The sequence below is a fragment of the Abrus precatorius genome, unplaced genomic scaffold (assembly GCF_003935025.1).
Source record: "Abrus precatorius isolate BTA unplaced genomic scaffold, Abrus_2018 Scaffold6, whole genome shotgun sequence".
Taxonomy (NCBI): Eukaryota; Viridiplantae; Streptophyta; class Magnoliopsida; order Fabales; family Fabaceae; genus Abrus; species Abrus precatorius.
Window position 1 is genome coordinate 7,918,961 of NW_020874406.1, and position 286,320 is coordinate 8,205,280.

At 31.3% G+C, this 286,320-nt stretch overlaps 30 protein-coding genes and 1 non-coding gene across 60 annotated transcripts; 13 read left to right on the top strand and 18 right to left on the bottom strand.

The window, feature by feature from the left end:
* Nucleotides 1-17,250: 17,250 nt before the first annotated feature.
* On the bottom strand, nt 17,251-18,847 carry LOC113869746. Its single transcript, XM_027506204.1, has one exon. The coding sequence runs from the start codon at nt 18,772-18,774 to the stop codon at nt 17,845-17,847; it is 930 nt and encodes a 309-aa protein (XP_027362005.1). The 5' UTR covers nt 18,775-18,847; the 3' UTR covers nt 17,251-17,844.
* Nucleotides 18,848-24,132: 5,285 nt separating this feature from the next.
* Nucleotides 24,133-25,380, top strand: LOC113870096 (putative F-box protein At2g33200). Its single transcript, XM_027506696.1, has one exon. It carries the CDS (start codon nt 24,133-24,135, stop codon nt 25,378-25,380), a length of 1,248 nt encoding a protein of 415 aa, XP_027362497.1.
* A 30,965-nt stretch (nt 25,381-56,345) lies between these two features.
* Nucleotides 56,346-57,176, top strand: LOC113870097. Its single transcript, XM_027506697.1, has 2 exons — nt 56,346-56,862; nt 56,977-57,176. Exons 1-2 carry the CDS (start codon nt 56,346-56,348, stop codon nt 57,174-57,176), a joined length of 717 nt encoding a protein of 238 aa, XP_027362498.1.
* Nucleotides 57,177-79,618: 22,442 nt separating this feature from the next.
* Nucleotides 79,619-88,492, top strand: LOC113869742 (phosphoinositide phosphatase SAC7-like). The gene is made up of 21 exons (XM_027506199.1): nt 79,619-79,724; nt 79,998-80,163; nt 80,305-80,388; nt 80,610-80,737; nt 80,827-80,918; nt 81,837-81,894; nt 82,132-82,188; nt 82,279-82,312; nt 82,400-82,480; nt 82,707-82,813; nt 83,030-83,116; nt 83,200-83,277; nt 83,522-83,592; nt 83,687-83,785; nt 84,153-84,252; nt 84,339-84,447; nt 84,578-84,650; nt 85,854-85,947; nt 86,306-86,398; nt 86,963-87,029; nt 87,973-88,492. Exons 2-21 carry the CDS (start codon nt 80,016-80,018, stop codon nt 88,098-88,100), a joined length of 1,788 nt encoding a protein of 595 aa, XP_027362000.1. The 5' UTR covers nt 79,619-79,724; nt 79,998-80,015; the 3' UTR covers nt 88,101-88,492.
* Nucleotides 88,493-90,328: 1,836 nt separating this feature from the next.
* On the bottom strand, nt 90,329-90,907 carry LOC113869743 (dirigent protein 19-like). Its single transcript, XM_027506201.1, has one exon. The coding sequence runs from the start codon at nt 90,905-90,907 to the stop codon at nt 90,329-90,331; it is 579 nt and encodes a 192-aa protein (XP_027362002.1).
* A 2,868-nt stretch (nt 90,908-93,775) lies between these two features.
* LOC113870098 (probable serine/threonine-protein kinase PIX13) lies at nt 93,776-96,595 on the bottom strand. Its single transcript, XM_027506698.1, has 5 exons — nt 96,392-96,595; nt 95,253-95,385; nt 95,018-95,160; nt 94,281-94,404; nt 93,776-94,167 (listed from the first exon to the last, which is right to left on the bottom strand). The coding sequence occupies exons 1-5, from the start codon at nt 96,593-96,595 to the stop codon at nt 93,776-93,778; spliced, it is 996 nt and encodes a 331-aa protein (XP_027362499.1).
* Nucleotides 96,596-103,680: 7,085 nt separating this feature from the next.
* On the bottom strand, nt 103,681-108,621 carry LOC113869762 (protein RKD5). 2 transcript variants are annotated; one of them, XM_027506226.1, is made up of 5 exons: nt 108,432-108,621; nt 108,024-108,273; nt 105,689-105,936; nt 104,793-105,007; nt 103,681-103,950 (listed from the first exon to the last, which is right to left on the bottom strand). In XM_027506226.1, the coding sequence occupies exons 1-5, from the start codon at nt 108,484-108,486 to the stop codon at nt 103,738-103,740; spliced, it is 981 nt and encodes a 326-aa protein (XP_027362027.1). In that variant the 5' UTR covers nt 108,487-108,621; the 3' UTR covers nt 103,681-103,737. The 2 variants fall into 2 exon arrangements, with proteins under 2 accessions (XP_027362027.1, XP_027362028.1); XM_027506227.1 differs by having other exon boundaries at nt 108,393-108,542.
* Nucleotides 108,622-111,470: 2,849 nt separating this feature from the next.
* On the top strand, nt 111,471-113,912 carry LOC113868684 (pentatricopeptide repeat-containing protein At2g13600-like). Its single transcript, XM_027504498.1, has one exon. It carries the CDS (start codon nt 111,552-111,554, stop codon nt 113,850-113,852), a length of 2,301 nt encoding a protein of 766 aa, XP_027360299.1. The 5' UTR covers nt 111,471-111,551; the 3' UTR covers nt 113,853-113,912.
* Nucleotides 113,913-114,148: 236 nt separating this feature from the next.
* Nucleotides 114,149-119,544, bottom strand: LOC113868685 (rab escort protein 1). The gene is made up of 9 exons (XM_027504499.1): nt 118,732-119,544; nt 117,784-117,906; nt 117,585-117,684; nt 116,972-117,010; nt 116,610-116,856; nt 116,453-116,528; nt 115,452-115,644; nt 115,061-115,141; nt 114,149-114,777 (listed from the first exon to the last, which is right to left on the bottom strand). Exons 1-9 carry the CDS (start codon nt 119,433-119,435, stop codon nt 114,676-114,678), a joined length of 1,665 nt encoding a protein of 554 aa, XP_027360300.1. The 5' UTR covers nt 119,436-119,544; the 3' UTR covers nt 114,149-114,675.
* A 1,111-nt stretch (nt 119,545-120,655) lies between these two features.
* On the bottom strand, nt 120,656-122,752 carry LOC113870099. The gene is made up of 7 exons (XM_027506699.1): nt 122,642-122,752; nt 122,313-122,392; nt 121,919-121,989; nt 121,709-121,767; nt 121,538-121,619; nt 121,270-121,319; nt 120,656-120,727 (listed from the first exon to the last, which is right to left on the bottom strand). Exons 1-7 carry the CDS (start codon nt 122,750-122,752, stop codon nt 120,656-120,658), a joined length of 525 nt encoding a protein of 174 aa, XP_027362500.1.
* Nucleotides 122,753-123,605: 853 nt separating this feature from the next.
* Nucleotides 123,606-125,616, top strand: LOC113869569 (cancer-related nucleoside-triphosphatase). Its single transcript, XM_027505955.1, has 6 exons — nt 123,606-123,698; nt 123,778-123,865; nt 123,931-124,021; nt 124,540-124,624; nt 124,894-125,050; nt 125,282-125,616. Exons 1-6 carry the CDS (start codon nt 123,630-123,632, stop codon nt 125,395-125,397), a joined length of 606 nt encoding a protein of 201 aa, XP_027361756.1. The 5' UTR covers nt 123,606-123,629; the 3' UTR covers nt 125,398-125,616.
* Nucleotides 125,617-126,304: 688 nt separating this feature from the next.
* On the bottom strand, nt 126,305-137,225 carry LOC113870100. Its single transcript, XM_027506700.1, is given in 24 exon segments — nt 126,305-126,406; nt 126,543-126,602; nt 127,454-127,572; nt 128,434-128,535; nt 128,730-128,945; nt 129,000-129,103; nt 129,308-129,366; nt 129,447-129,570; nt 129,904-130,028; nt 130,137-130,291; nt 130,462-130,708; nt 130,848-130,964; nt 131,073-131,138; nt 131,247-131,342; nt 131,643-131,846; nt 131,957-132,277; nt 132,557-132,947; nt 133,075-133,147; nt 133,325-133,428; nt 133,519-133,610; nt 133,786-133,839; nt 133,978-134,062; nt 134,207-134,376; nt 136,938-137,225. Coding segments are annotated over 24 exon segments (3,474 nt in total).
* A 6,751-nt stretch (nt 137,226-143,976) lies between these two features.
* LOC113868778 lies at nt 143,977-149,754 on the top strand. Of its 2 annotated transcripts, XM_027504664.1 has the most exons (6): nt 143,977-144,302; nt 145,162-145,368; nt 145,689-145,765; nt 146,148-147,836; nt 147,939-148,107; nt 148,715-149,754. In XM_027504664.1, exons 2-6 carry the CDS (start codon nt 145,287-145,289, stop codon nt 149,347-149,349), a joined length of 2,652 nt encoding a protein of 883 aa, XP_027360465.1. In that variant the 5' UTR covers nt 143,977-144,302; nt 145,162-145,286; the 3' UTR covers nt 149,350-149,754. The 2 variants fall into 2 exon arrangements, with proteins under 2 accessions (XP_027360465.1, XP_027360464.1); XM_027504663.1 differs by lacking the exon at nt 143,977-144,302 and having other exon boundaries at nt 145,075-145,368; nt 148,715-149,705.
* Nucleotides 149,755-153,843: 4,089 nt separating this feature from the next.
* Nucleotides 153,844-156,796, top strand: LOC113869043. Of its 9 annotated transcripts, none has more exons than XR_003505461.1 (9): nt 153,847-153,953; nt 154,390-154,483; nt 154,748-154,813; nt 155,178-155,355; nt 155,465-155,549; nt 155,710-155,764; nt 156,054-156,192; nt 156,407-156,637; nt 156,735-156,783. XR_003505461.1 is itself a non-coding variant. In XM_027505152.1 (8 exons), exons 2-8 carry the CDS (start codon nt 154,416-154,418, stop codon nt 156,500-156,502), a joined length of 687 nt encoding a protein of 228 aa, XP_027360953.1. In that variant the 5' UTR covers nt 153,847-153,953; nt 154,390-154,415; the 3' UTR covers nt 156,503-156,787. The 9 variants fall into 9 exon arrangements, 7 of the variants coding, with proteins under 7 accessions (XP_027360959.1, XP_027360953.1, XP_027360955.1 ...); XR_003505460.1 differs by having other exon boundaries at nt 156,715-156,765; XM_027505152.1 differs by having other exon boundaries at nt 156,407-156,787.
* Nucleotides 156,797-156,952: 156 nt separating this feature from the next.
* LOC113868425 (DNA mismatch repair protein MLH3) lies at nt 156,953-166,116 on the bottom strand. Of its 6 annotated transcripts, none has more exons than XM_027503992.1 (25): nt 165,991-166,116; nt 165,818-165,869; nt 165,648-165,695; nt 164,823-164,977; nt 164,654-164,711; nt 163,406-163,463; nt 163,181-163,273; nt 162,945-163,110; nt 162,819-162,834; nt 162,481-162,701; nt 162,106-162,169; nt 161,935-162,018; nt 160,351-161,697; nt 160,168-160,249; nt 159,975-160,084; nt 159,447-159,520; nt 159,162-159,359; nt 158,865-158,909; nt 158,739-158,792; nt 158,535-158,641; nt 158,212-158,260; nt 157,998-158,057; nt 157,820-157,892; nt 157,384-157,469; nt 156,953-157,302 (listed from the first exon to the last, which is right to left on the bottom strand). In XM_027503992.1, exons 1-25 carry the CDS (start codon nt 166,114-166,116, stop codon nt 157,126-157,128), a joined length of 3,603 nt encoding a protein of 1,200 aa, XP_027359793.1. In that variant the 3' UTR covers nt 156,953-157,125. The 6 variants fall into 6 exon arrangements, 5 of the variants coding, with proteins under 5 accessions (XP_027359793.1, XP_027359794.1, XP_027359796.1 ...); XM_027503993.1 differs by having other exon boundaries at nt 156,980-157,302; nt 159,162-159,356; XM_027503995.1 differs by lacking the exon at nt 159,162-159,359 and having other exon boundaries at nt 157,108-157,302.
* Nucleotides 166,117-169,205: 3,089 nt separating this feature from the next.
* Nucleotides 169,206-171,759, top strand: LOC113868897. Of its 2 annotated transcripts, none has more exons than XM_027504882.1 (2): nt 169,206-169,490; nt 169,937-171,759. In XM_027504882.1, the coding sequence occupies exon 2, from the start codon at nt 170,258-170,260 to the stop codon at nt 171,404-171,406; it is 1,149 nt and encodes a 382-aa protein (XP_027360683.1). In that variant the 5' UTR covers nt 169,206-169,490; nt 169,937-170,257; the 3' UTR covers nt 171,407-171,759. The 2 variants fall into 2 exon arrangements, with proteins under 2 accessions (XP_027360683.1, XP_027360684.1); XM_027504883.1 differs by having other exon boundaries at nt 169,206-169,747; nt 169,937-171,739.
* A 3,088-nt stretch (nt 171,760-174,847) lies between these two features.
* LOC113868686 (SRSF protein kinase 2) lies at nt 174,848-178,702 on the bottom strand. 2 transcript variants are annotated; one of them, XM_027504500.1, is made up of 4 exons: nt 178,251-178,702; nt 176,357-177,142; nt 175,472-175,519; nt 174,848-175,394 (listed from the first exon to the last, which is right to left on the bottom strand). In XM_027504500.1, exons 1-4 carry the CDS (start codon nt 178,431-178,433, stop codon nt 175,074-175,076), a joined length of 1,338 nt encoding a protein of 445 aa, XP_027360301.1. In that variant the 5' UTR covers nt 178,434-178,702; the 3' UTR covers nt 174,848-175,073. The 2 variants fall into 2 exon arrangements, with proteins under 2 accessions (XP_027360301.1, XP_027360302.1); XM_027504501.1 differs by having other exon boundaries at nt 174,893-175,394; nt 176,357-177,113; nt 178,219-178,702.
* Nucleotides 178,703-180,548: 1,846 nt separating this feature from the next.
* On the bottom strand, nt 180,549-182,512 carry LOC113868992 (amino acid transporter AVT3A). Of its 2 annotated transcripts, none has more exons than XM_027505053.1 (2): nt 182,402-182,512; nt 180,549-182,352 (listed from the first exon to the last, which is right to left on the bottom strand). In XM_027505053.1, exon 2 carries the CDS (start codon nt 182,295-182,297, stop codon nt 181,020-181,022), a length of 1,278 nt encoding a protein of 425 aa, XP_027360854.1. In that variant the 5' UTR covers nt 182,298-182,352; nt 182,402-182,512; the 3' UTR covers nt 180,549-181,019. The 2 variants fall into 2 exon arrangements, with proteins under 2 accessions (XP_027360854.1, XP_027360855.1); XM_027505054.1 differs by having other exon boundaries at nt 180,549-182,348; nt 182,398-182,494.
* A 1,417-nt stretch (nt 182,513-183,929) lies between these two features.
* LOC113869868 (pentatricopeptide repeat-containing protein At2g17525, mitochondrial) lies at nt 183,930-186,038 on the bottom strand. Its single transcript, XM_027506370.1, has one exon. It carries the CDS (start codon nt 185,957-185,959, stop codon nt 184,079-184,081), a length of 1,881 nt encoding a protein of 626 aa, XP_027362171.1. The 5' UTR covers nt 185,960-186,038; the 3' UTR covers nt 183,930-184,078.
* A 9,603-nt stretch (nt 186,039-195,641) lies between these two features.
* On the bottom strand, nt 195,642-198,995 carry LOC113869316 (probable protein phosphatase 2C 47). The gene is made up of 4 exons (XM_027505583.1): nt 198,344-198,995; nt 197,303-197,497; nt 196,838-197,043; nt 195,642-196,713 (listed from the first exon to the last, which is right to left on the bottom strand). The coding sequence occupies exons 1-4, from the start codon at nt 198,539-198,541 to the stop codon at nt 196,158-196,160; spliced, it is 1,155 nt and encodes a 384-aa protein (XP_027361384.1). The 5' UTR covers nt 198,542-198,995; the 3' UTR covers nt 195,642-196,157.
* Nucleotides 198,996-202,699: 3,704 nt separating this feature from the next.
* On the top strand, nt 202,700-207,874 carry LOC113869016 (glutamate receptor 3.6-like). 4 transcript variants are annotated; one of them, XM_027505100.1, is made up of 7 exons: nt 202,700-202,862; nt 203,548-203,832; nt 203,950-205,301; nt 205,385-205,662; nt 205,802-205,833; nt 205,923-206,329; nt 207,000-207,874. In XM_027505100.1, the coding sequence occupies exons 1-7, from the start codon at nt 202,784-202,786 to the stop codon at nt 207,471-207,473; spliced, it is 2,907 nt and encodes a 968-aa protein (XP_027360901.1). In that variant the 5' UTR covers nt 202,700-202,783; the 3' UTR covers nt 207,474-207,874. The 4 variants fall into 4 exon arrangements, with proteins under 4 accessions (XP_027360901.1, XP_027360904.1, XP_027360902.1 ...); XM_027505103.1 differs by having other exon boundaries at nt 202,824-202,865; nt 203,550-203,832; XM_027505101.1 differs by lacking the exon at nt 202,700-202,862 and adding an exon at nt 202,898-203,171 and having other exon boundaries at nt 203,550-203,832.
* A 302-nt stretch (nt 207,875-208,176) lies between these two features.
* Nucleotides 208,177-209,210, top strand: LOC113870101. Its single transcript, XM_027506701.1, has 3 exons — nt 208,177-208,206; nt 208,282-208,844; nt 208,979-209,210. Exons 1-3 carry the CDS (start codon nt 208,177-208,179, stop codon nt 209,208-209,210), a joined length of 825 nt encoding a protein of 274 aa, XP_027362502.1.
* Nucleotides 209,211-213,016: 3,806 nt separating this feature from the next.
* On the bottom strand, nt 213,017-220,353 carry LOC113868810 (serine/threonine-protein kinase/endoribonuclease IRE1a-like). 2 transcript variants are annotated; one of them, XM_027504717.1, is made up of 7 exons: nt 220,072-220,353; nt 219,757-219,988; nt 218,064-219,529; nt 217,165-217,337; nt 216,538-216,784; nt 215,089-215,392; nt 213,017-213,595 (listed from the first exon to the last, which is right to left on the bottom strand). In XM_027504717.1, the coding sequence occupies exons 1-7, from the start codon at nt 220,200-220,202 to the stop codon at nt 213,455-213,457; spliced, it is 2,694 nt and encodes an 897-aa protein (XP_027360518.1). In that variant the 5' UTR covers nt 220,203-220,353; the 3' UTR covers nt 213,017-213,454. The 2 variants fall into 2 exon arrangements, with proteins under 2 accessions (XP_027360518.1, XP_027360519.1); XM_027504718.1 differs by having other exon boundaries at nt 213,147-213,595; nt 215,089-215,308.
* A 1,230-nt stretch (nt 220,354-221,583) lies between these two features.
* On the bottom strand, nt 221,584-229,327 carry LOC113869537 (protein PIN-LIKES 7-like). The gene is made up of 11 exons (XM_027505910.1): nt 229,022-229,327; nt 225,054-225,258; nt 224,881-224,960; nt 224,211-224,335; nt 223,838-223,959; nt 223,428-223,631; nt 222,917-223,033; nt 222,693-222,793; nt 222,442-222,494; nt 222,160-222,345; nt 221,584-222,044 (listed from the first exon to the last, which is right to left on the bottom strand). Exons 2-11 carry the CDS (start codon nt 225,189-225,191, stop codon nt 221,920-221,922), a joined length of 1,251 nt encoding a protein of 416 aa, XP_027361711.1. The 5' UTR covers nt 225,192-225,258; nt 229,022-229,327; the 3' UTR covers nt 221,584-221,919.
* Nucleotides 229,328-236,523: 7,196 nt separating this feature from the next.
* Nucleotides 236,524-236,630, bottom strand: LOC113870539. Its single transcript, XR_003505562.1, has one exon. It is a non-coding gene; the product is annotated as a small nucleolar RNA R71 (small nucleolar RNA).
* Nucleotides 236,631-238,270: 1,640 nt separating this feature from the next.
* On the bottom strand, nt 238,271-242,056 carry LOC113869801. The gene is made up of 5 exons (XM_027506281.1): nt 241,851-242,056; nt 240,668-240,785; nt 240,278-240,377; nt 239,551-239,637; nt 238,271-238,708 (listed from the first exon to the last, which is right to left on the bottom strand). Exons 1-5 carry the CDS (start codon nt 241,909-241,911, stop codon nt 238,574-238,576), a joined length of 501 nt encoding a protein of 166 aa, XP_027362082.1. The 5' UTR covers nt 241,912-242,056; the 3' UTR covers nt 238,271-238,573.
* Nucleotides 242,057-244,635: 2,579 nt separating this feature from the next.
* On the top strand, nt 244,636-251,373 carry LOC113868435 (MLO-like protein 10). 5 transcript variants are annotated; one of them, XM_027504014.1, is made up of 16 exons: nt 244,689-244,731; nt 244,850-245,168; nt 245,892-245,949; nt 246,105-246,284; nt 246,897-247,013; nt 247,567-247,627; nt 247,775-247,866; nt 248,045-248,119; nt 248,205-248,293; nt 248,402-248,451; nt 248,808-248,848; nt 248,925-249,098; nt 249,436-249,471; nt 249,572-249,639; nt 249,844-249,904; nt 250,724-251,338. In XM_027504014.1, the coding sequence occupies exons 4-16, from the start codon at nt 246,150-246,152 to the stop codon at nt 251,153-251,155; spliced, it is 1,431 nt and encodes a 476-aa protein (XP_027359815.1). In that variant the 5' UTR covers nt 244,689-244,731; nt 244,850-245,168; nt 245,892-245,949; nt 246,105-246,149; the 3' UTR covers nt 251,156-251,338. The 5 variants fall into 5 exon arrangements, with proteins under 5 accessions (XP_027359811.1, XP_027359815.1, XP_027359812.1 ...); XM_027504011.1 differs by having other exon boundaries at nt 244,701-244,731; nt 246,058-246,284; nt 250,724-251,373; XM_027504010.1 differs by having other exon boundaries at nt 244,636-245,168; nt 246,058-246,284; nt 250,724-251,373.
* Nucleotides 251,374-257,805: 6,432 nt separating this feature from the next.
* On the top strand, nt 257,806-258,854 carry LOC113869606 (RING-H2 finger protein ATL8-like). The gene has a single exon (XM_027506025.1). It carries the CDS (start codon nt 257,946-257,948, stop codon nt 258,597-258,599), a length of 654 nt encoding a protein of 217 aa, XP_027361826.1. The 5' UTR covers nt 257,806-257,945; the 3' UTR covers nt 258,600-258,854.
* A 6,327-nt stretch (nt 258,855-265,181) lies between these two features.
* LOC113868475 (monosaccharide-sensing protein 2-like) lies at nt 265,182-269,386 on the bottom strand. Its single transcript, XM_027504087.1, has 6 exons — nt 269,343-269,386; nt 269,077-269,178; nt 268,232-268,798; nt 267,265-268,142; nt 266,287-266,474; nt 265,182-265,980 (listed from the first exon to the last, which is right to left on the bottom strand). The coding sequence occupies exons 2-6, from the start codon at nt 269,153-269,155 to the stop codon at nt 265,533-265,535; spliced, it is 2,160 nt and encodes a 719-aa protein (XP_027359888.1). The 5' UTR covers nt 269,156-269,178; nt 269,343-269,386; the 3' UTR covers nt 265,182-265,532.
* Nucleotides 269,387-274,053: 4,667 nt separating this feature from the next.
* LOC113869434 (mitochondrial phosphate carrier protein 1, mitochondrial) lies at nt 274,054-278,055 on the top strand. Its single transcript, XM_027505754.1, has 6 exons — nt 274,054-274,404; nt 274,719-275,068; nt 275,171-275,214; nt 275,848-276,062; nt 276,159-276,283; nt 277,623-278,055. Exons 1-6 carry the CDS (start codon nt 274,270-274,272, stop codon nt 277,669-277,671), a joined length of 918 nt encoding a protein of 305 aa, XP_027361555.1. The 5' UTR covers nt 274,054-274,269; the 3' UTR covers nt 277,672-278,055.
* Nucleotides 278,056-282,558: 4,503 nt separating this feature from the next.
* Nucleotides 282,559-286,064, bottom strand: LOC113868637 (plant intracellular Ras-group-related LRR protein 4-like). 4 transcript variants are annotated; one of them, XR_003505406.1, is made up of 5 exons: nt 284,640-285,808; nt 283,612-284,525; nt 283,331-283,530; nt 282,895-283,018; nt 282,559-282,790 (listed from the first exon to the last, which is right to left on the bottom strand). XR_003505406.1 is itself a non-coding variant. In XM_027504404.1 (4 exons), the coding sequence occupies exons 1-3, from the start codon at nt 285,298-285,300 to the stop codon at nt 283,375-283,377; spliced, it is 1,731 nt and encodes a 576-aa protein (XP_027360205.1). In that variant the 5' UTR covers nt 285,301-286,064; the 3' UTR covers nt 282,559-283,018; nt 283,331-283,374. The 4 variants fall into 4 exon arrangements, 2 of the variants coding, with proteins under 2 accessions (XP_027360205.1, XP_027360207.1); XR_003505407.1 differs by having other exon boundaries at nt 282,665-282,793; nt 282,886-283,018; nt 284,640-285,796; XM_027504404.1 differs by having other exon boundaries at nt 282,559-283,018; nt 284,640-286,064.
* Nucleotides 286,065-286,320: the final 256 nt, after the last annotated feature.

Genomic DNA, 286,320 nt, shown 5'->3' on the forward strand with positions numbered 1-286,320 from the left:
AAATTACTATGAATTGCATTGAATAAAAATTTATTGAAATTGATTATAATATTTTACCTTTAAATTATATTCAAGCAAAATTTATTAGAATTATTATATATAAAAATTTCCCTTGGTGGCTATCTAATTTAAAAAATGAATACAACAAATTGAAAATAAATCTTATTTAATAAAATTTATTATATATAAATTGATTGAAGGTTTAAATAATATTTTGGTCCCTATACTTGATTTGAATTTGTAAGTTAGTTCTTACATGTAAAAAAATTGTAAATCAGTCCTTATACGTACATTTATTTTCAATGTAGTTCTTGCCGTTAAGTTTAGTGTAAACAACATTAAATAAGTAAAAGGCTAAATTGAAAATAAATGTAGTATGAGGACTAATTTACATGTTTTTTACATGTAGGGACTAACTTATAAAATTTTACATACAGGGACTAACTTACAAATCTGAGTCAAAAGTATTTTTATAAATTTGCGATACACTTTGGTTTGTATCTTAATTTTGATGATGTTGAGGGAGTGGATAAAGGCGTAGATGAATGCGTTAGTAATTATGTTAACAACACTGATTAGCGTGCATTCTAGGACGAAAAATGTTTTGATGAGGGATGAGGTTTGTGGTAAGTGCGTGTAAGTGAGAGTGAAGGTGAAGATGGTGAAGTGGTTGAGAAGTAAAGAGAATTCAATGAAGATTGTTAAGAGATGATTTAGTTTTTTGGATGAGAAGCTAAGAAAAAAATTGACTCTAGCCTCCATTAAAATTTACTTAAAGGAAGAAGAAGAATGAAGATAGTGAAATTAGAGGTGGAGGTGAAGGGAGGGTGTGAGTGAATCGTAAAATCAAGATACAAACTAAAGGTGTATCAAAAATTTATAAAAATAATTTTAACTCGGATTTGTAAGTTAGTCCTTATATGTAAAATTTTATAAGTTAGTCCCTACATGTAAAAAACTTGTAAATCAGTCCTCATACTACATTTATTTTCAATTTAGCCTTTTACTTATTTAATGTTGTTTACACTAAACTTAACGGCAAGGACTACATTGAAAATAAATGTACATATAAGGACTGATTTACAAATTTTTTACATGTAAGGATTAACTTACAAATTTGAGTCAACTATAAAGACCAAAACAATATTTAAACCTTGATTTAATTGACTGCACCTACTTAATAATGTAAAACTGACTACATTACTTAATATTATGTGCATTTATAATGAAATTTATAATTATTATGATTTATAATGCTTAAAGTTACATATATTTAAACTATAATTAATTTGTAATTACATCTTCAAAATTTTATTTTAAAAAATTATTAGAATTAATTGTATACAAAATTTTATTGCTATACAATGATCAAAATAGAAAGAATAAATTAACTATAAATAATTTAATAAAAAATTATTAAAATTGATTATATATAAATTTGAAAAAACTAATCTTAAAATGCTAGGAATGAGAAAATAATAATAATTAAAATATTATTAAGACTGAGAGAGTATGATTTTTTATAATGTATTTTTAAACTATACAATTGGTCTGAAACTGAAGGTGTTCTACCTTTGACGCATTATATTCATTGGTATGACAGTGTGTTTCTTGTTTCATAAAAATAGTCTTAAATAAGAATTTTGATTATTTGTATGAAATTGATGTAGATTGTTTGACTATTCTTAAATGAAGAAATGTATCTTATTATGTGTATGAGAATTGGACTAAGTTTGGATATTTGTGTGACTTTAAGTATGTTTTATTTAACTGAACGATGAGAAAGAGATGAAGTAAAATGTATTATGTGAAAAGTAATTAAAGAAATTGATGTGAATATTTGAGAATTGATGAGAAAATGTAAGTAAAAGAGAAAGGGTAATTAATACATGTGTCGTAAATATATTTTAATTAGTATAATTATAATATATGTATTGTAATATATCGAATGGTGCAATTATAATACATATATTGTGACATATTACTTGGTGTAATTATAATACATGTATTATGAGAATATTGATTGATATGAAACAATATGATCTTAGTGTATGTCACCGTTAAGTTTTTGTATGGATAATTCAGAGATACATTAGGGTATAAAGTTCAAAGTTAATTTCAAAAATTTAAAGAAAATGAGGGTGATGAATGTTATTTGTTGATGTGTACACAATTGAAAGTGAAAGCATTTATAAGTCTCATATTTATTTTCTGACTAAACTTCTAATTATATTTTTGCTATGAACGTTGTATAATGCATACATATCTGTGTGTGACACTAACTAGTAACTATCCATGCTGGTGTAAGTCATTTATAACTAAAAAAAGTATATTAATAGCTATTTAGGCGCTTATGATTATCGAGAGTACGAAAACTAATGAATACATAAGAATTGAAATGAATGAAATCACATGAATTCAAGAATTGAATGATTGTGTTTGATTAAGTATGGAATATTATGCATTGATGATTTTTTGTTTAGTTCAATTTCTATAAATGAATTGTTCTTACCTTGGTACATACCATAGTAGATAATATTTTCTATATTATTTTGATTATTTTATAAAATAAGGATTTAGTGAGACTGAAAATGCTCATTTTTACAAATATTTTTAGGTAATAAAAATGAATAAATAAAAGAACATTGATCCATTATAGGATTATATTCGCAGTGAATTATAAAGAAAAAAATTTCTTTGTTATGATGTAACTTATTTTAAGAACTGTGATAATATTGATTAAATTTTTATTTAAAGTTAATAATAATATATAAATATTTTTATTTTTTGATATTAGATATGTAAATATTTTTAAATGTTAATCTTAGAATTTATAATATTTTAATAAATATTTTTGTAAATAATGATTTGAAACGCATTTATAATATTTGATAAATAATTATCTTAATTGTAACTTACATTCAACCTAGCTTAAAAAAAATTAATATGCTAAAAAGCAGTGTTATTTATGTTTTAAATTTATTTATAAGTAATACGAGTTAAGAAAATTGTTAAAATTAAAAATTTTAATTTTATTTTAATTATAAATATAGATTGTGAAATTATTTTATATTATTATAAATGAGATTTGTATACGAAGTTTTAAAGTTTTGACTAATTTTTATCGGTTTAGATTTATATACGTGTAAATTTTTTTAAATTATTCAAAAGTTATTTACAATAAAAAAAATATTGACACTGATAATATACTTTTACTTTCTAACAAGTTATGTAAAATTATTTTAATTTTAGAAATATTTATTTTACTCTAAAAATAAAAAAAAATTTAATTTTTGCTATTTGTAAATTATTATTATTTTTTAAAATTTTTATAAGAAATTTTAGTTTTTATATTTTTAAAAATAGAGAAAAATAATTTTAAAAAGAAAACAGTTTTTTATTTGAATTCAAAGATAAATGATATGTAAAAATATTATTTTTGTTGTTTTTGGATAAAGAAATAAATTTAAAAATTTATTTTGTTCGTTTGTTTAGAAATTAAGAAAAAAATAAAAGTTTTTTTTAGAAAAAATTAAAATTATTTTTCAATCTTTTTAAATTTAAATTAAATAAATAAAATAAGAAAAAATAAATTTTAATCTTTTAATAAAAAATCTATGATAAGTAATATGTTAAGCTTAGACTTCAAAATTGTTAAATAGACTAGATCTAATTATGAAAAATTTACCTTATTTTTATTTCTATTTGTAATTGTAACTGTATAATAAACTCATCTTTTTAACTTAAAGAGTATCAAAAAGAAACCTAACTCCTTAATTAACATAAAATTTTTAAAAAATATATTCTAAAATGTATTGTTTTTATAGAAAATAAAAATATAATTTCAAATTTATTTTTAATACAACATATTTCATAGTACTTACACTAATATTTTATTTTCATATTTTTCCAGTCTTATTGGATTTAGATCTTTTACATTGTTATCAATATTTCTAATTAATCTATAATAGAAACCTTTTCTCTTTGAACTAAAATGCATAAATATTTAAAAAGTGCTAACAATATAGTTTTTTAAGATATTTTTTAACTATTAATTAAAGTTATTAAAAATTATAAAGATACAATAGTCTCACTATTAATTTAATAATTATTAATTATATTTTTATAATTTTTAATAAATTTAGTCCATAATTAAGAAAATATTAAAAAAGTGTTACTAACTTCTTTAAATACATTATCATAATTAATATAGAAACTGTCACGTAAGAGGAATAAACAATATATTAAAATTTGGGTAACAAGTTTATAAGTGTAATATTAAGAAAATCAAAATTAAAATTTTACAATTTAATATTGAAGGTCAAAATCAAGCATAAAAAAAATTAAAATTGGATAATTACAAATTAAGAGATTAAAATTCAGCAAGCACGTAACTACAACTGTAATTAAACTTAAAAAAAGAAAAGAAAAAGAAAACTGGGTCGTTGAATTTGAATGTGAAAAGCACGTGCATTGACTCTTTCCCAGATTTATATTTTAAAGGGCAACTTGGGAATGATGTCAGCTGACGCTTAAGCCTGTCACGTGTATCCACCCAAACCAACTTTCTGGTTACGTCACGTGACATTATAAGACTTTTTTCTATTCAGTCAACTTTAAAAAAAATGTTAACATCTATTTTAAAATCAACATCAATATTTAAAATAGTATATTTTTATTAAAATATAGTTATTATATTAAAACTAAAAAAAAATTATTTTAATAAAATTAAAGATGATGTTATAATACAAATAAACACTGCAATTTAGTGATAGAATTAATAATATAAAATTTAATATCGTGTGATTCATATTTATTTCATTTAGTAAAATAAAATTTAGTTATTATTAATAAAATTAAATATTTTTTATTTTAATATTATAAAACTTAAATTTAATTTTCACTCATTCATAATTCAAATTACATTTACAATTTTATATTAAGCATCTCAATTGAAAAAAATAGTACTTCTACCTTGATATTTTAACTTTTATGGTACAATAATTTTTATAAATAAAAATATTTTAAGAAATTGACCATTTTACTATTTTAAATTCGAGTGTATGTACTTTTGAACCCAATAACAACCGTTTTAATTATATTGGTTAAAAAATTTAATAGAACAATTCTTTTATTAAAATTTATAATAAGGTTGTATTAAAAAAATTAATGAAAATGTGTTGCTTATTATTCTTATATAAAATTTATTAACTACGATTTAAAAAACATTGTTATTTTGTCTCTCTTAATTTTTCGTACGTATTATATTTATAAAGCAATTATACTAGTATAACTAAATATTAAGGGCTTTATTTTATAGTTGAAATTTTAATTTTTAAAATTTTCATATAAAATATATAATCCAGATTAATTTGTATATGTATATTTAAAAATATTTAATAATTTAAATTGCACATATTAAAATTAATTTACTCAAAGGATAATTCAAAACTTTGATAGTCAACCGTAGTTCTATTAGATCCAACCCTCGTGGGTTGATATACTCCTTTAATAGCTGTTGAAGCATATACACACCTTTAATCTATACATCTAGAACTATATATAAAGCGCCTAAATTTAGGAATTATATACATTCAAATAAGATAATTGATTCAAATATATATTTTATAATATTTATTTATTTATTTAATATTTAGAATTTAGTTATTTTTAAGTAAAAAAAGTGTACAGTGAATAAATAAAAACTAATTTATTTTAAATGTAAATTTAAATAGTTTTTAAACCTAAATATAAATCATGAGTAGTTAAGTCGTGTCAATTTAAAATTTTAGTAGATATGTTCTAAGAAAGTATTTTCTTTTTCTTTGCTCGCGACGGATACGAGCGTCTTGCTCACAACTAGAGTTCACTATCTCTTGGTGGCAGAGGCTTCAATAGTACTGTAACGACCTTGATTTCATCTCTCTATCACCCCTGGAGGGGTTTCCCTCGAAACCCTACATGGAACGACCTGAAGTGGAGAAGCGCTCCACTGAGAAACTAGATTTGATGTCTCGGAGTAAGAAAAAAGTTCGAATGGATCCATTCCTTCAACCCTCAAATGCTGGAAAAGAGATGCTAGAAGACAAAGTATCTGAAGATTCGTCTAATCAAGTGCTATCTAACCCTAATCCTAACCCTAATCTTCATTTATCTTATAAAGATAAGGTTTTGGCATGTAAAGATCTAGATTTGTTTCTTGATGATTCCGAGATAGTAAAATCAGTTTTGGATGATTTTGATATGCCTCTAGATAATGATAAGGACGATAATCTTGACCTAATAGATAACTCGTTGAATCTTTGTCCGGATATCCGAGTTCCTTTAGAGGATTATGAGACATGGTGTTCTCCCTGGAAACGGACATTAATAGTAAAACTTCTAGGAAAATCTGTTAGGTTTAGTTTTTTAAGTCAGAAGTTGAATACCATCTGGGGGAGAAATGGATCTCTAACAATTTTATATCTTAACAATGATTTTTTCTTAGTAAAATTTGATAGTTTAGAGGATTATAAATTTGCTTTATTCGAAGGACCCTGACTCATTCTTGACCACTATCTCCTTGTCCAACGATGGAGTCCCCTGTTTAGACCAAAGGAGCAATCCCTTAGGAAAATTGCTGTCTGGGTTCGTATACCAGACTTACCTCTAGAACTGTATAACGAAAAATTCCTTTGGCAAGTAGGTAGCTGTCTGGGGTCAATGCTTAAAGTGGACCCCCATACATCTCTTGTGTCAAGAGGAAGGTTCACTAGAATTTGCGTGGAATTAGATCTTAGAAGGAAACTCATACCTTCCTTTAAAGCTCTTGGTCAGGAGTTTCGGGTAGAATACGAGGGATTACACCAGATTTGTTTTAACTGTGGGCGCTATGGGCATCGTGTAGAACTGTGTCCTGAAACCCCTGGAGGAAACCTTGGTCTTAATAATTCTAAAGATTCCCTGAATACTCCAATGGATGTGGCTGGTAATGAACAAATTTCTTTCCCTTCTTCGAAACAGGATAATACCCCAATTCCCATAAACGAGATGCCCCAGGATAATCAGGGACCTTTTGGACCTTGGATGCTAGTGAAAAAACCTTTAAGGAAAAAGCCTCCTCAAAATAGATCTTTAGGAACACCTAAAGCTGTTGATAAGAGCCATGTTCATCAATCAAGATCAAGATATGATATATTGGGTGCCTCTAACTATGAGCAGGAACTAAATCAGAACTTGGAAAATAGGAATGAGTTGAAGCAACATGAGCAGGATGGAATTGGGAAAGGAGATTTGCATGTCTATGATAAATCTCAATCTCTTAAGGATCCTGGTGGGGATCTTAGGCTGAGTACAACCACTAGGAAAACCCAGAAACCTAAACCTAGAGTCAGACCTGATAAACCTGTGAAGGATAGGGTTGTCCTCTCCCCAATTGGAGAACCTAATTCTCCTATTAAATCAACCAAGGTTTCTTATCAGGATGATACCTTCAGTTGATGAGATACTTCCAAAATGACATTATCCATAGTAATCTCAAGGAGAGGTCTATCGAAGACCTTTTAGGGGTAAACTACAAGGCTAACCAGCTTCACTATAATACTAAAGAAGATGATCCTGGGGACACACCCCTGACTATAGATCCCCAGATGGAGGTTAAGTATAACTACATTACAGAATCTCAAGATCCTGCTGTTTATGATGTTTTTTCTACATTAGAGCCCATCCATCTTAGCAACCCACATCCTCAGGATGTACCCCATAAGATTTGTCTTAGGTTTATGAACTGTAGAGGAGCTGCATGTAAAACCTTTCCTAGGTTAATTAATGACCTAGTAACCCTTTATAACCTAGACTTTGTGGCTTTATTTGAACCCAGAGTTAGTTCTATCAAGGCTGATAGGATTATTGGTAGAATTAATTTGGATGGCTCTATGAAAGTAGATGCAATGGGATATTCTGGGGGAATTTGGTGTTTTTGGAATACTTATAGGGTTAAAATTTCAGTATTATCCACATCAAAATATGTGATTCATCTTTTAGTTCAGAACATTGGAAAGAAGGATTGGATCCTTTCTTCCATTTATGCCAGTCCCAATATTAGCCAAAGATCTGAGTGTTGGAAAGACCTTATTGATTTTAGTTCTTCTGTTCATAGCCCCTGGTTGGTAGCTGGGGACTTTAACTCTATTCTTTTTTATTCTGAAAAGGTAGGGGGTAAATCTATTAATCTCTTATACTTAAGAAATTTTGCTGATTGCCTTAATAAGTGAGTTAGTTGACCTTGGTTATAAGGGTAATCCTTATACTTGGAGAAGAGGTTCTCTAAAGGAAAGGATTGATAGAGTTGTGGCTAATGAGGCCTGGAACCTAGCTTTCCCATATAGCTCTGTGGTTCATATTCCTATTCCTAAATCAAACCATGTGGGCCTCTGGCTTAAGATTAGGAGTAGGGACCCCTTACCAGTTAATAAAAAACCTTTTAAATTTTTGGCCCTGTGGCTAACCCACCTTGACTTTAATACCCAGGTTAGAAACTCTTGGAGACACTCTAGCTCTTGGAATGAAAACATTAATAGATTTAAGGATAATATCTCTAGCTGGAATAGGATAATTTTTGGCAATATTTTTCATAGGAAAAAGCGTATTTTTAGTAGAATTGAAGGTATTCACAATAAGTTAGCTTATGGCCATAATCCATTTCTCTCTAATCTTCTAAATACTCTCTGGAAAGAATATCAGGCTATCCTATATCAAGAGGAAGTACATTGGCTACACCATTGTAGAAGCAACTGGGTCTGTTTAGGTGATAGAAACACAAAGTTTTTTCACAGGACAGCTGTGCAACGTAGGCGTAAAAATTTAATTGAAGCCCTGAAAGATGACCAGGGGAATTGGATATATGATTCTGATAAGCTTAAGTTCATGACCCTTAGTTATTTTAGGGATATCTACCATAATCCTAATCCTGAAGATAGTACCTTGTCCTGTCAGGTTTCCTTTCCCCCTCTAAGAGAGGAGGATAGGATTCTCCTCCTCTCTAGCATCTCTCTTGAGAAGGTTAAATCTGCACTTTTTAGTATTGCTAATCTCAAGTCTCTTGGTCCAGATGTCATCCATGCCATCTTTTTCAAAAACCAGTGGCAACACCTAGCCTATTTTATTTTTAATTTTGTTCAGGATATTTTTAATAATCCATCTCAGATTGCTTCTGTCAATCATACTGGGATCACCCTTATTCCTAATAGACAACCCTGAGCATATTTGTAATTTTAGACCTATTTCTCTTTGTAATGTTAGCTATAAGATTGTGACTAAGCTTATTGCAAATAGAATTAAGGGGTTTCTGAACTATATTATCTCTCCTAATCAGTCCAGTTTTATCCCTAGCAGGTAGGGGGTTGATAATTCCCTTATCCTGCAAGAATTAGTTCACTCTTTTCACAGGTTGAAAGAGAAAAAAAGGTTATATGATTATTAAGTTAGACCTTGAGAAAGCTTATGATAAACTAAGATGAAAATTCATCACTAATACCTTCATTGAAATTGGTCTTCAACCTGATTTAGTGTCCTTGATTTATCACTGTATTTCATCCCTTACTTTCTTTCTTAATTGGAATAATGGTATTACTGAATCTTTTTCTCCCTCATGGGGTATTCGACAAGGAGACCCTTTGTCTCCCTCTCTTTTTGTTCTCTGCATTGAGAAACTGGCTCACTTAATTACTGAACATGTTTCTAAGAATTCCTGGAACCCTTTCTGTTTTAGTAATCAGGGGCCTGCTATCTCTCATCTTTTTTTTGCCGATGATATTATTTTGGTAACTGAAGCCAATATTCCTCAAGCTCATATTATCAATAACATTCTTGCAGATTTCTGTGCAACCTCTGGATTAAAAATTAACCCTAACAAATCATCCCTAATTTTTTCTAAAAACACTTCCCCTGATATCATCCAGGGTATCAGTGAGACTTTAGGTATCACTCCTTCTTCCCATATTGGTAGGTATTTGGGCTTCCCTATTACTCCTAGCAAATCAAACAGAGGCCACTATTCCTTCCTTATTAATAAGATTAGGAAAAAACTTAATCTTTGGAACATGAAATCCCTTTCTTTTGCTGGGAGGGTCACTTTGGCCCAGGCAAGTCTTATGAGTGTTCCCCCCTATGTGATGCAAATTTCTAGCATACCCAATTTTGTTTGTAAGGAGTTAAACTCTATTTGTAAGCATTTTATTTGGGGCTCCCTTGGGACTAACAAATATCATTTAATCAGCTGGGAAAAAATCTGTAGGCCCAAAATAGATGGGGGTCTTGGATTTAGGGACCTTAGAACTCTAAATAATGCTTACCTAATGAAACTTTGGTGGAGGTTAATTACTTCTCCAAATTCCCTTTGGAGTCAGGTTTTTTTTCAATAAATACAAATTCCAGATTGGGAAAGATCCTATGCTTTGTAATATTTCTCAAGCTTCCCACCTTTGGAAGGCCCTCTTATCTGTTTGGCCCTATTTTAATAATGGACTTAGTTGGAATTTGGGGGATGGTCTTTCTGCCAAGTTTTGGATGGATAATTGGGTCCCTACTTTCCCTAGTTTAGATAAAGTGTCTAGACTCCCTGTGCCTGTCCTTGATATTGACCTGCCCGTTGTTTTCTTTTCCTCTAACAACAGCTGAGACTGGGAAAAATTTTTTGCTTTTCTCCCTGCCCATATCTGTCAGGCCATATCCCTTATTGATCCTCCTTCTAGTTTGAGTGGTGCAGATTCTGTGTTCTGGAATAAAACTATTAATGAGATTTTTACTCCTAAGTCAGCTTATAATCTTCTCTCAAATTCGATCCCAATACCTGAGTATAAAAAAGAGGTTTTTAGGCTTGTCTGGGATTGGAATGGCCCTCCCAAACTTAATCTTTTTCTTTGGAAAGTGGCCCATGAGAAACTCCTAACCAATGAGGAGCGTTGTAGATGCAATATGACAGATTCTTTTACCTGTCCTAGATGTGGTGAGGCTCCTGAAACCCTTATGCATGTGCTTAGGGACTGTTTTTATGCCCAATCCATTTGGAACCACTTTGTTTTCCCTCATCAATGGGTGGCTTCTTTCAGTAAAGGAGTGTTAGATTTGCTGGTTTTTAACTTATTCAACCTCAACCATAGCCTCTTTTCTGACGGAGCAAACTCTTTGGGATTATTAGTTGGAATCTCTAGAAGGATAGAAATGCTTTAGTCTTTCAGAACAGATCCTTGAATCCTGATAATCTGTACCTTAGAATTATTTCTGATTTTAAATCTATGTTTTCTCATAACAGGAATACTATTAGCTGTTTGCAAAGGCAGGTCTCTTATCAGCCCATGGTTAATTGGACGCCTCCTCCTCCTAATCATGTGAAGCTCAATGTGGACGCTGCAGTCTCTAGGAGTCCTGGTGCTGCTGCTTGTGGCGGGCTTGTGCGAGATAGTAGAGGGAATCTGCTGTTAGGATTTAGCAAGGGAATTAGTCCTTGTTCACCTTTAGAAGCTAAACTTCGGGCTCTTTATTTCAGTATTCAACTAATTTTGAAGAAAAATTTTCATTAGGTTTGGATTGAGAGTGACTGTAAACAAGTTATTCACCTCATTCAAGAGATTCACCTTCCTTCCCATCTCCTTTTCAAGTTGATACAGGACATTAGGAGTAGTCTTCACTCCATCAAATGTATCAACTTTAGATATATTTGTAGAGAGGCTAATACATGTGCTGATAGCCTGGCCAAGGCTAGCTTAGAGGAGTATGTGTATCCCTCAGAGTTTGAATCTACCTCTTATAGTCTTCTTCCTTTTCTTTGTATGGATTCCCTTGATATAAGGCTCCCTAGAAATTCTTTGTAGTTTGGTGTTGTTTAGCCTTTAGCCCCTCTTTTTAGCAAAAAAAAATAAAATTCATGAATAGTTAAATACTTAATTTTTTACTTTATCTTAAATGTGAATTCTATGTATAGTAAATAAAACATTTATCTTAATTGATTAGTCCAAAGATAAAAATGTTATAGTGAAAGATAAATTCAAAATTTTTAAAAATAGTTTAACTTTTTATTTTCTGAATTTTTAATTTAAACAAATTAATAAAAATGAAAGTAATAATATAATAATCAGACATCAGAAAAGTTTTGGTAATTGTACGTTTTTGCCAAAATTAATAATTCTATTATTTACTATGCACGAAGATGTGAGAGTAATTTTATTTTAAATTAGAGAGCATTTAAAATTGTTCTAAAATCTTATACTATCCAATATATTGCATTTGAGAAAGTGATTCAACGCTAACCGTCATTTAAATATATTGTTACAAAGTAATTTTTATTAATTATTATCTAAATGCTTCAAAAATTTATTTTTGGCATAGTGGTTCTTAATTTCAAATGAGTGTATATAAATTTAAGGCTGCATTAAAGAGAAATATTTACAAGTACCTTTTAATATATTTTCTTAAATATATTTTTAATAATTAACTAAAAATTATCAAAACTAGTTTAACAAGTGTACGTATGTAATACATTGATCTTATTTTGCAATAAATATACATATAATTAAATAATAAAATTTAATTATATTAGGGGCAAGCTTTTATTCATAATGTAATTTTAAATACTAATTTAATGCAACATCTAAAAAAATTTGATGTATTAGGGTGGGTTGGTTTTTTCTTTTTCTTTTTTACTTCTTCAATCTTTATTACATTCCACGCTTGACATAATTACCCTCACAGATTGAAGTTAATTAGTGATGATATTTTCTAAAGAAACTAGTCAAAGACGTGCAGTTGAAGCTAATAAAGTAGTCCTAATTCAACATCATAACTGAAAAGTAAAATATCTTAATGAAAAGGCTGATTTTTGCACAACTTAACCAACCACAGAGGTAAGAACTTAGTAATAAAAGGGTAAGAAGTGAGTGCATTGGTCTCTATCTTGGGGCTGAATGGGTCAAATCAGTTATGATCATGGATTAGGTGATGCCTTCTTTCTATCCATTCTAATAAATAATAATCAATCATTTTTCATCACTTATTGCTAAGTATTATCTATTAAAATTAGTATGTCCAACTACCACGATGAGACTCAATTTATGTGCATTAATAATTTTTAGTCAAATATCTTCATAAAATGTCCAAATTTGTTTTAGATGTATGAACTTTTAACGTGTGTTGAAATATGTATAATAAAAATAACATTTTTATTAAAAATTATAATATTTAATAATTTTAATATTAATATCAATATAATTCATGAAAATGATCGTCATTGAAATACACGACATATTTTCTCATGGTCATGATGTATAAATGCACGGTTACGTGGCGACGTGTCCATAAAGTATATATGTTATTCCTATGTATGCTAGTTATTTATTTCTTTGTTTCTTCATATAACTAAAACTTGCTTTTTATTCTTATCTTATCAGTGATGCATGCTAGTTATTTTATAGCATGAATGGAAGCCATTATAATAATTTTTATTTTTATTTTTGTAATTTTAACCTATTTTTCAACTTGAATTCTACCTCTTCCTTAACCAATTGATCTAAAATTATTATCCTTTCCAAATATGTCTGGTGTTCATATGCTTCGAAAAAATTGATGATGTCATAACTTAAAAAATGACTAAATGTTTATAATTTAATGATTTGATGCAATTACTTGAAAAATAACTAACAAAATTATGACTAATAAAATTGTGAAGTGTTAAAAAATATATAATTATTATTTTTTATTTCTCATTCAGTTTGATCTGGAATTTAGTAAATAAAAACATATAATATTTAAAGCAAGTAACATCTTAAATGATATTATTTGAAAGTCAAATATGGTAACCTTTCACAAAGTATGCTACATTTTTGGAACCTTTTATTTTGCCAAAAATTGACTAATGAATTAGTAATTGTCCCAATTAATCTTTCTTCTAAGTGGTCACATCTCCTTCTTAAAGACTGAATTCAATAAAGTTTGAAACACAATCATATATATTGTAATTGTTCTCACTTTGTAATAAAATTGACGCCAAGATAAAATTTATACTTAAAGCATTATATAGAAGTAAAGGGAAAGCATTGAATGCAATGTAAAACTACGTGTTCTTCAATTCTAAGTTGCAGCCAATTCAATGGATGGCAGACTTGGCAGTGCATCTTCGCAAGCTTTGAGTGGGGGCCTGAGCGCTTTATATTATTTTAAAAATAAAATTTAAGTCTCATTTATTTTAACAAAAAATAGCATTATGTTTATATTATTTTATATTTTCATTGTTATTTGTTTAACTTATTTTCCATTTTTATATAAATAAATTAATAATACACTTAAAAGTTAAAAGAAACATTGTTTTATTTTAAAATTTTAGTATTCAGGCTTTAATATATTTTGTTTTCCTATACATATTGTTAGCTTTTATATTTTAGGTTCTGTAAAAGAAATTGTTACTATTTAGTTTTTAACATTTTAAAAGAGTAAAAAAAATCAGTTCTTGCTATAAATTACATGTTAATTTTTTTTTATCGACTAATTGTTTACTCTTTTAAATTTTAGAAATTAAATATTAGCAATTATTTCATAGAAATTAATGATAAAAAAACAATATTTTTAGAAATAAAACCCTGTTTAAACCTAGTACATGAAGAAATTAACATTTTTTCTTAAAATTTTTGTCAAGCAACTTACAAAGAGTGAAATGTTGATTAATTTTAATGGCAGATATTTTATATAATAAAAAAAAGTATTTACTGTATTGAATACGCTATGTAAATTATACTAAAATATTAAAAAATATTTATATTTTCTTTAAATATATCACTAACTCTATTACTTTCAAGATTAATTTTAAAGGCAGATATTTTATATAATAAAAAAATTATCCATAAAATTGCAAACCTAATTAATCGGTGATGATAGAAACTGTTAATTGATTTATCCCAAAATTTTAGTTAATTAAACGATAAATTATGTAATTTAGTAACTTCTTTTATTAAACCTTATCAGAAACCTTATCTGAGATCAAGTCACAAGCTATATGTTTATAGCCTTTTTATATCGTTGCATGATCTGCATATTCAAGTGGATCAAGTGAGGATGAAACTAAATAGAGGATTAAACTTATTGAATTCTTAGAATTTAAAGTAGACATTGAATTCTTATTCGGTATGACAATAATATTAAAAAAAAATTATGATTTTTCTTGTTAAATTTTTTTGAAAAGTTTTTGTAAAAAAAAAAAAATAATATAAAAATAAATATTTTTTTTTATGAGTTAGAAACAACTAATACTTTTTTATTTTGGTAGAAATTTTGAAAATTTCTCTCATTTAACTTTTTTAAAATATAAGTTATTTTTTAACTTTAAAACAATTATTATTTTTTATACTAATTTTTTTTGGACTTCTCTATAAGTTCATATAAACATAACTTATATCAATTACGATGTCAAATAAAAACTTATTATTTGCAAAGTAAAATATACTGTCACTCTCTTTAATAATTTGTTATGTGTATTTTTAATATTAAACTTGATTGAGTATAATGTATAAATTATATTCTTTTTTATTGTAATAATTTTATTTTTAATTTATATATTTATAAATTTCATTTTAATTTGTAGATATTAAACTTATTACTTAATTTTACTTTATTATCTAATATAATTTTTTTTTTATTTTTCACAAATATCTATTTTTATATTTATAAAAAATATCTTTTAAAAGTCTTATATCTTAAATTTATGGTTATATATATATTGATTATTAATATTTAATTATTTTTTACATTATACAATAAAACATTATTTTAAAATAAATTAATTTAATTATCATTTTGATATCATACTTATAGAATTAAAATAAAATAATTTCTAAGGAAATTTATTATTTAAAATAATTTTATTATATATATATATAATTATTTACAAAAATATAAATTATCTATATTCTAAAATAAAATATCTATAGATCGTACAAATTACTAAATTAGTTATATATTTTTTGCTATTTAAATTAGTTATATTTTCAAATAAAAAGAGAGAGAACATATACATATATATAAAAGAAAATATTCAATAAACATTTATTTGGATGTATACACTTCAAAGAAACAAAAAAAAAATTGTTATATGTAATATCTCTATTTACAAGGATTTCAACCCAAAACTACAATTTATAACTTTTTAGGTTTTAATCATCTCATGTTATTGAATAATATATATAGTTATGCTTGTAAATATATAATTTTTATTATATACATAATTAAAGATACCTATATACAACTTATCACGATGGATTTTATTTAACAATATTAATATGCTTTTTGTTTCTCTTCAAGAAGATCATGTCATGTATTCAATAATATGAGATTTGTTTTTCCATTTTGATTTGTAAGATAAAACTTATCTATTAATATAAGGGGCTGTCTAGTTTTAAAAATATTTTATTTAGTTTTTTAATTATAAAATGATTGTCTTGTTTTTATTTTGTTTATTTGTTTTGCTTATTTTTAATGATTTATACTTTAATATTTTTCTGTACAAATATTTAAAAATAGATAACAAAATAATTTTTTAAATCAAGAGTGAAAAAATTATAAAAATACAAAACTATTGAAATCAAATAATTTATAAATAGGTGAAGGTTATAGAGATTTTTAACCGTTTTGTTTTGTTCCTTGAAAGTTTAGATTCGACTCGTCTTAACGTACGTAAAAAAAAAAAACACACACAGACTAATATCAGATAATTTTGCAAATGTTACAATCATTATTCAACGTCCTAATGATATAGAATGAAAGCGTCTTTCTTTTCTAAGCTCATGCTTTTATTTGTCCACATCAATTTACGTTCTTTAATTATTTTCTTGATTCTTTTGGCCAAGCATGCCATGTTGTCGCCATTCATCACCTACAATTTTTTATATTATATATTAATCTTTTAATTTAATGGAAAATATTTAAAATAATATCATATTACATTTACATTATTTATTTATAAATATATAATTGAAAATATATCGTAATTTTCATTTTCTATTTCTTTAAGTTTATGTTTTTTTTTTATATAACTTTTAGAATGATATATCATATTGATAAATTGAATTTACTTGATCTTGATCCACATAAACAGCGAACTCGTTTCGTGAACACCTATAATAAATATAACTCACGGAACAGTACACAATATTTAGGGTATCATAATTAAAAAATAATATTTATTGATTAAAAATATATTAAAATTATGAAAGTAAATATAAATAGAGAAAAAAAGTTTATAATTTTTTAATCGACGTAGAATAACATTTTCGTGACTTTAAATTGAAAATTCCGCAAGACTTTAATAAATTGGGTACAGAGTTTGACAAGTACCCGTCTTTCCCACCAAAGCAAGGTCATAAATACACGCGCAGAGTAATAAATAAAAGCAAATTATTCTGCAACGTGCAAAGCCATTACAACTTGTTGTAGTTTGACAAACACAGGATTCAGCCCCGAATGTATCATGAAATAACAAACCACCAAACACAATGGACCAAATCTATCGAATGTCTTATCATTCATTTTTCACTCTCTTTGTGGATGATATGGAGAGTGCAGACATCATCAATGAAATCCCTTTCTAATTCAATAGCAACAAAAAGAGAACATATACAAAGTTGAAGATCAGATCAAGGTTTAATATTGCAGTCGCAACAGCAATTGCAGCTTCGATATCCAGATTTTGTATGTTCAAACTTCATTTATAACACAATAAAATTCACCAAAAATCCCCTAGTCTAAATTTTGGACTAAAAAGAATCACAAGTGGTGTTTTCTTCTCACCGTAACCAGTGTGCGAAACATTCAGACGAGTTATCTGGATTATGAACGCTCCATAGACCCAATTCTTCTACTGATATGATGCATGCCAGCATTGAACCCCAAGCACCCCAACAAGCCCTGTTTATAAGGCAAAAAGGTCTTCTTCTTTAACTCCTCAGAAGCAGCCCGGTTCACGGTGTAATGCAATTCGTGAGCCGAAACCGGTCCTCTCCTTCTTGAAATTGAACCGGCACTCTCGGTGGACCGGAAACTCACGTTCCTGACATCCTCGTGCGCTGTCGTTTTGGACAGAACCGCATACTTCCTTAGAGGATCTCTGTCCGTGGCTCTTCCCTCTGAGGCACTTCGAAACAGTAGAAAATCCTTTATCCTCCATTTTCTATACCCTTTTGTAAACGAAATGGACGACAAAAGGGAAGAATGAGTAGTTGAAGCAGTTTCAGAGGGTCTGGTGTTGGTGTTGCTCCTTTGAGAAAAAAAATCATCGGACTCACACACACTACTGTTACTGTTTCTACCTCCTTTGCGACCAGAGGGAATCGAAAAGGAAGAAGCTCTTCCTCTTTGTGGGTTGTGTTGTTGTTGGGGTGGTGGTGATGGTGGTGGTGGAGCTTTGTTTGGAGTTGAAACAAGTGAAGGGGGCTTCAAAGGTCGAATTTTTCCACCATGGAAGAGTTCATCAGCGGAAAGAGAGGGTCTTTGGAGGTGGCCACTGAAGTCGAATTCGAAATCATCTTCATGAGAATCGTTGCTGGGTTGAGGAACGGTGGAAGTAGAAGCAGAGGAGTGGCGAGGATTGAAGTTGAAGAGAGAGGAATTATTAGAGGTGCGAATGGGGCTTGTTGGAGCGCTGAAAAAGAAGTTGCCAAAGCGTTGAGGACTTGAAGGAGCGGTGATGTATGGAGAGGAACAGTTACTGTCGAAGTTGAAATCCATGGTAGAAGGAGGCACTGCCACCACCACTTCCATGTCTTGTTCTGTTCCCAAAAATCGCTGTTTGGGGAAATATGTGGCCTTGGCAGTTTGGGTTATAAATATATATACGAATAAAGGGAAACAGAGATAGAGATTGAGACTGCAGGGTAAGTCTAAAAGGAAGGAGAGGGGAAAGCCCAGAATTGAAGATTTTTGTAGTTTTAAAATATAAACTGTCCTTAATTGTTTGCTAAAAAGATAATGACGTGGACATAAAAAAATATTAAAGATGTATTAAAACGTTTTTGGATGATAATATGCAAAATATAAGACTGATTAAAATTAAACAATTTCAATCTGGGAAAAGAGGTAAAGGCACGAAGGGAATTCTAAACCATTTTCTTTTCTTGTTCCGGCTACGAATAAATTTGGATGTGGCTTGATATATCGCCAATACATCAGTAATTGGGTATATTTCAATTGTTTTGGTCAACACAAAACAGTATTCCAGAAGAAAGCTGTTGGAGCAATTATTATTTTATTATTAAGGATTCAATCAATTGATGTTGGCTTATTTAAATTGATATATGACTCTGTTTGGTTTCAATCCGGAAAAACGGTGACAGGGGATCTAGAAGATGAGAAAATTTGAGGAGAAGAAAATCAAGAGAGAAGGCAGCTTTTCATTTCATTTTTTAAAATTATAAGTATATTTTATAAATAGAATAACTCTACTCAATGAAAAAATATTTATATCATAGTTAGGTTAATTTTTTTATACACAAAGTTTGAGCCTGGCACTTTATTTAAGGAGAATTAAGTATGCATTAGTTAAATTCGTTGATTTATATTACCTTATTTGAGTAGGAAAAGAAAAGAACTAAGATAAAGGATTGATAAAACTATTTATGAATCTTTTATTAAAAATTAAAATATAAAGTAAATTAATGAAGATAACGACAAACTAATTGATTTTTATGTAAATGTGTGTTCATTTTACAACACCATATAGTTTCAGATATTCTATTCTATTCAAATTTTAATGAAATTACCGTTGAAATAAAAGAGATTCATGCTGCAAAAAGGGGGGGAAATGAAGATGTAAGTGAAAGAGAAGGAAATGCTTTTTGCTTGTCTCGTTGTTGATAAAGGAAGAAAATAAAGATGCAAGAGAAAAGAGAAAGGAAATGCTTTTGCTTGGTTCTTAGATATATTATGGCAGTTAGGTTACCGTTTTGTCTATCCAGTTTTCTTTCTGCTTTTGTTGGTTAAATTTTCTTTATGTTCAGATTATACACAACGTTTGATCTTAAGAGGAATTTTGTTGACAATGGTTGCTTGAAAGCAATGAACATGTTTAACTGATGGTTTTGTTAAAATTGTGCATGTTTCTTTTAATTTTGACTAATTAAATAAAATTTAATATTTGTTATTCTAATTTTTTTAACAGTCATCCATGCATATATATGTGTGTTTTTTTTTTATAGATAATATATGTTAAAATTTGAAAAGTACAAAGATTATAATAATAAAATTGCCATTATTTTATTTAAACTATAAATTATTATTGACAATGATTTAAATTGAGAGAAAAAAATTTGAAAATTTAAAAGAGATCACTACATATTAAACAAACTTTGGTCTAAATTCAAATTTTCTGTCACCTTTGTTTATAAAGCACTGTATTTTCGTAATAACTTATTACAGAAATACAAGTTAATGGAATGGAGAATAAATTAAAAATGTAAAAAACATATATTTAATAGAATTTGTAGTTGTAAAATTAGTTATTAAATATATATATATATATATATAATATACATAAACAATTTTTAATAAATATTTTATTTTACAATAAAAATATATTTTAATTAATTATAGTTTTAGATTTTTAATTTAAGAAGAAATTTTAACATTTGGTAAATCAAAATTTTATTACAAATCAAAATAATAGTTCAAATAATATAATATTTAAAATTAATAGTGAAATATTTAAGGAATATGTAATGAGGATCGCTTAAATTTAAAAATAAAAATAAAAAATTGAACATACTAAGTGCACATTTTCAAATTTGAGAAATGTTAAGTACTCTACCTATTTATTTATTTATTATTATTAATTCAAGAGACATATCTCATATTGAGGTTACGTTTAGTAAAAATAATTGATAAGGTAATTGAAAATTAAAAAAAAAAAACTTAAAATTGTTAAACCATTTTTTTGAATTAAATTTTTTTGATAAATTAATATTTTTAATTAGGTTATAAATATAAATAATATAAAAATATTTTTTTTTTACTTTTTTTTTGTAGAATTTTTAATATTTTAGTCGATTTTTTATTTACAATTGTAGGTACTTTAGTTACATTTGGTCTCTTATCATTTTCTGAAAATCAAATATTTAATGCAAATAAAAATTATGTAAAAAAAGTTTAATATCGTTAAAGCGGATAGTAAACAACGGTTTTTATTGAAACGATGAAAGTAAAAATTAAAAAAATAACAGTAATTTATAAGTCGTTAAATATAGTATTGGAAAATTATTATGTTAATAAAATAAACAAATTTATAATAGAAAAAAAATTTATCAAAAATATTTGTTTTCAAATAAATGTGTTAGTCAAAATGTTATAAAGTAACTGAAATGAACTGCCAAATGCATTTTAAGCATTACATTTTATTTCTTTTTCATATTTTTCCAATAATATTATTTAAATTTAATTAATATTATTTTAAAATTTTACATATTATATATCAAATTGATAAACGTAAAAATTATATATTTTCATTTAAATAATTTATTTTCATAGTTTTCTGACTTTTCTCTTCGGCTTCAATTTTTTTTCTTTAATATATTCCAATAAAATAAATTTTTATTGGACACATTCACAATCATAATCGAGTATATTAGACTTTTGTTTAATCTTTCCACCTGAACAGTGAAACGCATTTCAATTTTTAAATCACTTTTATTGGTCTCGTGTGAAAATAAGTTGTATAATTTTTTACGTCGTTTCAAAACCACACATTACACATTATCTTGTATTAATTGCATGAATTGAATAAAAATACACTTGTACATTTTACTGGGTTAGAATTAGATGATGAATTTAAAACACTTTATGCAATATCTAATACAATGTCAACTAGCCATATTGTTATTTGTTGACTAATGAGGCAATATGCATTTCATTTAATTTTTTTATTAAGAATTTTGTATGAGTATTTTCATGATAATCATGTTTGAGGCCATTGATCTTGAAAGCCAAATAGTATTTGAATTCAAAGTTTTATATGCCACTCAAACCACTGGAAAACATTAACACAGTTAAACGGTCCATTATACATTCATGTTGAGGCTAGCTTATTACACACCGTCCAAACCTTGCATGTTAGAAAAGTTACCATTAAAGTTTATTTAAAAAAAAATTTGATTTTTTTTTTAAATAATGCAATTCTTGAAACCAAACATAAGTTTAGAAGTTGTTTAAAATATTAATACTCTACAATATCTGTCTAAATAATAGACACTTTGAACTCCATTATTTATAATTGACGGTGACATGATAATTTCCAACACAGAATATCGATTATTATATTCAATTTTTAAAATTAATTTTCATAAAAAATTTGTTAACTTTTTATTTTTAATAAAGACTACTTTATTCTTTTAAAATATTAAAAATGCAATACTAATTAAATTTTTATAGAGACTAATTAAAATTGTATATTATAATTTTAATAATGAATAATTTAATATGAAATTTTTAAAAAGGAAAATAATTTAAAATAAACTAAATTTTGTAAAATATACTTACTTTAAATAAAAATAAAGATAAAATTTAAGTGCTGAATTTTATTAGTATTTTCTTTTATTAATGTTTATTTCAATAATTGGCAAAGTGAAACATAAAAAATACTCAAAATATTTCACTTAAGTTTATTGTAAAACAAAATCTAACAAATCCTAATCCCATATCTACGTTATTCTCTTCCAATTTCACTGTTTGTCAAGAAGTTGTTCAGTCTTTCAACGAAGATAAGATAATATTGAATACGAGATAAAAAAAAATAATTCTTTTTAAATGACGATATACATTTGAAAGAATAAAATATAATTATGAGTATTGATTAAAAATGATTATTGTAATAAATATGTATTTATATTTTAGTCACTAGTATCAATGATGATTATACCTGTAATTTATTTTCTAAAATAACGAGCACGTTCTACAGAAGTTAGTACTACGTTGTTTTCAAAACCTGTTTATGTTTGGCTATGGGTAAGAAGGTCTCACAAGTCAAAATAGCAATTTATAATTGATAAGAGAAAGAAATAAAAGAAGAAAAAAAATTTAGAGTATGTTTGATTTCACTTTTAAAAAGATTTTTTTATTTTTATTTTTTAAAATATAGTATAAATTTTAAGCACGAGATTCACGCATTTACAAACAACGGCAGAACCTTACCATCCTAATACTTGGACTGGTTGAGTGATTGTATTATAATAATTAATTTATATTTATATTTGAGTCTTTAATTTTGATGAATCATAATAAAAAAAATCCTTTTAAATTTGTCTTAATTATAGATTTGAATATTTTAAAAATTTTGTTTTGTGATTTGAAAAATTTATTTAGTTAATCCTGTTTAAAATAATAAAAAATTTATTCTTTTTAAACTTAATCATTTTAAAACTCACGCATTACATTCTTATTTTTAATTTAAAAATATGTCTTCAGTTATAAATACAATCATTGTCAAGAACTATTTTTTAAAAAAATATTCTTAGTAATTATCCTCTTCCTCGTTAGGTAATGTTACTTTTTATAGCTTTAACATGATTGTATATTTTTAAATGTGTGATATTAATATATTATATTTATTATAATCTCAATCAATCTTAAATTAAACTTGATTTCAAAATTTTAATATGGTATTTTGATTTTTATAATTTTCTCTTTATTTATTGTTATTTAATATAGTACAATATTATTTGCTAATAATAAAAATACGTATTAGTTTATTTAATATTTTTGTTTATAGTTTTTTATATTAAAGAAAATAAGTGTACCATGGTGAAAAAGATTTTATTTATTAATTTCTTAAGCTTAACTGAATTTAAAATATGTGTAAAAAATCTAGATCTTTGATGATAATATAAATTTGTTATCTAATAAAGATTGCACAGCTATTAAATTATAATCTTTATCTCAAATTCGGATTCATTTACTTGAATTATATTTTAACGTTATCTTTATATAAATAAGTTAAATATAGGGACAGGATTTTTTACATTTAAAAATTCTTACAAGATATTTTTCCATGTATATATATATAATACGAACGCAGATCATAAGTGAAACCGTTGGTTTTGATTTTAGACAAACTTAACTTTGGAGTTTTGCGAGATGAAGAACGATGAGCTCTGGGCGAACCTTCACTCTGATCTGTTGAATCAAATTGTTAAGTACATACATTCGTACGAGGATTACGCTCGACTTCGTCTTGTTTGTAAATCGTGGAGTTCAACACTTGCAAAGACTCCGGAGCACAAATATCCATGGCTAGTGTTGTTACCTTCAGAAAATTCTATTGAAACTTATGGTCCAAGAGAGAAAGAGATTAATCAAATGAGATTGCCGCAGATGCAGAACCACTTGTTTCGTGGGTCTTGTTGTGGATTCCTAGTGATCCTTGGTTTATCTGATGGAGCATTGAAGCTATGGAATCCATTTACAAAGGTTAGCTTTGATCTTCCTCCAATTTCAACTTTGCCAAATATAGTTTATTTAGTTGATTATTTTCCTGAATATATTGCGCCGTTGTGGAATGCCTCAACTGCAACTATAGAGCGAATTCATATTCACATGAATAGGCCACCGGTCCACAAGATAATTATTTCTTCCCCTCCGGATAGTGACACACATGAGTTCATGGCAGTAGTTATATACGGAGAATATTCTAGATTGGGTTTCTATAGATGTGGTGATGTTGGTTGGACAGATATACCCACGTCGAAAGCACATAGGTGTGAATTTGAAGATGTTATTTTTAACGAAGGAAAGATATATGCAGTGGATTGGAACGCTCAACTTTATGAATTTGATATGCATACGAAACCTGTACCTCTAGGAGGAGCTACTAAAGCCAAACCTCCAATCAGAGTTCCACAATCTGGTGACCCTTATGATTGGACCTTCAAGTATCTGGCTGTACATGGTAATGGCAGCTTGTTAATGGTGGTGAGGCATTATGTCTGTCCTCGTGGTGGTGTGTATCGGACTAATACATTCAGCGTCTATATGTTGACCAATAGGGAACTTGTGTGGTCCAGAGTGTATAATATAGGGAACTATGCGTTAGTGCTTGGATTAAATTCATCTATCTCTATGCCTTGTGCTGCTTCTTATACCAAACCAAATCATATTTACTATACCGACAACCTATTTGAACAACATTATGTCAGCGACGAAGAAGACGAACTTTATGCAGACGACGACGAAGAACATAATTATGGAAGAGGCGTAGAAGGCTTCCACTCAGATGTTGTCGGTAGTGTTGGTGGTCACGATATAGGTGTGTTTGATTTGGAAGGCGGTGGCAATAATTATCTTTTTCCGGCTGCACTACTCTCTGCTCCAGTTTGGTTGTGCTGATCATTTTTATTTTTAAGTTATTTTACTTTGTGCGGATAAAAGCATGGTGAGAGATTATTTGCTATGTTATTTATTTCTCCAATTAATATCTATTTCTATTATGTTTATTGAATAAATTATTGTTTGTTTATTTTGCTTTTTACTATTTGCAAAGTTTGGACACTACCAATTAGACATGTATGATCTTGATCGTTTTACAAATAAATAATTTTTAATTTTGAAAAAAAAATAGAATAAAACAGATATACTTACACCAACTGTTTTTCTTTGTACGCCTTCCAATATTTTAAACTATAATATTTTTGATTAATTGAAGGTACAGAAATTTTTATATTTTAATTTCATTAACACTACACCTAATAAATTATTAAAAGTAAAACTTGAACTGCGATAGACAAATTACCAAAATATATTACCCGGATTTCAGACTGTTAGTATATTTTAAAAACGTAGTTTTATATCATTTTAAATTTCAATTCATTTTGGTACAAGTTAGTTTTGTTAAAATTATATTTTATTTTTTAATATAAAGAGTTTAAATATATTAATGTAATTTAAATATAATACGAAACAGAAACAGAAAAGAACAACTAACCGAAACAGAAAACTAACAGACAAAAATTTTAAAAAAATAATTATATAAAAGGATTTTTTTAGCAGGATAGGCTTAGCGGGAAGAGGCCAGATACATCAAAGGAGGAGCCAGAAGAGGCCACGTATAGCAAAAGAGAAGCGGGAGATATTTCTCTTTTTGAAAACACCTCTCTTTATTTTGTAAAAGGCCACATACAGCAAAAAGAGAAGCGGGAAGAAGAGGAAACACCTCTCTTTTTTAAAACACATCTCTTCTTGAAAAAATTGCTAACTTCTGCGATCAAATATCTTTTTTTTTCTTTTACTCTGTTAAATTACAACCCATAAAAGATTATAAAAAGGCAAGAAAAGTGGGAAGAAGAAACACCTCTCTTTATGAAAAAGTTGTCAACTGTAATCAAATATCTTTCTTTTAGAGAAAAAGTTGTCAACTTCTGCAATCAAATATATTTCTTTTACTCTTTATCAAGCTGTTAAACTACAACCCACAAAAGATTGTAAAAGGCAAGAGCAGTGGGTTAGGAATATCACGATTAGTCCACTGATAGAGAAAGAGCCCCTGTCTTTGGCGCTTAGTCTTCAAGTTTTTCTTCAATGTCAATTGTAACTAACTTACTCCAATGCCACCTCGTTCCTATCTTATTTTGACAATACCGGAACATCCTCTGCGCCGTGTCAAACTTTCTTAATCTAGCTGAGAGCTTTACCCGACTATAAAATAAAGGCTGCAACAGAAGCATCTCCGAACCGCTCACTTTGACTCAAGTGACTTTCGTTCCTATCCGTTAATGAACTTGCATCAGTATCTCAATTTCAATTCAAACATGGGTTTGATTCACACTCCATGTTCTGAGAAATATTTACCATCCGAAAAGAGGAAAAAACGGAGTCCTTGTCCAAAAAAATGCCTTGAGAAAGGGTAGATGTATAGAACCTTTCAACGAGATAGTACTTTTTCAACTCTTTCAAAATGGAATCTATTCCAAACATATATACCATGGTTCCTTACCTCGACAGGATACAAATATATAAATTTCATATTTTTAGATACTTTTTCAGACTTATTGCCGATACTAAGTAGCAGCCAAAAATTTGTATCCATTTTTCATGATATTATGCATGGATCAGATATATCATGGCGAATTCTTCAGATTCCATTGTGTTTTTCACAATGCAATATGATAAGTAAGATATGAAATCTGATAAGTGAGATTCCGAGTAATTGTTTACATAATCTTTTTCTATCTGAAGAAATTTTTCATCGAAATAATGAATCACTATTGATATCGACACATCTGAGATCGCTAAATGTTCGGGAGTTCCTCTATTCAATCCTTTTCCTTCTTCTTGTTGCTGGATATCTTGTTCATACACATCTTCTCTTTGTTTCTCGAGTCTATAGTGAGTTACAGACAGAGTTTGAAAAGGTCAAATCTTTGATGATTTCATCATACATGATTGAGTTGCGAAAACTTCTAGATAGGTATCCCACATCTGAACTGAATTCTTTCTGGTTAAAGAATCTCTTTCTAGTTGCTCTGGAACAATTAGGAGATTCTCTAGAAGAAATACGGGGTTCTGCTTCTGGTGGCCCCATGCTATGGGGTGGTGGTCCCGCTTATGGGGTCAAATCAATACGTTCTAAGAAGAAATATTGGAATCTCATCGATCTCATAAGTATCATACCAAATCCCATCAATCGAATCGCTTTTTCAAGAAATACGAGACATGTAAGTCAAACAAGTAAAGCGATCTATTCCTTGATAAGAAAAATAAAAAACATGAATGGTGATTGGATTGATGATAAAATAGAATCCTGAGTCTCGAACAGTGATTCGATTGATGATAAAGAAAGAGAATTCTTGGTTCAGTTCTCTACCTTAACGACAGAAACAAGGATTGATCAAATTCTATTGAGTCTGACTCATAGTGATCATTTATCAAAGAATAACTCTGGTTATCAAATGATTGAACAACCGGGAGTAATTTACTTACGATACTTGGTTGACATTCATAAAAAGTATCTAATGCATTATGAGTTCAATACATCCTGTTTAGCAGAAAGACAGATATTCCTTGCTCATTATCAGACAATTACTTATTCACAAACCCTGTAGGGGGCTAATAGTTTTCATTTCCCATCTCATGGAAAACCCTTTTCACTCCACTTAGCCCTACCCCCCTAGGGGTATTTGAGTGATAGGTTCTATAGGAACTGGACGATTCTATTTGGTCAAATACCTAGCGACAAACTCCTATGTTCCTTTCATTACAGTATTTCTGAAAGTTCCTGGATAACAAGCCTAAGGGTTTTCTTATTGATGATAGTGACGATAGTGACGATATTGATGATAGTGACGATATCGACCGTGACCTTGATATGGAGCTGGAGCTTCTAACTATGATGAATACGCTAACTATGGATATGATGCTGGAAATAGACCGATTTTATATCACCTTTCAATTCGAATTAGCAAAAGCAATGTCTCCTTGCATAATATGGATTCCAAACATTCATGATCTGGATGTGAATGAATCGAATTACTTATCCCTCGATCTATTAGTGAACTATCTCTCTAGGGATTGTGAAAGATGTTCCACTAGAAATATTGTTGTTATTGCTTCGACTCATATTCCATAAAAAGTAGATCCCGGTCTAATAGCTCTGAATAAATTAAATATATGCATTAAGATACGAAGGCTTCTTATTCCACAACAACGAAAGCACTTTTTCACTCTTTCATATACTAAGGGATTTCACTTGGAAAAGAAAATGTTCCATACTAATGGATTCGGGTCCATAACCATAACTATGGGTTCCAATATACGAGATCTTGTAGCACTTACTAATGAGGCCTTATCGATTAGTATTATACAAAAAAAATCCATCCTAGACACTAATATAATTATATCTGCTCTTCATAGACAAACTTGGGGATTTGCGATCTCAAGTAAGATCGGTTCAAGATCATGGGATCCTTTTCTATCAGATAGGAAGGGCTGTTTCACAAAATGTACTTCTAAGTAATTGCTCCATAGATCCTATATTTATCTATATGAAGAAGAAATCATGTAATGAGGGGGATTCTTATTTGTACAAATGGTACTTCGAACTTGGAAGGAGCATGAAGAAATTAACGATACTTCTTTATCTTTTGAGTTGTTGTGTCGGATCGGTCGCTCAAGACCTTTGGTCTCTACCCGGACCTGATGAAAAAAATGGGATCACTTCTTATGGACTCGTTGAGAATAATTCTGATCTAGTTCATGACCTATTAGAAGTAGAAGGCGCTCTGGTGGGATCCTCACGGACAGAAAAAAATTGCAGTTAGTTTGATAATGATCGAGTGACATTGCTTCTTCGGTCCGAACCAAGGAATCCCTTTAATATGATTCAAAATGGATCTTGTTCTATCGTTGATCAGAGATTTCCCCATGAAAAATATGAATCAGAGTTTGAAGAAAGGGGATGAGTCCTCGACCCATAACAGATAGAGGAGGATTTTTTCAATCACATAGTTTGGGCTCCTAGAATATGGCGCCCTTGGGGCTTTCTATTTGATTGTATCGAAAGGCCCAATGAATTGGGATTTCCCTATTGGGCCAGGTCATTTCGGGGCAAGCAGATCATTTATGATGAAGAGGATGAGCTTCAAGAAAATGATTCAAAGTTCTTACAGGGTGGAACCATGCAGTACTAGACACGAGATAAATCTTCCAAAGAACAAGGCTTTTTTCGAATAAGCCAATTCATTTGGGACCCTGCGGATCCACTCTTTTTCCTATTCAAAGATCAGCATTTTGTCTCTGTATTTTCACATCGAGAATTCTTTGTAGATGAAGAGATGTCAAGGGGGCTTCTTACTTCCCAAACAAATCTTCCTACATCTATATATAAACGCTGGTTTCTTAAGAATACGCAAGAAAAGCATTTTGAATTGTTGATTCATTGCAAGAGATGGCTTAGAACCAATAGTTCATTATCTAATTGATTTTTCTGTTCTAATACTCTATCTGAGAATTATCAATATTTATCAAATTTGTTCCTATCTAACGGAATGCTATTGGATCAAATGACAAAGATATTGTTGAGAAAAAGATAGCTTTTCCCGGATGAGATGGTTGTTGCTATCTACTCCAATAACGAATCATTGGTTTAACTGAATAACTCAAAAAAATGGATAGACCTTTCTTTCTCTTCATCTCAGGTCGATGGATCTTCTCAATTGAAAGATCCCCTATATCGATAATACACATTCCAAGTGACCGAGCCTAATTCTAATTGTTTTGTTCTGAAGCAAAGAGATCTACGGGGCGGTTTGTCCTATTCAGATATTCATAACCAAGAAGTACTGAATTCTCTTTCTTTTCGGATAGGTCCCGAAAGGAGAAGGAAGGTTTGAATGCCAACAGGCGTCTATTATTGAATTCACCCGACCCGAGAGTACAGTACCCATTTTGGAAACGTCCGTTGCCAAAGTCATTGAATGGATAAGTCGCCAATCCCTAAAACGGACTATGTAATGTACTTTATCCGCTGGATTACGAGTGGACATTTTACCAGAGGTTTTTATTGTATCAATCTACCCCTGTGTGATTCTTCTTGAAGCATATACTCGGGGGGGAGGTGCAGGGCAGATGATTTCAAAACGGACTACCCATTCATTAGATAGAAAAGATCACCAATATTTCGTGATCCGCTACCGAACTTATTCCAATTCAATAAGAGATCTCAATATTATGCCTTGAAGAGGACTCGAACCTCCACGCTCTTTAGCACGAGATTTTAAGTCTCGCGTGTCTACCATTTCACCACCAAGGCATCTTGAAAGTGAATCGTATTCTATGAATATGACATCTATCTAGTGTGATGTATGGAATATATGACAAAGGTAGAGTGTTAGAGTATTTTTATTGATTGGTCATGTCATATAGGCCCGAGTCGGACATCCAATTGGTTCAATTTGAATTATTCAAAGGATATCTTATATATATTCTATAAAAAAAATGGACAATCAAATCTATTTCTCGATTCAATAGAAGCCAAAAGAGGTGAATAGGGTCCTAAATAATGAGAGATATGTAAAAAGCAGGTCCGATTACGCCTATTCCTAATCCTAAATGGAATGGAACAACACATGGATCTATATGTAAACATAGTATCTATTTAGATACGCTCGAATGACCCCTTCTCATAATGAGAATGTATATAACCCTATTCCGGTCTGGTCCGGTACGGGATGAACTTATAACCATGGAATCGACTCAATCATCATATTATAGATTATAAGTTCATAACCCTAGCCCATTCCCATTTTGGGCGGAACAGATCTACTAATTCTTTGATTCCAGTTAGTAAGATAGGAGTTGAACTAAGAAATAGATTCTAGAAGCTAAAAAAGGGTATCCTGAGCAATTTCAATAATCGGGTTCATTGATATTCCTGATATAGTAGATGCTATCACACATACAATCATTAACAACTTGATTATTTTTAGATAATAGTAGATAGAAACAACGCTCGTAAGGAGTCCTATTGAAACCAAGAAATATAAGCCTGCCTGCCATCCATACCAGAATAAATGAAGTTTTCCGAAAAGATGCAATATCCAGTTCTTGAAGGGTTCTCATAAGCTTCATACCATACATTCCCCGTTGTATGGATTAACCCCAAATGTGAATAAGATGGCAACTGCTAGTCCTAAGCTAACACTGACAAGAATGGATTTATTAGAACCCGGCATTTCAATATCAATATCCATAAAGGGCTTCTCTTTAGCAAATGCCTGTGAAAGCGGTGCGGCAGGATTATCAGCGTCCTCCACTAAAGTCATCTTATTAAAGCCCGGTTGAATATGAACATCCGGGTTAGTAAAGAAGGAATCATAATTATCTAGAGGAGAAAATAGGGGTTCTAATCCTTCAGTAGGTAAATGCAGACCATCGCCTGGAATGAAGCCATACCATACAGTACAACCAATACCCATTTGGACCAAGATTAAGAATCGACCGTAATAACCCTCATTAAACGTAATAACTTCAACCAAGACACGAGATGCCAGAGCAGGCAGATGAGTAAAAACTGAGTCAGAAAGCCCTTTTAACTTGAGTAATGGGGAGTTGCTAAGACTACTTTTTGATAAGGATAAGCCTAGGTTATCTCTTAATGTTTTTAATCCCTCTAAGCTATCTGGATTTCGGAGCTCCTTTACTAAGAATTCACCTTGTCCTGGCATAAAGCGAAAGCCAAGAGACATCATATAACTGCTAGCTTTTCCGGTTAAATTCATAATAGGCTTATGTATATCAAGAAAAGGTGCTTTTGTCATCTCTATAACATTTCGAGTAAACGCCGAAGGATTAGTACAAATCTTAAATCTCTCTAAAATAGATGCTGTTGGAGTAAGAGTTGAAAGAAGACCAGTATTCTGAGATTTTGTACCACTAGAACTAGCACTGTTATCATTCAAAGAAAGATTGCTTAATCGATGAATTACAGAAAATAGCTCGTGGTTATGCTTAACTTGATTGACAACATCCTTAATGGAAGTTTTATTGACTACTTTTTTCATGTTTGTTTTTTTTCATAATTATCAGGAAAAAGCCAGGTCTTTTGCTACTTAAGGAGATTTGCACCTTATACTAGATTCCACTCTGTTGACGCATGTCTATTCTGGTGTTAACTCGTACCATTTCCCGCTTCTGTCATAGGACCCTTTCAACCATGAAGACCTGGTAAAACTGAACTACTTTCGTTCCTTCTATTATCTCCTTAACGCTACACAATCCGAACTCATGAGTGCCTGTAGCAGCATTGAGTGATTCCCTTCTCTGATATCGATACCCTAGGAATTACAAATCGTGCCAACTTCCCTCTACTGCGTTGCTCTACAACTGGATACTGCATCTTTCTTTGCACTAGTCGAATTTATTGGAACCCTAAGAAGGAATCTACTGTCTCTCGCTTTACTTTATCGGTAAAGCATTTCTTGCTAGATCGAATTGAGGGTGACTTTTTCCGCTGACTAAGGCGCTTCGCTTGTGCATTTTCAACATCCATTGCTTCTTACTATGTCGATGAAAAAGACTTTTGTAGGATCACCCCACCGCTAGGGCTTGCTTTTCTCTCGCTTGCTCCCACGTGTCTTCCCCCCAAAAATAGTGAAAGATCTTTCACTTCACCATAGCAGGGACCTCGCTAACCTTATAGGCCAGTTACTCTAACCACCGGGGTCCCCTCCACCCGAATATGAGTTGGACCCTTGTGAGCTACCCGAATCGGGCATTATGGAATTTCCAAGAAAGGCTGCCCTGGGCAGTAAGGAAAACCCGAAAAATAATCCTAATCGCCAAGACAAGCTCCTTTGATAACCCCATCGTTAGCAAACAAAAAGATATGCAGTTAAAAACTAGAGAAGAATCCTACGAAACATTGCCTGAAAGAAGTCAAGAGAACCCAGTATTAGAAAAAGAATATAGAAGAGCCCTAGTGATGTAAAAATGATAATGACTGAAAAGCAAAAATGTTGTATCCGAGGCAGTTTTTTATAAAAATCTTTCAAGAACATATCCATATGACTGTCCTTCTTAGTGGAATAGGCTTTATAACAGAAAAATAATAACAAACAACATATATAAGGTAAGGCTCACTAAAGCTTGCCTCAGCTAGTATGCACCATTTATGAGCTTTCTTTTATTTCTCTTCGCATGGGATTCGATTCAAAGATTGTAACTTAATCTAGGTTTTTTTGATTCATTTATGCTGAGAAGGAGTCACATTTGCTGAATGAGGTTTGGCATATCTGGGCTTCCACTGTCGCATATGTGCTGTCACTGTACTAGGAAGAAGGGCTTTAGTTAGGCAGCGAATCTTCATTGAAGTGATGTTAGCTAGGTCCTTTCCTCGAGCCAGTCTTGAAGCAGGAAGTCTTTTACCTGGATACCTTTTGAAAATGATGTAGAGTGTTCGAGAACGTCTTTGTGCGGTTTCTCGGTTCCAAGTGGTGATGAAAGTCAAACCACTAGCACAGCGTGCAAACGTTGTTGCCATCTTTGATAGTATGGCGGCAAACTAGCTCCGGAGACCATAGAAGGGAGTCTTTGGTTGTGAACATGATCGGGACCAGGCTAGTTGGCTCAGCAACATGGTTGTTTGGTAACTGGCAAGCACAAGGTAGTGGGGGGGGTAGAAAGCTCCTCTTATCTTTGAGATCATATGGATGGACACTTGGCGCTGGTATGGGGCATATTCAAGTGCCCCGCCGCTAGCATCGCTCTTCTTTCTGAACAGAAGCAACTCTGTAGGGAGGAAAGTCTGCCGATGAAACCCGTCCCCTCGTGCTTCCATTAATGACAAATACATCAGTAGAGGTCGGCCAAGCATGATCAAGGCAAGTGAGCCCTTCCCGCTAACCAAGAGAAGGAAGAAAAAGAGAAGATGAATGAGGGGAAGAAGCGACGAGAAGATAAGTGAATGAACGAGCGTGAAGAGACTTTCTCAATTCGAGATGTTAGAAGGTGCAAAATCAATGGGTGCCGGAGCTGCTACAATTGCTTCAACGGGAGCTGCTGTAGGTATTGGAAACGTATTCAGTTCATTAATTCATTTCGTGGCAAGAAATCCATCATTAAAATTATTCCTCACGAAAGCTCTTTTTGATGCAGCGGAACCATGGCCATTAGGATTTCAAGACGCAGCAACACCCATGATCCAAGGAAGAATTGACTTACATCCCGATCTCTTTTTTTTACTTATTCTTATTTTGGTTTTCGTATCACGGATCTTGGTAGGCCCCGTTCTATCAAAAATGGAACGGACACAACCTGCACCACTCCCTACTTGCCCGTCGACCCCCTCCTCGTCAAGCAATAACAACAAAAAAAACAAAAAAAGAAAAAAAGGGGAAGAAAGGAAAGAACCTAACTATAATATCCTCGTAGAAGAGTTTCTGAATACGCTCATTCGGCATCCTCGGGTGATGCACAAGGAGGGATACCCTTCTGATGCCCAGCCCGGGCATGGACGGTGGCGACAGGTCATTCTAGAGAAATTAGGTCAAGGACTTAGTATGGAAGAAAGCTATGATAGACTTCATGCTATTCTTTCGGGACTCATTGATCACAATTCTATGCTACGCCATGCTCACTCTTCAGATACCTTCCAAGAACTCGTGAACATTTTACACTCACAAAAAGGAGGAAGGGCGAGGTAGGGAGTGGTGTTTAGTAATTTTCATTCGCGAGTTATATGTGTCATATCTCGGGTGGTAGATGCCGGACAAGAGCTCCACTGACCCCCGATGGGGCTCCGGCAAGAAGCACAATGTATGTATCTTGGATTGGTTTTTAGTCTTTTGGTGCTATGCTACTTTCTTTTTCCCATGCTTTCTGTTGGTCAACAACCAACCACATCTCTATATAGTCAAAACACTAGGCCTACAGGCTTGACGGAGTTCAGTCTGTCTGGAGGGAATCATTTCATGTCAATGCCATGATACTTTCTGTTTTGTCGAGCCCTGCTTTGGTCTCTGGTTTGATGGTTGCACGTGCTAAAAATCCGGTACATTCCGTTTTGTTTCCCATCCCAGTCTTTCGCGACACTTCAGGTTTACTTCTTTTGTTAGGTCTCGACTTCTCCGCTATGATCTTCCCAGTAGTTCATATAGGAGCAATAGCCGTATCATTCCTATTCGTTGTTATGATGTTCCATATTCAAATAGCGGAGATTCACGAAGAAGTATTGCGCTATTTACCAGTGAGTGGTATTATTGGACTGATCCTTTGGTGGGAAATGTTCTTCATTTTAGATAATGAAACCATTCCATTACTACCAACCCAAAGAAATACGACCTCTCTGAGATATACGGTTTATGCCGGAAAGGTACGAAGTTGGACTAATTTGGAAACATTGGGCAATTTACTTTATACCTACTATTTCGTCTGGTTTTTGGTTCCTAGTCTAATTTTATTAGTTGCCATGATTGGGGCTATAGTACTTACTATGCATAGGACTACTCAGGTAAAAAGACAGGAAGTTTTCCGACGAAATGCTATTGATTTTAGGAGGACTATAATGAGGAGGACGACAGACCCACTCACGATCGACTAAAAGGAAAGTCGCCCGGAGATATTGGTTCAAATCCAATTCGTGAGAAGAATCCAAGCGAAAGACATAGGCTTGAAAAAAAAAAAGCCTTAAATCGGAGTTCTCCCTCACAGCTCTTTCTGGGTATCTAAGAGTGTCCCAGGCACCTTAATAGCTTATTCAAGCAAAGGGCAATGTAAATTGATAGAAGCATAGAGGCATACTTTTATGAAAAGGAATGGATAGAGGAAGATGAATGTGCAATTCCATTGCAATTGGATGGTTGTACTGCTACTGCTTCCTTTAGCTGCTCCGGCATCGGCAGCATTCACAGCTGAGCTCATTCTATCACTCTCACTTGCAGCCTATTCTTTCACAAGAACCATGGCATGAGATGCTTTCTGTACTGCTCATGTCTAGCAAAGAGACAAAGATCATAGCGTGTCTACTATTGCTATTGATTCAACCTCCTCCGAATAGAAAGTCAGAAGTCCCACAGCTTCCTTTCCTAATTCCAATCGTGACATTGGTAATCCCGCATCTGAGAGAAACCTAGTCTGATTCACGTGGCAAACCTTGTCCGATTCTATTCCTGAAAACAAGCAAAGAGCCTACTCGAGAACAAGGCCCTTCGCACCTAAGACCGCTCAAAAGCAATAGGAAGTAAGTGCCATCTCTTGTTCTTGCTAAGAGGGGATTCCTTGTCCGAAAGTCCCACAGCTGATGAAATAGCAGTCCTCTATCAAGCACCGGCAAACACCAACAACGGTTACTGATTAACGTCCGACAACAGGAAAGAGAGGACGAGCCTATGATATTATACGATAGCACTCGCAAAGGCAATTGGGTGCTTCCTGCTTTAAAGGTCCCTTCCCTTTGGACAACTTTCAAAGGCTAGATATTCCTTCTGAACCAGTTTTCCTTCGTGCAATAGGGGCTCCTCACACAAGAATGCCTCCATTTGAGAATAAGCTGCTTCAAGTATGCATTGGGTTTACTAGTAAGTATCTTGCGCCCACAGTTAGAGATCCTCTATGTACATCTAAGGGCTCCTTGCTCATGTTTTCAACATAGATCCAACTTCTGGGTATAAGAAAGAACCAAGACCTACCTTTTAGTAAAAGATGGGTTTGCTTTTCTACGCTTTGGTTAGCGCAAAGCCTTCTGCCCAGCTCCCCGGTTCGAGGATGGGTCAGTGCAAAGCACTTTGTTGATGATTGCAGGCGTCATGTTAAGGCTTTAGTAAAGGAGAATAGTTTACAGATTTTGATTCTTCTAGAATCGCGAAAGCGGACACCATTCTAAATAGACTTGGGTTGGATAGTAGCTTTAAAGTGGAGGCTGAGGGATTTGAAGGTGGAATATGGCTTCTATGGAAGTAAGCAAAATTTTTCCATTCTCATCCTCCCTTGCCAAAGGGATGAAAGCTAGCTCACTGCCTCACACCACTCTTAAGAATTGGCACCGCACCCTAACCCTCTGGTCACTTCACTTGGCTTTCATGCCTGACTTGTTGTTATTTATACCCCGGTTTCTAACAGTTCACTTAGCTAGCTGCGGTCCCCTACTTCGGTGACCCTTTCCTTGCGGCTTGGCTTGCTTGCTCGCTAATCATTGGCTTTAGACAGCGATTTCTTGGATGTCTGTAGGATGAGAGTTATTGCTTCATCCGTAGTTCTGCTGATTTAGGAGTAGGTCTTGGCTCTTAAGGCTTTTCTTCTCGATGCTTTGTCCTCTAGTCCCGCTTATTCTAAGTCTATCTAAGTCTATGGTAGAGCTAAAGCTCGGGAAGGTTCTCCATGATAGACAAGAAAGGCTTTTTGGTCCCTTAGTAGTAATAGTAGTGACTCCCAGCCCCTTTCCTTTACAGAAGAACTAAAAGTGGATTATATTATATTATATTTGTAGCATCCGAGGTTCAAAGCCCTGCTCATAGAAGGGATAGAGACAACTACTTTTAGAATGAGAGAGACATGGACCAATGCAATGGTGTAAAAAAAAAAAGGCATTTATTTGGTCCAATCGAATCACAGCTTATTCTGCCTACACCTTCTTTGCCGAAAGCCCTTGTCTGTGGCTATCTTCTACATTCTCTTCCATCTTCCGTCATCCCCTTGATCGACTATCCCTAAAGCAAAGAGCCAATGCCAGCTACTCTTCTAAGCCATAAAGCTATGGGCTAAGCGGGTGTCGAACTCATACCTTCTACGCTCCGTTCCTAGGATTGACTAATGCCTTTCTCTTTCCTAGAGGATATCCCGGTTCGTGCCACTTTCACGGCGGGATTTTTTTCCATTTTCTGCGCATTCTATTTCGATAAAGGGCTAGGCTAAACCTAAGGATTTCAAACCTTACCTTAGGCTTACGACTGCTTCGAGAGCATCTAGAGCAGGCCATTCCCCTATCTGTGAATTTCTGATTCAACTCGATCAGTCACCTGAGAAAAAGAACACTATTGAAAAATAGTAAGTTAGCAACTCATGAATGGAATAAGAGAATAAAGACGAGCTGGATTGACTTACGGAAAAGCTTGGAAACGAAGTCACTTATCAATCGATAACTATATGCGTTACACAACTTCGATTTTCAACAATGGAATAAAAACCTTATAATTATAAGTCTTTAGACAAAGAATTTCGAATTGAATGAATTCGTATTCGTTACTGTCCAATTTATGTTATTTTTCGAGATTGGTCTGTAAGAACCATCGAGTCTTCGTCTCACTCGTATCAAATCCTAGCTACTCTAATGCTCGTGCAATTTAGCTTCTAAACCTCATGAACTCAAACTCATTAGTTCGCTCTGGATCTTCTCAATTCATCTTTCAGCTTCATTGCTCTAAAAGCAAGCCTTGAATGAATTTCGAAATTGCTTAACTTAATGGGAGAGAACACCGGGCTTGGTTCCGTACTCCCTCAATCCAAGAAGGAACTCCACAAGCAAGGAACCATCACTTTCCGAGCATATTAGCGAAAAGGCTCATACAGAGGCAAGGAGGCCAAAAGCTTTCTTTATTTGTGAGCTTCCCGAAGAGAGGAGATGCGTCTTCGAATCAACCCTTGAACCTAACCCTCGGAAGGATGGTCTTGGCTGTCAAGAGGCTTATTCCCCGATCGGATTGAATGGACAACTGGTGACCTCGGGTGAGGGGCCCTAGACTAATAAGGGGGAAGGGTATAATCAGTCTTGCTTTCCAGTCTCACCCAAGAGTCCCCAAAAGGGCCACTAGTAAGTAAGACTTTATCTTATCTTAGATTACTATACTATTTTCTTAATTGATGTATGTAGTTTCATATTCGAATTACGAGAATGAAATTCAGGCTGAAAAGCGCGAGACACAGAGTCAGGGGTGGCCTCGTCCTCTTCTCTTTCCAGGAGATTGAGTTGGAGTTTCATTCGCCAGTTAGAGTCCTTCTGAAAAGAAGGCAGTTGGAAAGCTGGGAATCCATACAGTTGGATAGACACGAAAGCGACAGGATCAATCTTTCATAAAAAGGTCTTTGGATAGGGCAAGTTAGATCTTTTCCTGCTTATGAGTAAGGGACGGTATCTTTTCCACCTGTGAATGTGGTGAAGGTCCTAGGATACATCTTTTCTTTTCAACAAGCCTTGAAAGCAGTCTTCTCTTTCACTCTGATGTAGCAGATAAGCTTTAAGAGTCTTGTGAACAAGGAAATCCCCTCTCTTCCGCCTTCCGTACCTCTTATGGACAAACCCTTCTTTGTACCTTCCTTTCAATCCAACGAAGGAATGCCGGAATACCATGAATCAGACTAAGGGAAGATCGATCACATCCTCAAAACCAATAACCATCGCTTACTGCCCTTTCACTTTGAAGTCTTATCCGGGTTCTTCCCTGTCCAGAGCCAAGCATCAAAGGAAGGATATCACCCGACGTGCTAGTTCTTCTTAAGCAGGTAAGTGAGCGGACGGTGCAGCCTTAATCCTTAAGCCCTTCTTGCTAAAGTAGCTTCTTAGAAAGCGAAGAGAGCGTGACGGTGAATCCGTAGCTCATTCTTTCTCTAGCCAGTCTTCTTGCCGGAACCAGGGAAAACAGAGTGCCCATCCACCTGGGGAAGTGCTTCGAAAGGCTCTTATCCCAAACTAGTTCTTTCAGTTGGTAAGGACTAACCAGTTCTGGGGTACAGAAACAAACCTCCTCGACTTAAGCATTGGATTAGTTTCACAGGCGATTCAGAATATCCTCGAGGGTTGGTAAAGAGAATTGGATTGTAGAACCGGGAAGATTGAAAAACTGTGGTAGAAGCTACGAGAATGGCCATTGAGCACCTTTTGTTCCAGCCGTGTACTACGGTGGCTTCCCTTATACTTTAGTAACAAGAGAGATTGTACTCTTGGTAAATGCTCAACGGTAAGTGTTCAAGACTCCTTGGAGCTGCTAAGGTCCAGACCCAATCATTGCTTCTAAAGTTGGTTTTGAAGCTTATAACCTTACTAAAGTTGCCGAGAGATGAGAAGTTGACTTTAGAGAGGTCCGATCTTTTCAGTCTCCAAGAAGGTTTGATTTTGCTAACCCCTGGGATAAATAGAGTAATCCACCCCTCGTACCCTGTAAGCCTACTTTGTATCAATCTTGTGTTTTGTACCCTGCCTGCAAGTAAGCTAAGTGATGACGAACCGGTGCGTCAGTCTTTTTTCCATCTAGAGCTAGAGATTGTAAGTTGGAAGTGCGAGATGTTGAAAAAGCCATCAGTCTATCCCTGCCAGCAATGAGTAAGGAAGTTCAAAGTGCTAGATCTAGAGGGTGATTCAATGCCCTGCTATCCTCTTGTTGTAGGAGAACCAGTGTACCAGGATATTATGATATTCTATTGAATTAGAAGGTACGGAAGTGAAAGCAGACTAAGAATCCGGTTAGAAAGAGAAAGGTTCTAGAGCAAGGATATAAGACCAGTGATAGAGCTCTTTTAAGTAATTCTCCGGCGCTGTATGAGTAGGAGTCAGTCAATCCCAGGTTATATTTGTTAAAGTCCCCTGGGTAAAGAAGGATTTAGAGAATAAGGTGGGGATAGAATAGTGATAGTAAGCGTTCAGTCCACTCTTGTAGTAGTAAGCCTTGGAGCTGGTGATAGCGCTATAGTTAGCCTTTTGCCAACCCATTATTCACTGATGACGAACGCGAAAATGAACTAGGGTTCAAACTAAAAGTCTTCCATTCCATTAACGTATCCCCTATGAGACATAATAAAGGTCTGGACTCAGAAATGTATATGAGTCTGCCGAGCTTATCACTCTTCATCCATCATTCTTTCTCGTGGTTATAGTAACAAACCTTCTTGCTTGAATTGCTAGGTAGGTAGCTCAACTAGCAAACGATATTAGACTGTCAGCACAAAGACTGCTTATTTTATTCTGCTAAAACAGAAAAGAGACAGGACCTCTTATGCCGGAAAAGTCAGAAAGTCAAGTGCTAACGAGGTAGCTGCAGTGCAAGAACAAGGTCTTTTTTTAGGCCTAGGCTTACTTGTCTATTATCGTTCGCTTAATGGGATATTCTTTTGAACATCCCTTAAGCTCTCTTGTGACTATCAAAATAACATCTAAAAGCAGGGACGAAGTAGCTCGACCAAAGGGAGAGGGAATACGAGCTCTACTTCATATCGTCACTCGAATTAGCAGGAGAGTGACTTCATTCCACATCTCCTTCTTCAGGAATAGAGCGTTAGCTTCTTAGTAGCTACAGGCTCTTGTTACCATTAATTCCCAATCAAAGAGCTGAAAGAAGAACTAATCTCATCATGTAAATCTGGAATGTCTCAATTTATTTGATAATGCAAGTAACTCGTCCTTCTATTCTTCTTAGAATTCCCAGGTAAGGAACGAAAGTCACTCGACTTCATCAAGGGAAGGGGTTTGAGAATCAATCAACCAATAAGGCATTAGTGAAGAGAGAAGAGAGAAGAAGAGATGTTATGAGATGAGCAAAAGTATCCCCTTGTTTTGCTGTAGGAGATAGAAGGGATTCAACTTCTTCCTCGAACGAAGTGAGGCAGCTAAGAGTTTTAGAAAGAAGTAGCATCTGTTCCCTCCGCTTAAAAGCTCCCGGTTAGCCGCAGTACGAGGGGTGAACTCCCTACTCCTAGCTACCCTAGTTACTAAGACTTCTAAATGGATTCCCTCTATCTCAGCAGCAAGATAGGCTGCAACTAAGGAATTTATTACTAAGTCAACTTCCTAACTCTATCGGTCGAGTAACTACATCCCTCTCTTCCTACCTTTCCCTATGGGTCGAGCTAAGAACATCATCTTTCCTCGTTGCAATAAAAGATTCTTTCTTTTCTTAATGTTGCCATTCAAATGACTAGTAGTCAGGTGTTTGAGAGAGCAAGGCTAGATGTTCTTAAACATCACTTTTGAGAAGAAAGTCGAATGTCTAAGCCTAAGCATCTCGAACCTCGGCTTCAGAATCAGTATCAGTCTTGGGTGAGATTTTATCGATCTTTCCACCCCTTGGAATGCAGCGGATGAAAGACCATAATAATCTAGAAAGAAATGCTTGGGGCCTAGCTTTCAATCGGTTTAATAACCGGAGACTGCATTAAAGCTGTAAAGGGAGGGTTGGTGAGACAGCATGGGATGGGCCGTTAGTCTCTCTTCCGGGAGCCCTTTGTCAAAATCAAAGTACATAATTCAGGGAAAGAAATTTTTCCAATGAAAAGAGCTAATTCAGCTAAATCAATGGCACGTGGGATCCTTCCTAAATTTCAGAATTTCCCTATCACCTCTGCTGTCCAGGCCTCCCTAACAACCTCCAGGAACCTTGGATGTTCAGTCCAGTACTCCTAAACCCCGGAAATCAATCCCAAGAGCCGGTCTCTCTATACTATGAGTATAGTAGAGAATCTTCCTAGCTCATCAGTTAGAGAGAGGGATATCCGTCTTATATCCAGGGTCAGGAAAAGGGAAGAGAGCGAATCAAGTACGAGCTTTCTGCTTCGATCGGTTTCACCTATATCTCGCTACTTGATTCCGAAGCCTAACAAGCCGGTAAGGGATGAAGATTCAAAATAGGCGGGACAGCTTACAGTCTTTAGTATTGGTCTGCATCAATTCTCTTCTCGGTGTGGGCTTGCAAGAATGAAGTAGTAATAAGTCCTCGAATCGGGAAATGAGCTAGCCTTAAAGGAAAGATTTGGATAACCTGAAGTCTCTTTCATGAGCTCAGCTTTAGTGCCACGTTCAAGCTCAAAGCAGGGGCGGGTATGAACTCATACTAGTTAGCCTGGATTGGCACCTCTTCTCGGAAAGAATCCACTCGATCTAACTCAAAAAATGAATCTTTCACTGGATAAGGAAGAGTAAGGTTAGCGAGTCCTCAAGCAGCTTCTAGCACCTAAGAAATCCTTTAGAGTAACCTAACTTCCAAGCATGCATGAGATTCTATCTTATATAGAAAATGCACTTAAGCTGTAATAAGAAGAGAATCAGTATCATTCTATTTCCAGCTAAGAAAGCATGTTGAATGATCTAGCTTCCCAAACGAGCTCACAAGCGAGTGGAACGGAGTAAACAAGAAATAGAAATAGAGCATAGAAGTGGAATATCTTCTATTTACGTGCTGGTGATTGAGCTGGAGATCCAGTTTCTTCCTCTCCTTTACTTACAGTCGAGCTCTATTAACATAGACCCAATAGCTTAGCTCGAGTAACTACGTGCCTTTAGCTCTAGTTCAGTTACACTTATTAACACGAAGGCTAGTGCTAGTTGAGATCAGGGACGGACTCTAACTGCCCCGCTGGCCGGAGGGAAAAAGAACTCCATAGATTGAGTCAATTTACACAAACAGAAGGAATATTGGCCTATTGATCTTGACCAGCCTCGACAGGTTCCACAGCATTTGTAATTCATTTCAGTTGCAGAAGTATGGTAGAAGTTTGTGCAACTGCAGGCTCGGCTTAGTAGGTAGCAGTCCCCTAGGTCAGACTTTGAGTTTGATTTATTTCCATCTTAGAGGTACGTAGTTCTCGACTGTAAAGGAGAGGATGGAAGACTTAGCAACTTAGCTATTACGTAAGCTTTTGAATTACAAGTCATTCTTACGGCTTTGGAATACCATATAGTTGCAAGCAAGAGCAGAGCGAAGGTTCGGAGATCTCGAGCGAAGCCAGGAAACAGAAAGTCTGATTATGAGCCTTACCATTACAGTGAGCGAAGAAAGTTACCTAGACTAATAAGGCGAGACTTAGGGACCTAGCGCCATAAGCTACTATCGTTCCTTAAACTTGCGTAACAGTATCTTCCAGAACCTCATTCCCATTCCTTAGTGCTTCCGTCACTTCTTGTTATATCAGAATCCCTATTCAAACGAGGGGAGAAGGAACTGTTAACGAACAGTAGGTGTTCTCTTCAAAGCAAGCAAGACCGGTTAAAGCGATTCTTTCCAAATCCCCCACCTTAGAAGAGAAGAGCCAGTCTCCCTTTAAGCTATCTCTTGTGCCAGAATTCAGGCTCAAGGCCACTTAACGAGACGAAAAGAAAGAGATTCATCTCACTCCCTCGCCTTAGATGCAAGCTTGTCTGCTATTTTATCAAAGCCCCCACTTTGGGATAAATGCTCTTTCTATATTAAGGAGAATACTAGCCAAAAGGGGACATTTAGAGGTGGTTAAGAGACTTCCACAGGTGGAATGAATGCAGCTCTTGTTCTTTCAAGGGGCGCTCATTAAGTAGCCTTGGGCCTACCTTTGGGATAGATTCCCTCAACAGATACCTTCAATGCGAGAAAGCCAGCAATTTAGGTTCTGAGCTAAGCATTCGTGAAGCCAATCCCTTCTGGTCCCTGCTCTTCCCGTCATTACAAGTCAACAATAGCTTTTTCTTTCCTATTAGTAAGTAAAATCTGGCTGTTCTGTTATTCCAGCCTTGTATTCATCTGGTGAGGAATTACCTTCTTCATTCCCTCTTTTAAGAGAAAAATCACTACTACCACCAGGATTCTATTACCATAGATAGGCGCAACAAGCTCCCTTCCCACATTTCATTCTCTGCTTTCCTTCTGAATGAGAAGCTCCTTTGGAACAGCAAGAAGATACTAGCGAGGTCTTCGCGCTCACTTGGCAGACTGTCTCCTTAGAGATGGCTTCATACTCGACCTGGAAGAGGGAGCATGAGTTCAATCCATCCTGGGGCGACAAAAGCTTTATTCAAACTATCTCTTTTCTCACAAATTGGATTCGAACCAATATCAAGCCACTTGCCTTTTAGTAGATCATGAGTGGTCTGTCGTCCTCCTTCCTCCGTTTCTTTAGTTGCAACGGCTACAGACGCATTCACATTCGAATTAGATATATGACCCTCGTGGTTGGCATTAGGTAGGAATTTGTCCAAGAGTCACAGTTGCCCCATTAGCGGGGATGCTTTTCCAGGGCCTACCTGAAGATAGATGCCGCTTGTTGGATTTTTGAATTCTATAACAGACGTTGGAAGTCTTCTCTGGTGGCACCCACTTCAGCGGTCGTTCTTTACAAAACGAGACGTTGCGCGATATCGTGCCATGTAAACCGATCTCTCGACTGATTTTTAGAGAATGATTCCAGAAGAATCGCACATTTCTCCTGTAGGTCGTCAATGCTATCGGATGGATGCTCGTTGGGAATATCAACCTCTTCCACCCAGTTGGGAATTGGTTCAGGAGGTGAACTAGAATGTCTTCCCTCTTTTGTTTGGGGGGGTGAAACAACAAGTCCATTTCTTCCACAATTGGTCGATCTGCCTGAAGGCAGGAGGGTTGCTCCCTGACTGGATTTGCGGTTTAATCTTCTTCAACATCGATTATTTGGTCTAAGAAGCCCGTGCTAAACCCATTTCTCTTGACTGACTTCTTAGTCATGTAGACTATCCTGCCCCAGCCTCAAATCTCTTTCAGTCGGCGACCACTACTCTGACCTGTCCTACTTGGCACTTCGGCCCATCCTCTGGCTGCAACTATATTGTAGGATTGGTGCTACGGTTCTTGGTGCAACTATTGATTTTCCTATTCGGATCAAGGTCATGGCAACCATCAGTTAGACCATTTGGCCCCACTATTAAATTAAGTAGAAGCCAAGGACGCATTCCCTTATCAATGTCAACCTAGAGAAAAAGAATTAGTTTTGGTTCAGAGATTGAATCATAATATCCTTCAGTCACTCTAGGTGAGAGAAGTTCGGCTAAGCTGAAAAGATAGATCGAGTTTAGCCTCTTGATTGACTTTAGGACTGAAATAAGCCAGTAGCAAAGGAAATGGCAGTAGTGCTTTTTATAACATAACTGCTTTTAGGTCTAGAGATTCATCCCCTAGTCTGTGATGAAAAGGGGCTATTGGAGATAAAAATAGCTCGTGCTAACTCTTAAGATGATAGGTAGATACCGGCGTCAAGCATTCGTTGAATCTCCTTTTCCCCTTCTTTACATACAAGATCAACATAATTTTTGTTCATTCGTTTAGGCCTTTGTTTCACAGGTTTTTCCTAGCCTCTTCAACATATTCATATGCCTCTTTTGGGTAATTCAAGCAGCAATTCTGGTAGAAAAAGAGAAAGCGAGTAGAATCATACTTTTACGCTAGCAAGATTCCTTGTGGATTGACAGAGCGAGCTGTAAAGGTTTTGCTGCGTTCTTAGTTAGAAGTTAGAAAAGGATGTTAATAAAAGAGAACTTCTTAGTGAAAGAACTTTATCTACCCATAACATAGGGTATCCCAACTCTTCAACCTAAGAAAGAGACAGCAAACGATTTTCTCATCCTTATTGCCCTGAAACGCTACTAGCTTGGCATTGTCGACGATTCCCGGCCGCTCCCCTTTCAAACAAACGATTCGTAGCATCCGCTTATTCAAAATCCATTTCTATCCATATTGAATGCAACCATGCCTATTGATGACACCCATAAGCATGCATGGGAGATTCTCTATACAGGTGTTCTAGAAGAATAGTCCCTTTGAAGAACCTGCGATGAAAGCTTAGGTTTTTCTTGATGTTCCCGACTCATACTCTGCTAATGGTAAGGGATTGGATTTTTTTTTTATGTAGTCCCAAGTTCGGGGCTTAGCCTAGGTGAGAAGTAAGATAATGAAGCTGGTGAAATGGCATCTGATATGTCAGGAAAGCTCACCTTTTTAGTGCCTAAGATATAAAAAAAGTACGAGAGATTTCTTTTGATCCTTCGTTTTAGGAGGGGAATCCGCCCTTTGAGGGACGAATGCGACTAATACTCCTTTTATTAGTTAGTTGGTAAGGCAATAGCTTACCAAAGCTACTTAGAGAAAAAAAGCCAAAAGGACCTCTTTCTGGTTGTTAGCGATTCTTCTTGTTCCCATTCCCAGCCCAGGGTAAAGATTTTCTTTTTCGAATAAGGTTTTTCTGTACCCCTTGTACACTCAAAGGCTTTTGACCCAGCAGAGAAGTTTTTAGCCCAACTAAAGGATGTGCAAAAGAGGATTTTCCTCCCCCACGCCCATTAGTTATTTGCTTAACTTCTCTATTTCCGTTTCGTGCCCACAATTAGTAAGTAAGCCAAAGATCAATTGTCATCATGCTGCCTTTCGCATGTCTTTTCTTTGAATTGCAACCTAGTTCCCATCCCAAAGCGGGAACAAATTGGTGCGACCGATTAAAGAAGAAGGAAGGACTTTATAACAAGAAAGATCTTAAGATAAGAAAGGATGAGATCAGGGGCTAATAAGAAGATTCAATCATGCTCCTCTACCAGAAAAACTTCAATAAAGGAACTGCCTGAACCTGAAAGTAGAGGTGCTTGAACCTATTTGATTGCTTGCTGGAAAGTCTTTCTTCATTGAGATTAGGAAGGTGTTCTTTCTAGGTTTCCAGTTTTGCAGTGGCGCCATTCGATTAAGGATGTTGTGTGAGTTCCCAAATCGCGATGGGGGTTGGTGAGAGAATGGATTTGAGTATGTTGATTAAGAGATGCGAAGAAGTCACGAATCTAACTATAACTCCGCGAGTGAACGCAAAAAAGCAAACCTGACTAGACGGAAAGAACTCCGAGTAAATAAAGCAAAAGCCCATCTGACCGATCTAAAGCTGGATGAGAAGAGAGCAGCATACGGGCTTAAAGGATTTGCTGCGTTCTTAGTTGGAAAGATGAGTTACCTAGCTAGTGGAGCGAGGGGAGGTGCTTTGACACCATCTTCCACGATTCCCGCATTGAGCTCTCTTTGCCTTACTTATTATGAATCGATATAAAAGATAACCTGCCAGCTGGAAGAGGAATAGGATATAGGTGAGCCTGGGGAATATTGTTGAATAAAAACCCCTTCTAAAAAGCTCTTAGCCCACCCTTCACTCTGTTCAAGGTTAGCCGGGAATGAGACTGGAAGTTCGATTTCCTTTATGACTTTCGCCTTGCACCTTACACTAAACAGAATCTCTTGCACACGCGTATAAGAATACCTTGCTGGCTATTCCTTATTCTTGATAGCACAGGAAAGAGAGATTCTAGAATCTCTTGACTTCATAGCTACGCACCTTTCAAACATATTTTTCTTACTCCAAGAGCGAAAAGAACATCATATCATCGGTTATACTATCCTGGAGTAGTTAGAGTAGTACTTGCTAAAGCTAAAGGTTTTCTCCCACTAAAAACAGTCTACTAGATAAGCCAAGTAAAGAAGTGCCAAATACAGATGAAATGGTTTTCTCTCCTTTTTAGAGAAGTCAATTCCTCCTCCCCTTGTTTGGGGGGTACTTCTATTTTTAAGCTTTAAAGAATCCAGGTCCAGGAGAAGACTAAGTAAGGTACAGTATAAAGTCCAATCAATCTCCTCCAACAGAGGGCTCTGACCTGACCACAGTCAATCAGTCTATTGTTCTGGTTCTATAGAATCTAACCTCGAAAAGGGAAGACTCCTCATTTTTAGCCTGGTCCAGGTGTGGCATATCTTTCCCATTTAGTAGCCCCGACAAGAGCAATTACGTCTTTTGCTAAAGCCCTTACTAAATTACTAAACCACCAGGAACTAGTCTGGTTTGATATAAGCCTAGCTACCACAGAAAGCATAGTCAGAAGAGCTGAAAAGATAGCCATCTTACTCTTGGACCTTACCTTAATAAAGGAAGAACTTAAGCCTTTCTTAATAAGAAAAAAAACCCTAAGATAAGCTAACTTGGCTTGTGCAGGAAATGGAATCACAGCAAGAAAGAAGGGTAGGGCATACCTTTTTTAGGATTTCTACCCTAAAATGACTGAACTGCCTTTCGAATTGAACTACCACGACTCTCGCTAACTTTATAGGATTCTTTGGATAAAAGAAGACTAGCTGAAAGAGCAGATTTGATTCTGAACTGCTACGCTTTCTTATATTAGTGTAGTGTGCTTAGCGCTTCCTGAACCAACTGAAGCAAGGAATATGAAGATCAGAGCGCTAGCATCCCTTGCTCTCGATCGATTGCTCACGTCTGATCCGAACAAAAAAAGGAATAGAACTGGGGACTAGAGGCCTCTCCGATTGAGAGGATAAAGTCTGTGATTCAAAAACCAAACCAGTTGTTAGAGCTGGGTCGGATAGGCAATCAACATGATTGGTCCCGACCCAGTCAGTAAAGAAAGCTAATCCCAAAGCCCAAGAAAGACTCCTTTACAGCTACTCTGGTTCAGTCTTTCCTCTCCTTAGCGTCGAGTAACGGAATAACTCTTATAAAAGAAGTAGGTTTCTAAACTCCCTAACTTCGAAGTCAAGTCAATCTCTAACCCTACCCGATTCGATTCTTTCTTGGAAGAACTTTCTTTTCTTTTCAACTGAGCTGCATTTCCAATCCGTTTAGTCAGTCTCGTACCTAAGTGTATATCCCTTGTTTGCATAACACTCTTGATATTGAAACCAGAGAATAAGCTTACCAACTTTTGCAATCAAATATCTTTCTTTTACTCTTTATCAAGCTGATAAACTACAACCCACAAAAGATTATAAAAGGGCAAGAGAAGTGTGAAAAGGAAACACCTCTCTTTTTGAAAAAGTTGCCAACTTCTGCAATCAAATATCTTTCTTTTACTCTTTATCAAGCTGTTAAACTACAACCTACAAAAGATTATAAAAGGGCAAGAGAGGTGTGAAGAGGAAACACCTCTCTTTTTGAAAAAGTTGCCAACTTCTGCAATCAAATATCTTTCTTTTACTCTTTATTAAGCTGTTAAACTACAACCCACAAAAGATTATAAAAGGGCAAGAGAAGTGTGAATAGGAAACACCTCTCTTTTTGAAAAAGTTGCCAACTTCTACAATCAAATATCTTTCTTTTACTCTTTATCAAGTTGTTAAACTACAATCCACAAAAGATTATAAAAATGCAAGAAGATGAAATACCTTTCTTTTTGAAAAAGTTGTCATTTGTCAACTTCTGCAATCAAATATCTTTCTTTTACTCTTTATCAAGCTGTTAAATTACAACCCATAAAAGATTATAAAAGGGCAAAGGCTTTGCAGGGGTGGCTGAGTACGAAGTCTTGTTTTGTCATTTGTTCTATTTTCTATCTTGATTCATCATTTTTACAAGAACTCTAAGATTAGATCAAAATTGTGAGGTTATGAATAAAATATAACAATGATTAGTGAGTGACTTGGAACAGTTAACACAATCATTGTTATATTTTATTCTCTTATGTCACTCATAACCATGGCATTTAAGATTGACTGTGTTAACTGTCCCAAGTCATTGGATGATAAAGAAGCAATGCATAGTCACTCCCAAGCAAGACATCCAATAAGGTGATCCATGTGTCCTTAATGTAACAATGCATTCTTCAATCAAGCCAACCAAGCCCAAGAGCAGCTTTATCTTCTCTGCCCTCTCGTTTTCACCTCTTTATTTTTTTCACTTTTGTTAAAAATAGTTTAGAAGAAGAGAAGAAATGACATCTATAATATTCTTATATTTTGGCTCTGGTGGTTCCAAATTCAACTTCTTTGACATAAGACTCGTATTTCCCTTTAAAAAAAAAAGTTTCCTTGAGATAGAACAAAAATTGTCACAAAGAATTGGTTAAATCGTGCATTTTCTTTTTCTCGTCTTTCATTTGCAGTGTTGCACTATAATTAAAAACAGAAAAATGTAAAAAATAAATAAATAAACCGTCACATTTTCATTTTCTCGTCTTCCAATTCCAGTATTACACCATAATTAAAAACAGAAAAAATATAAAGAAAAAAGAAAAAATTTAATAAAAAAGAATTGAATAAAAAATTGCCTCAACAAAATGTTGTTCCACGTTATTTTAGGAGTGTAGAAAGCGTTGTTGCGCTAAAAAAAAAATCTCATCTATATTGACTCGTTGTCATTAAAGACGTAGACAGTGGAGTAAAAATCTTTGTCATTAAAAAACGTGGGACATTGGAGTAAAAACTGCCATAAACGGTTGGTAAAACCGTCACTAAAAAGCAGTAAAATTGTCGCCAAGAGTTGGTAAAACCATTGTCAAAGGTGAATAATGTAACACCTTAATTTAATTTTAAAATAATAAATTTTATTTAAATGAGAATAATAAAAATTTTATTTAAATATAATTTTTCAATATAGAGTTTCATCAAGGTTTTTCAAAATAATAAGGGAATCAGTCCCAAGAAAGATCAAGAGCCAGAATCTTAAACACACGTATCATTTACATAAGCAGTACTGTTTATTCATATATATTACTAATTTCATTTTGAACCTTGCCCCTCATTTATTCCTGCTACAACCACCAACGGCAATCAAGCCAACTAAGCCTAGGAGCAGCTTTACCTTCTCCGCCCTCCTGTTCCCACCTCTTTATTTTTTTCACTTTTGTTAAAAATAGTTTAGAAGAAGAGAAGAGATGACATTTATAATATTCTTATATATTAGCTCGGGTGAGTTCCAAATTCAACTTCTTTGACATAAAACTCGTATTTCCCTGAAGAAAGAAGTTTCCCTTGGGATAGAACAAAAATAGTCGCAAAGAATTGGTAAAACCATCGCATTTTCTTTTTCTCATCTTCCATTTGCAGTGTTGCACTATAATTAAAAACAGAAAAAAATGTAAAAGAAAAAGAAGAAAACAAACTGTCACATTTTCTTTTTCTCGTCTTCCATTTGCAGTGTTGCACTATAATTAAAAACAGAAAAATGTAAAAAAGAAGAAGAAAGAACACAAACCGTCACATTTTCTTTTTCTCATCTTCTATTTGCAGTATTACACTATAATTAAAAACAGAAAAAATATAAAAAAAGAAAAAAAATTAATAAAAAGGAATTAAATAAAGAATTGCCTCAACAAAATGTTGTTTCACGGTATTTTGGGAGTGTAAAAAGCGTTGTTGAGCTAAAGACAAAAAAATAGAAACAGAATTAATTAAAAAACTGGTGCATATATGGCTGGTTCTAACAAATTTTAATTTCACCGGTTCTTAGTTCAATTGGGATCGAATTTACGGGTTCTAATTTTAAAACCATAGAATTTATTGAATAGATTCTCCAAGATTTTGCATTTCATCAAAACTTGTTCAAGTAATTCTTAAGCATGATCTCCTGCAAGCTAAATGTTGCTATTGATCTTATATCACATTATTGATGTTTAATGGTTTTAAGGGCTATATTAAAAACACTAGAGAATTATATTTCATTGAATATCAGTTAAAAAAACAACAAATTCAAGTTTAAATGTTAGCAGGGTCGCAAATATTTAATTCCTAGCAAAGTTGAGGCATAGACCTTATTGAACTTTCAAGTTTCACCACTAAAGCCATATTTTAAAAAAAATTCTTCGACCATAAACTGATATAAATTTTGCTTGAAATGGAAAATCGGATACCCCTTAGCAATTGACCTTTTCACTTGTTGGTATTTTTTTAATTTAATTTAATTTTTCTTTAAAAAGAGTGTACATATTAAAGACTGAATTTGAACAGAAAAAATAACTTGATTCAATTTATTCTAAAAAAAAAAACTAAATAACTTTTCAAGATTATATACTTTCTTGAGACGCATTAGTTCCTGTCAACAAAATCCTATCTAAATTGAAAAAAGTAATTATATGTCACTTTAATTAACTAAGATGATACTTCCACAATTTTTTTAAATTCCCTAAAATAATTATTTAGCTTGTCCTTGAAAAAGATCACTTGATCTAATTTAGTTGCTTAAAAAAACTGTTGGGTTCTTTCTCAAAATTAAATCATTAAAGAAATATTAATATTTTTATATATTGAAATTAATATCCATTTTTTATAATTGAGAAAATAAATTGATCTTAATTTTTTTACATAATTAGTCTATATACCTAATATTTTAATACAATAAATATTTCCCTTATTAGAAGCAAAAAAATAAAATAAAATCCCTTATTATATAACCTTAAAAAAAAAAAGTAATTCTTAAACAAATGGCTACATTCTTCTGTTTAATTTTATCAGTTTTTCAAATCAAATTCGAAGAATCGTACAAAATTTATAATTTGAGACTTTTTTATTTTAAACAAAATTCTATGTTTTATTAGGTAGCTTTTGAGTAACATGTTTAAATTGGTCCGATTAGTTTAATTTGTCAATAATTTAAATAAAAATTAATATTAAAATAATTTATATGAAGAAAATTTGGTAGATTCACAAATTATATAATAATTAAATAATGCAAAAATTTATTAAAATTAATATTAACTTAATAAGGAAGTACAATTAAACTAAATATTTAATGTGCATCAAGTCTAGTGTGTTTATGTGTGTGAGAGAGAATCAAATGATTAAATGTGTTTATGTATTCTAACATTATTAAAAAAAATAACCACTTATAAAAAATATAAATTGAGACATGGAATCAATGTGCATAAATTTTTAAAATAACAATGTGTTAGGTAAGATTTTTAAGTTAACTTTTAATTATTTAACTAGCTTTATAAAGTTTGTTTAGTTAAATAAGACTTATTAATGTTTTTTTTTTATTCTCCCTACTTTATCATATTTTTTTACGTTATTTTATACTTATTAATTAGTTTAAAAACCAGTTTTATAAAATACTTCTAATTTAATCAGCTATCAACTTTTACCTAGTTTATTAATTAATTTCGCTAAACTCCCTTGTATGTTGTAAAATACATGCAATTAAAAATAAAATGAGCTTTAGTTGCATGCATTTCTTTAATAAAATCTCTTTTTTTTTTCTAACCAGAAAGAATCTTTTAAATTAGTTTAATTGATATGGATCCCACAAGAATGTATAAGGTAAATATGTATTTAATGTTATAAATATCAAATGAAATTAATTTTAAACATAATAAAGGTCAAGTTATTTCCTTAATTATAAAGTTAATATTAATTTTAATATTCAATATTCATTTAGAATTCAATGTTAAGGAATTATTTGATTTATTTTCTTTTAGGGACAAAATCAAAACATACTAATAAGCTCCAAAGCACAGATAGAGTATAATGTTAATTTGTGTCCATGGTATTGCTGCTGCCATTAAATGAGGAACATTCGATGGTTGTGTATATAGTCAGTCACCTTTGCAAGAGGCTACACACAGCTAGATTCAAGATTCGATTCAACTTGGTATGTACTTAATTTTCAAAAGCAAGCTATCTATTTTATCTAGTATATTTTTTCTATGCTTTGGGTACAACTATTTTAATTATGATTTTTATATACTTCTATAGTATTTTTACTTTTCTTTTCCAATCTTTTATTCTTATCACATCGTATATATCACTGGCTATATCTTTCATTTCTCTTTCTTTTCTACTTCTTACCAGATATATATACTTATGGGGCACATAGCAACCATTTTCTTTCAATTTTATGCCTTGAATTTTCCAAACGAACCAAATCAATCATTAAACGATAATATTACGAAGACAACCTTTAGGATATAGTGGATAGTAAAATATGAAGGATTTGGACATTTATTTAGTATAAATATTAAAAAAAGAAAATAAAATGAATTTAATTACTTTTACCTTTTTCTGAATGATAATTTTCGTTGGCATTATTTTCAATTTTTTAAAATTTTTATTTGTCATCGTCTACTCCACAAAGTCTACCTGAAATCGACGCAAAAATGCTACTTGGATTGACTTTTTAAACATATTGTGAGACATATAATGACGTGCATGTGTAAAAACAGTATCGATTCATATATTGGTTTAATTGGTGAAAGAAATCCTTTGAGACTAGTTTTTATTCATACAAACCATACATTTTATAAATGAAATTCTTTGAAACATTCTATTAATAAAAACCATTCATCATGTTGTGACCTACATGTTTTGAAAATTTTGCATATTTATACGAATAACTCATTTTAAAGGTAGGCCTCCTCAATGTTGATTTGAAAAGTTTCCTTTTTTTATTTTCTATACAAAAGTGAATATTATATAATTTAAATAAATTGTTACAATTATTGAATATTATTTTTTATAATATAAAATATTTTAAATTTGATCTGTTTCAAAAACAATTTCAATCTAACATTTGATAAATTTACTATTCCTAAAAATCATTAAAAAAATAAATTTTTGATATATTTATATAAGTACACTCACATATGCATACGTATGCGTGAATGTATGTTTTATGAACATTAAGATTCAATACAAAAATATTGACATTTATTAACACAAATTATCAAATGTACTAAGTTTTTTTGTTAGTATAATTTTTCTCCAAAAAGAAAATAAATATTTAAAAAATTTATACAAACAAAATTATTAAATATGATATATATATATATATATATATATATATATATTATATTGTCAGTATAAAATTTTAAAATTTATATTTTTTTAGACAATAACTATACTAATAAAGACTACTGTAATACTTTGATAATTTTAGTTTGAAAATAAACGATATTATTTTTACAGTGGTTATCTTGATTTCATTTATGATAATTACAAAATCTAGATTATTTTTCTGACATTTTTATTTAAATATAATGGAATTAAAGTGTAACAAAAGTATTTATTTTTAAAAATTTTAATAATTATGAGTACATTTTGTTTTGTATCATTAATAATTCTCTATTAACACAATTTTACAAATATAGTATATAATAGACACACGTATTCAAGTCACCTTTCCAGTCTAAATTCAAAAGGCATAATCAATTTGCATGATCGTATTGTTTCGCAAATGGGTATGTAATAACAACACACGGGTTCAAATATGGTTAATGCACTCAAAATATAGCATACGAAGAATCATCATAAATATTCATCACAAACACAAACTCTTCAACATACTAAGATTTCACACCCACTGCCATTGGTCATTTTTCATTATTCTTAGGTTTTGATTTTCAAACATACAGACAAAGATCGATGAAGACGCAGAACATTTCCGAGGATTCAACAACGGATCCTAATAACAAGTCTCCACCTTCTTCCCCTGAACACCCTCCCTCTGATGAAACTCATCACACACTCAACCAAACCAATGACCAGGGCTCTGAAGAGGAAGGGGAAAGAGAAACCCTAATGAAGACCCCTTGGGAAGTGTTGGAGGAACTTGGTGATGGTGGTGGTAGTGGTAAAGTTGGTGGTTCAAGGCAAAGTGGGGTTTCTGTGGCTGGGAATGGTGGTGGTGGTGCAAGGATGGTGGAGAGTGGTGAAGTTGGCAGTGAAGGAATACTTGTGAGAAAAAGAAAGGCTTCGGAATTGAGAGAAATTCCCAGTGGGAAACCCATTTGCCCTCTCTGTCTAAAAGAGTTTTTGACTTGGAAGGGCGCGTTTGGTCACATGCGTAAACACCCTGAACGTGCATATCGCGGTTTCTTCAAGCCTCCTGTTTTTGGCTCCACTTCCACATCCGTAGAACATTCACTTCAAGATCACACAGGTATTAACTCACTATATAACGAACAATGATTTCGTGTGTGTGTGTGTGTGTGTTTTTTTATGATTTGGACGTGTCTCTTTATATATTAACAATTATATGGTTATTAATTGGTAGGTGAGAGTGCTGAGGGAAAGAGCGGCGAGAAAGGGTCAGCACCACTATCACCTATTCCAGAGCATGAGTTTGATCTGAACCAACCAATGGAGTCCTTTCACAATGTTGACCCTACTGAAGAAGAAAAGGTTGAGGAGGAGAGAAGGAAATTAAGATTTGACTTGAATGAGATGCCTTCGACTGAAGATGATGATGAATGAAAGCAATTGAATTAATAAGCCCTAATATATATATATATATATATATATATATATATATATATATATATATATATATATATATATATATAATTTTTGTTTGCTTTTGGTTTTATAACATAGTATTATAACACTTTCGCTGCTTTATGGGTTTTGGTTAAGTAATATAGTATATAAGATGCTATCCTATGTTTGTATAAGTGATTATCGTAACTCTTTATGCGGAATTGATATGTTAGGGATTGATGTATATATACGCATGCCGGCCGGATCTCATGCCTCACGTACAGTTTTGTGAATCTCTTATTGCTTACACCCTTAGAAGTAGAAGACTAAGGAATAGCCTCTCATGCGTTACTTTATTCATTACTCTCTGTCAATGAAAATGTATATCCAAAGGAAAAATAATGTTAATTTGAGTGTTAGGCTAGCGGAAGAAAAAGAGAAATATAAAGGAAAAAATAAGAGTGACAAAATGCAAAATGGGACGTATAGATAATGTGATAGAAGAAGGGAGAGATACGAAAAGAAAGAAAATGTGAAGAATGAAGGATATCTCTCCTTCATCGTTCATTTTGATACATGAAACTTGCCACATGCATACCTTTACACATTCTATTACCATTCATTTGCATGTGGAGATGGAAATAAAAGTTTCCAATTAGATATCTCTGGTTCCTATTTCTCCCCAAAATCAGCATTTTTTTTTTTTTTTGCAGAAAACTTCCAGTTCCTTCTTCTTAGTACAATAACTTGCAGGCTGTTGATAAAATCTGTAAAAGTCTTGGACTTGCATAAAAGGAATGTCTTGTTCTTTTTGTCAAAACATGCATTAATCCTCGTTTCGTTTGTTTTTCTCTTGTCCTTGGTTTATCAATGTTGTGTATATATCAGCCATGATCATATGTTCAACATGCGTCTGATTAGAGGTAAGAAAAAATCAAACAATCCCGGTAGTTAAAAATTAACTACTTGGGAACTAACAAACTATGCATCCAATAAAACTTAAGATTTAGTTCAAAGTAATAATAAATTAACCATTTTGGTTGGCATTATAGTATGTAGCAATAGGAGCATTTAATTATAAAAGACACTAGCCTGCATCCAACAAAACAAATTGAAGAAGCTAGCTAGTCATTTTTCAATATAGTTAAACTCTTTAATATAATTATTTAATGTTGATTATGGAAAATATTCTACAATAACAATTTATTTTTTTTAGGGGGGGTATATAATGGAGAGGAGGTAGATTCAACACTAAATACGGGAAAATTGAACATGAATCAGTTACGATATTTAGCTGTTAAATTTTAGGAAAAAAAATTTAGAATGCACTTCGTTTTCCCCCACCAAAATATGTACTAATCTTGATGTGAACATTGCTACAATTACAAGAAGTAAAAAGGAATACAATAAAAGAGTAATAAGAATATTTAAAATGTAAGTGCTATCCTCTTAACTAAAAACTAAAGAGATAAGACCTTTTAGAATTTATATTCTAAGACTATCCCCCACAAAACTTCATTTTCTATCACTCGAATAAGCATATCAATCATTGAAGTTATTTAAAATGAAAAAAAAAATCAAATTAAATTTTCATATCCCACATAAGTCAGTATAAATACTCTAAAATTTTTTATAGGCTCTTTAGCATAGCAAAAAGATAAAAATAAATGTGCAAATCAATCTATAATCTCTATGTGATTTAAAAGGGATTAATCTCTACTATGAATTGAGAAATATCTTCAGTGAAGCATGCGACTTTGATAAGATGGGGTCTTGGAAAAGAAGACCTTAGAGTTAATGAATAAAGTAAAATTAATACAAGATCGAAAATGATGAGTGATAGTGAAAATTTGAAGGTTTTATTTTTATATACATTTAGATCAACATACAAAGAGCTGCAATTCTATTCCTTTTCGAGTGAGTAGAAATTACAACACCAGGAGCTCGTTCACCCAAGGCAGTATCCATATCTGATTAACTATTTTGCACTGTTATCATGCAATCAAGTACCTATTTCTTTTTTAAGTTATTCTTAACAAGTAAATATGTTTTCATTACCTTCAAGCAGCCATTAGAAAAGATATTATTGACATCACTTTGATTGCAAGAAGATGTACTAGAAGAAATGGTATTTGATTGCTATATGTTTTGTTCTGTTATGATACACTGGGTTCTTTGTCATTGTTATAATTGATTTACTGTTGTAGTAAATTGTGGTAGACTTATTTTATTTTTTCTCATTTCTCCAAGTATTTTTCGTAACCATTTTGCGTTGTTATCATGAAATCAAGTACCTATTTCTTTTCAAGTTTATCCTTAACAAGTAAATAGGTTTTCATCACCTTCAAGCAACCATTGGGAAAGATATTATTGACATCACTTTGATTGCAAGAAGATGCACTAGAAGAAATGGTATTCAAAACTTTTAAAATATTTTATTTTTTTTACCATAAACACAATTGACACAAAACTCAAAAAATCTATTGTTTCCAGCTAGACTACACCTTAAAAAAACGTGATGGGTTTTGGTGTCGATGGGATGAATAAGATAGTTGAAACAGTTGAAAATGATAGTTGAAGAAGTTTTAGTAAGAAACTCAAGAGATAGAGAATTGATAACTTGATCATTTCATAGCATTTATAATGTGATAGCATGCCTATTCATAGACATCCTCCATCATTATGTTTTGGTAGTTCAATATTCTAAAAGTATCTTTAGAAGTATCTTGAAACTAGAAGATTCAAATAAATTTTTCTAAATTGTTCCTAGTATTTTTTTTCTAAACTATTCTAAAAATTTGTATTAATTTTTAATATTTCTCCTTGATGTAAATTTCTGTAACTCCAAGCATTGTGCGTAGCTATTCAAATTTTAGTTTTGGTAGTGCTTTAGTAAAAAATATTATTGACATCACTTTGATTAGAAGAATATGCACTAGAAGAAATGGTATTCAAAACTTTTAAAAATTTCTATTTTTTTTTACCATAAACACAATTAACACAAAAATAAAAAAATATATTGTTTCCAGCTGGACTGCACCTTAAAAAAACGTGATGAGTTTTAGTGTAGGTGGGATGAATAAGATAGTTGAAATATGTTAGTTGAAACAATTGAAAATGATAGTTGAAGAAGTTTTAGTGAGAGACTCAAGAGATAGAGAATTCATTTATGCATTATTTTTAAATATTATACTTCAATTTAAGCTATCATTGTGGTGTTGCTAAATTTTACTATTCTCTTAGGATCGTATTTGCTGGTTATAACTGAGCGTGAATGTGTTGGATCTTACTTGGGGCATTCAATTTTCAAAGTTTCTTCATTGAAGGTTTTTTCATGTGATCATTCTCTTAAAAGTACCATTGCTGAGCAGGTATGTTTGCTACAGCTCCACTTATTTCCTATTTCATTCTATGTTCACTACCAGTTTGGAACTCATAACTGCTCTACCATATTTGGCAGAGAAAAACATAGATGGAATTTTCTGCACTGCTAAATGTTGTTGAGAAAACCTTTGGTCTGTTCTTCTCATATGAAACTAATTTAACTTTGAGGTGAATTTCTTTGGATATATTTAGCAGTTTTACATTTGTATTCATGACTAGAAGATGATATGGTTTTATTTTAATTCTAAATTTTGCTTCCTTACAATATTGAAAGAGAAGAAAATACCCATACATTACCCCTTGGATTAGTAGTTAAATCATACAACCTGTAAACCTATGGAAAATGCAGTTTGTCCCCTTTTCATTTATTGAAGTATGTACAATTTTTAGCATGACACTTAAGATGGCATTGTATCATTCTGACTTTTAATGGATGCTATTAATTCGTGCATGATAGAGGCTTCAGCTTGCCTAAGTGGCATTCATTGAAAGGTATCATTACATAGGAACCGTGGATATGAAATTCTTTAATAGAAATATATTTGGCCATATTGGATGTAAACTTCACTTACTTAAATAATATGCACTTGTATTGATATTTTTTTTATAGAAAGGGGTTAGTTTTGCATTTTTGGAATCAAACTTTAGTAGAGCACTAGAGCTTCTACTCATTGCAACTTGATTAAAAGGCATTAGTTTAGTGGTAATACGGATTATCACTTCCAAGTTATAAAGGTTGTAAAGTACTTTTAATCTTGAATGAAAATTAAGTGCACATTCTATTTTGAAAAGAAATTATAAATGTTGCTTGTGCCAAAAATGGTTATCACATATAGGTCGACAACTCCCTTTTTGTAAACAACATTTCTATGAGGGGGATTGTGATCACTTGCTGCTCTGATGAGTTTGACAGTCATGGACTTCTGAGTCTTATTGATGATAGTCATTACATAATTGGGGTTGCCAAAAGTTTTTTAAAATCTAAACTATGCTTTGTGTTGTTTTACTGTCCTAGTAAAATTTATTTTGGAATAGGTTATCTATAGATATGAATTGTGAAATTTATTATATTATGTTCACCAGTGCATAGCGATTCAATGGTGATGAGTCTAGAATGTTTCCTCTTTGGAGACAGGTATTTATTGCCTATTTTGTTTTGCCACTATCCTACTAGTACCTTCAGTTGTGCAATACTCGAGCTTGATTTCTTTAGTTTTTTCTACTTACCTGATACAGTGGTATTCTTCTTCTCTAAGTATTTTTCATAACCATTTTGCACTATTATCATGTAATCAAGTGCCTATTTCTTTTCAAGTTTATCCTTAACAAGTAAATAGGTTTTCATCACCTTTAAGCATTCATTGGGAAAGATATTATTAACATCACTTTGATTGCAAGAAGATGCACTAGAAGAAATGGTATTCAAAACTTTTAAAAATTTCTATTTTTTACCATAAACACAATTGACAGAAAACCAAAAAAATCTATTGTTTCCAGCTGGACTACACCTTAAAAAAACGTGATGGGTTTTGGTGTAGGTGGGTGAATAAAATAATTGAAATATGTTAGTTGAAATAGTTGAAAATTATAGTTGAAGAAGTTTTAGTAAGAGACTCAAGAGATAGAGAATTGATAGCTTGATCACTTCATAGCATTTACAATACGATAGCATGCCTATTTATAGACATCCTTCATCATTATGTTTTGGTGGTTCAATATTCTAAAACTACCTCTATAAGTATCTTGAAATTAGAAGATTCAAATGGTTTTTCCTAAATTGTTTCTAGTACTTTTTTTCTAGACTATTTTAGAAATTTGTATCAATTTCTAATACTCCTCCTTGATGCAAATTTCTATAACTCCAAGCATTGTGCGTAGCTGTTCAAATTTTGGTTTTGGTAGTACTTTAGTGAAAATGTTTGCAACTTGATCTTCAGTTGTGCAGTGCTCGAGCTTGATTTCTTTAGTTTCTTCTACTTCCTTGATAAAGTGATATTTAATTACTATATGTTTTGTTCTACTATGATGCACTGGGTTCTTTCACTACTAGAAAACCCAGAAATATAGATGAATTTACAGATGTATTTTTTCACTATTAAAGAAGAATTTTAGCATTATAGTTCTGTAATTTGCACATCGGTAAATAATTATAGATGAAGTTTTAAATTCGTCTGTAATTTACAAACAGAAAAATCCGTCTGTAATTCATTTATAAAATTTCAAAAAAATTGTTTCATTTTTTTAATAAACATAATTATTTCTCGTTGTTTCTAATTATCACAATTTATAAACATAATAAAAACTACAAAATCATATATTTAAAATTAAAAGTTATTTATAAAATGTAAAATTAAAATTTCATTACAAAGGAAGAAGTAAACATCTAGAAAAATAATATAAAAAATAAAATAACATTGTATATCACTAATAATAGTCGTGATTATCTTCCAAAAAATTATCGCCATCAGTAGAGGACGAGTCAAAGGAGGAATGACGCATGGAGCTGAAGATTGGTGGAGTTGGAGGAAGAGGTGTAGAGGTGCTTGCTTTCATGAGCTCAAAGTATGCATGCATCTGCTACATCTGCATATGTTGTTGCTGCATATGTTGCTGCACCTCCCTCTGCATCCTCGATGTCACCTTCTTCTCTATCTTCTTCTCTATTTTTTGCGTCCACTTCTTTTTCCATGCACTTTCCTTACTCTTCCATATCTCTTCATTTTGCTTATGCAATTCTTCATTGAGGGCATGAACCTGAGTGCGGACCATGTCTTCCACTTCCTCAAGTACAACAGAAGGGGCATCTCCGGTGACAGATGCAGGGGACATAGAGTCTGCAAAGCGACTCCCCATGCCGTAAATGCGGCCTTTATAAAGGACACTCACCGTCTCTGACCATATAGTATCATGGTCAACTGATTCTGGATCTTGAAAAGATGTCTCCTCAAGCCTTTGAACATAGTCATCCTATAATTCAATGCAGATAATTATATATTAGTCTCGAATACTATATAATAAATCATTAACAATAACATATATTGTCAATAAGGATTACTTACATATGTGACCTGAGATCGTGTATCAACCCACAAGGTTTTATCTTCCTTGCGAGTATGTGTCTCCTTGAACACCTCTCCATATGTAGGTGGTCTCTTCAGTGACTTTTCCTGCAATTTCAATTAAATCACCGTCTCACTCATCTATTATAGATTGAATAAAATAAATTTTAAAAGAAAATTAAAAATCACATACCATCTTCGCTTTAGTGCCAGCCAAAGTCGTAGAACCACCAGTATGCAATGATCTTCCTTTTAAGGATGTCCTGTTTGTCTTGTTCTTTACGGAGAGATTTTTAAACTCATCCGTACCCAAACACTCCTACAAGACATGAAGGAAGTTGGGTGCTATCTAATCAGAAGATGATGGATCCTGACGGGCCTCAATGTACATCTGTCTTAGTCGCTTTGCAGTGCGACTCTTTCATACCTTGAAAATCATCTTTTCATCCTGGGGGAATGGAGAAGTTGCTCTACATAAATACAATTTTATTAGAAGAATTAAAAGAAACAATATCTATTTACACTTAGCTGGAATTAATTAACTGTTATTACCTTCCAATCTTTGAACCATTCCATCTTTGTATCCTTAGGCACATTTGCAAAACTTGTGTAAGGCGCATCAAACATCTTCTTAATGGTATCTGTCACCTGGTGAAGACCCTTATGTGGTGGAATCCAACTTTAACACACGATACAATAATACAATTATTATAACTTGTTTAAAACAAATAGAGTTATTATTCATATTTTAAATTTAACTTACCAAGTAGACTCATCCCATCTTAAAGTTGGAAGCGATCTAGATGATGCATAGGTCTGTGATGATTGCTGCCCACTTACAGCTGGGACAGCAGTGGATCCCTCACCTGTCCCTTGTGTAAAAGGAGGTTGTGTGGCATGTGTAGTCGGCAGTGAAGAGGGAGGAGCAACATACATAGGGTTGGGCACCATGATAAATTGTTCCTATCCCCTATCCTGTGAGGTCTGCATAGTAGCTGGTGTAGAAGTAGAAGTGAGAGCAGTGGGTGAAGTAGCGTTGCCACGATTAGGACCTTGAGTAACACCTTTCTTACCTTTACCTGCCATATCTGAAACAAATATAATACATGTTTAGAGACCAAATACACAAATATACAATATTGTATTAACCTTTTAGTTTACATTACACAAATTTCTAATGTAAATTTTGGCATAATCTCCCCTAATACATGAATATTTTATCATATTTGTTTACACTTAATAAAATATGTATCTAATGTAAATTTTGGCAGAATCTCCCTTAATATATGAATATTTTCTTATATTTGTTTACACTTAATAAAACAAATTTCTAATGTAAATTTTGGTAGAATCTCCCCTAATATATGAATATTTCCCTATATTTGTTTACACTTAATACAACAAATTTCTAATGTAAATTTTGGTAGAATCTCCCCTAATATATGAATATTTTCCTATATTTGTTTACAATTAATACAACAAATTTCTAATGTAAATTTTGGCGGAATCTTCCCTAATATATTAATATTTCTTTACATTTGTTTACATGTACTTAATACAAAAATTTAAATTTTATTTACACATAATCTATATATTATGTAATAATCTATTAATGAATACATCAAAAACATACACATTACAATCCTAAACCGTTCTAGAGCACATCCCCTTATAACTCCACAACATGTATATTCTACAAACTCCGCAAACACAAACAATCCAACAACACATAATAATCAGGTTCAGAGAAGGACCTCTACGCCCTTCCCCCCAGTCATACATTCTCCAATCCTACAACTCTATCTTAGAAATTTTAAGTCTCTAAAATACATCAAAAATAAAAAAAAAACTAAACCGATTAAAAGTTAGAGTATCGTACCAGGAACATAATGATGCAAATTATCTTTCAAATGGATGCTTCAATCACTCGCAAAGGCCAAAAAACTGAAGCTCCTTGAGAGAAACAGAGAGAGGCAAGAGAGAGAGAGATTTGTGAAAAATGAGGAAGGGGAAGGGGGAGGCGCAAATTTATGGGTTTCAAGCATTACAGACGGGAAAATCTGTCTGTAAATGGTTTAATGAAATGGTGCATTTTAAAGATCCAGTTACAAACGGATTTTTCTATCTATAAATTCGTCAAGTCCATTTACAGACGAAAAAATCTGTCTGTAAATTGCTACATGAAAATTCAGTTAAAAGGGGCAATATTTATACACGAAAAAATCCATATATAACTCTCGATCCAAAATTTCCTCCCTTTTTCAAATTACAGACGAAAAATCTGTCTGTAATTCCTGTCTATATTGTTTCGCGCCAAATGGCAGGCAAACTACAGACAAATTTACAGATGGATTTTTTAGAAAATAAAAAGAAAAACACAAATTTGTCTGTAAATCCGTCTGTAATACAGATGAATAAAAATTCATCTGTAATCAACGCTTTTCTAGTAGTGTTTGTCATTGTTATAACTAATTTGTTATCGTAGTAAATTGTGGTAGGCTTGTTTTATTTTTTTTTTCCCATTTCTCCAAGTATTTTTTGTAAACATTTTGCACTGTTATCATGCAATCAAGTACTTATTTCTTTTCAAGTTTATCCTTAACAAGTAAATAGGTTTTCATCACCTTCAAGCAGTCATTGGGAAAAATATTATTGACATCACTTTCATTGGAAGAAGATGCACTAGAAGAAATGGTATTCAAAACTTTTAAAAAATTCTATTTTTCTACCATAAACATAATTGACACAAAAACAAAAAAAATCTATTTTTTCCAGGTGGACTGCACCTTAAAAAAACGTGATGGGTTTTGGTGTGGGAGGGATGAATAAGATAATTGAAATATGTTAGTTGAAACAGTTGAAAATGATAGTTGAGGAAGTTCTAGTAAGAGACTCAAGAGATAGAGAATTGATAGCTTGATCACTTCATAGCATTTATAATATGATAGCATGCCTATTTATAGACATCCTCCATCATTATGTTTTGATGGTTCAATATTCTAAAACTATCTTTTGAAGTATCTTGAAACTAAAATATTCAAATGATTTTTCCTAAGTTGTTCTTAGTATTTTTTTCTAGACTATTCTAGAAATTTGTATCAATTTTTAATACTTCTCCTTGATGCAAATTTTTGTAACTCTAAGCATTTTGCGTAGTTGTTCAAATTTTGGTCTTGTTAGTGCTTTAGTGAAAATGTTTGCAACTTGATCTTCAGTTGTGCAATGCTCGAGCTTGATTTCTTTAGTTTCTTCTACTTCTTTTATAAAGTCTTATTTGATTGCTATATGTTTTGTTCTGCTATGATGCACTGGATTATTTGCCATTGTTATAGCTGGTATGTTGTCACAATAGATTGTATTAGGCTTGTTTTATTTTTCTCCTATTTCTCTAAGTATTCTTCATAACCATTTTGCACTGTTATCATGTAATCAAGTACTTATTTCTTTTCAAGGTTATCCTTGACAAGTAAATAAGTTTTCATTACCTTCAAGCAGCCATTAGGAAAGATATTATTGACATCACTTTGATTTCAAGAAAATGCACTAGAAGAAATGGTATTCAAAAATTTTAAAAATTTCTATTTTTACCAAAAACACAATTGACACAAAACCTAAAAAATCTATTATTTCCAGCTGGACTGCATCTTAAAAAAAACATAATGAGTTTTGGTGTAGGTGGGATGAATAAGATAGTTGATATATGTCAGTTGAAAATGATAGTTGAAGTTGTTTTAGTAAGAGATTCAAGAGATGAAGAATTGATAGCTTGATCATTTCTTCATGACATTTACAATGGATAGCTTGCCTATTTATAGACATCCTCCACTATTATTGTCGCAACCGGGTAGTCACAACGGTACGGCAAAAAACGTTTTCAAAAATATCAGAGGAGTCGCCACCAAAGTTTATTTTAAGAAAACTTTGGAAAAAATTTTTTAAAATAAATATGATCTCTAAAACTAAAAATGAGTTCGGGAGTCATTTACGTGTGGGGAAGGTGTTAGCACCCTACAATGTTCGTTTAAAACGGTTACCTAAAATTAATTGTGCAAACTTATTTAAGTTTTGAAAAAAATTTATTTAATCTCTAAACATTAATTATTTTTATTTTAGAAGAAGAAATATTATTTATTGAGATATTATTTGGGTTATTTTGAAAATTATTTTGACTTGACGAGTTCGGTTCCCGCTCCTACATATCCCCGGGTGCAATGGGAACTCAAAGCCACGTAATTCTGTCTAAAAATTACGAAATTGGTTGTTAAAATCAAATTATGTAAAAAAATAAAATTTATTTTTTTAAAATTAAAATTAGTTTTATAAAATTATAATATTTAGAATACAAGATAACGCGGTTATACATGTACTCTACGAGAAACAATACGAAAGGCGAAGGAAAATTACACATCCATATTGTAAGTCGTTGTAAAAACTGTGGTATTTAAAATCTAATATTTTAATTTATGAAAAAGTATTTTTAATATATAATTTAATTAAAATAAAATAAAATTAATATTTGAAGAAATTTAAAATAGCGTATGCTATACATAAATATTTCATGATTTATTTGTTGATCGAAGGTAATGTAAATTGCACATCTATATCGCTGAACATTTTGTTAAAATTTAGTAGAAATATTTTCTTCGAGTTGGAAACATGATTTAAAATTTTTAAATATGAAATCAATTTTAAAAATATTTAAAGAGAACAAATTAATATATTTAAATTGATTAATAAAGGTAAGCGTTTATTTGAGGGAACTTAAAATATATTTTTAATAATTTTGTATTACGTGAGACCAAGATAACGTTGGTATACAAAGATCTCAACAATTTAAAACGTACAAAGGTAGAGACGCTACACGATGACGTTACAAACGGCTAAATTAAATTAGTTCATAAATTAATTCCTTAATTATTTATTGATTAAGAGTAAAAAAAATGTTTGCTTTAAAGGAATATATTTTAATTAATCAATTTATAAATTACTGTATCAATAAAATTATTATTATCATTAACTTAATTGACTAATTGGTCATTTGAATATTAAAATAAAATATTTGAAACGATGTAGTTTAGAAAGGTGAAAGAATTAGTAAAATATTATTTAACTTAACAAATGTATATTGCATGAAATTAATGGTAACGTAGGTACACATTAACTTCAACAATTTGTAATGCATAAAGGTAGATAAACTACACATTAGTATTATAAATTGTCTTATTAATTTTATGTCTTTATTATGTTGTTGTTGATGAATATTTTTTAGAAGAAAATATAGTTTAGTAACATAAAATAAAGAGATGATAAACATACATATTACGCAAAAATAATATAATAATTATAATAAAATTAAACATAGGTGACAAAATAAAAATAAAATGAATATTAAAAATGAGACGATATATAAATTTTATCCTTTTTTATTATTGTCTTTACAAAATTTAAGAACACTTTAAATAATAATATTTATATAAATTATAATAACAACAAAGATATAATAACAATAAAATTAATATGACATTTTACTCTTAACATCCTCTTCATTTTTTTTATTACCAGACATTATCATTGCTATTCAAATAGAATAAATAATAAATTAAATAAACTAAACTAAAAAAGTAAAAGAGCTCAATTTCTTTCATCTTTCGCTCTTTGTTTAAATATATGTATATATGCAGGGGAACAAACTAACATAAATAAATCAAACCAAATGAAAGTTGAATACTATACGATCCTGTATCACTAATTCGTAAAAGATACAAAGAAAGAAAAAGGCATTATCAGGATGTGATATGAATAGTGTGTCATTATTATATGTCATAAGTGTAAGGCAACGAAGAAAAGAAAGACAAGCTGCAACGACGTGATGGATTGAAATTGGCGACAGGTTCAAGGATAAAAATAAGAAGCAATTTATTGATTTATTTGTAAGAAGAAATAGAACACCGAAAATGATAGCTAAAAAAAAACCTTACTTTTCTCCGCTACTATCTTTTGGTTCCCCTTTGTTCAAATCTCCCTTCTTACTCTTTCTCTAATATTACCCTTCCAGCAAGTTTTTTGGTTTTCGAATGGTTGGCTTCTCTGGGTGGCTTTTTCCTTTCTACGTTTCTCTCTTCTTTCGTTTAAAAGGTTTATCTTCTCTTTTTTTTTGGGTTCCCCTTCTCCCTATTTTTCTTTCTCTAAAATGAAACATCTCTTCTTCTTCTCCGAGTCCCCTTTTTCGTATTCTTGCTCCGATTGCTCTCCCTATCTCCTCTCTTTTTTTTTTTTGCTTTTTTCGACCCTCCTCCTCCATTCTGTTATCTCTCTTTTCATATCTCGGTATGTTTATTTTTTACACCTGATTCACAACTTTTCTTTCTCATTCATACACGTCATTCCTGTTTTGTATAATTTCATTTTTGATGGGATTTTTGCAGACAGCGGGAGGCATTTTTTACAGGCAGCGGGAGCAAGTTGCTTGTTCCTTATTTCACGGAGCCTTCTTTTCTTTCTCTTCTTTTTTTTTTATTGAAATGAGGGAAAAAATGTGTATTCACAATTATGTTTTGGTGGTTCAATATTCTAGAACTATCTCTATAAATATCTTGAACCTAGAAGATTCAAATGGTTTTTCCTAAATTGTTCCTAGTATTTTTATTTTTTTTAGATTATTTTAGAAATTTGTATCAATTTCTAATACTCCTCCTTGATGCAAATTTCTGTAACTCCAAGCATTGTGCGTAGTTGCTCAAATTTTAGTTTTGGTAGTGCTTTAGTGAAAATGTTTGCAACTTGATCTCCAGTTGTGCAGTACTCGAGCTTGATTTCTTTAGTTTCTTCTACTTCACTGATAAAGTGGTATTTGATTGCTATATGTTTTGTTCTGCTATGATGCACTAGGTTCTTTGTTATTGTTATAACTGATTTGTTGTTGCAGTAGATTGTAGTAGGCTAGTCTTTTTTTCTCCCATTTCTGCATGTATTCTTTGTAAACATATTGCTTGACTTATAGTCTTAGTAATTCACTTCATAAACATATTCAGGTTCTGTTTTTTGTTGTGCAACTGCTACTTGTTTCTTTGAAGCGCATGAGATTGTTCCTAATTCTAGTGAAAAAGCATAACTAAACATGCTCTTTATGTCGTCGACAAATTCTGCCTAGTCACTGTCGGTATAGCCAAGTAGCTTTGAGTTGCTCATAATTTGGTACCATATATCATAATTTGGTTCCAAAGTGAATTTGGCTTGGACTTTGCATGAATCTTGAAAGAAGACTTACAACATATATTATGTCTGGTCGTATGACTGTGAGATATAGTAAACTTCTAATCAAACTTCTGTAGCATGATGCATCAGTTTCTGGTGCTCCATTATTTTTCTTCAATTTTTCATTTGTCACCAATAGAGTGCTAACAATCTTACATCCATTCATCTTAAATTTCATGAGTAACACTTTAACATATTTCTTTTGTGAGATAAATATTTCTTTTTTCTTTTGTTTTACCTCTATTCCAAGGAAGTAGTTTATCGAGCCAAGGTCGGTCATTTTGAAGGTCTTCATCATATCTTCTTTGAACTTAGCTATCGTCTCCACATTGTTTCTTGTGTAGATAAAATTATTTACATACAAGGAGACTATGAGTATGTCATACTAACCTTGGATCTTGGTGTATAAAGTTGTCTCACTTTTGCTCCTCCTGAATCCTTGATCTATCAAGTATTGATAAATTTTGTTGTACTATGCTCGTGAAGCTTGCTTCAATCCTTATAGGGCTTTTTTCAATCTAAGTACTTTGCCTTCATTACCTTTGATGACGAAACTTTATGGTTGCTCTACATAAATCTCTTCTTGAAGAATGTCATTGAGAACAGTAGATTTTATATTGAGTTGATAAACGTTCCATCCTTTTTGTGCAACAAGAGTAATTAGAATTCTTATAGTATCCAGGCGAACAACTAGAGCAAACGTCTCATTGTAATCAACTCCAAGTTGTTGTGAGTATCCTTTAGCTACCAACCTTGCCTTATACTTTTGTATGGTGCCATCGGGATTAAATATGGTCTTATAGACCCATTTTACCCCAATGATATCTTTATTTGTAGGGCAATTTACTAGCTCCCATGTGTTATTTTTCTCAATCATTTTTATCTCTTCTTCTTGTCTTGACCTATACTTCTTGTTTTAGTGCTGCTTTAAAGCTCTCAGGTTCAGTTATGGCCAGGTTACAGGTCTCGGATACATCCACCAAAGATCTAACTCATCTTGGAGTAGACTCTAGTGAGGAATTTTGTTATTGTAGGGTGAAAAACTCTCACCTGAGACTTCTTTAATTTCTTGAGATTGCTGCATTGGTATGAAAATATTTTTCTGAACTTTTTCATCTTTTCAATTCCAAGCAGCATTTTCGTCAACTTCAACATCTCAACTAATAATAAGCTTTTTGGTTTGTAAGTTTTAGACTCAATATCCTTCTGACTGTATCTTAAACCCTAAGAAAATACCTCGTACAGTTTTGTCTTCTAGTTTGTGTCTCTTCTCTTCTAGAATGTGTATGTAGCAAATTAATCCAAAAACTCTTAGATGTTTTGCTGATGGTTTTTGCCAGCTCCAAGCTTCAATCGAAGTTTTATCTTGGACAGCCTTAGTTGGCATCTATTAAGTATGTAGACAGTAGTATAAACTGCTTCAGCCCATAAGGTATTTGGTAATTATTTCTCCTTCAGCATAGATCTAATCATCTCAATTACTGTGTGATTTTTTCTCTCAGTTACTCTATTTTGTTGCAGAGTATATGTGATAATAAGTTGTCACTAAATACCTTTATCCTCACAGAATTTATCAAACTCTTGAGAGGTATATTCTTTGCCACAATCACTTTTTAATACTTTCATTTGTTTACCACTTTGCTTCTCGACAAAAGCCTTAAACTTCTTGAATATTCTAAGGACTTATGATTTTACTTTGATGAAGTTAATATATGTATGAACAAGCTCCAATAAGTCTTTTGCTCTCTAAGCTTTCTCAGTAGAAAACGGCAATCGATTTTGCTTGCTAAGGAGACATCCTTCACAAGCTTTATTATTTTCTTCAAGATATGGGAGATCCTTCATCTTATTCTTTTGATACAATAATTTTAAGGCATAAGTATTGAAGTGATCAAATCTTCAATGCCAAAGTCGTGAAGTATCAACTTCTGCTTTCATGAGAATGTTAACGCCTTGTTGAAAGCTTATTGAAAAACTTATGTTTCTTTTCTCCATCTTTACTTGGTCAATCTCTTTCTTTTTACTGTCATATAGCTTATATGTGTCCCCTTTGAAGTAGAGAGAATAACCTTTCTCTATCATTTGGCCAATACTCAAGAGATTTTTCTTGAGATTAAAAACTAGTAAGACATTAGTAATAAGTTTCATACATTTCTTTGTCTTCACCATAACATTGCTTTTTCCTTTTGACTCAGCGATAATATTGTTCCTCATTCGAACTTTCACTTTGATGGATTTGTCGATATCCTTGATGTTTATATCCTTAGCCATGTGATTGCTACAACCACTATTCAAGTACCAATTCTCACTCATTTCAGTGTTGGTATCTTGAGTAGCATAAAAAAAATGTGATTCTCAATCATACTCTTCAGCAAAATTTGTTTGATACTTGTTTTTGTTACAACAATATTTTTTCACGTATCCAAATTTATTGCACTATCGACATTGTAGTTTTTCACGATACCGACATTCTTCTTCAGCATGATTTGTCCTCTAAATAATGTTGCAGGGAGGATATTTATCTTGATTGTTTCTAGAGAAATTTCTAGAATTCTCTTTGTTTCTAGAAGTTTCTCCATTATTCTTTCTTCCTTCATTCCCTTTATACTGAGACTGTAATTTGAGCTTTGATTGAAAGACATTTTCTATTGAGTCATCATCATGTCTTTTCAACCTTTGCTCATAAGCTTCAAGGGATCCTACCAACTCTGTCACTGATAAAATAGATAGATCCTTTGTTTGCTCAATAGTGGTGACAATTGAATCATATTTACGGAGAACTGTGATTATTAATTTTTCAACATTTTTTTTGTCAAGAATATTTTCCCTATAAAGTCTCATTTGGTTAACTATATCTTTTATTTTAGAATAGTAATCCTTGACGATTTCAGACTCTTTCATTTTCAATAATTTAAACTCTCGCTGTAGAGTTTAGAGTTTTATAACACGTACCTTTTCACTTCCTTCAAACTTCTCCTGTAGTGCACTTCATGCTTCTTTGGCTAATGTAGCAACCATTATTTTTTTAAAAATTGCGTTAGTCACAGCTTATTGTAGAGTAAACTAGGCCTTCAAATCTTTTTGTTTATTCTCTTTCAATTTTTTCTTTGAGCTACAGTAAGGGGATGATATGTCTATAGAGTAGTGAATCTTTTTTCCACAACATCCCACAAATCTTAGAATGTAAAATATGTCTTCATTTTTGTGCTTCAAAAATCATAATTTTCATCATTGAAAAGAGGTTGGGAAGAGATAATAGTTGAGTTGTGCTAGCCATGAGTTAGAAAATTTTTAGATGTGGTTTATTTTAATTTTTTAATAGTATGGTAATATTTCTACACCCAATAGATGACCGAACATAGCATTGATGCCACTAACGGGTTTTGGCATAGGTGAGATGAATAAGATAGTTGAAATATCTTAGTTGAAATAATTAAAAATGGTAGTTGAAGAAGTTTTAGCAAGAGACTCAAGAGATGGATAATTAATAGCTTGATTACTTCTTCATGGCATTTACAATGTGATAGCATGCCTATTTATAAGCATCCTCCACCATTATGTTTGGGTGGTTTAATATTCTAGAACTATCTCTAGAAGTATCTTGAAACTAGAAGATTTAAATGATTTTTCTTAGATTGATTACCAGTGAATTGAGAAATATATTCAGTGAAGCATTCAACTTTAGTAAGATAGAGTCTTGGGAAAGAAGACCTTAGATTTGATAAATAAAGTAAGATTAATCCAAGATTGAAAATGATGAGTGATAGTGACTTTGGTTGTATTTTTCTTCTACTAGCTTGCATTTTTTTTCCCGTATTTTCTTTCTCTCCTCCTCTGCTTCTACAGTGTTGCAATGTGATTGAAAACAGAAGAAATGTAAGAAAAAGAAAACAGAATTGATAAAAAAGAATTAAATAAAAGATTACCTCAATTAAGTGCTGCTCGACGACATTGAGATTGAAGATATCATTGTTGCAATGAGGACACAGAAATGTCATTCTTCAGTGTCTTGCTTTTGAGTGGCTATACATCGCCTCTTTGTCATCTAAGGACGCCGGATAGTTCACACAGAGAATTTTAAATGTCATGGTTTCCAAGAGCATGACAGAATGATTTCGAGTGAATTGAGAAATATATATTGTGAAGCATTCAACTTTAGTAAGATAGAGTCTTAGAGAAGAAGACCTTAGATTTGATGAATAAAGTAAGATTAATCAGAGATTGAAAATGATGAGTGATAGTGACTTTGGTTGTATTTTCTTCTACTAGCTTTCATTTTGTTTTCGTAATTTCTTTCTCTTCTTCTCTACTTCTGCAGTGTTGCAATGTAATTGAAAACAGAGAAAATGTAAGAAAAAGAAAACAGAATTGATTAAAAAGAATTAAATAAAAGATTACCTCAATTAAGTGTTGCTCGACGACATTGAGATTGAAGATAGCATTGTTGCATGAGGAAACAGAAATGTCATTCTTCAATGTCTTACTTTTGAGTGGCTATACATCGCCTCTTTGTCATCTTAGGACGCCGGATAGTTCACACAAGGAATTTTGAATGCCATGGTTTCCAAGAGCATGACAGAATGATTTCCAGTGAATTGAGAAATATATTCATTGAAGCATTCAACTTTAGTAAGATAGAGTCTTGGGAAAGAAGACCTTAGATTTGATAAATAAAGTAAGATTAATCCAAGATTGAAAATAATGAGTGATAGTGACTTTGGTTGTATTTTTCTTCTACTAGCTTGCATTTTTTTTTTTGTATTTTCTTTCTCTCCTCCTCTACTTCTGCAGTGTTGCAATGTAATTGAAAACAGAAAAAATGTAAGAAAAAGAAAACATAATTGATAAAAAAGAATTAAATAAAAGATTACATCAATTAAGTGCTGCTCAACGACATTGAGGTTGAAGATAGCATTGTTGCAATGAGGACACAAAAATGTCATTCTTCAGTGTCTTGCTTTTGAGTGGCTATACATCGCTTCTTTGTCATCTAAGGACGTCGGATAGTTCACACAGGAAATTTTGATTGCCATGGTTTCCAAGAGCATGACAGAATGATTTCCAGTGAATTGAGAAATATATTCAGTGAAACATTCAATTTTAGTAAGATAGAGTCTTGGGAAAGAAGACCTCAGATTTGATAAATAAAGTAAGATTAATCCAAGATTGAAAATGATGAGTGATAGTGACTTTGGTTGTATTTTTCTTCTACTAGCTTGCATTTTTTTTCATATTTTTTTTCTTTCCTCCTCTGCTTTTGCAGTGTTGCAATGTGATTGAAAAAAGGAAAAATGTAAGAAAAAGAAAACAGAATTGATAAAAACAATTAAATAAAAGATTACCTCAATTAAGTGCTGCTCGACGACATTGAGATTGAAGATAGCATTGTTGCAATGAGAACACATAAATGTCATTCTTCAGTGTCTTGCTTTTGAGTGGCTATACATGGCCTCTTTGTCATCTAAGGATGCCGGATAGTTCACACAGGGAATTTTGAATGCTATGGTTTCCAAGATCATGACAGAATGATTTCCAATAAATTGAGAAATATATTCAGTGAAATATTCAACTTTAGTAAGATAAAGTCTTGGGAAAGAAGACCTTAGATTTGATGAATAAAGTAAGATTAATCCAAGATTGAAAATGATGAGTGATAATGAGAACTTGTTGGTATTTGTTAATTTTGAAGAGCAATGTAAGTGACCTCAATAGGTTTTTGTTTAGCAACTCTATCCAAATAAAATATCAATGAAAGTGAACTTAATTAAGCTACTCAAAAGAATTTATTAATTTTATATTTTTCTAAAAGTTACTTCAATAAACTATTTAGTATAATATATCAAACTAATTTTTTTTCAATTTATTTTTTAAAAATTATTATCAATTATATAACGTAAATTCCCATATAAAAAAATTTGATATGTACTATTAACTTGGTTTTCATGTTGTCCTCTAAATTGCTCAGAATGTTTTTTGTACCGTAAGAGAATAGTGGAAGAATGTAAATTGAAGAACTTATGGCAGTTTTGTGGTTTGGTGGTTTATATTTATTTGGTTACTTTGTAATGAGATGATATTGAAGCAGAGGCATTTATTTTGGGTTTATAATTGACTTGATAAAACTAAAATTTGTTTCTTGGTCTTGTTCTCATTTGAATGATTGAAGTTATAGTTGAGTTTAAATGTTTGATTGATGTACACGTCGATCCATCTGGGTCTTCTATAATTTCAAACAATTGACAATTTTTAATGATTTTTTTTATTAGTTTGGCTTTGACTTAGTTATGAAATGTATATTCATGAGTTAAAAGAACTCCTTGTAATTTTAATTTTTTTTCTTTATTAAGAAGTTACTTAGCCTATAAAAGGAGGAAAAATGAAATAATTTGAAAGATAAAAAAGGAGCATAGAAAGAAAGATAAAGAAGAGTCAATAAAAAAAATTTAAATCAAGAGAATTAAAAAAGATGAGTTTTGAAGAGTAAATAATTTTTTTTGTTTAAAATTTTTTAAATAAAGATAGTTAGTAAATGAATCTTTCACTTCTCTATCTTATTTTCCAAAACTTAACTCTGAACAAAGCCTTAGATTATTTCTATATATTTTTCCTTTGTCACTAACACTCAAACATAGAAAAATGATACATTGAAAGTAACAAAAGAAATATAATTTTCATTATTTTTTATAATGATATAAATTCTTTAGGAGTAACTATCATTTAATGCATATTTCATAAAAGGTGTTTTATTTTATTTTTTTAAATTTAAACAATATATGAAAACAAAAAATGTAATTACCTCTTAAAAAGACTAAACCAAACATAAAAAGGAATTATGACGGTTTAGGAATTGTTAATGATTTTTCTTTAGGATGTGTTATAACTTTTCTTTTAGTAGTTATGTGACTTGAAATTCAAATATTATTTGATAATCTTAGAAATATTGTAAATTTTAGGTTTAAATAATACATATTTAATCCTTATTAATTAATATCTGAGTTTAATTTACATTGAGTTTTACATGTATTTTAATTTCTCATTCTTAAATATATAATATACCTTGATATGCCTTTTTTTTTATAAAATCATATATATCTTTCTTATTTTGTAACATATGCTTTTAATTAGTAATCTAAAAAAGGTCTTTGAATTTTTAATTATTATAATTAATACTTAAAATTTATAATTAATATTATAAACATAATAAGATATTTATAAATTATTATTAATATTTCATTAATTAATTTATAATTTTTAAAATTTATATTTTAAGCAGCTAATTTTTTATATTTTAATTTATAAAAATTAATATTTTTGTCTTCTAAGATTAAAATTAGTTTCAATTTTGTCTTTTAACTTCATTTCATTTTTAATCAGTTTTGTTTGATATAACAACGTCAAGTCTCTTAAAAATATTATTTAATTTTTAATTATAAAACTGCTATATTATGTTTGTTTTATTTTATATTTTTAAATATTTATAAAGTAAAAATAAAAAATGATTTATTTTCACTATTTTTATACTTAAAATTTAAAATAAAAATATTATATATCCTTATATTTTTTATAGTACAATGAAGTAGGTTATTTTAACTCGTTTATTCTCTGTGTATAGGTTATAAAACATAATAAAATTTAGTAACAAATGTCACATGCTAATGATAAGTAGAAGTTTTAAAATAATTTGATCAATTATTATTAAAATATTAAAAGTTCATGTTTAAAGTAAAATAAGTCATAAATAGTCAATTTAATCTTTCATTTCAGTCAAAGATCACAATTTAAACATATGGAATAACTTTCCTGAATCAAGTTTAAAAATCATTAAAAAATGGATGTTAAAAATTAGAGTTTAATAAAAATAAATTTAATCTCCATGCATCTATCATTTTAACTTAAAAATTACTCAAAATTTTTTACAAGAAAAATACAAAAAAATTGACATATATGTCAATTAATTTCAGTAGCTAATAAAAAAATTCAATAAAACTTAATGTCATGACTAATTTGAAAGAAAAACTAATATTAAACTTAAAAAAGAAACTCCTAATTTTATCGCTAATTTATATTATTTTATTACAAATAAAATATTTTTTTAATATTTTATATATGCTCACAAACATATTTATAATACAGATCCTCCAGCAAAACATATTTATAATCTAAAAAAAAAGGTATAATACAGAGATATTTGTCCGAGTTAATTTTTTATATTTATATTTTCATCTAGTTAGTAAATAATATCTAATTAATTGTGCGAATTATTATCAAGAAATAAAATTTTTATAATATAAATGTATATATAACTTTCAAATAATTTTTTATAAATATCATAATTTATTCATGTTTCATAATATAATTTATTTAAGTCAATTTATATAGGTGCAAAATTTGCAAAAGATAAAATTTTAAAGGTGCCACCATATTTGTGGATTGTCCATTTGAGATTCAAGTATTCAGATCGAACGGTGAAGATGTTCTCATAATTGCTCGTCTTATTGACCACGTCATAGGGTTCTCCGACGTTGTAGGGCACGGTCTCACAGACCTCTAATCAACCTCCACGTGTACCAAAAGCACACTCGCTCCGGCACCTTTTCCGTGTAACCGGTCCAACTTTCAGTTCTAAAGCCGCATTTGGACACTACGTTTCTGAACACGGATTTGGCTTATCCAATCCCGTCCCAAACCGAAGCTTCCAAACACGCCGTTAGCTTTAAAAAGTGAAAACGAATATTGCACGTTGTAGCATCATTCCTTTTTCATTTCTGTTGCTTCACGTTTTAAGAGCCCAAAGCTAATTCGAATTCGGATCTTAATCTTCACTTTGTTCTTCGATCTCGCGAACCAGGTACACTTAGTTCTCATTTTCTTCTTCGTTCAGAAAGTGCGAGAACTGTTCAGAGACTAATTTCACTTAACTCGTTTAGCGGGAAACCGGATTTTCGATTCAGATTAGATCGAATTAAACTAATTCTGAGTGATTTGAGCTTAGTCTTTGTGCTCCGATTGATCCGCCAAACTGTGGAAAACTCAAACGATAAACTGAGATTTGAAATTTAGATGATTCATCGTGAATGTGCAATTTATTGCTATTTGAATGACAAGTATGTGGTGTTTTCAGTGAGGTGGAGTTTCAATAATGATGGAGAAGGCAGATTCTGTGCAGAAGCTGTACACGCGCATGCGACTCTGGGAATTTCCGAATCAGTACGTGATTGAGCCGACGGATGGCTCTTCTGGTTCGTCTTTGGCTGTTAATCGGATAGATGGCTCCATGAAGCTCATTGGTTAGTTGTTTCCTTTGCTTCTTCTTCGTGCTTTGATTTGTATATACAACACTCTTTCGCTTGTGCTTTTTCTGTTGTTCGTCCTTGATCGATCTTAGTTTATTTTATGTATTTTGCTCCTCTTTTGTCTTGCTTTGACAGATGAGGTTCCTGAATGCAGCTCCCCTCGAGTTCCAAAGATTTATACAATTTTTGGTGTTGTTGGGATGTTGAGGCTCTTAGCTGGTGAGCAATCTCTTAGTCATGATTTGATGATTCATATTGTAGACGTAAGTGATTATTGTATGTCTCTGTTTGTAGACGTAAGTGATATTGGTATCTGTTTTTGAACATCTAGTTTACATACCTGACTTCTCTCTGCAGAATTCATTTATGCATTATTTTTCAATATTATACTTCAATTTGAGCAATCATTTTGGTATTGCTAAATTTTACTATTCTCTTAGGATCGTATTTGCTGGTTATAACTGAGCGTGAATGTGTTGGATCTTACTTGGGGCATTCAATTTTCAAAGTTTCTTCATTGAAGGTTTTTCCATGTGATCATTCTCTTAAAAGTACCACTGCTGAGCAGGTATGTTTGCTACAGCTCCACTTATTTCCTATTTCATTCTATGTTCACTACCAGTTTGGAACTCATAATTGCTCTACCATATTTGGCAGAGAAAAACAGAGATGGAATTTTCTGCACTGCTAAATGTTGCTGAGAAAACCTCTGGTCTGTTCTTCTCATATGAAACTAATTTAACTCTGAGGTGAATTTCTTTGGATATATTTATCAGTTTTACATTTGTATTCATGACTAGAACATGATATGGTTTTATTTTAATTCTAAATTTTGCTTCCTTAGAATATTGAAAGAGAAGAAAATACCCACACATTACCCCTTGGATTAGTAGTTCAATCATACAACCTGTAAACCTATGGAAAATGCAGTTTGTCCCATTTTCATTTATTGAAATATGTATAATTTTTAGCATGACACTTAAGATGGCATTGTATCATTCTGACTTTTAATGGCTGCTATTAATTCGTGCATGATAGAGGCTTCAGCTTGCCTAAGTAGCATTCATTGAAAGTATCATTACATAGGAACTGTGGATATGAAATTCTTTAATAGAAATATATTTGGCCATATTAGATGTAAACTTCATGTACTTAAATAATATGCACTTGTATTGATTTTTTTTTGTATAGAAAAGGGTTAGTTTTGCATTTTTGGAATCAAACTTTAGTAGACTAGAGCTTCTGCTCATTGCAATCTTGATTAAAAGGCATTATTTTAGTGGTAATACGGATTATCACTTTCAAGTTATAAAGGTTGTAAATAACTTTTAATCTTGAATGAAAATTAAGTGCACATTCTATTTTAAAAAGAAATTATAAATGTTGCTTGTGCCAAAAATGGTTATCACATATAGGTCGACAACTCCCTTTTTGTAAACAACATTTCTATGAGGAGGATTGTGATCACTTGCTGCTCTGATGAGTTTGACAATTATGGACTTCTGAGTCTCTGATTGTTGATGATAGTCATTACACAATTAGGGTTGCTAAAAGTTTTTTAAAATCTAAACGATGCTTTGTGTTGTTTTACTGTCCTAGTAAAATTTATCTTGAAATATGTTATCTATGTATATGAATTGTGAAATTTATTATATTATGTTCTCCAGTGCACAACGATTGAATGACCTGGGTGATGAATCTATGTTGCTTCCTCTTTGGAGACAGGTATTTATTGCCTATTTTGTTTTGCCACTATCCTGCTAGTATATTTTTGAAAAAATTATTTTTAAAAATGGTGCTGATGCCACTGTAAAATCCCCCTCCCCATTGTTTGTTCTCAATCTCATTCCTGAGTGATACTCCATATGTCTATCTATGCAAATCTCCTCTCTGAATTGCCTCTTTCTGCAGTTTTTGATTTCCCCTATTATTCTGCTTATGCTACTAAATTATTGATCACAGGCAGAGCCTCGATTCCTATGGAACAATTATATGTTAGAAGTTCTCATAGATAGCAAGGTAGGTTTGTGAAAAATTTATTTTTCACTTGTTCAATTTCTTCATTACTTATACATTTTGATATTACTAACCAATGAATGTGCTTGCTAGCTTGACCCATACTTGCTTCCTGTAGTCCAAGGCAGTATCCTTATCTGATTAACTATTTTGCATTGTTATCATGCAATCAAGTACCTGTTTTTTTTTAAGGTTATCCTTAACAAGTAAATAGGTTTTCATCACCTTCAAGCAGCCATTGGGAAAGATATTATTGACATCACTTTGATTGCAAGAAGATGCACTAGAAGAAATGGTATTTGAAGTTTTCGAAAATTTCTATTTATTTCCACAAGCACAATTGACAAAAACGTGTAGTTTCCTCAGTCCTCATGTTAATACTACATTTTGAAAAGTTTTTGTATAAGAAAGCACATGCATAACATTTGTGGTTGTGGTTGCTTTTACACTTTAAGAAGGTCATTGTCATGTTTTATTGGGTGGTTGATTAATGGTACAAATACAATTTTATTTGTTGAAAGGAACTCGAATGTGGAGAAGAGGAGCTGATCCCGATGGCTATGTAGCCAATTTTGTGGAAACAGAACAAATTATGCAGTTTAGTGGGTATACTGCTTCATTTGTTCAGGTATTGCTTTCTATGACCATGAACCCATTATATGGTGGATTTGCCATGCAACACATGAAGTTCTGATGTCTTAATTTAGAGGAGTGTCCTATTCTTAAAGAATGGCTGATGTTTAGAAATAAGTTGACATTACCTTTTGCAGTTATAGGGCAGTTAACCGTGAGATAATTAATAAACAATTTATGTCTAAAAATCATCTTGCTTGAGCTTTTGCAGGTCCGTGGTTCAATTCCACTCCTCTGGCAGCAAATTGTCGACCTCACTTATAAACCAAAGTTTGAGTTATTGAAAATTGAGGAAGCTGTGAGTAGTTGTTGGTTGTATTTTTTAGGCTTACATGTATTGTTCTATGTGTATTTCACTTACATTTCTCTGCTCAAGTGCAGCCACGAGTTCTAGAGAGGCATTTCTTAGATTTAAGGAAAAAATATGGGGCTGTATTGGCTGTTGATCTTATTAACAAGGTAAATATTCTTTCATTGCTAATGAATTGAGAATGCCTGTATTTACTTAATGATACTATTGTATGTAATTACATTGTAAATTTTGTATGCAACTGTAAAGCATTCCTGCACCCCATGTACACCTACCAAAATACTATCGATATGTGCTGTACATGTTCTTGAGAATGTGTGATAATGTGCATGGAACTGTTATGTATCAGATGCATACATTTGAATCCTCTTCTATCTCCTTTGTATTTTTCAGCACGGAGGAGAAGGGCGACTGTGTGAAAAATTTGGTGATACAATGCAGCATGTGGCTAGTGATGATGTAAGGTAGAAGTCTCTTTCAATTAACTTTTAGGTTGATATAAATAAATTATTTTGGCTTTTTTGGTTACTCATGCAGTTATTTATTTGTATTTTGTAGATATCTTCACTTTGATTTTCACCATGTTTGTGGGCACATTCATTTTGATCGTCTTTCAATCCTTTATGACCAAATTTCAGATTTTCTTGAGAGAAACGGGTATGGAATTTTTTATTCGTTAAGCTTTTAGATAGACTTTTTTCAAGAATTAATTAATAATTGAAGTCATGCTTACATTGATTGGTTTCATCCCGGGAGCTATTTATAAACTACTAACCTTTCAACAAATTCCAATATTTTATATTAGTATGTTCTGTTAATTTGGAACTATCTGCTATAATTACTTGAACACTGTTTAAGCATAGTATCATGAGCTGTCTAACAGACATGTGAAGCTGTTTTTCCTAGAAAACTGCCTTAACCATTTTATTATGTTTTATTTATAAAATCTTGTACTCTACAGTCAACACTAACTGAAATATTTAAAAATAAAAATCTGAGTTGCTTTTCTGATTTGGGATTATAGATATCTTCTATTGAATGAAAAGGGGGAGAAAATGAAGGAGCAACTTGGAGTCGTTAGGACCAATTGTATTGATTGTTTAGACCGTACAAATGTGACCCAGGTTGGTTGATTCACTTAGTTAGGTGTGCATCCCTCTGCGTTTGTGACACCATGTTCCTGCTTCCTAATGTTGAAATATTTATGCAGAGCATGATAGGCCGACATATGTTGGAATTTCAGCTTAGAAGGCTTGGTGTCTTTGGTGCTGAAGAAACCATTAGTTCACATCCAAATCTGGATGAAAGCTTTAAGATCTGTAAGTGATATTATGTGCTTTGAAATGTAGATATATGTTATATTATGTAGTTATCTTCATTTGGTACATTAAAGTTTTCACTGTTTCATAGCACTTGATTTTAGATTTCTGACTTATTCTCTATGGTCAGTGTGGGCTAATCATGGGGATGATATAAGTATTCAATATTCAGGAACTCCTGCTCTAAAAGGGGACTTTGTCAGGTATTTTTTGATGAATCTTCTAAACCTTTTCATGTTCCTCACATATAATGAATATTGAGAAATTATTAACCCATTAAGGTTTTTCTTTGTTGAAATTATATTTACCATGGAATAATTTTACATCATTGGAATATCTTGTATTATATATTACCAACTATAATTTTATTGTCTAAAGCAGTAATACTGTAATTGTGTATTGTAAGTAGTACTAGTAATAGGCTAGGAATTTAATCTATGGCTTCAGCCTTCATTGCTTTATCATTTTGGGAATTGTGCAACTTTTGTGCATAACTTTTTTTTCATGTTAATTTTTTCACTTTTTCTATTGACTGTTTGATTACATCTACTATTATATTCAATTTGAATCACAAAAAATAAAAAAATAAAAAAATAAAGTTATTATGCAATTGTTTTATACTTCAAGGTTGAATAATTCCTGAGATTATGATAAAAGAGTCATTATCTTTATAGTTTTAAACATAGTTATCAATAGCAGCTGCTATCGCGGTGCAGTTCCGCTGTGGCAATCCTGTAGCATCGTGATTTAGTGTTGCAGTTGTCGCGCTGCGAATAGCGGCCGAAAATAGCAGAAATTGCGGTTGTAGGGGCCGCTATTCTATTCTCCTTAAAAATTCTGAATCTGTCCTTTGTTTTTTTTGACATTTGGGGCTTTTAAGGGGGGCAATATTGGGATTTCAGCCCTCTTTTATTTTCTGAATCTTCTCCCTCCCTCTGGCAGACTCTAACCCCTCAGCTCACCTTTCAAATCTGTCCTCAGCTCTCCTCTCATTTCTCCTTTCATTTTTTCTTTTTTCTATCTGTTTTTTCTATTTTTTTCTCTGTTTTGATTCCCCTACTTTGTTCTGTTTCAAATTTCAAAGCTTCAAGTAGAAGCAATGGCTGTTCCTGCACGCTTTGCTTTTTGTTATTTATTTCCTTCTCTAATTTGAGTTTTCCTTTTTTGTTTTGTTCCAAATTTGTATATTAATTTTATATTTTTCAGCATGTATGTGTGTGCATTAAAACTTTAGAATAGCGGTCATCCCACTGTCGCTATCCTAACTATAGCGTTTTTGAGGTTAGTCGTTCCCTGCTGCTATCTGGGATTGACTACTATGGTTTTAAATATGTTGCTATTATTGTTTGGAATTTAACCTTTGTGCCACCTCCCCCCAACCACCACCTTTTTTGGGTGAGATGCAGATTTGGGCACCGCACAGTTCAAGGGATACTAAAAGATGGTTGCAATGCTCTTCTACGATATTATTTAAATAATTTTAGTGATGGAACAAAGCAGGTTTGTGTGGCTACTCTACCAGTCTACCTATTGTGCAGAATCTTTTGTTGTATACTAGTTGATCATAAGTCACTATCATCTAGGTTTTGTCTTTTGTATATTTGATTTGTCCCTTCTGCATCCTAATTCACAGCTTTTTAGAGTTTGTGCTGCTCTATGATATAATTATGCTATACGAGATACTGACTTTTCATGTACATATTTTACTGTGGATCATGTTCTTAAGATAGTTTCTTCAGTATGTCCTTTAACACTGGCCGAGTAAATCTAAAGTAAAATAATATTTTTAAAGGTTAATTTAAAGAATTTATTGGTAATTGATTTGTTCTTTTCATGATTTTTTTTTTACCATGTGAAGGATGCAATTGATCTCCTGCAAGGACATTATATAGTTTCTGTCAGCCGAGATACAGCTGCCACTTCTCAGAAAGGAGGCCTTGAAGCTATAGCTGTGAGTACAGTTTGGATGGAAGTCTTTTCCTGAATGAAGCTTAAGGCATTGAATTTGGTTTAAGAAAATTTTTTAGAAAGCTCTCTCTCTCTTTCTCTCTCTCTCTCTCTCTCTCTCTCTCTATATATATATATATATATATATTAACTGCTATGATGCATGGCTAAATTCATACTGATTATACTTTAATTAATTGAAATATAATTTTTATGGATAAAGCTGATGTCTTTTAAGGAAAAAATAAATAAATGGGCACTTGTTTACTTTTTATTTTTCAGTATTTTGTGAGACACTTTTTCCTTTTAAGGCTCATAGAAAATTGGTTCTAACCCTATAGAAATGTAGTGGGTTCCAATGGGCCAAGGGCATGAAATACTTGTAACCAAGTGATTCATGCTTTATTTATTAACTCAAACTGCCTTTGATATTCAAATGAGCAACCGGATATTCAGTCAAGGAAATGTTTAAATGATTGTGTTGCTGGATTTGAAGATTGATGCGGATAATTAATGTAAAATGCTTTGATTAATGCAAATTGATATTAATATTACTATGTTTTTGCAGTCATTTCCTCTGGCTTTGGCTCTGGTTTTGACCGGATTTCTTTTTGCAACCATGTCATTGAGGCAAGGTGAGCTGGTTTTTGTTTGATTCTAAATATTAATTTTTCACTTAAACTAACAAACAGACACACAAACGTGTCAACGGTATAATATAAGGATAGAATCAACCTTATAGAGATCTGTGGTTTCAAACCCACTATCTGCCTTTTTCATTGTTGGAGCAACAAAATTAGGCAGTGACTATGAAGAGAAGGGAGAAGAGAATATAGGAAATAGAAAATGTTTGGGGCGGACCGGGGGTGGGGGTGGGGGAGTTTAGGGAGAAATAGAATAAGTGGGAGAGAAGAGAGGGAGAATCGAAGGGATAACCACTCGATAAAAGCAGAGAACTAAATCTTATTAGTTAGTACAGACCCTTTGCTGGACACCCATTGTCCTGTTTTAATTAGAAACGATAATCATTTATGACCAAGGGATGCTTGCCAAAGATACTGTAATAGAATATCCTATAGCCTTCTGCTGCAAAATTTTCTTCCCCGGCGTTTCTAAATATTAAAGGAAAATTTGTGACGTGAAATTTGATGAGAATTTGTGTGCTTATCTCCTTGCTGACATGCATGTACTGTTAAATGACATATAATTATATATATAGATTTTTAAATATAAAAATACATATCATTATATATATTTATAAGATCAATTCAATTAATAGATAACTACTTCTTTGAGTATATTGACTATTGAAAAATTATATTTATTTCGGTAATATATTTGTTTTAACAAAATTAGTTTCCAACAACTAATTAAAAATATCTTTATTACGTACAAGAAAAATATAACATATTCATTGAAGTTATTTATTTCCAGTTCCCCTTTCAATCAAGTTCTAAATCCCTTCCTGATTCAGACCAATGACTCCAGTTTCCATAAGTGCTAGATTGATGAACTATGTGTAATTTGGTGTTGAAATCTATGGCTTAAGCATTGAGCTTTTGTTCATTGTTTCTGCAGTTCGATATGATTTTCGGCACTTCTTCTTTTCGCTAATGTGGGCGGGCATTAGTATTGGTATAGCAGCATTTGTGAGGGCCAACGGCCGTCTTTTCTGCAACAGACCTCGTCTACACAATCCTCGTTGATTACTTATACAAATCAGTCTGAGTAATTAGAATTTTTTTTGTGGAAGTATCCAGCTTCTGTCGCAGTAGTCACCAGCAGAGGTCTTAGTTCTACATCTAGATCACTTTAACGAATTTAATATTTACTCCAGATATATATTATATAATCCTCCTTGCTGTTTATTATATTTATTCTTCTTTACTAATTTTTAATCATTGTAGTTTCCAGATATATATTCATATAATAGTCCAGTCATGTTCCATTTGTGTGATTGCTGCTTTACCGGTGTTTCATAAGCACCGTCTCCTCCTTGTATATTTGAGTTTTATTTGTGCCTTCTTTATGATGGAATCATTTTAAGGTTATTAGGAAATACATTGATTTTATTATCATCTATGCTTTTAAGCAAATTTATAATTCATGAAATCATTTTACATTTTTATTTCAGAAATCAAGGTTATTCCATATTTGCCTTAGTCAAGGTCGTGCTTTTTGTGCGACTCGACCTGGCTTTTTAATGTAGTTATAAATTATTGATCAAAAAGAAGGGGGAAAACACTGTAAAATCGCCTTAGCAGATGTCTACTACCCTGGAGGACTCCGAACTGCTCAGCATGACCACGGTTGCTTCGGTAGGATTGACAACGTACGGAAAGGACAATGGAATCGAATGGCAAAGATGTTGATGTTTGAATGTTTAAAACAGGGGATATTTACAATGATATTGTCTAAAGGTTAAATGTTAAATATCGGGTGTTTAGAGTGTGTTAAATTAATTCCGGCGTAAATTTATTTTAATGCTACAAGTTATAATTTGTACTTTTAATAAGTTTTCAAACGTACACTCATATTTACTTCTTGGATAGAAAATTATGTTTATACATCTCCATTTTGAAAAGAAATTTTGTGCAGTCTGCATGTAAAAACATTGAAGGTATGCTTGAATAGGCATCGGTATTGGAACAGGCAATCTTAATAAATAGAAAAAAATCGGTCTTGAAAGTCCTCCTCGAAATCATCAATCCATCGCTAGCTGCCTGTGATATTGATGTCAGTCCAATATTCTGCTTAGACCGTGCAGTGCAAGCAAATACAAACATTTTACCTATGGTTTCTTTAGCCGTTCAGTTCCACTAGTTTTATGTGTGAAGAAAGATGTTCACTTCGCTCTCTTTTTACTGGTTTTGAATCATCTACAGCAAACATTGTTTTCTTTTATCTCTTAAATTTTGACATGAAGTAAATTTGTTTTCAAGATTTGTAAACCATAACATTGTTTTAATTTTTCAACGCCTAAAACAAATTGGTGAAATTGATAGGATTAAGCATCATCAACCTAAAGTGTATTATTAGGTTTGAATTGTGCTGATGATTTGTAAGTGTAAACCCTCATTGAATCTTATAACATGTCTTGATTGATCATGAAATAAAGCAATCTCTGTATCACCTAAACTTTTCTTTATACAATAAATCTTTTATATAACATGTATTAACCCTTGACCATGAATGCGCTGAGGTTTATACTTTGCCTGGAGTACGGTCAAAACAAAATTTTGGGTGAAGTCGTTGTTCACACTATAAAACAACTTTTCAAAGTTCAGAACATGGAAAAGTTAAATTGCTAACTATTTGAAACCAATAGTCAGCTTTCCTGTCTCATTCACAATTTTGTGAAGGATTATATTTATATCTGCCTTTACCCACATTGCTACACTGGTGTTCGCATCCTCCTTTCTACTTTCACTACTTGGATGGTCAATATTATTTTCCTCTCGTTGCGAGATGTAGGCCTTTTGTTTTCATTAATACAAAATTGATATAAATGGGGGCATTCGATATCAAATAAACGATAAATAAACCGCCACGGTAGGCAAAATTACTGGTATCAATAATGAAAGTGTGTTCTTAACAAATAATTACATTTAAAACATGATCCATAACGCAAGGTTTATTGATATTAACTCGTTATTTCAGAACCTGCCGCACCCCACAAAGGAACACATTACAAGTCATGATTAACAAGAAAGGTTGATATCTCAACTCCATATGTGCATACATCTAGTGATATGTGACGTGATATAAAAAGAGAGAGAGAGAGAGAGAAAAAAAACGAGATATAAGAGAAGTGAAGATATATAAAAACCAAAACTCAACAAGAAACTCACACAGACAAAAGTAGAAAAGCAAAATAACAACATAATAATAAAAGTTTAGAAGAGAGTGATCCATTGCAATTAGAGTATGTTTTCTAAGAGGCTTGAGGTGGATAAGGAGGCCAGTAAAGATGAAATTGAATCTTGTAGACAACTGTAGGACCCTTTAGATCAACAGGATAAGACGTAACATAGCCTTGCACAAACAAGAAATCTTCAGTGCCTCCTACCACTGGATGATCTGAACGCTTGATGTTATTTGTGCCTCCCACAATGGAAACTGAACCCTTGCGACCCTTCACACGAAGAGTTATCTTGGCAACAGAAATGCTGCTAAACCCATCAAGACTAGAGGTGATGGAACTTCCTTCTGCAGTTCCAACTTCTTTGGAGGATCTATTAGCTGTGACAGTCAAAGGGTCCTGAAAGACAAAAAGGGTACCTAAAGGGGTTGTTGTTTCAGTTATTTCTTCCCCTCCTTCCAGTTCCACTCCATTCACAATGACATAACCTGTTTTGTTTATGGTTTCATGTTGAAACAATGAGAAGTGAAGGGATTTGTAGGGGTTGGGGCGGTGGCGATTGTGGTGATGGGAGGAGCCACAAGTGCCCTCAAAAGGGATCATGGCCAAAAGCAAAATAGCAAGAGCATAGTTATGCCAAGCAAACGCCATTGTTAACTTTGTTTTGATCACAAAAAAGGGATATAATATATCTCATTAATTATATGCATGGCACATGAGTACGAGGTTCAGATTTATAGCGTGAAAAGTTAGTTTGTAGAGTTCAGAGCGGTGTGTCGCATGGTTGTTGATGGCATCAATGAAAATGATGGCTTAGTCATTGAAGGTCGTTCATTCTTGTTCTATGTCTATTGTTTTTTATTCAGATGTATGCATAGTGAAATTTGTGTGCATAGAAGACCTTGTAGTTGTAGCATAAGTGTTTGTGTGTCTAGAAACAATGTAGGAAGAGTCAAATTACTTGATCCGATGCATTTTGATGTCCCCTTTGTTTCGCACAATTAAAAGCATGTGATCATATGTCTTTATTTGCCATTTTATTAAGTGAATTTTGGTAGGATGCGTCTTTCGAAATAGAGCAGCGACGTAATTAGTTGAGTGGTTAGTGGATCACGCTACTCTACTATAATAAATGTGCAACTAAAATTTCATCACTAATAATATTGAAAACTCAATTCAAAAATAATATAGAAAATTCAATTCAATTCTAATCATTAATTTTCTCTTGTCTAAGAAGAAGGTAAATTGAGTCTACTGAGCGAACAATCTCTGCCTTTCACACCAATCGGGTAAAATTATTGCCTGTAATATCAGTGGATAAAGTGGGCAGCAACCATTTTCATAGTTTACGAAAATGTAACCAATTTTTATTAATTTTAACTGAACAAAGTAAATAGGTCGTATGTTTTATTAAACATAATTCAGTAATTTAGTGTATGTTTAGTTCAGCCTATTTTGAAAGTATAATCGCTTTTTTTCTATTTTTGTAAGAGTGTATTTAAAAAATAAGAAAGTATATATTTCTGTAAGAAAGTAAATCCAACATGCATTTAAAAAAAGCTCATGCAAATTGATCAAATTTTATTAAAAAATATATAATTTGTTTAAAACAATTTGAGTTGATTTAAATGAATCTATTTAAGAGAATAAAGTTTGTCTATTTTTTTTATTCTTAATATTCAAATTGACTTTACTTAAACTTTGTTTGAGAATTTAAAGGAAAAAAAAATTAAGAGATACAGAAGAATAAGGGGAAAAAATATTAACAAAACTCTTGAATTTATGAAAACTTGAAAAACATAGGATTATGAGAGTTTTAAAAAGTTTATAAAAGTTCTCAATTCTTATATTTTAAAATTTTTAAAATAAGGGCTAGCATCATCTAAACTTTTCTTTCCCTTTCTTTCTTTTCTAAAATTAACTTTCAATCAAAGTCTTAAAGAAAAATAATCTCTTTACCACTTAAATTATTTTAATAAATGTATACATATTGTAATTTTGGAAAAGAAAAAGTAAGATAAATATTTTATATAAATACCATAGACCTGGGTTAGCGCCTTTGATTTTATATGATATACAATGTTGAATTTTGACTATGATTAAGAATCTTCGGTAAACTAAATTTTCACGCAGTGGAAGCAACATTGACATATTGAATTATTTGTCAACTATCACCATCAGTAAGAATGACTATGGTCGCACTCGTCATATATTTGTACAGTTTTTTTTTTTAATTGGTTTAACTGATATAGATAATAATTAAGTTATAAAAAATCTAAAAAAATAGTTTATTATAGGAACATATTTTCTTTAAACACACATCAACAATATATACTTTAACTAGCAGCATAATCTATTATAAGTTAGGTGATTTATAGTGGGAAAGACAAATGACTAATAACTTAATTAGTCTATAATGAGAAAGATAACACGACTAAGAAATTGCTGGCGAAAGGCCCAGATCTACCCAACAATGCAGCATGGCCTAAAAGTGGCTATAAACTAAACGAGTTTAGGAACAAAAAAAAACAAAAATTGACGCCTTATTCTGTAAAAGAAAAAAAATCCTCAGTTAAACTAAAGCGAGAAAGCAAAAGTTAAAGTCAGGGACACCCTAAAGTTAGCAGTGCAGTTGTTAAAGCTTTATAGAGATATGTTCAAAAGTTTTGAATGCACCTTTGCATGTGGGAATCATGAATTCAAAAAGAGAAGGGCTCGCTGTCAATTTTCATCATTCTCCCATTAATTTTATCCCAAACGTGAGAAGTGGTAGAAATTTGAAGACTTTCTGGAAGGAGCATCCTTGATTGTTTAGCTTTTGATTTGGACTTTTTGCTTGTATTCCGAATATAGACTTAAAAAATAAACTTTAATGATTTTTTTTCCCAGTTGGCAAAATTTAATTGGTAGAACATGAAGACAAGTTATAAAGTGGGATGGGTTTAGAAGATTTCAACCTACGTATAGTTTATTTGAATTAATTCATTTTATATTTAAAACATTAATTAAAAGTAACTTAATATATTTTAACAGAAAAATTATTACTTACTGTGCACTAAATTCATTAAGAAACTTCGCCACTCTTTAATTGGTTTAGAAAGAGTGTTATACGGTGAATTTGAGAAAAAATAATTTCAATTTTGCACTATAACCAAGTGATCGTTTATACTAAATAAAAAGTGATAAAATAATTTGACATTTATTACATGTATTTTATTTTTATGAAACTAAATAAATAAAGTAAAACTTTGAATTCTTTAATAAATACAGAAAAAGGGTCTTAAAAATCACGCTTTTAGATTGATCCTACCTTATTTTTCCTAAAGGGTCCTGATGAGTTTTAAAAAAAAAATTCTAAACCGCTAAATCGAGATATATATTCCCGAATACTCTACAAATATCACTACACTAAAACAAATTAACAACACATTTTCCCACTCCACCTAACAAAATAACCTCTCTTTGAAAAATATTTCTATTGGGTCATGTTGCTATGATCAACCTCAGTTTCTAGTTAACTTACATTTCATTCCTTGGCTGTTGGAAATTGTTCATAGCTGCTAACTTAGTACGTTGTTTCTTGGATGCTTTCATTCTATGCTTGATAATACCTTGAATGCCTTCCAAAGTGTCCAAAACATCTTCCATAGAGGGCCGATTTTTAGGGTCATTTTGAAGGCATTTTAGAGTGAGTTGTGCTACTTTCAATGCTTCCTTGGATGAATACTGACCCTTTATTTTACTATCCATAATGGTTTTCAAATTTCTTTTATCAGAGAGAGAAGGCTTAATCCATTCAACCAGGTTCTGCTGCCCATTGGGGCGCTTCGTGTCAAGTGCTCTCAACCCTGTCAGCATTTCAAGCAGAACTACACCAAAACCATAAACATCACTCTTCACATACAAGTGGCCTGTTGAATCATGACACAATCCTTAGCCATGTTACAAAGAAATAGCATTGTTCTCAACTTCAAGTATATTCACAAAAAGCAACCATTTACGTGTGTGTAGATATGATGATTACCTGTTGCCATGTATTCTGGAGCAGCATAGCCAAATGTGCCCATGATCCTTGTAGTTACGTGTGAATCTTCCCCGGAAGGCCCTGATTTAGCCAAGCCAAAATCAGAAATTTTGGCATTGTAATCCTGCAAAAGAAACATTTGGTTATCAAAATATGTGATTTGTAGATTTAGTATTGTATATATAAACAATAAAAAAAAAAGGGAAAATAAACTTTGCATGGAAACATTTGTTCATCGACCATACAAATACATGGAAAAATGCTAAACCCTAAACCCATGAACTGATATTAAACCTTGTTGCTTTAAATCAATATTGTCCATAAAGTCAATAGATTTACTTCAAGAAGTCAATGGGTCTGGTATTTACTCATGGGAAAAGATAATTTTGCATTTATCAGCAAAAAATGCAAGTAAAACTTTGGTTAATATAACAATGATTTTTCTAACGTGCGTGAAAAGATACATGTTAAAAATTGAAAAGAATAATATTTTATTAAAAATTATAATATTCAATATTATTAAGGTATTAAAATTTATAATATTTTATGATTTTTAATAAAAATATAATATACATAAGTTCTTATTTTCTACGCATGCACTTAAAAAAATGATAAAACAAATAGAGACCAAATTCATAAAATTGCTTTAACTCATTTGGTTTAGCTTCCACCTCTCGAGATAAGGGAAAATGTGTAAGACAAACATAAAAAAGAGCAACTATGGAAAAGTAACTCACCCCATCAAGTAGTATATTGGAGGCTTTGAAATCTCTGTATATGACTTGCTTTTCTGAGGTGTGCAAGAAAGCCAAGCCCCGAGCAGCACCAATAGCTATTTTGATTCGGGTGTCCCAAGAGAGTGGTTCCCTGCTAGCATTTCCTAGTTGCAAACAAAGACAAAGAAAATGAGTTAAACTCAAATCCATGGCCAACAATATTTTCTTATTCATTTGAATTGTCTCAAGTTCATACTCCCAAAAAGATGGTTCTCCAAGCTTCCCCTTGGCATGAACTCGTACACAAGGAGAAATCCCTCATCGCAACAGTAACCCAATAACTTCACTAGGTTTGGGTGAGAAACCCTTCCTAAAAAGTTTATTTCCGACTGCATTTTCATATAAACAAAACGAGAATTACAAAAGTTATATAAACGCAATATGACAATTGAAAACATTACAAAATACTTATTTATGTCAAGAATTAATATCCTTTCTCTGTGTTCTATAAATCATTTATCAATGCATCTGTTTACGTACACTAACTTGAAAAGAGAGAAAAAAAAAATTCCACTTTTTAAAATGGCACGTTCCACATATTTCGGCCAGTTAAACTCAAACATTCATAAACAACAACAGGTTCTTTTTTTCCTTTTCATTTCTTCTTTAACAAAAAAGAACAATAATAAGTTCTGCAGTATGAACAATACTTAATATACGTCGTTGAATATTTTAAAATTTTTTGAAATATTAAATCAATTTTAAATTTCAATACAGTAAATATATATTTTTTACAATAAATACTTCAGCATTTGCCTGACTTGACAGGTTGTTATCATGTTTACCGAGTTTTTCCCACGTGATTACCCTAAAAACTATTGTTAAATGTATTTTACTTGAATTATTTTTGCCGTCAAACATTACTCAACTATGGAACATGAAGAACAGCTGTGGCTGTGGGGCTCCATAATCACAGCTATATTAGTTGTTACTATTATAAATAGTTTAATAATATTAAACTGCACGCACATTGAAAAAAAAATTCTTGTTTAATAAAAAATGTTAATCACTGTGTTTTAAGAATATTAGTTAAGAAAATATAAAATAAATATGCATATTTTATTAAAAATATAAAAATGCACTTATCTCAATATTTTATGCATTCTATTATGGTTAATTATTTATACATTTTTTAATCAACACACTTATGGCATTGATCAGAAGACACTTTTTTTTTGGTGAACATCAGAAGACCTTGTTTAATAATGTACTTGAGGTTGTATGAATCAATAGTTGTTTGAAATCGGGCTGCAATAAATTAGAAAAAGAAAGAGTACAGTGGTTAGAGGGGACCACAGCATCTAAAAGCAAAATAAGTTGAACATAATTACCAACCTGCCACTCTTGCAATCCCTGAACACTTTCAGGCTTCAATTTTTTGACAGCAACGACGAATCCAGAGCCAGGTTTTGCAGGTGCGAGTGTGTTGTGATCCAACCAACCTTTGTAAACTTTGCCAAAACCACCCTCACCAAGCAATAAATCCGACTTGAAACTTCTGGTGGCAGCTTTCAGCTCCACAAAACTGAACTCCTTCATCGTTTCCACTCCCCCAAACGCAATGCTATCAACAGTACTGGTAGTAATCGTTGAACCTGCAAACATATTGTGTATATGTATGACAACGAATAATCACAACAAATTAAAACAACCCAATTAATAAAGTGTTTTTTTTAAACTTGCCTGAATGTTGAGGTGTGTGGAGGGAATTAGCGAGTGGTTGGTGGCCAGCGAGCGAAGTAAAGTAGATACCCATCTTAATTAACCAACGATAATTGATTAGTTAATAGCGAAATCAACAAGCTCAGCAGCAATTAATGATTATGAATTGAAGAAGAGGATGAGAAAGAGAAGAAGGAAGTAGTGCATAGACATAAACATAAAATGGTAGTTAGATGTATCGTTTTCGTCATAGTCATACGTTTGACTGGTATTTATGTTGGCGCTTGCCATGTTGGCCTCGCGTTTGGGAGCAAGAAGCCAATAATGTTCGTTTTACGTACCGTTCCTTGAAATTTAGAATTTGGAAGGAACACGACCTTTTGCATAGGTGCCGCTTTGGACATTTAAGGACTCGTCTTCAAATGCATAATTACATTCCTTTGTCTGGTCTTCTACATAAGAGGTAATTATTGTTAACATTTTTTATTAAAGATTGTTTAATCAATAAATTTAGCATTTAAAACAGCATTTTTAATTAAAAACAACATAATTATTTCGTTAAAATTATAAAAGTGTTACTAATGAACGCGTAGATCAACCTGTAAAAAAAATTTCATCTTAACTTGTGATAATTTGAATCAACTGTATTGTTGTCTACTATAATTTTAACTGATTTAAACAAAGTTTACTCTAATAAAATATATTTATAATTTAAACCAAAAATTATAAAAATATAATCAATATTTTTTTAATAAATTTTATTGTTTGTAATAGTTTCAATAAATTTTAAAGACTATAATTAATAATTTTTCTTTTATTAATTATAAAAAATAGAATATTTTTAAATGTATTAGTTTAAAAAAAAAATTAAAATTTTTTAACATCAGCCTTTAATATTGAAGTTAAGAAATAAAAAATTATTTTTATTAAAAAATTGAGTTTATTACATCAAAGTTGAAAAATTGTAATAAACTAATATTTTTAGATGCTCAAAATTAGTCGAGGTGAAGTTAACAAAGTTTATTTTATTTTTTTTACTAAAACAAAGTTTATATTTTTATATCTTATTTATTATGATATTTGTATTAATGAAACACCTACTCATTATTTTATATACATAAATAAATATATTTATTTATTTAAAATATAACCAATTTGAATATTTTATATTTTATATATTTTTGAAATAAAATAAAAATTTATGACATATAACTATTTTTTATTAGTCTTAATGAATTAGTTATTTGTTTCTTATAAAAAAAATTGATAAAATATAATAATATAAAATTATTGAACTTAATTAAAGTGAAAAAATAGTTTTTTTTTTCAAATTTACTTAATCAAAGATTAATTATCATAACAATGAGAATTATTGATTTTTCAATAATTAATAGACCTTGCTAACTAATGTCCTTAGGATCCTAATTAATGAATTCTTGAAATTTGTTTTATTAAAAATTATGTTAAAATCCATTAAACATACAAAACAAAGTACATCAATAATATTTTATTTTTAACAAAAATCTTTCACTTTTAATTCTTTAAGAAATATTATAAGAGCAATAACTTTTTTTTCAACGCATGCATAAGGATACATAATAAAAAAATTAATAGATAATAAATTTTTATTAAAAATTGTAACATTTATTTATATTAATGCATTAAATTCTATGTTATCATGTAATTTTTAAAATAAAAATTATTATATGTAAGTTTTTATTGTGTGCTCTTAAAAATACATTAAAAAATATTAATTTTAAAGTCATATCTATCCTATATTTAATTGATTGATAGTATAAAAATGTTTACATTGATGATAAATTATAATCGTTTTATATTTTTAGTAAAAGTGTATTTGTCTGACAAAAATTCTAAAACTAAAGATTAAATATTTTTGTCATCCATTTTTATCATTTAAAATCATTTTTATAGTAATATTATACTACTAAATTTTACACTTATCTAATAATATTAATTGTTTATTTTATTAACATAGCCTTTATTCTTTAGATTTATTTTAATTGATCAAAAATAAAAAAAAATATTCAAAATATTCATAAAAATATAACAAATACTATTTTTAATAAAAAATAGTTTCAATTACTTAAAATCAAATTTAAATACTAATGTTAATGTCTTAATGATCTTTCTAACTTTTTAATATAGTTTTTTTTATACTTCAATTTGATACTCATTTTATATTTTATTATAATATTTTAAAAAAATATTTTTTTTCATCTTGTTTAATTTGGATTCGATCTAAGTTGCAAACCTAGATACGATAAGTGATATGGTAGGTAAGTCTACCGAAGATATTTTGTATATATAAAGACTTGAATTTAAAATCTTATTTAAATGATATGCCTTAAAACTTTTTCTAAATGATATTAAGTTGCTTATTACTCAAACTAATCTCTGTTGATAAAAAAAATTAATTTTTATTTATCAAATTACAAAACATCTACATTAACAACATTGGTGTATACATAATCATTTCTTATGTAGCAGGAAGAGAAAAGTTTGGATCATCTTCATTTTTTTTTCTCATAACCATCATAGTTATTATAATATAAATTTTATTTTAAATTTATTAATACTTTTAAAATTTTCTGTGAATAAGATTTTTTCTATTTCTAAATAAAATTGAGAAGATTCATTTTAGCAACAAAAAAAAAAGTGTTAATTTAAGTGGTTTTTTTTTTAATTATCTCTCTGAAAGTCTAAACGGTTGTCAAAGCCGGTCAGTTTCAATTGGCACTATTTTATTTTTTAATGTGAGATAAATTTTTTAGTCTAAGGATTAAAAAAATGAGTTAGTAAGTTAATAAATTAATATATTTAAAATTAATATAAAAATTGGCACATCAGTAAATTAATATTATTATACTGAATTTTTGTTAATGTTAACTTTAAATTTTAATATAAACGACTAATAATAATAAAATTTTATTAAAAAATATATTTATTATATTTTTATTATTTTAATATAATAATTATATATATTTTTTATTTATAGATGTTTAAATTTATTCTTAGGAGTTAAAGTAACAAAATTTTATTATATTAATAAAATTTAATGTGTAACTAATAAACATTTATATGTTATTTTAAAAAAATTAAAAAATGAGGTGAACTAACTAGGCAAGGCAACATGTAGAAAACCTTGGGTCAAGTCAGCACCCTAATGTGAACCAGACTCACTGGATCTGCACGCACTCGTCACAATCTTCTCTCTCCATTCATTTTATTTCACAAAAATAAAAAATTCACTTTACGTTTTTGGCCTCTTCCTCCACAGCTCAGCAACAGCAAGTGCCATCAGACCCCTCTATATAAATTTTTATACGCTTTAATGATCTTTAATTTTTAAAAATATTTTTTATTTATTTTAATATTTAAATTAATTAAATTAGTTTAACTGAAATATAATATTAAACAAAATGTATCATTAATAATAACACATCTTTTTATTTTTGAATAAATAATACATTTAATTACTTCAACTTAAATTTTTTATAGTATATATATTTTTAAATAATACTATAAACTGTTGAAACAAATATTTATTAAACAAATATAATCAGTGAATTTTTAAACACAAATTTTGGGCATTATACACATTCTATGAAACAAAGATATTTTTGAATAGAAAACAAAAACCTTGAACGCGTATGAAGGTGTCACAGTTTGAATTGTTATTAACTAGAATAATGCTACAATTATAATGTTAATAGTGAAGAAGCTGCACACCTTTCACATTGCAAAGTCAACGACTAAGTGCATGCACATATGCTTCAGACAATGGAAAAACAAAACAAAAGAAATTGTCATATTAACTTGCACGCTCACAAAAAGAACACAATCCCAAATTCTAATACAACTTTTTTTGTCTCTTTTATGCATATGGCTTCATTGTTAGTGTTCTTTCTCTGGGTGTTGACAGTCAAACCCACATGAATTATTTGACTTATGCTTTATTTTTCGGCTTTTTGGGGTATGGTTTCTTCTTAATTAATCAATTTGCCTCAGACTCTTTCTTACCTACAGTTTCTTTTAAAAAAAATTAGTTTAGTTGTAAATTTGTCCCTTTATGTTTTAAAAATGTTTACATAAGAAACATTGAAAATAACTTTTTTTTATTGTTTTTGTAAAAGCTTTTAAAATAAAAGCAAGATAGTTTTGAAAGCAAATATTTTTTTTTATATTTTTAAAAGGTTTCATTTACTGTGAAGTTAAGTTATTAAATATTGAGTGTCGGTGATAATTTTTTTAATATATTTTATTTGTAGTTTTTTAAATAAAAAGTTTATTATTAACAAAATAATATCTTTTATCATATTGTTAAATTTTGTATCGAAATTATTTTTTATTTCCTAATAATTTTATTCGTTGCCGTCTCACTAATTATGATTCTGGAATTAATAACTTATTCAAGACATATTATGCCATGCATGCATGTGATCCAAGTTTAGAATGCATGTATTCTTTCTGTAGTTATTGTTGTTTTTCATTTACTATTATAATCGTTGTTTATGATATCAGTAATCATTGTTATCGATGAAATTAACAAGTTTTTCAAATCAAAACTGTTTAAATCTTATTTGAGACAATGTTCCCAAAACGCTTAATTAAATGGATAATTCGCATTATTGTTCGATCGATGAACGTTCTTCCGTGTGTTTCGTTTATATTAAAGTAATTTTTATGCTGCTTTATAAATTAAAAAAAAATCATATTTTCTCACACATAAAATAATTATTACATTTAATTTTATATTAATGAATAATAGAGTTATTAATTTATTTAGAAAAGTATACATATTTTTTTTTAGTTTTCATCCAATTTAATTCGAATTCAATCCAAGTTGCGTACTTAAATAATATATGAGTTTACCACTAAAATTTTTTTGCGTACATAAAAACTCAAACTTAAGACTTTGCTTAAACAATGTTAAACCATTTGTCACTCGAACATTACTTAAACAAAATATACATATTTTTTAATCTCTAAAATACTAGAGTAATTATAACACTTAATTTTAAAAAGTTATACAATACCTTTTCAAGTTTACAATAATATAACAAGCATTTTATATTAAATAAATAATTTTTTTCATCTCAACCGTTTTTTTTCTTTTTTTTAATACACCCCTGAAAATTCTTTTTTTAAAAACAAAATTCATATCATAACAAAAAAAAATCATATGGTTTTTCTACGAAAGATTTATTAGTTTTATTCATAATTTCATTATTTAGCATTCAATTTAACTTATATAATATGACATGAAGTCGATGTAATGCTTTACATCTTTGTGCTTTTTATATTTAAAATTTTTAATTTCAAAAACACAATATTAAAACTTAAATTTTTATTGAAAATATGAATGATAATTATATCTTATATGAGTCAATTCAAATAGCATGCAAGAAAATAATAGAATAACCTAACAAATCACTACTAAATGAAAATAAGAACAATTTTTAGAAATTGAATAAATAAATAAAAGAGATCAACTAGAAAAAAATGAGTTTTTAGAGAGTCAAATTGTTATTTAAACCTATATTAATTTAAAGAAATAAACTTCAATTTTTGAAAGGTATCTGAAAACATTGATAAAATTAACTATTATTTGGTTAAAATAAATTAAACCAAACCTGCACTTAAATATAGTCAAATTAGATTAGTCTAATTTAAATTACCCAAAAATAAAATTCAAAAGTAAACCAAACCCGCTTAATTAAATTAAATTGATTATATACATGTATACTTTTTAAAAATAAAAATAACTCACGAATTCCCTCGATATGCAGCATTATAAATGAATCAAATTGCATTACTTAATTTAAACAATAGATTTGTAATTTTAACTTTCTCAAGGCAAGAGGATTTTTTTTCTCTAAGAGTGAAGAAAACAATTTTTATTTTATTGATAATTATAAAATAAAACTTTATATTTTCCTTATTTTCTGTTTTTAAACATGTATAAAAAATAATATATAAATTAAAAACAATAAATAAAGTAAAATTGAAACGATGTATTCTTCAAGCAAAATAACAAACTAAGCCAAACAGAAAAAGAAAAAGAAAAAGCTGCAAATAGCAATTAGAAAATGACATTTTAGCATGCTTGATTTTCCTTCTAAAAACAGTTTTCTGTTTTCTTTTTAAAAAGTATAGTATAAATTTATACTACATTAAAAAAAACAAAAACAGAAAACTGTTTTGAGAAGTGAAATCAAACATATCAAATGAAGTTGTTGGTAAGCTTGTCAAAAGCAAAAGCTAATGGACTAGACATATCAAATAAAGCATACACATTTCACGTTCCAAACACCATAATCATCAACTTTGAACGTAATCAATAAAAGTGACCATCATTTATGACTTTAATGAACAAAAAAGAAAACAAAATTGGTTAAGAATTTTTATTTTTTATTTTTTCTGAAAGTGTTATTTGTATCTCTTCCTGTGATTTTCTAAAGATATAAAAGTGCACAAACTATATGAGTGACTTATTGATCCGAGGAAGAAGTATCAATATTGTACGCATTCATTAGACATGACTCAAATGAAATTGAAGCTTTTAAACAGCTTTTTCACTTTGCATATGCCATCACACACTTGAAGGGAAGAAATTGACCGCTAGGAAATAATTTCAACTCGAGAATACCTCTTAGTTGCTTGTTTTACAAAACCGCCGAATTTCTAATGACCCAAGATTCACGTTGGATCAACTTGTAATCCTTTCCTCGTCAATATTTAGAGTCCTTAAGTCTCAACACATAATAAAAGTGGAGAAGCAATAATTAATAGAAAAAGGAACGGATAATTAAAGAAGAAAATTGAGCTCTAAATTAAGATTAATATAGGTTGCCTTTAGACTTTGCAATCTACATATAAGTCAAAGTAAATGTAATAATTTATGAAGGCCAAAATGACCAATTAGAAGAGAAGGTGTTTAGTTTTTAGTGTCTTTCTACAATTATGGTTTTGTAGCTGTTTTGACTCTTTAAAAGGTGCTATGTGTTGGCTACTGCAGAATTCTGTTTTTCAGTAGCTCTAGCTCTGTGTCTTCTCTTGAAAACATCTTGCCTGAATCTCTTGGTCTCACTTTGGATGTCCATGAAGGGTTTCTTCTCTATGTTTTCCTTCTCACTCTCCAACATCCTTTGCCTCTTTGTCACAGCCATGGCTGCTTCCTTGTCCTTCAATTCTTGGTGCTTTGCCTCTTCCTGCAGGCAGGTCTTCCTTGTAAATCAAGTCAATGTTTTCCAAAAATATAGGTACTTTTTTTTGTGCGTGTTGGAGGAGTTCCAATTTTAATATACCAAAGATTACAATTACAAGGTTGTCAAAAATTATTATTTTTTACTCAAAGGCACTTTAAGCTATGTAAAAAAGCATAACACAAATATTTTATTGATCACATACAGAAAAAAAAAATATGAATAAACAATGAAACATACGTATTATCAGAGCATATCAAATGAGATAGCTATTTTTTATATGGGACTGATAAGAATAATTTCAACTATTAGATCTTATTATACTTCAATTGTAATCATATTATAAGAATCTGCAAGACAGAACTCAAGATATTGAATGTAATATGTATGACCAACAACTAACAAAATGATGCAGAATAAGGGATAAAATTCTGGAGAATAATGCTTCAAAGTGCATTTTAACATGCTTTCAACCAAATATTCTTTGCAGTTAAATCCAAAATATTTCCATCTCTTCAAAACGGGAAAGCTAACTCTATGCGTTAGACTTCAAAGAACTTTTTAACTATCATGGACTAAAATTTCAAGTGAATGGAATATAGCAAAATTCAAGTATTCAACCATGTTGACTACAAAATGTTAGCACTCGTTCCCTCATTATATTTCAAATAATATTATTAGTTCAAGAGGTAGGTTGCATGCACTTTAAAATTGCACTGATGTTCAAATAAATAAATTTTAGTTCAAGAGATAGATGTAAATGGATAGAAGTTTTCTTAAAATTTGTATAATTAAAGGTCCATACAGAGTGCTAAAGTCATCATAATGAAAAAAGGTGAAGTTAGAACCTGAAGATCATGAATGAGACTATCAAGTGATTTGATCTTCCTATGAGGCCAGCGGGGAATACCAAATTCTCTGCACTTTCTCTTGAGAACAGTAAGCCCAACATTTAGATTTCTTGATGCTTCTACAATTGGCATACCAAAGTACTTGACCAAATCTGATAAAGAAATTTTTGCTACATGGTCGCTGGGGGCCCTCTTTTTCTTCTCTATCAAACCTGCAAACTCTTACCACGTATGTTAGATATGAATATTTGTGCATGACATAATTAACTCATTAGGAAGTTTCACACATGGGGCAGGAGAATTTATGTAAGGATGAGACAACAGATCTTTTTTTTGGCCTAAGACATATCCAAAAACTAGATTATGCTCTGAATGATCCAAGTCGAGACTTAAGGAGGTAAGGAAAATATCGTTTGGCAACATGTGTACTGCACTAAAATATATACTATCCATAATTCCTTTCTAATAAATGAGGTGTATACAGACAAGACTGAGCTACAGAACAAAATAGATAACAACCTTCAAAATTGGGAACAAGATATACATGGCTGGAGGTAATAATTTAATCCTCTAGAAGAGGAAAAAAATCAGAAGTTTTAAAGCCTAAAAAAGATGTTTCATCTTGTATCAGATACAGAAGAGGATTCGTATATTGGATCAGCAATTCAGAACTACTTTAGAAGTAGAACTGTAGACCCGAGTTACAGCAACAATATAGTCATGTCATGAGAGTCAAAACTTGGGAGATATTGTAACACTTAGGTTTCACCAAATGAATTTAAAGATTAAATATGTCCATATAAATATAACAGCAAAGAGCTGCAGAATGAACTGTGTCATTAAGTGCTAAATAGGTTATGTCTCATAGATAATTGAGAGCAGTGACTCTGAACCTGGTGAGCTTTCAACATCTATCTCATTGTCTGGTAACTCAGACTCATCTTCTTCATAAGGAAGACAGTTGAGATCCTGATCAAACACAGGCAAGATTTTTTGTGTAGGTTGGCTACCATTGCTGTTTCCTTGCCATTCTTCCCCCATAGAGTCTTGTGGTATATCTTTGTCTTCCACCCTCCAGTCTAATTTGTGTATCATATGGAGATCATTAAGCAAGTTAGGAATCATCTGAAGCTTTGGATTTCTGAAAATTAAAAAATAAGAAGAGGGAGTTAGACATACATAAGTTACTTTGTAGAAGTACTGAGAAACAAAATGGAGAAGCTCAGAAAATTTAGGACTTCTAAACGTGGTGGCATGGTCATGCAGATATTTTGGAGTCACTAAATGTTTTTATGATACAGAGAAATAGAGATATCAAGATAACGCTATTAAGGATATAAGCATGTCTTATCAATCATAATTATGCAATTGTAGACAATTTCATTTCTGCCAAAAGAAAATAGGACTGTTGCAGTTTGATGAAATCCAGAACTGCCCCTGAGATTTTGCTCCACTATGGACAGGAAGAAAATGAAATAAATGAGGTTTAAAATTCTGTAAAGGAAAAAACAATGAAAGGAAAAAAAAAATGTAAATATTAGATCATAGAAGAAAAATACAGGATGGTTTTTAGGATATTATGGATGAGAGAAGGAGGGGAACTTAAAATAGGAAGTTTACTGCTTTCCATCCCTTTCATGCAATTAAGGTACTAAGGTATACCTTCCTCTTAAATGGATATTAACAACATAGTTATGAAGAATACCTTCTATTTCTTTAACAACATATAGGCCTGTTTAGACAAACTTATATAGACAAGTACTTATAGGAAAAGAAAATTAATATGAAAAATGAATAAAATTTTTTCTTATAAATTAAAAACAACTTATACTCCTCAAGCGATAGAGAAGTTAAATGAGGGAGCTTCTAAAAAATAGAAAAGCATAAGTTATTTTTAACTTATGGGAGAAATTTTATTTATTTTACTACTTAATATTTTACTTATTTATTGAGAAGTTTATCCAAACTTAGCAATAATATATGTTTTAATTTCATCTTGTTTCACTTTAATTTGGAGATTGGAAGGGAGGAAAATCAACTTTTTATGAGGGGAATGGAGATTGGACAAGAATGCCAACTCTACTCCATTCCTTTTCTACAAATTTAAATAAAATAAAGCAATGAAAAACATATATTCAACCATTAATTCAGCATTGTATTCCTGATTCCCTTTCCTTATCAAAGTGTAAACTAGGCAGAATTTGTTATTCCTTCATGTCTCAGTAAACTAGTCATAAAAATATAAAATGTTTCCATGAAAGATAATTCTGAATGCCAAATTAGAAAATAGTTAGATGAGCATAGTACATTGTCTCTGCATAGGAAAACAACAAATTGTTATTGATAGAGGGCCAAAACTCTACATATCTGTGAATGCATCTTCTAAATTTGGGTGTATGGGGGTCATGCCTAGTTTTCACCTTAAGACCGAACCACTATACTTTTCTGCAAAAGCAAACTATCAATTGCTTCAACCAATAATGATATCATTAACCTATGCTTATTTCCCAGTGCAAACGGTAAATACAAAAACCTATTCAGGTCTGAAGCCTTAGCTTAGTTCTGTTTATTATGAATGTTACTATTAAAATAGGGACTTAAAAATTTATAAAGGGATATATTGTTTAAATTAAATATCACTCAATTGTCACTCCACTTGCTCCAATTTTAACTTTTCTGTACAAAAAAACTCAACTAAAAATAGGCTATGGAACAATAAGTGACTAATTGCCACAAATATAATGGATCTTTGGAACACTACTACTACAATTCTCTACTCCATCATTTAGGACTGTTATAGATGAATTTGGATCATGTATTAGTAGGCTAGGTTATGAGATGGAATCATGGAAAGAAACGGTTTATTGGGGAGTGACCACCGTTACTTGTCTAGAGGTTTACCCTTTCTATGGTAAAACAGTTTATCTTTCACTCTCACGACAGAAGAGAAAACAGAGGATCCACACCCTTATTCGTTATAAACTACAAATTTACAACACCAAAATTAGCTTTTGGTTAAAATGTACTTATCCATTCAAATTTCACATATTACAATATTTTGCTTAATGTGATTGATTTAAGGTAGGGAAATCTTGGTGGGACCTAAGAGCCAAGTACATAATCAAATAATCAAGTGGACCAATTCCAATTCTAATTTTCAAAGGAAAAGACAAGGCTAACTAAGAACAAGGACTGATGGCAAAGACAAATAGGGCAAAGCAGACATACCTTGTGACCATCAACAAGGATGGAATGTGGGAAAATTGAGGTGTGTGATTGGCATGAAAGGCAAAGATACAAAGCCACACTCCATTCTTGTACCCTTCATACACCTCAGAAACATGAGATTTCATCAATCTAAGAATTGGGGTAGCCTGCATTTCCTCATAGGAACTAGTCTCTGAAAACACAAACTCTCTTTCAACTTCTATTTCCTCACCATCCCATTGGCGATAGACATGCACGCTCCTGATCAACTCTGCAATTCACACCCCACAAAGAAAAAAACGAAATTTGTGAATCCCCACCACCACCCCACATTAAAAAAATCAATTTTTCCAACGAAAAAAGAAAGCTTGGGATGAAAATGACAAAAACCAAATCATGGGTCATGAGATGCATGGTGGGGTTGGTGACCTGGTTGGATTGTGTTGCTGAAGATTAGAAGGTTGGTGAGCAAAGAGGAATCCATGAAGAGGTTGAAGATGGCATGAGAATTGAGTAATGAAGCGTGGACTAATAGAAGAAAAAGAGTGAGGCAAAAACAAGCTTTTAAGTGCAAGTTTGCATGATCTTCCGCTTTTCTCGTTGGCTTCGGATCAGTTTAGAATCATGCCGAGTTAAAATAGGGTACTTTTCTTTTTAGTCTTTTTCTTTTGTCACCTGCTTAATCTCCTTTTTCTTTTCATTTATTTTTCTTCACCTTTTTTTGTTCTCTCTGTCAAGGTAAATCAAGTTTATTGTGTGCCTTGGAAATCAAAGGCCGTAACAATGGTTACGGTTAATATTATATTAATAAATGGTAAAATCAATCATTTATTTAAAAAATACAAATATTTTTTAATTTTTAAAATATTAAAAGAATTACATCATTAATTTAATATATATATATATATATATATTATCATATATATTTAAAATAAATATCAATTTTGAATTATGTCAATATAATTATTTCTCAATTAGTAATTTTATTATCATATTATATTCCTAATAAATGTATATAGAAAAAACTATTAAAAATATTTTACCGCTTTAATGCTTTATCTATAAAGAAAGGAGTTAATTCGATTAAAAATATAATAATAATAATAATAATAATAATAATAATAATAAAATTGGATAAAATAATGTAGAAAGTTGTCTGGATTGAATGCATCAAACCGGATTTTCGCAAAAGCATTTATTAACCGCTTATTTGTTTTATATTTTTTAATTGTCATAAACGCTTCTTTCCGGAGTCTTCAAATACTTTTTCACCAAAAACAGTCTTATTTTTATTTGCTGAAACGGCTGCCTATAAATACTTTAAGCGTTTAAACGGTTATATTATTATTATTATTATTATTATTAATGAAAAAATTAGTGAGTCTTTGAATTAGTTATAAAATATTTTTTAATTGTGTATTGAAATACTTTTATAAAAGAAAAAATTTGACCAAACCATTGACTACAAATATTTTACACTGTAAACTTAAGTGTTACAATGGTTAGATTATTATGGTGCGTGGTCTTTTTATGAAACAAATTACTATTTAAAAAACTAAAATTATTAGAGAATATATAATTTTTTGGTCATTAATTGAGTTATCAAAATGAAAGAATTATTAAATTAATGGTTTAAAAACTTTGGTGTGTTAATTAAAATGTAATATTTTAAAGTTTAGTTTTAAGTCTTTAAAATTTAAAATGTATTATGAATTTATTTCTGCCATTATGTCTATGTTTTGCTTTTGATGCCTAAAGTACAGATTATTTATTTGTGATTCTAAAATTATAAAGACCCAATTAAAATTTTAAAATATAAGAATTAAATCCAAAGTAAAATAAAAAAATTAAAATATGTATAATCTTAGTTAAGACCGTGTAATAATTGCATTATAAGTTCTATCTTTAAAATTAAATTTATCAATTATCCATAATTTAGGTAATAGTTAAAGACAGATCTTTGCTAAAACTAAATATAAACTAAAGTGAATTTTATTTTGTTTTAATTCTCATGTAAATGAAAACCAGTATTTAAGGACACTGGTTAATAAATTAAAAATAAAAATATTTATTAAAAATTATAAAAAATAAACTCACTTAGATATACATATGACCCACATAAAGACTATGTATGTAGTTGTATATAGGGACATCATATCATTGTCAGAATTTATCATTTAAATTATAAAATAATGTAACCTAAAAAAAAAGAAACATTAATAAATCAAATGGGTATTGTCAATAAATGAGTCTAATATAATAAAGGCCATTAAGTTGAGTATAAAATAATAAGAAGAGTATTAACTTGATTATCGCAACTATAATAACTAAGAAATATGTTTTCGCTTACTGGTACAGTTGTCTTACTTTCATTAAATATTCGTCTTTGAGCAATTCGTTTTCATTAATTGCTATTTCTTTGAGTCGTCCTTAACATAAAGGGATCCCTTCCCCATGCCAAAAACATTTCATATAAGCACAAATATTTTAGCACAAAACTTACATTATAATTCTTCTACTAATTCTCTAATTTTTTTTTAAAAATAAATTAATTAACAGAAATTAATTTAAATAACAAACGACTCGATATTCTTTAAGTAAAATTTTAAGTTTGAGTCTTTGTATCAATAATAAACTGTCATATCATATTTAAGTTCGCGATTTATGTTGAATTTAGATTAAAATATATGAAAAAAATAATAATTTTTTTTTAATTTTTTAACACATTAAATATTTCATTTTTTTATGTAATTTTTATAAATTTGTTTTAGGTTAATTTTAATATAAATAAAAATTATTATAATATCAAGAATAAAAATAAAATATTAAATATTTTATAAATCCACAAATATCAAATTTAATTTTGTTGAAGGGTTGATTTTTGTACTTGGCATATCATTTACTTGAGTTTTGTTTGTTTTAAATGGAATCATGAAGAAGGTGAATTGATTACAAAAATTATTAACTTCAACTATTGATTTGTATTGAGTTTAAATAACTAATGATTATAAAATTTTATTAAAGAATATATTTATGACACTTATAATCTTAATATAATAATTTTTTAGTAAAAATTTACTTTTTTAATTTTTTTTAAACTCAACTCTTAATGTTTGAAGTTAATAAAATTATTGATTAAATGAGTCGAAGAATCTTAAATTGATTTGGGTTTGAATAAAAAACATGTACAAACCAATTTAAAAATAAGAAAAAAAAAAACTAGTTGAGTTAGTTTAGTTTGGACTGCTTGATAAAAATACACACAACTCAACTCAAATCAAACCAAGCATTTTTTAATTTTAATTTTTAGAATATGACAATAAAAAATAGTTTTATTATGCGAATTTTCTTTTTTAAAGTGACGAGATGAATAGAATAAAATAAATAAATTTTTATTTACTATAAATTAAAATTGCATTTGTGCTCAGTTTTTCAATTTCAGTCTAAAAGTTAGTTATACATGTTTCAATTTGGCAATGTGGTAAACGAAGACATCGAAATTTTTGAGAAGTTGGAAATTTTGATAGAAGAGATGATCGGAGAATTGGAATGATCCGATACGCACCGTTTGATCCAGAAGTGACGACCAAACTGTGTCGCTTGTTTGAACCATTTTTGCTGTCACTCGGAAAGTCTTCAAACCCCTTTACGCTGAGAGAGTGCAACCAAATCCACGCCAAGCTCATAGTTTCCCAATGCATTTCACAAACCCACTTAACCAACACCCTTTTAAATTTGTACTCCAAGTTCGCTCACTTTCGCCATGCCCACCTTCTGTTCGACCAAATGCCTCACAGGAATGTTGTCTCCTGGACAACCTTAATTTCCGCTTATCTTCGAAATGGGTTTCTCCCAAAAGCCTTTGAGATGTTCAATCAGATGCGTGCATCGAATGAGAGACCCAATGAGTACACTTTATCTGTTCTGCTTCGAGCCTGTGCCACTCCTGCATTGTGGGATTTGGGTTTGCAGATTCACGGCTTGGTGGTTCGCTTTGGGTTTGAGAGAGACAAGTTTGCTGGGAGTTCTCTTGTTTATATGTACTTCAATAGTGGCAGTGATTTGGGGGATGCGTGTCGTGTTTTTCATGGATTGTTGGAGAGAGACCTTGTTGTATGGAATGTTATGATTTCCGGGTTGGCTCAAGTTGGTGACTTTGGCATGGTTCAGAGGTTGTTTTCTGAAATGTGGGAGATCCAAGGCTTGAAACCTGATGATAGTACGTTTGTTAGCTTGCTCAAGTGCTGTTCTTCATTGGAAGAGGTGAAGCAAATCCATGGGCTAGTGTGCAAGTTTGGTGCTGAAGTGGATGCTGTGGTGGGCAGTGCTCTGGTTGACTTGTATGCCAAATGTGGGGATGTAGGTTCTTGCATGAAAATCTTTGACTCCATGGAGGAGAAGGATAGTTTTGTTTGGAGTTCTATCATTTCGGGCTATACCATGAATAATAGAGGAGAGGAAGCTGTGCATTTCTTCAAGGACATGTGTAGACAAAGGGTGAAACCAGATCAGCACGTGTTGTCTAGTACTTTGAAAGCTTGTGTTGAAATAGGGGACTTGAACACAGGCGTTCAAGTGCATGGCCAAATGATTAAAAATGGGCATCAAAACGATTGTTTTGTCGCAAGTGTGCTGTTGACTCTCTATGCCAGTTTTGGTGAACTAGTGGATGTGGAAAATGTGTTCAGAAGAATTGATGATAAGGATATTGTAGCATGGAACTCTATGATCTTGGCTCATGCTCAACTGGAGCAGGGATCTGGTCCCTCTATGAAACTATTACAAGAACTTCGCAGAACAACCTCTTTGCAAATTCAAGGTGCTACTGTAGTTTCTGTTTTGAAGTCTTGTGAGAATAAATCAGATTTGCCTGCAGGTAGACAAATTCATTCACTTATAGCGAAATTAAGTATTAGCCGTCACACTTTGGTTGGCAATGCATTAGTCCACATGTACTCTCAGTGTAGACAAATTGGTGATGCATTTAAAGCTTTTGTTGATATTGTCTGGAAAGATGACAGTTCTTGGAGTTCTATTATTGGAACTTATAAACAAAATGGGATGGAATCAGAAGCTTTACAGCTATGCAAAGAGATGTTGGCTGATGGAATCACTTTTACCAGTTATAGCCTTCCACTTTGTATTTCAGCTTGCTCACAACTTTCAGCTATACACGTGGGTAAACAATTCCATGTTTTTGCTCTCAAGTCTGGTTACAGCCATGATGTCTATGTGGGAAGTTCCATTATAGACATGTACGCAAAATGTGGAACCATGAAGGAATCAGAGAAAGTTTTCGGTGAACAAGTAGAGCCAAATTTAGTAATTTATAATGCCATGATATGCGGATATGCACATCATGGAAAAGCACAAGAAGCCGTAGAAGAATTCAGTAGGCTAGAGAAGAATGCTTTGACCCCTAATCATGTAACTTTCTTGGCTGTGCTATCAGCTTGTAGCCATTCCGGTTATGTTGAAGATACATTGCATTTCTTTACGTTGATGCTTCAAAAATACAAGATTAGGCCAGAATCTGAGCATTATTCGTGCCTAGTTGATGCCTATGGTCGGGCAGGAAGGTTGGAGGAAGCTTACCAAATAGTGCAAAAAGATGGAAGTGAATCAGCATGGAGAACATTACTAAGTGCTTGCAGGAATCATAACAACACAGAGATTGGAGAAAAATCTGCGATGAAGATGATAGAATTGAATCCCAGTGATCATGCTTCGTATATTCTTCTTTCAAATATTTACGTCGGAGAGGGAAAATGGGTAGAAGCTCTTGAATGTAGGAACAAAATGGCCAAGATTCGTGTGAAGAAAGACCCAGGAAGTAGTTGGTTGATCTGAGGATCGCTAAGACCCAGTAAGGGATACGTCATATACTGATGACCCGCCATTATTGAAGTGCATTTTTAGAAAAATAAAAAAAATAAAAAAAAAAGTTTCTGAAAAGATGTACTGGCATACAACATAAACCTTCCTCCTGCTCTGAATGGGAATAACCGACCCAGACAATGTTCAGTGGTGTATAGCACAACCATGATATTCTCTCTCTTTTTTAATGGAAAGCACAACCGAGATATTTACTTCATCAGCGACTACTCCCTTTCTGACTGTAGAACTTTTTGTTCCCAATTTATTGAGGCGTCTAAATTATAGTAAGAGGAAGTGTTATTCAAAATTAAGTGCGTTCGGGCAGCCTACAATTTTTCTGTTAGATGCTGTTGCAACAAACAAATGCGTCCTAACTTCACACAATATTATACAATCAAATCGTTTTTAAAATACAAATTGCAGACGACGATGCAGGAATGTGAGCGCTGTACTTCTGCCTCGTAGCTTTAACTTCCACTGTTCTTCATCTTAAACAAAGGGGCAACTTTGTCCAACAAAAGCTCATGAGTGGATGGATACACAGCACTAAATCAGTTTGTATGCTTGACAAAAAATTTCAGAATCAGTAATTACATTTTTTCCTGTCTTGAGGACCTTTTTTGTTTCTGTTCACCCAAAAAACTTAGGATCTGTATCCTTTTACCTCCACAGTTAACAATTTTAACTCGCATCTTCAATTCTTGGGGGCATGCGCATATATTTCACAACTTCCTTTCTCACATATCCTGGTGGGTGCTGCAGTTCTGACAAAGATGCTCAGCCAGTTTGACCTTGCTTAACTCTCCATAGTTAACCCACTTTCATCCTCATCAATAGTATCTTCAGGTGCTGCGGTCTTTGGAAAGAATTCTTCTTCCGGGTACATCTGACCAAAAAGCTGCGAGTACCACAACCAAAAAAGTGAGTATCAGTGACAAGGCTAATAATTATAAAAAGTAGTAACTTTTTGGGGTCTTTACGCAGTCATTTTACCAAAGTAAAAGTGTGAGTGCAGGGATATTTTCCCAATTAATTTCCCTACTTTTTCATGAACAAAATGACAAGCAACTTATCCACAAATTAAGTGTCCAGCTATCTGGTTAACGGTAACAAGAAGTCATACAGAAATACTGAGAAATTTTATATTCCAAAATCCAAAATGAAGAATAATAAAGACATACCTTCTCAGTTGCATCTAAAAGGTCATTGTAGTTCAGACTTCCATCCGGTGTAGGAGTGGAGCTGATAAATTCAAATTTACTCTGAAAACGGAGGTAAAAGTAAATCCATAATCAAGAAAATGATGCCCATATCAATGTTACATAGGTTTAAACTTTGAATCACATCTATCACGACAAAATTCTAAAATACTGTCCAGTGGGCAGTGGTTGTGTTGTTTAAAAATGTAAGATACGGACTCCTTGTGGTCCCTAATACTTTCTTAATCTAAAAAATATTTTTGAAAAAATAGATAGATAAGGGGGTGGAGGTAATAAGTGTCATTACAATATGCAGGTAAAAGTAAACATAGTTGAAGAGATAAATCTGTGTAGTCAGAATTTAGATGCACACCGTAATTAATTTCTGAATATAAAATGCACTCCAGAGCACGATGGGTTTTATATCTTCACTATCACTTTGAACAATGGGAATACTTTCAGAGCTTCCAGATACAGGCAGTGTAAGAAGAGCATTCATGGCTGCTTTTAGCAACTTCTTTCCTTCATCAGCATCATTGCACAAAGTGGAAAAGTATGAAATAAAGCTGATAAAGATAAGGCAAACAGGTCAGTTTAAGTTGACAAGTTCACACAAGGGATATATAAATGTTATAACTAGAAGTTGACTAAGAATATAGTAACATAAAGAAGCAGATCATGAGAGCAACTGTCACTATATTGAAGCCTGCAATCAACATGCATGACACAGGGACAGGGAAAAGAAGCCTGTGAATTTGCAGCAAAAACCCAAACAATTTTTTTTTTGAATAAGAACAGCTAAATTACAAAAAAAAATAAAAAATAATTTAGATGCAATAGTAACTTCTCACACCCAACCAAAAATAAAACAAAATAAAAGAGCTAACTTTTCCTTTATTTTCTCATGATCCCTTGGTGGAAGAGGGAATGTCATAATTTCCACAATCATTTCTAATAATGGAGGTAAGCACCATTGGTGGTCATCATAATCATTGAGGTTTGTTGGAAGTTGTTATTACAAAGGGGATGTTATCCCTTCCATCCTTGTTATGCTTTGGCTATTGAAATTTGGAGTTTACTTTGGGAAATTGGAATATATAGATAGACTGGCCATGTGGATATCATTTAGCAAATTTGAGGCATAAATTACTGTCAGGGATTACAGCGTTTAGTGTGTGTTAATATTATGCAAAATAAGCTGTTTGAGCCACTAATTAATACCTTATGATTACCATATTCCAATCTGCACTCAATGATAAAACCAAAAAGTAAAGTTAAAAATTAGAAAAGATTTAGAGAAGGGGAGAAAGGAAAATTAAAGGAAATATAACTACAGAATAAGAGCAATTCGATGTTTATTTAGTAAAAACTTACGTTCCCTCAGGACAAACAGCAAGATTAGATCCTATCTGAAGAGCTTTGATTGATGTCACCTGTTCAGGATACAAAGCTAGAGAAATAGAGAAAAGGTTAATTTCTTGTATTTTAATATGCCTCTGTTACAAAAATGCAGTATTTAAATAGCTCTTACATCTAGGAGGATACACCACCGAGCAATTTGTTACATCTGGCTTAATGGAACTCCTTGTGATGCATATTCCCCTAGCCACCATTCCTTTAATATCTCTCTGATTCAACAATTGGAGCCTTTCACAGGGAAAATCTCTTGGAGACAAAGACAACGCTGATGGAATTGTCAAGGATGGATCCAGGATTAGTTGGTGGCTATATAAATCCTGACCCGAAGCTAATCTAACACCTTTATAAAGCCCGGTAACCTGCAATGGTTTAAAAATGAAAAAGATGAAATTCATTTTGCAATAATGTTCTTCAACCTCATTTCTTCTCACAAAAAAGTACTAAAGAACACAGCTCAAAGATATATTTCTGCACCTTATCCATAAGCAGAGAAATAACTGGCATTCTTAGAACCTGAATCACAAAAGTTTAAGATGTAAATAAGTGTATATATGGCCAGCAAAACAATAAACAATTTTTTAAAAACATTATGTAAGCAGGAAAGTAGTTAACAATGTCACTTAATTTGCCGACAAAATATCAGAAAATGTCCAAACACAAACATGAACAGGACAAAGATAAATGAGTTCCATCCTAACCTGAAAGATATATGCTATTTCGATGACAGAAAAGCACACATATAATGGCTCCACTAAATTGAATAATAATAATAATAATAAAGTATCCTCATCTAGCAACATTTGAATTCATCCCTTTTGCCAAGCATGACAAATTCCATGACAGCTGAACCCCCATTTCCTTCCATCACATATATGATATGATGGCACATAAAAGAGCAACAGTGTAAAAATGGAAGACAGAGATACAGACAATAGGCATTTAAAATATAGAATGCACATATAAAACAATGATTCTTTTTTATATATAGAAATGTATAAAACAAGGTTTAAAACAAAAATATGCAACCTTTAAAGAGAAAGAAGTTAACTTAAAAATTCCCCCAATAATAAATCCCATTCACACTTACATAAATGCAACCTTTTACAGCAGCACCGCGACAAAAAGCTTGTGGTAGTTCTCCTTCACCATAAATAGGATAAAGCAAAGCCCCAGGTGCACTTGGAAACCTGGGTGAACCAAGATAAGTATTTAAAAATTAAAGAGGATCCCTTAAATAAATAGTCAAGACAAATGTAACACATGAAACAACAAGAATAAGAAAATACCTTCCAACAGATGAGCTGTATTGAGCTAAACGATCTATTCCATCTTTTGTTTTAAGTAAATCTTTACAAACCTCATTATTGTCTTGATCGTAATCTACCATGGCTATAGCATACAAAAGAATCCTGTCAAAGATAAAGAGGCATTACCTTAGTGTAGTGACATAGGTAAACAAGTTATGCAAGCACTTTATACAGTTAGGCTCATGAAAGAAGATAATTCTATTTGTTAGCACAAGAAGATGGTCAATTTCACTTTTTCAATAATAATTAAAAAAATCTTTTGCCCTGTGAGACTATTTAAACATACAATCAAACAAACTGAGTCACTACTAAACGTTTTATGATTTTAACTGTTTTATCCAATTATCAGATTTCACTTACATAGAATACTGAAAGCAACAACTTTAGGGAGAGAGAGATGATTAATAAAATTCACACACGAGTCAAAAATCAATTCACCAATTATTGAAGGGAAAAATAAGTGCGCAAAAGAATCTTTTACATTATTCAGTTAGTGTAAGTCACAGTCTGCTTTGTAATTTGATTCTCATTTTCAAAGCAAAAAACAAAGTTCTCACCCCTATTTTTCTCATTTCCGAACTAGACAGAGAAACATAAAAGCATGACGATAAAACATCGGAGTAGAAACCATAGATTTCACAGTGATGAAATGAGAAGCAAGCAGGACAATGTTTTCCTCTGCGTTTATCTAAGTAATTTTTAAAATGCTAACATATTGGCATATCCAGTATGTCAGTAATCATCAACGTGAAGCTTTACATATTGGCATAAACATATAAACATTTTTCAATAATAATAAATTACTAAATAACTTCAAAAATTCTGCAAACAAGAATCAAACAGAGCACATTAACATAATCAAAGGATAATCTCCAAATCAAATAATCAAAAATTGAATTCTCACAAGCAAATAGAAATGGTAAATACGCTTTAATCTTAGGCGGCAACTTCATTTTCTCCAAGAAACTAACAAACGGACTCTCCATATCTTCCACCGAAATTTTTCCATCCTCATGATTCTCACCCAAGTGCTGCTGAACAAGCTTGAAGAACCTCATCAACTGGTTCTTCTCCTTCAGAGAAAGGTTCTTGTCTCTGAAAATCGCTCCACGCGAATCCGGCACGTTCACCAAACCCGCATTAGCTTCATACACCAAGCTCACATCGATTCCCTTGAACTCCAAATACTGTGCTGCACCTGACTTCAACAACAGATCGATCATCTTGTCCGCGCTGAACAGCGCCCTCGGTCCTCCCAAATCGACGCTGAACTTTCTCGAATTTTCGCGCAGAAACGCCGCGTCATTGTCGGAAGCGCACGAGACGATTTCCGCGTCGGAGCACAGCGGTTGCCGGATCAGGTCGATGACGACGTCGTCGGAGTCGCCAGGTGGGGTGGCGGTTACGGGGAGAGAATTGGGAGAATTGAGGTAGGAAGTGAGATCGTTAAGGGAGAGGGAGGCAAAGTGACTGCCGTAGAAGGAGTTAGGGTCGAGGTGGAGGACGGTTTTCCCGAGGGCAGATGCGGCGGCGGCGATAACGGATTCCGATAGGCCAGTGCCGACGATGATGAGATCGAAGTTGACGGGGTCAATGGGAGGGTAGGGAAAGGGATCATGAGATTGCGTCATGGCGAAGACGGCGCGTGGAGGATATTCGCCGTCTGTGCCGTGTAACAAATTGAATTGAATATGGTTTGGCTTGGTATACAGCAATAGTTGACTGATGGTGAGAATGTCCAACGAGGACGCACCCATTCACACGTCACGCATTTGAGTTATTCTATGGTAAATAAATGGTCTTATCTTTTATGATTTACATATTGGAATATTTGATTGATTATTTTTCTTATTTTTTATTTTTTAAAAGATAGTATTTTAATTTTAGTATAGTATATATTCTTTTAATAATTATTTACTATTAAAGGAATAATATATCAAATAAAAATTAAAATAGATAATAAATATCTTTTAAACATTAAATTTTATGATAAATTATAATTACAATTCAAAATAATTTCTATTTTTTAAAATATGTAAATATATTTATTAATTTTATTGAATCAATTTTAAATATGAAATAAAAAATTGAAATGTACAAAAAATAAGGTTTTCTTAGTTTTTTTTAATTTTCGTTAACATTTTGGTTTTTTTAATTAATTGAGCAGTTTGTATCAGTGTCATTATATCTCTAACAAGGAATCTTATTTATTTATTTTTAAAATTAATTATATGCGTTTTTTATTATTTAAAATTTTATCTAAATTTAAAGCTTAAATATCTACATAAAATACAGGTTTTACTCTTCTTCTGTCTACACATATGCAATAACTTTTTGTAATATGTTTTTTTGAAATTTGAAATCTTACAGACATGTAGATATTGTCAAGATTAAACAACTGAAGATTTTAAAATTTTGTGTGTTTTTTGTTTAACTTATTTAAAAAAATTATCGCTTGTTTTTTCCCCCTCATTTGCATCTCTAGTGAAATTTGACTAAAAAAATCTGCATCACCTCCTGTGACTGTTGATGATAAATTATTGAAATGAAATTTGATACCTCTATAAGTTCAAGTCCGTGACACGCATACACATTATTTTATGTTCTTTTGATCTTTTTTTATTAACAAGCACGCGATGAATAGTGGAGCTTTTAAACGTTGTCTACACTAAAACAAATTGAAATACTTACAACTGAATCAATTATCAAACAGATTGTGAGGGGGGAAAAATATAAGAACAATTTCCTTACAATTGCAACATATCTATTAAGCACTAACATCTTCATTCTACTATATAACCAAGATTTGAAGCAACTTGCAATTTTTTATAGCATTATGAATATCGATTATCTATTTGCTGTAAGCTCGACGGACAAATCTGCAGACCCTAGCAGATACTACTAACCAAGAAATTATCCCAATCTGCAATGATATAAAGACAATTAGAAACAACTCTCAACATCAAGTGCAAACACTTTGAATGCTAAAGGGGTGGGGGTGGGGGGGGGGGGGGTTTAAAGGAATCAAAGTTAATCAAATATAATTAGAGTTAGTGGGGTGTAGCTAAAGTATAATAATAATCATCATTAATTGAAAAAGTAACTATAAAATTTGTAAAAAAATATAGATACAAATATCCTCATATTTTATTCAATAATTAAGGTAAAGATAACATTGATTTATTTATATATATATATATATATATATATATATATATAATAGATTTTGTTTTTACATAATTTATTTATATTTTTATTTAAGTATCTTATTATATTTTCTTTATCAATATATACAAATTAATGACAAGTTACATTATTAAAAAAACAAATAATACATCACAGTCTTATCCTATTTTTATCACTTATTAAATAATAAAAATTAAATGTGAGTCATTAAAATTAAAAAAACCATATATAATATAAAATATGTGATTACTTACCAAGAAAAGGTAAGCAGTTACTTACCATGACACTGTTATTTTGGACTCCTCCAGCCTTCAAAGATAACAATCTCCCTGCAAAGAGTGCAAAATATGTTTCAAAATTCAAAGCAATAAAGATGCAATTTGTCTGTGAGGCCTTCATTTGGAAGAAGTAGAAATCTTTAAAATAATAAATAAATAAAATGATTTTTGTATTGGATGCAAAAATATTTGGCAGGTCTTGTAAAGATAAGTGAGAGGGTTGATTATGCTACCTAGTAAAGTTACATAATTATATATAATTGCATTACCAAAAGGTTGTACAAGTTGCTGAGAAATGCTAGCCACAGGAACACGCCAAAACCAGATAACCAGCACTCCATATGTGAAATACTACATGGCACAGCCAAAAAAGATTTTAATAAGCCTCCTGAAAGAAAATCTGTCGAAGAGAATGTGAAGAACTTAATATCTGAAGATACCTTTAAGATGAGCAGCACTTTTGAATATAAAACATTATCTTTGTGATACAAGTTCTGGTCTGCATAATAATTTAAACTATAATCTTAACAAAGTCGAGGGCAAGAAAATTTATTTTTAATTAATTAATCAACTAATAGAACAGAAAGGACATGAAAATTGAAGAAAAAAACTATATTAATGAAGAGGAAGATGTAATGAAATAAACTTACACTTTGAAAGTTCCTTCTCCTTGGCAGCTGCCAGCCTTTTGAGTTTTGCTGCTTGTGCAAATGTTGATGGCCTGAGAGGATAATTAAATGAGAACACACAAACATAAACTTTCCAATCATATCTTACATTCATCCCTTTTTCAGTAATCTCTACTCATGTTATTTTGTTTTCTTCTTCCTATTCACTTGATTTCTCTATGTGAATTGCAACATTTATCATGTGTGTTGTATCATTTGGCAACTCTGCAATGTTACATATGTGTGTGTGGTCGATCATTGAATGTTTAATGCTTAATCTAAAATTTTGTCTAAAGAAAAAGGACAAAGTTTATGTATAATTGTTAAGTAGTTTTGACATTATTCTCTAATAACATAAAGCATATGAATTACTTACTGTGACATTGAGCCTGCCTCCTTCAAAAGTTGTTTTATTTCTGCGCGTAATTGAATTTCTTTTTCATTGTCGGATCCACCCTGTTGAAAAATCATATGAATATAAGAAATTAATATAATCACAATAAGCAATTAATGTTATCTGATTGTTACGTTCGTGTACATGCTACAAGGCTTTTTATCTGTCTTTCTTTTTTCAATTGGTGAAGGAATGGAATTTCATTATCAATCCTTTGATTAATTAATTATGAGAATCTTAGTTGACATTTGAATTTAATTACAAGATTTATCACGAAAATAATAATCAGAACGGGGAAAAGAGAATGATACCTTCTTAAAGTGATCGAGGCAATAATATGCAAATTGAAAAGCAGCGACGATGAGAAATATGAGAGGAGCTGCAAACAACCTTTGATGTTCTTGGGTTGCTTCGTCTTCCATAATTCACTCTTCTCCCTGATTCGATTTTCAGCAAGATCAATGCACCGTGAATTTAAATACCCGAGAATTTTTAATTTTTTTTATAATCTCTCTCTCTCTCTCTCTCTCTCTCTCTCTCTCTCTCTCTTGTTTTTTAAATCTTCTGTTTTTTATGTGTTCAGGGAATAAAAATAGAAAAATAAAAGGAGTTAAGGCTTTCCATCTTTGAGTTTATAAGATTTAGCCAACTAGCTCCACTATCATTCCTAACTTATTTTTTATGTTTGCTATATGGAATTAGAGTTACAATTTTAAGTTTGATTTTGTCAAGATTTATTTGATTTAAAAATCTAATTTTATTTTGAGGGTTGTAACTAAAAGTAGTGATGGATAGAATTGTATCAAGTAAACATAAATATTGTAAGGTGGGTCACAGCAAAAACTTATTCTAATATTATTTTTTAACTTATACTTTTTATTAAAAAAAATTAATATTTAATATTATCTATATATTCAATTATATTAAACTCGAATATTTTTAATAAAAAAAATTATATAAAGTATTAGACAGGCAATATATTTTTTATTATATGCAATTTTTTATCATATAAAGTTTTAGACAGAATAAAAAAATGTAATAATAATAGTAATAAAAAGTAGTGAGCAACATATTTCTATGGCACGAGAAAAAAATTAAAAATAATAATTTTATAATAATTTTTTATTAAAATTATATTTAAGTATAGAAGTGTAATAGATATTTTTTTAAAATTACTATTATTTGATGTTTGTTTTTAATTTTAAAAACAAATAAATAAATAAATATTTTTATTTTTATTTATGTTTTAAAATTTTTTTCTTGTTATGTTTTGTGTTTTTGTTGTGAGATTAAGTTTCCATGAGCATTAGCTCAGAAACAGAAACAATGGCTGGTCCCGGCAAATGTTTTCTGGTGACGGGTCCTCCTGTGAGTGCAGAGTCATTCCCTGAATCCCAATCCCTTTCTCTGTTTATTGATTTTGATTTGATTGATGATTCAATTTCAGGGTGTGGGAAAAACCACTCTTATTATGAGAGTGTTTGAGTCCCTCAAAGCCTCTAATCCCACTCTCAAAGTTCAAGGCTTCTACACTCGTAAGCAATTCCTTCACCATCTCATCTTTTCATTTCCCAAAACCAAATTCATGATTTTTTTGTAGGTGAAATTCGACGCTCCGGTGAAAGGGTTGGTTTCGAAGTGGTCACTCTCGATTCTCGCACTTGCCCACTTGCCTCTGTCAACGTTTCAACGTACAATTCAATTCTCTCCACTTCTTTTTTTTTTTTTCCCGTTATTTTTCATGCTAAGTTAGTTACTTGGGTTTGTTGCATTGCACGCCATAAAGATTCCATTTTTGTTTTTTAGCAGAAGTAGTTAGGACCCTGGAACAACATTATTTGGTGTTTTTTGTTTGCTAAATTGTGTTTCTTGGTTATGCTGCTCGTGGGTATTCATTTTTTTCAAGGATAAAATGCTGGCAGGTTTTTATGTGATTGTAAATGCCACTTGAATATCATTGGTTTCACTTGCCAGATTGTCCTGTATTTGTCATAAGTTAACTTGGTTACTTGTAACAGTTTTTCTAATGTTTACCCGAAATTACATGTTACAAAACATTAAATATATCCTACTATATGCATTAAATGTTTCTTATGATTTTGAGATAATACAGATTTTCTATTTTTAACTTTTTAACATGTGTTTTTGGACACATTAGAAAAAATGTTTGATTAAAGGGTGTTATATTTAATGGCATTGGCTTTGACAGCCCTGAGTCTCTCAGATGGCCTAGTGTTGGCAAGTATAAAGTTGATGTAGCATCTTTCGAATCACTAGCACTGCCCGAGTTAAAGGTCAGCTTGCTTTCTTGATTATGTTTTTTTGTGCATTTTTGTTGGCTTTAGTTAGAAAAAAAAATAGATTACTGCATATTTTGCTAAGTATTTATATATCACCCCCCTTACATGCTTTTCAAATCTGTAATACTCTTGAAACTGTTGGTGGGATTTATTTTCCTGATGTAGATTTATCATTGAGGATATAATTTATATAAAAGATATTTTTTGCCATATCCCATGCATTAGCTCAGTTTTTGAGGTTTGAAGACACATTCTCTGACTAGGTAAAAGAAGACACTGATCTCTTCATCATTGATGAAGTTGGTAAGATGGAGTTATACAGTTCGTCATTCTTCCCTGCAGTTCTAAGAGTTTTGGAATCAAATATCCCACTTTTGGCTACCATTCCAGTTCCAAAATTCGGTAGAGACATACCTGCAGGTGATTTTTCCATACTTTTACATCTCCACTTCTCAAATGTTATCTATTGTAGGAATAAATTTCCTTTTCTTGATTCTTTAAATAAACAAGGTAGGATAAAATCTGTCACAAGACCTTACAGTCATAGGCATGAAGCTCAAAGACCTGTTGAAGATGTTTGGAGGATTTTGGAACTCTCTGGCTAATTGCTTTGATGTACTTGTAAATGACTAATGTAATCAATTTCTGCAGTTGCAACGTTGCGGAATCATGCAGGGGCAACTTGTTTTACATTGAGTGTTAGTAACAGAGATGCTGTTAGAGAACAAATACGCTCACTATTGGAAGATCTGTTGATAAAATACTAGTCACAGCAAGTCTGTGGTCTGAACTCATAGTGTGTATAAGTTTGAAAGAGCAAATCTTGTTGATCCAGTGTTAAACTTTGTTAAATGAAATGAACATTGCTGATACGATGGTGTTAGATGTCAATACACTTGTGGATAGTAATCTGGATGGTATCTTTTAGTTTTTACTTTGTCGCGTTCAAGAGTTAAGACATTTTAATCATCCAGTTTATATATTTAAATAGTCCTTGGTTCAAATAATTCTTCCAGTATCATTATCTTCATGATATTTTAAGTTACACATTTCAGAGCAAATGACTATAAATGTGTTGCGGGTATGACAAAGTTTGAAGAACTGCTGCTGTATTTTTTTTGTAGACAATCTTCTGTGCCTTAGGGGGGCACAAAACAAGCATCTTCTCTCCCTCATCCACATAATGCAGTAATGAAATAGTTTTATGTGAAAAAAAAAAGCAAAAAAATAGCACCAAACAAATAGAACAAAAATGGTTTTTCTTTCAGGAAAATTATGAGTTTGAGAGTTAGTTGAGCCTTAAATAACCAAGGAAATGGAGGACGGATTCAGTCGTTTGAGCAATGTTAGTAGTATACATGATTTATCTTAATAGTATTTTTGTAATGACTTATTTGTATGTCTGTATTATGGACAATTTCTTCGGCAAGTAAAGAAATATGGAGAAAAGTGAAAATCTCTATCCATTTAATACATATTTGATGTAAACATTACACACTAAAAATCCAAAACAGAATTATTCAAGCAGGATATCATGCTGCTTCCAGAGTAAAACGAAGTAAGAATTCAACATAGTTGCGAACCAAATGACATAAATTATTAAAAAGAATATATGTGCAATTAAAAGCTTAAACAATTTATGCCTAATAATAATCAATTAACTAATAAACCTTATCAACTATGTCTACACTGCTCAGTAGTTCGCTGCATTTGTTTTGCCAATGATGAGAATGATTTGGCTGTATCTTGCATATCTGTAGCACGTAGGTTGATACCCTGCCAAGTTAGAAGATTGGTGAACAGATAAAGTCGAGAATTTTTATTTTTTTTCCAATTTGTCTTGTGTGCATTGGCATAGGATAACGGCATCCTAACCGTGTTTTTTCGTTTTTTCTGTCAGCACAAAAGATACCTGCAATTTCCTTGTGTTTCCCTGGAGCTTGCTTTGTGCCAATTTAGCAATGCTTGATTCCTGTAGCGCCATATACATTGATTCATGTTTGCACTCATTTCAGCATAAAAATAAAGTAAAATACTGAAGCTTTAAACATATGGAAATTATGCCCAATTATACAACGATCATAATTACATATATCGTGGTATCCTTTTGTTTTAGGTAAATTAAAAAATTAATATTAAAACAAATAATTCCTTTATGAATCATGAGTAGTTAATACAATGACATATGCTCTGAAGTTTCGCCAAACATTTTAGTGCTGGAAGGTAACTACTCCATCAACTTTTTGCATGCAAGTAGAGATGTGGCTAAAATCTATTACGGACATAAGAAGGAATGAAGGATACAAATTCAGTCGTATTCTTGACACTTTTATCATTTTCTTGAAATCAATGGCCATTGGACCCATCGTTGGAAGAGCTTAGAGGAAATTAATTTAAATTTATGAAAATAATTAATGATTCTATTATGCTTTTTTTTTTTTTTGTTAGATTTTGAGTTTAAGCATTCACAGATTAAAAAAATTTATAAAAAAAATATACAGTTATTACATTAAAATTATAAAAATATAATAAATATTTCTCTTTCTAATAAAATTTTACTATTATTAACTACTTTTCTTCAGTGTTGAATTTAACAAAATCTTTTTTTTTTTAACTTATTTCAATAAGTTTGTTAGTGTAACTTTTATATTATGATCAATCTTGATCTTCAAAATATGTTTGCATTAACGAATATACCTAACACCTCCAAATTAAAAATTAGCAATATGGTCTAGGCAACACCTTTCGCCTGTGAAGAGGCACATATCATGCCATGCTTGTGAATAAGCATAATGAGGGTGCATATGATAGATATATTCTTACGTTGGAGGAAGAAAATCCATATTTCTTCTTGATTTGATCAAGCGCACCAGCTTTTTCATCTTGTTGCCCTTCCTTGTCTGATGCTTTCTGGTTGTTGCCCTTGATCTCTTTCAATCTTCCTGTATATTGGATGCTTAATTAAATTAGCTACGTTTAGGAAAATCATCTTCAGTCCTACAGAAGACAAGTGGGAGATTGAATGTTCTTAAAATGCATTGTTTAATGTTTCTCTTTGGTCACAAATTGTAGTTTACTATATTCTAAGAATGCAGTTTTAGTTGCCAAAGTTGCTCAGTTATTATAGGAGGCTAATGCTCATAAAAGAAATTGGATATACAAATTACAAAAAAAGTAGCAAGATGGTATACAAATGGGTAAAATTTTCTTTATTATGATTTTAATCAATCCACCTTGTTTCAACTTCAAATGCCTGAGTGAAGGCAGTGTCTACATGCTGAAAAAGAACAAGAACAAATTTCCCAAAAGACAAACTTATAGAAGCCTGGTTACTCTAAGAAAGGTGTTTCTTTGAAACGAAGTCCTACATTTGTGCTTGTCCCCTTTTGGTAAAAATATCCTACTCTTAAATTGGTATTCTTCCAAAAGAATATAAACCATATACTTAAATTATATAGCATATTACATGTTGAGGTATTACCTTTTTCACCTTTCCTCGATGGATATTGCCCAGAGCATATAAAATTAGGGTTAAATAAGAGAATCTCATCAATTGATGTAAACTCATCAAGCGTTACCTCTGTTCTTCACTCAACAGGGTTTGTTCTTGGCTGACTTTTGTATTTTGCCACAAACCAAATGGCAAAAATACGAGTGATCAAGACATTCTGTCCTTGGTATAAATCCCCTATATTGGCTCATGTTTCATTCCATCCATAGTAGTTCAAGTGCTTATATCTTAGGTCAAATGAACATAAGGAAAAATAATTTGCATAAAAGTGATCTCATTATCACAAACAAACCTTTTATAGACTGAAATTTGTCTGCCAATTTCTTCTTATTAAGAGCTCCCAATATGCTTTTTTCTTTGCATTTTTCTCCGTGATCCTCTAGGTCAATGTCATCTATATGGGAGAAAAAAGAAAACCTTAAATTGGTGACCTCAAACCCAAGTGTCCATATGTTGGAAAATACATTATAGGAACAGATCACCAATAAGAAGATAGCATGCATTCCAATACACAAAAGACAAATTCCATCTTTGTTGGCCAACAGTTTTAAGCAAATATTCAGTAGCACATATGAGGCATTATTATACCTATGTTTAATTCAAGCTGATTTTCATCCATAGTCTGGTCATCATCATTGCTACCAGCACATGCAAAGTTGGCATTTGAGAATATTGCTGACAGTTCCCGTATACTTTCTTTAGGATCTTCTTTTTCCACGAGGGGTACATGCTTTTCTTTACTGCCAGTAAAATCTTTGATTATTGAGCTGAATATACCCTGGAATGCCCAAAAAAAGACCAAATGTCTTCAGTCATAAAGATAATGGATATAGTTGGATAAGTTATTAAAATGTTAATTGTTTACCTTTTTCTTTTCCTTATGGCTGACAGGGATGGGAACAAACTCTTCTTGTGATAGCATCCTTTCCTTCCTATAGATGCAGCTAACTGAGTCCAAAAGCCTAAAATGAAGTCAAGCATTATGTAAAATGAGACAACAATCTAGAATTATCACTATCACTTTTCATCCTCAGTTGCCAATACTAAAAGAAAATAGTAAACAAGATAAAAAGGCTATAAATATCTTTCACTGCGGGAAATATAGCAGGCAGAACAGTAAGATATTGATAACAAGATTCCCAATGCCATTGTCCAGGCTTATATACCTGAAAATATTCCTTTGGGCCAACAATGAGACAACAAAAATTTCCTGGTCACCCTTCACCTGTACGCTGACATTGAGTTAGTTTGATGTCATTAATATATTTTAAAATTTGTTGTGCTAGTGAAAGATATAGTCGATACCAAAACAAGATCTCCTTTGGATGAACAACATATCTGGCTGTCAGAATATGACTTCAACTTTGGAGGTGAATAATTGAAACCTCTAATTGAAAATTCCACTATAAGAGATAACTCTGGCAAACACCTAAATTGTCATATGTTTGTGTTAAATCATTAAAGAAAAAAAGTAATGCATCATGAAGTTGACATGATGGAAGACTGTTAATAAGATTTATTATACTTGACGCTTCATGAATATGAGTCAAGATCTAGCAGAAAAAGTGCAAGAATCCATAAAGCCAAATCCACTTGGTGGGAATAAGGATTGATTGTAGCATTTTTTCTTAATAAAAATATAATCCTCAACATGGGGATTGAATTACTTCAAACATCAAAATGTTGGTAAATTTTCTCCCATGTTAATTGTTCTATACCCGTCAATTATTTTTCTGAAAGTATGGGCAGACTGAACCCCTACCTTATTTCTACTTTCCCGCTGGTGAAAAGGAGTATGAGACTGATATCAGAGAGCCTGTAAAATGTTGATGCCCAGCAACAGGAAGAAGAATGAAACTTCTTTTTGTAAAGAACCTTTTTAATTCCCTGAAACATATAAGAATGAGCAATTGCAAGCATAAGTTAATATTCTAGTTATTCATGATTCATCAGTATGGACAGAGTAGGCAAAAGAATATGGATAGAAAATATTACCTGTACAGCATGCACAAAAGAATAGACATACAAAGCCTTCTCAGAACACAGCAAAATGTACAATTGGTTTGTTGTTGCATCTTCAACATGATTCCCTTTTCTCAAGTCTGATCCATCTTTTTCAATTGAACCTGTGATTGGTTCACCTTGCCCATCTGTATAACATAATAGAAATAGTCTTACTCTTTTCAATCAGATCCTTCACTGTTATAAAAAAATAGCATTGGAATTTGGATCTTAAAGATAATTAGCCATTAAGATCATTTATAACTTATATCAATGTGTTTTTACAACTGATCATTGTTTCAACTGTGCAAACTCTTACCCAGCACCTGCATAAATATAGCTTTAGAGGGCTTTTTAGGATGAATAGTTCCAATGCTCAGTGAGTTTCCAGTTTCACCATCTAGAACCAGAACAGATGAGTCCTTTGTTCCAACTGCTAAAATGTTTTTCTCAAAACCACGCAAACTGCAGGTTTTGAACTGCAGGCAGACGATACCTGTGGTAATTTCACTTGCAATATGTTTCTGATATAACAGAGATGGGCCATCTATGTTAATAACTGAAACCTGTAACAAATTGGTGCATTAAACGCAAATTAGCTTTGTGAATATGATAAACAACTATACACACTAATAAAAAAAGAGCCTAAAATCACACTTCCAAATTTAAAAAGAAAAGAAAGAAAAAGCTAGAAATGTATCTTACATTTCCTTGGTCAGAACCAACCGCAAGATGCCTTGACCTGGGATCTATGTTCATACAAATTACAGCACCACTAATCTTTACAAGTTTCATACTGTGGATTACATTATCATTCCCTTTCTTTGAACCTCCTGTAAAAGAGGAATGGAAATGCAAGTCTCTATCAACTAAATTGAGAAGTATGTTAGTTGTTTAATAATAATTGGTAAATTAAGTATCATGCAACACAATACCAGTAAGAGACATGAAGCTGTTGGAGGCATATGGTTCAGGTTTGAATTTATAGATACGAACCTGTAGATCATGTTTCTTATCATATATACAATAAAATAAGCAAGGTTGACAAGAGAAGAAAAAGGAAAACATCACATTTCACAAAATTCATAATTGAATGAACCTCACCATTCCACTTTGGTCACCAGAAACAAGGACAGGAGAATTGCTATCAAAATATAATTCCGTCAAGGGTATACCACTAAAAGAAAAATCATTTTCATTCTGCCATAAGAGGAACGAAACAAATAAAAGAATAGTCATGTATAAAACAGAAAATAAATGTTTCATACAGTTCTTAAATACATAAAAAATGAAAATAACTGCCTTTAATCTCCCTATAGCTTAATTGCTTAAACTCAAACAGAAAATAGCATCCTTGATGATGCTAACCTTTTTAATAAAGGAAAGACAAAATACTCATTTTATGGGAATTTTTTGTCCAACTAATATTTTCTAACCACTGAAAAGTAATAGAGCTAAAGTTTGGACACAAACTATAAGTGTTTCATATAAAAATATTACCTGTTGCTTTAATTGCAAATTTGGAGTGAAAAAGGGACATGATGCATCCCAAAAAGTTATGGCTCCATTGCTATGTCCAGTTATGTACAAGTTTTTAACGTTTGAAAATCCAGTGAAGTTGGAAGAACTCAGGTTAATCCCATCTTTGTGATTGGTTTCAATGGGAATCAGCGGTGGATAATTTTTTACCAGCTGACTGTAATACTGTGACACCAAAAAGAAAATAAATGTCAAATAAATAAAATCGTATAAAAGATTTAGATTGTCAAAAAAAAAGAAAGAATCTTGCCAAAAAAGTTTCACAATCCCATTACCTCATCTTGAGAACTAAACACACCGGGATTGTTGGATATGAATTTTGCTGTAGTGATGCTTGAATCTGCCAGTGGTAACTTCACAACCATTTCCTTTGGCAGTGAGGGAGAGGACTTAGACTGGCTTTGCAGATACCTTTCAATCAATCTGTCATCATAAAGATATACATGACCTGATTTCCCTAGCAGAAGGAAATAATTTTGTCTATGCTTGCTTTGTTCACTTGAGGTTGATATGATCTCCATGTCAACACAGGCTTCAGACATATGAAGTCCCAACTTAATTGTGCGAGATTCTGTATGTTCATTCAATAACACTACCTGCTTCATATAAAAGATATTACTAGTTATTTTAGTCACCAATTAACAAATTAAACCCTGCTCGAGTTCATTGAAAATTCAGTACACAATAAACAATCTGAAAAACACAAATTCATGTAAGTTGTAATGGGTGAGCTTGAATTCGAGCTTTCTTTCTTTGATAAAGAGAAACTATCATTCATTATTACCTCATTATAAAGAAAAATAAGATACATAAATGGTCAACCAAGATTAAATGAAGATATATTGTTAAATGATGCAAGAAAAGTATCCAAATACCTGCAACAAGTTTGAAGGAGCATTGTCAGAAACTCCCATGACATAGAGTCGACTAGCCTTTCCTTCAGCATAAATCCATTTTACTGAAGCAATGGAACTTTTGTCTGATTTATATCCTAAGTTAAATTTGAACCTGGGAGTGCTTTGATTACTATAATTAGATACTAAACCATTTCCTGTGTTTAGAGAAGGGATGCTCCAAATGAAGAGTTCTCCATTGTTGTACCCTACAACCACCTTACTTCCCAAAGGACACACCCAACATGCAGAAGACACTTTCTTTGTTTCATTAAACAGTGGCTGTGATATTTTTCCGCCAGTTCTGACAATGGATTTGCTTTCTCGAATATCCCATAATATTATTAAGCCATTTCTAAAGATTATGAGAACTCTGCATTTAACACATAAGAACAGAAGTTGACATTTGTCTACCAAAAATAAATTTGATTAAGTAAAAGCAAGCAACGAATTAATTATGTCATATAGAAATTTCCTATGGCTGGTTTTGTTCATATCACCTCTTACTTTCGGCTGCTGGTTGAGGCAATATGTGTGTTACAACAGTATCATCAGATTCTTCAGTTGAATTTCCTAAAAAATTAATAAGAAACTTAAAATGGCAAGAAGATATATCTAAGAAGGTGCTTGTTATTTTATAATATTTACTTATTGTTCGAATTGAAGCTGGTTTAGAGAATCAACGACGTAAAGCCAAGATTTACATGTAACAAGTGAATGGAAAAGGGCACAAAAAAGACCAAATCTCACCATAAGAAGCTGAGAAGGGTATAGTGTATTTCATCCGTATCACATGCCATGGTTCTTGATCAAGCTTCAATACTGAAATATTACCATTTGAAAATCCAACATACCTGCCAATGCACATACATGTTCATAACTTTTGGTGCTTCTTCAAAATTTAGTTTTTTGATAGTTTATTTCAAAGTAGACAAATTACTTACATATAGAGGCTATGTCGAATGACTGAAAAACAAGTGATTTCTTCTTTAACAATGTACATATCAGACAACAATTTTTTGTCCATGTCCCAAACCTAAATATGAAATATCTTTAGGCAATAAATTTTCTGAATAACCTGTGCTTGAATATGATTTAAATAAAATATAGACATGTTGAATCTTAATAGTGAAACAGTCCCTAGTAACAACAACATGTAAAGGCAACTTGAAATACATAAAAAATTTGAGCATGATCATAGGTATACTTGCCTCAATATGGTTATTGAAAGTGACATTTATAAGGATGCCCCGGTTTTGAATGAACTGCATATATATTAAATACCATAGTATTGTTAAAACATGCCTCTTTGATATTCATAGAAAAAGACATCAAGGAAATCAATGAGCACTTGAAATGACAAGACAAAATTGGCCATGAAAAAAGAGAAAAAGAAATATAACCTGCAAAAACTTGCTAGGAACCCGTTCACTGGATTCAAGTAGGACTTGGGCATTATCTTTCCCAAATAGTTTAATCCTCCCATCTCTTTAAAAATAATATAAACAAAAATCAGTTTCAAGTATAAATTCAAGAAAATATACTTTAGTTGTAACATTTTCTCTGCCAATTAGATCTCAGAAAGGTGTAAGGGCAGTCTTGATCACAAATTGACAAGGGTTGAAACTATACTTGGTAGAAAGAGCCAGTAACTTCTGAATATTGTCATAGGCAAACTTAGCACCTCCAGATGGTATCCCTTGGTGAAAAATCAGACGTGGATCTACATCACTAGCTTTTAACCCATCTGATGAGTTTCCAACAGGCTGCAACACAAATTAACAACTGGGATTTTTAGTTTCCTAGTTGCATGTCATATTTCTGGATAAAGTTTCCCGAATTTTCTTAAATGTGAGTTATGTAAGTATTTCCTAATTATAATAAAGTTACTAGGATGTTATTTATTTTGCTAGATACATGGGAAGAAAGAAGGACAAATTTTTAATCAATTAATCATTAATGCATGTCAACCTTGAGGAAAAATTATTAGATTGTCTGAATTTTCGTGATCCGGATTACTCATATTAAATTATGTGGATAAATTTTTAATTAAAAAAACAATATTATTAATTATAACGTGAGTAATAGAAATTATATGATTTCAGACAATTCTAAAATTACTCTAACCTTTCCACATATGACCCACATTGTACCCTTGACATAAGGACCTCCCAGTGGAAGTCTAGGGGGTAAGCCGAAAGGAAAAGAAAAGAAAAGAAAAAGAAATTGAGATGAATATTTGTGAAAAATAAATCGTTACATCCAAATTCAAAATGAAATTATTTTGAAAAAACAAAGGAACATGCATTAAATTATAGCACAGGCAAAACTTGTATGGCACTGCCACACTGCCACTATTGTTCTGAAATCTGAGATTCCCTCCACCCTCGGGCCTTGGATTCTTGCCGGCTACTAAAACTCAACATTAACGCCTTCTATTTTTGCTTCATCCACCTTTGTTAGGGTCCACACAAACACCTTAATTATTTGGCCTATGCTTTAGTGATACCGTTTTTCTTTTTCCCCATATAAATAAAATTACTATTTGACATTTGTGAATCATAATTAAGAATTTCCCCATATCCATAAAAAAAATTGTATCATTTTTGTTTAATCAGCAATTCAGCGTCAGTAGTCTTGGTTATGAATAAAAAAAATGATTTTATTATAGTTTAGATACACATTATCACAAATAATTAACTGCTTTATCGAGGAAAAGGAATTGAAATCGCTATAATTGCATTTGCACTTTTACTTGTTATTTAAAAAAAAAAAAGGTTCATTTTAAGCAACCTTTAATTTGTTTGTCTTGGGTTGGTAAATAAGACAAGATTTTATACTATCTATATTTGCATTGTATTAATGAAAATATTCGATGAATAATGCGCTATAAAAAAAATACTGTTTCTTAGCGAAACCAGAAATGGAATAGCATTAAGAATTTAAAATAAAATATCAACAAGACCAAAAGAAATTTTAAAAGATAACAATATACATTATACATATGAAAATAGCAAAAGGAATTTGCGTAACAATAAGATAGAAACAAAAAGTCCCAATATATTCAACGTGTCTGTTTATTTCCATTTCAGTTTTATTGCAATTGGATCACAACGAGTGAATTTTTATCATTTGCGAAACGCAATACACCGAAATGTAAAACCAAATGCATCATAAAACGTTATTTAGTTTCTCTTCGGAAATCTTAATTTATGAAATTGAACAAAACTTAGAAATCTATTCAAACTACATAAGAAAAGCAGAAACTAAACTCTCATCGCACGGAAGGAAGCAAAAAGCACTAAGCATATAAATAGAGTTACCTTCTTTATGGATGCTTTCTCCACGAACTTCTTGACGAACATGATTGAAGGATCTAAGAATGAATTGAAGAAAAGAAAGAGAGAGAGAGAGAGAGAGAAAGAAAGAAAGTAGGTAATGTTAAATGTGCTTCGTGATAACCGAACAGAGAGAGTTGTTTAGTACTTGAGAATTAACACACAACAGTTTCTCTTTCTCTTATAGGATTGAATTGAAAGAAACGAATGCACATAGCAGACAAGACAACAAACAAAGGAGTTCTCATACGACAAAACAACCAACGGTTAGGATCTTACTGCTATTGTGAAAATTTGTGTATAAAGAGAATTATTTGACTTGTTCCTTACCCTCCCCTATCAGACAAAAGCCAGATACTACTCATAAACTAACATTTGAGAGTGAGACCATCACTATTAAAACCATGGAACACACATTAATGTTGTTAAGGAAAAGGTTACCGTCTTTTTCACACTGGTTACGTGGCATCAGAGGATTTCCGTGTGGGACCCTTGCTATTATTGAAACGTACGTGGCACCACCCAAATCAGTTTGCTTCTTTTAATTGCATTTTCATTTTCTTTTAATACTAAACTAAATCAAAGGTTCAAAGGAAATTAAATTTTCCAATAAATAAATTATCTAATAATTCCTCATAAATTTTATAAAAATTATAATGTTTAATTAGTAAGATTTTTTTATTTTGATATTTTCTCATCCATTGTTATTATTATTCGTAAACCTTTTCCACAATTATTATAATTTACTTTTGTTGCTAATTAAAACTGTATACTACATAAAATATATGCTTAATCACACGTCACGTGTTTAAATTTAATTCTTTCCACTTTATGTACACAACTATTGCAAGAAATCTCAACAACTTTATTATTAATAATTAGCCAAAAAAATTAAAAAAATATTAGGCAACAGTCAATACCACGACATCACCATGACCGAAAAAGAATTCCCATTGAAGTGCCTTTTAACAAATTGTGAGTTTTTTAAAAGTATATAAATGTCTCATACATCAGCACCAGTGCACCTTCTCACCAACCCCCATTGAGATAGCAACGGAAAACTTTATATTAAATGGAAATTGAAACATTTCCATAAGTAGGTAGCAGATAAGCTCATAAGATAATCCATCAATAATATCTGATATGATAAAAACTAGAGAAAGGGTGCCGGCAAGATCGTATTCGTATACACCAGATAGATACATGGAGTTCCAAATGGGGCCAACACGTAAAGGACCAATCATGCATGATTCAAAATTGGCCCAGATCCACCAGATTTCAACACTAGATGAAGCAGAGTGACCATCGACCATCGAGATTCAACTTGTTAGCTACACTTATAATTGGGCTTTCTGCCCAAGCATGATTGGGCCTAATTTCCCTAGCTGAAATTTGAACCAACGGGCACAATGATTAAGAATTAGCAAGTCGAGGTAGGTATGTGTCTGCGAAACATAAGAGAAAAAAGGTACGTCCCAGTTAAGAGGAAAAGGGAGAGTTATGGAGGCACGTGACGTGAGTGTGGTTAAAGTTAGCTAAATGGAATAAATCTAATGGTCCCCAATTGAAAGCCAAATGATTCATGGTGATGGATCACTCTCATTCTCATTCATGGTGAAGAGATTTTTATATTTCTTAAGGTTCTCATTCTGATGCACATGAGGGACGCTTTCAACATAATTGGGATAAAGAGAGCCTTTACAACCTAAGTCCTATTGGCACCATTATCCTCTGTGAGTTGTAAGAGATTGGGCTCTCTTTTGTATTACCTTTTTCATGGGGAATCACACCACCAACCATCCTTGTTCCTCCTTTTAGCATCTATGCTTTATTTAAGATACAACTCAACCCCATTTTGGGCCATCTATGGCCCATTAACTTCTTTTCTTTAAAAAGTTACTAGTAAAGCTATCAGCGCCGACTACTCTCACTCAGTAAGTGATATGTTTTAGTGAGTTAAATAAAAATAATAATAATTTGAGCTCGCAAAATGATGTTTAAGTTCAGTAAAAACTTCATTTTTTAGAACCTTTTGTCTGTTTTAACAGGTTAAGTTTGTATCAAGCTTAATTGAATCGTTTAAAAAATTTTAATTTAATTTAAATTCAAATTTTAAAATTTTAATCTTATATTAGGTAAACTTGGGCCGCTTGCCTAGTTATTAGCTTTTACAATTAATGTGTGTGTGTGTGTTTTTAATTAAACACAAAACAGTTCCCTTAACTCCCAGCGTCTCTCCTTTTACATGCCTCTTTCACTCTATCCAAGAGAGAAAGAGAGGTGGAGGATTCATTTAATAAATAAGTTTTAACAAACGTATTTTGTTTAATATTTTTTAAAAACATTATTTTTTATTAACTTATTTGTCATATTATATGTTGTTATTAAATATATGAAGTTCATAAAATTTTATAATATTTAAAAATTAATTTGTACTTCTTTAATAAATTTATATTTTGATATATATTATATTTCAAAGCTAAAAATAAACGTCAATTATAAAACTATAGCTTATGGATATTTTATTTATCTAAAATTTAAGCATACGCAATCATCAAAATAACGTTATGTGTTTTAACAGTTAAATTTGTTAGATTCATATTCTATAGGTATGTGTGTATGAAAAATAAAATTATATCATTTTTTTTACGGATTTGCAAAATTAAGAATTCCCTAAAAAGATTAAAGAAAAAGGATTTGGATGTTAAAAAAATTAAATTTTAGAAAATCAAATACGAAAGTGTAACTGTTGATTAAAAAGTTAACATTTGAAATTACGATAATATGTATAATAGATTATTAAAAAATTATTTCATCAATTTTTAAAATATTTTATATAATTTTATTTCGTTTCTTTATTTTTCTTTATACATATCAAAGAGATTTTTTAATGGACCATGAATTGATTGTTTTAGTTTAGAGTACAAGTTTTAAAAATTATTAACTCAACTCTCAAAAAATGTTTATTCTTTTTTCTGGTGTAAACGTGTACGTCTTCTCGCTTCTGTAAGCTTTCAATCTATAAGTAGTTTGAATAGCGCATTTAAATACACAGTTTTATGTTTATTTCCTTATCATGCGCCGGTTATAAATGAAGTCGTAAGAGTAATAATTAAGGTATGGTTCTTTTACATGTATGCTGAGGTAATTTAAAATTTTTTTATCAGTATTGTATTAAAAAATTTAGACCAATAAAAAAAATATTTATTAAGTTAAAAAATTTTATTATATATAATTTATTTAAAGTTATATTATTTATATTATTTGTTATATAATTTTATTATTATATATACATTTTTTATTTTTTTATATTTTTTATAAATTTTTAATTTTAAATAAAATATAATTTATATTAAATTTTTTATAATAAATTATTATATTTATTATATTTAAATAAATTAGAAAAGCAGTTGAATTTTTGAATCAAAATAAGATGTAATTAAAATTAAATTAACTAAAATTTAAAAAAAAATATTATATTGATATATTTCTATATTCTTAATTTTATTATTATTAGTATTTAATTATTTAATTATTATATTAATATATTATGTTATAATTATTTTTTATTTATAATAAATAAAAATTGTTTAAATATAATTTATATTTTATTTGAAAAAAATAAAAAATTATTTAAAAAATTATTTAAAAAATTATAAAAAAAATTAAATATACAATATATATAACTTTAAATAAATTATATATAATAATTTTTTTAACTTAACACGTTTTTTTTTATTAGTCTAAATTTTTTGAATACGGTATCAATAAAAAAAATTTAAGGTATCACATAATTTATTTATTTTTCTTCATTAATCATATTCAGGTGAGATAAGCATTTTGACTCTTGGAAATTTTTACACAATATTTATTATATTATTTCTTTTTATTAGTAATTTAAAAATACATATAAATATAGAGTAATATTAATACCAAAACTATGATAACCAAACCCAATTAATATTCTGATACTTTGGAATCCAAACAATAAAAAAGGCTCTGTATGTTGTTGCCCTTTTGTGACTCGTGAGAACCAGGAATTTGGCCAACTTTTTAGGATTCGACTTTGTCTGAAAAGATCTTTCAGCACGTTAAGATTGACATAAAGCTATCTTTTTATTATTGATTAATTATTAGAAAAATTAAATGATATCATTTAAATATATTTGTATTTATACGATTTATATATTCTAAAAGGTTCATAAAACATTTCATACATCTCAAGAAATTATATTTATCTTCTTCCTTCATTTCAACTGCATCTGCTACCTAAACCTTTAGTTAAGAACCGTAACTACAAACATCACACAGCAAAGCTACCTATGCAAATTAACCCTCGAAGTTTCTCACCATGCCTTGTGTATATTTACAAACAGCAAGACAAAACGTGAATACAAACACTAAACATGTACTCCAAAAGTCACACAAACACTCTTTGTGATTGATGTGTGGGTTACTGTTGGTAGGGGTTGGGGGGTTTGTCCATGATAGGTGGCTGTGGTCTGTGGAGTAGACTCAATTTGGCAAAGCAAGCCATCAATTTTCTAGTTAGTCATCTTAATTTGTTCAGGTGGTTTAGTAATTCTGAATTAGTCATCTTAATTTGTGTTTAATTTCTTTGTTTTTTAAGCAACGGTAGTCAATGAGATTGAAGTATGATTTGAACAAATGATTCAAAAAACTTTTCAATAATAATAATAAGCACATTACCATCTCAGGATTAAGTTCAAAAGTGTGAAAACTCATCGATAACATCGACAATATTATTAATACAATCATGTCATGTTCTCGACAAGTAGCAAGAAAAAAAAATCTCAACTTAGCTTCAAAAAGATTTGTTACACTAGTTTCACAACCGTGCGAAAAATGGTCGCACGAGATGCCACTACATGAACTATGTTTATTCTAATTTTTTTAATTTTATAAAATGCACATCAAATAAAATTATAAAAGAATTGAATAATTTTATTTAATAATAAATAAAAAAACTGCCGTTTTACCAACTCAAAGTCGGCGCAAAGTCAAAAAAACAGTTGGTGTTGATATAGTAGTATTTTGATGTGGACAGTGGAGAGCACGGGAGAGAAAGGCGCGTGACATAGAGAAAAGAAAAGGACGAATAAAAAGAATCCAAAATCCAGAGGGAATGTGATGGTGAAGTCGTTTGCTCTGCAAAAAGTCACAGCTTTTGTATCTCTGTCACCTCTGAGCTGTCTTCTGTTAGACTGTTACTAACTAATCGCATCAATAATCAATTTCTACCATTTCACATAACCTAACAATATTCGTTTTTTAATAAATCCTTTTTCTTATTTAATTAAATATCATTATATCATATTTATTTAATATAAGTATGAAAAACGTTTTTTACTTAGATATGTGTTTTTCTACTGGATTTGTATTTTAAAATGCTATACTGTAAGTCATTTCGCTATTTCATGAGTTTTACCATAGTGTTACTTCACTTAACTTAATTTAATATTAATAATTTTTTTCATTTTTTAGTACATTTTTGGATTTTTTATTACATAAATGTTTCGTTTTAGTACACTAATTCATATGAATAATTATATAGTGTCATTTATTCGTGTTTCATTTTACAAGTTTGATAAGATATATATAAAATATTCAATTTATTTGATCACATGAAAATACATCACTAACTTACACTGTTAGTTACGTAACAATATGCTTAAATTAAATTCATATACAAAGCAACAACTTCACCCATAATCCAGAGACGTAATAAGAATATATTATTTCATATACTTTTAATTATTAAGTAATTTTTAAAAATTATAAAAATATAAATAAAAATATTAAATTAATAAGATGGCTTGAATTGTTTATAATTTAAATTTAATTAATAAATAAAAATATATTACTAATTTTTTTGGTTAAATATCAATATTTTATCAAAGATAAATTTAGAGTACAAGAGAGTATTTTAACTCTTACAATTCTAAAGAGAATTAATAATATATATTTAAAAATTATTAATTTAATTCATATAATCAATCGATTTTTTAAAAGTTCTGCTCCAAGTCACTGTCAACAATGATACTTAATAAAATTAAATATTTTATTAATATTTAACACACTATTATTAAAGAGAATCTTATTTCAAGTCAAATTATTTATACTATCATAAACCATACTATTATAATCCTTCTCAATTTTTTGTACGTTGTATTTCACATATGTTTAGTAATATTTCATACAAATTTTTAGATAAATATAAATTGATACTAAACTATTCAAATACTATATACCACAATTTTATGGAGATATACAGTATAAAAAAAATGCAATGTATTCTCAGTTTTAGTATCACACAATCCATATACTTTTAAAGGAATCGTTTGGTCAGGTTCTCATATTATTTATTATATAAATAATTTATAAAATTATCTGAATAAACAAAAATTTGATGGTCTTTATATGTTTTTTATTTTATATTTATCTATGAAAAGAAAATACTAATTTAGTATATATATATATATATATATATATATATATTAAATTTTTTTTCATTCAATCTTCATGACATGTGGATTACCTATGTAGATTGTTTGTAAAGTTAATGATTTTTTCTAATATTACAAATATATTATGTATCTTATTTTAAATTTAATATTTATTTATATTTAAAAAAGTACACATTATAATAAAATAATTGAATGAAGTATATATTTATTTTATTTTTATAAAACATTTTATAAAGTTAATATATTTAATACTTTTAAATTAATAATTTGATTAATTAATTTCATATTTTATAAAAAATATATTAAACAGTATTTAACTTTGATGCGGAATATCAAACGAATTTAATTCTTACTAATAGTATAATTTTTGTTGTTATTTTATTATTTAATCATGACTTATCACGTTATTTAAAGTTATTTTTTATAATGATTGATTTAAAAATATATTTATTATATTTTTAATCAATGGACAACTATAAATTCAATTTAAAATTTCTGTATTTATAATATGACTTATTTGAGAATATCTATTTATTTTTAATGAAAATGAAAATAATAAATATAAAGTATTTAATTTTACCTAAAAAGACTACACATGCAGTGAATTTTTATTTTCCAAAATGAGATCAGCATGTCACATCTAATCAGTAAAGAAAATATGAGAAAAAATTTCAGTGCTGTCCATCAATTTCCAAAGTGAGAAGTAATCAAAGCCAAACAGCAACAGTAAAAAGTTGAAAATTATAAACAAAAGGAAAGGATGTATCTATTACATCTTTTTAAGTTTTATTAACATTTTCATTTAAGAGTCTTTTATTTAAAAATAATAATAATTAGATTCATAATAAAAAATATTTTATATAAAAATTCAAAATAAAAATAAGCACTAAAAATAGTAAAAGGACTCCCGAAAAAGGCTTTTACAGATGCTATTTGTCCACGACCTCTTTCTCTCCATTCAATTTATCTCTCTGAATAATCGTTATTGATTATTATCATTTTCTCGTATACCTCGTTGAAATTACAATTTTTCATCAAACTATCTTATCACATAAAAACAGGAACAACATCGAAATAAATATTTTACAAGAACAGCACAGACAATTTTATAAACATCATTGCATATTGTCAAAGTTCACTTATGATATACTTTAAATTACCAAGTTTTTTAAGTACGTACATACATAATAACTTGTTTTAAAAATAATAAAGTTTAGTGTATTAATAACATCAAATAATATATTTTTAATACAAATTTATTACTATTTTAATTCGTAACATATGTTTTGTAACGTACATTAAACAAATTGTAAATTTATATTGCTAAATTAATATAATATTTATTATGTTTCGATTATATACTATAATAAATGTTAAAATTCTTATTTCAGTTTCTTAAAGAAGATAAAATATTAATCTGGTAGCTTTATCCTAACGAAGATTAAAAAAAAATAAAACTAAAAAGAGACAAGCCTACGAGGCTATTCGTAGGTGCTATGATTCATAGCCACTTAAATAGCATAATAAACACTACTGCCTGCAAAATTATGAAAAAAATAGTAATAAAGAGAAAGGAAAAAATTACGTGAGAATGATGGGGGAATAAAGAAAATAGGCTTCTCTTTCGCTCGTTGCCTTTTCATCTGTCAGCTTCCTTATTATTATTATTATTATTATTATTGATAAAGTTTTACTCGTTGGGTCTCTTCTTCTTTATACACAATCCCAGTTTCAAATTTTCTACTTTTTCGTTCTACCCATTACAATTTTTTCACCAAGTTTGAAGCTTTGCTGCTTTTCAACCAGACCCATCTTCTCCTTTTTCATAATGCATGATTGATTCAGAGCTAATGGTTTGCTTCTTGATAAGTCGTTTGTTCTGAATCTTCTCATCAGTCACTGGTATGTTCATTTATTCTGTGTTCTTCTTATATGTGTATTCATGTGTTCGGTTTCAGGGAAAAGCTGTGGGAAATCGATCAGTGAATCATTTGTTTAGCATAAACAATGTTCGTTGTTCAGAATTCTAAGACTTGTTCGGCTCCTGTGTTTTTCTCAGCAACCTGCTTTTGGCTTTTTCTGATTGGTTTTTCATGAGTGAATTCTGAAGATGAAACTGTTTTTGAGTTATTTTGGAGTTGTTATACCAATCGAAAGCTTCTTTCTTTTTTGGATCAGCATTAAAAGCAGTTTTCACATTTTGCTAAGTTGACCTGTTCATATGAATCTTCTAACATCTTATTGTTTTATCTAACACTGCAAGATATTGCTCTGCATGCTTTTCCAATACTAAAGTGTTCATATTGATTGGTTTTATGTTAATTTTGCTCTGTAATCTACATAAGATACGATTAGTCGTCCATCTGTAAAGGCATTATAATACAAAAGTGCAGTTGTTGAATGTGTGTGATCACAACATCTGAATTGGCAAAGAAGCATATATGCTCTGATGTGAATCAACCAATTGGTTGATTTTTTTCCCAAAATTCTGAATCCTTCTACAACTTGGCTAGACGTACGGCCAGAGTATCACTAGTCATCATCTGCTTTTTTTTCCCTTTTCTTTTCCATGGATTGATTGGTTTCTATTTTTTATACATCTTTTCCATTTTAGGCTTTAAATGAAATTCAGATCATCTTGCGTTTATTATTACTATTATTTAAGATGTTATTACTACTTTTGGAAGGTTGAACCATCAATTTTATGTTAGAGATTGAACTTCTCTTTAACTTAATACCTGATTAAGATGTGGCATTGCAGGGAACTAACTACAAAGGAGTATTATGATCATGCAAAAAGAAAGACGACCAGTGAAATTTTAGCGGAATGAGACATGGAAGCTGAAATTGAGGAGATGAGAGTCTTTTGGTAGACCCTCTGTCTGTATGGGAGGCTTATTACACTTTTTTGATTTCAATCAAGGGAGGATGGCCAAGAAAGTCCATGCTCATAAGAGACATCATGCTGGTAAGTGTTTTATTTCTTTAAGAAAAACTTCACTGGTGCTGTGAAAGATATTCCTAGCTTTATGTCCCTGGCATATTCATTGAGATCAGACACGCTACTAGGAAGCTCAAATGTGTACTAATTTCTTATGATTCATTTCCGCAAGTGGAAGACCTCTAATAGCTACTTTTCCTTTTCTTATATTAGAAAGGTCATTGATACGATGAAACAATCTTTAATAAGATGATTGGTTTGTTACAACTATGAAGATATCTTGCTTAAATTCTGGGTCTTTCCCCTATTTTTTCTCATTTTTTGTTATTGTATTGTGTGCCATGCAGGCCTTGAAGCTCCTCGCAATAGTCTAGATCTGCAAGTAGAAACACCTCAGAACTACTGTCCAGAAGGAGAATTACCAGTAAGTTTCTCTTCACATGTCATGATAAGGATACATAAGCACCGTCATATTTCCCCTCTAGTCCTGTGTTTTAGGTAACAATTTAGTCTTAAAAAGTATTGAGAATAACCCCTGAAAATTGGCTAAGAGTTTCATGAATTTGATTGATTTTCCCTTCATTTAATTGATTAATAGCAAAGCTTTAAGCACAGTTCTGAGTTTTAATATTACTCTTTTCATGCTTTCATTATACTTTTTAACCAGTGTGTGTGACAATAAACTCATGATACTTCATTTTCTATTCCTGTTTACAGCAGCAAAATTTTCTTTATTTATTATCTCACAATAACATGTTTCATCTCCTCATTCTTGAATTGAATTATACTCTGATTTGAATTTTCAGTACAATTATCAAGTAGAAGAAGAAGACAGGTCTGAGAATAAACCCTGTTCAAACGTGGGATCAATGAAAAAACTGATCAATGAGGAGCTATCCAAACGATCAAGCACCAGACAAAATGCACCAAGCCTTGTGGCAAGGTTGATGGGGATAGATATGATGCCATTAGACACTAAATCTGTTATTCCATCAGATAAAAGAGTGAGTGAAAATAAAGGGAGCAAGTTTTCAGACAAAGGAATGAATCGAAGGGGTTCAGCTAGTTGGGGTTCTTCTAACTTTAATTATTCTAGCCAGATGGAATTTGATTCATTTTATGAAGTCATAGATGATGATGATGATGATGGATGGAACCGGAGTTTTGGAGAACCAAGGCCGCGGGAACATCCTCAGGAAGAGGAACTCCAGAAATTCAAGAAAGAGTTTGAAGCATATCAAGCAGCAAGGTTTCTGGAGTGTTCAAAGGTTGCTGAACTTGTTCAAGAGAACCTGAACAAGGAAAAGGTGGCACATAATGATGCAAGTTATCTGAGAGCAGCAACAGGTAAATTTGCAGAACTTGACTGCCACTCTTTCAAAACTGAGCTACATGACAGTTATGGTTCAGAATATCATGGTAATATGGTGAAGTTAATCCCCGCTATGCAAAGGAAAACCTTTCCTTCTAGGAGCAGAACACTAAGCAGAGACTTTGAGGAGTCCTTAATGATGAAATCTTCTAATAGATTAGGTACATCTTCTCCCACTCGGATAGTTATCTTGAAGCCTGGTCCTGATAGCATTTGCAACCTTGAAGAGAATTGGACAAGTTCAGCAAGTACTATACAAGGGAGAAATAGTATAGAAGATTTTCTTGAGGAGGTGAAAGACCGTTTGAAATGTGAACTGCAAGGGAAAAATGTCAAAAAAGGTTCTGTGGTTCGAGGAAGTGGAATTGAGACACCTTACAATGAAAAACCACCTGATCCTAAACTAATAGCCCGTCATATAGTAAAGCAAGTCAAAGAAAGTGTAACAAGAGATGCTGACACAAATTTACTCCAGTCAGGATCAATAGGATCATACAAAAGTGAAATGCAGTTCAATGGACCAAGCTCTCCAGAATTTATCAGTAGAGATACCAGGAGGTTCTTGTCAGAGAGGCTAAGAAATGTTGTAAAAAGTGAAACTCATGTTCCTGAGGGGAAATCAAGGTCACTTTCATTAGACAATCAAAAAGTTATGCTAAAGCAAACGGGGGATGTTATGAAGTATGCAAAAAACTGGGAAATTTCCAAAGATGAAACAGAAATACAAACAGGATCTTTTAGGCATGAACCAGATGACAATATATTGCTACAAAAGGAGTTGTCCCCTAGGAACCTAGTAAGATCCTTGTCTGCTCCTGTATCACGGTCAGGAACATCATTTGGGAAGCTTCTTCTAGAGGACCGCCACATTTTAACTGGTGCTCATATTCGGAGGAAGCTTGAAGCTGTTGAATCTATGCCTATTGATGTCAAGACACGGAAAAAGGATAGATTTAATATTAAAGAAAGAGTCTCCAATTTTAGATATAGTCTTGCTCTTAAAGGGAGGCTTTTTGGCAAAAGGGTTCAATCGATGGTGGAATCACATGGCAATGAATATGGTCCCATGGCAAGAGATGTCACAAGTGGACCAACAGTTCTCATGAACTGCGGTGAGAGGCATGTAAGTTCGTCACATTTTTTTCCATTCTCCACAACTACCCTTGTTTTCAATTATATTTTATATATAGCTGTTATCACCATATTTTCTAAATATGCTCTATAGGAAAACTCAACTGAGGTACCTCCTAGTCCTGCATCTGTGTGCAGCAGTGTTCATGAAGAATTTTGGAGGCGAGCTGAATATTCAAGTCCAATGTCAACTCCTGATGTGTCTTCAAGAGATGATAATGTTGTTCCCCAGATTTTCAGAGATATCAGCTCTGGCTTGAATGGTATGAATATGATACAATTCTAACTTTCATGCACTGAGCAATGACTTCATAGACTTGATTCATGAAAAGGCAGTTTATTTCAATTTTACTTAGAATTTAATCTTGGGATAAATAATTAGCTTCAAGAGCTATATAATTTATTTCTGTTATTGCAAAAACGTATCAAAACTTGGATTCTGTTTTCTTTTTTCAACTTTTCTTTCATTCACCGCCTTTGATATGAGATGCAATCTTGGTTTCTTTTGATACATCTTATAAAACAAATTTTAAAAACTGTGTGTTAAGTTTGTAAATTGGTATAATTACAGAACAAGGTTAACATAAAAAAATACAGACTCTTTGCTTCAGTATGGCTACAATTAGCTTAGTAAAACTTTGTTAACATTATGGAATTGGATTTGGATTATGTGAATACTATAGACAGATTCAGAGGGATTAACCTGTGATTCTATTTGATTTTGGTGTTTCAGTTTAGAATGTGTAAGAGAGAAAGAAAAAGAACCAATTTTCTTTGTACTCTTTTTCTCAATACTGTGTACATCTTCCCCACTTTTCTTTTAGACGTCAAATTTGTGCTGATAGATCCCTTTGCTTGTTGATGTGACAGAGCTAAGGAGACAACTGAATCAACTTGAGTCTGATGGTCCTGAGGACTTCACTATGAAACAGGAGTCTGTTGAGTCTGAATTAGTGCAATTAGAGGATCCAGCAGAATCTTACATAAGAGATCTCCTGGTAGCTTCTGGTTTGTACTTTGGTTCATGGGATAAATCTTTATTAAGAGGGGACACATTTGCAAAGCCAATTGGCAAATCTGTTTTTGAAGAAGTGGAAGAATCTCATAAGAAATTGGTCAAGGAAAACGATGAAAGTTCTACAAAGGGTCAGAATGAGGGTAGGCTAGACCACAGGGTTTTGCTTGATTTGTTAAATGAGGCACTTTCAGTAGTTCTTGGACCACCTTTGACATTGTCTAGATTCAGAAGGCAATTTAGCAACTCTTCCATGTTGCCACCACCTTGTGGAAAGGAACTGTTGAACTTAGTATGGGACATTATCAGCTTTTCTTTATATCCTCCATCTGATATATCTACTTATTCACTTGATACTTTGGTGGCTCAATTCCTAGGATCCATCCCTTGGTTTGGATTAATAAATGATGAGATCAGTACATTGGAAAGAGATATAGCATGTCTAATAACTGATGATCTGGTTGAAGAACTCACAAAGGATATGCTCTAAGATGTAATGAGAAGCATCATTTTTCATGACCATTGTGACAACAAAGAATTCTGCACATGGAGCAAGGCTTACACATGATTACCGAAATTGGAAGATAACCATCTAATTGATATAGCCGTGTTAATTTAATACTGCATGAATATTGTGTATATATATAGGAATTGGTGTGTTTGTAATATAGAGGCATTGAGTTGCTGTAATACATACTGTATATGAGTGTTATGATTTGTTAGGTTATTTTCTTCAAAGCAGAAAAACAATTGATTATAGTATTTTTTTTTTTTTTAATTTTTGGAAATGTGTTAAAGTTGTTATTCTTACGGAAGTCAAATACCAATAATGAATCATGGGAGAGTGAGAGGCATCTACTTGTACCAAATATCATGAATGAAAGTCAAATTTGATTCAGTATTGTTATGATATGGTAATATATTAATACTAATAAAATGTCATATACTTGTGTATTGGACAATAACGTGTTCCATTGAGAAGTGGACTTATCTGGATGTTAGACTTGAAGAATATTACTTTAAAATGCTTATATTTTACTTTTTCTCCTTTTTAACCAATCAAATCACCCTCTTTTTTTAATCTTCCAAAAACAATATTTCAGAAGGTAATATTCATTTATGAAAACTAAATTTCAAAAGTCACTGTCAGAATTTAATATTTGATTAAACTTAAGCAATAGTGAAATATTTAACACACCACTTTACATGTTTATTTGGTAGACCTTTCTATATGTGGAAATCAATAGAGTTAATTTGCATAATCGACCAATAACTCCCTAATTTTTGCAAGACTCCATGTTATAATGATTTATTATATACATGTGAAGTAGATGCCAAGATATTTAGACATGGACTAGTGCGAGACCCAGCACATAAAAATGGTAAGGTGTAATATCGAGTTCTTCAAATGATTAACTTGACAGGTGTCTTATTCATAACCTTAACTCCCCACTTTTGTTATTTGAACAATTAAAAGTTAATTATGTAATATTTTTTATACACTAGTTTAAAAAACATAATTGGTGCGAGTTCCATAGGTGGCTCCATCAGCTTCTTTAGAATTTTTAGTTTATACTAGTTGAACATGATCCTTAAAAAATTATCCATTTACAACAATTGTGAAGGAGACATGTGTGATGTTAATTGCAACTTTATCTATCTTTTATTTTCTAATTCTCAAACTAAAATTTTGTTTTGATTGTCTTGCAATATCAGTGAGACAAATGAACTGTTGCGGGGCCTTAGATTTTTGGGTGTTGGAAGAGGCTGCGCAGAAGCACATGTAAGGAAGCTATTGTCAATTGGTGTGTTGTGTAATGGACTATTCCGTGCACAGCACTAGCACATGTAAGTTTCATCATATTCATGTTATCAGTTAGACATTTCTTTATTTTAGAATGATTGCAAATTTGCAATTCATATTAACAAATTTTGTTTCAGGAGCAATTTGTTTTGGACTCACGCGTAGTAATACAAATTAATTCTTTTTGATTTATTAAAAAATAGGTATTTTGCCTGCAATAAGAAAAAGCAAGATCATTAAACTGTCATAACTAAAATAACTTCTAAAAAAGTACAATCAACAAGCTAACAACCAGTTTTCTATTTTTTTTAAAAATAAATCATATGCCAAAATAATTAGCAAATTACATCAATTTAAGTAAAAAATATAAAATTAGTAAAATATCACAGTTTTTTTTTACAAAAATTTTAGTAAAAAGAATTGTGTCCCATTCTAAGTCAATAGTAAAGCATTAAGATAAAAAAAAAAAGTCTATTTAAAATATTTTTTATAAAATAGAAAATAAAAATTGTAATAATCAAATTGTTACATCTCAAACTTTTAAAATATAAAACTAACAAGATGTAACTGTCTAATTTGTAATAGAATATAAACTAAGTTTGGATAAAATTTTAAAAAAGTCTTTGTAAAAAAAAAATAAGTATAAAAATTAAATAACTCTCATAAGTTTTAAATAATTTATACTTTTTATTTTTAAAAAATTTTAAGAAATTATCTCATTTATTTTTTTAAAATTAAAAAAATTATTTTTAATTTATAAAAAAAATTACTCATTTTTTATACTAATTTTTTTTCTTTTATAAAAATTTGTTTAGAAGTTCCTAAATTGAACCATGATATAACATATAACAATTTTTGAAGAATAATATATATATATATATATATATATATATAATTAAAAAAATAAAAAATTATTTTTGAAAATAGTTTTTAAGAATTTATGTTAACAAATATGTTTTATTTCTAGAAAATTTATTTAGGGACATAATGTTGATCAAAGATATTGGCATTAAGTCTATTGGAATATTCTCACAATAAACAATATAGAGGTCTTAGAGTTACAAGATAGCACGACAACTCACATAACTCTCTTACCTAAAAAAATTTGTGTGAGTTTTTTCATTAACATGGATAAATTGTGATGTCGACGAGTCTTATTCCACAAGTATCTTAAAAATAGATTCATTCTTATGCTTCAACAAACACCAATCTTTCTTATATATGACACAAAGTGATTAAAACAAAGATACCAGACTTTATCACAATAAAATCATTTTTGGTCACACATACAATTTTTCTAAGTTGTATACCTTAACATTTACAAGACTTAATTTTCAAATTCTCCTACATGCTTAAGGTGTTGTTTGGGCAAGAAGGCAACTATTCTCAACCGCCTCAAGTTATGCTTGGCTTAATAATCATTATCATTTCCAACCCACTACACATGTTTGAAAACGACTTTGGAAACTTCATATTCCTAAGAAGATTTGTTTATTTCTTTGACAAACTTTACGTGATACTCTACCAACAAATAAGCATAAACACACTATAAGCTATCAAATCTGCTAGCTACCCTTGATGTTCTTACTCTAATGAAGATTTTCTCCGCTATCTCAGGGACTCTCCACATGCCAAGGAAGCATCACTAAGATTGAGTTTTGGGAGCCAATGTCACTTTTCCCCATAATAATGTAGGTTCTTAGGCCATCTCCAGCAGTTGTTTCGTGCTTAGTTTCTTAAAACGAGACGAGGAACACTGCGTTTCTTTACTGTTGGAGTAATATAACGTAACATTTGCGGTTTCTTCATTAGAAGATGTGTTTATAATATAAGGAACGATTTCTTCTCTTGTGTGGTCTCATCTCTATGGCGATACCTTTGTCTGTTGTGCCCAGCTCTTATAGGAGGAGCCGACGATCCTCGTTGGAGCTTCTGAGAACTTGCTTCAATCATCGTGGAGCGTAAAAGTCACCGTTGTGACCCTAGGGATTAATGGTCAAAATTGTTGTGATGCATTAATTTGTGTTGTAAAAATTTAAGTCCAATTTTACTTTCTAAATAAATTTGCCGTGTAGGGGATTTGATACATAAATGAGTAAAAGTAAAAAATATATAAAAGGTGAATTTTTTGGAGTTTATTATCATTGAAGTGAATTTGGATTTCAGTTGCTCAATGGTAACGTGACAGTGTAGAAACTACAAAACACATATTTCAATGCAGAAAGAAACTCTCTTAAGAAATCTCTATTGGAGATGCCCTTAATTGTTTGAAAATGCTTATTCTAAACAAAAAATTCTCTTTTTTCATGAATTTTGTGGCTTTTGCATTAGAGGAATAATTACATTTTTCAAAGAAAAAATTGATTGATCCAAAAAATTTTGTATAAAATCTGCATGTTGTATTGTATAATAAAGTTAATATTTATTTCTTTATGAAACTGATAGCAAAATGTTATACATCAATAATGTTTGAAAACTTTCTAAAAATAACGTTATTAACCTCCATGTGAATATCAATTTTACTTCACACACCCGTTCCCATAGGCTTAGGAGGAGTTTTTAGATATTATAATCAGGATTGACTATTTGGTTTCAATAGTTTTGATGAACATGATGACTCAACCTTAATTGAACTTCTTGCTATGTTTAATGACTTGAAATTAGCTTGAAACTTCAACTATAACAATTTAATATATGAAAGTGACTACAAGAAGATTATAAATACCATAAATTTTTATGATACTTCTTCGTCATCTTTATGCTCATATAATTTTAGATATTTTTATCTTGTTTTATCAATTTTGGAATATTAAGATTTTATTTGCTCATTGATAAACCAATCAAAATATTTAGCTCATATTAATTCTCTACAAAATGATTTTATGAATATTTTGCATGATCTATAAAATGATGTTAAACATTTATTATACATAGAGAATTTTTATTCTATGCTCTAGGAGTCTAGTTTTATTTTCTTTTCAATTAATAAGAAATATTTTATTTTTTTACTTGAGGTTTAGACAATATAAAAGGGATATTATTTTATTATAAAAGATAAAAAAATAAATAAATAAAAGGACTAAGTAATAAAAGAAATAAAAAAACGTAAAATGAAGTATACAAAAAAGAAACAAAAGAAGTGAAAGTATTATCTTGGATGCTCACTCAATCAACAAACACAATCTGGATTTCCTTCATCACATCACTTATTTTCTCTCTTCTTGAAAACCCTGATTCATCCCTCGCCGTTCCCTTTCTCTATCTACTTTTCAGAGTGGTGTTTGGATCAGGTACTTCTGGTTCTATTTCCTTGTCCATGCTTCCGACTTTGATCCTCAATTTTCTTCAATTTTAACCATTTTCCATAATTACATTTAATCTGATTCAAGCAGCGTCATGCTTTCTAAATTTAATTATTAGCGTATTGGAAATGGTGGCGTGTATATATATGAATGAAAACGAAACTCTGTTATGCATGGCTTTGCTGCTTCGAATATACCTGTCTCAATTCAATTTTTCAAATTGCTTTCGTTTTAGGTAATGATCTTTTGTTACTTACCGAATTATGCATCCATAGGCACGCTATGTTTCGTTAGAGAAACAATTCACAATTAACGTTTTCTGTTTAGCTGTTCTATTTTTTTTCTTCTTCTTCGTAGGGAAATCTAATTGATATAAATTGAATCGTTTGTGCTAGATTTTGATTTTGCTCCCTTTTCTGGTTAGGAACCAAAGTGTTGGAATGGGAGAATATGATGGCGATGAATCGAATGGCTTTGTTCCTGACATCCGAACAAAACACCACCACCACCTTGGATAGGTTTTTGTAGGGTTTGATGAAAATCTTGTAGGTTTTCAGATTCTTCATTTGATACGTTTGATTTGTGTCCCTGTTGTATGATTGTGAATGGATTTGAAATTTAATTCATGTGAAGATTTATTCATTTTTTTTCTGAGAATTGAATTGAATTGGATTCAATACAGGAGTATGGAGAACATGTGTTATAGTAATTGCAAATTTATCTATCTTTCATTATCTATTTCCCAAACTAAAATTGTGTCTTTGGTTGTCTTGCAATGTCAGTGAGTCAAACGAACTTTTGCAAGGCCTTAGAATTTTGTTGTTGGGAGAGGCAGCGCAGAAGCACATGTAAGCAAGCTATTGTCAATTGGTGTGTTGTCTGATGGATACTATTCAGTGCACAGACATGTGAGTTTCATCATATTCGTGCTATCTACTAAACATTAGTGTCTTTAAGAATGATTGCGGTTCATACTTGGAGAATTTGTTTTGGAAGCAAGTTGTTTGAAATTCATGTGATTAGTTTGGTTTATTTTAAATTTAGAAAGTTTTGAAAAGAAATAATCATTTCTTTAAATTTAAATATTATCAAATATATATTTATTATCTCCTTTAATTAAGAGAATATTACTTTTGTCCTTTTATAACTTCTTGTATTTTGTTTTACTTCATTTCAATATCGAACCTTAATGTCAGACTTTTTTCTTTTCAGGATGGTCAAATTCTCAATAAGCAATGCCAGATATACTTACATCCATGATGAGAAATATCCCTCTAAGGATGTTGACATACACCATATAGTTTTGAAGAGGAGTAGTGCAAAATATCTTTTTGTGTATGCCACAACACTTCTTGTATTAGTATGTGCCTTGTATCTCTATGTTCTTAAGGTATGCCTTCAACATTTTTGTTTTTCAGTGACTCAAATATTTTGAAGATTTTGTGACTTTTACCTTTGTTTCTTTCTTTTTTGATTGATTATATCCCTAATATTAACAGGAAAAGTCAGTTAGTATTGTGTATTACAGCTTGCTTTTTGACATGTTTCTTGTCAAGTTGTTTCTTCTGAAGCCTATTAAGAAAGGTGAGGACCTGCCTAACAGGGCTGGTGGTGCACTGAAAGAACTGTTTTTTTTTTTTTTAATTATTATTATAAGTAACCAGGAAAAACACTGGCATAATGCTTGTTTTAATTTGAAACTTTTTTTTAGTCATTTTCACAAAGTTTGCTATTTTTCTTGCAGAATCTGTTGTGATTATGCCAGCTTTTGGAGTGCAGCTTGAGACTCACTACGTAAGGTAATGTTATCTAAAAGAATTTTGTGCTCTATAATTGTTGTCTTTTGACAAAAAAAAGTTGGGAACTTGGGATAGTGGAATGCTGGTACTAGTTTAGGGCCTTTTAGGCTGTTCACGCTAGAGAAAAAAAAATTGGATGTACTTCCCTAGCATGTATTGTATCTTCATTATGAAAATATTTTTACTGCAAAATTTTGTTTTTAGCTGCCAAATCATATCTTGGTTTCATCTTTGTTTTTTCCATTTTTGTTATTTAATACTTATTTTGTCTTTGGATACATTGTTACAGTGGAAAGATCACGCGATGCTTTGTTCCGATTGACAAGATTCTGAAACCTATTCTACTAGAATGTGTGACTCCAATGACTTGTTATTGGACTCTATCTTTAATTGTTCGTGAGAAATCAGAAATGGTGTTAGTTTTCAAGGTAGTTATTTTTCATCTCACTAGTTTTCAGTTTCCAAGAACTTTGTTCACTAGGTGCAGGATACATATTAAATATGGAAATGCAATTGCTTGCTTTTCGAAGGCTAAATATGTTAAGAATTATTAGCCGAATAAGAGGCATTTAACTTTTGGTTTTACACCAAATTTTGCAGTATTTTACGTATTAACGAAGAATCTCTAAATTTGATTGCTAGAACTTACGTCCGCCAGTGAAAATGCTGGTCCATGTCTGGAAGGCCCTGTGTGCCGCAACTGATAGTAAAGAGAAGACTTGTATACAGACCGAGTGAATAAATTGACAACCTATACTAGTTCTTGACCCCATAGATTTAATCGCAAGTTGATAGTTCGAGACGTATTCACAATCACCACGGCAAGACATCAATTATAGGCCGATTGACTCCGCTTTCTGAACTGCAAACTAAGTAGGTACATAAAAAAACTAGGGAAGAATTTTGTATTATGATTCGGGACTGCTAGAACAAGTGCATTTCCGTCTCAGTATTCTGTAACTAAACGCAGGTTCAAGCATGATAGTGAGCATGGCCAAGCTTGCACAATGCATCTTTGTGGATTTCACAGCGCTAAATGAATATTAATTTTAGTTTTATACACACACGGTGCATTTAATGATAAATAGTTCGATTTTCTTCTTTAAGACTTCATCCTTGCCTTCAAATTCGATCCATTTTTATTGTAAAACTAAAATCAATCAAATTCAGTTAGGAACAAAACATTCACTGAAAATGGCGTTTTCAAGCAATATCGATATAACCAACTGTAGTAGGTGGCCTCATTATTTTTTAACTCTCAATGTTGTTGTACAGTCGAAGTAAAAAGAATGATTTTGCTGTGGAGCATGAACTTTGTCAAACTCATGTCACTAGTAACATCTATAATGTATTCATGGGTCTCAACTTCCTTTGGCAGAACATAAGCGCTGTGCTGCACGCTCAACACATATTTTCTGTCTATGTAATCCATGCCACTCACCACTTGAGCATTCACTCATTAGTCCAAGCTTGGCTATCTGATTATGCAGTGCCTCCAGGTTGACTAGAGGAACAGTTGTTGGTCTCCCATGAGCACACTGCACAGAAAATTCCTCAATTTGTCATGCACCCTGCTATTCCTCTTAATACATACACAAAGATGGAAACAAATATCTTACTTGGAAACAAAGTGAAGTATGCTTTAGCTCTTCAACTAGAAGGGAACATTCAGATGGTAGCAACGAATCCCCAAACATAATAGCACCTTCACAAACAAGCATTAACATAGTTAAAGGAATATTGCTGAGTATGCCCTCCCAAAAAAAGCCGGAAAGAAATCTGTCCGAGGATGAACAGTTTGTCAACAGATGGGGAGTTCTCATGCACGATATTGATAAAATAAATTGACAATACCATATAAGTTCCAAAACTAGGGAGTCATTTACCATTAACAATGCAAGTCCGTCGGATTGTTAACAATCCCACGTTGCACATAATATATACAGAGGCCTCTTTGTTTAAGAAATGATCCTTTTATAGGGAAAACATGTAAACACAAGAAGGATTTCCAAACAGAGCATGCAATTAGTGTAGCTAATGACGTTAGTCACATACCTCTGCAAGCTTTCAAATTTAGCAATCGTACGACAGAGGGTGGCATTGTTGATGATCCATTAGTGTCAGCAAGCTGAAGGCAATGATAAATAGGAAGTTAAAAAAGCGTAGAATGGCCCCTTTCTAAAAGGAGATAATTTAAATTGAAGAAAGGGCTATGATCAGGACTTTTTACAACCTGCTGAAGATATTCTAAAAGATCAACGTCATTTAAATTGACACCTAAAATACACGGTACCTACAAGTAGTTGTAAAATAATTAACATCAGTGATATGGAAAACATGCAAGGCATATATAGCACTGATTCAATCATTTGTGGCCTGTTGTTGTAAAATAAAAAAGACTAAGGTTTTCAGCTAGTGAAAAAAGAAAAATTGAAAGAGAAAAAAACCGCAATAAGTGTGACAGCCATTTGTGGCCTGTTGAGGATATTCAAATTCCTGCAAGGGCAATCAAAATTTTAATTAGAGAAACCCCGATAACAAAAAAAGTAAGTTTGACATAACTTATTCAATCATTTAATTGGAGCCCAATCCCCAAACTATAATTTAACTAGTAGGTAGGAATCTTATATGATCTGATATGCATGACCTGAACAAATAAACAACAGACATCACGAAATCCATGATACTGTAACATTAATTATCTCCCGAGTTCTGAAACCTTTGGTCAAGGTATGTATGTAATTTCTACAGGGAAGCCATAGAGGTATACCTTCTAAATGATTCAGAATTTTGAGCATGAATGCTGCAGATCCAGCCCCAGTGTTTAATCTGTTCACTATAACTATGTAGTAGTTGATAACCAATCTCTGGCAGTGCCTGTATCATGTACATTGTACAGGCAGTGTAAGAATTTTAAGACTCAGAAAACACGTCATATTTTCACATTAAATCCTCTAATGCAAGCGATGCATACCAGTTCCTGTTCAGCATCTAGATAGGTGATTGCTTTAGCTTCACCAGATAATACCTGAGTATTTGACTAGTTTCATAAGTAATACTAGAGAAATATTTCTGATGTATTCAATATGAACAAGTTTACCTTTTGACGCAATTCTTCAAGTCTGATTCTTTCATCTGCAGCATGCTGTAATAAAAGAACTATTGTCTATGTTACCTGACTAAAAGGGAGGTTCTCACTGTTATGGAGAATGGGTATGATTGTGTGTTACCACTTAGCAGGCATTTCTTTCTTTCTAGCGCATGTATTTATTTACTTACTAATGTATTTTGTAATAATCTAAAATCATGCTGGGAAATCCAATTGTTCAATAGTGGCCTCAATGCATGTAACCTATAAAAGAAATTTAATCATATCGCTAGTGTACAATAGAAAAACCTGATCAATAATAGCAAGAGTTCTGCTCGCCACAACTGGAATGAATTTTTTGTCCACCTGATGGAGAACTTTGGCATCCTCGAGACATTTCTTACTGATAGTTTCTGGAATCAATGAATCTCCAGCAAGGTGCAAGAACCCAGAAGAAATGTCAAGTATATTGATTTCACTTTGAACATTAGCCAATTTATAATTCTTCTGTGCAAAGGTCATACTAATAGTCAGATCAACCCCAATGAATGTCTTTTAACAGAATAATATGCCTCTAAATATTGACAACGTAACTGTAATTTCGGGAGAGCAGTTCCTCCATTTGGACCCATAATCTATGGAATCTTGTACTTCCTTAGAGATAAATTCTGAAATACCAGATATAATAGGTTTAACAGGAAATTAATAGCTGAATGATAAGACAAATCTTTTTAAAATTGTTCAACAATAGATCATATCAACACAAAATAAATTAAAAGCACAATCCAACTAAAACAACAGTGAACTTTTTCAGTTTAAAAGATTGTGTGAATAACAAAACTTCCAAATTTCTTGGCCTTCGTTTTTGGCAGAAAATGCTAAACAATAAAGAGAAACACCCAGCTTTACATAGCACAGATTTGTAGCAAAGAAAATTATTTTAGAATTAAATTAGTTGCTTGAAGTAACATATAAAGATAAGCCAGCTACAAAGCAAAAAGTTTTTTTTCCCTAAATTCAAAGCTGAACAATAATCGACATGGTTTTGAGCTAAAACTTAATATTTTGAAGGAGCACATCTTGTCAGGCCAGATTGAAGTTTTGCTAACACAGAGAACTCACCCCTAGATGGAGCACTGTTTTGAATGTTGAAACTTTCAAATCCATCAACCTTTGGAATGTCATTAACCTGCATATTTCCCAGAACCTCTGAGCTCTGTTTCACATCAGTTCTATGATAAGGGCAAAACAAGGGTCAGTAAGAAATTGTTCCCAACAGTTAAGCAGCTTAAGGTTCAATAAGATATTTTCGTACTTGGATTCCTGCAAAAAGAGTTCTTCAGTGCTTGGGTAAAGAGCATTGGGAGATTGTTGAGGATATTTAAAATTACTAGCTTCTGCAGATTGAAAAGTATCATTTCATTAAGTGCTATTGAGAAATGTTGCTACTTATAAAAAGGGAGCAATGGGTTATAAACAAGGATAGAAAATGAAAAACCTTGATGATTGAAAGCAGGATTGGATGCTCGGTCAATCTGTCTTTTGGCAATCATTTCTGAAGGATGATTTAAAGAGAAAAATCTCCTTTTGCTTCTATGAAAAGGAGGAGCTGAAAAACTTCTTCTAGATCTTTCATGGTTCTCCTCCAAAATTGGATTTCTAAAATGATTCCTTTTGCCCTTGTTTTTGTCAGGTTTATTGCAGCTTTTAATGCACAACTCAGACAACGGCCAGTCTGGCTCCTCATTTAAAATATCTGACCTTGTAGAATATATATCACCAAAATCAGGCCAGTCGACTAATCTGTTGAATATTTCACCACAATCACCAGCATCATCAAAATTAAATCCAGTATTTGCAAAATTTGATGTACAGTGATGTTGGTTGGCATTCTTCGACATATTGTAGTTGAAGTTGCATTCATTTTCTCCATCATCAAAAAGTTTTGTACGGTGGATCCTTTTATGTCTAGATACTCCTCCAAGATAATCATTAATAAGAGTTGTATGGTAAACACCCAATGCAGTTGTTTGAGATGAGGGTTCCTGGTAGACAGGATGCCATTCAGAATTTAATAACTGGTCATCAGACCCAGAGCTTCCTATTTGTGTTTCCAAATAGCATGAATCTGCAGGGAGAGAATTTTCTTTGGCATATGCTCTAATAATAAAATCAGAATCTTGAGACATCTTTAATCTTTTTGCAACTTCTGGGCAGGGATAGGAATATAAATCCTCATCCCTTCCATAATGCTCCCCCAGATTTTGCTTGTTCCAAATACTATCAGGTTGGAGTTCATGTTTGTCATTTATAAACAAATCCTTCTCATCCAGAATGCTTCCTTCTTGTGTAGAGCATCTCCTTAGAAAAGGCTTTTGCAAATCTCTGTTAATATTTACAGCAGAATAGAATCCATTGCAGTCATCAAGTAAATCATGTTCAAATGATTCACTGAGCACATCAGCTTCTACTTCATGGAATTTTCTTCTGTGTGAAGAACTTGTAGCATTACATGGTAAATTATCATAGAATTTTTCTGCAGCAGGAATTTTACCATCATAAAAGTAATCTCCTTGCAACAAACTATTATGCTTTCTCATCACAGTGGGCATGCACTGGGTATGCGAACCATCCAATAAATTGCCAGAATAACCAGTCTGACATAGAAAGTCTCCCTTACTCTTTTGCTCTTTGAACACTGCAGTCCCTTTATGCAAGTAACCAAGGGAGGTTCCAGCACCTTCCATGTTGGAGTGGTGAAAGTTATCCTCAATTAGCTTGTCCGAAGCAGAAAAGAAGAGATCTAGGTAATCCTCACGATTTTGGCTACTAAATTCTGATATATCTGCATTAAAGATATCTGACAACAATGTTCAAATGTTTAAAGAGAAGCCATACCAAAATGATCCTCTGTAGCCTACAAACCATTTATGCATTTTTTTTCTGTAAAGTTTATTGTTTTTATCTTGAATATACAAGATAAAGAAAGGCAAAAGTAAATGTTAAAAAATGATCAGATATTCAGATTTAATTAAAGTAACTGCAAAGGAAACTGTTTGATCATCAAAATTACAAACTTTACCTGATACTCCTGAAATGATGTTGACATCTCCTTTCTCTGGTTGATCTTCTTGCACAATGAAAGTGGCTTGATTGGACAGCTCTCCTGCAAGTACCTCAGAGATAAATAGAAGCATAAAAATCAATAATTTAGTCTACTAAATGTCAATAAAATGCAGTGAGTGTATACCACCTATATTTTCCTCCCAGAATTGTTTGAGAGCCTTCTCAATGAAGTTTAGTATGGGAGTCCAATCCTTAAAATGTGAGGGGGAAACATAAAATCAGATTCATATGTGTACAGTTCTGATAAAATAATTCGTAGTGAAATTATAATATGGGAAACAGAAACTCCAAAATCTCTGCTAATTGTTCCTTGCTGGTTTTAAATTACACCACCTAGAGTACATGAAGTATTATATTATATATACAGAAGCCTGAATCTAGACTAGACCCCTACTAAATTCATTTACAAGACATCAAGCAAAAAGTATACAGTCACAATTCAAGGAATTACTGATAATGTAAGATAAAATGAGTCATGAAAAGGGAAGCCAAACAAAACTACCTTGAATTTAACATAAGTTTTTGATGGCTCAAAGGTCAAATCATACAACGATCGGGGGCAATTTAAATTCAAGATATAAGCTGGGCAAGCTTGAGACCTAGTTCTCTTCTTGTTGTGGAACTCATTATCAGTATTCCATGAGTCCTGATTCTCAAACAGAATAGCCAACTGATTCACAAGCTTATGAATAGGGCCCTTGCAAACAAACTGTGAATTAACATCTACCCATGTTAAGGTCAACACTACAAATGTTTAAGGTATTCGATTCTTTCCAAGCCTCAACAAGTCCACTCTATACCAACAATACACTATCTAAAATTGTGTAGTCACATGGATACAGACATACTGCAAGGCCTGCAAAAATGCACCAAAAGTTTAAGGAGGGGACCAAGAAAGAATCTTCACAAAAGTTAAGGGTAAGATGAGATAGATGATTGAGTTTCTATATTAGTAATATGAATCACCTTCATGTTCAAAGTATTGCAAGGACTGGATACATATCCAGAAAGCTTTATTTTATCATTCTCAACTTCTAAATTGTGAAGAGAGCTTGTGACCTCCACACCAAAGCCACTGGTTATAAGTGACAGGGGAGAAGAAGCAGCATGTGTGCAAAAGAGCTCGTCCTCTCTACATGTAAGGTATAAAAAATGTTAATAAACCTAAAAAAGAAGACAACTAGTTTTTGCTGGGAATATACCTTTCGATATCAACAACTCTGAAGGAAATATTTGGGTGTACAAGTGCAAGCCGCATTACACATTTCTTGATTGATTGCAGTACCTTATTGGGGCTTCCAATTCAAGGATGGAATTCATCAGTCAATCCAAAATTTTGAAAATTGAAACAGAAACATAGTTTTTATACAAGGTAACAACGACTTCAGAAAACATATTACTTGTGTGGCAAGGCAAGAGAAATAAACCTGGATTGCATGTGTTTTCTCCGGACTGGTTGGTTGTAAAATAAATCACGAACAACAACTGACAGAAAAAGGGCCTTAATTAGCAATAAATTCATTGCACTAAACCAATGGAAAAAAATTGTCATCATCAAGAATTTTTCAAGCCAGATAAATGCAACAAACATGAGCAGATATTGAAGATTGTGCAGTGTGATAGAGAAGTTATGAGAGCAAATAATTTAATTGCAAGCAAAAGGAAAGGTTGAATACTGAATGGGGGGCGGCAGACAAATTAAAAAAGTGTCTAATATATCCATCAAACAAGAAAAAGATTTCCCTACAACAGCAATCAATGGTCCCAACCAAACAACCATTGCATTCCCGATATGTGATTTGACAAATAAAGCTACAAACTTATAGCAAAAAATGAGTTGTTATAAGGATCTAGCTTTAAAAAAAATTGAGCAACAATTAGGCAAGGGGTGCTTTCAGGAAATATCACATCTGCAAAACTGGCGTCCAAAATGTTCCTTCCATTAGTCAATCAAAAAATATCATAAATAAACAACAGAGAACAATCAAAGTACTCTTGCAGAAGTCTGGAGATTTTTCCATGAAGATGATTTTGAGCATAGCTCCCAATTCATAAAATGAAGCAACACCAACTGGTCAAAACATAAGTTGTAACTGCAGTATGTATCAACCAACCAACTACAAAAGACTACATTATAAAAAAAATTACTGTATAATTCAGTTGTTCAAAATTCAGATGGCAATTGTCTTTTGTGAAAGAAATGATGGAGAGAAGGTTAAAAAAATCCCATTAAACCCTAGTTAAATAAAAAAACAGAGAAAAACTGTACATTTGGACAAAGGAAGAAAAATAGAATTCATCCACAAATAAATGAAGACTAATGTACCTCTACTAATTAACCAAGAAATGCAGCAGATTTATGGAAATATCAGCTAAAGGATTTAACTAAAGAAAAAGCTTATGTTGCATCCATATCTCAGGGAAACCAAAAGCAAAATGATAGATCTATAAACCATAGAAAATTATCCTGAGATCTAAATTAGCTCAAATCAAAAGTCTGAAGACAAAAAGGAGGGTTAGTGCAAGAAGAGGACTTCAATGACTCTAAATCTAATACTATCATGTAAGAACCCTGCAAATTCAGGGGAAATGATTGTCATCTGTGCATTAATAAGTTTCATTCCCAGACATACAGAAGGAAAAAATGCAACCGTTAGATTCACCAAAATTACCACCTGTTGTTCCCACTTCCTTTCTGTCATCATCAATACCAAGATATAAACACTTGCACCCCTGCAGCCAATATAAAAAACATAAGCCTAAATAAAAATTGTATCAATAGCAGCTATAATGTGATTAATGTGATAATGTCTACCAGAATAAAACGCAGGAAGTCATTCCCACCTTCAATACTTTTTGATACCCATTTGGCCTTCCATGTGTTCTTGTCACAATTTCCAATAAAGAGATTTCGGAAATGGAAGCTAAAGCTTCCCCACGAAAACCAAAGTTTTCACTTGTGGCATTCAGGTCAGCCAAATTAAGAAATTTTGATGTTGCTGCATTGTTCAATGTACATACATAACATTATCAATGGCAGCAAGGAAAATCATTCACGGAAGATGAAAAAATAAAAAAGGGATCCCTTTTTCTCATTTTTTATGTAATATAGCCTAATAAAAAGTAAAAACCCACTCGTTGTAGCTTTTTGGGTGTTGAGTTTGACACACTTCAACAGACTGAACTAACTGGCCTGATCACTTTAGTTGTATTCATTAACTAATATGTTTAGAATCAAGGAACAAACAATCTCGGTTAATATAATCTTGTAACAGCGATCCCAAGGATTGCTGCATATCGGCCAATTTCTGAAAACAGTTATGGAAATTAAATTATATAATAACCTATGATCACCTCCACAAAAAAAATTTGCACACACAACGGGCAAGGTTACTCCGATGTCTGGCTTACCGCATAGAAAGAAATATATCTCATAATTAAGGACTGTTACTAAGTAGGAAAATATTCAAAACCAATAAACATGTCTATTGGTGGCCCTTTAAGTACCACATATCTTTCACTACACAAATTTGTTTAAGAAAATGAACATAACATGAGACTGCTGCGTTCAGAAAGCAAGCACCAAGAAAACGTAGCATGGAGCCACGTCAAATGCATAAACTCTAGTAACAAGTTCACAAGGTATAAACAAAATGAAGAAACACACACCGTATCTCTCTCCCACCAATTCCAGTCCATCTCGAGTGATTCCACTTCCTACAAACACATATATCGAAACCATAAAGAGAGACCATAACAAAAACGTGCCATGCAACGCAAAATTTTGATTATGAAGAGATAAACAAACATTTACATAAATAAAATAACTAAAAATTTACCATCATCTACAACTTTCAAATAGCAGTTCCCAACACTAACAAACACCGATACCTGAAACAGAAAACAACAGAGAGTGAAATGATACAATTCCAAGCACTTGCCTCTTCTCTCTCTCTCTCTCTCTGGCCTGGTTGAGTGTTGACAACAGAGAATATATGATAATAGGATATACCTTAGTAGCACGAGCATCGAGGCTATTGAAAAGCAGTTCCTCAACGACACGCGCGAAATCGAACAAGAAAATGCCAGAACGCACCGAGCTACGAACAGCCTCTGGCAAAGGCCTTATGCTCGCCATCAAGCTCCACCACTGCGATTACGATGAGCATGCCCGATCCGTTCCTCGCTTCACCGTGCAATTTGAATGAGAATATCAAGGGTTTCTCGTCGACGGCGACGTTTGATCGGGAAAAACCTCAAGGAGAGAGTCACCTTGTTGCTATTTTCGAATCCTGCACAAAAATGGCGGTTTGCTGCCAACTGAAACGACCAGGGAAGGGTGCCGTTTATATATGAGGAGGGTATGATAATCTCACCCGTCCAAAATTTTGCCTCAGATTCAGACCGTTGGATCTGGAAGCCTTACATGGAATCGCAATCTCGTAAGAGATCTACCTCTTTAGTCTTTACCTCAGTCCTCCAAACTCCAATACGTTTTGATTCAGATTTTTTTTTTTTTTAAGATTAACTATTTTATTTATAAATTAAAAAAATATTTTTTTTCAAAAATAATCAGTTAAGTAAGATCTTCATTATAAAAACATATTGAAATATACCAAAAACAATTTAATACATTTTTTTAATTTAAAGAATTAATTTAATAATAAAGTATTTAAAAATCATACAATGACATATTGAAAAAATAATGTCATTTTTTTAAAAATAATACTCTGTGATTTTCTAAATTAATTATACCGTGAGATTTTACTCTTCAATTGAAAAAATTTTTTCTTTGAACTTTTGTGGAATTTAGTCTCCTAATAATAAATAAACATTGTATATGACTATATTCAAACAGAAAAAAAAAACGTATTAAACAAATTAACTACGAGTATATTAATACACTAAAATTTTACTTAATTTTAACAATTTTCATGCATTACGGAGTTATTATGAATTTTAAAATATATATAAATTTTAAAATAGTTTATTAATAATAAATATTTTATTATATTAAATTAAAATTTGTTTAAAATATATAATATAATTTTTAATTGAATTAAATAAATAAAATATAAAGTTAATACCTAAAAATCTATTTATTTTAAATTATTCCTAAAAAATCATTGTAAAAAATACGACTCAAGAAATATACATAAAACTATACAAATATAAGGAACATGTTGACATTATAAGTTGTTGGAATGTTTCTCAACCTGAGACCATAATTTTAACATGGCATCATAACATAAGAAAAGTGTTTTGGCAATTGTGCTCAAGGGATGCTCACTCAACAACTTTTGAACAATGAGGTTTCTCATGGATTAAATATTATTAATAATTAAAAGAAATATATTGTATAAACTAATAAAGAAAATAAAACAAATATTTCAAAAAGTTAGTAAATGAGATGCATAATTTTTTTTCAATTATTATTTTAAAACATAATACTAATATTATGAGTCATTTTAAGTTAATAAATATGTACATGTACGTAAATTTAGTTTCAGGTTAAATTAAAATTATTTTTGGAACACTATTTAAGTTGTAATTCTGTCGAGTTAAAGTTTTTTTTTTTTTTCCACTATGAAATCATAGGCAAGTTTTTTTTAGCACTAGTGACAAGACAAGCTGATTCTTTTCAAAGTAACATATATTTGTCAACGAGAATCAATTTTAAAGTGGCGTTTGAAAGACATCGTCCCTAATTCTATAACTAAGAATATTTTAAATATATATTTAATTATGTTTTAAAACATTTTTATTCAATTTAAACCAGATATTAATTGTAAGAAATGTATGTAGTTTAATAATTATATGTGTAAAATTTATTTTTTTGATATAATTTTATTTAATAAATAATATATCAATTATTAGTAAATAAATTTATAGTTATTTTAAATTTATAAAATTTATTAAACTTTAAAATATTTATAAATATATTTTAAATTTTTTATTTACATTTTTTAGTTAAATAATAACTGTATTATATATTTATCATTAAAATACATTATTTAATGAAAATAAAAGACAGCTCTAAATTTTTTTCTGACCGTAACTATTAAAAAAATATTACTTGAAATAGATACTCAAATTTTATAATACAGAAATACATTTGGTGTTACTTTATGATGTTTAGAAAAAACTATATTATTTTTATATCAATTTTAAAATTATGTCAAATTAAAAACTATAAATTTTAAATATTTTAATAGACTTTCAAAAATACAAATAAACATATTTGATACACCAATTAATAATTTTTTTGGAAAATATTATCAACTCGCATGCATATAATTAAAATGTAATGTTATCTTGATTTTTTAATAAAAATATTTATTATTATTTTATATAAATTACAGAAATATTTTTCTTGATACTCAAATTGAGTCTATAAATTAAATTAAAACAATCATATGGTCGGTATTATTCATTTTAAAAATTAAAAATAATTGCTCGAGATTTAACTCTGGCAAGCTTCGATGATTCTGGTTGCAATAAACTGTAAGACGGAATTTGATTTCACAAAATTCAATAAATATACAATTTTAAGATAAAACGTAATATAATATATATAATTTATAATACATTTGAAATGTTTTAATAAATGTTATTTCACATATAATTTTGAAATATTTTAACATTACTAAAAAAAATAAAATCAAATGAAAATACTAATAGAAAAGAACAATAAATTCCATTGACAAGAAATAAAGCGTTGCAGTAAATCTTACTATTGGGTGTTGTGTTGACATAAATATCTCGAATAAGTCATTATATTCCTTTTGAATGCACCCTACCGTGACCCTACGATGTTGTCATCGTGAGTTTGGTCAAAAAAATATATAAAAGACGATAGTTAAAATAAACGATAACAAATAAACAAATATTATAATAAAAAATAATGTTCAATTCATAAAAGTAAATTCAGAATAAATTAAGAAAAATAAGCATTCAAACTAAATAAACTTATTTATCTGAAAAATAAGGAATAAAAAAACAAACTTATCTGAACAAGATAAGTGAACTAAAACAAATGAAAGAAATGTGGACAGCATGGTCACTCTTTTGGAATTTGCAAGAAGCAACAAACAATGAAAAAATTACAGTTGTTGAAAAATGGAGATAACAACTAACAACATTACAATGACCCAATTGACCAATTTTGAAAGAGATTAGAAATATAAACTGAACAAGTTGAGCAGTGATATGCGTGTGTGCGAGCGAGCGTGTTTGTGGAGAGAACTAATCCAAATTCTTTCACTTTCTAACATCTCTCGTGAAAAATAAAAAACACAAACAGCACAAAACTAAAAATAGAAATAAAAAAAATTAAAAAAGAAAGATCTTCGTTTTTATTTTCTCACTCACTCTCACGCACGCACGCCCTGGATTTTCTTCCCCTACATCTTCACCACCATCACCACCTATTTTCTCTCTTCTTGAAAACCCTAATTCATCCATCGCCGTTTCCTTTCTCTCTCTACCTTTCAGAGTGCTGTTGAGGATCAGGTACTTATGGACCTCCTTCCTTGTCCATGGTTCCAACTTTGATTCCCAATTTCGTTGAATTCTCACCGTTTTCTTCCATAATTCCGTTGAATCGAGATTCAAGCAGCGTCAATTCTCGATTTCATTGCTTTCTAAATTTAATTATTAGCGTATCGGAAATGCTGACATGTGTTTATACGAAGGAATACGAAGCTCTGCTATGCATGAGTTTGCTGCTTCGAATATGCCTATCTGAATTCGAATTGCTGTTATTTTAGGTTCCTGATCTTTTGTTATTTACCGAATTATACATCCATAGGCACGCTCTGTTTGGTTAGAGAAACAATTCACGATTAACGTTTTTTTGCTTTGCTGTTCTGTTTTTTTCATTTTCTTCGTAGGGAATCTGATTGATGTAAATTGATACGTTTGTGCTAGATTTTGATTTTGCTTCTTTTTCTGGTTAGGCGCCGAAGGTTGGAATGGGAGAATACGATGGTGATGAATCGAATTGCTTTTTTCCTGACGTCCGAACAAAGCGCCACCACCTTTGCTAGGTTCTTGTAGGGTTTGATGAGAATCTTGTAGGTTTTCAGATTTTCCATTGGATCGCAGATGTTGAATTTGGTTTGCCAGTTAGATCGGGAAATAAGAGGAAAACGTTTGATTAGTGTCTCTGTAGTATGGTTGTGAATGGATTTGAAATTTAATTCATGTGAAGATTTATTCATTGTTTTCTGAGTATTAAATTGAATTGAATTGGATTGGATTGGATTTAGTAGAGGAGTATGGAGAACATGTGTGATGTTAATCACTTGGATACTGATGTTCTTTTACCTCCTCGGAAGCGCCTTCTTGCTGGACTGAAAAAACAGAGCTCAGATGGTGATGCTGCTGCATCTCCATCTCTAGTTGTTGCTTCTTGTGTTACAGTTTCTGAGGTTGCTTCCTCTTCCTCGTCTTTGTATTCCAGTGAGTTTGAAGCCAGGCTTAAGAATCTGTTGAGTTCTCATTCCAATAACCCTAACCTTACCCCTGCGGAGGTTGTGGAGGCTTCAAAAGCTGCAGCAGTGGCTGCAGCTAAAGCTGCACAGGCTGCAAGAGCTGCAGCCGAAGAAAAGGCTGAAATTGCAGCGAAGGCAGTTGCTGCTGCCAAGAGTGCTTTAGATTTGGTTGCCTCTTTCTCTGAAGAGGCAGTGAGCATAAACAAGGAAAGGATTCTGAAGAAGAACAAGCTTAAGAAGCATCTCCCAGTTCATCTCTTGTACAAAAAATATCAACCAATTGAAACTTGTGGGACGGATGAAGAGTTGGCGCGGAAGTTGCATCGAGCCATGAACAGTTCTCCTAGAATCTCAAAGAATTCTCCAAATTCAGAGTCAAAAGGGAGAGGTAGTAAACACAAGAAGCCTAGGAGCTCTTCCAGTTTTGAAATGACTGAGGTTTCTGATGCCGGTATGGCACTGGGACAAGATTGCTTATCTTTGAACAATGGGCTTGCAGTGGTGGGAAAGGTTGATTCTGAAGGCTCCATTCAAGAAGTATGCTCAAGTAAGGAAGATAAGAAGGGATTCAGATATGATAGATCTAGCCAAATGGAGATAGATAATGGGGAAGCAGAGTCAAGCCAGTCAAAGGAGAAAATTTCTGAGGATCTGTTTTCCATGGGTAAGAAGAGAGGAAGGGTGAAGCTAAAAAAGTTGCCCTTAAGCATTTGTGCCACCAAAGAACGGGCACAACCAAAGGAAAGTTTGACAGCTAGAAGTTCTCCATTGACTGAGATGAACGCTGGCAATCATCCTGTTGGTAATATACCTTTGTTTCCAGTGGAGCCATCCAGTGACAGAGTGATACCAATTGAGGCTACATCAACATGCAAATGCCAGGAGTTCAAGGCACCAGCTTGTATCAAACAAAATAAAGTTGTGCAATCGTAATTTTCAGATTAAATTCAGATGACTGGGTGCTAGTACTACTACTGTTACAGGAATCCATAGCTCAGGTAGAAATCATGAAGTTTTTTTTTTTTTTTTTTCTTTTTTTCTCTCACATATATGCCATTTCCCTCCCTTCATCTTTGGTTTTGTAATGGATTTGCACTGACTAAATGTAAATTTAGATTTTTAGTTGTTTGTACTACTTCTTTCAGTTAAAAGTTGTGTTTAAGGTTAATTGACGGCAGAGCTTGAGTTTAGATAGGAAGATGAAATGAATTGAGCATCTTTTCCATTGTGCTACTTGTTCCATCCCATTTGTACTGAGAGAATAAAAAGAGGAAACATGTTGGTCTTCTATTTATGCTTCTAGGGCTTACTGTAGATTGTTCCTTATGCTCAAATGTCGTAAACAAATGCTGATGGTGTTTTTTACTTGCTGAGTTATTATTATATGGTAATTAATAGTTTACGAAACGAGGATTCATTAAATAGAAATTTAGAAGCTGCTCAAGATATTCTTAGTAATAAATTAATTGTTCGATGATTAACCAATTATGGTAAACATAACTTCTTTCCGGCATTAAATAGGTAAGTTACGAAATCTTTATTGTAACAACTCTTTTGGGGTATTTACCCAGTACTTTTTCTGTATGCAGTCACTTATTACTTGCTGATTATAGTATTTTAAATTTTTTTTAAATATTTATAATAAAATCAGCAACCAACTGTATTGACAATTCCACGAGGGTTTCGGCAAGACAACTCCCATGCTTCTGACAGCTATTATTAAAGTAGTTAGTGGCATTGATGACTAGTCTTGGCATTTTGATTACTTGATTGGAAGGGAGGTTATGCGCTTGTCTATAATACAGAAAAGAACGGGGACTGCCGGTCTTAGTTTTCACTGTTTTGCTTATCTTTGCTTTCTTATTAGATGGTTATTCATTGGGCGTGCGAAAATGAGTCTAGCTTTAGCCTGAACTTGGTTTAATATTTGGATTTGACTTAGTTATGACTCGATTAATGACTAAACTAGTGGTAAAATTTGATATTCAAAATGTATAAATTCATGCATTTTATATATAGCTAAGTTATAAAATTTTAAAAGTAGCAAACTAAAATTGAAGTATGAGTTAAATAATAACAAAGTATAATGTTATTTAAATGATATTTAAAATAATACGGTGATATTTTTTTTTTATAATTTGAACAGATCAACGTACTTTCGGTCAAGACAAATCTTATACCCATTGTTTTTACAATTATTGTCTGTTATAAACCAAATATATGCTATAAACAAAACGTAATTGTATTTTAGAGAGAGAGAGAGAGAGAGAGAGAAAGAAAACAGTGGATTTAGGAATGAAGTGGTGAATGTAGAAAGGGTCCATGTAACGAAAGTTGGCCCGGCTGGGTTCAGACCGTTGTGTCCGTACACAATTGATGTTATCCTGACCAAACCCAATTGCTTATGTTAGCAATAGTTTCAACTTGGAAGGATCCATATTGCTGACATTATTTCAAACCAAAGTAAGATTCTACTGGACTCCTACTTCCAGTTTTATGTTGAAAGTGCGAACAATCGGTCGTATATCAATCTAGTTTCAGTATTTAAATATTAAATAATTGTAACATTATATGTAATATTATCTAAATTTGTTTTTGATATAAAAATTGAAAATACTCCCCAAATTTAAAAATAAAGGCTTTTATCCTTTTATTTTTGCTATACATAAAATATTTCCCATTTAATTCTCTATTGTTTGCGAGGCCGAGTTCCACATAACTTATTTCATATGTTCATACTTATTGAAAAAGTCAGCTATAGCTTCATGAAGTTCAAAGAGCCTACTTATGTCACATAAATGAGTATATAAATGCATCCATTTATTATTAAATAGTGAGGCGAAAAAGGTGTGGCTTGACACTTCTTTATAGTGTATTAACTCCATGTATAATAATAAAATTACTGGAGAAATATTTAATATTATTCAATGCAAAGAATTAATGATATCACACACACATATAATTACAAAATTTATAACAAACATTTAAATAAAACCAAGTTAAATTGATATTCAATTGTTGATTACACGAAAAGGGGGAAAATTATTACTCTTTATTCATTACCTACCATATATTTCCTTTTGTAGATGAGAATTCATCTTTATTTCATAAAATAACAGAGTGGGTAAGAGAATTATTGCTCATGTACGCATAGAAGACTAGGAACTGAGTGTTTCTGACTTTGTTGCAGCACGGGTAAAAACTTGTTTCCCGGCAAAAGCAAATGGGAATGGGTAACAACTTGCGAAATCCACGTGCAGTGACTTGAGTCACTGGTAAAATATGTGTCGAGAGGTGGTGCCTTCTTACTTCCCAGTCAGAAATCTTTGCCTTTGGATAAGCACATCCTACACCAACCCTAACCTAACCCTAATCCTACGACATCTCAGACTCTGAAATCAAGTCAGATTTATCTTCCAAGAATCAATATATCTTCTTTTTTTATTAAAAATTTGACAAATATGTTAAGTATGCATTCTAAAGTTCTGCCTTTCACTTTTATTAACCTAACCCTATTTCTATTTTTACTGCTACGAAAGAGGCTAAAATATATGCATAAATTTTTTTAATTGTATCATTAATTTTTTAATAAAAGTTTAAAATTTTATTTTTAAAATTTTCTTTAATTTTTAAATAATATAAATGTTTTATTTAATATATTTAGGATTTTTATAATCTAGATGTCATTGATGTTACTTTAATAAATATATAACAATTTATTCGTTTAATTTAAATGATTTTTAATTTGATTGGATTTAATACTGTATTCATTATAGCAATCAAAATTAAAAAATATTGTTAGAATAAAATAATTATAAAATTGTAAGTAAAACGTTTTTAATATAATGTATATAATAAAAACTTTCAATCTAATATTAATTTTAAGATAAAATTACATAATAAAAGTTATTTAATAATATAAAAACGAGTATAACTGATACTTGTATAATTAATTCATCCTCTCTATATATACACACACACACACACGCATGGCATGGCTTCTATCTGTGCTACCATCATTTCAGTTCAGCTCTATTTAACCTTTAATGCTTGAGCTGACCCCAAACAATAAAAAAGCTTCAAATGCTTGGAGAATGCACCAATGACCATGTGAGTTTGAAAATAAACCCTGCTTCTTTAGAGGTTTTAGCTCACTTCAAAACTTTCTTAGCATTAACCCAGATAACTTTGTTGTTGACAAAATGTTAAAAGCTATAAAATGAAAAGGATTTAAGGACAAGTGGCTCATCCTCTTGAAGCATTAGCCATATTAGAATCCGCAAATTCATTTATCCTATCCTTGTATTTTATTTGTTTTATATTATGAAATGTACCTTCAATGGGTACAAAGGAAAAAGTAACACAAGAATTTTGAATGAACATCAGGACTTTCAACATGTTGTAAACAATATACACGCAAATTCTGCTGTCAGATAACTTTGGAGGAACAAAATTCTTTACTAATTTACATCTTTGTAGTCAATAATCCCATAGAAAGAATCTTATTAAACTTGAACAAAGTAAGAAAAAAGAGAAAAAATCACAATCATTAGTTGTTGGCTTTGACTTGAACAGTGTCAAAACAACACATTTCTCTCCTTCATTTTCCCACCCTTACTTTAAGGTTGCTCATTCCAACTTCCACTTTTTCTACATTAGATTCATTTTTCATTTCCTTTGGAGAGGACTCCTTGCAGTTCAGCCATGGGTGTTGCAGGCATGATCCGGCAGTTGGTCGCTTCTCTGGTGCGAAATCAAGAAGTGGTAATAGAAATTCTGAAAACTCGCGAGCATCGTTCACTGAAAATTTATATCTATCAATCAACAATTTGTCAAGTGGCCAATATTTTAGCCTTCGAATCCTTCTTAGATCTCCATGCCTATCAAAGAAATCCTTCGATTGAGCTCCACCAGTAGCAATCTACAACTCACAAGCATTAGATAAGCCAGAATGGTTCTTCAACAAATAATATGAACAAACAATGGGAGTGTACTCACCTTCCTTGGCATCTTTCCAAGGAGCTCCATCATAAGGGCTAGGTGATCCTGAAATAAACAACATGCAGAGTCCATTATTCTAGAGAATTGTGTTCAACAATCTCAAGTGACCTATTACAGTAATGATCGTAGAACAATGAATGATTCTAGATAAATGTTACATTGATCACTCCCTGTAAAGGTATTATGTATGGTCTGGTGTCATGACAGAAGAAATAAAATAAAATAATTCCAGCACTTGAGACAAGTTATAAAATATTACACTCAAATTTATTAAATCAAGAAAAATGCAAAAGATGCTTAGTTAAAATAGTGTAGAAAATCTGTCAACCTGGCATCTAACGTACCGGTATTACAAAGCAGTTCAATGGATTCTATTCTTTAAGTATTTTTTTCATTTTTCATATATTCCACAATAAAAGTAATGTGTATTTATAAATATTAATGACAAAAATTAACATGATCCAACCATTTTTTTCACATCATTTCAGATAGTCATATCTCATGCCCATTATCATGTACTTTACACTAAATAGAGGCCAAATGCCTAATCTTATCCCAAGGAAGTGTTGTGCCAAAGGAACCTCCTTAGAAATATTGACAGCTACACTCCAACCAAATGCACCCAAGTGTAGTATAAATTGCAAATTACCAAAGCTAATAATCAAGAATAAGTTCAAGGACAGAACACACCCAAAGCTCCTATAAAAAACTCATTAACCAAGTCATTAAACTAAGTATATATAAACTCACTTTTATCTTTCAGTAATGGCAAGGAAATCTAAGCTAAATAGTTCATGCAAGAACATTTACCATAAATTATACTTGCATTAGATAAAGAACGTAATTAAATCCTTATAGTTTATCAGTGTGAAATCATCATACCTCATCCTCACTAAAACCTTGTCCACCCTTCGGTGTAAACAACATATCTCCAGTGGCAAGTTCAAAAGCAATGCAAGCAAAAGACCACATGTCAACAGAGAAGGAATAGCCAGCCTTCAGTATAACTTCTGGCGCTCTGTACTGCCTTGTCTGTATTTCTTCTGTCAACTGCTTATCAGCCCAACATGCATTTCCAAAATCTACTATCTTGCATCTCACATCAATCCCATCAATATTTCTACCAGTCTTTGCAACATCTCCTGTTCCTCCCATTGAAGTTCTTCTTCCAGATATCTTAGCAACTGCTCTCCTTGCTCTCCTCTTCAACCCTTTCTCAATAAGACTTGTAAATCCACCATTTATGTTTCCCTCAGGCCTCTCTAGAATTGGGGAGATTCCGGACCTAAAAGGGTCTTTGCCAAGATCAATGGTTGAACATAGAAGAATGTTTTCCGGTTTTAGGTCAGCGTGGATTATACCAAGTTCGCTATGCAAGTAATCCAAACCAATCAAAATGCATTTGCAAATCTCTCTAACTTTATTTAATGGAAGACCTTTATAACGGTTATATTTGATCAAACGAAGCAAGCTATCACCAAGAAACTCAAGGACCATGCAAAGATGCTGCCCATTTGGACCAGTGTGCTTAAAGTGATCAATTAATTGGATGACAAATTTTGAATTTGATGGGTCCCCGTCAGCAATGGATGAAAGAACATCAATCTCATGAAGGGCAGCCTGAACAAACTGGGCCGCACTTTTCTGGATCTTGAGTGCAACATATGACTGAAAACAGAGTCTTAAAATTAGGAAAGATATGAAAAACATATACTGGTGCACAAAAAGATAACAATAAATTATCATTGGTTGGGGTAAAGCTAAACTCAACTAGAATACATAAGCACAACAAGAATAGAGGTTTTTGAATTAAACATTAAACATGAACAAAGGATGAAGTTGGAAATGGTTCTTAGTAACAGTGCCTGGAAGACTGTTGTCTCACCAGAAAACCAGCCCACCTGGATAAATGGAGAGTGTCATAGTGCATATGCTGCACAAGTTAATTTTTTAATCTTGTTCATTCTTGTGGTTTTGCCCCTCTTTTGCATATAAATTCAAGCACTAGCAAGATTCTACAAGTTTTGTGATTTATGGTAGCAAAAGCCTTGGATCCATGAAGATACTGATTACTCGCACATCTTAACACCCGGTTCAGCTGAATCAGAATTTTACTACAGAACCACAATTATTACCATTCCATATACACCTCACTTTATACTTCCAACAAAATTAAATATATGCATTAGATGCAAAAAATAACTAACCATTACGGTTACCAAGGTGGTTACTGGCTGATACAGAAAAGCATCAAATCAGTAAAAAGCACCTCAAGCCAGTGAAGGCGTACATTTGTTACCCCTCTGTATACAGACAAATCTACACAAACCAGGTGGTCACATTTTGTGAGGACCATTTACCATTTTTTTGCAATTCCAACATGTAAACATATTTTTTTGACACATGTTGAACAAAAGAAGGGTTCACAGTGGCAATCAATATCAAGAAGCAAAATAATCTCAAACAGAAAACGACATGCAGTATATACAGGGTGTCAGAAAGCAAAGAAGAAGAGAAGATCTTGGAAACTCCACATCATTTAAGGCAAACACAAACGTTCACAACTCCATCCCTCACGGAGATTCCAAAATCCATTGCATAAAAAAAAAAAAAACCAATAAAATCTCCAAACCCAGAACACACCAATCACAGCCCAAAGTCAATAATAGTGAAATAAAAGTGAAGGGAAATTAAAAACAACGCCCTTTATAAATTTGTATAAACTAATTAAAAAACATTTAAAGAAAAAGAATAAGAAGATGCGGATGAAACATACACTTGTGTTGGTATCATAAGCAAGCCACACGGTGGAAAATTGACCCCAACCCAATTTCCTCTGAGCTATATACCTGCCGCCGGCGAACTGATCGCCGACCCTGACGGCGTGGTACCCTCCCTTCCGGTAAGAGTCGAATCCCTCGTCATCTTCCTCAGACCCAGATGACGATGAGCACGACATCACTCTCTGATCTATTCAGATTCACCAAAACCTTAAAAAAAATCTGATTTTGCTTCCAAATTTTGCTACTGTTCCTTTTTCTATTCGACAAAAGCTGATTTTTTTCTTCTCTTTCGATTTATTTGTCCTTTCTTTACTCAGAAATTGCTTGGACGTGAAGTCTTTGTATTTTGTGATGCGTGTGGGTGGATTTCTCTAAATGAAAATCACGTACGCGATACTCTCTTCAGATCCTTCACTTTTTTTTGCTCTCTTTTCTTCATGTGATGTTAGCTGTGAACGTGGGTCTTCAATTTTTCATACTCGTCTTGTTTCATAGCCCACCTTTTTATTACGTTTTTACCCTCCATTTTGCTCGTTTGTTTATCTGTGATGTTGACTATTTTGGGGATTTAATATTTGGGACTTTTTCTAAGTGAGGTGTAGTAATCATATTTTTGCAAGAGGTTATGGGTGGCTGTCCTTTGTAACATCATACACCTGCATTTTTTTTCTATACTTTTATGATGAACTTTTTTTAAGGGTTCCCAAGCAATGGGCTTGCTAATCATGAATATTTTGAAGAGTTAAAAACATTGTTTTGTTTGTTGGAATTGAACTTTTATAGATTTGGTTTTGACATATGATAGGGTTTCCTAAATTGTCATTGAAACGCAGGGTACTTGCTAATACGTTTTGCATAATCACGACAAGTAGTCTTTGCCATGGTTAGAAAATATACCTCCAATAAAAAAATGTGTTGAAAAATATAGTCTGGCTTACCATCAATAGCAATTTCAATGTTTGAACTAAAAGTTCATGTATTAAATTACGTGTTTTCTTTGTGTTAATAAGGAACTATTTCGTGCTTATTATTCTTCTCATAATTGAATGCCAATTACTCATTCAAGGTCAATCTCTTTCTACCTGCTCATTTATGAATAATACCAACATCTTTCAACCTGTTCAGTTAATGCCTAGCTACAAATATGTAACATTTAACCAATAAGCTACAATGGCCCTATATAGTATCTCACTTATCAAGAACAACACTAATGAGGATCACATTATGAGATATTACAGTTATCGCTCCCTTTGATGCATAGCATTTCAGTCTCAAAAGCTTGTTATTCAAAGTGTTTCATTAACTCTATCTATTTTAATTGTCGTCTTTGTTACCGATGCTACTAATTTAGGTGGCGAGCTCTTAAACTTTTATCAATCATTTTTTTTCTCCTTAAGATTTCATTTCCCCTATGAAGTTTCGCAATAAATATGACTGTAAAAAGGAGTAATTAGTCTAAATCGCAGATTAGTTTGTTATAAATTCCATATGGAATAAGCATAAGTAAATGGAAATATGAATCATGTTCTAATTATATAGTTTGCTATAACTAAACATAAAATCACATGGAAAGTGATTTGTAATTTTGGAAATAGGATGGCCCCAAAGTTCGACAAGAAGAAGAAAGCATGAATAATATAATGAGGGGATGGGGGAGATGAGAGAGTATTTTATACATTATAAGAGGGTAACTTATACCTTGTTATAAATAAAATTACATGATTTGTTAAATGAGTTTTAAAATAGAAAAGACACACTATTATACATAAATACCATTAGAGTGTAATTTAAATACATTATCTTCCATCTAATTGTAAATTCTTGTGTTAATAAGAATAATTAGTTTTTAAAAACTAATACATAAATAACTTTAACATTATTTTTGAATCAAAATATAACATATATAACAATATATATATATATATATTTTGGAGGTGTGTCATGAGGGTTTTTTTCTTGGGGTCATGGACCGCTGTAGGAATTGAATAATAGAGATTGCTTTGTAATTATCAAATGGATATTGAGTGGCTACCTTTCATTTTTGGCCCACATTAGGCCGAGGTACGCCTTGCGATTACAGTGACATCGACATCGTGAGTACAAAATAAAACAACGAGATTTAGAACCTTGAATTCGGTATTGTAAAATGTAACAGGGTTGGTTTTGCAGTCAACAAAATCAGGTGATAAATGCAGTATTTTCAAGTCAATGCAAAATCTAATTCAAACACTGATTTAGAACTCAAATTCGGTTATTGCAAGAAGTAGTAAATACTATAGTTACCAATCTAGAGTCATGGATCAGATCATTGAATTGCCTACTTGCCTGCCTATAGTTAAATCCAACATGAATACATGATAAAAGGTGTTTTGCAAGGCACCAAACTAATTAAAACTAAAAACTTATAGTCTCCATGTAAAGGCATATGGTATGAATGAAGGAGGAAAATTCAAACAAGTAACTAATGGAACATTTCTCAAACCTTAAACAAAGGTTCAGGTACATAGGCACAGATTTCCTATTTTGCTCATCAAAGTTGGCTGCAATTTTTACAACAGAAGAGCAGCATACAACACAAAGAATGGGCAGCTTCAACTATAGATGGTCATCACCAGATTGTGCAAGCAAAACGCTTCACATTAGCATCAAATCCATTCGAGAATTCCTCCCAGCCCAATTAGCATTTGGAGGGAAGAATCTCTACAAAGCAAAACCAAGTCCCATAAAAAAACCTGAGTGCTTCAAATTTAACTTGTAATCAATCAAGCCGTGGGGGAAACAATCTCCATAATGGAAGTGTAAGTTCCAGCAACAGCAATAACAATCCCAAAAACCACAATAGCCCCATCCAACACAACACCCCTCCAACCCAACTCCTCCTTAAAAACCAAACAATGAAACATAGCAGGCAACACAAAACTAAGAACAACACACACACTACTTCCCACCAATGACAGAAAATCAGCAAAATTTGGCACCAAAAGCGCCACCAAACTTATCACCAACACCATCAACCACCTCATCCACAAGCTATACCTAGACCCAGAAAACCTTCTCTCAACCACCTCATAAACCGGGTTCATCATCAAAGGAAATGTGAAGAACAAATTAATACAAAGTCCAATCTGAACCAACCCACTAATCAACCCAAAACCCAAATTCGTAGTTATAATATCCTTAGTCTCTTCCCCAAAAGCAAAGTAACCCAAACACCCAAATAACCCAAACAACACCGAAATAAAACCCATCCCAAAGCCCAAAACTTTCCCGAATTTTTCCTTATCCTTAGCCTCGGATTCCAATGGCAGAACCATTCCAATTCCTTCAAACGCATAAACCGCAACACCGATTCCATAGAAAAACACAGAGAAGCCCCGGAAAGTCTCTAACGCAGGCCTATTCCTCAGGAAAACAAACACGTCATCCACCATAACGGCAGTCTTCGCTGCAAGATCAACCACGTCAGCGAAAATGCTAAGAGGAGCCAAATTCGTCAACGTGCGAATCGAATTCAACCCTAATTGAAAGGGAAAGCACCCCCACAGGAACAAGACCTTAGGGCTCAAACCGAGAACAACCGGCGCCGTTTCGCCGGCGGCGTTGCTCGTGAGAAACGCTAACGTGGTGGAGATGAAGATGAGGTAGCTCACGCAGAAGCCCGACTGAGAGAGCACGATCATGGCATCCACGGAGAATCGGCCCAGTGGGCCGCAGACGGTGAAGCCCAGGTCACCGAAAGAACCGATTTTGGAGAAGCCCAAGATGGACTCGAGTTTCCGGCGCGTGTGGACGAGTAGCATCATGCAGTGGTAAGTGAGGTATGCAACAGCGAAGAGCATGAGAAGGCCCATGGCCCAGCCCGTTCTCTTGAAACTGTAAGGAAGTCCCAATACACCAGCCCCAACGATGGCGATGAAGATGTTGGCGAAGGTCTTGGGTTTGGAGGAGAGAAGGGGTGGCTTTGCAAGAAGAGGAGTGTCTTCTCTTGGGTATGGTGGTAGGGAATACGATGATGAACCTGCTTCTTTCTCAAACCCCATTTTGCTTCCAACTTCCGAGTTCTCAATCTGAATTTGATGAGCAAAAACGTGTTATTGTGTTTTATGAGCTTGGGAGAGGTAAGGCAATGGCATTATGGTCTTATATATTAATAAATAAATAATGTGTATTTGGGTACTATTCTTTGTAGGGAATTTAGAATTCAGATGGAACTTGCCAATGTCCTTCCCTTATAGCTACTTTGGACTATTCTGTGGTGATGATTTTCCCATTTCAATCTTCATCTCCTTATAATATATAAGTAAACTAGTTGGACAAAATATCACTACTTTAGATAACCCTGGTCAAGTTGCTTTTAATATGCGGCGGCTATGGCCTAATTTTATTTTGGTCTTGTGTGTGTGGCTTTGTTGTTGATTTATTTAATTTTTTTAGTCATAATGATATTATTTTATGTTTACAATTTTCTTATGATTATTAAAAAATGGTGGCATTTTGTTATTTTATTAAAAATGATACTTTTAAAAATAAAAAATATTATCTCACTCATATGACGGGTCACGATCAATATTTGTTATTTTTTTTAGCTTAACATATTTTTTAATTAATATCTTCAAAATACTAGTTAATACATCTTATTTTTTGTGCCTTAATTATGAAAACTTTGAAAAGAAGGATAATGCACGTGTTATATATATATATAATTTTTTAAGAGTCGTGTTACATTGTTATCGCTAATTTTTTATACATGTCACGTTTGTATATTTATTTATTTTGTAATAGAAATCAATCTAAAATCCTCGGCGGGGGACCGTAATAGCTGTGTCACTTGCTGCCGAAAATACTGCACCGGTCCAATTAGCTGGTTGAAGTATCCCAAAAAACGGATAGGGAATAATTTAGAATTGAGGAAAAAAAAACGCTTTATAAGAATTTAAGTAACTGTTTTGCAAATAACCATTTTATTGCATTTTTTTACGTGCTGATGACCTGATTCGTGTTGTGGGAAAATTATTGTGAAGTCTTCGCGTATGATCCGTGACAAATTAAAAAAAGAAGACGTGATAGAGAGAGAGAGAAATAGAACATAATTGATGTTGCTAATATCTTACAATAAAACAGATACACACGCTATAAATATTGTCAGGGTAAGGATTTTTCATTTTTGTAACCATTATTATACTATTTGCACAGCAACCATCATAATTTTTTCACAGAAGACCAGCAGACGTCTCAAGTTTTGTGCAAGATATTCATGATCGGTGTGGTAGAGAGTGAAGATAATTTATTGGATGTTATCTTAGCTTAGCAAAAATCCAAATATCCATAGTGTACGACACTGACAAGCCAACAACACTTGCCTAACCATCGCCAACCAAATAGGTCAGGTGTGTCGGTGTACTTGTCGTTTAGCAAGAAGAAACCGTGAAGGATGTAACTTCATGCAACAGGCTTATACAGATACCCAAAAGGCAGGTATTGAGCTTTGATCTCTGGTTGAATCAAAGCCTTTTGTGTTAAGCTTGGAAAGTAAATTATGAATATATTTTTGGGGTATTGGGAACCAAGATAATTTTAGCCTACAGTCTATTATTAGAAACAGTGAATTTTGTAGAAGACAAATAAAAAGATATGGAGACCCATAACCATTGAGATAAGGTGTGCAGGAATTGCTTGGTGTTAGATTTAAAACCATGGAAAGTCTACATCAATTGCCACTTAATAAACCATGCCCGAATAACTATCAATAGGTGAGGAAGTATTAAGGGTGTGAAGCTGATAAATTGATTGTGCGGCCAAGTTTGCATAATCAACCAGGGTACTAGAGTATGTCATCTATATTGAGCATATTCTTACTCAAATATTTTTCTTGACTCAAACTTTGTAGCAGTGAATTCCAAATAAAAAGGTCAGGAAGGATACCCTTCTCTACCATTTCTAAAAAGACCTGCATGGCTTTCTGAAGTTCCCCTTTCCTACATAGGGCATCAATCAGAGGACTATAAGTTTCTGTGTTGGGGACACAGCCCCTTGCAGTGATGTCTTCCACCAACTTCAAGGCACTCTCAACTTTTCCTTGTTTGTAAAACTCAGTGATGATAGCATTGAATGTAGATGGAATGGGAAAACAGTTATTAGCAATCATTTCATTCATCAGCTCAACTGCTTCTCGGACACTACCTTCTTGGGAAAATCCATGAACAAGGCAGTTATAAACTAGAATACTTGGAATTCCACCTTCATCAATCATCTGATCATACACCCTCTTTGCATCCTCTACAGTACCCTCCTTGTAGTGCTCCAAAATCCTAAGGCTTCTGCCAACAGCTCTAGGGAACATTTTTCCCATCTTTGTTAGAAACTCAGCTGCTTCATCAAAACGATTTTGCTTAAATAAACCATATATTATGCTATTATAAGGACTAATGTGCCCTCTAGAGCCTTCTTTGCTTTCCTCCATTAACTCCAAAATAGAAAAACCATCTTCAGTTCTACCTTCTAAACACAAACCTCTAATCATTGTATCAAACGTAACAAAGTTCCATTTGATCCCATCCGTTTTCATATCATTAAAAAGATCAAGAGCCAAATCCAACATCCCAGACTCACAAAAACCAGATATTAATACATTATAGGTGTCTACATTGGGAAGACAACCTTTACTCTCCATCTGCTTCAAAAAATGAATCCCAACTTTCACCTTCCCTACTCTACAAAACCCCCTTATTAAGGTGTTGTAAGCCACAACATCCAGCGAACCTCCCATGCTCTCAACTCTCTCCAAAACCTCAGCAGCCTCTGTTACACGGCCAGCATTGCACAGAACTTCCAGCACCTTAGTAACAGTCACAACATCAGGCACAAAACCCATGCTAAAACTCTTCTCCATCAAGACAAGAGCCTGAACGGAATTCTCTTCCTTACAATACCCAGATATCAAAATATTAAAAGTAACATCATTGGGCTCTTCCATCTCATTCATCAAACTCCTAGCCCTCCCAACTTTGCCATTCCTAGAAAGAGCATGGAGCAAGGTGTTGTAAACCACAGTGTTTGGGGCAACCCCTCTAGACTTGATAAGTTGCAAGAGCTTAAATCCTTCACCAATCCTATTTGTGAGGCACAGTCCTTTCATCAAAATCCCAAAAGTGTAATCATCACCTTCAACACCACTTCCCATCATGCTCTTCCTGTAAAACTCCCTAGCTATATCAATGTCTTCCTTCACTAGGACATCCAAAATTGAGTTGAAAATCTTGAGTGAGGGATTGGCATGAAACTTGTACGCCAAGTCAACAACTTTAATGACACTTCTCATCATCCTGGCACGGCCGAGGCCGCGGATGATGGTGATAAAGATGTCATCTCCGGGAGGTGCACCAATTGAGTTGGGCATTTCGTCGAGCAGTTGCTTGACGGTGTCGAAGCGGCGAAAAGAACAGAGCTTGTGGATCAAGGCACGATATGTGGATTGAGAATGGAGGAAATTGGGGATGGTGGAGGCCCATCTGAAGGTTTGCAGCGCCTGGGAAGCGGATTTCTGGTCTAGAATCATCTGCGAAATGTGTTCATGGCTTGGTGCAGAAGAAGATGATGAATGCGTTTGGGAATGGCAATTGCATATATAACATGCATAAGGGGTTGAGAAGGAGGTTTTAGAATATGGCAAAGCCTTGCAGAGTTTACGCATTTGATGAATCATGGAGTGGCAGCTTCTACCATTACTCACTCAAAGTTTGTATCATACAATAGAATAGAATAGAGATGAATGCTATATTCCATCGTATAAACTTTAAACAAGGAAATGGTTTTTTATTTCAATTTTTTATTTCTTTTTAAAAAATTGTGCCAAATTAATTTTTTATATTTTTAATCTAAAATTCCTAAATCCTCATTTAAAAAATTATAAATTGAATTGATTAAATTCTTTTCTATTCAAATTTAATACAACCAAAATATCAACTGTCACTCAAAATCATTAAAAAGATTCCTCTTCCAACTCTAATTTCACATCTTTTTTTTTTTTTTTGTAAGTTTCATCAATTGTTCAGCATTTTTTTTTTACTTTTAAAATCAATTCATTTTTCAATTCAATTACAAACCCTCTAACATAAATTTTTTAGCATCTAAAAAACTTTCTCAGTCTGAAGATTAACAAGACTGACATTCGTAATACTTAATAATCACGTCAAATTTTTATCGGTCAAACTTGGGATTTATTTTTGAGATTTTTTTATAGTAAAATTATATATATATATATATATATATATATATATATATATATAATATCCAAATAGACCCATGTCAATTTAATTATTAAAATAGACCCAAAATTTTGACCACCCAGCAAATCGAATTTTGAGGTGGTTTTTATTTTTTTAATTTAATTTAATTTAATTTTATTATATAAAAAATACCTAAATATTTATTATAAATATTATTATTTAAATTATATTTATATATTTTTATTTTGTTAAAATAAATATTCATAATATGTTATTCTAATAAATATTTATAAATATTTTGTTAGTTATATATAATAAAATAAGTTTTATTATTTAAATTATGTTTATCTTTTCATATTATTTAAAAATAAATAAATAAATCATAATATTAATTTTAAATATTTATTAAAATTTATTTGACATATTTAAGATAATAAATAATATTTTTGCTTTTTCTTATTATATTATTTAATATAATTTTATTTTTTAAAATGATATTAATATTATATTCTAAAATTATATTTTTGGTTATTTAATAGTATATTTTAAAAAAAAATTAAAATTAAAATAATAATTTATTTAATATTATATATTTATAAAATAAATAAAAATATTAAATAATAACTAGTTTATTTATTTATTTTGAGATATTAATCTTTATTAAAATTTATACATAATTAGTTATTTATAAAAATGTTATTAATATTAATAAATATAATTAAATAATATTATGTAGATATATTATATATATAATTATATATTTAATATAAATTATAAATATTAAAAATTTAAAAGTTGAAATAACATTCATAAAATAAAAAATGACATTAAAAATTTTTTAAAATAATAACATGTCTTTCTTGTGTGACCAGGGGTATAACAATAAATCAATAGCGGGAACTAGAAGTTTGAGTGATGTTTGGACATGTCTTTCTTGTGTGACCAAGGGTATGACAATAAGAACAATTTTTTGCCCAACTTTGTTGTTTTCTAATGTCAATTTCTATTCTTATCCTACTGGACTTTGGTCGACCCTTTGAAGTTCTTTTCAGTTCTAGATTTGCACACAAAGTTGGGCCTGTGTAAGTTGGCCAATAGTCTTTATGTCTGAGTTCTCCAAACTGACCTTCGTATACCTTAGAAATTTGTTGTAAGGTATACACGAAAGATATGTAGATGTCAAAGTTGTGGTGTGTGTAAGCATAAAACAAGTACATGCGAGCATGGGATGTGAACTTTTTGAAACTTGCCACAATCACATCACATTTCATCTAACCGTATTGTAAATCTTTCTACGGCTACGCTCTTGTACCAAAGTTTATCTATAAATATGTTCATCCAAGGTCACATGTTTTCATCCAAACTTGCATCCATCTTTGTTTTTCGTTTCTCTCTGTCTTTGTTCCCATTACTAAAAATGTTATTCTGGAAGCAAAACGAATACAGGTCCGCCTTCTTTGGAAGAATGGTAAGTTTTACACATTACCATTATTAACTGAATATGTAAATCAATATTCTACATATAATGTTACTAATTTATTAATAAATGCAGGAAACTGAAAACATAATTTCTTCTGTCATTCAATGCTAGAACGCAGTCCTCTAATTGTTCCTATACTTGAACAACTTGGTTTTGTTGGGATAGTAAAGCTAAAACATCTTAAGGTGGATCACGCATTGATAACAGCTTTGGTCGAGAGGTGGAGACCTGAAACTCACGCATTCCATTTTTCAACAGGGGAGTACACCATAACTCTGGAGGATGTTGCACTTCAACTCGGGCTAAGAGTTGATGGTTTACCAGTCATTGGTTCAACAATCTTTGACTAGGAAGAAGTGTGTGACATATATCCTGGTATCATGCCAGTCAAGGGAGAGTCACTTATTGACTCTATGCTAAAATTAAAGTGGTTGAGAGACAACATGTTGCCATTATTAGAAGAACCATCTGAAGAAGAAGTTCACGCTCATTGTAGGACTTATATACTAGGTTTAATTGGAGATGTTTTGATGCTTGACAAAATAGGCAACAAAGTACATCTTGTCACACCCCAAAATTTTCTTACTTTTAAGTTAATTACTAATTGTATCAACATAAATAAATTAGAATTAGATCATATATATATATAATTAGGAATTAAAACACACTTAGTCAAATTTACCCAAAAAATAGACTAATTAAGGAAAAACCAGGTACGAATTATAGTGGAATCTAATTTTTATAAGAATAATTACCCAAAAAAAATTTTGTTTTTATAAATTTATACTATCTTAATTATGTATTACAAAATTTATAATCAATTGTGGAGAATAAAAAAATAGAAAATTAAAAATAAGTTACAACATTGGCCAAAAAGACCAAAATACCCCTAGATTAAGCCTAGAATGAAGACCCAAGTTGGGTAAGGAAATGATAATAAAAAATTCTGAAATTTTTATGGAAAATTATTAGGCCAAATGAGGTTGTATTCGTTCAAGAACCAGACCCAAACCTTAAATAGAAAATTCAAACCAATTTTTTCAAATTCAGCACTCAAAGTGGTGTAAAAAGGGCTAGGCAAATGGACCAAAACTTCCAATTCTGTAATCCTATCTTACCCAACCCAATTGGCATGGTTTTGGCACGAAAAATAGACTAAATTTATCAATAATTGGGCAAAGTATCAGCTGAAGTGAAGGAAACCAATAAGAAAGAAGACTTGGTTTACTAAAATTCCTTGATGATGGCATAGGGTCAATGGTTCAATCCCTAACCAAGGAAAACTTAGGTCAACTAGATGACATCACAAGGGTCCAAAATATCCACTTTGAGCATGATTATTAGGGACCACTTTTCACCTTGATAAAATCCGAATTTAGGAAAGCCTCCAACAACAAAGTTACTCCACTTTAACCTATATAAATGGTCGTGAACCCTCTGTCCCATAAAAACTAAGAAAAAAAATTAAAAAGTATTCCCCAAATACAAGGCCTAAATTCACATGTAAATGGAGGAAATTGGAAAATCTAGCCAAAATTCCTAAATCCAGCCAAACCAAACTCTTCTATTCACCTGATCACATCCAACACATGCTAAAAATAAACCCCACTACTCAGCCATGTCACTCTTCAAGCCAACAAAATAGGAAAAACTCCAAAAACACCAAATAACCCCACCACCAAATTTAGCAAAAGAACTTCAACATTTGAGGACCTTTTTGGACAAACTCAAAGCTGACTTGGAAGGGCAGTGAAGAGGCTCAAACCAAACCAAGAAAAGAAGAGAAAGAGGAGATCAAAACACCCTTGTAACCTCACCCAAAAAGGCAAAGACAAAATCAAGTAAGGGAGGGGAGTATAGTTCATAAATTGGGGGAATACTTTTGCTAATTAATTTTGAGTCAAGGGGAACCCTTAACCCCTTATATTGCATGAAAATTTCGTGGGTATAATTGATATATGAAAACAAAATTTACTTGCACAAGAAAACCCAAGAAAAATGTTAAAAACAACGAAAACAGAAAATTCTACAGAAAAATCTTAACCAACTGTAAGTGGGTATTTTAAGGAAATTTTATTGATGAATTTGCTTGTTATGTGTTATTGTTATGATATTAGGCTGATTATATGTGAATCTATGCCTTGAAATTGATTGAGGGTTTTGTTAAAGTTTTTCGTTTATAATCAAGAGTTTTCTATCATAAATTGTTTACTATTTCTGTAAATATTCTTTTGATGCATGATCTGAGTTCTAAGTTTTTGTTTAAGTTTTATATGGCATAAATACTATAAAATTAGTGAAAATTTCGTGATTAGGCTTTGGTAGAACATAAAAATGAATTTTCATAAATTTTTAAGAAGATTTACGGTTCTAAAATAGTTATAACTGTTTTTGTGTTGGTTTTTATTTTTTTTCAAATTTTTAAAAATCACAAAAATTTTCCTAAGATATTAGCTTGTATTATCATAGTATTCTTGATATTTTGAATTTATCTTGACTTGAAATAATATTTTAAATGTATTTTTAAAGATTTTGAATGAAAGGGAAAAAGGAAAATGATTTAAAAGTAGAAAAATTACTAAGAAATAAGCTTTAGACTCTTGGAAAGTTTTTGGAACCTCTGAAGTATAAGAATCATACAAATATTGACCAAGATATGAAATTAAATTTGAAGGATTGGACCTTTAGATGAGAATATACTATGATTGGACCATAAATGGACTTTAAGAAGTTTAAATTAATTAATCACATGAGTAGTAGGACCAAAGGAATATTTTTTACCACATTGAGACCTGGACAATGACTTAGAGGAAAGGGAAAAACGTGCTGGACAACCTGACTTCTTAAAGTTTTGAAAAAAGGACCTAATTCCAATTAACATAAAGTAAAAGGACTAAACTACAAATAATGTAACATATGAGAAAACCTTTGCAAAAATTTTTGTTAGTATTTTATTCATATAGATAATTAAATTTTGAAACTTTTCCCATTGGTTTTATTTTATTTGGATTTAAATTGTATTAGTTATGATTTTTCTAAAATTCTGATACATGAAAATAGTATTCTGGAGGTAGTATGACTTAATTCAATTTTGTTTTAATATCTCTGTGTAGAGTTATTTTATCTTTATTTTTTTTATTAAAATAGACTTATTAATGAAACAATTTTCACTTTATTTGGAATTGAAACAAAATAGATATGAATTTTTGAATATTATGATGTGTGAAAATGATTCCTGAGAACAACTCACTTTAAGTTCCTTTATTCTTAAAATTCATGCATGATGTGATTTTATTTATATTTTTTTACAAAAACTATACTTCATGAGGAAACCATACTCACTGAGTTTACTTAAATTGGAGTTAAAACAAAATACTTATGATTTTCTAAAATTTCTGTTATATGAAACTAATGGTTTGTGCATATTGCTGAGAAACTTGATTTCAATTTTAAGGATATATATGGCATTATTTTATTCATATTTTTGCATGAAAATAGATACTATAGGGAAAATATCTTCACTAGTTTGATTAAATTTAGATTTAAAATAAATTATTTATGATTTTTATATTTAATTGATTCTAAGAAGTGAGTTAATATGAGCAACAGAGAATAATTAGGACTATCTCTGAGATATGAAAGTGATAAATTTCTACTTGTATTTTTTTGTGAAACTATATAAGCAAAGTGAAAGAATGCCACTGATTTCATGAATTTTGGTGGTGAATTAAATAACTTATGATTTTTTATATATATAGTTGCAGAATTATGCTAACCCGTGACATGTACTAATAAAATTAAAGCACGAATTAATGTATGTAAATAGTTTGAATGTGAAAGAATTTTTACTTCGAAATATACATAATACTAAAAATAATCTCACTAGTCTTATGTGTTTTGGAAGAGAATTGAATTTATTACAAATTTTACAATTTACTAGATTCTAAAAGTGGAATCATGTGAGCAGTAGAAACAAACTAAATTAAATGTTACTTTCTGTATAAAAATTATTTATGTGCATATTTTTTTGAAAATTAGACACTTAAAAGAAATAAAACCTAAGTGATTTCATGATTTTTGGATTTTTATTGAATTAGTTATAAATTTTACAAATTGATGCATGAAATCTGGAAAATAATTCGAAAATAGCTATGTCCATAAAATGAATTATTCTCTTGTTTTAAGGGATGAATGATTATGAAAGTGTGTATCCAATGGGCAGATTAATGGCTAGAATTCATTTTGTGATTATGAAACAGTTCATAAGGACAGTGGTTGAAAACGCCAGGTATAGGTGAAGGGTAAATAGTGTTGATTTTACCATAGGGGATAGTAAGGTACCCAAGTCCTAGCAAGAGACTAAACCTATTTAATTTGTGGCCCAGACAGTGGGAAATATGCTAAACTATCTTGACATGCACTAGGGCATACCAAGATTGGTTAGAGTGTGAGCCGCTATGAGTGACCATAATAGAATTTGAGCATGGTTGCTCGGTTCCCTATTTGGGATGTTGTACCTATGGCACTATCTGAATTGCGGGTACAAAACTCCCAATCTTCAACCCAGAAAATTAAATGAACAATTAATTACTCCATGGAGGAAAGAAATAATACGAATAAAGTACTATGAGATGCTTATTCATAAGTTATGTAGTGATTATATTTATTCAGCAATTAGTATCGCCTTATGAAATAATTTATGAATAATTTACTCACCATTTCTTTGTTTGTGTCTATTAACTATGTTATGAATGTAGAATGAGTGCTGGGAGTATTCCTATTCCTGAGTAGAACATGACTTTTTAGTATGGGGTCAGGAACGTGGAGCCATAATAATGCTAATCAAACTATTATCTTTACAGGTTGTGTGATACTAACTATTACTACTATTAACAACCCTCATATTGCTCCTATAATTATGTAGAGTCCTGCTAGAGTTGAGATTCCCTACCCCATGTATTGTGCAACAGCTCCAGGCCTTCATGCTGATCCTCCTCTAGATGGATTAGATGATTAGAAGAGATATCTGCTCGTAAAGAAAAAAAAATAGTCGACAATGGGGTATATGTAAATTATGAGTGCTTATGATCTTTTCGCCTGACCTTCATTTTCCTTTAGTTTGTAAAATACTTGAACAACCTAAGAAAGGCAGGAGGTCTGTATTAAATTATCTACTGTTGAACAACAACTCTATATATATATATGTAGATGTGCATTATGTGTGAGATATATGTCTTCATTTATGTTTATTGAACATGTTAAATTTATTAGAGTCTCTAAGTTGAACATAGTAACATAATAATTGGGATGAAACTGTTAATAATAACGGGGACGTCTCACATCTTATGTATTTAACTTTATTAACTAATCTTAGAAGAATAAGACGATATAGTTGGGGTTCTGCTTGTTTAGCTATGTTGTACAGGAAAATGTGCAGAGCCATGAAAGTTGGTTGCAAAACAATGGGTGATTGCTCATCACTATTAATATCTTGGGCATGGTATCGCATGCCCTATATTGCGCCAATTTTTAGTAATCCACCAACATACCCTCTCGTGTGCAGATGGAGCGGGGTAAAGTACTAAACTTTCGAAATAAACCTCATAATGATGTTGTGGGATACAGATCAATGTTATCACATTCAAGCTAATTAAATAACTCTTCATATTTATTTTCTTATCTTTTACACATCATCTTAAGTAACAAAGTTAAATATATTTGTAGTTTTTATAGGCATCATATCAAGACTTGCAAACATTAATACCCATGAATGTATATAGAGATGTCCAACTGTGGACTTTATGTACCGCCATCATTTGTTTTGCAATTGTTGAATGACACTAAACAGGCAGAGTCAAATTACAGTTTCGTCTCTTCCAAGAAGTCCCTTCTCCATCGAATAATTTGAATGACCTCTACAAAATTGACATGAGAGAAAAATAGGATGAAAATTGGGTTACAAGACATGCTCAATGGATCGAGATATGGAACAATAGACGTGAGCTAATAATAACGGGTCATCCAATACAAGACCCATTGTGTCACACATAAGAATATATGGAATGGTACATTGTCAATTCCATCTATTTTCTATTTGTGCTACTACTACTACAAGATCTAAGGAGGAGCGACCGACAACTAAGGACTACCAACACATTTGAAATCGGTACGACTTCCATACCGTCGTATAGCAAAACTGCATCAATTCCTCCAAACATTACGCCAAAAGCAAACATAATCAACATAAGACATTCGTTTGCAATAACATTGAAAGATTTTTTTACAAACTTATTTGGAGTTAATTTTATAACTTCATCTTCAGCACAAACTTACATGCAGTCTCTTTACCAACCAGATTTTGCTAATGAACCTGATAATTCATCAAATGTATTCCAACAACTAGACCTTCATGATGATCCAAATCCTCCACAAGTTCAACCTGAAATTCTAGAGTAACAACCACAACGACGAAACCCATCACGTCACAGACGTCACCCTCGTTGTTGAACTAGCCACCATTACGGAGATAGTTAATTATTAATGTTATTATGAATTTATTATTATTTTTATTAATGTATTTTGTCTTCATTAATGTTACTTTAGTAATATGAAAATGTTAATTTTAAAATATTTGTCTCAACTATAAATAATTAACTTATAATTTAATATTTTATTTACTTTTTAAAAATAAATTTTTTATTCTCAAATAAAATTTATTAAAAATTATAATAGTAAATTTTTAGGATATTAAAAATTATAATATTAAATAATTTCATTTTTAAAAAAATAATTTAATTAAAAAAAATGTATTCAAAATATCATTTTATCATACTAATATTTCAAAATATTAAGTCAAAATTACATATTTAAATAAATAAATAAACAGAATAATATTTAATATATTTATTTAATTTTAAAAAATATATTTATTATTCTTTAAGTATAAATAATTTAAGCATTAACATTATTATCTAAAACAATATACTTATTATTTAAATATTTTAATTAGTTTTTAAAAATTTTATTATTATTTTTTAAAAATATTATTTATTTATTTAAATATGTCAAATAAATTTTAATAAACATTTAAAATTAATATTATTATTTTTATTTTTATTTAATTTTAAATAATATAAAAATATAAACATAATTCAAATAATAAAACTTATTTTATTATATATAACTAACAAGATATTTATAAATATTTATTAGAATAACATTATAAATATTTATTTTAACAAAATAAAAATATATAAATATAATTTAAATAATAATATTTATTTTATTATATAAAAACATAAAATACAATTAAAAAAAAAACTCAGAATTCCCTGAGAACTGAATTCTGGGTGGCCAAAATTTTGGGTCTATTTCAATAATTAAATTGGCATGGAGTCTATTTAGGTATTTTTTTAATTTTATTTTATAATTTTACTGAAAAAAAGTCTATTTTTGAATGTTTTAAGGTTTTCTTGAATATAATATGTATTTAACGCAGTCAATCCTTTCTAAGTGTCGTGATTTGTTTTTTTAACAGATACATCCCAACTATGAGCTGTGAATGAATATTATATTATAGCTTTATAAGAAAGAGTATTGAGTTTGTTTTTCAATATGCGATGTGCACAAGTGCCGTTTATTGTGTTTTTCTACCAAAGGTAGCATAATAGTAAGAACAGGTCAAAGACAACAGTTAGAAAATAAAGAGAATGTTCCTAACAAATTTACAACAATGACTTGAAAAAGTTGAAAAAGATAAAACTAACATGGAAAAAAATACAAAGCATTTTTACTTCATAGTTCTTTCCAAAGGACAAAGAAAGTTTGCCGTTGTGTTGTTGTGTATTTGTTGTATCACTTCTCGCCATAGAAAATGGGAAGACTGGCTGAAGGAGACTTATTGAGAACCAATTCTCAAAAATTGGACTTCGAGAAGCTTGTTGTGTATACAAGACCAAAAGTATGTGTAAATCTGGTTGGGTGATAGTTCTTGTAATAATCATATAGTACAAGTGAAGAAGCCTTGGAATTTGATTGGAACTTCCAAATTGGAGCTGTTACAATATGTGTAACAACATTATGGTTTTGACATTTGAGGAAACATTAATCTTCAAAGGCAGCAGGCGTAGCAGTTAATCAGAAAAATCCCCATTGAACACCCAACTCAATATGTACAAATTACTAACATGTTTCGTTCATCTATTACTCAAGACACCCTTGAGAAGGTCAAGGCCTTCAGCAGAAATACTCCTCCTTCTATGTGATCTAGGAATTTCAATTTTAGGAGGTGGATCATTGGAGAAACACACCACAACCACTGTGAGATTGTCACACGTGTTGCGTTGGAGGGCCTCGGTTACAAGTACCTTAGCACATTTGGTGGGATCGTTATGCTGCATGAGTTCCTTCCTCACCATTGTGACAGCACACTGGCTACTCATCACATCCCATAATCCATCACAACCCATTATCAAAAACTCATCTTCTTCTGTTAGGACAATCTCCTCTAGTTCGGGCTCAGAGCTTAAGGGGCTCTTAGAACCTTTAGAACCTTTGATGTGCCAATCTCCAAGAGCACGAGCCACTGATAGTTGGCCATTGAGGTATCCATCATAGATGACACCACCCAGTTTCTCAATTCTTAATCTTTCAGAAGTGCAGTTTGGTTTATGGTCTTTAGAAAGTTCAATCGCTCTGCCCCGTTTGCCCAATACAGCACGAGAATCTCCTGCATTGGCAATTAGCATGGCCCTGCAAAATAGAGAGCATTAGTACAATTACTAACGACTAGCATACATGAACAGTGAAACCTGTATGCAAGTAGCAACAGTGCTTATAGATTTGAATTGATGATTATATGAACCTCAGTCCTCACCTTCCCAACACAAGGGCTACCAAAGCAGTGGTGCCTGAAGAACTATCAAGAGCACTAGCATCTCTAAATGCAAGATCAGCCTTCACAAATGCACTCTTAACTGCTTTTTTAGTGCCAGATGAGAAATGGGGATCCTCCACTATGAACTTGAGGATGTTCATTCTGGTAAATGATGCCGCATCAATACCACCATGTCCATCAAATACCTGTATATAAACCTCCATTAGAATCTAAAAGGCATGTGAACGACAACCAGATTCAAATATTAATCAATGCATATAGCCAACTAATTAATTCTACAAAATGAATTTCCAGTGTTAATTGTTATAAATCTTAGGCCTATGTGGTTAATCAGTGATAGGAAATTCATTTATATCTTGGAAATTGCCCCACTTATGAAGAGAATTGGCTCCACTTCGTTTGGTGAATAATAAGATTGATCTAACTCAATAGGAAGAAACATACCCCATAAAATGCTGCAGGAGAATGAACGTCTGCTTCTGGACCAACACATTGACCAAGAACATCAACACATATGAACTCATCCTCCATATACTGCTTTGGACCTTTATCAGAACAGCTTCCAGATCGCAATACAGGTGAAAACTCTGATTTTTCTTCTGTGCTTGATTTAAGGCCAATAAGATTAACATTTGAGTCCTAGACAGAAGAGAATAATGCATAATTATTGGTTAAGAGAAACAAAAAATAAGGCAAAAAAAACATTCCACAATTTGAACAGATGAACAATCCATTTTCTTTCTATGGAATTAAAACTGCATTTCTCTTTCCATGATTTCACATACATGGACATTCTACTTGAAAGTTGAAACAAACTGGTCAAAAACAAGGATATGAACCAATAAACACAGGAAGTGGTCAAAACTTCAATGGTAAAATGCCATGTTACCAACTTCGAAGGAAAATTATCCTAAGGCTGCAGTTTCTATAATCATCTAAGAAAACCAATAGAACCTTCGTTGGCATTTTGCATCTAGCTGCAGATTCAGTAGGATCCTTCTCTCTATTGTAATACAACAATTAATAAGTCCTGGGAAAATAATATCAAAACAATAACTGAGCAAATAATATATAATAAGCTTCCCTCTAAGTCCCAAGTTTCTTTTAAATTTCTCTTTAATAGACGCAAAATTATAAGCTATGTAAGTTGCACACATTTGGGTCAAACTCAACGATAGTATCTTATTTTCATCTGGGACATCTGAAAAAACATAGAGTAGACATAAATTAATACTCGAGATTGATTTTTTAATCAAAGAAAGAAGGGGGCAGCTAGTTGTTCAGTGCTACATTATCAATCAAACGGACAGAATATACATAGATGCTGCAAAATCCTTCAGCATATTCATCTATCCTCACCAAATTAACAAAACAACTTGTTTCTCAACAATCAAAAACAACACAGGCATTGAATAACCTAGATAATGTGGATGATCATGAATAGAAAAACAACATGCGATTTCATTTCAATTTCATGATACTAACCGGTTCAGCCAACCATGAAGAACTACTGGAATGGCGCATAACCGAAAGGTCCCTTGGAGGTTTGCCAGCATTAGGATTCAAATTACCCAGAGTATCACCATTCTGATCCTCCATGGAACGGTCACTATTACCCTTGGGGCAGGGACACCCACCACCCATTATAGCTGTTTCAGACATGTAACCAGTTCCTGCTGCCATCCTTGACCCATAACACAAATCTACCAATAAGCCAAGACCCCAACAAAACCAAAGCTTCAAACTTTATCTCTCTCTTACACCAAAACCTTCTAAAAATTGTTCAAACAATCTTCATAACCGACAAAGAAGCCATTTTTAAACAACCCCAGAAGATGACACAGCGAGAAGCAGCTATTCCAAACGTGGTTTGCACATGATCCAATAAAAAAAAAAGAGGCAACACTACTCAAAGCTCATGCCAACCCATGAACGTGAGAAACACAACACAGATCAGAAAACGAGGTTATTTTGCAACCAACGAGAAAAGGGTAGTGTGTGTTGGGTTGTACCGTCGACAAAAGCAAACACATGGTGGTGCCAAGCTGGGAGCTATGCAGCATTAGATTGAGAGCAGAAAAACAAAGGGAAACAGAGAGAGATAAATGGATATGAGAGAGAAGGGGGAACCGTTGAGAAGTGGCAGGTAAATTATATATTATATAAACTGATTGGCAATTGCAAGTTTTGCGCTCGTCATTGTAGCGCTTCAAATTGAAAGGGAGATTAAGGGACTCACATGTGGCTTCTCCTCCTGCCATTTGTGTTACCAGTTGACCATTTGCATTTAGAGCACTCAACATCTTCCTATCTATCATCAAATTATTAATTTAATTAAAATACACTTATTTATACTGTGATGTAATTTAAATGGTCTTGCTACTGTGTTGATTATGAAATTAAATATGTATTTTAAAAATAAAATACGTTTGATTGAATTAAAAGTTATACAAATTTATTAATTATATTTTTTTGAAAAAAAATGTTTTTAATTTCTTAATTGGTGTCTATTTGCTTAATTTAAATTATGATTTTTTATATGTGATAAAGATACTTAATAAAAAGTTAATAAATTGTATTTTTTTATTAAGAATATTTATATTTTTTACTTTTTATTTTTAAAATATTTTAATTATTAAATAAAAAATATTAAAGATATTTTACATTTTAAAATTAATAAATGCTTTTTTAATTTAATGATTTTATAAAGTATTAAGAGAGTAGTTGGATGGGTACACGGAGAATGAAAAAACAAAAACAAAAACAAAAGATGGGTGCATGGGCTTTGTTTTTTAGTTTGTTCCAAACCTCTTTCTTTTTTTTTTTTTTCTTTTTTGGTTGATAAGTGAAATAGGGTTAAAGTTGACCCAGAAAAAAGTAGGGTTAGAGCCTAAACAAGAAATAGTATCCTCTGAAAACTATCCAATAGTTTTTTATTAGAAGTGACAAAAGTTTGGGTACGTTCAATTTCTCTGAGTATAAATTTTGAATAAAATATTTTAACAATTTTTTAAACAAGAATATTTAAAAAAAATTAATTTTCTTTCTTATTATACTAATTTATATGTATGGACAAAAATAAAACCATATTTAACATGTTTAAGGAACCTTATTATCAATTAATTATGTGTTGTGTTGTCAATATTCGTTTTCTAAGTTTTCCTGATCAAGCCAACTTAAAAAGATAATCATCATCAATTGTTAATTGAAGAATATCCTCAGTGCATACTAACAAAATCATTTCAATCAATAATTTTAAGAAATATTTAGAATCAATAGATTTATAAATAGGTATTGATATAACAAATTAATTTAAACTTATTTATAATATTGTAAAATATAATAAAGATACACATCTTTTAATTTGATATTGGTGACGATGAAAGTGGAGCATCATATTCTTTGAAACATGGTGGTCCAATATGTAAAATGGATGAATTGATAGGCATGTTTATCATGTTGACTTTTGTTACTTCCTTTAAAAATGAGCATGGTAGTGGTATTATTTCAACTTTTAATAAAATATTTCTATTATTATTATGCTTGAATTATGTATTTCTTTTATGATGGTGTAATTTGTAATTGAATGTTTATACTTTTTAATATGAAAATTAAAATAAGAGCCACGAAAAAGTACCAGGAAGACGAAAAAGTAGTAAAATAAAATAAGATAAAGTTTATGTTAAAAGTAATATATATTTTTTTTTGTCATGAGATTAATTAAAAGGTTATACATTTGTTAAGAAAGGTTACCACAAAAAGAGGCAAACTCTATCTTTATGTTAAAATTACTTAAAAAATTACTGACTTCAAAACAAAAGTTATGGATTTTTTTTATTAAAAGCTATGAAATTAGATAAAAATAAATTTTCTGTATGCTTACTTTTCCGAGGGTCACCGTAATGAATTATTATTTTTATCATAAATATCTAACTTACATTATAATCTGCGTGTATATATATATATATATATATATTTATTTTTAATCATAAATATTTAAATAAGATATAATAATATTTTTTTTATTTTTTCAATGATAATAAAATATTCTCACTTAATATGCTTAATATACATATGTTGCTAATGGACCTAGATCCTTTACAGTCTTAGTCTTAGAAAGAATTATAGCATGTAGTTTAAATTCGTTTAAGTGAATTTTTAAAAAAAGTAATTTTGACTTAAATAAAAAAATTATTTAAACAAATTAAGTAAAAAAGTTATTTTTGCTTAAGTTAGAGAATTTTCTTAAATTGAAATTGAAAAAAAATTTAAAATTTTATATTCTTCTTTAAACTACAAAAAAATTGAAAAATATTTATGCATGATCACACTTTATGATCATACAACAAAAACTTAAGTATTTTAAAATATGTAATAATGCAACTATTTCTTAACCAATTTCTCAACGTTATTATTTGTATAATCTTTATTATTATTCTCAATATTTTAACTTGATTCTAAATGTTTCTATCTCACTAATGTTTAGCATAAATAACACACTACACAATACATTTAGAATATTTAATTGAATGATATATGTAAGAGTTTTTAATAACTAGATAGTCATTGATGAGAAATAAAGGTTCATTGAATTTTTTATAGTTTAGAAAGAAAAAAAATAAAGTTTTTTAAAAAATTTTACAATTTTAGCTTAAGCAAATTTGCTTAAGTGAATTTTTTTTATTTAAACTAAAATCACTTTTTGCTTAATTCGTTTAAATAAATTTGTTTCACTTAAGCGAATTTAGACTGCAGTTCCTTTTAAAACTACAGAAAATTCAAATCCATTACTAATTTGGCATATTTATTAAAAATTTGTGGTATAATATATGTTTAAATTAATTTTTTGTAAGTAGACTTTAAAAACTATATTTTTATTAAATAATTTTATTAATATGTAAAATAAATTATAAAACTCTTGTGATTAAATACACTTTATACATCTTATGAAATCACCTTAAATAAAAAAACATTGATTTATTGAATGGATAAAACACACAAGGATTTTTATCTCTACTGAATAAAAATACTCATATGAAAATTAAGATCATTACATCTTATAATAATTAATTAAAAAAACATATCTATAAATTATTTTAAATAGTTGATAATATAAAATTTTTATACCAATAATACATTAAAATTAAACTCAGATAATATAATTTTATTAGCACATATACAAACAAACAATTAATATTTACAACATAAAATCATATAATTTTTTAATTAAATTTATGAAATTATTATTATAGTTCATATAGTTTGAGCTAACAAATTAAACTAAATTGTTTGCAAACTTGAAACCAAAAAAAAATAAAAAAATTTGTTTGCAAACTCTAACTAAACTCAGTCTGAGTTAGAGAAATGATTTATTTTAAGGATACAAATTACAATAGATCTATACAAGCATAAACCACTGCTCTCCACCCAAGACACTGTCAACTAAAGAAAAATATAAATTTATCATTAAATTAAACCATTCTCACATTACTTTTATTTTATATTAATTAAATAGTTATAATATATCAATAATTTAGCATGCCTTTCAACCAAAGATACAGTTAATTATTATATACACAACTTCATAATGTATTAGGACTTACTTAAATTATACTGAAAATCCTTTTCCAACTTGCGTTTTAATATAAAATTCATAACTAAAAATAATAAAAACATTTATTTTATAAATGATAAATTAAAACGTGCAAAAGTCATGTTCAGTCTATGAAATTTCCACATCATTGACACCCATAATGTCATAACCAATGATGTGTGATTGTGTGTCATGTTCCAGACTGAGACCCAGCTTGAAAGGGTCCCCATAGTTCAGAGGTTCAAATCATCTTGTTGCCTTGTGCAGATGTGTATAGTGACAATTGTCTTCAACTGTTTTGAGGACAGTTTCCCACTTGAGGCTGCATTTCAATGTCTAAGATATTGGTGTCAAGGGTCACTATTGCCCATCATACAAATAAAAAAAAAAAAATGACAAGAAGAATATACCCAGGTGTGCACCATTAACTTCTATGAACGATATTTCTCAGCACCAATTATACCATTAACTTTTTTGTCATTTTTTTGGTCAATTTTCTCTACTTTTCTTCAGTGCCCAGATTCTCCATATTGTATAATTATGCTTTTGGCATTGGCCTGCTCCTACTTTTTTGGTTACTTCATAGTTCATCCTATTGTACAACACATGGTCACTGGTTAAAGTTTGTCTTTTTGTTCTCCAATTGAACCAAGTTGCACGTTTTCTGCACCGTTTTGTTGCTACAATTAGATGCCATATCCTTTATAGTGAATCTACCAGGCATGTTTTCTTTTCATTGCAAGTAGTCCCACCAAACTTTTTGAGTGAAGTTCTTGTTTTCACATGTTGCTGTTTGTGTTGAAATCTGATGTTTCTTTGCTTTATTAGCAGGCACTTTAATGCTTTTTTCCTTCCCTTGTTGAGTGTGTTTTAGATTTGCTTTATATTTGTAGTTTTTGTTATTTTTTGGCTTTTGAATTTGTGAGCTTTACACTCTTTGGTTTTGGGGGTTATGTTACTATCTCAATAGATCCGCCTTTTAGGATCTTAATTTAGTACTTCTACTTTTTTTTTTTTTTTTAGAAAAAAAAAAATCTGGGGATGTTGCTTCACTTTGTTTGTTGAGGAGGGTGATCAATAGTGGCTATTGTTCTATAGGCAACTAATCCAACCATGATTGAAGTTTGGTTCTTGGCTTTACTGGTTCTCTCCAATGGGTTATCTTCAACTGGGGCTGGCAAGAATAATTCCACAAGACCTGATTTTGTAAATATTGGGGCTCTCTTCTCTTTCAACACAACTGTTGGTAGAAATATAAAACTGGCTATAGAAGCTGCTATTGAAGATGTAAATTCTGATCCAAATATTCTTGGTAAAACCAAGTTGAACCTCTCACTGCAAGAAGATTCTAAATATAGAGGTTTTCTGAGCATTGCTGAGGGTATGTCTTTCATAGTATCATCCTTGTTATGCGTTAAAAGCTTAAAAATAATCTCTCTCTCAGCTGCAGATGAAGTTACTTCTACTATGTCAGATTACAGTTTCTATGTGATTACAGTTTTGCAGGTCATGGCAAGACACACAGTGGCAATAATTGGTCCCCATAGCTCTGTAACAGCTCATGTCATAACTCATATTGCAAATGAGCTCCAAGTTCCTTTGCTGTCATTTTCGGCCTTGGATCCTACCCTTTCTTCACTTCAATTCCCATTCTTTATTAGAACTTGCCATAGTGATCTCTATCAAATGGCTGCAATAGCAGACCTTGTTGACCACTATGGTTGGAAAGATGTCATTGCTGTCTATATTGATGATGACAATGGGAGAAATGGAATTGGGGCATTAGGCGATAAGCTTGCTGAGAAGCGTTGCAAGATATCTTATAAAGCACCTTTAAGCCCTGAAGCAACTAGGGAGGAAATCACTAATGTGCTTGTTCAGGTGGCTCTGGCAGAATCACGGGTAATAGTTGTTCATGCCAATACTGTTTGGGGCCCTAAGGTGTTTAATGTTGCAAAGTATCTTGGAATGATGGGAACTGGGTATGTCTGGATAGCCACTGCTTTTCTGTCTGCTTTGATTGATATCTATAATCCTGTCCCTTTAGATTCAATGGATGAAATTCAAGGAGTTCTTACACCACGTGTGTACACACCAGATTCAGAGCTCAAAAGGAGGTTTGTTTCTAGGTGGAAAAACTTGACTAGTGGAAATAATGCTAATGTCCCTTTTGGATTGAGTTTTTTAGCTCTCTATGCATATGACACTGTTTATGCACTTGCTCATGCACTTGATGCATTTTTCAAACAAGGGAACCAAATTACATTCTCAGATGATTCAAGGCTATCTTTAATAAGTGGAGACAACTTGCATCTTGATGCTTTGAAAATCTTTAATGAAGGAAATCTGTTACGTAGAAACATTTATGCGATTAACATGACTGGTGTATCAGGTCCATTCAAGTACACATATGATAGAAACCTTGTTAATCCTGCATATGAGATCATTAATGTGGTAGGAACAGGAATTCGGAGGATTGGTTATTGGTCTAATTACTCTGGATTATCAGTAATTCCACCAGAAACTCTCTTTTCCAAACCAGCCAATATTTCCAGGGCAAATCAAAAGCTGTTACCTGTGATTTGGCCAGGAGAGACAGACCAGAAACCTCGTGGTTGGGTTTTTCCAAACAATGGAAGGCTCTTAAAGATTGGAGTACCAAAAGGTGTTACTTACCATGAATTTGTCTCACAAGTAAAAGGCACTGATATGTTTGAGGGATTCTGCATTGATGTATTTCTTTCTGCAGTGAACCTGTTGCCTTATGCTGTCCCCTATAAGTTCATCCCATATGGGGATGGTAAGAACAATCCTAGTATCACTGAGCTTGTCCGTCTTATCACAACGGGTGTGAGTATCATGCCAATAATTTTTTTGGGGGTTTGGATGTTTTAAGGAAATTTTCTGAGACCAATTTTCTTCTTCCCATGCAGGAATTTGATGGTGCAGTAGGTGACATTGCAATTACTACAGAAAGAACAAGGATGGTGGATTTCACTCAGCCATATATTGAGTCTGGTCTAGTGGTAGTAGCACCAGTTAGGGAGTCAAAATCCAATGCTTTGGCCTTTTTGGCCCCATTTACGCCAAAGATGTGGTGTGTCACGGCTGTCTTTTTCATATTAGTGGGGGCTGTAGTTTGGATTTTGGAGCATAGGGTGAATGATGATTTTAGGGGACCACCAAAAAAACAAGTAGTTACTGTTTTATGGTAAGGAAATCTGGTCTCTCTCCTCTGTGAATGATGATGCATGCAGTAGTTACTAGGAGCTTCCAAATTTCCTTTTTTAGTTACTTGTATTTAGGTTTGGTTATGTTTTATTAACTTTTGTCTGTGTTGCGTCTGGCAGGTTTAGTTTTTCAACAATGTTCTTTTCCCACAGTAAGTGCCAGTTCTGTCTTTTATGACATCTATGGTCAAAGTAATGGCTTCCCTTTGATTAATCTAGTGCTTGTGTCTATACCATGTAGGGGAAAATACAGTGAGCACACTTGGTCGTTTTGTGCTGATTATATGGTTATTTGTAGTTCTTATAATCAACTCAAGTTACACTGCAAGTCTAACCTCAATCCTCACAGTGCAACAGCTTTCTTCGCCTATTAAAGGCATTGAAAGCTTAGTAAACGGCAAAGACCTTATTGGGTACACGCAGGGCTCTTTTGCTAAAAACTATTTAGTTCAGGAAATTGGTATTGAGGAGTCCAGGCTTGTTCCTCTAAAAACACCAGCAGAAGCTGCTAATGCATTGAAAAAGGGTTCCCAAAATGGGGGTGTTGCTGCTTACATTGATGAGCGTGCCTACATTGACATCTTCCTTTCAACCCGTTGTGATTTAACTGTTGTAGGTTCAGAGTTCACCAGAAATGGCTGGGGATTTGTAAGTATACTCCCGAGTAATAGGGATTTTGCTAACATGTGGCTTAGGACACTTGTTAAAGAATAAATAAATAAATATTTTTTGAATGTTTGAGATATAAATGTTTATAATTTGCAATATATAGTTTCTATTTTTAGTTTCTTAACCTTTATAAGGCAAATGTTAACAAAAGCCATATAATAATACTTGCATACAGTAGAAGTACCATCCTGACTGTCTCTAATCTTCCTTGAATTGTTCAATTCTTCTGGCCATGCATGATCATAAATAACAGCAGCTTACCTAGGGCCAATTCAAGAATCTACAGTACATTTGTATAGAATCATGCAATCATAAACATCAATGGCATCAGAGTACACATACAAAAGAGTGATATTTATGGGGGGTAAACAAAGATGTGATTTTCTTTGTATATTATAAGCTTTACTTGATCATTTTTCTGTGGATCATATTCTTAATCTATTTACTACTGGAATGAATTCTACATGTTATTCTCTAGTGGGGCAAAAATGTCAAAGGAAGTTATTAGCTTCTAGCATTTTACTATAACGTTTTATTACTGGTCTCTGGAATCTAGTTCAACATTAATATACCTACACTTAATTTTATTGGTTTCCATATTTCAAGTTGAGAGCTTATGGCAATCTCTCATCCTTCGTATTTTTTTCAGGCCTTTCCACGAGACTCGCCATTAGCAATTGACCTATCAACTGCCATTTTGCAAATGACAGATAATGGAGACCTTCAAAGGATCCATGACAAATGGCTTTTGAGTAGTGCTTGCTTATCACAAGGTTCTAAGCTTGAAGTGGAAAGACTCCAGCTTAAAAGCTTCTGGGGCCTTTATGTAATATGTGGGTCTGCCTGTTTGCTTGCACTTTTCATATATCTTTTACAGATTTTGAGGCAATACCAGAAGCACTATTCACAGGAAGTCGACTCCACTGAACAAAGCTTAAGATCAGGATCTTCACAACTAAGGACTTTCCTTTCATTTGTTGATGAAAAAGAAGAGACTGTTAAGAGCAGGTCCAAGAGAAGGAAAATGGAGAGGATCTCATACAGAAGTAGTAAGGGAGGCTCGCCCATCAACTCCAACAAAGGATATGCTTCATACAGAAGTGAATGTGCTACTGAACTCTGACCAATTGTATGCCTATTTCCTCCACATGATTCTCTAGCCTCATGCTAACCACGGGCCTGTTTGTGTTAGCATTGTCCAACTTTGGAAACGGATAAGTGTGATTCTCAATGGATTTTTCCTGGAAGAAAAAATATACTGTGGCTCAAACTCCACATGAAGATACTGCCAATGCTAAAACAATCAGAACACATCAACATTGCTCGCCATCCCTAGTGCAAGTAGTGAACTAGGATTTGCACTTTTGTTTTTGTTAGGAATAATATAATTATATTTTAAAAGAATTTATTAATTATTAATTTTATTACCCTAATTTAATTATTATTATTATTATTAATCATATCTTCAGTTGTATGTAACGTTTACTTAAGCAATTATATTGATTAAAGTATTTTAATCTTTTGAGAAAATTGCACGGACGATGTACAAACTTTTATTATATTTTATTTCTTTAGGTTATGAGTTAAAAAGTTTGCTAGTTCTTGAGAGCCTTGTACATTCAAATAAGAAGAGTCTGTTGTATTCTGAAAGATTTTCAACTACACCGAAATAATCCTTAAGGATACTGTTCTGCACGTCTTAGACTAAATTATTGATCAGTTACTTTGGGTCATTTTTGACAACAATCTTAACGATTTTGGCTAAATTAATAAATAATGAAAATTCCATCAACAACGCTGTAAATAACCATGAAAACAATATCAATATGGATTTACCTAATCCAATTGTTCCCGCAGTCAGCTATGCAAAACCTTTTCCAGACGTGTCAAAGATAGAAATGTTCTAAAGGAAAAACTTTAAACGATGGCAGGAGCGTGGTTATTTTGTTCTTGACCTGCATGGTGTAGCTCATGCTCTCACGCAACAGAAGCTAAATTCAAATGCTACCCCAAAATTATTGGAAGACTGGACTTCTGCTAACAAGGTTTGTAGACATACTATTCTCAATACATTGTCTAATGAATTGTTTGATGTCTATTGTTCTTATAAGAAAACCAACAAAAGTTGGGAGTCTCTGATTCTCAAATATACTGCTGAAGATGTCGGAAGAGAGAAGTTCATCATTGGACACTATTATAATTGGGAGATGAACGATGAAAAAGATATCAAGACTCAGATCAATGAATACAACAAGCTGTTGAAAGACATGAAAACTGAGAAGATTATACTGCCTGAGAATTTTGTCGCTGGACTACTAATTGAAAAATTACCAGAATCTTGGAAGGATTATAAGCAGCAACTAAAACATAAAATAAACACAACTGAACTTATCACCCACATTATCATTGAAGACACAAATAGGAAGGAACTCAAGGCTACAAGGGTAAAGGCATTGACATCAAGGACAAACATGATACAAGCTAATAACAAAAGGTACGACAACAAACCTAATCAAAGGTCTCATTATAATAAACCTTATGTCTCAAAGTGAATAATCTCACTTCTAAAATTGGTGGAGGAAGTTATTTTGTTTGTGGCAAAACAGGTCATCGTGCTACTCAATGCAGACACAAGAAGAGAAGTGACAATTCTCTAAAGCTAAATGCAAATTTGGTTGAAGGAGATGATGTTATAGTTGCGGTCATTTCTCAAGCCTTGCTAATGGCTAATGTGAGTAATTGGGTGGTAGACTCTGGGGCTACCAAGCACATCTGTGTAAACAAAATTATGTTTACTTCCTACAGTTCAGTGGGAGATGGAGAGGAACAAGTGTATCTTAGTGACTCAAGAACGGCTTAAGTTCTTGGAAAAGGAAAAGTTCTTCTGAAGCTCACATCTAGCAAGACCCTGACTCTTAACGAAGAGCTCCATGTGCCTAGTATTAGGGTGAACTTAATTTTTGTTAGTTTATTGGGAAAAGTTGGAGTCAAAATGTCTTTTGAATCTGATAAAATTGTGATGACAAAAAATAATGTGTTTGTGGGAAAAGGTTATTATAAACAGGGACTCTTTGTACTCAATGTTGCTCATGTTATCAATGAAAATATTTCATCTTCTACTTATTTGATTGCTATGTGGATATTTGACATGCTAGATTAGGACATGTTAGTGCTTCTTATATAAAGAAAATTCAATATCAAGGTTTGATTTCTGATTTTAGTAATGGATGTTTAAACAAATGTGAAATATGTGTGGAATAAAAAATAACTAAAAAATCATGCTAACCTATAGAAAGAAACACCAAAATGCTAGAATTAATTTATTCTGATTTGGGAAATTTAAAGCAAACTATGACTAGAGGTGGGAAAAAATATTATGTGACTTTTATTAATGATTTTTCTAGATATACCAGAGTATATTTGCTTAGAAATAAAGATGAAGTTTTTAACATGTTTCTTCTATATAAAGCAGAAGTAGAAAATCAATTAAATAAAAGGATTAAAAGAGTTAGATCAGATAGAGGTGGTGAGTACACCTTATTCAATTATTATTGTGAAAAAGAAAGAATTATTCATGAAGTTACACCTCCTTATTCACCTCAATCTAATGGCATAGCTGAAAGAAAAAATAGAACATTAAAAGAAATGATGAATGCTCTTTTAATTAGTTCTAAGTAATGGCATGATAAGTTCGACCAAACTTTAGTTAGTAATGATTTTTCTACTGTTGAAGTTGATAAATGTGTATACACAAAATTAAAAAATAGTGAATGTGTGATTATTTGTTTATATGTGGATGACATGCTTATTTTTGGTACTAGCCATGACATAGTGCATCAAACAAAATGCTTTCTTGCATCTAAATTTGACATGAAAGACATGGGTGAAGCTTCTGGGAGTTAAAATCTTAAGGAAGTGTGATAGTATAATATTATTACAAGAACATTATGTTGAGAAAATTCTAAATAAATTTAAATATTTTGATGTCAAACCAGTCAGTAGCCCTTATGATACTAACACCCAGTTGAAGAAAAATAGAAGTGATCCAATTGTTCAGTCTCAATAAGCACAAATCATTGGGAGTCTGATGCATTTGATGAATTTCACTAGACCTGATATTGCATATGTTGTATGCAAATTGAGTAGATATACTCGTAATACTAGTAATGATCATCGGGTTGTTTTGGCTAGGTTATTAAAATATTTGAGAGGTACCATAAATTATGATCTTACTTATAGTAGATTTTCAACTGTATTAGAAGGATACAGTGATGCTAACTGGATTTCAGATTTAGATGAGATTAAATCCACTAGTGGTTTTGTCTTCACCTTTGGTGGTGGTGCAATGACTTGGAGTTCAGCAAAACAAAAAATAATTGAAAAATCTACCATGGAATCAGAGTTTATAGCTTTGGAGAAAACCGGAACTGAGGCTGAGTGGTTAAGAAATTTCTTAGATAATATTCCATTAGGAATAAAGCCAACTCCTTCTGTTCTTAGATAATATTCCATTGGGAATAAAGTCAACTCCTTCTGTGTCTATACATTGTGATAATAAAGTGGCAATATTTATTGCAAATAATAAAATCTTCAATGATAAGAATAAACACATTAGGTTGAAACATGGGATAATAAAGCAGCTGCTAAAAGATGGAATTATATCCATTGACTATGTGAAATCAGAATTGAACTTGGCAGATCCTTTGACCAAGCCCTTGAGAAAGAAGTTAATAAATACCACATCGAGGGGAATGAGACTTAAGCTAATTTGATATCTAACATTGATAGTAACCCAACCTTATGAGTGAAGATCCCATGAAAAGGTTCATATGGTAATAACAAGTCAATTGTTAGTCTTGCTAGTACATTGTTTATCCTTTCCTATGATGTGAGAAATATGAGAAGTACTAGACTGCATTAACGTGAGGAGAAGTAGAAGTTTTTAATGAATTTTATATCCCTTATGAGTTGAGTATAAAGTGCAATATACACATGATAGAATTACCTATATGAGTGTGGAGTGGGGTTGCTCCTATGAGATGATAGCTTAGTTTCTAGAGCACTCATGAACATCCAGGCACGTGTATGGTGTAAATATGATCAAATGAGACTCTAATTTACATAAAAAAATGTATTGGTACATAGAAGTTTTACTTTACCAATTACATTGTTAATTAAGGTCCTATTTATCTAGGTCTGGTTCATAGTCCAGAAGACACCAGACTCGAAGCATTTACATTCATGATATAACCTAGTTTAAAATAATTTATTTTATTATATTATATTCTTTTGAAATAAGCGGGAGATTGTTGGAAATAATACAATTATATTTCTAAAGAATTTATTAATTATTAATTTTATTTTATTACTCTAATTTAATTATTATTATTAATCATATCTTCAGTTGTATGTAACGTTTACTTGAGCAATTATAGTGATTAAAGTATTTTAATCTTTTGAGAAAATTGCACGAAAAATGCACATACTTTTATTATATTTTATTTCTCTTGGTTATGAGTTGTAAAAAGTTTTCTAGTTCTTGAAAGCCTTGTACATTCAGACAAGAAGAGTCTGCTATATTCTGGAGGATTTTCAACTACACCGAAATAATCCTTAAGGCAGTGTTCTGCATGCCTTAGACTAAATTATTAATCAACTACTTCGAATCATTTTTGACAACAGTCTTATCAGTAAATATATATTGGGATGAATTACAAACGTTTGGTAATCATATGCAACACTTAGTTTCAATTTAGTCCTTATACAAAAGAGAGGTTTTTCATCAGTTTTTATATGTAAATTCATTTTTAATTCACTTCTTGCAAATTACAATTGTGATAACACTGTCATTTGTTCGACTTATATGGCTAATGGATTATAACATAATATCAAATTATGCTTGACTAATTTTGTTTAATTAAATTTTTATTTCGATATGTGATGTTCATTTTATATTTAGTCTTTGCATGAAAAAAGTTTTTTAATTAGTTTATGTTTGTATGTTCGAAACTCTTTTGAGGGTGCACAAAGGATATTTGAAGCCTAGTCATTTTGAGGTTTAAATATGTCCACAGTATATTTTATGATTTTTATCTCCCAACAATTTTTTTTCCATACACAGCCAAGAATTGAACCTTGATCAGCATGTTTAAGAGACTTGACTAATAGCTAGACATTAATGGTATTTGTATATGTGAAATTCTTCACTCTTCGTCTACTATCATGATTAGTAAAAAAAAATTCTGAAGTTTGTACTCCTTGTCTACTATCATAGATGGAGACTTGGCTTTTCAACTTCCGTTCCTTCAATAGAATAATAATGATAATAATGAAAGCCTAAAGTATATATTGTATTAGAAATGTAAATTCAGAATTGAATGAAATATAGGAGCACAGGGAAAATGATAGTTTTTCAACTTCTGTTCATTCTATAGATTTCTACAAAATTCACAATATATAGCAAAATCGGAAGAAAAATTCAAACATTTGTACTTTTGAGGTGTCATAATCATCGATTTATTTTGGTTTATAAAAAAATTCTAAGTTAACACTTTTTTCCGTGTAAAGTGGATAGAGAGAAGAGAGAAATAAGAAAGCGAGAGTGAGGGGGTAGGGAAAGTAAAAGATGTAATATAATGCTACTAAAAAAAAGAGGTGTGGTAAAAAATAAATGTAAAAAAAAAAAGTGAATTTAAAAATATAAGAATTCTTGATTTTTTTGCTCTAGCGAACAAATCTGTTTTCATCTCCATTTGTACTTGCATTATGACCTACGTAATTAGGGATGTGATATATGAGAAGTTCTGATTCATTTACAAGTTCACCATTCTATATGACTTGAGGGTAAAACTTTAAAAAAAAGTAATCGTTCGAGTCTCGTAACCCCTAGCCTTGTAAGATGCATTAATGTACATTTTAGCTGAATCGTCTGAACGCTACGTTTCATTGTAGCTTTGGGTTAGATCAATCAGTGGCAACATATGTACATATACTCCATTACATGTCTATGAAAACCTGCTGGTCAATTTATAAATGTGAACTCATCTTGCTCCATGTTGCAAACGGCCGTTCTTTTCCTTCTGATAAATCTGCAAGGCTAAGGCATTAAATGTATCTGAAATATCTTTGAAAACATTCATCGTCCTTGCAATTTTTGCATATAACTTTGTATACTTCAATCAAGAGCCTTGGAAACCGACTTGCAAAGTATTCATTGAATCCTTCTGGAACGGGTCCTATCAGTTCCTGATAAGCCAGCAATAAATAAATTATAAGCCATGCACTTGCAAAGATAACAAGCTTTTTCTTGTGTTGTCAGCATTAGGGTATATATATATATATATATAATTAATTAAATTCATATCCTTGAGATTTACTGAAATTGCATCAACACCCTCTCTTTTTAGACATTACACTAATCTCACTTAGTTCATAAAGAAATCAAGAGAAGCTTATTTAGTGCAAGTAATTTTGTTAAACTTTAGGTTGTGTTTGAATGAGGCATTTTAAAATTCCTATAATTCATGTATTTGGATAGTATGACAAAGTATTACTACAGAATTTCAATTAGATAATTTTTATGTGAAACAGAAAACATTTCAAAGAACTTGTTTTTATACTTAACTTTTTCATATTTATCATTCATAACTCCTCTCACACTTGACTCTTATGTATCCCTTATTATTGCTTTCATATTTTCTAAAATTTTAAAATCCTCCATCCAAACACAACCTTAAGGAATGTGTGCATAAGTTGCCTTACCATATAAGCTCATGTACTTGAGGATTGTACTATATATGTAATAAAGATGCATTTTCTAATTTTTATATAAAAGCTGTCACCAGCAAATGAAATAGGAATCATCTACCATAAATTCAAATTATTGATTTCAATGAAATTCATTATGGAAATTAAAAACCTAAATTCAAGGACAACTATAAAGGAATTATTCACTAATTCAATTAACAAAGGCAAGGACGTCACCAACACTGGCATTTCCCAATCCTCACACAAGATAAAATATGTCACTATGACCTTAGATGTGAAGTAAATACTATTATAGCAATCATTAGCACTATCACCTTCATGACGTGAAGTAAGGGTTAATATTTGGCTTAAAACTCAATACACAATAAGCTCAGACAGTCTAAATAGTTTTACAATTATGTTTTCTCTACTGAACTGAATATGCTTTTTAGATGACAACGGCCATTATGATAAAACATTAGAGTTCAGAGATGTGACCTAAAGTATTGGGTGGACATCTACGGTTTCAGTTGAAAAATAATTTCTGAAGGGCATGGTTTAGATATTGAATAAAATTTTATGATAGTTAATTGTGAAAAATAAAATACTTTGGATATTGCAAGGTAAATAATTATTAATTCTTAAAGTTATAGGCAAAAAATATTCAGGAGTCAATTGGGTATAATTGGTATTAGGGATATATTTGGAAATGTTGACCACAACATTTAGAGTTGATTTTGAGCATGAGAAGCTACATTTTTTTCCACTTCAGTTCAACATACTTATGGAGTACGGAATGAGCTTGATAAGCGTTTCTTGCTAATGCTAACTACCATGTTTGTTAAAGTAACATTGGGGTATTTAACATGATTCTAGATAATGGGACCTCTAAATTGAACAAACAGTTTCATGTGTTTCAGCTTTCTTAGACAGGCCTAATAAACAGAGAAAAAAATATATATCATGTGAAAATGCTAGTCCATGAAAAAAACCTGGATTTCTTGAGGCAATTCTCTATAATGATTTAGCTTGTTTCTCATGACCCTCAACAAGTCTCGAACGCTTTCGAAATTATATTTCCTGTAACGACCAATGTTGTTAATGAAAGCTGTTTCTAGCTTTTCATTCCATTTTGCACCTAAAGCCACCGGAGCAATGCTTTCTAATACTTTCAAAATATCAGAATTACATTCTCTATCTTCAAGTTCCACCCTGTCACTTACGTCACGAAGAAATGAAAGTTTCATCTCAGAACTCCAAAACAAAGGATGGTGCAACACTTCAATTGCCTTTGGCCTGACAGTAAATGAAATAATTTCTTCAATGAATTGCTAACTTGTAACAAGAGAAAACACAAACACAAATATATATAACACCATTCCCTCTAATCATCTCTCAGATCATAATTTATGCAATCAAATCTCATATGTCAATTTGCAATCACATGCAACATAATCTATCTGCTAAATTCCTGGGGATAATTATTTTGCAACAATCATGCTTTTGCATCCATGTGCAAGGAAAATCACCTTAGCCCCCTATTGGCATAATGTAAGCAAATTTTGGATCTTTTGAACAGAATAAACCACTTAATGCAAACCCTGCCTCACTGACTGACAAGGTCACACCACAACACAGTTGCACACATTTTTTAATAAATAAAGAAGAGATTCAACAAAATTGGGGGAGAGGGAGGATGAAATATTATCATGAGAATGAGAGAAGGCATAGATATAAAACACTGAAAATCAAACCAATTCATTGGTATAGGATGCATTATTGATTTTCCTTGCTTTAGAATTCATCCATGGCCCAAAAGCACCAAAATGAGTATCCTTACATGAATAATCATCTTGCATTGTCCTAACAGCTACTGGAATTAAAAAGCCAGTTGCACATGCACTGGCAGTTCCACTACATAGAGGTTTTCAGTAACATTCTTATAGATCAATGTAAATAAGTACCAGTGACAAATGTTGCACTGGATCCATAACAGCCTGCATAACTTTTTCGGCAGATTATTCATGATCATTCTCAATCATGACAGTTTTGATAAATCACATCATTTCCATTTCATCCATTCTGATCAATTTTAGGTTCAACGTAAAGTAAGTCTTGCTGATATCAACATATGCTCAACAACTCACAAATGCAAAATACTGATTATTGAAGATTTATCAAAATAGAATAATGCCCTTCCATTTTATTATTTAAAACATCATGTTGAATTGAACTTTGAATGCTAGAGGGGAAAAATCTCAATTGACATACTGTACATAGATAGCATTTAGCAAACTCAAGATGGATTTTCAGAGGCAATGGCATATTTACGTTTCATATGTGAACCCATCCTTTATACTAGAGTATTATGCACTATTAATGAATGTACGAGAGACTACGTATCCATTCTCATAAACTCGCATTGAATCAGAATGATATACCTTAGATCAGGGTCAGGGTCTAACAAACAAGAAATAAGATCCTCAGCTTCAGGAATGAACTCCACTAAGAAAAGATCCTTCTTATTTTTCACAATATTGGCATCGCGTTCAATACGTTCTCCAAATGGATGTCTTCCTGCAGTCATGCAGAAAAAGAGGACACAACCTAAACTAAATAAATCTACAGCCCGTGTTTGGCGTCCTTGAACAAGTTGCTCTGGTGCTTGCCACCCTGAACTGCCACAGCCTGGATTTAAGACATTAAACCTTATTATAAGATTAAAAATAATGAACCAATAAAGAACTGCATATTAACAAGCAAAATAAGACTAAATTTGGGTTTGGATTAGCATATTTTGTGTTCAGAAAAGCATATAAACAAAATGAGAGAATTTCAGTGAATGAGACAAAGCATATAAACAAAAAGAAAACATATAACCAAAATTAAGCAAAACTAAACACACGCAAAAGGAAGACTCTTGCACTTCAAAAAAGAATGAGAGAGAAAATGTTCAGTGAAAGAGATTTATAGATAGAGATCACAGGGGTAGAGTCATCTTATGCTGGACACTATTAGTAATTCATATGGCAATCGCTAAAAAAATGCAAATAAATTCTTCTACTCACCAGTAGCACTATGACCCAGAGAAGACATATCTTTGAGTAGGCGTTTGCTTATCCCCATATCGGAAAGCTTTGCACATAATGATCTTTCTTTGATTATCAAAACATTTTGGGGTTTCAAATCCCGATGAACTATTCCTAGTTCATGCAAATGAACAAGCCCGGAAACTACATCCCTGAGTTGCAATATAAAAAGGAAGGTCAAGATGGTGCAAACAAAAAATAAACAAATAAGTTAAAAATGTAGCAAGTGGACATTCATGTTTAAGATATCACTAAATGAAGACAACTATAAACCTCCAACTCCAATTGCTTGGCTCAGTTACAGGATTTCTAAGTGGAAACTAAATAGGATATGTCCTGTGTATTCTTATCTTTTTATTTAACTGTTTTCCATTGCTGCCATATCTTTTACTTCCATATCTTGCCCTTGTATCTTTCTCATCCTCTTGGATTCTCCTATTGCAACGTAATGCCCAAATTATTCCAGTCAATTATCTCATCTTCTCTTTATTAGAACATATGGCATAAGAATTATGACACATATTTTTCTTCAATAACAGTTCTCTCCTTGATTGCAACAATGCTCCTCCACATCCACCTTAACTAGGTAGATTTTCTTAGCCTATCTAAACGATCATATAAAAACTTAGCTTCTTATAGCTTATATATATAAAAAATTTAGCTTCTATAGTTTTATTTGTAATTGCAAAGCATTAAGTACATGCTAATCACATAAGTTTTTTCCCTAGTTGGGTACTATAACACTCATCCATGCATGGGGTATCTCACAGAATATGTATCAGAGTCTTCTTTTTAATATAGGAAATGTGATCATCGTAACCTTGCACATCATCCCGTAATAGTTCATTAAATCAATAAATGTTTTACATTTTACTAACCTCATCAATTTCTGCAATAGAGGTGATGGATAGCCCTTTTCTTTCCAAAGATATTGTATACCATCCCTCTCTGTCTCCATTCGAACATTTTTTAAAAAATTAGAATATTGGTCCTCGATAAATGCTGGGCTCTCTGATATATCAGAGTAAATATGAATTAAATCATCCAAGTTGCATGTACAACGCTCCAGAGCAAGGTAAACAAAATCATGATCATATTCCACCCCATACCATCGGACAATGTTTGGATGACGGTCAGATGCAATGAGATTTTGGATTTCTTTATGAGCGACATCATTATGAACCTGGACAAGACGTTTAACAGCAACTGCTCGGCCTTCATATGTCCCCTCAAGGACAACGGTACCGTTGCTTCCCTTAGCAATTTCTTTACTCGATACAAATAGTTTACCAATCCTGCGTCCTTCCCCTTTATTAAAGTACAACTGTGCTCCACTGTCAGTTTCCTTAAACGTCTGTATATCCTCTGCTGATGACAGATGTTTATCCCTTTTGCCACCAACGATATTATTCTTCCCTGACCTGCGTGGTTTCTTTTTCTTAGGAGGCAAACTTTTCAAATCTATCTTGCTGTTTTGGTCCTTCAATATATATTTACTTTTAACCACTAGATGGGGGTAGAAGATCCAAAAGCCTATTAAGGACACCATAACCAATATAAGAAGAAATAATTCCGTCGTCCATTCAATCACATTCTTTGGATCAACTTCCCCTGGTGCAGTGATCTCAACAAGTGGCAGAGCAACTGCGGCTGCATCATCATTGCTGTCATAGAAGCTGATTTTTTTATTCAAAAATTGCAAAGGTATATTACTATCAAAACCAGGGACAAATCCATCAATAGCAGACTGTGGTGCAAGCATCTGATTTGACATAGGCATTGGATTCACCTGATAACCCACAGATAATATTCCAGGGTTAGCAGTTTCTAACACAATATTCTTGCGTTGGCGGTAGACTTCATTCAGTTTTCTGTCTTGACATGCGTATGGCATAGCAAAATCTAAGCCACTATCAGAAGCATACTCATTCTCTGAATCAAACGAAGCCCTGCCAGATGGATTTTCATTATGTTGACAAAGTAATACAGCCTTAAATTCAGCCACTGCCATAGTCCACAAAACTACTCCTGATCCAAGACCAACAGATTGCAAAAAATAATCTGTCCTAATTATCTTGAGCAAGAACTCTGGCGAATTCAGCTGCATAGGATCAGCAACCTCATTACTCTTTCTACCAAGGACAGTCATAACACTCTGCCCATCACCACTCCATACTACAGGAGAAGCATGATCAACATCAGCAGCAGAGTAGCTTCGAACAAGCCTTCCCGTTTTAGCATCCACTTCAAACACAGTACTTCTTTTGGATCCAAGTATAACTGTTCCATCCTTTGTTACAGTAGGCGTAACAGCAACATAATCCGCCACCGATTTAGAGAGTTTCTGCAGGCACAAAAAGTCATAACATAACTTCTTATTGACTACACAGTGCAGTACATTGAAGTTAACAGGCACAACAAGTATCTATTCTTGAATCATGAGCAGTGTCAGTATTTGTCACTCAACTAAGTAATTGCAATTGAAAAAACGAAATAGCGAACCATCACAAATCAAAATGTTTCTAGGTCAAAATCATTAAAATAGTTGATCAATGTGTGAAATAACAATACCGTTTTACGAGAGAGGTTGTCATAAAGGATTAATTCCCAGTCATCTCCACATTCAATAAAGCCACTGAGTGCGGAAGCATTAGTGTTATCATTAGGGTTGTTGTTGAAGGGAGTATGATAGGAATGGTAGATTGAGGATCCAGTTGGAAAAGACCAAAACACCCTCCCAGAATCACTGCCCACCAAATAAATGGTTCCATCTAGGGCAGCGAAGAGTGCCGTAGCGGGTTTCCTGTTCCATGAATCAAAACAACTTCGCTCATATAAACATAACAATAACAATCAATAAATTGAAGCTCGGAAGAAAGAACTAACGGTGGAACAGAGAGAAGAGAGAGAGGAAATGGTTCGGGGAGAAGCGATAGTTGGTTCTGTGAGGAGGATGAATCAGCGGTGCAGCTCAAGAAGAAGAAGAGGATTAGAGCGTTCAAAACGCGAAATTTCATCTGCGTCGTTTGGGAAGAAGAAGAGGGAGAACCATCAAATCAGCGCAGTTTCATTGGACGTTTCTCTGAACCTGCGATGCGATGTGTTGAACCCCCAAACCTTCCGTCGAATGCAGAAACCAGTTTCAGGGTCGCACTTGCGTCATCGTCCACATTTTCTTTAAGCGTTGCCCATTCACTTTTCGCCACGTCACCGTGTCACGCCTCTTTCCCATTAAACGAAGATTTGATTCGATTATGATTTAACTAAGTAATTTCATTTAAAACATTTCGTTAAGTAAGTATACTTAATATTGATTCAAAAATCATATGTTGATTAAAATGATTAACAAAATATATTAAATACTCGGAGAAAGTTTTTGTTTGAATAGAATTGTATTTAATAAAAATACATGTGATTTAGAAAAATATATATATGTAAATTATTTTATTTTAAAAAATAAAAGTTTATAAACAAAATTTATGTTAAAAATTAGTGTTTTATTTTTAAATAAAATTAATCAAAAAATAATATTAAAAATAACTAATAATTTTTATACATTGTATGCATTATTAAATTAAAATAATATTTTCATATCAATAATTTAAAATATATTATTGTATGATCATTTTTAATTTTATACCTTTTAAAAAGGTAAGTATTAAAATTATTAATAATAAATATTTTATTACATTAAATAAAATTAAATAAAATTATAAAAAATTTAAATTTTAAAATTAAATTAAAATATACTTAATGTGAAGAAAAAATCTTAAATTGATAAAAAAAAAACTAATAAAAGCATTTATGCTTGAGAAAAGTTTTAAAAATATTATTGTTTAAGAATTAATACTTTTGAGTTATGTATAAACCTTAATTTTAGTATATTATTATTATTATTATTATTATTATTATTATTATTTATGAATCTAATTTTGATGTTTTATTAATATAAATTTTTCATGATATTGATTAATTAAAATATATTGTTGATGTGACTTTTTAATTAATAATTTTTATTACTACAATAATCAATAATTAAACAGCAGTGTAAAAAAAATGATTGACCTTGCTCATAGATATTATATCCGTATAAAAGTTATTTGCGATTGAGAAGTTTTTGGTATCATCATTTTCAACATTTAAAAAATAATATGATAAATATTTCCTGTATTTTTATAATTTTGATATAGTAAATACTTTTTAATAAAAAAATTATTACTTAAAATTAACTCTAAAATTTGATATTAGCATTTAAAAAATAATAAAACTTGTTTAACTTGAGTTTTTAAGTATTTTCATAACTTTTAAAATTTTATAATGTTAATAACGAGAGCTTCTAATTTCATTGGTAACAAAAGTTATCGAACAATACAAATACGATAAGAGTTTTATTCTGAAAAAAAAATTGGGACAATGAACTAAAAATAAATAAAATACAAAGAATCCAAATGGAAAAATAGTGATATGTGGACTTCTTCTTCTTTTTCAATGAAGAACTACATAAAAATCAACAACTTTTTTTCATCACCTAATATGATTTGTCCCTGTAGAAGGGTAAGAATAAGATGAATGAAAATATACGTATATAGGTACTAATGGCAGTGTCTTGGACATGATGGCCAATCATGTGATTTTCCTAACTTCTTTGTTGTCTGGCAAAGGTTGATATGAGAGCAAGCATTGACAAAATTCATATATACCATTCTTCTTTACTAGTCAGCAACTGAAGACACCTTAAGATAATACCCACAAGAGGAATGTTGACCATGCAGTGAGTGCTATGGCTGCAGCACTGTATGTCCACAAGAGTATAACTGAACACTCTTCATTTCCTACATCAAACAACTGAGCCATGGTACCTGCACAATTAATATTATTGAATTTTGAAGTTAGCAATATGGACTCTATTTGCTAATGAAAGATAAACACTTCAATTAAATTATATGAATACATGGAATGGAATCTAGTACTTACTAATGTTCATTGCTGGTGGCATGGCATATTGCATCACTAGCACGTATTGAAACAAAGGATCAATAGGGAGTAAACCGAAATTTGCTGCTGCTTTGACAATAAACAATCCAATAACTGGTAGTAAGAAAAGTCGAGCTATGATTATGCTGATGAGGGTCAATGGTTTGACATTTGATGTTTTCAATCCTGAAATTTCAAGACAAAGTTAGCAAAGCTTTTTTTGGCCATGATTTAGTAAAATTATGAAGAAAATGTCTATAGCAGCAAGTTTTTGTTTTACACCTTGAGTTAGGTTACCACCAAGCAAAAGGGTGATGCAAGGAATTGTCCCATTCCTGAAAAGCAATAAGTTCAGTCAGATAACTAGGTGTGTGTTTGGTTCAGCTTATTTTGAAGAAATAATTGTTTATTTTTATCAATTTTTTCAGAGAATTTTTTAAAAATAAGGATTATTTCTCTAAATTTAAGCATTTCCAAACGTGTACTGGGAAATTGGAGAAGAAATGGACACTGGAGAACAAATTGTCACATACCCAAGTAGTTGAAGAGTGTCTTGGATGACATGAAATGGAGCATTGTCTCCAACTATTAGGTTCCTTAGCCATGCAACCGCGCCAAAGAGGAAACCAAAAAACTGATCATGGAATATGAATGGATGTAAGCGAATGTCAAATTGCATCCAAGTAGCAGAAACTAAACCAAGAAACAAATCTAACAAAGCAAAAAGAAAGGAAAGCCAGTCAAAAAGGAAACTTACTGTTGCAACTGCGGGTGGTGACAATAGTTCTGCCAGAAAATGGCTCAGAACTTCTACCATTCTATACCAAAACGATTCTACCCCATTCTTCGATTCATTGGACTCATCTTGATCAATCTGAAAATCCAGATCCATATCCTTTTTATAAACTAGTAACTAGTAGATCATGTTTCATATAGATATGGGCTATGAAAAGTAAGGAGAGTACATACAGTGGGATTGGGTTCATAAGCTCTTTTCAACTTATTTCAATAAGTTTCATGGTCAAATATACATGTTACTTGTGTAAAAAAGTTTATCTATTAAGTACTTAATTATGTTGTGTTTCTAAATGCACCTTATACACACGTATCATTGTTAATTTGTTACTTGGAAAATTGTGTGGATAATGGCTTTCATATAGTTAAATTTTGTGGGGTTGTAAGAGTAAATGAACTGTTCTTTATTTTCAAAATCTTCCTACTGAAACAAGTGTAGCCATAGTCTAGTGCATGGGTTGTTGGGGTCATACAATTTGGTTTTCGTTGTCTCCAAAATAAGTCGATGGTGGCACTTCTATCATTGTGTCTTTATCCCTGAGAAGGTGAGTTTCTGCATTGGTATCAAAATCTTTGTTGGGAATCTTTACGATCTCAGCAGCCTCAAGAGCCTTAAATTTCATAGATCTGCTTCTTACAGTCTGGTAAGTGTAGGTCCAGATGAAGATGCCACCAAGCTATAATCAACAAAACAAAACGAGATAATAAGATACACTGCATGGTAAAATTTTATTGAAAATTGTAATAAAATGCATTAAAAAATAAAAAATATAAAGGTCAGTCAGTATAATTTTACATTTTGCAGCAAAACTATTTTTTTTATCCCTTGACTGAGGTACTGACTAGGATTTTCTTTAGTTCAAATGCAAATAAGATGCCTTACCGCCATAGAGAAAGATGCATAAGAGAGTGCATTGTTGCGACAAACATCACGTGCACCAAATGGGCCTCCTTTCTCATCACAGATAGCAGGGATGATTACAATAGGAAGGTTACCCAAATTTCCTGATCAAAGAATCGTTCATAAAATAACATTTTAGATAAAGGTACTCTAATAAAATTAAGACATGGGTTGGCACTTGGTAGGAGTGAAAAATTGAAGGATTGGAACTGGATGGGGATGGTGACATAAGTTTAACAATGTATTAAGGCATGCATCGATGTCTAAGTACATTGTCAAATTTCCCACCTTCAATTTCTCTATTCCTTCAAGTTTTGCTCTTGCTGAGCATACTATAACTTTGATGCTATGTTACCTGATGAACATGAAGCAATAATAAGGCCTTCCACTTTCAAATTAGGCTTCAGTAATTTTACAAGTAACCATCCTATAATCCCTCCAATTAAGAAGGTAAGTCCAACATTAACGGGCATAAACCACCTGTATAGAAGGGGTCATCAGGATCTGGTTTAACACAGTCAATCAATACAAATGAACACCTACCACTCCAGAAATTGATATGCTTTTTTCTTTTCTTACATGTATTCTACTCCTATTCAACAAACATAAGTAAATAATTCATGAATAATTCTTAGTTTTCCTACCTTTTATTCTTACGAATCCTGACATATATATATCTTAAGCAAAACATAAAAGTAAATAACAATAAAAGTAAAAAAAAAAAAAACTTCTAAAACAGATCTTTATTTTAGGCAAAAATGACCGTTTTTAGAAAAATTTCACTCTAATGCTGTAATTGCAGTTGCTATTTGAAAGCATTCTAGTTTTCAAATTTTGTATTCAATTTTGTGCAATAGCTCTAATTAATGTTTAGGAAAACAAATAAAGGGGTTCCAGTTTCAGCATTCCAGGCAATGTGATCAAATACAAAGCTCAAGGTTCATTCTCAGTTCTGCCTATGAATAAAAAACAAAGACACAAAATCATGCAAATCTTTTGAAAGTGGCAAACCAATTCATACATACCATGATATCATATCTTCAAGTGAAACACTTTTGGCAAAACTGGAAAATACAAGTGAAGGAGTGAATACGAGGAAAACAATCTGCAAAAAAAGGTTACTCTTAGATTTGAATCATGCAGAGTTTTTCCTGCATTTGTTCTCACAATGTATGTTGAATTTAGCATGAATTTTTACCCTGTTCAAGGCTTTCCGAGTGTCTGCTGAAAGAAGATTATCAAAATACCCAGTTGCCATGATAGCTCCCAGTGCACTAATAAGTAGTACTTGAATAACTGGCATAGACGCCACCTCCAATAGTTCCAAGAAACCCATTTTCCTTTTGTTTTTCTTGTGCTGATCTACTTCTTCTTTTAGCTGCTTAATACTATTGCTGGACTTTCTATAGGATGAATTAACAAGAAAGAATAGAGATGAGTCTCTGGAAACCAAAATAAAAAGTGACAAAGTGGGGCAGCAAATTATTAATTAGTGATGAAGAGGGGACACCAAGGTAGCAACTAATCACTCTATAGATTTACCATTCAAATTAGGAAAATATGTTGTCCAACATTCCTTGGGATGTAACACTATATCTTTTTCTATTAATTACTACTTTAATTTTACCGTAGAGATAATTTTTGAATAAGATAAACTTATCTTGTTGGTTATCAAATAATAAATTAAAATAAGATGTGATAATTTATTTTACCTTATCATCTTTTTCTTAATTACTAAATAAAATGAATGATTTGATTAAAAAAAGTAAAAAGAAAAAATGAGTTGTAAAAATAAAATAACTCATTGAAAGCTATATTGTAATGTTGGACAGGCATGATACCGTACATATATGTGTCTGTTTGTCAGTTAAAGCCAAACACTATAACCAACGCATTGAACCAATCAATGTGCATGTTTATTATGATGATGTCATTGCTTTGCTGCACATTTCTTTAACGTAGACAGGGGGGAGGAGGTGGGTGCATGAAGCTTTGATTTGATTCTTCTCATACCCACCCAAAGATCTAAGAGAAATAAAATCTTTTTTTTTTAATTGATGAGTAATATAATATTATGATATAGCTATGTTAAAAGAGATAAATATATTTTTTTATTAAATAAAAAATACCTTTACTTACTTATAGTTTTATTAATTTAAGTTGATAAAAACCAGAGCTATTGTTGAAATGACAGTGATGTGATGATGATCAATTATGAGAAATAATTTCTTCCACATGCATTATTGTTTTTACCCAATATTTTGACACTAGTTTGTTGCATAAAGTAGGTTCGACTACTATGATCCTTCTACAAGAACTCAACCCACCATGGACAAGTGAAAATACTGTAAATTTTACACGAGAAAATAATAGTTTCTTACTCTAAAATGCACATGTCAAGTACAAAAGTATAACCATCGATTTTAATCTCATTAACTAGTTATAAATTTTAATAATTTCATAATTTATCACAATCTGAATTCTGAACTCTAGCCTAATTCTAAAAAAATAACATGCAAATATGAAACTCATTAATTGTAGACTAAGTAAATTTTCTTGGTTAAAAACAACTAAGCAGTGAGTACATGTGAGTGAGCAAATAAATGAAAACGAGTAATCTCCAACTCACAAATAGGATTAATACTTACTATAACAAGCAATAATTTGTGTATGTTTTAATTAGTTGTACAGGTATTATTTCAATAGTTAAATATAGAAACAAGTGTTATGTTTAAATATTTCATGTAAAAATTAATTGTAACATATAAAATAAAAGTATTGTTGATGTGTATATTATTTATCTGTTAATAATTTCTCAACTTATTTTGTTATTTTTATTTTTTTTGCTATTAAATATGTGTCATTAATAACATCATATCTTTAATAAATTTTTAGCTTATGAAGATAGGAGTTTTAAAATTAAAATTTAAAAAAACAAAAAGATATTATTCCATATTACATGGATAAATGTTATAAAGAAATAAATTATTATTAATAAAGAAATTATATAAAAATAATAACCTTTACAAGATTTATTTGAAAAAACTAAAAAGAAAAAACTTTGATCTTTTAAAAGACTTTTTGCCTCTAAACTTAAACATATCTCAATGAACATATACATTGTCCAGATTTGTGAGTAGTATCTATGTGGGAATCGAGAAGGATTAGAATTCGAGCAAAACTAGGAAAGGGATAAGCATTAGAACAGAGACAAACACGATTCTTGCAAGCAGCAGCAGAAGATTTTTCTAGAGTTTCATCCCAATTCAACGTTTTGCAGATATACATCTCTTCCAAACTTTTTCTTCACTGATCACATCTCAGATCCCACCTCCCCCAAGTAGAAGAACTTTCTTCCATCTTTTGCCTTTCCCCCACTTGTCATTCGTGTCGTTTTGTTATAATTATTCCAAAAGTTGAATGATTGGTGCCAACACAAGAAAATACTTATCTGTAAATACTTTTATGTGAATTTCATTTTCACTATTTATTTTATCAAACAATTTATGACTTTTATTCGCTGTTATTATCACTAACATTTGTCTTTCTAGTGTTATTTTGTTTGATAGATTAATAACATTATAAAAAAAGTGGTGACAAAACTGCATAATCATTAATTAGATGGAATACGATGTGAACGTTGTCCAAAACATTATGCGGTGCAAAACACATCTGAAAACAAATCCAATGATTTCGAACCAACTACGTAGTACATTTTTTTTCAGTTCTTGTGATGACAATCCATTATTTACGTTAGGATTATACGTGTGGCGTACAAAATGATGAAATTTGTTTGAACGAATTTTATTTATGTTTTAGCAACTCGCCGTTCACGTATCTGCAAAGTTGTAGTTGTAAAGTTGTACTGTGATTGTATTATTATAAGAACAGGTTTCGTAAATATTTAGACTTTTTGGCTGCTACTATTATTATATGAGTTTGTCAACACCACCCTTTATAACTATATTTGAATTAAAATATAAAAATTTTATATTAAAAATAACTCACTTTTTATTATATTAACAGTATGGAAATATAACAAATATTTTTTAATAAAATTTCACTATTATTGATAGTTTAAATCAATCCTCAAATCTGAAATTAACATTTTTCTTGTTATATTCGAAAGAGACAACTTTCTTTCCCAATTTATCTAAGGCCAACGCGTTTTTAAGTATAGTTTTTGTTTTGATTAGTGGAGTTGACTCAGGCTTGGCTCTAAACTAACCCTGAATAATTTGGACTACCCCAATTAATGTCTATATTGTTTTTATTTATATAATTAACATATTAATATAGAATAATTTAGTTAATTCAACTAAATTATTATAAATGTTATCTTATCAAATCAAATGCAATCCACATTGATATTCCCGCAGCCTTGGCAGAGCAATAACATTGCTCGCTTCCATATGTCATTCACATAACATTATCACAAATATTTTATATTATACGATTTTTTATATAATTTAAAAACTTATAAATATTCAATGCAATTATAATTATTTAATTATATTTTAAATATTATACCATGTGTTTTAAATATAGTGAAACAATTAATAGAATAATAACAATTGTTTAATTATATAAAATTAAATAATTTTACAAAAAAAAAAATTAAACAGTTAAATTGATAATATCCATTTTTATAATAAAAGATATATTATTTTACTAAATTTAACCCCTAATATAATCATTTGACACGCATATGCATATCCGCACAGCTGGTAAGAGAAGCAATGAACATATCCAACCACTAAAAAAGGTTGCCCAGAAAAGTAGCAAATTAATGCTTAAATGCAAACCACAAGCCAAAGCATATTCTAGCTGGGTCAGCATCCCGAAAATAAGAATATTTTCAGCAGCTAAATTTTTCTGTGGAGTAGAATTATCATTTATAATTATAAAACTTATCTGACAGAAAAAGAAATGCAGAAGCCTTTGACATTACAGAAAATGAATCAGATTTTCAAACGGTAATTGATTAAGGATTACCAACTGATTAATAAATTTGGAATGGAAAGAGTGTTATAATATATACTTTTTAAAGCTTTGCATAGAAAAGTTTAAAACTACAGCAGGAATAATGAATGATGAGAGTGAAGATATATAATGCTAATGCATGTATGTTAGAGAGAGAGAGAGAGAGAGAGTAACGTATGAAACCTGGGAATCAGAGGCTCGGAGCTACACAAATCTTGAACCTTGGAACATGCAGAAGCAGCGAGTTTTGGGATGAAAGAAAGAAAGGGTGAATGAAGAAGAAGATTGAGTTATACGTGTTGTGTTCTTTCTTCTATATATGTATATCGGGAAAGAGAGAGAAAGTAAGATTGTTCTTTCTTTCGTCTAACTTTGACCAAAGCCAACAAGTCAATGTATCAATTTGAAATCGATAGCATATTAGCATGCATGTTCCCAGTTATTTTGGATTTGGATAACTAATCTACTCATCTACACGATTTCTCATATGGTATTTTAGACATTTTAATTGATACGGATTTATTTACTTTCATAAAACATAAATTCTTCGCTTAATAATAAGAATTGATAAATTCAATTATTCTCACAATTCCCAAACTATTACGATTACTAATTAAACTATTTCAATATGTTATTATTTTAATTTTAATTAAATGTTAGATAGTTGTTGATACTAATTTCTAATTATTGATATTCATAAAAATTATTTGAAAAAATAAAAATAATGACAATTAATCAACTACGCATATATATTTAAAGTGTAACTTTAATATAACATAAAAAAATAAAAACATATCAACTACCATTGATCTATGTAAGGTTAACTATGTTATAATATTAATATAACATAAAAAGTATTTTAATTTTTACTTTTATTTGTTAATTTATGTAAATATTTATTATTTATTATATTTTAAATATATTTTTATAATTATACATTTTTTTATTTTATTGCAAAATTATTTTAACTAAATGATTGATATATTTATGTAAAATTTATTAAAAATAATAATTTAATGATATATATTTATATTAAAATAATATTATTATATATAATTTAAATTATAATTAAATTAAAATTATTTAAATTAATAAAAAATAACTTCAAAATTTTATAAAATTAATCAGATTTAATTCTTGAACTATTTAATGGTCATAGAATCTTAAAAATGAAAAAACAAATACTTATAAATCATATTTAAGGAAAATTATTTAGAATTATATATATATATTGGTGGTCATAAAATTAAAATGGAATAATTTTTTTGTCATAAGTTATATTTAATATTTTTTTTTAAATCTAGTTGTACATAAAAGTGAAAAAGCTAATCATAAAATACTAAAAACGAAAAAATGCATTAATTATCTTAATTTATTAATGTCTTAATTTTATTAATTTAATACCTTGCCGATTAAAAATGTATATTAAAAACTAAAATATATTTAAAGAAAAAATTTTAAAAAGTAATATATGTGATAATTAGTAATAATATTTATAAAAATATTATTTTATATATTATTAAAATATTTTTCATTAAAAATGTAGGACCATCAATTGATCAATCAATAATTAGTAAATTAATTAAATTTAATGTGATAAAAGCAAGCACAAATCTATAATTCAAATATTACCTATACAGATTGAAACTAATGATTATAATATATATGAAAAATATTTTATTAAATTAATTATTTATCTTTTATTACATCGCTAAATAAGTATTAAATTGATCATCAAAATAGTTTTATATTCACTTATGTAAGTAATTTTTATACATAATTTATAAATTTGTTAATAGTAATTTTTATTATTTTACTTTATTTTTTATACTTTGTAGTTATGTCAGCTCCTAAAATTTATTTAAATAAACAAATACAATTTTTTAAAATTTTATATTTTTAGTAAAATGTTTAATTTTTATTTTTTAAAAATGTATCCTTCAACAAAAAAATAATATATTTTATATTTTTTCTTTTTTTCTGACTTATATGCCAATATAATTATAATTAAATAACAATAAATCATATTAATGTATTTTGTTTTCTTATTTATTGATTATATATAAAACATATTTTTTATATGTAAAGTGTAACTCTTTGTAATTTATTTTAAAGAAAATAATTTAATAAAAATATAAACAAATTCATGTAACGCGGGCATATTTATTAATGAGTAGAGTACTATTGTATATAAATATAACTTTTTAATTATTATATTTATATAAATAATAGTGTTCCAAATTGTGAATTTATCAATGAATATCTATAAGAATAGAATTTAAGTAGTAGAATAAATAAACTTGGTCTATAATAAAATGTATCTATGTATTAAGATCAAGCTGTAACTTTCATTGAAGTTGTCCAAAAGAGAAATCACATCGTAGTAGGGAGTCACCTACTTCACTGCTGGATACATACTTTGAACAGCTAATCTTATATACTGCATAAAAATGTTACAAACTGATATCATAGCTTGTTATATCATTATTTAATAATTATTATGATATTTTTGTCTTACATTATTTCATTTTTAAATGTTTCCAAAATTAATAACACCCATGTAATAAATGAAAACTTATTAATTATAGGTTATAGTTATAAGTGCTTAAATGATTATTTTTTTAAATCCCTCTAAAAAATAGTAAAATTAGGTGATTTTTTTTTTCAAAATAATAATATGTAGACGAACTTATTTTAAAAATCACTTTTTTAAAATAAATAAACGATTAAACCAAACACAATTATTTAAAAAAAAAAAAACTACAAATGATGCAGCTCTAAAACTGATCCAAGTGAATTTGTAAGATAACATTGATTACTAATATTTGACTTTATAACAAAATATTTTTTATGATTAAGCTTTGGTGTAGGTTTGAACAATGGATTTACATATATTAATGGTGTGGGAATTACCCTGACGGCAGTGAATGGATCTATTTAGAAAATTCCAACTCAAATATGAGAAGGAGTGCATTACTCTCTCTCTCTCTCTCTTCCTTTGTGTATTTAAATTCTAACTCAATTTGACAAAGTATAGTTCTATTATTTTATATTTTTTGTGATTATAAAATATTTTAACTATTAAATATTATTTTAGGAAAGCAACATTTAATATTTTTATAAAACAATAATACAATTATTAATATATATATATATATATATATATATTAACATATCTCTAATGACTGATAATAAAAAATCTATATATAATAATTTTTTATTAGAAATAAAATATTTTTATATGTTTTAAATGTATATGATGTATTTATTAATATACGACCAAAAAGTTAATTACATTTATTAAGGAAGATCATATGTGATATATAAATGTTGCAAAAGAAGCATAGAGCGATACCGACGTTGCATCACATTACCGCGATATCAAAATAAATAAAATGTGTTTAATATATATGACAAAAATTTAATTACATTTATTATTTTAGAGTTAATTTTTTTATATATATTTTTATAATAATTTAGAGTAACTAATAAAATATATTTAATATTTTTCTTAAAATATATTAAAAATAGATAAATAAAGGACAAGCCAACGTGTCAACAGCCATCAAAATTTACTAAAATAATTAAAAAAAAGAAAAAAAGAAGGGCCAATCAGAAAAGTTGCTAATTTTTTGGTGCTTTGTCAGATTGGATTGAATTACGGTGGCAGATGCAATGCAACGAAGAAAGGGCAACATTAATGAAAAGGAAAATGTGCGAAAACATGGGAAGAGATGTGTTTCTCATTGGCTGTTTGTGCGTACCCAACAATTTCTGACTTGGACCATGCATCATTGCATCTATAATCGTGGCAAATCTTTCTTCCTATACATGATTCGGAAATGTTTTTTATTTTAATTTTTTAACGCATATATAATTAAAAAAATTAGTATAATATTTTTTATTAAAATTATAATATTTATGTTATTAACGAGGATGAAACTTGGAATTTTTGGTATACATTTTTACACTAAATAAATTTTCACTTTAATTCTTTAAACATGTACTTTCATTCAAAATAACTTTTAAAATTAAAAATAGTTAATCACATTAATTCTTACAAAAAAAATATGTTGAAATTAAGTAATAAAGTGATTATTTATCATGTTAAATAATATGTGTCAGTCTTTAATTATCGCTATAATGACATTCAAATTATAAAAGTCTTTTATCTTTAAGTTTTTTAGTTGCATTACCACCTTTAAGTTATAAATATATGAGTAGACAACCTATTGTATCAATTAAGTGAAGGAGTCTCATATGTAAGACAATAAATACATTGACTATGTGAATTTTTAGAGTTTTGTAATTATTGATCACATTACTAATTAAGTTTCCTTTGAAGTTTTTCTATTGTAAATAAAAAAATCATTTATTTACTATAACCATGCTAATCTCTTTCTTGTTAAGATTAGCAGTAAAGTTGTTATTTTATAATTTTTTGATTCTTTAATTTTATTTGTAATTCAAAACATCGTTGAGACTAATAATGAAGATATTGTCGCAGTTTTCCTCAAACATGTTGTTTGAAATACTTATTTTATTATTCTTATATTTTGCAGTCTATTACAATAATGAACAAATGAAAGAAAAGAAAGCAAAATAAAAGATGAAGAAGAACTTATTGCTCAAAAATATTAAAGATTGAGAACAAAAATAAATTATTTTTGATAAATTTTAAAATAATATTGTATTGTATTTGAAATGAATTTTCATGTGTCATTTAATATAATTAATAATTAATTTTATTAATTAATTTTAATATCTCTCAACAAAAATAACTAATGGATTAAGTAAAATTAATTTTAGAGACTAAAATTTTAAATTTTAAAAAATAACTTTAATTAAGTTATATATTTTAAGAGTTTATCACTTTTATACCAATAAAACGATGAACTCACAATTTTTTAACACAAAAAATAAAAGAGAATATCACATCATGTGTCAATAGTAAAAATAAAGTTGTCTCTTCTACATGGATTCAACCACTTACATATCACCATGTGTTCAATTTAAAAAAAAAAATACATGTGCCATCCTTTCATTAATCAAGGTGATAATAGTCTTAAATTATGCAATAAGTATAATTACATTCACTTGTTACCTTATACATAAAAAATATTTTCTCAAAAAGGTCTTGAACATATAAAAAGTACGATTTATTTTTAAAAGAAATTGCATCACAATTCTATTCACATGAAAAAATATTTAACTAATAAAATAATTTTAAAAAATATTATTCTGATAAATTATTTTTAAAATTATTTTTTAATAAAAAAGTTGTATATATATAAAGAGAAGTTGAAAATAAAAAAACTATATATAATATTATATAATATATATTTTTCATGGTGTAACTAATAAAAATAGGTATTTGTTATCATATTCATAAATATAAAAAGATATCTTATACTTTTATTAAATCAATAATTATAATTATTTTGATATCTTAAAAATTAAAATTATTTATATTTTTAAAATGAATTACTAACTTTCACTATTTATTATACATGTAATATAATATTAATAGTAAATTATTATTGAGAAAAAATAAATTATCTTAACAGTAGAGATATAGGAGTTTAGTTTGATATATAAACTTTTTTAATGGAGAGGAGAAAAAAAAGAAGGGAAGTATTATATTGATCTCTTGTTATAGAATATTTTTTTTTATTTTAAAAGACATAATATTTTTATAATTTTTTTATTGGTTTCTGATGAGTCATTGACTCATATAGTAAATTGAAGGTTTATGGCACATTTCATTGAATTAATAATCTAAGTTAATACAAATTAATTAGAATATTAAATGGAAAGACGCTATTGCTGGAAATGTAATAAATTGTTCATGGTTTGTAATTATTTTTGAAGGGTTGAGAAGAAAAATTGCAATTGGATTTAAAAAGAAGTTAAATTGCTACACGACACATTTATGGACACATGCATTTTTGATTGTAGGAACACGAGTTTGACATAGCATATAAAAATAGAATTTTCTACAAAAGACAACGTCTTTTATTACACCTTTTAGACATAGAATTCTAGGTTTTTCATACAGTTTTACATACAAATGTCGTTCATTCTAGTTTTTCTTTGCTTTTGTATGGGATTTTGATGGGAAGTAGGGCTTCATCCCTCCATTCCTTTTGCTTTTTAATGGAATAGTAATGTCCTACAATTTATTTTCCTTATAATTTCTTTTAAGTTGAACATGAAGTTTATTTCTGCAAGTATTTTAGTTTCTTGTTCTTTCTTTCTGCCATGTCTTGCTAATTTTATTGAAGTTGAGAAATGATGAACTTAGTCTTTTACCCATAGCAATGAACTGAACATTAAATATAACCCATTGCAATTTGAATCTAACATATTTAATTATGAACTTAAGGCTTCTTTGTTTCTTAAAATTTAGAATTGATGAAAAGGAATTTATAACTGGAAAGTTGTAACCTTTCTTGGATTTGAGTTAAAAAGCTCATTATGGATTATCTAGGAATAGAAGTCTCTAATGGTGTGGTCATGTTAATTTCTAAACTTAATACTAGTCATCTTCTTGGTTACCTAAGGGATTAGGAATCTAGAACTGATTTAAAACCAATCAATTAAGGAATTAGTATTCAGTACAGTGAAAAATCTGAATATTGAATTGTGTTGTGGGTTACACATATTTTTATGCAAGGGGAAAGGATTAAGAAATTCTGAACTCAATTCACTTCTTAATTAATTAACTTCTTAATTAATTTACAACTCAATTTTGTTCTCTTATTTAGTTATATTTTGCAGTTTAGTTTTATTTATAATTAGTCTCTTACATCTGAATTGTTACTACCATTGTCAATTAAATTTTTCAGCACTTACGCTTTTACATTCTGCACATTATCTAATTTTCCCGTTTATATTTTTACTCTATTTTACGAGTCAACTAGTAATATTCTTGTAGTTTAGTATTTAACATTAGTCCTAGTAGACGATAAAATCTATTTTATCACTGCAAACGATTTGGTACACTTGCCAATATATTTATCAAGTTTCTCGCACCGTTGCTGGGGATTAATTGTTAATATCAATTGTAATAAGAATCTTTTAGCTTGGGTTAATAATTTTTGCTATGTTTTAAGTGTTCACAGGAAAACTAAAGTGCAGTAGAAAGGATGTTAATGCGAGGAGAGGACAAGAACAAATCTGCACTTGATTTATCTCCAAAACTTGACCAGCTTATTATTAATTTCAAGAAGAAAACTAAAAAGAGGGAATAGACTTCAGAAAAAAGAAAAAGAAAAACAAACTCAAGAAGAGAATTCTGCAGCAATGGCAGAAAATACCAATGAAGAGAGGAGGACTCTGAATGATCATGTTTGTGCAAGACCCTGGGGAAACATCACATCCATTGTCCAACCTCCCATACAAACAAAGAACTTTGAGATCGGACCTAATATGATGAGAGTGGTACAACAAGAGCAGTTTGTTGGACATCTTTTTGAAGACCCCATTTGCATATTCAGAATTTTTTGGCCATATGCAGAATGATTAGTGTGAGTGATGAGGTTATCCGTTTGTCTCTTTTTCCATTTTCCTTAAGAAATAAGGCGAAAAGGTGGTTGTTATCCCAACCTTAAGGAAACATTACTACTTGGAATGATTTAGAGACTAAATTCCTCACAAAGTATTTTCCAGCCTCTAGAACAACCAAATTGAGGCAAGAAATCTTGGCTTTTTCTTAGCAGAAAGATGAAACACTGCAAGAGGCATGGGACAAATTCAAAGAACTCTTGAGAAGCTACACTTGTCATGAATTACCTGAATGGCTTCAATTGAAAACCTTTGAGGCGAGTGGAAAGGATTAAAGAATTCTGAACTCAATCCACTTCTTAATTAATTTACAACTCAATTTTATTATCTTATTTAGTTATATTTTGTAGTTTAATTTCATTTATAATCAGTCCTTTACATCTGAATTGTTACTTCCATCGTTAATTAAATTTTTCAGCACTTACACTTTTATATTATGCACATTATCTAATTTTTTTCATTTATATTTTCACTCTATTTTACAACTCAACTAGTAATATTCTTATAGTTTGGTATTTAACATTAGTCCCAGTGAACAATAAAATCTATTTTATTACTGCAAAAGATTTGATACACTTGCCAATACATTTATTATTTTTATTATTTTTCACGAGAACTGGTTCAATGAATGTTTATGTTCAAAACAAATTCTAATATGAATTTTTTGTTGATAACAAAATATTATTATATTATTTTGAAATGTATTCATTTTTTAAATATAAAATTATTTATCAAATTATTATAACAATTATGTGAAACAAAATTAGAATAAGATAATATTTTTTATGAAATAAATATTTCATTGCTTTTAATGGGTTGATATTATTTATCAAGTAACTACTAACTTGTTTAGTTTTCTGAAAAAGATTACTAGTGAGTAAAAAAATAGTTTTTGAGAGTCTAGGGTAAGAGTTTTTATCATTTTACCTTAAGCTTGGTATAATATTTTACTGAAATTTAATTAAAAGAACATTGCAAGTACAATAATCTTTTATACTATAACTAATTATGAGCTGTTATAATATTAAAAGAGTGGACATGCTAACACTTTATAGGAGAGCTAAAAGATTCAAACACTTAATAATGAAAAAAATTATTAAACCTTAACTCATAAAAGTTGAATTTAAATATTTTAAAACAATAAATTTTTATTATAAAAAACATTCTATTAAAATCATAAAATTATAACAATTTTTTAACAAAATATCACTATTATTTATTGCTCAAATGAACTAAGATTAACATTTTTTTATAATAAAATTCTAAAAATTCGTATGATGCATTAAATGTAGGTACAAAAGTATGTCAATTATTGGCCAACTTTTTTTTTCTTTTGGTCAAAATCATTGGCCACATGGATCCACATCTCAAACTCCAGGCCACCATAGAAATTAATAATAAAATAAAAAAACACACACACACACATACATATATATATATATATATATATATATATATATATATATAATTTTTTTTTCATATTAATATAAATTTAAAAATTCTTACACTTGATCTGAATTTTTTATTTAATTTATATTTAAATACTTTATTAACTTTTAAATATAAATTAACTAAAAAGCTCTATATGAAATACAGTTGAAATGATTTTAGGAAATTTATGGCACCTACGGCTATGCATAATCCATAAACAACTATAAGGTGTTTTCAATTGCAAAAAGTAGTAACTATAAACTACCATTTGAATTTTGTACATGATAAATATACTTTTTAATAAATATTTTTTAGAATTTATTTTTAAGACATTTTAGAATTAATTTTGATATATATTATTAATGTAAAATATTATATGTCAATCACTTAGATAATTGCATAAATAAAATAATCATCACAATAACTAATAATTTTCAACGATATAAAATTATCATTAGATTCAACGATGCAAATTTGTCCGCATCAACTTGGAGGAAATGACGACAAATTTTATTTGTCGAATTCCATCTCAATTTCAAGCAAGAACCAGGATTCGTGACTGATTGCTGCTGTCATTTTCCCAAAACCATGAAAAAAATATATTGTAAACAATGAACCAATATAACAACAAATAGTTGAATCTGATAAACAAAATTAACTCCTGACCAAACTTAATATTTGTTGACCATCAAAAAGAGATGTCAAATTGGCTTAAATAATGTCAAAATGATTTAATTATTAGATGGAAGCTCCAATTTCCTCTGTGGTCACTGCAGATTCATTTGGCTCTTCATCTGCCCTCAATTGTGCAGAAACACCATCAATGGCAGAATTCAGCTGAGCTATTTTCTCAGTTAACACCTTCCGAGTCTTCTGTTTTTATCACAGCAAGAAAATAACAATAATTTCATTATACTAACCAAATGATAGCACAAGTTTACAGTCATAGTAAGTGCAAAAATACACTTTTCTCAAAAGGTTGTTTGTAAACATACAGGAGCACACACCTACACTATAGTCCCCGCTCCCTCAATTATTTTTAAATGTATACTGACATTATAAATTTGAATTTCATTACTGGACCTGAAGACATCTTTTATTCTTTTCTCCATATAATACCAGATTTAGCAGCACTTATTTTTATAATTTTCAAAGACTTTCAAAATTCTCTTTCATATTCGGATTTCTTTATAATATTTAAATTTCCTTTAACGTCAGGATAGGAAATTAAATTCTCATGTCCCAGATTTAATTCTTTTTTATATTAAAATTTTTTCCCTGTCTCAAAATTTAAAACTTTATACTCAAATTATTTTTCTTCAATTTTAAATTCACTATTTTTTCCCTAAATTTAAGCTACTTATATTTTTTTATTTAAATTCAAAAAATACATGTGCAATGCACAGGATACTTGCTAGCTTTTATATATTCCATAAGTTATGAAGATTATTCCACTACCCACTTGATATAATGATCATAGAGGTTAAGTTCTCCTAATGTTATTGTAACATATGATTAGATGATAATACATATAATTTACATTAGCAATAAATTAAATTTAAACTCATTAGCTTATGATATTATATTTTTATATGTAAATGTGAATATTTTACAAATATTTACTTGTGTGTTAGCAATGTCATATACTTAATATGGGCTCATACTGTTTCTCTTTCACACACAAATAAATAGTAACTGCAGGTATAATTCCTGACCTCCAGTGCTTTTTCTTCGTCGTACATAAATTTTGGAAGTTTCCTCATGAAATCTTTACTGTCAGCTGCAGCTAGTGCCCTGCTTATCTGCAAAGATAGTAACATAGAAGTCAAAAATAATCTCTTTTTGACCTTTAAAGTCAATACACAATCTTTCAATATAAAACAACATAGAAAATGTAGCTCCATATACATAATTCTGCAGTTTATAAACAAGAAATAAAAAGGTTCAGAATCTAGTTTCATCGATGCAGCTCTTTCTTTTCAAGCATATAGGGACAATCATATGAACAGACATTGATCAAACTGTGAAATGGAATACTTTTCTGATACCAGAGAGAGCAAACATAGAGGATAGAGCCAAGTTCAATGCAATTGTGTCATTAAAAAAACTGAAGAAATCACATCAAAATTTGATGCGTGTACATAATGAGGGGAGCTATCTAACAAACTTATTGCTTACAAGAATAAAATGATGGAAATTAATACAGAAAGTCATCAAGATTAATTCATATCTGATTTGAGCAAAACTGAAGTTTGACCAAAGTGAACCAAAACATATTTTTCCACTGACTAAATTTGGCAAAAAAAATTCCACAGTATGGGTAAAAGACACCTATGAGCAACAATCAATTATAAAAACAAGGGATAAAAAAAAGAGACCTTGTGAACTGCCACATGTAAAGGAAAGACTTAATAATGGATGGTGCTGGTTCTGAAGACATACCTGAGGTGCATAAACACAACCCAATGCTCCAACAAGTAGGCCTCCCAATACAAAACCACCAACAAAGATACTTCCACTACTTGGTCTTCCACCATCTCCACTGTTCTAACAGAGATTAGAAACACTAAGAAGTTAAAAGAATCCCATGAGGTGCACCAACCAGTTAAAATAATGCTTGTGCCAAGATTTTAGACAAGAAAACAACTTAAATGTGAGATGCAAGTGACAATCATCACACCATTTGATCACAAAACACAAAATAAAATTAAAACAAAAGTAGCTGTGGTTTTATAACATTTGTTGTAGCCAAACCATTTTTAGGCTTATGATCATATATGCTAAATAGACATGTATAAAATAATGCACCAAAAAGCAATGTCCTACTCCTACCCAGCTCGGACAATAAGTGGCCGGTTACGTGTTGCTTTAGCCCCAAAAGAGGAACCAGGAAAGTGTTCACTGGAACTGATTTTCAAGAAGCATTTATCCATTGGCTTCAATGAGGAACCTGGCGTCAAATAATTTGAATGTCAGATTTCCTAGAAATCACTAGAAAGGGGGCTATTGGATATGTTAATTTTTTTATTATTTACCATTTCTAAGTACAGTAGCAAGGATCAAACAAAATAATTTATTCCCATGAATTTAGCCCAAAAATGTTTTCATTAAGTTATTTTCCACCAATACAGATATAGAAATCTCTAAGACCTGGAAGAAGAAGAAGATTCACTCAAATATCTTGCCCAAGACTGCATCTCCTGACATCAGGATTATGTGGCGCTAAAATTACACTAACATTTACATTAACTTCAAAACACATCCGCAAAAGGCTAAAAAAAAAATAGTAAATACATGATTTGATCCTTGAAATATGTTATTTGTATGGTTTATTGATCATAAAATATTTAGCTTGGTAATAAGTTCATCCTACCAAAGTTGTAAACTTGCTAACAAGTTCATATCTTTGGGAATCAATTTGTATAGACAGAAACTTTCGGAGACCATAACAACAGAATTGCACAAGTAATGTCTTTCAGGGACCAGATTGTATATATTTTTCTAAACCAAAAATTAGAAAAAGAAGGCAGCATTTGTTTATCAACATCCTCCTGAAAATGAAGCTAAGAGAAATATAAGTTTAGTTCACATTCTCATCTTCCACCTGTTCATCCCCACCCCCAACCAAACATGCCCCAACATTAACATTGTCCCAACCAAATGGTCTGACTTCTGAGTTGATCAACCTTCCCCATTATATAGGAACCGAACACCGGGCAAAGCCAAAGTCACAAACAATTAAAAAAATTCCAAAAATCCTTTTTTTAATATGTAAATTTTCAATTGAGCCTTCAAAAGGAAAAGCAAAAGAGATTTTAGAATATTCGAGAAAAACACATCCACAAACAAACACAATAAACAGATAAAAGCTGCAAACTTTATAATCAGAATGGCATATATAATCTGAGAAGCAGCAATCTAAATGCGACCGAGAGAAATTTTGAAAAAAAAGGAACAGTTTTCACTTTAGAGTGGTGCCCTTTTCGGCAATGGCAATGGTAATAGAAGTAATCACCTGAGAGAAAGTGGGTCTGATGATTCTTCGGCATAGCAATGGAACTTGATAGAGCAGCCATTTCTGCAGAGCGAAACTAAAAATCTGAGTTTTTTTTCCTTCTTCTTCTGTTGTTACTTTGGTTCCTCGGAGAAAACGAAAAGGAAGAAAAACAGATCGGAATTTTTGGTTTCGAGCTTTGATAGTATCGTTTTCGTTTCGTTACTAACGATCGTAACGATGCGCATTCAGTTTAAGTTGGGCTCATGTCCCTTCGGCTAGGCCCATGTTTCTTTCTAACCAAATACAATAATTCCTTCTCTTTTTTTAAAACATATAAATTATTTGATTAATTTATTCTAGAAAAATTCACCAGTATTATTTAAAAAATTCATTAAAATATTTTTAATTTAATATACCTCTTAATTATTTTAATATGTTTATTTTGAAAAATTATAAATTTTAATTATATTCACAATTTCTTTGTACATTAAAAGTTATTTATTTTATCTCAAATACCGACTATTTATACTGTGTTTTAAACATTGACTGCCGGAAATAATTTTAAAAAAACATGTTCAGTTAATTTCTCAACCTGAATAAAATTTGTAATGTATACAGAAGAATTTGATATATTAAAAGTTAGAGGATTAAAACATGTATTTTAGTTAACTATTTTTATATAAGTTGGTGATTAATGATTAATTTAATAACTAATAATATTATTAAATACATCTCAAGTTAAATTTACACACAATTTTTTTCTTTGAATAAAATTAATATAATAATATTTGAAACTCGATTTAATTTATTTTTATTTATAAGAAGCAATATTCAAACCATTCTTTTAAACTTTTCAAGTTATGTAAACTAAACATATTTAACCATTAATTTCATTAACTTCTATAACACTTAAGCTTTATACTCCTTTAAATTATCATTGAATAACCCTCGTCAATTCCAAATTGGGTTTTCTAAAACTGGTTTATGTAAAGTATTAATTTTTTAGAGAAAGAGATTACATGATATTTTAATAGATATTTTGCTTTGACTAATTTCATGTGGGAAAGGTTGCAATATCTTTAATAAGTCTCAGTTCTGACCATTTTCAATTGTTATGAAAATCACGTTTTTCACTTTGTTTAAGTTCAATTAAGTATGATTTGGAACACTAGACCGCATAATACTCTCGTTTTATTTAAAGAATTGCAAGTAATTAAGTGGTTACAATTCATTCAGATTCCATCTAGTGAAGTTTGTATGTGTTTGGATTTTAAATATAACGTAGTATTGATTTGTTTTATAATAGATTGATCATTAACGAGTGATTGTGTCATGTTATAAAATGTTTATAATGTATTGATAATGTGTAAAAGCTTAAAAGTGATTGATTTTTCAATTGTTAAAAGCTTCGATTTGATTTTATAATTAAAAGTTTTAACTTAGTTATTTTAGAAATCTTGATTGTTGTGTCAATACATAGATAGATCACATAAACAATTAATTGTTACTTTTTGTATATTTTTTAAAAAAACAAAATAATATAATCTTACCTAAAATCAATAATATTTTAAGAAATATTAAATGAAGTGTATTCATTAATAGTTAAGAAGGAATCTTTAAACAAGAATATTTAGCCACTTAGTACTAATGTATACATCTTATTAATTTTACTAATTATTATAATAAAATAAATTAATTTCATTGAAATAGTTCTATCAAAGTGTTGAAGTTGTTACAATAATTAGATGATAATTAATTTTAAATAGTTAGTTAAAAAAAGGCAAATAAATAAGGGTATTGTTAAAAAAATAATAAAAATTTTAATATAAAAATAATTTAAAATAAATAAAAAAGTGATAAAAAATAAAAATAATTTAATTTTGATATCATTATCAATACAAGATTATCATATTGTTAATTTATTAAAATATATATTAGATGTAACACTTCGAATTTTTATAATATAATTTAATTATTAATATAAGTGTTTGTATTGACATTAAATACTGTAATATTTAATAAAATTTTACTATTTTTATTAATATTTACTAAAATACACAATAAGTAATTTTTTTTATCAAATATTATAACATTAATATTCTTAATACATTGAATATAAGAATATTATGTAATTTTTAGTTATAAATAATATATTATATAATTTTTATTGTATGTTTTAATAAAAATAATTATATATATATATATATATATGTTTATACATATAGTTTTTATTTTAGAAAAACTTTGTAAGTGTAGTGGTGGCATTAATATTTTATTTTATTTTCTTATAACAATCTTCTGTTCCCTCTGTGGATCCATCTGCATTATTAATTATCGTATCAAAACCCATGCATATAAAATACGTCAAAAGGAATTTTTCTCTTTTTTTTTTCTTTTAAAAAAGATTTATTTCAGCAACTAATATAAATAATTCAGCCAACCATTTACGAGTTCAAATATCGATGAGATTGCTTGATGACTATATTTGTTAAAAAATAATAAATATCGCCATCAACCAAGGAAAGTAGTGTGTTGGTCCATTTGAAATTTTCTTAATAAAAAGTAAAAGATTCTGCTAATTTATAATTTAAAAGTATCGTTTAAATACTTAATAAATCTTTTTTTATTATTGATAATATATACTTAATTTGGATATATTATTAATATAAAAATTTTATATCATCAACTGCTTAAAATATATTGTTAATATAATTTTTAAACTAATCATTACAAAAATTAATAGTTTTCACTAATTTATTATTTGACAATAGTATAATATACCATTTTTTTTTCTTTTTAAACTATTATGCTCAAGATATTGTAATTGTTAAATTCTCCTAATATAGGAAACCGCTTGTACCGTAAATTATACAAGTCTGAGACTACTCCAACGGCACATGTCTGAACCTTTCTCACCGATCTCTATAGACTCTGTTACGCGCTTTTGAAGTTCCTTCTATGGTTTTAAGAAACAATAGTGTTTATATATAAGCTCATGTTTCTTTTATTTTCTTCAGAAGCTGAGGAACACATGCATACACACATAAGTTGAAAGCTTGCTTGAACCTGTTTTTGAGAACCCAGTTTCTCTTATTCTCTTGTGACTTGTGGGGTGGCTCAAAGTAGTGGTCTTTGGTGTTTTTCTATATATCCATGAATAGTTTGGTTGCGTTGTCTTCATGGGTCTGCTTTGGAGGTTTGACCATGGCAGCAAGTGAAAGTAGTGGCAGTTCTAGAGACCTTGACCAGACACCAACGTGGGCCGTTGCTGTTGTTTGCACTGTTTTCATTTTGATATCCTTTACACTTGAGAAGAGTCTTCACAAAGTGGGCACGGTATGCAATTAATGAAAATTTAAACCTTTATTTTTGTATTTATTATCGTTATTGTTAGCAGTTAGTAATAACTCTTTATTTGTGCGTTTCCCACTGAATTCCACTGTTTCTCCCTCTTTTTTATTCATTGCATTGAAACGTTACTACGCTTCTCTCAATTTATGTACCAATTAATTTAATTTGGAAATGAAATATGAAAGTAATTGTTCTTTTTTTCCCTTGCTTGTTGAGTCTTGGTCACTGGACCAGCAGAGCTGAAGCTATGATATTATGTGCGTTATCATGTGTTTGCTGTTTCCTTTTTACTCCCTGAAAAGTTTTCGTTTGACTTAATATAACAGGGTATGTCTGAGTTGCCTGACAGAATAAATAATTCTTCTAAGAGAATTAATAAGATTTTATTTATTAAAAAAATATATAATTTTTATTACAAATGTTGTAATTCTATTAATTTGTCTAAGATGAGATTATTTGCCAGTTGAAGTAATTTAGACAAAACCCTTTCTTTGATATAAAGCTTAATTGAGTTATTAGAGTACTTTTTGTTCATTATTGGAATTCAGATACAATATTTAAGTGCTAGAAATATATCAAGTTGTTTAGCACCACAAAAAAGAAATAAATCAAGTTGATGGATTGGTTTACTTTAATTTGTCGTGGCATGATGAGTGTTTATCGGGATTCTTTTGTGTACTCTGTTCCTCATCCGTTGAAAATTTTCAGTGGCTAGGACAAAAGCAAAAGAGGGCTTTGCTGGAGGCTCTAGAGAAAGTCAAGGCTGGTAAGAATTTATTTTATTGAGTTGATTTGCTTCCACTCTCTCAGCATATAATCATTTCATCATAATTTTGTTTTGTCTATTTTATTCCCTTTTTTTTTTTTTTTGTAGAGTTGATGATTTTAGGTTTCATTTCACTGCTTTTGACTTTCGGGCAGAGTTACATTGTCAAAATATGTATTCCTGCAAAGGTTGCAAACAAAATGTTGCCATGTCCATATAAATATAAGGGTGCTGACAAAGCTTCAAATAGTGAAGAGGGGCATCATAGGAAACTTCTGTCTTATGAACGTAGATATTTAGCTGCTGATACAACCTCGTTCAAATGCAGCAAGGATGTATGATTGTGTTTTCTATTTCTTTTTCATTTATTTATAAATTAATCTTGAGTTGTTTGCTGTCATTTATTCTATGTTCATTTGTTAAAACTTTTAGGTTTTTCTGAGAGCAAAACTCACATGTAGAAGTAGTTGCTGTAGATTGACATAATTATATTTAGCACTCTAACTTAACGATCTTTGACATTGTTACTGATAAAGTCATCATAATGTAAAGTTAAATTTATAAGAATTAAAATACATTTAAGTTTAATATTTTACTCATTCAAAGTGTAGATTGGCAAATAAAAAACAATTGGCTGTCAGCTAGTTTATTTTATTTATTTATTTTATATAAACTCTTGCCTTGTCCCTCAGTTTTTAAGTTTATAATGTAAGTGTGCTGTAGGGTAATAATATTTTTTAACCATGATTTTCAGTATTTATTAACAGCTTTTTAATGCACATCCTTTATGAATACCACCTCTTCTTATAGTTATTATATGGTATTTGATTTATCTAATTTATTCATGTGAGCACAATTTTTGAAAAAGTATTTTCGCTGCCTGAGTTTATTTACAATTTTATTTGATATTATCAATAGCTTCTGCCTATAATTGTTGGTGGTTACAGGGACATGAACCACTTCTATCTGTGAATGGATTGCACCAATTACACATCCTCATATTCTTCTTAGCAGTGTTTCATGTGCTTTACAGTGCCGTCACAATGCTACTTGGTAGACTGAAGGTCTGCTATGATTCTTCTATGTTTTGTAGACTAGTTCAAATTGCTTTTTTTTTTTCCTTATATCTGTTCATATTAAGTATATTGAGTTGAGTTACTAACCTCATGGATTTTTCGTTGGTGTTGGTGTTATCATAACACGGAATTAAAACGAGGTGAATGAAATTGAAAATAGGCTGAAACCACTGTATTGAACAATTAAATACTTACTTAATAAACTTAACCCATGACCAAATTAAGATAGATTAAATTTATCATGGAGAAGCTAGAGGAAAACTTCAACTGGTCTATGCACAATTAGAAATCACCATATCAAAGGAAAAAATGATTTAAATGGTAAGTAAAGAAACTATTAAATTTCCCTGGACATTTAATAAAAAATGTGAAAATTTTAGTTTGGAGAATGGCCACTTACTAAACACTTGGCTAAGAACAGTGAAGGTAACTACTAACTAGATTATTTGCTATCTGTCAAATAATGTGTGGATAAACTTGTTGGAAACCATTCTTGATAATCAAAAGTTAATATGATGGTTGAAGAATTTTCTTTCTGCAGATTCGTGGATGGAAGGCATGGGAGGAAGAGACTTTAACTCACGGGTATGAGTTTGCCAATGGTATGAGTTCCAACAATGTATATGTTTTTCTTCTTCTAGTGTAAAAGTACTAGTTCTTCATTTTATTAGTAAGTTTTATCTTTGAAATATTACTGCAGGAAACCTCATGCCTTGTATTGGGTTTTCACTTAGTGCTTATATGTGCAGATGCTTCAAGATTCAGGCTTACTCATGAAACATCATTCGTGAGAGCCCATGCTAGTAGTTTTTGGACAAGGATTTCTGTCTTCTTCTACATTGTGAGCCCCATCTTACTAATTTGGTTTTATCCCCCTCTCTTATTTTGCTAACAAAATAATGAAATATGGAAAATGTTACTTATCAAAGAATGATCAACTTTGTGTTATTCCATAATTTATATTTCTCATGCTGATTTTAACGGGATGTTGTAACATATCTTTTATTTTCCAATTTCAGGGCTGTTTTTTCAGACAGTTTTATAGGTCTGTCCGCAAGACTGATTATCAAACTTTGCGCAATGGCTTTATCACTGTGAGTCATACACTCCTTATAGAACATGTTCTTTTTTAATATTGGATTTACCTTCCTTCTATATTGACGGTGAATTTTTGTATAGGTCCACTTGGCTCCTGGAAGTAAATTTAATTTCCAAAAGTATATCAAAAGATCCTTAGAAGATGACTTCAAGGTAGTAGTGGGAGTCAGGTAACAACAGTCTACAAAATGTATTTGCAACATTATATTATGTCTTATGTATGGCATTTCCAAATATTTGAAATGTGTTCTCACACTGCTCCATTATGTTGTTGACAGTCCTGTCCTCTGGGCATCAGTTGTAGTTTTCCTGCTCATAAATGTTAATGGTGAGTAACTATATATACTCCATCCACTCTTTTTAACTAGAAACAACTACCGCTATTCTTTTAGTTGAAATAAAGATATACTTTTAGATGCAGTAATTGCTAAATTCTTTTTAAGATTTGTATTAACGAGACATTCATTCCTTACCTATACAAGTGAATGTATTCATTCATTTATTCTATGCATCGCTTATTTGCTAATTACTTTTTATTGGTCTTGATAAATGAATTATTTGTTTTTTATAAAAATGATCGGAAGGAGTATTAGGAGACTCATGGATTTTATTAAATTAGCAGTTGAAAATTCAATTAAGGATGACAATTGGTTAATTAATATTATATTACTATATAATTTTCAGGATGGCGTACTGCATTTTGGGCAGCCTTTGTTCCTGTTGTTGTAAGCATTCTGTTCTTTGTATGAAACACTCAAATTGGTTAAGATCTACAATTATTAATCATTGAATTGGTTGCAGATAATTTTGATTGTTGGAACAAAACTTCAGGCCATAATGGCAAAGATGGCTCTTGAAATCACAGAAAGACAAGCAGTTGTACAAGGAATGCCTCTTGTTCAAGGCTCAGACAAATACTTTTGGTTTGGTCGGCCCCAGTTAGTTCTTCATCTAATCCATTTTGCTTTATTCCAGGTATTCAATGGGGTTTCCTTATAGCAAAATTTAGAACAAATGTTTTGATATGGAACAGGCAATGCATATAACTCGTGAGATTTGAAGTTGAATAATGAAACTTTACCTTGATGCATGCATATCTTGAGAACTTGTCTGCATGTTCAAGCAAATCTTATTCTTTTATCGAAGTTTAAATATTTTTGTATTCAATTTGAGATAATTTGATGGGTCTTCTATTAAAAATAATGATATGAAGCTGCCTATATTAGCCTTTGTGCTTGTGAGGATTAAAATGTTTATTTTATTTATTTACTAATTGAAAGTTAGCAACTAACTGATTTTCTTCTACTTGCAGAATGCGTTCCAAATAACATATATCTTGTGGACATGGGTAGTGACCCTTCATTTTATATCATAATCTTGAATATTGAATAATGTTTTTTTCACTTTGTTTTCCTAAATAATAAAGGGTCCAATTTTTTTATCTGCAGTATTCTTTTGGGCTGAAAAACTGTTTCCGTGCTGACTACAAACTTGGAATATTGAAAGTAGCTTTAGGGTAAGCTTTGATCTGAAATTCTATCGTCCTAAAAATGCATTACGTAATTGACTTGTACCTTTATATGAATATGTATTTAACAGAGGCTATCTTTGCCTTTGAAAATAATAGTAAAATTGTAAAAGGGGGAGGATTTATAGAACCATGATTGAAGCTTTTGATAATACCATAAATTAATCTGATTAATTTTCATGGGCTTCGCAGGACTGTGATGCTATGCCTCTGCAGCTACATCACCCTTCCATTATATGCTCTTGTAACTCAGGTATGCCTACATGCTTTTTTGTTTTCTTCAACTACTTTTATTAAATATTGGGCTGGCATTAACTTAACCAAGCCCAACAATACAACAGTATTGTTTATTTAAAAAAAAAAAACGGGTTTAGACAACAAAATTTAATAAACAGGGAAACTTATGAAATGACAGAGCTCCAATATAATTACCATGCTACCAAGGCAATTAGCATAAGCCCTCCTTATGTTCTGTAAGCTATTTTAATCAAACTATTCAGCTGAATTTTTAGTAATATTTTAAATGGGTAACCATAATTTGTTAAAGTAAAACTACCATTTTTGTTACCAAAGTTTTCTTCTCTAATGTTAAGTAACTTTTATGAAAAACAAAATTATATTTTATCATAGTTTACTTCACTTTCTAACATATATAAAAGTGTATGTTAAATATTAAATTAATAAAAATTTGTTTAAAGAATATTTCAATAAAATAAAAAATAATTAAGCTGTGAACAAGTTGATTAGCTCAGTTCAAAATTCAGAATTTTTAACAAACAAAAATTCAAGTTTTAAATTTTATTCATTTAAATAAGTTTAATTTTAATTGACTATTAGGATAAATATTTTTACATTACCAATTAATTATAAAACATCGTAGACACGACTTTTAATATAATCATTAAAAGAATTAACAATTATTAATAATATAGTAATTCATGATTATAAGACAATATAAAACACTTTTTCATTACAAGTGTATTTCAATTAAATTTTTCAAATATATATATATAAACAAACTTGAACTGGTTTTGATGGCTCTATAATAAAACACTATGGTAATCACCTGCAGATGGGTTCAACGATGAAAAAAGCAGTATTTGATGATCAAACAGCGAAGGCTTTAAAGAAATGGCACATGACAGTGAAGAAGAAGAAGGGAGCAGTGAAGTTAGGAGGAAAATCCACAGCAAGAAGCGTTGATGGAAGCATCAATGGTTCCTCAGTGCATTTCGCTGGTCCCACACTACACCGTTTTAAAACTACCGGCCACTCAACCCGCTCTTCAACATATGATGATGACGATCATCATCATCATTATGAATCTGATGTTGAGTTGTCTTCCATATCACCAACAACCAACCTGCTTGTAAGAGTGGATCATGGTCTTGATGAGCAACAAGCACAAGAAGACACACACCATAACCTTAGTGAGGGTGAAACCAATAGTGAAGGTGAATTCACATTTGTCAAACCTCACCCTGTGGAAAGAACCATGATATAGAATCAAAGGTTAACTCCATTTTCAATTTGTTTTTTGTTTTTTTGGTGGGTATACGGATGTCTTTTGTCTTCTTTAGAATTTACACACACTTTCTAGATTACGGTATTTGTAAACTTTGAGATGATCACTTCTGTACATTCTTGTTCATAATTCCCTTGTGGTTATGGAAACTTTGATTACCTCTCATCAATTCCATGCTTTTAAGATTGATACTTTTGATCCATGCTTGTGCTGAAGGCTCACGAGGAGCAAATGGATGAAATAAATTTTAAGTATATAAAATATAAACTAAAGAATACTTAAGAAAAGATTGATTTAATGGATATAAAATATTATGTCACTGGTAATTAAATTAGAATGTTAAAAATTGCAGAAGTTTCAAAGTTTTAGTTTTGAAAAATTTTAAAAATTTGTTAATTGATGGGCAGTTGTTTTATGTTTGTTAATTATGTTTGGGATTGTTTTTTTTAAAAAAAAATTGATTGAAAAATAAAAGGAAAGTAATTTTATAAATGAATTATAATAAATAAAAGGAAAGAAAATTGATTTTATTTGAAATAAACTCAAATTACAAGTGTCATAAAATGAAAAAAAATTGAGAATACCCATATTTTTTTTTATGTTGATAAAGCTTAATACAGCTATATAATAATACTTTAAACATATTCGTCAGAGATCAAATTCTAAGTTGTGTATGAAAAAACTTTTTTGGGAGAAATGAAGCTTACTTTTTTAGTTTTTACATCCTTAAAGGGATTAATTCTTAACTATTAGATTAAGAAATAGCCCTACTACATTAAAAAAAAAAAACCTCAATTTTTTACATGGAGATATATTATGTATAATGAATAAAAATATAAATAACTTAATTTGATACACTGTCAATATAACTTATCATCCAATATTATGTTGATAATTCACTTAATGAATTTGATTGTATTTACAGTTATACAAAATGTTAATTAAATAATATAATAATTAAGTTACAATGCAAATTAAGCCTTGAGTTTAATTGCTATTCACTATCAATATCAAATTTTTACAAATACATCTAATTACGTCTCATTATTTTATATCTTTTATCCCATCATAATTATATTTTTTAACCAATTAAATTTAAAAATAATTTTCAGTTTTCCTTTCTCTCCTCTCACTCGACTCAGTCTACCCATGGTGTCTCCCTAATTGAGTGGAATATTGGCAGCACAGGCTCACTCTTGAAAATACCACTAGTGGTTTTTGTTTGTGTATTGAATTTTGTTGATGCTCTCTTCTAGGCAAAGTAATGAAAATGCTTTGGTGGGTAGGCTCTTAATGTTTGTTGTATATTTATGATATTTCCATTAGGTAATCATTTATTTATTTTTAGGATAAGGTGAATATAAATATTCTATATATCAATACTATTTTGAGTTAATCTTGATGAATTTGTTGTTGGGGTTGTTTTCTTTCTCCAGAGTCCATTGAATGCAAAGCACAATTTATTTGTCCTTGAAATTGCCATTATCAGTGTGCACACACTTAATTTCTTTAATTCATTATCAAAATTTTTATAATGTCTTTCACCTTTCTGTTGACTATATATTTTGGCCACGTGTTATTTATTATATCGTGCAAGAGCTTAATGGGAAAAAAGTTCAGACACAAATTATTGGCTTTATGAAAAAGAATACCAAAAAGTTCATATAAAGAGCTTTGGGTGCTACTTCTTAGTGCCTAGAAAAATTCCACAGGTATTCGTAATAAGTGTGTGGGTGTGTTTTACATAAAAAAAAGTCCATGTAGTTATTATTTTTCTATTTACATGCTTAGATATTTGTATTAAGAAAAACTAAATACCATGGATTATGTGATATGGTTGATGGGAGTGAGAAAGCTTGAGATAGGGAATTCATTGGAAAGAGGGGAAGAACCTTGGCGTTTAGCAAGGGAAGAATATAATGATTATTTAATTACTTTCAAAGATACGAGGTGATGAGATACAATTAGATTCATGTGTAAACCGACTTTACATTAATACGATTTATGAATTAAACTATATCTTTTTTCTATGTTAGCATTTTAATCAAAATTAAATTTATTAATAAAAAATCCCTATACTTTATGTGCAGTTTTGGACCTTTTGGTTGATAAATAATGCAGTGCAAAAAATATTATTTATTAATAATTTAATGTTAAATTAATTTAATTACTATATATTTTTTAATAAATAAATATTATGAGTTTATATTACGTAATAAAATCAATATGTTAAACATTTGACAAAAACATATATAATAATAATCTTAATATTTGACAATTTTAAATTGTTAATAAATAATACATTTTTAATGTCAGTACCGTGCACTAATTTTGCTCAATACAAACACACCAACCTGTCTATAATGTCTTGTAATTTATGTTGATTCTATGTCTTTCATTCACTTTTGCCATAAAAATTAGCATTAGATTCTTATCCATGAAAATTCACATTGGTGGAATCGTCTTGAGTTATCAAAGACATGACAAGAACGTCTTATTGTGTTGACATTTTGCCGAATAACATTGAAATCGATGGGAAGTGGACAATAATTTGGTATGATGAATCGTAATGATCGCACAGATTAGATATCTTCTGCATTTTGCTACATATAAATCAGGGAAATGGAAAGGGTAGAAAAGGAAAGGGAACCATAATGAAAAGATCATCTCAGCGTGCGTTGAATTTTAAACATAATTTAGAGGACAATTAATCACATTAGATATTTATATGCAAAGATTTTAAAATTCCACTTTGGGTTTACCTTAAATGGTAATCAAAAGTCTCAAGTTAAATGGAACAACACGTTAAGTAAGTTGGGGGCTAAAGCCACCAAAGAAGACATTTGGGGTGGTCAACACTTGGTAAAGCTTATGAAGAACACTGTTCCTGTAATATCATGATATGAACTTGACTTGCTTACCCATGTCATTACCTACTTCTTCATTTCCTTTGAATAAATCATTATAAAGATACATCCATGTCCACACTGTTGAATGTGCCTCACAAAAGCTTCCAAGTGGCAATTTTTAGTCAAAAAAACACAACAGAGTTGAATTACAGGCAGGACCATGTAGCTTGGTGAGATGATTCTTTGAATTATTAAATCTCGATATTTTTAGAATCAACGATGCTATTGGTAGTTTCTGTGCCAACACTTGAAAGGCTATTCTTTGCATATATGGTTTATACTTTATGCCTAGTTGGTCTTTGTTAGGATTTTGGGGGATTTCTTTCAAGCTACCAACCCTGAAGTGGATGATACCACACTTTAAAAGTAATGTTAAAAAATTAGCAAAAAAAAAAAAGTATTGTTAAAAAGATTTGATCTTTCCTTTTGTCGTTTTAATTTTGAATTATATGTAATATTGGACTTTTATTTTTGTCAATAATACTTGTATTTTTAAAATTAAATAAATTTATCTCATTTTACTATTTAAAAACTATCAAATTGTTATTTTATTTGTATTTATAATTTAAATTAATTAAATTATTATAAACCTTTTTCTAATCAATTACGAAACACGTTTTATCGTGTAAGATTATTCTAATATGATATTAAGTCTCACTAAAATTAACTATATTAAATATTTAGAAAAAAAAAACTATACCGTTTATAATAATTTTACTTGAATATAATTATTTCTAGTAAAAGATAACTGTAATTTAAAAAATAAACATTCTTTTAATCAAAATTTATCTACTAAAATATAAAATTTTACTTAGAATTTTAAAAAATATCTCAAACCTTTCCCTCTTCAAGTGTTAATCTAACATTTTATAAAATTCCTTAAATTTTATAGATAGAAAACAATAATTTAATAATTTTAGATAAAAAAAAATTGACAAAAGAACATAATTGACTTACAAATTTTGAGAAAAAAAAAAACTTATACACAATCAAAACTCATCAAAAGGGTAACTAAATCCATTAAAAACATTAAAATGATATTATTCTTTTAATTAATTCTTTAGAATTGAGAGAGAATTCTGCCTAAAATATTCCCTCACAAGCAAATAAAAAAGTTGTGGTAGAACTACTCGTAGGAAATATCTTTAAAATCAGTCTTTCATATATTTTTTTATCATAAATAACTTAAAGCCAGTTTTTACTAATCAATGCATGCATTAAACCAAAAAAAAAAAAAAAAAAAAAAAAAACTCTTAACCTTTTTATGTGATAATTGGAAAATAATTGACTTAAAACTTTTATTTTACTTCATGTTTGGGATATAGATATACCCAACACACTTTCACGAGTGACATGTCTTCTTACATCCTAAAAGGACAGCACCACCCAAGAGAGATTCATAAACTGGTGAATTGGAATAGCCCCTCTGCTTCGGAATGGGACGTTGTTTCTCCTTAAATCTCCTTCTGCCCTCCTTAGACGATAAGCCATGTTGACCTTTTTTGTCTGCTTGATCACGATACTTTATTGTTCGATCAATAATTTTCAATCTTTTTATATTTATAAACATTCTCAATTATTCAATGAAAAATCATTAGATACTTTTTTATATTTTTTAAATAATAAATACACGTACCTTTTTATTTAGAGAATGTTTATGTAGACCCTTCAACGAAAATTACGTAAGAGTTAACGAAGTTTCAACCATTATCCAATCAGGCCCTTAATACTTATTTTGTAAAACAATAAAAACATTATTAAATTATGCATGCATGTTCGACAAAAAGTGCCTACCCTTTTTCTACGAATTAGTTGCCAACATGTTCCATAATGCAAGCGAACCAAGGACTCTAGAGACACTACACTACTCTACTAAGATATTAATAAATAAATAATTTGTTTGTTGTTTTTCCTTATTGTTATATAATTTTGGTACCAACAAGGACACATGCTGAATTAACAAGGGATGCTTTTTCAGCAGCGTCACGCATCCACTGCCGAATAGAGAAAGAAGGGATCACGTTGCCTTTAGTTTTAATCTGTGTCAATCATTGATTTGAAGATTGGAACATTAACAAATATTATGAACTGAAAAAGGAGTTCAGACCTTACCCTAGGCCAGACAATGGCACATGTTTAACAAGCCCTGGTGACTCACTCATATCAAAGTAGGAAAAGCCTAAAGCCTTCAAAAGAAGCACTCTTTACTTTGGGTGCATTAAATCTTCCCCTCTTGCTCACTTTCTTTCTTGTCACTACACAATAAATTTAGTAAATTTATGGGACATTTTGATAGTACCACATGTTTAATAATTTGTTAAACTTATTGAACCCATTATGGGGACATTTTTATGTGCAATCAATTCCGATCATCATTTAAGTTTTTATTTTTTTCCCTTTGTTTCTCCCAGGAAATGGAAAAAGAATCCCTTGTATGTGAAACCGAATTTAGCTTTGAAGATGGGTTGGATGATTATTAATCTTTGGATTAGACACCTCCTTGTTCTACTTGCTAAAACAAAAACCCTGTAGTTTGAGATGAGATGATTTACATCAACTTTTCATAAAGGGAAATACTTTCCATCTGTATCAAGAATCTATGGTTTTCTAATGACGGCGACGTAAATTTCACATTTTAAAAACAAATCACGAAAAGAAAGCTTTATCTCGTGCGATCAATTGTTAAAGATTGCATTTTATTTTCAGAGTCGACATATTAATCTGTTCTCAATAAAAATGTTAGAAGATATCTATAATTAAGCTTTAAGGTAGACGTAAATATTATAGACATACGATATTATTATGTACACGCAGCGTAAATGTGTAATATCAAGGGGCCAAAACTAAGGATGATGGAAAATATATAGTACTAAATTGCTTATGTCTTCTTTTCAAGAAACACGAGAAGGGTGAGGGCCACTTGCTACTCTTGGCTATTTTAAATTATCAAACTTTTTATATTTAACTATCAATAAAGGTATGGTTGTGAGATTTGAACGCTTACAAGTTGATAACACAATCAGGCTGGCAAGATACAGCAGCGAACACGAAACTCCAAATTTAGTGGCACAGTTGCCTTCAAATAAATATTTTTTCCCTTGTCGATAATTGCTATTCATTTCCATTTGGAATTTTAAATGCCCAAGTACAGATTCGCTTTCATTAGAAGGATGATGGGTTTAAGATTCAGTTCTTGGTATTTTTAATTCTCACGTCTTTTAGCTCAGAGTATTCTCTAGAGCCCACAAAATTTTTTACTACTAGTAGTAGTTATGGTTTCTTTGATAAGGACTTGTAATTATCTGCAACATAAAATCAAACCAATTTACATTTATTCGATAACTGAGAAAAGGAAAACCGACTAAGATTTTGAACTTACCAAATCAACAAAATCAAAATAGAGATATTTTCTCAAAATGCTCTTAACAAAGTGATAAGGGTAGAAATAAAACTCTCAAGAAACTTGGAAGTGGAACAGGGCTTTGGCCGAGGCTTCGGTTATGTCCAAATTTGTCCCTTACCTCCCTCCTACCCACTTGGCCTCTCAAGGGCCCACTTTATTGTACCTACCAAACAAAGACCTCTCTCTCTTTCTCTCTCTTCTTTCTAGTCATGATCTTGACTCGAGTCTTCTCCCAACCCTTAATCCCTTATCCTCAAGCGCACTAAGCTCAATATTTTCCACTATCAAAGCCCAAACCTTCTATCAACCTGTTAATACCTACCCCAATTATTTAAGCTTCCAATTCCACCTCAAAACCCAAAACGCAAAACCAAAACCCTCTCCACTTTCTTTTCTCTCCCTTTTCACTCGCTTACTCACAAACCCATTTTCTTATTTTCTCTTCTCTCTCAACAAGATGACACGCACGCTCAGAATTCTCAAATCCGCTGACAACGCCACCGCCGTCGCGGCGGCGCCGCCGCCGGAGGCTGTGGCCCTTGAGTCAGATTTCGTGGTGATTCTCGCGGCCCTGCTCTGCGCCCTCATATGCGTGGTGGGACTCGTCGCCGTCGCGAGGTGCGCTTGGCTCCGGCGGGGCTCCGGCAACGGAAGCTCTCCTCGGCAAGCTTTGGCGAACAAGGGGCTGAAGAAGAAGGTGCTGCAGTCGCTTCCCAAGTTCGCTTACGTCGATAGCAACCCGAGCAAGTGGGTCGCGACGTCGGAATGCGCGATTTGCCTGGCGGATTTCGCCGCCGGCGACGAGATTCGGGTGCTGCCGCAGTGCGGCCACGGGTTCCACGTCGCGTGCATAGACACGTGGCTCGGGTCCCACTCGTCGTGCCCTTCATGTCGGCAGGTTCTGGCGGTGGCTCGGTGCCAGAAGTGTGGGCGGTTTCCGGCCACCGGCGGCGGAGTCACCAGAACGGCGGTGAGTGAACCCGAATTGAAGTCCAGAGAAGACGACAATGCAGCTAATAATAACAATAATAATAGCGGCGGTGTTAGTGGGAGCAGTAACATGGAACATCATCATAGCCACCAAGTTAACATTGGTGGTTTCTTGCCATGAACATAAAAGTTGTAGCTTTTGTATTTATTAGTAGTTTTTTTTAAAAAAAAACTTTTGTACTTTGTAATCACTTTAAGTTAATCAAAGAGATCGGAATTTGGGCATTTTTTTTAAACTTTATAAATCGTTGCTTATCTTGCAGAGATTAGATTAGTGTATGTAATATAATAATGTATACATTTGTGGATTTTTGCGTAAAAGGTGTAATTAATCTCAATATAAAAGTTAAAAAGTGTAAAAGAATTTGTCTATTTATTTATTTTACTCCATTGGTTATAAGTGAGAAATGATTGTGTAAGAATGAAAAGTGAGAAGCCCATGCTTTCCTTGTATCGTTGAATGATTGGAGTATTGCCTTTTTAATTATTTCAAAGGAACGAAGAGTTTATAAAAAATACAGGGAAAAAGACAAGTTTGCTTATCGTGTATATTTCTTTTATCAATCATAGAGAAGTTTATCAGAGAAAACTTAATTATCAATATTTAGTGTTATCTTTTAGAAATAATTTAAAAATACAATTTAAATTATTATCATGTAAATGAACTTTTTCCAAGAGTTAAATTTAGAAATTTACTAATTTGATATAAAACTATAATGAAATTGTTAAAACCATTGCAATGTTCAATTTGAAGATATCCAGAATATTCGAGTTGCGAATACATCATCTGTGCACAATCGCACACCCACGGTAACGCAAAGCATTGATTTTGTCGTTTTGACGAGGGTAAGTTAAGAGGTACAAGAACTGCAACGTGTATCACGTCAGATAATTTGTGAGTATTTTTTAATCATTTCCCTCTTATTTCCACTTCTATATTTCTTTAAAAGATTAAAAAATTGTGCTGTTAATTTAGAAATAACGTTGAGAATTATTTATTTGAAAATTGCATTCCTGATAAGCACAATTGCAATTCTTTAACTTTGAGTTAGTTAAGAAAAAGAAAACAATAAACTTCTAGAATAAAATATTTATAAGAAAAAAATGCTTCTTGCATAATTTTAAGATTACATTACCAAAATTTGATTATAAAATTAAAATAAATACACAGAATCCAAGATTAACATTTTTTAAAATATAAAAAATGCATATAATTAATTACGTGTGATTAACATAATTGGTATTTAAATGTATGTATCATTAACATGAATATTTTGGAGTTGAGAAGTCATGTCAAAGGCATTTAAAGCAATCACGTCTTAGGAGTAAATAAAATGCATAGTCACCAACTTGACAAACAATTTATGAAAAGGAAAGGCTGCACTTCAACCAACCAACGTTAACCAGCATCTCACTGCACTGCACTTATCCAAACAAGCAGCCAAAGCGCAGTGGTTTTCCAACTTCCTGTGTGTCTGTCCCTGCTCCACCTCTTTCTCTTTGTTTTGTTCCACATCAATACCCCATGTTGTCTTTCTTCTTTTAAATTTAAGTATAATATTGCATTTTTATGGTATGAGTTATCAAAACAAAATTTTAATTTTTATTTGAAAAACACTTCAAATTTGTCTTTATTTTCTTACTCTTTTTGTTGGGTACTAAGCGTTCCCTACTAAGTAAGTACCGATGGCATTTATGCCAATCGGTCATTCAATGGGAATCGAGTTAATCATTTTCCTTAGTCAAAGGGAATCAAATTGTAACGTTTATTATTCATCCCAAGTGCTGACCATCTTGGCTCTATAAGACTAGCACGCAACCTTCTTTCACTTGTACATCAAGCTTGATTTCCACTATCCGTGGATCCTCTGCACTGCTTCATTTTTATTACCAAAAAGAAAAATGCTTTGATGGGCCTAAATCAAAATGAAATTAAAGGGAAGAAAAGACAAAAGAGGGACATAAAGGTAGCACATGTATCCATTTTTTTTAAGGGGTTAAAAGAAAAAAAAGGTGGAGATGCCCTTTGGCAATATGGTCCTCTTTCGCATCTATCCCAATTCCCATCTACTCAAAATCTCTCTAATGGGAGACTATATAAGAGTCCGGACACACCAATGATGCCTATAGAAAGCTGATTATTGATGGCATCTCTTACTTTTCTTTTATTTTGGTGGGACATGTGTGACTCGTTAGGCCCCACACACCATTTAGCTTCCGAGGTTATCCTCTGTTCTCTCCTATTGTCAAGAGTGAATGAACAACTTTCTCCACAAAAAGTTCGAAGTTGAAACTAAGAAAAGCAATAGCCGCTATCTCCCCTTAATCCTTTGGATACTTGATTTGAGAGCACCAAGTGTGCTAGATATTATATATTATGCACCCAGTTGTCACTTTTAATTAGAGCTAATCGCCCTTCAAAATTTTGAGTAGTTTAACTTTCATCGAATTCAATTGAAAATTTTATAAATTTATATATTCTGAGATAAATTTAGACCGATCAAGTTGAAGAGACTCGTTTCGCTAACTTTACTATTAATTACACCCCTCCTCCTCTCCCAAAGCCACTCTTTAATCAAATTGTGATGAGGACTGGTTAACTTGCTGCTTTGCCTACTTTTTCGTTTTCCTACTTTTCACAAAACTTTAGTTTTAGTTAGTACATGAACGTGACTTCTTGGAACATGACATATCCGCAGGCAACTTGTTAGCTTGCATTTCATGCTACCTACAATTTCTCCTGCGAACTTACTAAACAAGTGGGGGTCAAATTTCAAACTATCTTATCCCTTTTAAGCATTCAAAGTGACTAATACCTAAATTGACGATGGAATCATGGCAGAGGCATTCTACACGCCTTCCGCAATCTTAATAAAGGCGACACTAGCACATTAAGAATACACTTATATGCGTGAAGCATAATTGGTAATTTTGCTTCTACTTCCACGCTTTAACTGTGGCTTGATGTTAAAGAATAACTTACTTCATTTAATTAAGGGAGACTAAAAGTGGAAGCACGTAAACCAGCTTACTTATCAATAAGGACTAATCAGTGGTTGAGTGTGGAAATTTGCAATTTTGTCTTATAGTAAATTGTCATTTTGGTTTGTGTGTCTTTTCAATTGCATCACGTGCTTATGTCACAGCCTATCTAGGTGTTGTTCACAGCAATACCAACTTGTTAAGTGCTATGAACATGCTCAAGGCATCTTTTATATAATATGTCCTTTTTGCTCCACAAAATATGAGCTACTATACAGCTATGTATAGGACAAGATAAACTAGTCCTTGAATCATGTTCAGATTTTCTGGAGCATTCAAGAGTAGGACAAAATGGAAGGATAAATGAACACCTGATGCTTGAGCAGGACCAAGTGGTGCTTGTATAAGAGTATTAAGAATGGCATTCTTCAATTACCCTTCCTTACATTATAATTGAACCTCTAGCCAGCTTTACAGCCATTTCCCTTCTTTGAAAGTTAGGCATCAATCTTATGCTTGCATGCATATTCCTAAAGTGATATATATTTAAGAAAATATATATTTAGTTCTTACGATTAAAACTCATTTATAAATTAGTTTTTATATATAATAAAAAAATGTACATTTTAATATATATATATATATATATATATATTCCATTGTGTTTTAATCTTTATTGTTATAACACCATTAATAAAAATTATTGTTTTCTAACGATATTATAATATTAAGGAAGAAGTAAACTCTAATAAAATACTCATGTAAAAATTAAAATATAAGTTTTTCAGGTACAAGAATGAAAATTATTAAAAGCAAATGTATACTTCCAACTTATGATTTATCATTCTTCAAATAAGTCACTCTCGTGGAAGAAAACCAAGACACTTGTTGATCACAATTATGACTCATTAATACATAAAACAGAACATTGTCAAAGCAAAATATCAGAGCAATGTGAAACAAGTCATATTATATTTAAAACAGCTATGGAAGGTCTACATTTGTCAAAACTGGCATAAGAAGCCCGTGAATTAATAAACCCGATACTGTGCTCAGTGCATCATTCCAAGCAGGAGGTTCCTTGATGGTTCTTCATCCCCCAATAAACTAGTTTCTTCAGATTCAGATATTCCATATTCAGCGAACTCCGAATAAGGATCAATCGCGGAATCTTCAAGCTCCAGCAATCATCTTCAGTGTTCAGCATGAATTGGATGACCTGGAATTAGGTCCACTTTATTTCTAACACATAATATCTCAAAAGTTTTAAATATGAGTGCATAATACCCAACCTTGAACTGCAGTTAGGGAAGATAGCTGCACATGATGAGAAAAAATAAAGGTACATTATATGAAATGTCACTGCCAATATTCTGCTCACAACATTCCTGATGTTAAATAATTAACAATATAACAAATTAAAGAAGAGTTAAGTGAAGAATGCCGGCATCACTCATTTCAAAAACCATTACCGAAGCATCTAACTGTTGAAATAATGGCAGGTTTCCAACAGAAAATTCATCCTGAAGATTAGCCAGCCATCCATAAAGAAACATCAACAGTATAATACTTAGTGGTGCAAATATTCCAACTGTTCATTCCATCAAAGGCGCACTAAGGAGGGGAATCAATCACTTGGAGAAAATGATTCATGATAACTGGTAAGCATATCCATAGACATTTAGTTCAGATGTTGGACCATAAGCATCTTCAACATCAAATAAAATTTAGCATATGAAACACCAAATCAGAAATAATAATAGAAGTAACATGGCATGAAAGTGAATGAACACGGGTACCAAGTGCATTATACTTGGACAGCTTGGTTAAAATCCATACATGAAAAGAAACTTTTATCGAAACTATCACAAGAAAAATATCCCTTTATGATGAAAATGTGATTTTAAACCAAATTTTAAAGCTTAAACAAGAGCAACCAGGCTTAATGGAACAATAACCAAAAGGGAAAATTTGCAAAATACTAAACTAAAAACCTGAGCGTTCAGTAAAACCCAACTAACTTTTTCACATTTGGAGAAAACCCATTTGAAAATCTGGGATTGACACAAATTCATGAGTAACTTAATAGATAGGATCGTACGTTCCGATTATGAAGATGGCGGGTCGATCCCCCAGAGGAATCGGGATTTTGGTGATTGATTATCATTCATTATCAGTTGCAAGCTTCGATTTTGGTCTTTATCAAACGATTGATTTTCGATTAGAATGTTTCTGAAAACCCTAATGCTTTATTTTTGTCTCGATCATGGTGGTCGTCCTCTCCGTCGGGGTGCAGCCAGCAGGGATCTGCTATAATGGCCATGTTCGCTACCTGGCTACCAATCCTGTTGAGCCACGTCGTTCCTTATGAGTATTCTAAAAGACTAAAAGGTCAAGATATTTTTTAATGAAGAAAGGTAGTTTCATTATATATAGTATTGCATGTAATTTTTTTTTAAAAATATATCCCGCAATATAATAAATAAATAAATAAATGTTATTAAAAATTACATTAAAATATTTTAAAAATTATGTAAAAAATATATATTAATATTTTTATTTAAAAAGTTTAATTTATTTACTAGTGGTGTCAGCTTGGTTAGAATTAATGGGTTTGGTAAAAAAAAAAAAACAAAAGAGAGTGAATCATTCACCAATAAAAGTTTTTAGGATTTCCTGAATCAGTCTATAAAAAATTTTAAACGAAAACATTGTGTTACTATTTCTTACGAATGAAACTTAGATGTAATCTTTTAAAAATTTTAATATTATTTTTAATTAAAATGAAAATTTTATGTAGGTAATTAACACAATAAAGGTTAGTATTAAATGTTATGCAGTAATTATTAAAGTAAAACTTTAATTTTAATTAAATAATATTATTTAAAAAGTTAACATATTGAATCTAAATTTTGTCTTTTTAATGGCTTCTTGCCATCAAAATAAATAATTAATTAGAATTACAGACCAAACAATTGCAGAAGTGTTAGCAAATAGAATTAGATTGGTTTAAAGAAGAAAAAGTTTTCTAATCTAGTGTTATCAGTTTAGTTTTAAATTTAATTCAAATTAGAGCATCTCTAACCCAAAAATAATTGGAATTGTGTAATAATACTTTTTATAATCTTACAAAATCTTTATTGCAAAATGCCATTTTCTTCATTTATATATCTTGACCAAGTATCAATGCCTTTATTGCAATAGGGTTTAGGATTGTGATTGTGTTTGGGTTTTATATAGGATTCCACTGTTTGTACTATAAGAACCCGAAAGCCTTCTAACCCAAAAAAAGAAAGAACTTGAACCTTCGACATCGATTTTTCGGCGCAGGGCATTGGAAATGGATAAACAATACCCACTGTACCAATTGCCATGTATAAAATGGATTATTAGTGAAATTTTTGGATGAAAATGGAGTTTTTTCAGAAGTTAGTGTTACCTAAACTTATGCATTCAAACCATTCTCATAATAAAAATACCGCAATCCAGTTCTTGTATGAGGCAATTAGGTTAATGTATCAGCGTTAGAGTAGAGTTCTTAGAGTTGGATATAATTAATTTTAAAATAATAAAAGAAAAATTATAAAATGTCATTTTTAAAATGCAGAGGAATTTTGATTGTGGGATCTGACAACACTAGTGAAATCAAACCTTATAAATATTAAAAACATTTACTTGCATTATACAAAAATTTTACTCATCAAATGCATTCAGGTTGTGTAACTTATCACCTGTAAAGATTGTAAATGAATGTGGATCAAAGTAGAAAACACAAAAGAGAGACATCATTATAGAAAACACAACCATTATGGTGACAACTGGTAGGTGCTCAGAATGAAAGATAAAAGAATATAATACTCTAAACATGAATCAAATTATGTATAAATAAATTACTAGATTCTAATAATTTCTCCTAAAGCACAAAAACGAAACTCGCCAAACATTTTCAGTCTTCCACCAAATCTTCTCAACTCATTTTATGAGGAATCAAAACCAACAAAACTTAAAAATTTATGGATGATCGACGCTGCTTCTCCTCATGATGATGATCATATCACTATTCACGGAGACTTCAGCCTTTTATTCCCATTGTGGCAGGATCAGTACCACCAATAGCAAAAAATTCAATTATAACTTCTAAAGGCATGCCTTTTGTTTCAGGAACTTTCATGTAGACAAATATCCATGAAATGATGCAGCCAACAACGAATAATGCAAAGACACCGGTGAGGCCCAGAAGCTGGAGCAAGTAGGGGAATATTAAAGTGACAATCAAGGTGCAAACCCAATATGTGAGGGAAGTCAGGGAAATGCAGATTCCACGAACACTTGTTGGAAAGATTTCTGCACATACGATATTGGGAATCACACCGAAGCCCATGCAGAAGACACTTTCATAGACCACAACACTAACTGCAGTGATTGCTGCATTGATGACAGAATTGATGTGGAAAAACTGCCGGATTACTAGTACCAGGAGACAAACTATCAAAACTGGTACTGTGTACAGCATGATTGACCTGCCATGAGAAAACATACGATGTCATTGTCACCAATTTTGTTATTTGAGTTAGGTAACTATGCATAGGCATATATACAAGAAACTTAGAGAGTTAAGCGAAGCTTGCACTACTAGGACACCATCTACATTACAAAAGTGTATCCTATCAAATGGCAACAACAATAATACAACAAAATAAAAAAAAAAGAGTAAGAAATAATTGTGACTGTAGAAATTGAACAGCCTTGTAGTAATTATAATGCTGTAAAATGGGTGGCTAAGACTGCATAAATAAAATTCAGGCCAAGTCATAGTTTAAACATACCTCCTGCCAGCGATATCCATTAGTCTTATGGCAATAGCTATACAAGGAAGCATACAGAATGTTGTAATGACATTTACAAGAAAAGAACAAGATGTTGAACTAATGCCCAAATTTGACAAAAGAGCCCCTACTCCTGCCTGCTCAAGAATCTGGGGAGCGTAGTATAGAAATCCATTTATGCCGGCAGCCTGCAATATATATTAGATTTTCAGAATCAGAGGGGATGCAGCTAGAGTGTATATACAAGTGTTCATCACAAATATCCTATGCTTCAGTGAATTTTAAATTGTGAGGAAAAGAACGCCTAGAAACATTATGTACATAGCATATAGCCAAGAATTTTGTCAAAAATGTCAGAAAGATGAGATGAGGAAAAAGAAAGGAGAGCACAGGGCAAAAGAACAAAAAGGCTTGTTTAGTTTGGGAAGACATTTTTTGCTTTTATTTCCTGCTTTTCAACAACAAACAAAAATGTTACAGTGATTTCATTTAGTTTCATGTTTTTAAAGATTTGCCCAGCAAATGGTTGTAATTATTAGTAAAAAGAGAACATATAAAAAGAAATGTTTTCTCAAAGCAAACAAGCCCTACGATTCTTGGGGCATTGTTGTGTAGAGCAACAGCAAAGTAGATAGTAAATTTGTATATTAAAGGATAGGATAGGATACCGCTTCCAATCTTGAGTTAAAGTGGGTAAAATAAAGATAACATTTGAAGAGGATTAGTAATTGTAAATGATCGTATCAACACATACTAAGCTCATCACTATTTATCTTCACAACTAATAATCCTCTATGACATTGAGACTGATAAATATATAAAAAAAAACAACTTCCTCATAAGGTATTGATCTTCATAACATAATTCAAAACCCTGATAACCATCAAATTTTAAGAATGCATGGGATATCAACCATAACAGGATACAGTTCAGTCAACAGAAATGATGCAATACGAATACAATGCCAACTAATTGTACCTGCTGAAGAATTTGAAGTCCTATTCCAACAATCAATGCACGCTTGACTCCTGGTTCCAGCAGAGCTTTCCACTTTGGACCTTTTGCAGCAACTTCTGGCATATGCAACATATCTTGAGTACCTAGAACTGACTGGCTAACAAGAGCAGCAGCCTGATAAGCTTCACCGCCATCTATAGGTATGTCATAGCCAGAAGTTGAAACAAATGAAACATGTTGAGATTGAGACATTGTAGCAGGGTCTGCGTGCAAATAAACCCTTTGGAGTCCTTCTCTTTTCCCAGCACCATCAGCTGATTTATAAACCAATTGCCAACCTCCACCAATGTTTGTGTTTTTAGGTGTTTCAACAGCATTCCCATGGACCAAACTACTATTACTTCTCAGGCTGCTAGTGCTCCTCATACCTAACATGTCCTTGGATCCATGAGCCCTATCCTTCTCACCGGCACCACCTTGAAACGACATTAGTGGAGCGTGCAAGTTGTCACTGGTACCAAAGGGGCTGGACTCTGGATCTCCTGTACTGAAGATACTGTTGGCATGATGAATTAGCATACTGCGTGAACCTCCACCATCAGGGAGAGTATTCTCATGCAAACTTCCAAAGAGATTGACAATAGGATCCTTAAGACCAGCACCAGCGAGCGTTCCAAAGCTTCCTTGCTGAGACAACATACTACGGGATATCATGCTACCTTGTCCATTCACCGGTTGAGCAACCATTGTAACTCCCTCATTGGGACCATACAACTTTATATAATCTTTCCCTGCTTCCTGGTTAACAAGAAGCTCACTAGCCGGAGCTACTACATACTCTTCTATAGAAGTGGCTTCACCCCCAGGGCTTAGACCCTCTGCCAGCAAAGCCAATTCCCCTACACATCAAAGTTCACTCCTAATCAGTAGACAAGTATAATTCAACAAAATATAAAACAACCAACAATAACTGCAAATTCAGCATCACCTGAAACATCGTCAACACCACGAAGCCTTTTCAGAACCTTTTCAGCCTCAAGCAATCTACCTTTGCTAACAAGCCACCTAGGAGATTCAGGCAAGTAAAACACAGCCAGCAAAAAATAAGCCACAGAAGGAATAGAAATAACTCCAAGCATGACTCTCCAACTTGGCGAATAGGTCAACGACATTGAGAACACCAAGATGTAAGCTAAAAACATTCCACCAGAAGATGCAAACTGTGTGAAAGTGTTCAATTGGCCCCTGATATCAGCTGGTGCCACCTCAGATATGTAAAGAGGAGTAAGAGAATAAGCAAGACAACATGCAACCCCATCCAATATCCTCGACACCAGAACAACAGTGACATTAGGAGCCCACAACATTACCAAACCACTAAGGAAATACATAATCGAAGATGTTATCAACATAGGACGTCTTCCAACCAAATCAGAAACTGTCCCAGAGAAAATTGTCACAACAGTACCAGTTATAAATGACATAGACACGATTAGCCCTTCAAGTGTAGGATTAGTGTCCAAGTTGAATTCCTGCTTGATGTAGGTCATACCCGCTGCAGAAGGGTAACAACGTGTTTGTTTAATCTTAGTATGAAATTTAACACACTTATTGCAACATTATCAACCATTATCTTTTTTTTGTAATTGGGGTAAACATTTTAGCTTCATGTTCTCAAACCATAAAACACTAGAAATAAAACAGTACTTGAGAGAATAAATGATCAATTACAGAGAGTTATGATCATACATAACTCAAAAAGCACTAGACACAACATAAGTAGACGAAAAAGGAGGAAGAGATAAAATAATAAAAATAAAATAGAAAACAAACCTGCAATTGTTGAACTATCCCATCCCATGAGCAAATTCCCAAGGGTAGCAGCAATTGCAACAATCACAACCTCCATCATTTTCTCAACACCCCTTTAATCTCCTAGAAAAAAAAAGCCAAAATCCAAACTCGATCACTTGCACCCAAGTTGAAAACTTTGGAACTGATTTTAGATCTTCATGTGGAATATGAAAATCTAGACCAAGTGGGTAATCAGTGTTGGCAATATTATAAGTGATGGAAGAGTTAAAAGAACGGCACTGTACATGTTGGACTGTTGGTTTCAGATGGGTACGGTTTGCATCAATATGTCGGGAAATTTGTTTTTCCCCTTTTTTCTAAATCCAAGAAATATCTGACTCAGACTTAGCTGTACGAGGGAAATTTACATTTTAATAATTATTATTTATCATCACATGATAACATTAAACATTAATTAATTAAAAAGTCAAAAGAATGATCCAATCCATTTTTTCTATGGAGGATTTTGCTTCCATTTCGTGACAACCACGTGAAAATGAATTGTATCTGTGATTGCTGTGACTGAGATGTCGCCACGATTGCATTTCCCACGATTGTGATTAGCATTTAAATTGACACAGTAAGGGATGAGACAAAGTACTAAAATAGCTTCTATATGTGATGAATGCGTTTATATTATATCATAAAATATAACTAATTTAATTATTAATTTGTTATATTTTGAAAACAATATATTTTATATCTCTTTCTATTTAAATTATTTGTGTGCCTTTTTTTTTCCTTTCCTCGTTGTGCCCACTGCCAAAAAATAAATGAAATGATTTGTGTGCCAGCCAGCATCCATTAAACATTACTTCACCCTATTCCTTTGAGTTGATTCATCAGTTGATGATTTGATGTGCTTTTATTTAAATTATTACGTGGCCAGCAAATAAAAGGTTTTAATTTGAATTTTATATTTTTAAAAAAGACAACAATTCAAAAATAGAGGATATTTCATTATTAGTCACCATCTCACAGAAAGTTCAAAATCGCAGAAACCGTTGAGGCTATAATCTTATCATGCCACATGTTTCACAGTCATTAGTATCACATACAAAATTATTAAGTGCATTTCAATAGAGAAATTTCAAATTTGTCATATTTGGAGAGAAAAAAAAGTTGATATTTTTTCTCTTATTTAAGAATGAAATTGATATAATGATACATACGTTAGAGATTATGCTTTACATGAAATTATCTGGCTTAATTGATATCCTTGAACTGAACTAAACCAAGTGGGTGGTGGCGTCACCATATTAGTATGTATAGAACATAATAAGGGTGATGTTATGATGTGTCGTTCTAGTGTAGCTTGCAATATTTATAACGAAAACGAAAATTGCTTCACCCTGTCCTTTTCTTATGGATATTATTGGAACCAAATACCACAATAAGCCACCCATTTTTTTAGTGTATCCATCCTTTCATTTCATTGTCTTCTCCATCAAATAAATAATCACTGTATCTTTTCTGTTTATTATTATTATTATTATAAATATGTATTTTAATTTTTTTTATCATAATATTAACTTGTGTTCTATTGTTGAACTCTCTAAAATATTCTGGAAGAAAGAATAGTTCTTTTGGTACAGCATAGATTGTATTATCGAAGATTACAAGGACACGCGTCCGATTCAAAAACTATTTTTTAAGGATGTTAAAGAACAAGACAATTTATCTCCTTTCTTTTCATAGGATCACATGTTTCAGTTTCAAATCAAATATACAAATCTTATAGTTGAAATAAGTCTCCAATATTGTTATCATATTGATTTATTACTGCAGTTTAATTATATATTCTTTAATTATCAAGCGAGTTGATTAATGAACACATGATTGTTTTAATTTAATTATTTATTTTAAATTCTATTGTTGAATTACAGGTTAGATGTTTTAAAAGATAATATTTTACTGTTATTACTGGTTAAATAATTATTGAAAAAATTATCACTAATTATCATCTTACTTGATTTAAATATGATTTTTTTATATAAAATATACACGTAATTATTGTTTGATTAATAAAAATATTTTATATTTTGATTTTTAAATATAAAATTATACTTTGTTTTTATTCTCTTGTCTTTTAAATAAAGGAAGTAGGTGGAGGTGAGAAGAAAGGGAAGAAAAGAAGAAAATAGATCCCAATTGCATATGTAATAGTTTTTCCTTAAAGGAAGGGAAAATGAGGAATAGGATAGGGATTAGGGAAGGAGCATTTTTTAAAAATAGCTATTAATATTATTTTTGTATAACAATAAAAACTATTTCTTAAACGAAAGATAATAAAAACTCAACAAATTGTTATAAAAATTTGCTCATTGTTTTTTATATTTTAAATAGGAGAATTTTTTTTCATTTTTTTTACCAATTCAAAATTTCAATTAATATATTTTTATTATATTTTTTTAATATTCTTCTGTTTTTTTCTTATTTCTTTTGTGCTTATTTTATGTCATTAAAAAAAAAGGTGTAATGTTCCCTGATCTATTCAACTTCAGATTAAATTAATTTCTACATAGGATTTAGAAATATAAACTCTTCAACAAAAGTATGGTTTGGAACTTTTTATAAAAAAAAATATTTTAGAAACTATTCTTTTTACTGTCCCGATAAGTAATTTTGTTTACAATTAATATATCTCGATTAATTTAAATTTTATTTTTTAGTTGATATAATAAAATGTTTATTATCAGCAAACCTGATATTTATTATTATTTAAATCTATAAATTTTATTAAATTTTAAAAAATGTATAATATCTTTAATTATTTCATTTAAAAAGTATTTTTATTTAATGTCATCTATGTATACACAAGAAAACCACTAATTACTACTATTTTTCATCGATGGGAACTGACCGCTTTGAAACTTTTAAAGGTTGCCTGGTTTCAGAAAGTGTATTTTATTTTTATTTTTTGTCTTCATTATAAAATATTTAAATAAAAAATACTGGAAATATTTTTTCTATTTTCACCACTTTTTATAAAAATCATAAAACATAGAAAATAAAATAAATATGACACGATAGTTTTGTTATTAAATATAAAAACAGTAGCACTCTTTAGATTTAAATTTACTTTGGGCCTTTTGGTTTGGGCATTTCATGGGCTTCAAAGAAAAGGCCCAGGGCAAGCATTACAAACAACCCAATTAAGCAAGCAGCATTACCACCCCAAAAAAGAAAACGAAACATTCAACTATGGAAAACCCACGAAAATGACTGTGGAAGATTCAGGCCTATCATGCATATTTCAGACCTTTTTTTTTTCTTCTAATTTTCAGACCTTCTTTTTTAATTAAATTATATATAACTATAAAATGTTTCTTTATTTTTATAATTTTAAATAATAAATAAATCAATTCTAAGCATATCTTCTTAATTTATTCATCTAGAATATAAGAAATTTGGATGATAAATATAATCAAAGACACTTAGAATCAGTTTGAAAAAAAAAAAAACTTCTTAACAAATATTTATAAGATTAACGTTAATCAAATAGATAAAATGATCAATTTTTTTCGTAAAACTATTATTATTTTTATCTAAGTTATGAAAAATTCAATTGAAAAGACTATTTAAAAAGTTAAAATACATAAATTAATTTTTACTGATTTTTTTATAATTTATTTTATTTTCTTTTTTTATAAGTATTTGCTGATTTTTCTTAAAAATTAGTAAATTTTTTTTTAGTATTACACCAGTATGATTAAATTAGTATTTAAAAACAAAAATTTAAATTTTGTTACAATATTATTTTAAAATATAATAAATATTATAAACTGAAAAAGTGGTAATTATTTGTATTATTGGAAATAAATTTTCTACTATATTAATTAGGATTAAATTAAAGAGACTTTTTTTAAAATTATGAAAATTTAAAATAAAGAAATAAATACTTAATATAAAAAACACATAACTTAAGAATAAAGAATATAACTATTTTTAAAAATACTGACTCGTATCTACTATCTAATATACAGAGGTAGATTAGAGCATAACATTGAATAAAAGGTCAAAATGAACTATATTTAAAAAAAAAAAAGAGCAAGTGAATAAACTTTAAATAGTAAAGTCTAAAATAAAAAAGTTATTTAAGTGATTGGGCTGATTCAGGTAGAAAAAAGACAACTAATGACCAAACCCATAAAAATTATTCGAATCTGAAATAAATAAATAAAACAATTTGAATTAATTTAATTTAGATTATTGAATGATTCATTAAACACCCCGAATCACTTCCAACCAGATGTTAGCATTTACTTTATACATGTTCTTATAAACATTTTAATATCAACAAAGACGCATTAAATTTTTTAATTGTTAATTTGGAGAAAAAGATGTTTTGAAGTATAAAATGGAATCAGAAGAGCATATTATTGCGCAATTCACAATATTAAGCGGAAAGAAAGGTATTTTTTTATTCTTGAAAATTCTCAGTATATATATATATATTTTTTAATTTTGAATAATCAAAGTTGAATTGAGAGGTTTGAAAGGGATTGTTTTTTCAATTCACAAAACATTAAATAGATAAACCTCCTTAGTAATATTTATCTATGAATATTGACAAAGAAAAACATATATAAAACTGAGGTTAAAATTACAGTTCTATAAAAATTAAATTTATGTATACAATCTTCCCCTCCAGTGTATTAAGTACATAAACTAAGAAATGTTAAAAACAAATTTTCTTTCTTAAATGTTCCAACTATTTTATAATACAAACATTATAATAATTATAAATTTAACAGGTTTCCCTTCTATTGCTTTAATAGTAAATTTTAAAACATATATTAGAAAATTTATTATAGTATTTACAAATAAAATGAATAATTAAATAAGGTTTATAATAAAGTTCCTATTTTGGGGGTAACTGCCTAACTGGGCTAGCTTTTCCGGAAAGGCCGAAGAGGTTCTTGCAATAAGGTATATTGGGTTTTACATTTCGTTAGAATCAGATTCAAACAACTTCGTGTCACTCTGACAACCTCAAATTTTGTTCCTTTCTCTGCCCAGAAACGCACGAAGGATCAAAATGCTTGTCTTTTCCTCTCTTTAGTGGTTGGCAATTAAAAACACGTGAGTGTAAGAATAAATAGAGTTGGAGTGTGAGTTTCACACTAAAGTTAACAACTTCCACCATTTTTGGGTGGCTTGGAGAGTGTCATGGTGATGGAGGGAAGAATCTGTGAAGAATTAACGCCAAGGTATTATGCCCTTTGCGGCATTGGAGGAATGCTCAGTGCTGGCACCACCCATCTTGCTATTACTCCTCTTGATGTCTTGAAAGTCAACATGCAGGTGCATTTCAATTCATTTCATTGTGTTTGTTGTTAGCCAACTTGTTCCACATATTGTGTTTTACTTTGTTTTGATTATGTGAAAGAAATGGATAAAAAAAAAAAAACTTGGGAATCACTTTTAAGTTTACACTTTTGTGACACTTTTGCTATAGCAAAAAAGTTGAAAGATTGGAATTTTCGGGCTGCCCTTAATTATATAGTATGATATTGAGATGGGATTATGACTTACGGGATATTTTGTCACTCTAATGTGTAGAAATGATAATAGTTGATCATGTTGTTGGTTTGATCAAATGGTGTTGTTACCTGTAGGTGCATCCAATTAAGTATTATAGCATTTCCTCTTGCTTTACTACTTTATTGAGGGAACAAGGGCCTTCTGTTCTATGGAAAGGTTGGACTGGCAAGTTCTTTGGATATGGTGCTCAAGGAGGATGCAGATTTGGTCTCTATGAATATTTTAAGGGGGTTTATTCCAATGTATTGGTAGACCAGAACAGGAGTCTTGTTTTCTTTCTAAGTAGTGCTTCTGCTGAAGTGTTTGCCAATATAGCTTTATGCCCTTTTGAAGCTGTTAAAGTGAGGGTTCAAGCACAACCCTGTTTTGCTAAGGGTTTGTTTGATGGCTTTCCAAAGTTGTATGCATCAGAAGGCACCCGAGGGTAAAGAAAAATTCGATACTTTAGTTTCCTATCTGGTGTGTTTATGTCTTTTGGGGATCTTTATGGTGTGATCATTTATCTTCTATTCTATACTGTTTGCAGATTCTATCGTGGACTAATTCCACTTTTGGGTCGAAACATTCCATGTAATTTCATAATCTCTTGAACCTTTATTAATTCTACACTGGTTAGGGTAATATAATTATCCTTAAAAATCAAAGAGAAATCAGTAATATTTTCGCATCTGTATGCTGGCATGGCTGCCAATCTATCCTGTGCAATCTACTGACATTATTAATCTTTCAGAATATTACTGAAATCTTAACATTCTGCTTTCTTTATGGTTTATGTTTTGTATCTTTAACATTCATGCTCTACTTAACATCCAGAAAAATTTTCCTTTTCTTTTGTTAAATCATTATGTTATTTTACACATTGAGGTTTTGGCTACCTATTTGACCACTCAGGTTATAGGCATTATTTGCCTGCTGATTAACAATATAACGAGAAATGTTTATTGATAAAATAACAATAGTCTTCTTTCAATCTAAGCACGCTGAGTATTCAATTATACTTTGAGAGTGAGTATTCAAATATACATTGTTCCAATTTGGGACTATGTTCTTGAAACAATTAATTTTATGTTCTTGAAACAATTAATTTTACATTCTTGGATTAGCATGGTGATGGAATGTGTAGTTTCATTGATGAAGAGCTATAACACTAGCTATTGTCCATAAATGAACTGAATATTAATATTCTGCTTATTTCTTGAGCAGTTTCCATGGTTATGTTCTCAACATTCGAGCATTCTGTTGATTTTTTGTATCGTAATGTTGTCAAAAGAAAAAAGGAGGAGTGTTCAAAAGTACAACAACTTGGTGTGACATGTTTAGCTGGATATGCAGCTGGATCTGTTGGTAGCTTTGTTTCTAATCCCGCTGACAATATTGTATCTTCTCTTTATAACAGAAAGGCTGATAGTCTCTTGCTGGTATTTGTTTCTTTACGAAACAGTTAAAATACTTCCTTGAGATAGTTCTTTGTTTCTGGCGTCATACTAAATGTGCTCCAATTATTTTGTGCACAGGCTATCAGAAAAATTGGGCTGGCCAATCTATTTACCAGGAGCCTTCCTATTAGAATGATGCTTGTTGGTCCTTCTATAACTTTGCAATGGTTTTTCTATGACACCATCAAACTTTTAGGTGGCCTGTAAGTGTTAATATTACTCCCTAACTTTTACTTTGCTTTGTAGTTTTTTCCTCCCTGTTTTATTTAATTATTATATACTAATTTTGCATCTACCAAGGCATTTTGTATTTAGTCATAATTATATTTCATAATGTACTCTCTTTCTCTCTCTCCAAAACCAAAGGAAGAGAGCAGACTGGAGAAGGATTTAGAAAATTACTAATTTAATGGAGAATGTAACTCTTTTACTAAAACAAAATGTACAACTCAATGTAGCAGCAATTTGGTCTGAAATATCTATAAAAATTTTCAGTTCACAAAAGTCTGGATTTCAAATGTTGATACTTCGGTTCAAAGATAGTCACATTATTAGAGAGGCTTAGTAAGTTTGGATCTTGATAAATTGATAGCAGAAACTCAAACCATGTATGTGAATATTTTGTTGTCCACATGAACAATATCTCATTTGATACCGAGTGAGGAATCATATTCTTGCTTTTGCATGCATTTGTATTGTGTATGATTCACACTATATTTGTATCACGCAACAGTTTTTTGTCTTCAGGTCTTGACTTACGCTGGATGTGCTATATTTTAAAGAGTGAATGAGTCATTTGCATTAGGCTTTGCTTCAGAAAGAAATAAACTTTATCTTTTGGCACCAGTATATAAATGGGGATATATGTCTAAATTTAATGTCTAAAACATAGAAAGCAACAATTATATAAACAATGTCATCAAGAGATAGCATTATTTGCTTGAGGGGCTGAGCAAACTGTAAAGATATAAGCACAGCAGGTCGTGAAGTAGCCTTTAATGGTTAAGAATACAAAATATGATACCTTTGATCTCTTTCTAATTGTAAGAATATTAAAGAAGTTTGTAACAACAGGCTATGATCTTTGGCTTTTCTAACTTGAGCTGCCTTTATAGTAATGTAGGGAGCGTATAGGTGCGTTTAACTCATCCAATCTATTTTATGACTTGCTATTTAGCATACCAAAAATTTGAAAAGGCTCTGTTGTAGTTAAGCAGGTTGATGTGCTAGGGTTGCTGTAGTGAAGGTATTAAGTAATATTATAGATAAGATGGCTCATTAAATTATACTATAATGTAAATGTAATAGTGATTTTCTAGGTTTATCTATCTTAGATTTATGCTGTCTTAGTAGTACTTTTTATATTGTTCTATTTAACAAGTTCAGAATCAACCCAAACATCAATGGAATCTAAGCCTTTTGTTTCCTATATTTATGTTTATTCACCTTGACGATCAAAGGAAATGATGTGCTGAACTAACATAACCTTTAAATACATATTCTCTATTTTTTAAAATCAATCTTTGTTTTGAAACCTTGCAGGCCAACTAGTGGTGAAGTTAAAACTGACTTGAGAGATGGGGCAGGCTAGATTCAGAGAAATACTAATCTGCAGTCACACTTTTCAGCTGACTTGTATGATTGCAAGTCATTTTATACTACTTACTATACACTGGAGCAGTTTTGTGGTAGCTTTTGTTTTCTGCTGCCATTTATTCGTTTTGAATTTGTTATTATAGCTTTCATTGAAGCCTTCAGAATTTGGTTACCAAAAAGAACAAGCCCATTTATATTCTCACGTGTAGTGTACTAGCATACTAGGAGTTACCCAATAAAAAGGAGAAAAAACAGATTTACTAGCAATGTTTGTCCTAGCAATTTTACCAGATAAGTTTTTGTAGCATGACACTTTCTATGATCTACTTTTCAACATTCTCTTGTTTTGACATTATTTGAGTATGGTGTTTTTAAGTTTTAATATCTAAAATAATAAACACTTCACCACTTTTAGCAGTACTTTCATTTGTGTGTAAATTTTAGCAAGTGAATCATAGAGGAAACTATTATTGGAGCTGTAAATAACAGGAAGCTCATGGCTCACGAGCATAATAGGCAATAGCACATTGTGAGGGAGCACATTGTGTTGTCACCATTCACCAGATGTCCTTAAAAGCTCAGCGTGACATGGTTTGTAATTGAAGGGGCAATATCACTATCAGTTTATGTGACATGTTGTCACACTATGATGTCAATATCAACTTTGCTTTCAAGAACACGTTGGGTTGGTCCCGCTTATCTACCGTCCGTTGTTAACTCAAGATTCATGATCATGTCTTGCCATGTTGTGGCCTAAAGAAAGGGTGATGGGTCCAACTCAAACAACTCTCAAGACAAAGACAAATAACTGAATGGTTAATACCAAATTAGGAAGTCCACGCCATAAGCTTTATGTTTATATCCTACTGCGCCCAAAAATAGTAGTACCATGCAAGAATCCTTACCCTCTCTTTGAATTCATGAGAAAATGAGTGTACTAATTCAAATAATATCCATTTTTTCTACTTTGTTTCTAAGTTAAATTCGTGACTTTTCCTTTTTAAAAGCTGAGGAGTGATTCAAGGAAGCATTCACGGGATTCTTGTAAAGTTGTTACTTTATTTAGTTATTATTTTGAAAATGCAACAACAAAACTGTTGTCTGAGAGTTCTTTTTCTGAACATGTATTTGTATAAGGTAGTTTTCGACTACCGTAGTGCTTCATGGATAGCCATTGAATATATTTTTAATGTCAAATACTGCTAATTGCTTCAAAGATACCTTTAATCTGTAGCAAATGAAAAGAAAAATGTTAATTACACAATTTATAAGAGTAAAATAATAATAATAAAAAAGGTAGACACACACCTACACCTATAGATGTAAATCATCATATTTTTGTGTTAAATCAGCCTATTGCACAGAGTGTTTGAATGAGTGAAAAAAAAAATTGTTATGAACAGTTGTACATTTGCATATACTCTCCTGGCAAGTGACTGGGCAGATACATCTTGGAGAATCCACCTGGAACTTAATTAATTAGGATTAATGTTCAGACTAACTAATCTTATCCCAAAGCTTTTAGATCTCAATGTTTCCTATTAGACTGAAATAATATTTTCTGTTGGAGATCTGCTACATCAACTTAATTCTTTTGAAATAACTACCATTAATACCAAACTCTCTTTAATAGATTTTGTTTTATTTTTTTACATTAGCAAAGACTGACTTGTTTCTATGCACTGTGCATAAATGTGACTCAATTAGTGTGGAGATTGTATGGCCAGCTAATTTATTTAGTTTTCAAACCATATTCTTCATATGAAACATTTCATTTCTCTCTCTCTCTCTCTCTCTCTCTCTCTCTATATATATATATATATATATATATATAGGTTTAAAATTTTGTATAAAGATTAAGCATATGAGTGATATTTTATTTTTAATAAAAAATATTGCTTAATTTTTTATTGATTTTTTAACCTGTATAATATTGTGTATGATAAAAATTTATATACTGTAAACCCTCATAAAAAATTGTAACATTTAATATTGTTAATGCATTAAATTCTATAAGTTTAAATAAAAAAATTTATATATAATTTCTTATTTTGTGTAATATTGTATAAGTTAGAAATTTGATTTTTTATTATACTTTTCATTTAAATAAAAAAGGAAGTTAGTTGTGTATTCCATGGTAATCAATAATGTCCCATGCTTGATGCTTCAATTAAATAGTGTTGATATAATGACAGTAACCTAAAAATCTCATCCCAACAGAAATGTATCAGTGAGATGAACAGTTGTGCCTCAAAAGTATTTATTACTTTTTAAGGCTTTCCCCCTTCTTTTTAACAGGAGAAAAGCAAACCCATCATTGACAATAATAATATTTTGATTGCCCAATTAGCACTTGCTGGCATCATTGTTAGTACCTATTCTCATATACTTCCAAAGGCATTTGCTTGTCAGCCCCTTCATTTCTGTTGCATTGTTTTTGGTTAATATAAGACATTCATGTTAGAGATTTTATGATGATAAATTTATAGGTAATATTATAAATAATTTTTGTTTTTTTAGTTAAATTCAAAGTACATAGATTATTTTTTTTAATAATTACTTTTTATTATATGAGTAATTAAAATAAAAATTTAATTAAGAAATGATGCTATATATATAATTAAATTTTGTCATTTTTATTTATTTTTTGAAGAAGATAAGGAGGATAATAAAGAGAATAATTGTAGGTATAGATGAATTAAAATCAACTGTTTTTTGTTTACTTCTTTTTGTTGTCTTTTAAATAGAAAAAATGTTTTAGTAAAAATAATGTTTACCCTCTTAATTTCAGTTTTTGTTGTTGAAACATTAATTTTTAAATTCAAAGAACATATAAAAATTATTTTAGATATATATTATCATACCTACAACATACTTGGTAACAATTATTTTAGGTAAAGTAGTTATTTTTAAAATTTTCTCCAAAATTATAAAATGAAATTAAGCAATTATGTTTTTAAAAATAAATTAAACCAAATACATATCAATTTAAGTAAATAGAAAAAAGTTCATGACGTAAAGTTACAATGAAGTTCAAAGATGCAAATAGTTTATAAATTGAAAAGTCTCCTACTTTAAACTTTTATATTATGATTGTAACTCAGGTATATATATGGCATGCATAATTACAACATTGTAAAATACAAGAAATTTGTCATCGATGATTGTATTGCTTATTCTATGAACCTCATAAATATAAAAATAATAAGCTATAAGAGAGCAGAAAGAAATAATTGTATAATATATTGTATTTTTTATTTTTAATTATAAAAATATTTATTAAATAAATAAATTTTATTTAAATTTTGTAAAACAAATCATATAAATGAATGAAGATTGAATTTTTTTTTGCACAAATTTTATCTTTAAATATTTAGTTAAATTCCACTGGTTTATACTTTTAATTACAAGAAACTAATTGCATTAACTTTAAAAACTAACTTTTTACAAAAAACTAAAATTAAAATCTCTCTCTCTCTCTCTCTCTCTCTCTCTCTCTCTATATATATATATATATATATATATATATATATATAATATTTAAGTCAATAATATAATTTTATTTTTTTCTACTAAAATACGTCAAGTTGTATAATTTGGGCACCTTAGGGTCCACATAGGAGGCATAGTAGGATTATGACCCTGAATTTACATATACATAGACTCATTATGGTGTAATTAAACAGGCATGAAAGCACCACTTGGGTATCTTATTCTGCCACGCCATTGCATGCAATGTTTGAACCCTCTTAAGTTTGACATTTAAATGGAAGAAGCAATGAGCTGAATCTAATGTTATGTCCCACCAATGTTTGACATTTACTCGGAAGAAGCAAAGAATTTGTGGCCTCCATCCCTTTCCCAGCTGCCAAGTTTGGAGAAAAAGCTGTCTTGAATCTTTATTATTCCTTCCTAAGGAGAGGGATTCATTACCTCTGTTGGACGATCTTGTGGACCCTTTCCATAAACTCTAATGGAAGGAATCATCTTTCAAATTTATGTAAATACATATCTACAAAGTTTAATATACCTCATATATAATTGGATTCTTTAATCATAATGATTACAATTTGATTTTTATCGTCTATTTGAAAAACAATTATAAAAATAATTGAACGTTATTTAGCAATTTTTGTATTTTTTACATCGATTGAGAGAGATTTTTTTGTACAGAAAAGAAATAAGATTTATGTATTTTGATGATAAATTATGATCAATGACATGTGGTGTGAGACCATTCTTCAAACATTGGTCAGTTAAGGAAGGAGGGTATTATAGGCTATTTGCCAAACTATCTTCTTCCATGATGCCAAATTCTCATAGGTCGTAGCCCATTCTTAAAAGTTCCATAGCAACCAACAAAAAATAAGAAATAATTTGTGAAAATTCAAGCTTTTTAAGTTTCTAACATTTTAAATACTATGCTTTCAATTTTAATCGATGTTCCTAAATAATTCGTTAATAATCAGTTTTTTATTCGGAAGTTTGCTTATGATTTACCCTTTCACGAGAAGCAAAGGTGTGATGCTGTCTACAGAATCCAACCAAAATTAAGAGCAATAATAACAACACATTCCAGAACAAAAGTCTAGTTAGGACAAGGTTACTACAACTGGCAAAAGCTCTAAAGCTTTACCCATTTTGTTCTTTATAACTATATTGACCTGAGTCTAGGACTTTTTCTAGTAATCTCTATGAAAGGTTATTTATGACCCATTAACATTATGAAACATGTAAATAATGTTTTCCAGCTGCCCACGTGATTAAATGAACCAAGATGGCTGCTAAGTGATTAACTAATCAAATAGGATGGCTATGGTTTATATATTTGCCACTTTTTCATTGTTAATATATTTTAAATTTCTTCCGATTAAAAGTTCCACCAAAGTAAATTTCATTCATATTAGAGTGCATTAGCAAAAGTACAAAAGTTAACGAGATGGCATAATCATTTACTGAAAGAAGACATTCTCTGAAAATGGTACAAAGGGTAACTGTAATTGGTTTAACAATAGAGTGAAGTTACAATTGTACATACATAACCATAGTACATAATCATCTTCGGTTTCTCCCCCAGTATCCGTCTCTGTTTGCCTGTTGGACTGTGTACACTTCTACTTTCAAGACAACAGAAATACAAATGAAATAAATAGAAAATTCAAATTGTACAAGGAAAAAAAAATCAGAAAATATAGAACAAGAAATCTACAATTTTTACCGCCAAGTCAAGCCAAATTATAACAGCCTACGAAGACTGTCAATTCATTCTCGCACGATCCATATCTTTGCATATTATTGACACAGTCTGAGATATATTTGTCTCTATTTTTAAGTGCATATCCCTGCCACATAGGAAAATAAAAAACATTAGCAGCCATGTCTTCCCTCTTTGCCATCATTCCCTTCGAAGAAATCTAACCATGCAAGTATTGAAGCTAGTTTAATCGGACCAACAAATAAAATGAATTAAAGTAAAATAAATCTTTTTTTTTTCATAAATTGAAGCAATTTATGTACATTAATATTTTCATTTTATAGGGTATTTATTGAGAATTTTTTCTGGATTGGCTTGAGCCTAAAACTACTTCATGATTAATATCCAAATGCCAAAATTTTGTAGCGGCTGTATAGACCTGGAAAACAACTCAACTTACACATGGAATCTCTTGCTTGATAAAAATGGTGTCATAAAATGAAATCAGGCTTTCACATAATCAACCCCATCACGCTTTCTTTTGTTAGACTTTGAAAAGAAGCAGATCTGAGCCCAACTCTTTTTCTGCTTAAGTGGCTGTGATTTGACATCTTTCTTTTCCCTCTTCTCCACAAGCTCAGCCATGTACTGGACAACAGCCTAAAATGCACAAATGCATGAAAATTAAGATTCAAAGAACAGAAAAGCCTTCATTAAAATATCAAAAGATAAGAAAGTTACCTGTGCTCCTTTCTCAACTATATCTCTTGGTGGAACTTCAAGGGGATTCTCTTCGACTCGCAGGACGCGTAGTCGTGTGAGCATCCTAAATGAATCAGGAAGCACACGTATCTGATTATTGCTTATGTCCAATTCCTCAAGCATTTCAAGGTTGCCAATGGATCTTGGTAAGGATCTCATGTCAGCAAAATTGTTTCCTATGTTCATCTTGACAAGGGATGTGGCAAAACATAAGCTCTCAGGCACTGACTCAAGCTCATTGAAGCTCACATTAAGTTCCTTCAGGTTTGTTAGAGATGACATTGTCGTAGGTAGTTGTTTGATGTTATTATACCGCACAGACAAAATCTCTAGGCTCTGAATCTTTCCCACAGCTTCGGGTAGTGCTTTAAGCCGGTTATAGTCAACACGAAGCTCTCTAAGGGAAGAGCAATTCCCAATAGAATGTGGAAGCTCTTCTATATCATTTGTTTCCACATTCAGTATTTTTAGGCTAACAAGTGACCCTATAGAGTCAGGAAGTGCTGAAAGCTGATTTGAACTCAAATCAAGCTCCTCTAGACGTATTAACCTGCTAAAAGATGCAGGCAAAAGTGATAACTGGTTTCCTCGCAGATCAAGATAGACCAGACTAAGGAGATTTCCAATAGAATCAGGAAGCTCAGTGATTCTATTGGAATGCAAGTCCAATCTGGTCAGAGATGAAAGGCCTCCAATTATGGCAGGTAGTGCCATAATCCGATTCTCTGACAAATCAAGAGTGATCAAACTTGATAACTTCCCTATGGAATCGGGTAGCCAATCAACCTGGTCCATCAACTTGTTCTGGAGCTTCAGATCACGACTGCCCTTCTTAGCAGAAACTTCAATTAAGCTAGCAAGTTTGATCAAACTCAACTTATCACCATCTTGACCTGCAAAACAACATTCCATTAGAACAAGATTCCCTACTACAATTCAAGTTCAAATATTTGTAGCTAAACAACTAAAAAAATGGAATTGAATGGAGAGTGGCATATATGTTTTACCTGCACTAATTGTGGATTTTAATGATGAATCCAATATATTGGGTTTGGATTGGATCGTGGGTTCAATTCCATATGCATTGGAGTAGAAGGAGGACTTGGACTTCTTCACATAACTGTCATCTCGTGTGAACAATTCAGCAGCCTTGCCAGGTTCTTTCTCTGCATTGAACAAGCTAGCAGCAGCAGCAGAAGGAACTGGTGGAGGCTTATCAAAACCACCCTTAGAACCCGAACCAGAAACCGAACTCTTTGACAAACTTGTAGAAACCGTGGAAGCAGAACCATTGGAATAACTTGTTTTGCGAGACGTAGAACTAGAAGGAGAGGAAACACACTTGGAAGCCCTCTGAATCAATTCATCAAACAGAGAGTGAACGTTTTCAAGATCAAGCAATTTCACAGCCTCCCTCTTCTGCTCCTTGCTCTGAAAATAAACCAAATTCTTCTGCATCTCTTGGAGAATCATGAAGAGCTCTTCAGGCACATCAGAACCCTTGGTTTGTCTTGCTACGGATTCAAGCCTCGCTTGGTCTTCTTTCTCAACGTTCACGATCAAACTTTTCGCTGCTTCAACTTCATCAATCCCAGGTCTAGTTGGCAAAGATCTATGAATCCTCATTATCTCTTCCACCACCCCATCAACCGAATTCCAACACTCCATCTTACCCACCAATACCCAGATTCTAAATCACCGAAATTTCAAAACTTCAACACCATAACCAACACCCAATTCACTAAAATTCAAGGGTTGAACTTTCAAGTACAGAAACAGTACCCAACAAACTAACCAGACAAAGTTACAAAGCTTCACAGCCCATTGTTATTTTTATTACACAATAGAATAGAAAGAGGAAAGAATCTGGATTTGAATTGAAAAGCAAAGGTGAAGAAGGGTTTTGTTGAGTTGGGAGAGAGGAATGAAAAGGGGGCGTTTTGAGAATGGGATTGTGACGGTTGAGTTGTGAGTGTCAACAAGATCTGCATACTCTCTCACACTCCTTTCCTCTTCATCTTCCTCTTCTTCTACTCCTCCTTTCCTTTTGTCTTATGCACCACTTTTCTTCTTTCCCGATATACCCTTCTCCCATTCCTCAATTAACCACACCACCCCACCACTCTTGTTATTTTTCTTTTCCCCCGCCGCGGTTTTGTTAACTGCTTCATCCAACAACAACTGCTCTTAGTTCCAAATAGGAATTAAGAATACACAATTCCATACCGAAATAAAATAAAAAATGGTTTTAAGACAGTAAAAACTTTTTTTTAAAACCACACATAAATTTTTTTGAATATGTAATATAGATATACGTATTAAAATTTACACTGAAAATAATTTAGATAGTACAAATATAAAAGTGTATAATAAAGATTAGAGTAAGTTTCTAGAAAATATTAAAAGAGAGAATAAATGGAATGGGGGGGAACAGGTGTAAGTGTTGGGAAGGGGGACACGTCAAGGGTGTATCCAGCTGGCATTGCCACTACTCACGCTAATGCAATAACCCTTTTCTGTGGCTAAGCCAACAAAACAGTGCAACACAACACGCCACAGGTAGATTACTACATTTGTACACTCTGTTACTTTATTTTTATAACCTTATGGTTATGGTTGTTAAGGTTGTGACCACCAGTGTGTGGGAGAGAAAGAAGGGTCATGTTCATGTTCATGTTCATGTTCATG

Excerpts from the sequence above, each read along its gene's own strand:
- LOC113869746 (XM_027506204.1), bottom strand. The coding sequence starts at position 18,774 with ATGGAAGTGGTGGTGGCAGTGCCTCCTTCTACCATGGATTTCAACTTC.
- LOC113870096 (XM_027506696.1), top strand. The coding sequence starts at position 24,133 with ATGAAGAACGATGAGCTCTGGGCGAACCTTCACTCTGATCTGTTGAAT.
- LOC113870097 (XM_027506697.1), top strand. The coding sequence starts at position 56,346 with ATGAAGACGCAGAACATTTCCGAGGATTCAACAACGGATCCTAATAAC. Across the intron at positions 56,863-56,976 it reads TTCACTTCAAGATCACACAG|GTGAGAGTGCTGAGGGAAAG; the intron begins GTATTAACTCAC and ends ATTAATTGGTAG.
- LOC113869742 (XM_027506199.1), top strand. The coding sequence starts at position 80,016 with ATGATGGAGAAGGCAGATTCTGTGCAGAAGCTGTACACGCGCATGCGA. Across the intron at positions 80,164-80,304 it reads TGGCTCCATGAAGCTCATTG|ATGAGGTTCCTGAATGCAGC; the intron begins GTTAGTTGTTTC and ends TTGCTTTGACAG. Across the intron at positions 83,593-83,686 it reads GTGGCTAGTGATGATGTAAG|ATATCTTCACTTTGATTTTC; the intron begins GTAGAAGTCTCT and ends TGTATTTTGTAG.
- LOC113869743 (XM_027506201.1), bottom strand. The coding sequence starts at position 90,907 with ATGGCGTTTGCTTGGCATAACTATGCTCTTGCTATTTTGCTTTTGGCC.
- LOC113870098 (XM_027506698.1), bottom strand. The coding sequence starts at position 96,595 with ATGAAGGAGTTCAGTTTTGTGGAGCTGAAAGCTGCCACCAGAAGTTTC. Across the intron at positions 94,405-95,017 it reads CCAATATACTACTTGATGGG|GATTACAATGCCAAAATTTC; the intron begins GTGAGTTACTTT and ends TTTCTTTTGCAG. Across the intron at positions 94,168-94,280 it reads TCCAGAATACATGGCAACAG|GCCACTTGTATGTGAAGAGT; the intron begins GTAATCATCATA and ends ATGATTCAACAG.
- LOC113869762 (XM_027506226.1), bottom strand. The coding sequence starts at position 108,486 with ATGGATTCCTCTTTGCTCACCAACCTTCTAATCTTCAGCAACACAATC. Across the intron at positions 108,274-108,431 it reads CAGCAACACAATCCAACCAG|AGTTGATCAGGAGCGTGCAT; the intron begins GTCACCAACCCC and ends TGTGAATTGCAG. Across the intron at positions 105,008-105,688 it reads AGATGTTGAAAGCTCACCAG|GTTTGATAGAGAAGAAAAAG; the intron begins GTTCAGAGTCAC and ends AAGAGTTTGCAG.
- LOC113868684 (XM_027504498.1), top strand. The coding sequence starts at position 111,552 with ATGATCCGATACGCACCGTTTGATCCAGAAGTGACGACCAAACTGTGT.
- LOC113868685 (XM_027504499.1), bottom strand. The coding sequence starts at position 119,435 with ATGACGCAATCTCATGATCCCTTTCCCTACCCTCCCATTGACCCCGTC. Across the intron at positions 117,907-118,731 it reads TTGCCGCCTAAGATTAAAGC|GATTCTTTTGTATGCTATAG; the intron begins GTATTTACCATT and ends TATCTTTGACAG. Across the intron at positions 114,778-115,060 it reads TTTTAGATGCAACTGAGAAG|CTTTTTGGTCAGATGTACCC; the intron begins GTATGTCTTTAT and ends TGGTACTCGCAG.
- LOC113870099 (XM_027506699.1), bottom strand. The coding sequence starts at position 122,752 with ATGGAAGACGAAGCAACCCAAGAACATCAAAGGTTGTTTGCAGCTCCT. Across the intron at positions 121,620-121,708 it reads AAGTGCTGCTCATCTTAAAG|TATTTCACATATGGAGTGCT; the intron begins GTATCTTCAGAT and ends TGTGCCATGTAG. Across the intron at positions 121,320-121,537 it reads GCAACTTGTACAACCTTTTG|GGAGATTGTTATCTTTGAAG; the intron begins GTAATGCAATTA and ends CACTCTTTGCAG.
- LOC113869569 (XM_027505955.1), top strand. The coding sequence starts at position 123,630 with ATGAGCATTAGCTCAGAAACAGAAACAATGGCTGGTCCCGGCAAATGT. Across the intron at positions 123,699-123,777 it reads TTCTGGTGACGGGTCCTCCT|GGTGTGGGAAAAACCACTCT; the intron begins GTGAGTGCAGAG and ends ATTCAATTTCAG. Across the intron at positions 125,051-125,281 it reads CGGTAGAGACATACCTGCAG|TTGCAACGTTGCGGAATCAT; the intron begins GTGATTTTTCCA and ends CAATTTCTGCAG.
- LOC113868778 (XM_027504664.1), top strand. The coding sequence starts at position 145,287 with ATGGGAGGCTTATTACACTTTTTTGATTTCAATCAAGGGAGGATGGCC. Across the intron at positions 145,369-145,688 it reads TCATAAGAGACATCATGCTG|GCCTTGAAGCTCCTCGCAAT; the intron begins GTAAGTGTTTTA and ends TGTGCCATGCAG. Across the intron at positions 147,837-147,938 it reads TGAACTGCGGTGAGAGGCAT|GAAAACTCAACTGAGGTACC; the intron begins GTAAGTTCGTCA and ends TATGCTCTATAG.
- LOC113869043 (XM_027505152.1), top strand. The coding sequence starts at position 154,416 with ATGATGGCGATGAATCGAATGGCTTTGTTCCTGACATCCGAACAAAAC. Across the intron at positions 155,356-155,464 it reads TGTATCTCTATGTTCTTAAG|GAAAAGTCAGTTAGTATTGT; the intron begins GTATGCCTTCAA and ends TAATATTAACAG. Across the intron at positions 156,193-156,406 it reads AAATGGTGTTAGTTTTCAAG|AACTTACGTCCGCCAGTGAA; the intron begins GTAGTTATTTTT and ends TTTGATTGCTAG.
- LOC113868425 (XM_027503992.1), bottom strand. The coding sequence starts at position 166,116 with ATGGCGAGCATAAGGCCTTTGCCAGAGGCTGTTCGTAGCTCGGTGCGT. Across the intron at positions 159,521-159,974 it reads AAACAGTGCTCCATCTAGGG|AATTTATCTCTAAGGAAGTA; the intron begins GTGAGTTCTCTG and ends CTGGTATTTCAG. Across the intron at positions 158,642-158,738 it reads TAGATGCTGAACAGGAACTG|GCACTGCCAGAGATTGGTTA; the intron begins GTATGCATCGCT and ends TACATGATACAG.
- LOC113868897 (XM_027504882.1), top strand. The coding sequence starts at position 170,258 with ATGGAGAACATGTGTGATGTTAATCACTTGGATACTGATGTTCTTTTA.
- LOC113868686 (XM_027504501.1), bottom strand. The coding sequence starts at position 178,433 with ATGTCGTGCTCATCGTCATCTGGGTCTGAGGAAGATGACGAGGGATTC. Across the intron at positions 177,114-178,218 it reads CGCATCTTCTTATTCTTTTT|TGCGGCCCAGTTTGTTCAGG; the intron begins CTTTAAATGTTT and ends GATCCAGAAAAG. Across the intron at positions 175,520-176,356 it reads AAGGTTTTAGTGAGGATGAG|GATCACCTAGCCCTTATGAT; the intron begins GTATGATGATTT and ends TGTTTATTTCAG.
- LOC113868992 (XM_027505053.1), bottom strand. The coding sequence starts at position 182,297 with ATGGGGTTTGAGAAAGAAGCAGGTTCATCATCGTATTCCCTACCACCA.
- LOC113869868 (XM_027506370.1), bottom strand. The coding sequence starts at position 185,959 with ATGATTCATCAAATGCGTAAACTCTGCAAGGCTTTGCCATATTCTAAA.
- LOC113869316 (XM_027505583.1), bottom strand. The coding sequence starts at position 198,541 with ATGGCAGCAGGAACTGGTTACATGTCTGAAACAGCTATAATGGGTGGT. Across the intron at positions 197,044-197,302 it reads CTCCTGCAGCATTTTATGGG|GTATTTGATGGACATGGTGG; the intron begins GTATGTTTCTTC and ends GTTTATATACAG. Across the intron at positions 196,714-196,837 it reads GTAGCCCTTGTGTTGGGAAG|GGCCATGCTAATTGCCAATG; the intron begins GTGAGGACTGAG and ends TCTATTTTGCAG.
- LOC113869016 (XM_027505100.1), top strand. The coding sequence starts at position 202,784 with ATGTCTAAGATATTGGTGTCAAGGGTCACTATTGCCCATCATACAAAT. Across the intron at positions 203,833-203,949 it reads TTTTCTGAGCATTGCTGAGG|TTTTGCAGGTCATGGCAAGA; the intron begins GTATGTCTTTCA and ends ATGTGATTACAG. Across the intron at positions 206,330-206,999 it reads CCAGAAATGGCTGGGGATTT|GCCTTTCCACGAGACTCGCC; the intron begins GTAAGTATACTC and ends TATTTTTTTCAG.
- LOC113870101 (XM_027506701.1), top strand. The coding sequence starts at position 208,177 with ATGGATTTACCTAATCCAATTGTTCCCGCA. Across the intron at positions 208,207-208,281 it reads CTAATCCAATTGTTCCCGCA|GAGCGTGGTTATTTTGTTCT; the intron begins GTCAGCTATGCA and ends AAACGATGGCAG. Across the intron at positions 208,845-208,978 it reads ATACAAGCTAATAACAAAAG|ACACAAGAAGAGAAGTGACA; the intron begins GTACGACAACAA and ends TACTCAATGCAG.
- LOC113868810 (XM_027504717.1), bottom strand. The coding sequence starts at position 220,202 with ATGAAATTTCGCGTTTTGAACGCTCTAATCCTCTTCTTCTTCTTGAGC. Across the intron at positions 219,530-219,756 it reads ACAACCTCTCTCGTAAAACG|AAACTCTCTAAATCGGTGGC; the intron begins GTATTGTTATTT and ends TTGTGCCTGCAG. Across the intron at positions 215,393-216,537 it reads GACCCTGACCCTGATCTAAG|GCCAAAGGCAATTGAAGTGT; the intron begins GTATATCATTCT and ends ATTTACTGTCAG.
- LOC113869537 (XM_027505910.1), bottom strand. The coding sequence starts at position 225,191 with ATGGGTTTCTTGGAACTATTGGAGGTGGCGTCTATGCCAGTTATTCAA. Across the intron at positions 223,960-224,210 it reads TATTGCTTCATGTTCATCAG|GAAATTTGGGTAACCTTCCT; the intron begins GTAACATAGCAT and ends TTCTTTGATCAG. Across the intron at positions 222,794-222,916 it reads CACCACCCGCAGTTGCAACA|TTTTTTGGTTTCCTCTTTGG; the intron begins GTAAGTTTCCTT and ends TTCCATGATCAG.
- LOC113869801 (XM_027506281.1), bottom strand. The coding sequence starts at position 241,911 with ATGGCTGCTCTATCAAGTTCCATTGCTATGCCGAAGAATCATCAGACC. Across the intron at positions 240,378-240,667 it reads CCACTTATTGTCCGAGCTGG|TGGAGATGGTGGAAGACCAA; the intron begins GTAGGAGTAGGA and ends CTGTTAGAACAG. Across the intron at positions 239,638-240,277 it reads GTTGTGTTTATGCACCTCAG|ATAAGCAGGGCACTAGCTGC; the intron begins GTATGTCTTCAG and ends CTATCTTTGCAG.
- LOC113868435 (XM_027504010.1), top strand. The coding sequence starts at position 244,986 with ATGAATAGTTTGGTTGCGTTGTCTTCATGGGTCTGCTTTGGAGGTTTG. Across the intron at positions 245,950-246,057 it reads TCTAGAGAAAGTCAAGGCTG|AGTTGATGATTTTAGGTTTC; the intron begins GTAAGAATTTAT and ends TTTTTTTTGTAG. Across the intron at positions 246,285-246,896 it reads CGTTCAAATGCAGCAAGGAT|GGACATGAACCACTTCTATC; the intron begins GTATGATTGTGT and ends TGGTGGTTACAG.
- LOC113869606 (XM_027506025.1), top strand. The coding sequence starts at position 257,946 with ATGACACGCACGCTCAGAATTCTCAAATCCGCTGACAACGCCACCGCC.
- LOC113868475 (XM_027504087.1), bottom strand. The coding sequence starts at position 269,155 with ATGATGGAGGTTGTGATTGTTGCAATTGCTGCTACCCTTGGGAATTTG. Across the intron at positions 268,799-269,076 it reads GGATAGTTCAACAATTGCAG|CGGGTATGACCTACATCAAG; the intron begins GTTTGTTTTCTA and ends ACCCTTCTGCAG. Across the intron at positions 265,981-266,286 it reads ATGGATATCGCTGGCAGGAG|GTCAATCATGCTGTACACAG; the intron begins GTATGTTTAAAC and ends TTCTCATGGCAG.
- LOC113869434 (XM_027505754.1), top strand. The coding sequence starts at position 274,270 with ATGGTGATGGAGGGAAGAATCTGTGAAGAATTAACGCCAAGGTATTAT. Across the intron at positions 274,405-274,718 it reads TCTTGAAAGTCAACATGCAG|GTGCATCCAATTAAGTATTA; the intron begins GTGCATTTCAAT and ends TGTTACCTGTAG. Across the intron at positions 275,069-275,170 it reads GCATCAGAAGGCACCCGAGG|ATTCTATCGTGGACTAATTC; the intron begins GTAAAGAAAAAT and ends TACTGTTTGCAG.
- LOC113868637 (XM_027504404.1), bottom strand. The coding sequence starts at position 285,300 with ATGGAGTGTTGGAATTCGGTTGATGGGGTGGTGGAAGAGATAATGAGG. Across the intron at positions 284,526-284,639 it reads AAAATCCACAATTAGTGCAG|GTCAAGATGGTGATAAGTTG; the intron begins GTAAAACATATA and ends GTTGTTTTGCAG. Across the intron at positions 283,531-283,611 it reads TAGTTGAGAAAGGAGCACAG|GCTGTTGTCCAGTACATGGC; the intron begins GTAACTTTCTTA and ends TGTGCATTTTAG.